The 230,471-nt window shown below is 38.5% G+C and overlaps 6 protein-coding genes across 7 annotated transcripts; all 6 read right to left on the bottom strand.

Annotated features, from left to right (window-relative positions):
* Positions 1 to 4,280: 4,280 nt before the first annotated feature.
* tnr (tenascin R (restrictin, janusin)) lies at positions 4,281 to 147,447 on the bottom strand. Its single transcript, XM_026373752.2, has 31 exons — positions 147,181 to 147,447; positions 103,901 to 103,954; positions 82,908 to 82,960; positions 66,556 to 66,676; positions 64,283 to 64,481; positions 64,046 to 64,146; positions 62,302 to 62,464; positions 61,020 to 61,496; positions 55,567 to 55,686; positions 55,290 to 55,433; positions 54,057 to 54,172; positions 51,399 to 51,549; positions 48,305 to 48,483; positions 47,866 to 47,956; positions 46,874 to 46,956; positions 44,783 to 44,885; positions 43,903 to 43,992; positions 42,129 to 42,262; positions 41,762 to 41,891; positions 38,749 to 39,015; positions 35,791 to 35,913; positions 35,253 to 35,396; positions 30,280 to 30,399; positions 28,324 to 28,467; positions 20,137 to 20,267; positions 16,002 to 16,134; positions 15,120 to 15,271; positions 14,802 to 14,898; positions 9,825 to 9,986; positions 8,930 to 9,093; positions 4,281 to 7,788 (listed from the first exon to the last, which is right to left on the bottom strand). The coding sequence occupies exons 4-31, from the start codon at positions 66,637 to 66,639 to the stop codon at positions 7,669 to 7,671; spliced, it is 4,122 nt and encodes a 1,373-aa protein (XP_026229537.1). The 5' UTR covers positions 66,640 to 66,676; positions 82,908 to 82,960; positions 103,901 to 103,954; positions 147,181 to 147,447; the 3' UTR covers positions 4,281 to 7,668.
* A 27,995-nt stretch (positions 147,448 to 175,442) lies between these two features.
* LOC113172403 (putative zinc finger protein 66) lies at positions 175,443 to 186,670 on the bottom strand. 2 transcript variants are annotated; one of them, XM_026375359.1, is made up of 5 exons: positions 186,274 to 186,670; positions 185,758 to 185,857; positions 185,602 to 185,668; positions 185,262 to 185,520; positions 175,443 to 185,115 (listed from the first exon to the last, which is right to left on the bottom strand). In XM_026375359.1, the coding sequence occupies exons 1-5, from the start codon at positions 186,559 to 186,561 to the stop codon at positions 183,805 to 183,807; spliced, it is 2,025 nt and encodes a 674-aa protein (XP_026231144.1). In that variant the 5' UTR covers positions 186,562 to 186,670; the 3' UTR covers positions 175,443 to 183,804. The 2 variants fall into 2 exon arrangements, with proteins under 2 accessions (XP_026231144.1, XP_026231145.1); XM_026375360.2 differs by having other exon boundaries at positions 186,150 to 186,366.
* Positions 186,671 to 188,481: 1,811 nt separating this feature from the next.
* Positions 188,482 to 191,646, bottom strand: LOC113171682 (RE1-silencing transcription factor-like). Its single transcript, XM_026374247.1, has 5 exons — positions 191,185 to 191,646; positions 190,765 to 190,807; positions 190,516 to 190,633; positions 190,201 to 190,417; positions 188,482 to 190,103 (listed from the first exon to the last, which is right to left on the bottom strand). Exons 1-5 carry the CDS (start codon positions 191,494 to 191,496, stop codon positions 188,709 to 188,711), a joined length of 2,085 nt encoding a protein of 694 aa, XP_026230032.1. The 5' UTR covers positions 191,497 to 191,646; the 3' UTR covers positions 188,482 to 188,708.
* A 4,318-nt stretch (positions 191,647 to 195,964) lies between these two features.
* On the bottom strand, positions 195,965 to 203,129 carry LOC113171681 (angiomotin-like 2a). The gene is made up of 11 exons (XM_026374246.2): positions 202,971 to 203,129; positions 201,689 to 202,469; positions 201,098 to 201,266; positions 199,650 to 199,794; positions 199,435 to 199,524; positions 198,499 to 198,794; positions 198,226 to 198,401; positions 198,029 to 198,130; positions 197,724 to 197,920; positions 197,384 to 197,512; positions 195,965 to 196,938 (listed from the first exon to the last, which is right to left on the bottom strand). Exons 2-11 carry the CDS (start codon positions 202,384 to 202,386, stop codon positions 196,853 to 196,855), a joined length of 2,088 nt encoding a protein of 695 aa, XP_026230031.1. The 5' UTR covers positions 202,387 to 202,469; positions 202,971 to 203,129; the 3' UTR covers positions 195,965 to 196,852.
* A 14,392-nt stretch (positions 203,130 to 217,521) lies between these two features.
* On the bottom strand, positions 217,522 to 221,597 carry aire (autoimmune regulator). Its single transcript, XM_026374248.1, has 12 exons — positions 221,451 to 221,597; positions 221,083 to 221,257; positions 220,608 to 220,754; positions 220,284 to 220,511; positions 220,017 to 220,150; positions 219,808 to 219,929; positions 219,614 to 219,683; positions 219,366 to 219,503; positions 219,092 to 219,213; positions 218,440 to 218,518; positions 218,214 to 218,312; positions 217,522 to 217,696 (listed from the first exon to the last, which is right to left on the bottom strand). The coding sequence occupies exons 1-12, from the start codon at positions 221,595 to 221,597 to the stop codon at positions 217,613 to 217,615; spliced, it is 1,545 nt and encodes a 514-aa protein (XP_026230033.1). The 3' UTR covers positions 217,522 to 217,612.
* Positions 221,598 to 223,980: 2,383 nt separating this feature from the next.
* On the bottom strand, positions 223,981 to 229,863 carry rab6bb (RAB6B, member RAS oncogene family b). The gene is made up of 8 exons (XM_026374249.1): positions 229,707 to 229,863; positions 227,717 to 227,775; positions 227,059 to 227,112; positions 226,461 to 226,566; positions 226,225 to 226,336; positions 225,954 to 226,047; positions 225,163 to 225,229; positions 223,981 to 224,308 (listed from the first exon to the last, which is right to left on the bottom strand). The coding sequence occupies exons 1-8, from the start codon at positions 229,774 to 229,776 to the stop codon at positions 224,244 to 224,246; spliced, it is 627 nt and encodes a 208-aa protein (XP_026230034.1). The 5' UTR covers positions 229,777 to 229,863; the 3' UTR covers positions 223,981 to 224,243.
* Between the last annotated feature and the right edge of the window lie 608 nt (positions 229,864 to 230,471).

Here is a 230,471-nt window from a genome sequence, read left to right on the forward strand (position 1 = left end):
CATACAGCTGTTGATTCAGCATGTGCAGCAGCGCAGTATGCGGTGTCAGTGAAATACACAGGCCTTACATTTAGCACGGATTTTAATGACTTGTTGTTGTTATTCCTGGTAAACTGGTGATTGTTTCACAACAAGCAATCAACTCTTATGGACTGCAGGAATGAGAGGCTTCTCTCTCCACCTGCTTTTTTGCTTCCACTCTCTCTTATCTTTGAGTGAAAAGCAACCAGTAAAAGTGTACATGTAAAGAACTGCTTAAGTTAAGTGCCATTGCAGGTATAACATTTCAACATATCCTGTGTTGCAGCACAAATGCTCTACAGTTGTTGTCAAGGTGCAAAACTATCGCTTTAGGGTGCTATTTTTTATAACCAGTGCAGTCGGTATATGTCAATGTATTATACAGTGAATTAATGTTATGCAGTTTATGAAAGTCAATGTGAAAGAAGTACAGTCTTCTTTCTTCTGTAGAGATTAACAAGAGATCAGATTAACTTGTAATTAGTTTCAAGATGAGATAAGTCCTTATTTAGCCAAGAAGTTTCAAGTCATTTTTGCTGCCTTCTTTGAGCTTCTTTCACTGTGCATAGCATTAGAGCACACACAAATTTACAAATATACATACACATAAAGAGCTGTTTCTGTTTCAATAGAAAAAATCTAGTACCCGAACGTTTAGCAGGCCTGTAAGGTCACATCTTAATAATCGATGAACACAAAGTGCAAAAAGTACGAAGAATACGAAAGTGTCAGATTACCCCACCTGCTGGTTACAGTCAAATCTTTAATCTTTACTCCTACTGTGCATGTTTCGTGTGCATTATCACAAGGAAATACATCAGCTATAAATACAGCGGATCGATACTTGATACAGCCTGTTATGTTGATGTTATCTGAGAAAACATTATCACAGCAGGGTTTGCAGTCTGTTTAATCAGTTATACATCACAACTGTGCTGTGTATTTTGAATTGTCATGAGACCACTTTTGAATTCACACAGTTGCTCACTGTGGAGCTCTGTCATTGGTCCATGTGTGAACACTGTTTTCATGTGAATAGTTTTGTATGGATAAAGACTGAACAAGAGCTTATCTCTCTGACCTTTACTACACAACTAATGCTGTGTTGCTTATTTATTTGTCTGAATTGTCTAATATATTCACTAACATCACGCAGGCTCATTATTTACCAAGTTGTTTCTGCTGACCAAACACTTCAATGGATAATTAATAGATAATTAGAATGCGCTCTAATTAAACAATGAGTCTGGAAACTGCTGAATTCAGTGTTTGTAAGTATCTGCTATTCTGATCAAATCTGTAGCTGCTAATGGTGCTTGTGCGCGCGTCTCTATAGTTTTTATAATTTTTCTGTAAGTGTAAACGTGTTCAAACTGGCTGAATTTGTGTAGAGTTTTGCAGCTAATATTATGTAGAATATTTTGGTTGGTTAGTTCAGTGTTTTCTTGTCAGTTTAAACTGACACAGTGTGAAGAATGTTTAAAATAACTTTATTAGTACATTTGTTTTTCTATTATATTTAAGTTAAGCTAAAATAATTTTAGGAATGAATATTTTTTTTCCTTTTTATTTCAATTCTCAATTGAATGTTGTCGCTATAGCAACCTTTTCTGTCCCCATAGCATCCATGTTTTTCTTTGGTCCAATATGAGGAGGTCATCATGTTATCTTTGTACCTAAAGCGGCATACATTATAAAAGTAATGACTGGAAAGCATTCATTGTTCCATGAAGGACAGCTGTCTGTTAGCTCAGAGTGCAGAACTAGCTGTTAGCTTGAGGACTCTGGTCAGCATGGACTATAAGAAGCTGTTGGTTTGTACTGTGACACGGCAGGAATAAATGTGAATTTATTTATTTTAGGGTTAGGGGTTACAGACAGACACATTAGGATGAAAAATCTGTACTGTGGTTACATTTTGGATATTCCAGAGAAAAATAACTTGAATGAGCATGTAGAGTGGCATTTTTGTGATCCTGTACCCGATCGGTCCATTTCATTGCAGTTTTTTGAGTTTGTGCATTTATATAACACATCCAGGAAAAAGCAGCCTCTCCATACACTCATTATAGTTTTTACAGTGACAAATGTAAAAACGAGACACCAGTTCTCTTTAACTGCAGCAGCAAATATTAGCTGCCAAAGAGCTCAATGCCACAACCCCTTTCAGTGTTCATGTTTCAGTTGTGTACTTCAAGTTTGTTAACCACTCTGAAAGGTTTGGTGAAAATGGCATTATATAAATAGATTGATTTGAGCGACCTTAAACTACCCAAGCCAGAGGCGTTTTAAGAGTTTGTGACAATGTGCTTTCAATGTAAAAAAAACACTTGCTGTCCACCAGCTGCAGTTCTCACATTAGCAACGCAGTGACAGGATGTCACATGCAAATCACTTATTCAAAGTTCAGATATACATGGAAATGTTTTTGCTGTTGTATTTCAGTTTGACTGAGAATACTTTGGGCACTAATTTGTAAAAGTATCTTAAATTGCTTTTTCACTGATGACGGCTAGATTATAGTATCAACAAATTTGCCTCGAATTGAATTGACAGAACTGTCAGTTTTTAGCAATACAAAGTTAGTAATTGTATTTTTAGGTGGCATTATGGTCTCAGTTGCTTGAAGTTATATGAAACTTTTAGGAATTGAGCTGTTGGTAGCATAACACTTGTAATCAATCAACTGTGCTCAGCTTAGCCCTTCAGGTATTTTTGATATGAAAGTACAATAAATAAAAATGCTAAAACTTTTAGCAGAAATAATTGACCTTCTATGATTGGTTAGGAATGAGAACCTCACTCTAAAAGGAAATATCTCTGCACTGTTGTGCAACAACCAACACAATATGTTGTTGTTTACTTATAATTGTAATACTTCCACAGCATTTGATATATGATGAAATTGCTTTTTAAAGATGCATTTTCAGCTCAGTTGTTTCAAGGTGTCTGAACAAGCTGCATAAAGTTTGTTTCTCAGTCTCCTCACTCCTAATATTCAAAAAACTTATGTAACTTCCTATGCACTTCCTTATCTGGCTCTTATGTCTTATGAAACAAACACGTTTTGCTTTAAAGTCCCCCATGTAGATTTAAATGTCTTAGAGATTAAATCTAATATTTGATGTGAACACACTGTTTTGGCTGAAAGTAGAGTTGAGAAAGAAGGTGTAGGGTCACAGAATTGTAATTTCTGGTTTATTAATTTGTTTTAGTGTGTTTTGGACAAATCAGGTGCATTGTGAATCTCCAGTCTATATTCTAAGCTAGCTGACTGCAGGTGAAGACTTCCTATTTAAGCTTTCTCAGTAAGTGAAAACATCAGGCTGTATCTAATATAATATACAGTAATGTACAATAATATAATATAATATAATATTCTAAAAAAAAGTAGACTGTCTTTCTGACTGTTCTCTACAGTAACTATTCAATGTTTTTGAAGAATAAATGTTTGGCCAGTAGTTGTACTGTGAATTCTCACATATGCTTTCATGTCCATGGAGCTCTCCTGTGTTTCGCTTTGAGTATAACTATGAGGTTTTAGGGCCAAACCATATTAGCAGACCTTATGACAGCACCTTTCACTGTTCACTTGTAACTGTTGCTAGCCTCACTTCAGATTTAACGGCCTCCAATTAAAGGTGAATATACTTTATGACGTGCATTCAGCTCTCAGTAATTCATTATTTCATGGGCATAAAAAGAGGGGAGTAATTACTGCACCCATAGCTAAAATTCTAACTCCCAACTTAGAAAAGGGTTTGTTCAGATAAAGATGTTGTACATGGATATGGAGATCCTTACAAACCTTATACATAACAGCATATAATGAACACACTAAAGAAGGATAAACAAAAACACACCAAATTGGACTATTTGAATATTTTATTAATATGTAGAAAATGTGTTAAAAAAGGAACTATATAGTACATGTTTCAGTCAAACTAGAGCTAAATTTGACAGTAATATCCAAGGTTATCCAATCCTTATGAGCATTTCAAAGTGTTCAAACATCACATTTTGTCAACATTTACATTTCCATGGCAATATTTCAAATCATTTCAGTTACAGTTTCTGGCTTATATAACAAAAACCACCAAACATAGTGGTAATATCAATTAATCAACATGTAAAAGTAAACTCATGACATAAGGTATTTCTTTTTATTAGATACCCTTGAGACCCTTTACTTATTTACTGTAATTACAAAATAAATACCAGCAAAATAAATAAATAAGGGGTGATTTTTTTTTCCTGTACTTCAAGAAGCTTAGTAGAAACAACTTATTGATTGTTAGTGTATTTAGGTGACTAATGATGATCTTTGTAAAACTGAAGCCATACAACAAGTTGAGAAGATGAAATTTTACATAATAAAAAACATACAGTACAAACGCAATGCCAATTTTATTTCAGCTCTTTCAATGCAGAGTAATATTACTACAACTGTAATTACACAAACAGATGTAATTGGATGTAATGTTTAGCCCAAAGTAATGGAAAAACATAAGTAGATGATTAACCATTTAATTGTTGTAGTTTTCTCATTGACAGAAAACGTGAAATTGATACAGGACGATTGAAAAAATAAATATATATTGTAAAATAAATGTAACTTAAACTTAATTAGTTTTGTTCTTGAACACTTTAAGAGCACCTTATAATTTGCCACAATAGCAATCTCGCACAAGACAAATACCATTCTGTCCCTTTTCTGCAAAGCAAATGACTTTTGTTACTTAAACAAAAATGTACTGAGGCAAACTTCATCTAAATAGTTAATGAAATAATCACATAGAAATGTCCCTACTCTACTGTAAATCACTATGGGACATGAGTTGCATGAGGTGCTCTAAAACAGTCACTTTGACAAATGATTTAAAACATAAATCAGACCTGGAAAAAGGTAAATTAGGCCATGTTAATTTTGTTTTGCTTTTGAGGACTGTTTCACAGTTTCTAAAACAGATTAGTTTATCTACATCTTCTACTTTATAAACCATTTCAGGAATGACATTTACTTAGTTCATGTAAAAAAAAAAAAAAAGTGTCAGTACAAATCAAATTATAATGCGTATTTGTTATTTACTATTAGGCTCTTGATTGTAATTTAGTCAACATGCAGTAGGATGCATCATCCTTAAACAAAAACTTGGGTAAAAATAAAGTGTTTTACAGAGCTTTCTGAATTAGTTTGCAACTTGTTGGGGAACACATCAAACAGCACAGCATCTTCAACTCTATATCTACATGATTATAATAGAAGTAGTTTATAGAGGAAAGAGTCTCTATTGTTTTCAAGTCTAAATAGGACAAACACAAATGGAAAATATACACAGTTGTATGAGGCAAGCCAGATTTTCTCATTTCCTCCAATGAAAAAACTAAACTGACGATCTGACAAACACAAGAGAATAACATTTTTCAGCTGTTTTAATGAAATAGAAGTCATTACTTAGAATATTGAATATACAGTCAGGTTCACAAACATGGCAACAATGATAACTTTCTTTGACCATTTTGTCTTTGTACACCACTACAACTAATATGAAATGATACAAACAGGCCTCACCTGGCCATGCAACAACCTGTCGGCGTCGTGTTTTATTTATGAGCCATCAAAATGTGTGTGTGTGTGTGTGTGTGTGTGTGTGTGTGTAAAAATGGCCTTTCCTGAATGGTTAATGCTACACTTTTGTAAAATGTCTTCAGTTAAAGTTGAGGTTGTCACTTCAATCACCTATTGAGTGTTTGATTCAAACTCAGTGTGGTATTGTACATAAGACAAATGTCAAAAAAACATATCATTCCATTATTTATAAACCTGACTTTAAATGAAACACAATGTTGCTTGCAGTTATGATGTTGATTTCCCATGATTGTATTTAACAATAAATTGTGTTTTTATTGATAGGATTAGGCCTGAGAAAAGATATAGCCAATTGTCTGTGGTTTGTTTTCAAACTCTACAGAGATGATTTTTCTCTCATAGAGGAGCCAAAACTAAAACAAAGCTGCTTCCAGAAAACTGCCGTGAATAAACTGGCACTGAACAATTTGTGTGACAGTGTGAACACTGAATAAAACAAAATGCTTGGTGGGCATGCTGCAGATTAAACCCGCCCCACTAAAAGAATACATTCTCTGCCGTGTTAGCTGATTTTGTTGTTTCAGCGGGGAGCTTAAATAGCGAAGCAAGTAAAAGAAGGGCACAGAAGAAAGGCTTGGCTCCACTCCACCTACTGTTCTCCTGTTCTTCTCCTTTCTTTAGTAAGTTCATTTAAGCTAGCAGTCGGGGAGAGGCCAGGCAAAAATCTGTACTATGCCCATCCTGACTTTCTTTTGCATAGAATTTAGTGTTCACATTGCATAAAATAACACCTGGGGATATGATTACCATAAAAGTCCCTGAAAAGTGAGAATCTATTAACAGGAAAGGCTGCTTCAGTGACTGGCATCTTTCCAAAAGAGCAGGCAGAGTCTTTATTATGCAGATCTTTGGTTAAATGTTCATTTATCAGCACCATCTCTGCAAGCAATCACGAAATATACAACAGGGGTGAAACCTATATTATACATAGGTGTTTATAATATGCTTGAGTGATCAAATGCCCACAAACTGAAGAGATAAATTTAATTGTATGAACAATAGCTTTGCTGTGTTCCCTCTCGTAGTGCAAATACAGTCCCAGTGTGGCTACCAATAATCGTAATAATAAACATACAATATATTGATGCTTATTGTCATTTTGCGCATTATAATTAAGATTGAATATGTAATCAACACTGAGACAGATGTAAAACCAGTAAGATAGATGGTAATGAAGCTTTTGCTGGTGCACTACTTTATGAATGATGATTCTGAATGGTTTTTGATGTCAATTTTATATCTTTTGTTCATTATTTGTATTTGTGTGTATAATTATATTAACTTAATATAGGCTAAAAAACCAAGGCATCAAATCATATTAAATAGATGGACTTCTGTCACAATATCAGTTATAAAAATATATATATCTTACAGTTAAGTGTTTTAAGGGCATATACAGTATAATTTTTGTTAAAAGTGTTATTTCATAATGGTTAAATAACGCTAGCTCTCAGATTTTTGAGGGCATTTCTGAGCACAATTACTGAAACCCTTAGGAAAGGCAAATTCCAGGTTTAAAGAAAAAAGAAACAAACCGCAAATCTTCTTGGTCTGCCTTTCCTTTTTTTTTTTTTTTTTTACATCAAATAAAACCATTGTCATTTAAAGTATATATTAAATTACATACAGTGTCTTCTATCATTTGGGTAGAAGTACAGCAGGGAAAGACAGCTAAAGCCGAGCGGGAGTAAAGACAAATAGAGTTCAGATGTAGTTTTACCTTTGCTGCTATTGTGATGTTTTTGTGATCATGTCCATGGTTCTGATACTACTATATTAATAATGTGTTGTATTATTATTAATATTCATTTGTAAAATAAGATATTAATAGGCTTTTGTTATAACTGTCTTGTTCTATGCAGCCTCACCAAAGAGCCTTGGTACTTTTAATATTATGCTCATACTGTCAGTGAGGCACACACATAGCAGAAATTCATCACTAAACTTTGCCCGAACTCCATTTATCCATTACTCTGAGCTGGGTGCAGATGGTTTATTTATATAGGAGCAGACCGCCTTCTCTTACTGCTGATGCTACGGAAGTTGAACGGCCTCATCTTCATCTCCACAAAGGGAATAGAGAACTCGTGGCCTTTCCAGTGGTACCAGTTGATACCCTGCAAGAGTCAAAGTACAATTTTAGAAGTTGCTCAAATCAACGGGACGGTATGGACAAGGAAAGGGCATTTTAGAGTGACTGTAACTGACTGTGAATGTAAAATAATAGTTTGACGATGGAAAATCTTATTTTCAGTATGGATATTTTTCTTTAATTTGACGGGAGCAGTGGTAGGGCAAAATCCTAATTTAAGAAGTAGCTCAATTATGAACTTCGTGCAGTTATATTCTCACACCAGCCATGTTAATCCCCCTCATCATCAAAACCTTCCTCTTTGCAGCTTTACCCCAAGAGGTAATTTCTGTCTGCATGCCTTTATGCCTGTCCATCTCTGCTCCCACCTGGACTCATTTCATGTCATGAAAAGACGAAGCGAAAGGTACAGAGCACAGCAGGGGAAGCAGTGATGCTCCAAAACCTTTGTAGTTTCGTCTAATCACAGCTTCACACAACACCTCACTGTCTTTCTTAAGCCATTTCAGCATGAAGCTGAGAAAAAGCTGCATCAAACAGTTGTCAAAAGAACCCCCTCGACAAAGAAAGCCCTCAACACTCATTCCCTCCTTATGTGAACTGAAAAATTATGCCCATATGTACCAATAGGATAACAGTGTTTATTTTTAATCAAACATTAATGTATGTTTCATGAATAAATGGTGTTCCTTTCCTTCAAGATAGTGTTTGGATAAAGTGAAAACCTCCTGAAAGAGTGTAAATCCCAACACATGTCAAAGGCACTTTTGATCAATTATTATCAAGACGAATCATTAGTCTAAATTTAATTAAAACTGGACAAGTAGTGTAGCAGTTAAGGTCCCTCAAATTTTGACCTTTCATTACAGCTATTCCATCAGACCAATCATTATAATAAATGTGAAAATGAATATTTGGAGCAAGTTTCGTGTAATTTAATTTGTAAATTAGCTTTTTAAAAAGGGAATTTTGACCTTTAATCACAGTACCTTAATCATGCCAGATTAGAGGAGTTTTGTAAAAGTCAAATCACACAGCTAAAATGCCACCCTTTTCAAATGACATCTTTTAGTTAAAGGGTTGTTTCACCCAAATCCCAAAACTAAACAAACATTACTTTACATGTTGAATCTTTTATCTGGAAGCACATTTACTGGATGACGGACCTGACTGTGTCTGGACTCGCCGTACTTTCCGTTGAGGTTGGCCCGGTGGCAGTTCTTGTACCACCAGGCTCCTTTGTAAGACAAGGCACAGTTAGTGACAGCGATGTCATTGTCTCTGTCTTTTGTAGAGAAGGGCCGGCCTTGGTGGTAGCTGAGAGAGTCACCTATGATCAGGAAGAGGAAGAGTTTATAACATCAGCTTATACCAGGCAACACTGGTATAAATATAAATGAATAACAGCGTGATGAGAGGACATAAATGACCAGCAAGGAGGGAGATGGAGAAACATGAGAGGGAGCCAGAGGAAAGAAGCCCTGCTGCAGACTCTGAATTTATTTAGGCAGAAAAAAATTATAATTATAAGTATGAGGGGATGACAGGTAATTCTGGCATATGGTCATGTTGACAGATGGAGAGATACGTGGAGAGTGAGGACAAGAGTGGAAATATGGAGGAGTGCTGAGGCAAGTTTTAGACATCAGGGAGAAGAAGACGTGGAGGAAAAAGGAGAGAGGAGGAAGATAGCAGATGGCATAAGAAGGATGAGAGAACATTTTTGCTTAAAGGTTGGGAAAAGCACACACTTTACTACATCAAAGTATGGAGTGTAGCTTTTTTAACAAATGTAGTAAAAAGCTTTTGGGTATTGGATGTCATCACTGGCTATTTTATTTAAAGTAAATGGGTTGATTACACAGCTTTCATTCACAGATCAAAATAAAACACTAAATATTTGAGCATGTTCAAGAAATATAACTAAAAGAAATGTACATGTTTAGTAGAAGTATGCTCCAAAACCTAATGTGGAATAAATTGAGTCTCATGCTACCCCAATATTAAGTTCCATATAAATAACCTGCATTAAAAGTATTTCCAATTTACTCAGTAACTTACCAGCGGTGCCGTTGTACTCCCCTATCCTGAGCTTGTACAGATTTCTTGCATCTCCAATGGAGAATTTGTCATAATTTGCATACACTGACTCCTGTCCGTCTCTCATGTCAATCCTCAGCTCGTAACGGCCCTGAGCAGCAATCCTCTGGATGTTGTCCAGGCCTGTAGAGAAACAACACACATGCCACTATATTGTTATGCTGTGGATACCGCACTGTATGTACGGTAAATAGACTTCATAGAAACAACCCAAATACATCCAGATATTTCCAGCAGTTGTAGCTAATGTGAACACAGAATTCACGCCGAATCATGAACATGCCTTGTTGCTTGTATGCAAGATATAGATATAGTAGAGTTATCTGTAGACAGGCTGGTAAACTGTTGATATTTATTCGACAGGTTAGAGAAGGAATTACAGTTACACAAAATATTTAAAGGTTGTTGATTTGGTGAGTTTGTGACAGTCTAACACTTGTGCTCACACCTGGATTTTTTTTCCTTTGGAAAAGTTTGTTCCCATCTGCAGCTTTCATGATTAAAGGTTTATATTCTGATAAGCACTATGTCAGATGTCTTTGTCAGCTGGTTGTGTGCATGTGGATGATTGACATTTCTGAGAGGTGGACACTGTTGCCACCAGCCCCCCTGCAAATCCCACATGTTGCAACTTTCTAAAAGAGGTGGCTTTGCTCCTTATCTCTAAGGTAGCAGATACAATGCTTGTTTGAACTCCGACATGCGATAAGACCCTACACCGACCTGAGAGTGGAAGTACCTTCACTGTCAGATTACAGAAAGCACCAATTTGGAAAAGAGTCTCCCTCCCTGTTTAACCTTCAGGAGAAACGTCACTTGTGCACTTTTCCTGAACCCGGGAAAAAGTAAAGAAAAAATAAAAATCCTTAAGCTGACACTGATAAGGAGTTGGAACTAGAAATCTAGTAGAGCAGGAGAAGAAGGGAAGTCTCCTGTAATGTCAGTGGAAAGCAGATAAAATCTGTGTTGCAACCTAAAAGCACTTGGGGTGAGAGTAAAAATCAATTGTATTAAAACTGTGTTTAACAGAAATTTCAGATATTTCTAATTTCCACTATATAATATCACTGCGTTATCAACACTGTTGTGTTAACACCCTTGTCATAAAATACTACTAATATTACCATCTTGTCTCAATTTATTTCTGGCCTTTCTTGCAAAATTATACAGAAACAAAGGGGTGGGGGTTAAAGAAAGGGAATGATCACATATTGCACACAGCCACCCTGGTTTCTCTCTGTTATTACATCATCAAAGTGACATTGTGTTGAGCATGTATTTGGTTGAGGTCAGTGAGGAGGGAGAATAGATTGCCCTAGAGCAGCAATAAAAACGGCCGTTTTAAAACTGTAGAAGATAATAATGAAAGCTTAATTTCCATATTCTTTTACTGCTGGCCAGTTAAGTGCCTCTTTTCAGTGTGAGTGGATTTAATATCGATGTTTATGGTTCCATAGTGCCCAGTATCTTGCTGTTCTGTGTGTTGAGGCAGTGATTAGCTAAATGTTCACTGTAATGGTTCTCTGGGGCTACGACAGTGACTTAATCTGTAGAAGGAAGAGTGGAGGTCAAATGATTTGAAACTGTAGTGATCATCTGTATGACAATACTATTTATTTTCTATAAGGATGATACATTTAAAGACCATTTCTCACTATCAGCAGCTAGAATGCACAGGAAATATGAACAGAAATATAATAAATGTCTGATTGAAATCAACTACACCCAATCTACAGCTATCTTAAATACAGAGACATGGCAGGTAGATCTGAACATTTTGTTATATTTGGCTGCAGGAAAAAACAACCAGTTATCACCTTTAGTGCAATTTTATTTAGACTTTTTTTGTATGACCTGCAGGCATTCACTCCATCAAAATAATCACTAGTTTTGGAAGACATCTTCTTACGAATCTTGGTTTTTAATTTAAAAACACTCTAATAGGCCTTTTCACTGCAGTTATTTTGACACATCATATTTAGGGTGCAGCTTTTTGACTATGTTCTGAATTGTAGATGACTCTGTACTGTCTTAACGCACCAAACGTGTTGATAAGAGGCTGCTAATGCTAATGCTACCATGGCTAGTCCTGATTGTAATCAGAAATGCTCTTGTATTATTTACTTAGAAAAGGGTTCCTTAGACAGAGCTGCATTAATGGGTATCAACTTTGTTTAGTTTTATAGGCCTGTATAATCAAGAAACTGATGCAACTTACAAATGTGCTAGAGAGCGGTGTTGTCATACTAGCCAATCAGTATCTGCTCTAGGAAGTCTTCTATTGAATTCCTATCTAAAATACAACAGCAGCCAGGGAGTAGGAGATGCCATAAATTAGGATGAATGTAAATATTATAAGACATCAGTGCATTCCATGCAAATTGAAGTAACTGATTACACTGACATGTTATCATAGAAATGAGCCATCATTAAAAACACCTGTGCTTTTCTTAATATGTGAAAAATGTCTATAGTTCCTTAACCACTAGCTACAGACAGGTCAGTTTCACATAGAGGTGTCGAAATTTGGTAACTTACAGTGTATGCTGCTGGTATGTTATCTGTAATCTGGCATCACTGGGACAGACTTTCACAGGAGTAAAGAGCAGCTCTTGATGCTCCACACCCTGAGGCTACATTAAGCTGCTTTTATGCAGTACAGGAAATAAGAAAGATGGGGAGGGGGGGGATGTGAATCCTAGGAGGCACCATAAAAGTAAAGCAAGACCCTAGAGATGGAGGTGCCCTGGACTGTTACATGCACAGAATGGGTGGGGGTGGGTAGATTATTACTGATTCAGCTGAAGTGGAAACAGGTCAGATGAAATGTTGTACTCAGCGAACCAGATATTCTCTGGTGTTTTAGATTATATTGTACAGATACTAAGCAGATCTGTACCAGGGTGAAACCTCCTAAATATGTCAAACCTGTCACAATGTAAATTGTGAAAAGAAGACAAAGCTTTCTTGTTCATGATTAAAATCTGTCCAGTATTTTTTCTATTCAACAGTCTTGTGCATTAATCATTTTCCCCACTTTGTTGAAAAAAACATAAATTAATAATTTATATCAGGAGAGAGCAATCCAACTTTTCCCACTGTGATAAAAATATCTAATGTACCTTTAAATACTTTGTAGTGGTGTTCAAAATTGACACAAATAGCTGACAAAACCGACAACATTATTCACTTCAGTTCCCCTAAAAATAACCATTTAAAAATCTGACACCGGTTCAACAACTACTTCAGGCTTTTGCACTGCATTATATTGCCAGCTTGAGTTCATGATCTAAAAATCTCTTTATGCTTTTACCTATTACAGTGTGCTTAGTCACTAATGGACTATGGCGTGCCACAGCTATCTTGTATTATAATCCAATATGTGTCAGCTGCAGAGTAACAGCCTTCCCTCTGTTATAATGTGGTGATAATACAATGCCATAAAATTTCCCCCCAGTGTTAGTTAATTTCTTTAATCAAAAAGTTCAAAAAACATTCTTCTCAAGGTCCTGAATCACTTGATGAAATATTCATTGTAATTTTTTTTTTAATCATCTGCACCAAAACAATAACACACAAACTGGCCCATGAAGAAACATGACTCATTTGCACATTTTCTAATGAATATAATTATTGTTTCATAATGAGATTTGGTGAGGAGGAGAAAAAATATTCAGCAGTCCATCAAAACAGTGAGGATGTTCTGTTGTTTAGTCTTTGAATCAGAGCGAAGCTAAAAACAATTACCAAGTCATTTCAGGGAGAGATGGGCTTTCAGAGAATCCAGTAATGAATTGAATAAACTTTGTGAAGTCGAGTGCTGAAAGATGAGATGAGCAAAATAAAGGATCTAGCATCACGTTCTCTATCTTCATACAAAGTGAAAAATTACAAGAAAGGCCATATTGCCTGCACAAAATATTGGATATATCTTTCTTCTCCATAAAATAGATGTATCAATTAAATTTAAGAGAAAGCTATGACCCTTTATTGATCATATGTATTTAATCCACTTTAGTAGGGGATAGGACACATAGATAAAGAAGATAATACATCCTTCAGAAAACTGGAATATAGACTGGTGGCAGGTTATCGCTCAATATCAATCTCTGACCTACAAAATGCTGCTGAAATGTATAGTGTGATGACATGAAAGGTAAAATAAGACAGCAAAACCTGATCTTACCTTTGTTTTATGTAATACAATTATCAGTAGCTATTTCATTAATTTCCTAAATTTATTTTGTTTTTTTTTACTCATTCCTGTAAGTACGGCTCTTTAGGGGAAAAGTTTGAATCATGAAAAATATGCTCTTTTGCTTTCTTGCCAACACTTGGATGAGAAGCTTGGTGCCACTCTCAAGTCTGAATGTTAAATTATAAGTTGGAGCCAGCAGCTCGTTAGGTTAGGATAAACATAGAAAAAAGGAAAGTGTTGACCTGGCTGTATTTACAGGTTACATCTTGCACCTATCAGGATCCCTAAAGATCACTGACATTCTAGTTGTTGGCCAATATGGGTTTTTCAATAGCTGATGCCAATCTTTAGGGACAAGTTAGGCTGTTGGCTGATATGGGTCATGTTTTTTTTTCTCTCTCTCTTCTTGCATCAGATAAAATACAGCAATTTAACAATGACAAATAAGACATAAATAGAGTTGGGAACTGAAACAACTGCAAATTGGAAGCAAATACAAAATGGAAAGTACTGGGTATCCGCGTGCCAATCATTTAGATACAAGCTAGTGTGCATTGCTAACATTTTCCAAAATGTCAAATTATTTCTTAACTTGCTTAACAGATGAGATCAGTGGTCTAATGTTTGTTGTTCAGCCACTGAAGCACTGGATCACACTTTAAAAACTCCACCTGGTGCACTGAGAGACTTGCGCAATGCTTGCATTTTTTCTCCACATAATGTAATTTTAGGAGCCTCACCAAGCCAGAACTCATCTTCCAGGTTTCCAAATCCGACCCGATAGTCACTCCACTTCCTGGAAAAGTCTGTCAGGCCATTCTGACGACGCTGGAACACCTGGAAACCAAAGATGATATGACTCAATCAGAAAAACATAAACCAGCTGTTGAGACTGAAATAGCTGATATACCTCAACATGTAACTTGAAGATAAAAAACAATTCCAAATTTCTCCCCTACTCCTTTTCCTCCCTTTTTAAATCAGCTGACACAGTTACCTACATTTTCACATATGACAAAAGTGCTATTAAAAAAAGTGTTGTCTTCCCAGTGACTTACAATCCAGCCTCCTTCGTCAGTGGTCATGTCACAGTACACCTGCACACCCTGACTGGGGTCTCTGTTTATGTAAATGGTGTAGACACCACTCAGAGTCTCTCCATTCAGCAGGTGTTGGGCACAATTCTGAGGTGTTGCAAACAGACGACTCCCTGGAGAGAAGCAGAGCAACATTGGCGATATGTCAGAATTGACTTTACAGTTTTTTTCCTCTGTAAATTCATTAAATTAATAGAGATTTATGCACAATGTAGAATAGAAGTTGAAATGAAATGGCTGTTTTTAAAAGATGGACTAATTGCCATTTTTAAATCAACAGTGGGACAAATGAGTAAGTGGGTCTTAATGAGAAATCCACAATGAATTATACACAATCCATTAGCTAAATTGATGCCATTTTAATGCCTGCAACTTTAAAATGTTTTAAGAGAGATCATTTGGTACATATTAGGTACATCTTTAAAATAACCCTATAAAAGTTTCCCTGTCACTTTTAAGGTATTTTCCTTTGGTATGCTTGCATACTGTAAATTTCTGGTGATTATTAACTTTACAATCCTTCCTAACCTTCATCTGAGTGACAAATCTGACATCCAATTATACACAAAGTACATTCGAGATTAAAATTCACTGTTCAGCTCCAGGATTGTAGAATACAACCCTGCAGGTGCAGCCTAATGGGAAGTCTCCCTCACTAGGCTACAAGAAAGGGAGATTTAAATCGTTTCTGACTTTGAGGACCTATTATTGTGCACTTTTGTTATGGTGACTGTAATTTAAAGTGCAGTGCAAAAAGGAAGAAACCAAGAAAGAAAGAAGCCTTTTCCAATCTTGAATCAAAAGTTATGCATGTGTGTGTGTGAATGAAGGAGTAAGCTTCACCTGTAGTGAAGGTAGTGGAAACTACAGCACTGGTGTCAAGTCCTCTCGCAGCCTGGAGCTTGACAGTGTACTCTGTGGTTTCAGCTAGTCCCTCCAGTCGAATCCATGTGTCCTCTGCATCCAAGATCAGTTCCTAAAGCACGCACAGGACAAAATTAATTTGCATAACACATACAGTACTGTACACATTGGTTATGTAATAATAGGCTAAGAGAATAATGTGTATTCACTATAAATCTTAGGGTAAAAACAGCAGAATCCCCAACGGGGATGGCAGCATGAGAAACCATAATACTCCTTTTAATCAAGAAAGACATGACGCATTCCTTCTTGTTCCAGTAACAAAATGTTCCCGATCTGACGAGAATGTTTTTGAGATTTATTTAGAAGTAATGGATACATAATTTTGTCACTTTAAATATAGAATAACAGACATCTGCTGACCGCAGAACAGGTCTGCCTGTCTGTATTTTGACGTGGAAAGATTGACTGAGCCATGGATAAAAAACAGAAACTAAGAAGTGAGAAGAGAAGAGGGTTGATGGGTTGGAGTTTTGTAGAGAAGTAACACAGAGAGATGAGATAAAAGACTTTTATCAGACAGACAAACTAAGAAGCTGCTAAGGAATTAGGAAATGAACATCTCTATTTTTGGTGAAAAAGTCGGTGCACTCACTTCCCTTTGTTTTTCACAAATCCTCTTTTATTGAGCCCATCTTGAGGAGCCAAGACGTTAGACAGGTTTTTTTTTTTTTACTTGAAGAAAACTTGAATTTGCACATAAACATGCAAGTGTTTGTTTGTGTGCATGTGTGTTACAGTTTGGCCTGGAATCATATTAAATGTGAACTAGTGAAAATGAAATATTCAGCTAGTTTGGGGGGGGGAATCAAATTTCAGGCAATGTGTCCATGTGAATTATGCAGGGAAGCAGCTGGTAAATGGTGTCTCTGTCTCTGTGGATCTGACATTTTCCCCACTGTTTTCAGGGTCAGAATAAGATTTTATATCCCAAGTCTGTCTTGCAGGCCTGTCTCTCCAAGGATAATACACACCTTCACTATGAACTGTATATGTGTAGTGGAGTGGTTCGACGTCTGGTGGATGCACATAACCGCGTGCGTGCGTGCGTGTGTGTGTGTGTGTGTGAGAGAGATCTTTATAATTCATGCAGGCATATAACCAACAGTGATACAGTACATGGATTAACAATCTATTAAGTAAATGTTAATCAGATAAGAAATAAATCTCACAGCTACTTTGTGTAAATGATAAGTCCATTATCTCGGTAAGAGGGAAAGCTGGCTGAACAGGCTCACCAATATGTGGTAATATTACTGCAGAGGTAATACTGAAGTACATTTACAGCCGAGCCAGACCTCAAGTAGAGAGAACTGGATGAAAATCTCAAAAAGAGCAGTTTAATCTCTAGCTGCAGTGATTGTTTCTGCTCTGAGCATGAGTGGAATGACTCACTTTTTTGTATGATGTGAATTTAAAATGTGGCACTTGTTGCTGAAGCAGCTCACTGTGCTGAATGATGATAAAAGAATAAAGCCAAATGTGGTGAGCGGATTTCAAAATTATTGACTTATCTTGCAGGACTGTGTCAATTTTCTTTTTCTTTTTAAGACAAATACTGTTTATGTTATCAGTATACCAGCAAATAACTACAGTGGCAAGAAAAAGTATATGAACCTATTTTTTATTTATTTCATTTTGTGTATTAATTTCTCATAAAATGTGATCTGACCTTCATCTAAGTCAATAGTATTAACAAATATAATGTACCTAAAATAACACAAAAATTCTGTTCTTTAATGTCTTTATTGAGAACAACCATAAAAACCTTACAGTAGTTGAAACTGCCCGGAACTGCTTTAGCTCTGTCATATTCTTTGAACGTCTCGTGTGTGGCTCTCTTAAAGTTGTTCCATAGCATCTATATTGGGTTAAGTGCTGGACTCTGACTTGGCCACTCCAAAAGGTGGATTTTGTTTTTCAGAAGCCATTCTATTGTGTATTTTGGGTCATTGTCCTGTTGCATCACCCAACTTCTACCCGCACTTCAACTCACTCACAACCTATGCTAACACAAAGTATGTGAACTGAAAGGGTTCACATACTTTTCCACTCGCACTGTAAGGTTTTTGTGGTTGTTCTCAATAAAGACATGAAAGATCAGAATTTCCATGCAGTTACTTTACACACATTATTTTTGTTAATACTCTCAACTTAGATGAAGATCAGATTATATTTTATGACAAATTTATGCAGAAAACCACGTAATTCCAAAAGGAACACCACATACTTTTTCTTGCCACTGTATCCTTTCACAAAAGTAAAATTATACTACACCTACCAATAATGAACCAATTAAAATTAGTCATTAATTAACAGGAAGTAAAAAAAAATAAAAAATCTTAGAAGAAACATCAAAAATGTTCCTTTGTGGATCCTGCACACTGAACCAGGGCATACAATTACATTTAATTTGTAGAAAATGGAAAATGTTGTTTACTAGACAAGGACAGTTGTGTTATTACCAGTAGTACTGAAGAGTAAGGACTGCACCAAACACATTTTTTTAAGATGTTGACATATCTCAGCTGGCTAGCTTATTAGCTAACTACTATATTTATCTTACTCAGAAAGCAAAGGTGCAGGACAAGATGTGTGCTCTTGTTGGTGTGTCTGACAATATGGAGATTTAAGCAGGAAAACTAATGTGGGTTGTTGTTAAAAGATTGTGGCTGGTTGTGTAGTACGCTGGTGTCTAGCTGTTAGTCAGTGTAATGGTCTACAATAGAATGTGGGTGTTGCTTTTTTATGCAAATATAATTAGCATGTAATAATGTGATTGAGTGTATAAAAACAAGCTGTCCATCTGTGTAGACAGTATTGTGATTGGTTAAGACTAAAGTAGAGTAAAAGTAATGTGCCATAATGAAACCAAACAGTATTAAATATTTATTTGTTCCTTTTGGGCACGTATTTGTTTGCTGCCTGTATTGTGCAGACATGTTTAAGAGGAAAAAAAATATTATACAAACATTAATTTTGTTTTGATTTAACATTTAAATCTATGCAGAACCGTAGAAATGTCATATGAAAAGTTAGTTCAGTTTTACTTTTGTAAATGTCATCATTTTTATTATGTTTAACACAATTAGAAAAAATCCTGGAAAATGGAGGAAAAGACAAAACATGGGAGTAACAGCAAGACCAAGTCAGTTTGCATAGGAAACAAGTGAACTCATCTGGCATCATGTGAAGACTTAGTGGTGCAATCTTTGTGCATGAGTGACATCTGATGGTCGTCTACACAGCAGTGCCTCACTCACAAGGTCAGTGTGTTTGAGGGAGTCATCCCTACATCACATGTATGGACCTGTGTGTGTGTGTGTGTGTGTGTGATCAAGCCTCTATGGTGGACAGGAGAGAGTCTGTGTTCTCTGTGTGCACGATACATGATTTCCCATAAAAGGGAATAGTTTGCAGAGCATCATGGGAAGTGGATGCAGTTGATTTGTTAACAGGCGTGTCATGTTTCACACAGCTCCTACTAATGTGTTTTTCCTCATTACTCAGCCACATGAAAAAGTTTAATCAAAATAAACAATGTCTCCACTGAGGCACATTAAAGTAATATCTCTATCGGACAGGCAATTTCATTGTGTAGTTCTCTTGTGTGTGTATCAATCTGTGTGTGTGTCCCGAACACTCGCGTCCTCGACATCAAGAGACTACATGATTGAAAGATAGAATTTTTGAAGTGAAGTAATTTTGCGATTATGCATTAATTTTCTTTTACTGAACACTGTTTAACTCTAGTTTAAATTAGTTGATTAAATTCGGAACATTTTCTACTTTGCAGAAACTCAATAGGGAGCTTCAATATGGAAAAATATCTGCAGAATGCGGTTTCTGTTTCCTGGTGTGTGGATTCACAAAAGTACAGTTTATCTCACTGATCTCATGTCAGTGAGATAAACTGTACTTTAGTTGAGTACTCAACAGGATTTTCAAAACCACTGGATATGGCATTACATTTTGTTACCATACACAAAAATATAGGATTTCAACAGCAACTGTGTAGCCTAGTACATGTGTATGAGCTGTGTGTGCTACATACTTTACGGCTGCCATCAGCAGACTTGTAGGTGAGCATGTAGTTGTCGATTTCTGCAATTGGTGGTTGCCAGGAGATAAGAGCGCTGCGGTGATTCACTTCACTGGCTGTCAGGTTCAGGGGTGCGTCCATGGCTACCAGAAAAAGAGAGAGATAAAACTCTTATATTCTGCTTAACTGGCTGCAAAGCAAGGGATCTATGCGTTACAATTGTGTTTTAAGTACTTCCTCTATATCCACAGTGAGTCAGTACTCAAATAAAGAGTTAATAATGTTATAATGGCTTTGGTGTCTGCCCTTGTACGAACAGGATCATTTTTATTTAAACTCGTGTTTCATGTTCTTGTAGGGCTTTGAACATGTGAGTGTTGAAATAAAGATAACTGCTGAGAGAATCTACACTTTTCCTGCACCACCCCTTTGCTTAGGTGACTTGTTAACTTGACTGGTGCATGCAGGCATTGCTTCTTGAGGTTCCTGTGTTTTTGTGTGGTTTGAATGCCTTTGAACTTTAAACCCTATGAAACACTCATAACACAAAGTATGTTTGCTTCTGTAAAGTGTCAACCAGTGTCAACCAGTTGCAATAATATACACACCTGTATACTGCACACTGTACACTGTATACACACATGCACAGTGTAAAAATTTTTACATTTGTTAATTATGCACAGCACAATTATGAACTTTGTATTTTTGCAATATGTTGACACTTCTTTCTGTTTTTCTTGTTACTACTTGTTGTCACTGTAGTATTTGATTGTGTTTATTATTTTTCAAGTACAAAAAAAAAAAAGACCAAACAGAGCTTAAGGTTTTGTGTCCTGCATGTTGTGCACAATAGTTAATGTAGTCAAGCCATGGAGGCCTCACTGACGGTAAAAAAAAAAACATCTGCAGCAGCAAATTAATCAAAAGGATTGTAGTTTCAGTCTTTTTAAGCTCATAATAACACCTGCATGAAACTAACTGACCTGTTTATAGCAAAGCAACCAACCAACAGTGGAGTTTAGTTCTCACGCTGGACAAATCGGCTCATTAAAAACAATATGCAGACACAACCCAAATAGTGAATACTAAAATGTGGACACAGTCTTAAAAATTCAGTTTTTTGTTATTGGGCGTTTAAGATATAATCTAGTAAGAAAAAATGTGTGATTGACAAAAGGTGCCACCATGGTGGAGGTGCCCAAATTTAAATGAGAATTTAGCAAGTTTCACTGGTTTAATTAAAGAAAATGAGGAGCATAAACACAGGAGGAAATTTGATCCACAGGAGTTAAAGCTGTTAGTGGGTGAGGCTAGTAATCACTTTGAGGAACTACAGCAACAAAATCTGCATTTGCTCTTGATGAAAAGTTTTAGGACATGTTAAAATCTGACATTTTAGGTCGGGACCAGAAATAGGTAAAAGGAAAGGGAAATATTTATAATAAATATTACTTTTGGAAATATTACTTTTAATTAATTGACCATTCTTGCGCATGTACTCTTAAGTATGTTACATGATGTAGGTAAAACCTCTGTTATTAATCCTAAATCCCCACAGAACTGATGGAGAAAAGCAGTGAGACATTTTCCATGTTTAGTCACAATATATCACAGCGTTAAAAGCATTCAAACCCTTGATCACCAAGCCCACCCAAGTTTTACTGCACATTTCATCACACCATCTAAGTACATTTGTGGTCCCTGCACAGCTTTAAAAAAGGTTTGATTGTAGTGCCTTTGTTGGTACTTTAGCAACATCACAAGGAGACTCACCTCAATTTCCCCACCTTACATCACCCTTTTTTTAAGTCAATATCTGATATTCTGACATGGTATGAGAAGCGTTGACATTCGTTAACCTAATTTTAGCTTATGCTAGAAAATACATGACCTTTTATGCAGAAAATCAGTTTCCTGGAGTTACATCATGACTCTGGAGCACGTCGTCAGCCAGCCACTGAATGGAACTAAGTGTAAAGGAGGCAGGGACGCTGAAACAAATGCTGCGCTGCAATGTCTCTGCTGTAAACATGAGATAAAGATATCCGCTATATCTCTCCGTCTCCGATTCCCTTTTCAGACTTTTAACAGCAATTTGATTTTTTTTTTTTGGCTTTTCCAGAGGACTACTGGGGCCAGAGGCTTAAGTTTTAGCTCAACATCTGAACCTAAATTGAACCCAGACCTTAAAACTTCACACAAAGAAAATCCACAACACCAACCACCCACTTTCTCTTCTTGTCTAAATCCTTGTGTATGCCCTCACATGGAATGATCAGTAGTAGCTCAGTAATTAACGGTAACCTCCTAAATGACGCAGGGTGCCTCTCTTTGTGACAGTTATAGGCAAATAAACACTGCGAGACAGAGTGATTGACTGAAAGAGAAGAACATGGAGAAGTAAAAGAAGGAACAAAGTGAGAGGCTGAGTGGTGCACTTTGAGGTTAAAGTCTGTTCCTGTCTCCTTTGACCTACTCTTTTGTCTCATTCTTCCATTTCCTACATCAACCTGGGATCTTCCTCCCCTTATTTCCATTTGTATTTGTGTTTCTTTCTTTCACTTGTCTTCTCCTCCCTTCCATTGTCCACCTCCTCCTTATCTGACAGGCTGCCAGTCTAACTCGATGTGCCAGAGAGTGAACAGAGTTTATCTTTTGTTCTTGCCATCCCCTCGTTTTTGATCAACATGGGTGCTAAATTATGCACACACAAGGGACAGAAAAGAGAGAAGCAAGAGGCGGGAGCAGAATTTGAAATTCATAAAAATGGAAGGCGTTCAAGAACATTCATTTTGCCTGTCTATATTTTTTTTTCTCTTAATTCTCCAATTAAATAGTCTTTTTTCTGTCATACTTTCCCTCCAATCAAACCTTTGCATGGAGTGTGCCCAAGCAGGTGAGTGGGTGTCGTCTGATTTTCTGGCAGTGCTCAGACGTGGAGGTCTGAATAATGGGATTGAGATGAATAGGTTTGGCTACATCTAATATCTCATTAACACTCGGTGTAAACAGTGCAAGAGGAAAAAAATTTTCTCTTGAAATGGGTATCGCATCTCTGCTAATTTGCAAGCAAATAATTCTGCCTGAATGATGTTTAAGTAATTCCTTTGTTTTTATGACGTCCACTGAATTTAATCAAATGCTGCTTGGATGGATCTCACAGATGGAATTTTAATGGTCAACCAAACAATGACCTCGATTAATAGGACAGTATTAAAAAGCAAAATATGCCTGACAGAAATATTCTGTGTACACTTTGTGAGGGCACTTCACCCCACAAAGGTTTTACTTAAAATAAGTAGTTTACTTTTTTAAATGTGACCTACAGCGACAATTATTTTAGCCTCTCTTCAACTCTGGCCATCTGATTAATTTGATCTTTTATCTCTTTTATTCCTGGCTAAACACATCTATTGCTTCTTTGATTGGGGAAAACACAAGCAATGAAGAAGCTACAGCTCCCCATTGAGATGTCAGTGTCTCTTAAGCTTAAAACCTGTGGCTATGCTGGTGTTTAGCATGTAACTGACATATTCTGCTAGTAATGTGATAACATAAATAACCTACTTGTCCACAAGTTCATGCCTTGGGCAGTTAGGCTGATAGGAATACTCTTTATTCCTCTTATGTAGTGGAACAGAAAATGACTAAATGCTTCTGTTTTTGTGAGTGAAAACAAAATGGGTGCGGCTGGTTGTTGCCAAGTGGTCAGAGGTCATTTGCAGTGTCATTCTTCTTAACTTCCTCAAATTTCCATAGTGTGAAAGACTAAGCTTCTTTCACTGTTTCCCCACATGAGAACGCAGGTCACCTGCACTTTCTCCTGCTGTGTGCTGCATGTGTGAATGCACGATCTGCACAATGTCTCAACCTGATTCTCTAGATATTCTTGTTGTAAAACGTGATTCGATTTTGGTGGTCAAAGGTCACTGTGACCTCATGTATGTGCCATTCTTGTCAATGATATATCTCAGAAAGGCCTGGAAGGAATTTATTACTGGAACAAACAGCTGTTTGGACACACGCATAAACTTATTAGAATATGAGTCTGGACAGACAAGAGTGTAAACTACAAAGTCACCGCTTAGCAGAAACATACAACCACAGTGAAGTAATTCTAGTTCAACATGGAAACGACTCCAACAACACAGCTTTTGAACTACAAAGCTTTTGAAGAAGAAGAAACTGGAAACAATGGACTTGCCAATAATGTTCCTTGACTTAAATCTAACAGAACTGTTTTTGGAGTATTTTAAAGCTGAGGGTAAAGCAACAAAAGCCCTCCAGCAAAAAGCAGCAGACACCTCATCACAGATTTGTGCAAACCTAGTATAATTTGTGCCCAGGAGGATTGAATTTAATCAGAAATAAAGGTGGACATACTGTATGTACAATATAATAAGTTGAAAAATCTCAGTAATGAACTATATTTACTTTTTTGCAGTTGGTTTTTAAACAGTTTATAAACAGTTGACTAATAGTTAATTGATCAAATTTTTGTATTTTTTACTTTGATTTAAGAAAAGAAAAAAAGATTGTGTAACATGGACAAGAGTTGTAAATATTTTAGTGATACTGACTAGAAATATTCTCAGTTCAGCTCAGCTCAAAAGCAGTTGTCTAATGCTCAGTCTAAAAACCCCAGGGTTGGTGGTACGATTCCTGGCTCCCCCCAGCTTCCTGGCCACATGTTGGAGTGTCTCTGGAAAGACACTTGGCGCCTAAAATGCGGTTGTCTGTCCGCAATAAATTTTCCCAAGGTAATAATAAAGTATTGATTATTAATATTATTATTAATTTCCATTAAGATAAATCAATTTGTTGTATCAAACATATTAGTCTACGCCTAACTTGATACTAATTTTTAAAATTTGAAAACATGACTTCACTTTGAAATCAGTGTACTGTGTAAACATACTTTACAACAACTTTACTTACATAGATGACAGTACTGAGAGCACTCTCTGAGCAGACTCTGTACATAATGTTTGTATTTTACAATGCTTCCAACCAAATGTCCAAACCTAACTTAACATGATAAATTAGAAGTGAGGCTGATGACTTAAAAGGTGTTATTACAGAAGTACGATTTACCATAAAACAATTAATGGCACAGATTTTATGGGGACTTGAGTTCTTAAAAGTACATTAAACTGTAAAAAAAAAAAAAAAAAAAAATGCCTGAAGAATAAAGATTTTATTTCTGTAATAGCAGCACTCTCAGCACTTGGTGAACAACTATCAGCCAGTGCTCAGTGAAGCTGCCCGCAGCAAGAATCTGTGCTTCTTTAAAAACTTGCCAAGCACCTCTCAGCAAGTGGTCTCAGACACATCTGAGGGAAAAAAGCCCCAGTGCTGCAACGTACAGGCTTATAGAGACACCCATAGCAAAATCCCTTATTTTCTAGGCCTATAGCTTAAATATCAGCCTTTGGGGAGCCAAGCTGTCTTACTCTGTGTTGAACTCTTGAGGCATGGGAGGCCAGACAACAAAACAACTCTCAGCTGTAGTTAAGAGGCTTGGGAATCAACAAAGAACCCCCACCCCCCCACAAAAAATCCTTGAGTGGCTAAGGCAGCCTCGGCCACATTTTGATATGAGCCAGACTCATCCCTTTTTCCTCTCCTCTCTCTGTGCTGTGTGCAAAAGTCATCCTTCCCTGTGAGGAGTGAGAAAAGTAAAAAGACACCTGGCAGCAAGAACTTTCACTGACCCTCTAACCTCTGTGCATCACCCCTTTGAATGTGCAGAGGTGCTATACACACACACATATTCTACTAGCAGCTTTCCAGATGCCATCTTTTAGTTTTCCAGTAACCTACAAAGAGCAAAAAATGTACACATGCATACATGTGAAAGTTGGTCCCTCGTCGTATCCCTTGTAATACAGGCTATCCAGAAGGTTTTTGCATTTCAACAATTTCAAACCTCTCTATCAATCAACTACTGCTGGTTCGATGAAATGACACTAGTGATTTTGTACAGCTGTAAGCCAAATAATGCCACCACCATCGTCATTCATTCATTATAAGCTTAGCCTATTTGACATACTTCATTGTAACATTTTTCAACAAATATATCCCAAAAGGTTTGTAATAAATATTAGTTTTACATCGGTCATAAGTACATCAGTAGAATTATGGTGATACCGAACATTTGGAAAAATTAAAATAACAGAGGTCTACATCACAAACCAAAACGTTAATCTAGCTTGAAGAAACCTGTACGTCTGTATGAAGATTGTTGAAATCACAATTAAGTTCAAAAATGGGCAAAGCCAATCTTTTACAGCTGTATTTAAGTCACTTTAATTATTTCTTTTACACGTCTTTACCTTTTTATTAACGTGAAGTAGTTCAATACCTTTTTAAAGGTGAGCAATTTCAGCTCCACCTAAAAACTAGTCGTTTTTAACAGGACCTGTTTACACACATTTTCAGACTTACTTACGTTCACTATAATCTAAACTGTCTTCAGTATGACAGGGATCCGATTCGAAGCTGCTAAAGGACATAATATGGGCACTTTAAGCTCCAGTTAATTTGCTGCTCTCATTTCCAGTTTAAGATTCATGCGTAAAGTGACCAATATAGAAACAAAACACAGCCAGAAACAGCAGCCGACAAGCCAAGAAGATGACAGGGCCATAGTTGGCGTAGATGGCCAAACCAATCAGTGGTTGCATCCTGTCACAACCCATTTACAATGTGACATTTTCCACTGGAGCGGAGCAGCTTCAGAAAGCATGTTGTGAGAGAGGAACAGAAACTGGCCGTAGAATTTCAATTAGGAAGTTTGATTAACAACACTCGAAGATTACTCTGAAGTTGGGGTTGACTAAGGCGCCACCTGGTGTGTCATGTCATCATTAGTTCTGTAAGAAGACGACACTAATGGTGTCTGTTTATGAGTTTGTCTGTACTAAAACAAGCCTAACAAGTACACAGCTGTGTGCACGCTGCCAAATGTGTAGTTTAGTACTAGGAAGTGACACAACTGTTTAAGTGGTAAAGGAAAATGTGATTTACCCAAAAAAAAAAGCATGCTAAAGCTCCAGGATTATCTCTCACTCCTTTTTTAACTGAATTAGCTTTTATATTAAAATCAGAAAAAAAGAGCAACATCTTTGACTTGAATTATGAAATACGAATTGCATCACGTGTTCACAGTTTACCTATGGTTCTGTAATTGCGAAGTAAAGTATATTTAGTAATATTAAATATTAAATAAAATGTTGTCTATTCCACCAGAGGAAGAGAGTAACAGAGGCAAGCAACCAAATGTTTACTTGATTCAATAAGACATTCAAAACAAAGCAAGATCCATGTCCTCCTTGCTCTCTACATGGTTTTACCTGCATCACAGCAGCTTCCAAAATTCCTTGATTTGGGTTTGAGAAGCTTAGGTACATGACATACTAGGCATCTGTTTCCAAATCACCTTAAACTGCCAAGAACATTTATACATGGTTACTTTATGCATGTACAGCACTGACATGGTTTTGGTACATAAAATTTTTCTGAGCCCAATTTATGCCTGCAGTGTTCCACTCATATTTTGTCTGTTTCTAGCAGTTCATCTTCGCTGCATTGCAGGACAGGTAGCTCTGGTACTCCTTGGGGGATATGAACTCCTCTACTGAAAAGTTTTTCTTCTTTTCCTGCAAGAACTCTAGAAAAAACAGTTTACAGCTCAGCTAAACTGGAACAATTCCTTCACCCCTAACTTTCCTCTCCAGGGAGCTGCTGATAAATGTGAATATAATTAGAAAGGTGGATAAACTACAGGTGAAGCAGGCAATAAGTTGTACATAGAATTCAAATTAACACCATAACAGCTTGTGTTGTTGACCACAAGTGTCTAGCAAGATACAGACCCCTGTGATGTCAGTAGCATGTTACATTGAAATAAAGATTTTAAATTGTACATTTTGCATTTAGTAAACACATAATTACCATAATTCTTTTGTTTGTGTTACAGAAGCATCTCCTGCATTCACCTCTTTAGTCGACTTGGCCTAAGACGGTATCAGCAGAATAAGGATGCACATTTTTGGAAAAGGGAATCCATGCAAAAACAGAGAACATTTAAATTCTTCACTGAAAGCATCCACTTCAGCCTGGAGGAGCCCCCCGCTGTGAAGCAACAGTGATACCCACTGAGTCACTGTACCAAGACTGAAGCAAATAAGCACATACGTGTTTGGAGGTTGGTGATGACGGTGCCGCTGGTGAGGGGTCCTTTGGTGGCGTAGAGGGCCACAGAGTAGGTGGTGCTTGGCTTTAGATTGGACAGCTGGTGCTCCTGCTTGTTGCCTTCCACAAGGAAAGTATCAGCTGTCACTGGAAAACAGAAGTAAAATACACACAAGGTTTATATGTTTACTACATTGACACGTCCCACACATCGTCTGTTTTCAGTTTTGTCATTGCATTACATCTCTTAAATACACATCGGCAAAGAAAAATTGCTTTTCTGAATCTCAAAGCCTACACTTTTGGACCACCTTTGGGGTATTCTTTCAATTTAAAAGTTTTCTACGCTAATCATGCTTTTGCTAAAATGTGAAGAAGACAGTGGCCAGTGGCAGTCATTCCCTCATCACTATGCTGTATGGATGCAGAGCAGACAATTAAAGCAGTTACGAATCATCTGACTTTATTTTACATTACAGATGGACTGTGTTAGAAAAATAACCAGAATCTTTTACACAGGCTTTAATGCACAGTATCAAAGGTTCACAGAAAGTCACAGAATTATTGAACTACATAACATACGCTTCAATTAAGTTGACAACTTCTCTGGTAATATTAGATGTTAAATGTTATGTGGTATATGACGATGCTACTGCCATAAAGCTGTCTTTAATGCTGACTCTGTCAGATGGTGGTGTGATCATCAAACAGCCTGAGATAAGCTAACAGTACCAGCAGGCTATGGTTGACCACAGAAGGGGACAGAATGGAAATCGTATGTACCATCACAGTGCAGCAGTTGGGAATGACGATTTGACATTTAAGCCACAAGTAAATCACTATGCTACTTATTTCTTGTTTTGTGGTAGGACAACAGCAACAAATGTGCCAATATATACAAAAATCTGATTCAGTTTGCTGAATTAAACGATTTTTGGGTGCTAATAAGAATGTCTATTTTGTTAGTGACATTAAAATACAGACACTCAAGGGTATTTGTCGACAACTTTTGTGGCAGTCCTGTAAACCCTGAGACGGAGTTGGTTACTAAATACATAGCCAGTAAATAGAACAGAGACTGTATGTGAGATAATCTGACTGTGATCCAGTCAGTCTCAAGGTCAGTGTTTAGTCAGTACAAATTATTTCATTGATCCCACTGAATAAATGCTTCTAAAAACATATTTTTATTTTGTCAAAATTACTTACTAGGGGGAAGGAGAGCCACTGTGTAATGTTTTTGGGCATCCCTATTCCTACAACATTTCCTCACCATCCAGTTTATAAAAATGAGTGAAAATAATGGCTCAACGTTTATTAAATATTGGTGAAAACTGGTGAGTTAAAAAAATATGAACTATAAAAGCTAATGACTGGATGACATTTGTTTTAAAAATTGGATGCCTTAAACAATTTCCATAAGGTTCAAAGCGCTCTAGCTGCACAACAAATGGCTTTAAACTGTATCCATGGCTGGAAAATTATGAAGTGGCTCTGAAGTCCAAGCAATATAGATATCTTATGTTATCTTGAAGACATGGTTTGAATCAGCAACATGTTGTGTGTGATTGTGCAGGGTGTGTGCCAAAGCTTAGTGGTTCAACTAACATAATGACTTCTGAAAACAGGACTAATAGATCTATATTGCCTTAAAAGACACCTCACGTCAATCTTAATGGGAAAACCTTGACTGTAACCATCACATCTACACATGCTGACTTCACATGACCTAAAATCTTTAAAAACATACAGAGCATCATTTTTAAAAAGCTGGTAGTCAGTGTAATGATTAGAGCTGCATTAGTCACCTGACATCGCCAAAATCTAGATATCAACAAAGATAGGGCATTGATGATTTGATCCAAATGATGGAAATGGTCTAATTCTTGTCCTTTACTTAATCCAGATATTCACTGTATAATAAACATAAATGAATAGATGATAGTTGTGAAAACATACCCTGGTTATGTGTGAGGGTCAGCACATAGTTGTCAACACTGGACAGAGGGGGATTCCACCTCAGCAAGGCTCCTTGTGGAGTGATGTTGAGGGCCGTCAACTCAGCTGGCATGTCCATTGCTAGGATGATAAAACAAAACAATAGCAATAACGGGCTATATAAGAGAGTTTTAGAGAACTTTTCAGTAGCAGCCAATATGACAGCTAGACATCAGACCCTGCAATACTAAGGAGAGGTTGTGTAAGGGTTTCTTGTTGTCCACTGATGTTGATGGAGAGGGTCATAAATATTTGTCAGGATGTCCTATTTACTTGTCATTTTAATTTTTTTAAAATTAAATTTAAAGTTTTTAAATTAAATTAAATTTAATTTAATACATATTAAATCATGTTTAATTGTCATTCATTCATTTTCAGCTTTTAATGATTAATATACAGAGAACAGGCTTAGAGATTATGCAGTTACAGGGTCATAGAAAGGTGAGATGTCTGAGCAATGTGGTCACTTTTCATGTCAACACCAGCTGAAGCAGATGAAAGATTTTCCTCTGCAGTGACAGCAGAGCCAACTAAAGCACTTTGTGCCTAAACGATAAATATGAACAATGCAAACCTTCCTCCAGCGCCACACAGACTTAACTGGATGCTCACTTGTGCTTAATCAGGCACATTGCAGATTCTGACAGATAAGCTCCAAGGCCTCCAGTCAATAGCGCTCACCCCCAATAAGCAACTCACTTGAAGATACAGTATAATGCACACAGTGTGCCTTAGAGAGGCCTTCAGATTTTTCTGTCATTGTTATAAAAAATGTATTTATTGCTTGCTTTATTGCATATTTGGTTAATTTAGCCCTAGCTACTACACTCACTACAGGATATATACTAAGTTAACATAATGGTTAAATATACATATAAACTAAAATGGAAAAGATGTATTCAGAAAATGACAGAAAATACTGAAAACATCTTCACATGTCACAATATAATCAATATGCAATGAAAAATAAAGATAAAAGCAGAAAACTCTTTAACCAGGGAGGAACTGACATGATTAACAATTATCAAAATAGTTATTGATCCATTTTCTCTTAATGTACTAATTAACTATTTGCTCCAGGCGCACTACTTTCTAATTTCTAACGTCGGGTATACTGGGAAGCTATTCTTCCATTAATTTGTACACAAACTGTGGACTATCATATTTGTTTTCAAATGCAAAGTGGATGTCATTATGTACACAGTGGGGTTTAAAATAATTGCAGAGACCTAAAATATCAATTACACCCAAACAAATTTGAATGGAAACCACTTTCAACCCACATCTGAGTTATAATTACAGAAATACAGACACAGAAGAGCTTTGCTTTCATACTGATTAATGACTCTTTTTGCCATTTTGATCACTGTTTCCTCAACTGTAATACATCAAAGAAATTATGCACATAGGCTGTACAAAGACTCACATATTCTCCTGAGTCTACTGTTTCCACACCCTGCTAATTTCATTCTCAGACTGCTGGACATGCCAAAATTGAGTTTAAATTTAATTATACCTTTAACCTGAGTGTTTCAACCCCAATTTCTCGTCTGGTGTGTTACTTTGGCACTGCGGAGAGCACAGCAAAAGAACACACAACACTGCATGTGCTCCAAAGCTCTGCCCAGATGAGGTAATTAATATTGCCCTATCCTGATCACAATAAAAAAAGAGTATTGTGCCAATTAGCACATCATATTGAGTTAAGAGTTGTCACAGTGACAGATAACCAAACCTGATTAAAAGCATTAGTTTAATTGCAAAAGGTTGTAAGTGAATTTAATGGCTGCTTGGTAAGGCATTTAGATCAGTAGTGGAGCTGAAGCAGTTCTGGCAAAAACAGTGAAAAATAAACAGGTCATCCTCCTTCATCAGGGCCTGTGATAATCCAATAATCATCCTCCATCTCCTGATTGCATCGGTGAATCACAGACTTGAGCCAAATATGTCACGCTCACACGTGGCCGTGCATCTGAAGTCAGGCTCCAGCACTTAAAATAATGTTTGGATTCAAGACAAGTCAAAGGGTTTGTAAGAATGCAAAACTCTGCACAATAGATTCTGTATTGCAATATCCATTTAGTAATGCACAAAAACCTACCAATTAAGATCATGTCAGTTAACCGATGATTGATTGTTAATGTCACTATCTATTACAGCAACAGCTTACTTTTTGGGAGAAATCATTAAATCATATGAATCAAGGACACTTCATTGTTTCACTAGAGTTTAATTGTTCTCCTGACTAATATTTTAATCATCATTCTGTTTGCGGTAAATTGTAAGAGTTTGTGTGTAGAATACCAGACCAATTTGCTGTAGCTCACATTTTGTGAGAACAGCTTCATTACAGTTATACTTAAAGTGACCTTTTCATTAATCTGATGGTTACATTCAAAAGCCGAATAGTATTTTTTAGTGATTTTGCTGCTTGTATTCTGCCAATTACAATATTCATTCTGATTGATATTTACTATCTGCTGACAGTCAGTACTCCACTGCTACAGCAACCAGCTGGATAAGTGTTATAAGAAATATAATGACCCCCTTTACTTAAATGACCAGTGGTGCACCTGTACTTACTTGTAATGTGAATCGTCTATTGCAGCTCTTAAACCATGATACATGTAACAGGGTTTGAAGACTGCTAACCTGAAGTCTGCAGGTTGCTGCACACCAAAGACCAAGACGTCTAACAGCCTAACGAGGCTCGCTGTTTTCTCACAAGGAAAAGGTTTACAGAACACTTTCTTTTGCTTTTCTCCCTTTCCTCTTTCTGATTGCTGACTCTGATCACCCCTCTATTAATCTCTGCCTTCGTGTGTCTGTGCTTTAGCAGTATGTTTATGTTAATTTACACTTAATCAGTACTGGTTCCCTGAAACAATGATCCTTTTTGTCATTTAAAGTTAATTATTCAGGGGGCATCTTAACAAAGCATCCATTTGAACAGTAGTGGAGTCTACCTCATCTGTCTTCTTTTGAGATAGGTCGAAGTAAAATGGACAGGCAGAGAGGACTTTAATGATCTTTCTCCAAATTTCAGTTTAGGGAAGAGTGATACTTTACCAGGGGTCCTCACACTTTGCTAATGAGCTCCCTCATTAGCCTTTAAACAGGCTTTCACATAGTCAATTTAGTGTCAACTCGCAAATTCATCTTAGATTAGAAGTACCTGCTGTGTCGGCAAAATGAAATATGGCTCCTTGCTTTTTTCATCCCGCTCTGACAATAATTGATTACGGAAGTGTAGTCAGTACCAATTGCAGTGTTATTCAAGTCATTACATACTTGGCTAGGCAGTGCTGGATTACTCTTACAAATCCCCTGTTTATGTATTGTTGAATGCTGTATTAAAATGTCCCTGTTTGGGCATTGTGCAATGTGGGGAAAATGTTATTTACTGTTTCTAACAAGCTCGACTTTGGAGTTATGTTCTTTTCAGGCTATTATAGCCCTACAGGCTCTGCTCATTATAAGTACGCTGGGATTGTGAGAAAAGGGAGCTGATGATAAAGAATTGGAGGGAAAGAGCAAGACAGAGATGAGAAAGAGAGAGCAAATGCGAGAGAAAGAGACTTGGCTCTTTCTTTCTCACTGGATTTTTGAACCTGGTGGCTCGTAGTGAATCGGGTCTCATTGGCATGCGTACACACCTTCTGCTCTCCTCAGCTTTCTCGCGTTTTCGTCTCTCACCCACTGAAGATTATGCACACAGCACTTGGAGAGCATTTTAATCTTAGGTTAGTGGAATTCTTTCACAGAGTAAAAATGGTACCTAATATTTACATGCATGTGCGTGTCTGCATGAGGTATTATGTTTTCCTAACTTGTGACTGAATGTGAAGAGTCTGACAGCAAACGAGCTAAAGAGTTCTCACTTGTAATGATGAACTGGAAAGAAACAAAGGAAGAGAGACAGAGGGACGATTAAAGAAAGGGGTGATGAAGCACAGAGGACGAGAGAGGACAGAGAAGAAAAGAGAAAGAAAGATAAGAGAGGAAAGTGAGATGGAGTTGGGAGTAGGTTACCAATTACTGGGTCATGGAGTGGACAGTTTCATCTATTGCAGATTGCACCTCCTGCAATGTCAGCTGTTCCTCAGATTTGTATTTTTTTTTGTCTTTGTACGCATGCGATGCTGTTGTTCTTTTTAGCACACACCTCCCAGCATGCAGTTGTTATTGTTTTGGGGAGAACAACTGGTCTGAAAGTCTAGCAGAGCAAAAGAGATCCCTCATTCATTTCACATTGCAAACATTTTGTCTCTGTGCCGCCCACTCGCACCAAGAACGTTTATCAAACAGCTGTAGTGGAACAAAGGACGAATATGGTTTTAAAACAATTCAACTTCCTATTGTGTAAGAGGAACATTACAAAACCTATATATTCTGCATAGAGTGGGTGCCTTTGCTTTTCAGAAGGAATGGTTACAGCAATGACACTTTTCAGAACAAAGCTTCTTCTGTTGAGGCAACAATTAATCGATCGTTGCATTTAGTTGTTTGCAACATTCTCTGGGTTGAACTTCTCTAATGTGATGATTTGCTGGTTTTCTTTGTCATATACAATAATATATCTGAAGATTTGGACTGTTGGTTGGAAAAAACATCCAAATTGAAGTGATTACTAAATTTTCTAACTTTTTGTTTTACTGCTGCCTTTATGTTTTGAACTAAAGACATTCTTTGTGCGAGTCTGGTGTTACGCTGATACAGATGTCTTTATTGGTAACTACATCTATGAAACATGTCGAGAGAAAAATGGCCACAAAGATGGGTAGAAGTGTGGATGTTCTTTGACCTTCAGACTTCCAGACATATGTGAAAATGATAGGGGTGCTTGCTATTAGTTGCTTTGGCCAAAACAAAACGTTCTTCTCCCAGCTGTCATGAACACGGCATCCTAATGATGGGTTACTATGGACTCTTACCTGTGAAAACAGAGGTTTTGACCACTTTGCTCTCTTGACTTCCTCTGACAGCAATGAGACTGATCTCGTATTCTGTGGCAGGAAACAGACTGGACAAGGTGTAGTTGGTCACATCGCTGTCAATCACCACACTGTCCACTCGACCTGCAACGGACACCAGAGGGAGAGGGAGAGAGAGAGACAAAGAGAGAGAGAGAGAGAGACATCAGAAATGCTAACGTTACACTAATCTTTCCTCATGTACTTGGTATGGTTCTAGCAAACTGTGGTGTATTTTGTACCACTGAGTGCATTTTAATGTAAAATTTTAATTAAAATTCAAGTAAATTTTACTGGTAAAATGTTAAAATTAATTAGATATAACAGGGAGCTCTGCTACAAAATGTGTCATGCATCAGGGAGACCTTCCACAGCAAATGCCATGTTCATTTAACTGTAACAAGCAAAAGCAAGGAGATGTGTTTGTTAATAAAACAAATACCTTATCAAAATGCCGTGAAGGCAAACTTTACAGTGTGTAAGTGTGTAAACTTTACACTACCTCTGGCTGACTGATAGGACAGCTTATAATATTCAAATGGAGCCAGTGGTTTGATCCATGAGATGGTCACTGCGTCCTCCGTCACATCTGACACGGTCATCTCTTTTGGTGAGTCCATGCCTAGAGGGGGGATGGTGAGTAAATCACCGTTAACATGTGGTCAAAATTATATACCATGCAAAGATGGGAGCCAAAAAGGAAAATCTCACTTTCATGTTTGACAGAGTTTGTTCCAGTCCCAGAAGTGCAATAAGAGGGCATATGTGGTATATTATGAAGCAAGTTCAGGAATTTCCATAAACATCAAAATGAAACAGTGCCCTTGAAAGCCCAAGTATGTATTTCAGTCCATTTTAATCTCCTTCTCATTACATTTACATAAATAGGGCCGTCCTTGGTCTTAGAAGCACATGAATTGTTAATGTAAATTTGTATTTATTGGAGGGGGGGGAGGGCACCATCAAAAGATACCACGGGAGAAATTCAGCTGCGTCCAGCTAAAATCACAATGCACAATAGCACAATGGGCGACATTAGCATTGAGACTGAGCAGGGTTTACACAGCGGAAACTCCCTCCCTGCTGACAATTTGTTTTATGTGTCTCCTGAGAAGCTTGAGCTGCCACAGAAAAGGTTATGGCAAAAACAATGCGAGTAAACAATTACACTCATAGCATGGTTAGCTATTAAAAAAGGAAGTATGAAGACGAGTGCTAAGACAAAGACAAAAAAGAAGATCATGAAAACATAATTTTCATCTTTTTTTTTTTTTTTTTTGGAGTGACACCGACAGCACTTGCAAACCAACTACTCCACTCCCTCTATCACGCTTTGAGAAGAATAATGGCTATTATTCGCAGGCACGGGGGAAATTTATAATGCTCAGCTTTTAACTAATTTAAATTCCACTTATATGAAACACGGAATCATTTATATAACTTGTGATTATTCATTTATGTATGTCTTGCTAATTGTGTTTTCTTGGGCAAAGGAACTACACAATAATGGCTGATAATTGTATAATGCTTCCTTGAGGTTACAGAATAGGTCTGTCAGAGATATCTACTACTGTAGTCTATAAACAGTTTACAGTCGAGTTTGCACTCTGTAGGCTAATAAATAAATGCGCTCCTCAGGCTAAATCACATTAAAGTTCTCTGTTTACTGACCACAGCTGCTGATCACAACCTTGTGAACAAAACCACCTTCTGTACCTGTGATTTAAACTTGTAGGAAATCAGCAAATTTCACATGTAGTAAATATTACACCAAAAGCAGACCTATGTATAGAGTGCGGTTTCTTATCATCAAACTCTTTCAAACATGCAAGATAAAGTATAACGCCAAAATTAATACAGTCTGAAACTAGAAATAATGTACATCAAAATCCCAGTCCAAGTTAACTCCGCTTATTGTCAAATGTGGGTAAATATAAAGAGAAAGTTTGCTTCAAGCTGCATTGGTTTTAGATGAGATCGACTCAGCAGTCAAATGACAGCATGCAGGCGTTCTCTGGCACTGATGCAAATGTAACATCTCTATTGTTCAATCCTGACTTTCCACTCTTTTTTTTGGTTTCTCCGGCATTTTTCTCTTGTAACGATTTACCTTTTTTCTGTTTGACCATTGTCTGTTTCTGAGGCAGGTTATAATGCAGACCCACTTCTCATTCATCCTCTTCCCAGATGTCACTAGCACCCTCATAATAAAGAGACTATCTGTGAGCTACTCTTCACAATAGGCCAGTTATTTACAACATTACAAAACTATAATAAATTAACAAAGAAACAGAAACGTGTTAAGGCTCAATGTGGCTCAGTTGAAAGTAGAACAACTTAATCAGAAGAAATGGGGAGAAACTGTGATGTGTGGAAGTGAGGAGATAAAAGAATAGATTCAATCCAAATGGAAGGTTAAGGAATTATACCTGAATGGTTTTTGTATCAAATCTTACAGAAAGACATATAAACAGCCTTACATTGACCTACATGTTGTTTTATTACAATTAAAACCTATATTTAAACTGGTCATAAAGTTTAATCTACTGTATGTGGCCAAACTCATGCTCTGTAAGGACAAGCTAGGATTTTTTGGTGCTGTGTGAAAGTCTGGCAAAGAAGAACAACAATAATAAAACCCACTAAGGCATACCTCTAATTACAAAACTCATTCTGCTGTGGCTCTGTGCAAATGAAATGCTCAAACAGCATTTTTGCAAATACGTATTTAATTTAAAATCACTTTGTATTTGCATTTTTACAGATTTTCCTCCACTTCTCTTTACCACTCTACCCCGCACATGCTAATTCACCACTTTCCTCCTCCAAAAATCCTTTCTTTAAAATTTCTAACTTCAGTTTTTCTGCTTAATCCTAAATGGGCTTCAGGGACATTCATTCAGATGCCATCTGTCTTAATTTATCCTTTAAAGAACAGCACAAACCCTGAATATATCTGGAAGGGATTATGTAATTAATTGCTCCGTTTATAGATAAGAAAATAATTGTTTTAATAATTGATTTATTGTTTTCAATGCCCCAGACTAAACATGGCAATATCCTTGGTTGTGACTCCAAAACAATGGTCCTACATTGCACCGTGAGACCAGTTCAAAGATGGCCGTCATCACAGTCTTACAACCAAAGATAAACTGTGTCAAAGATTATGTCAGAACCAAGTTTATTATATCCATGTCATACAGTGTGGCAAACTTAAGATTAATGAAATCTCACAGGAGGCGCAAAACCAGACAGGATGCAGTTATATGTTCTCACCAAAACTAGCAAACTGAATGTTTTTGGGTTTTAGAGTGACTGACGGATAAGCAATTTAAAGGTGTCACCATGAAGATTTAGGAAATTTTGATGGATTTTACACTTCACAGATTCATCACATTAATTGATAGTAATAATCCTCGTTTGGGTCAGCACTTATTCATGAAATTAAGTTGCTCACCTGTTGTGAGTGAAGCTGTAATAGGCTCAGAGGTAACATCCCCCTGTATAGTGATTAGACTGATGGTGTACTGAGTGGACGGCAGCAGACCCTGGACCAGTGACCTTGTCTTGGAGCCATCCAGCGTCACCTTAGACGTGTCTGTCCCATCGGCAGAGCTGTAGCTCAGGATGAAGAGGTCTGCAGGCGGTGCTGGGGCGTTCCATGCCACCGACACTGCGTCTGAAGTCACCTCTGACAAGTAGAGGTGGGTTACAGGTCTGATTCCTGGAGGAATGGGGGGTTCAAAGGTCACCGGAGAGTTTTCAAGGACAGGTAGAAAGCCAGAAACAGCGAAGCAAAAAGTGAACAGCTGCCATCATAATGGAGATGACAGACAAGTAATTCAGTGATGGATGGAAGCAGTCCTGGATGGTGAAACAGATCGTTAATAATACAGTTGAGGAAAATTAGCCCTGGGTGTACTCTTGATGGGGCAGGTGAGAGAGAACAAACCACAATCGTGTGGAAGTAATGATTTAATTGGTCATAAAAAGGAGAAACTAATGAGATTAAGTGCCACAAAGATGAAGATGTGATGAGACTGTTCACAATAAGAAAATGGAGAAATTATGATGAAAGCAGATGCTGTTGTCAAAAGATATGACCTGAACAGAAGACGGTGTAATGAATATGAACCAGTGTAGCAGATGATACTGCACCAAATGCAAGAGGATTTGAATTTAATTAGCCACTTGTGACAGTAGATATGCCCTGTGCGGGCAGCAGAAATTTATATTGTGGAAACCCTATGAGGGTGGTGTATCTCTTTGCACACAGCATGGTACCTTTTATAGTGAGAAGGGGTGAACATGGACTAACGTTTCAGGAGGTCCAAGATAGGTAGAAGCTATGATAAAGGTTGTAGATCAAGATGATAGTGAACCTTTTGCAGAATTGCTAAGATTTGAAAGGCTGCAGAAAAAATGACAAGGAGGTGATGAGTGACTGAAATGGTTAGTGTCATGGCACAGTAGATGTTGAGGATTTCCTAAACAACAACCTTTAGACCAGATAAAGAGCAGACAACTAGTCATGACAAGTGCTACACAACCTGTGAAAGGAGTTGTATAACATCTCTGAAGGTCCTCAAGCCTCTTTGTAAAGTCTAAGAAAAATAAACCCTGTTAATACTAAGCATTATTACTCATTTTGGACTGGTGACTTCAAACTTCTACACAAAGCTGCATTACAAACCTCGACTACATGTGCCCAATGTGTTTTGAAATAAAATACTGCCAAGTGAAACAGAAATGTTTACAGGGGACACTAATAAGTGATGGACATAGCTGAGACACACTTGTTGTTACTAACTCATGAGGTTTTCATAATTTACTTGTATTGTGTCTTATGCTGCAGTTTATCAAGCTCTAAGGGTCTGTGCAAAGAACTGTTAGTCAAAAATATGGCGACCTCTTGGAAAAGTGCAATACTAAATCACTCCATAATGGTAATAAATGGGACCTGACAAAAAAGCCCTGAACTTTTCACAAGTATTTTGCAGATAATGGAAATAAAATGCCAGCAACGTGTGGTTCAGGCATGAGTTTTTTCAGTCTTGCTTGTTGTATAATGTGCTTTATAGAGTTACATATCTTTAAAAGCTTGCAAGCAAATGTAAATCAATACATAACGTAAATGAAGAACCCTCTAATACTGTCTTAGTTAAGTACTGTAAAAACGCAACTGTAATAATAAAGACATTAATATTCATTAATCTGCAAATAACTACATACAGTGAGCTGTGGAGTTCATATTTAGTGACAGAGACACTGGAGGACACACACTGGTCCTCTGAAAGCAGTCTGCTATTTATATCTAAACATAATTTAAGATTACTTTGAATTATTCACCAGATTTTCCTCCTTATGATGAGTTCACCTGAGTGCACATAGACAGATGTTGCCAATATGACCAAGTGAAGGATGGATGAGAAGATGACAGGTAATTCATTATTTTTTCCCTGATTCTCTTGATCTGTCTTTTTATCATTCTTCCATCGCTCTTCTCCAGATGGTTAGAGTGGTGCTACCGAAGGAAACCGCAGATAACAGAAGATGATGAACGTGATAATGATCTCTATGACAATGTTATGATGGGGACAGCTGCCACGATGGTCACGATGATGAAGAAAAGAGGAGATGATGATGATGGTGGTGAAGAAAAGAATGACAGCTGTGACAGCAGGTAAGCACATGCCTATCATCTTTGACACACACTTTTGTGGGACTGAAAATTCACATCAAGCTTCCTGTAAAAAATAACAAAGAACCAACAGAGCTGAGCAGATTGACAGGCCATCTGACACATAGTCGGATGGGTAGACGTAAGTCTGGAGAAAAGAGAACTAAGCTGTGTTTGAAATTCTCCGAAAAAGAGGTAACACTGACTGGTGCAAGCACACAGACGCGAGCGTGACAGCAAAACTGAGAGAATGTGGTGTTGAAAAGGAATAGAAGAGACAGAAACACAAATGCATTTAGATGCAAAACAGAAGTGCAATTAGGGAACACTCGTACCAAGCTCATTAGCCGACTTGACTAATTTACCTCATTTAATGACTTCTTCAAAGTCTTTTAAGGTCCTCAATTTTCTTTTAGCGCGACTTGCCTTACCTGCTGCCACATTCAGTGCATTCACCATTTAAAATGACGATACACCACTGTTGTTCAAACTGCTGTCTTCATTAGCAGGCTAATCTTTCTCGTCCTTATTTGAACAGAGGAAACTTCAGGAGAGAATTAGTTCTATCTGAAAATTGAGTGGAGTACACTGAGGCTGTACCCTAATCCTGATCCTCTGCAGGAAAGTTTGTGTGAACTGTTGCAAAGTAAGGGAGTATAGATTGCACATCAAATGAATTGTATCATCTGTACTCCCATGTGCTATTTTATCTTTAGATGTGCAATATCTCTTATGTCCTGATGTTACAGTTTACCCATTTGAGTATAGAAAATCTGATTGTCTCCTCTACCTGTGAAGGCATCTATGGTAGCTGCAGTGCTCTCCTGTCTTCCTCTTCTGGCTGCTACAGTGATGGTGTACTCAGTCCCGGGCTCAAGGTCTGTCAGAGTGGTGGTGGTTACATCTTTAGGTACTGTCAGCTGGAACAAGAAGCAGCGATAAAACACATATTCAATGGAATTTCTCTCCAGTTGTGAGTACTTCACAATCAAAGGTCACAGACTAGTTTGTACTTAAATGAACATCACTACTGTCTGTGTACAGTTTGCAGCCTATTGGTCTCTTGAAAAAGACATCTTGGTCTCTGTGGGGTTATATGTGCTACTCTTTATTCATTACTCATTATTATTTCAGATTTCATCTGTGTAATTCTTTACCTCATTTGTGATGCCAGAGGAAGATGTGTAGGTGACCTTGTAGTGGTCGATGGGGCCCTGAACCACGCCCCACACCAGAGTGATGGTGTTGTCTGTAGAGGCCGTCACAGTGAGATCCATGGGCAGATCGAGACCTAACACAAGGAAAACACAAGTGCTGAAATCCAAGTATCAACACAGACGCTACATGAATTTATTAACCGTTAACCAGCAGAATACATCTAGTGAGTGGTTGATGATCGTTTAATGTTTCATGACATTTCAGGGTCAAATGTCTGGTGACTGAGTTGCAGGTGCAGTGTGTGGGGTAAACTTCTATTTTTATTTATTTATTTTTTCACTTTAAGTACTTCTTAATCTCAGTTTCTTTATATGAACCTTTGCAAGTAGCTTACATATACATGATATTTTCATAATTATTTTCAAATAATGATAAATAATAATAAATCTTATTATTTATGTAATTCTTATTTGCCTACATATTTTATTATTTGCCTAATACATTAAACCTTATGTGTTTAGGAAACATGGTATTGTGAAATAGAAAAGGTGCAATAAATAGATGAATCAGATTTTCCTACTGTAATATAATGCAGTATTCTCTTCTGCTTTCACTAACTTTCTACATCTCTCAACTCACAACTATTGCTAGTGATTATTAAATTCATAAATCATTCATAGTTTATGTTGTATGTAGTTTGTTGGTGCAGCAATCACATCAAAAGAAAGATCATTACTGACTAAACTTTGTAAATTAGCAAACAGTTTGCTTCCAGGAAGTTCATCCTCCCAAAATTGCCTGTATATAAACTAACAATTACACATTCTGTATTTCATATTTTTTCTATTTGTTGTGTTCCCTTTCTTTTCTGCAGCAATGGCCAAAAATCCCCCACTGGATCATTATTTTTTAAATCTCAGTTAATCTTCTGCTTGATTGCTTCTGTTTGCTTAAACATGTAATGTTTTTGCACCTTGTTGCCAAATGGAGCCTTTTAGGGAAAAGACAGAAAGAACCTCAAGTAAAACCACTGCTGAATGAAAATTATGCTTTTAGCTTTCAGCAACTCACATTTACAGTATACTGACGTGCACAGCTGTGTGCCGGGCGTGCAGGAGCTGTTGTCATATTATTTAAAGCTGTTTCAGAAAGATTTGATCGATGTAGTACATTTTTAAAGTTCAAAGAGAGTGCACCAAATAGGGGTAGAGAAAGAGCTTGTTCCAAAGGCAAATGGAGGCATAATTTTGCAAAGTGCAAAATATCTTCATCTATTAAAATAACAACACAACTGGAGAAAGGGTGTGCTCAACAGTCAATGTGATGGGTAAGATTGGTGAAGCACCTCCATTCACTAACATTTCAAACACAGGGTTAAAGGGGACTTTCTTTTCTTTCAGCCAAACAACTCAAAACACAATAAAATTCAAATATCTGATCAAGTGCTGAAGTAAAATGAGGGCCATTAGTGAAATGGTATGCATTATTACAGCTTTAAAAAGCTGTAATGGGAACTTTGACTCAAGCCGGTAATATAAAACAGCCACACACCTCAGTAGAACAGCACAAGTCTTGCCAAAATCTGATTTGCTTAATTTAAATAAAATGGCTTTTAATGGTTGGAACAGAAGCAGTGACCCATATCACGAACTGTAAATTACGTGTTTAATAACAAACTGGCCAACTACAGTGCTGCGATGCTGACGCCGGTGTGATTTGCTCAGTTTGTCTATGTGCAGAGTGGATCAGTGCCTCTTCACAGTACAAACTCACCAGTCCTGGCGTTCATTGTTGCTGGGGTACTCTGGTTACTGTCTTTAATGGCGGAGATGCCAATGCCGTACTCTGTGCCTGGCATCAGGTCTGAGGCACAGATAAAGAGAGAATCGGTAACTAATTTAACACGTAATATAACAAGAAGAAACATCACACAGACCTGTTTAACACTTCTCCTAACACAAAGTGCATGTCAATTAGATGGACTTCATAAAAGCCCAATTAGCTCTACACCGGTGATGCAGTCCAGGCAAATTTACATTACAATTTACATACAGTATTATCTCTGAAGAAACCTGCTTTTCCTGCCAACTGCACAACTGAGCAGTTTGCAATCAATTCAGTACATCCACAGTGTGTTTTTTGAAGCTACAGAAATAGAGATGAAGACATGAGTAATCAGAAATGAGCAGGCGTGACAGAGATTATTAGTGCAGAGAGTGTGGGAGAGAGAAAATGAGAGTGACAGAGAAAGAATAAGAGCAGAGGGAGCATTGATTGCAGTGGGGAAACAGAATAACAGAAAGACCTTTTGCTTTTATTCTTATGCCGGCCATGCCCTTTCCAGCACTATGGCCTTTGAGAAAAAACATCCCAGCTGACCCCTACTTTCTGACAGCCTTTCAATATGCCTGCAGGACAACAAGCCATTCTACAGATACAATCAGTAGCCTGTCAGCCAAGTGTTAGCTCTGCAAATGATCCTGCCATGTAAAACACACGTGTTCTTCTTGACTACACGTGAGATGTAATGTGATAATGCTAAAGACATCAGGAGATCTCTAAAAGAAACCTGCAGATGATGATAAATAATTCATGGAAAATCAAATAGCCGACAAACTGCATAAAAAAGAACACCTCCCTCCTCTTCAGTTACCTGTGAGAGTGGTCTTTGTGGTGGCGCCTTCATTTCGCGGTACAATGACTTTATCATACTGGTCTCCTGCTAAGGTGCTGTACACCACCTGGTAGCCATCCACCTACATTTAAACATATTTGAACATTTACAATACCAAAATGAAAGTAACATTTATAAGAAATAGTTTCTATACAGCTTTGGATTTTACTCTGCATGGCTGGTGGCTCAGAGAAAAATGTTTTATTTTGCATAGGCTCAGTATGATATTTGGCTCTCTGTCAACACTCTGCAGAATCATGAGGATGAATAAATTTGCAGCACTAACAGGCATCAAGACAGACTGGCTTCATAAGTCTGGTTGTGTAGTTAGTGAGCCCTGGAAATATCACTGTGACTACTGAGTGAAACAACATGATTTATTACATTTTAATTCAGAGTAAATCATTGAGTGATCATTTGTACCCAGTAAAGTAATTGTTCAATTGCTATTATTGGCTTTGCCAGGCTGACAAAAGGAAAAAAGTGCAATGCAAATGCAGTCTGTGGTGAAACAATGCTCAAGAAAATAAGACTAAGATAATTTATGGGCGAAATGACAACCTGCTGTGCAGGAAGAGTCAAGAACAAGTGGAGGTCATTAGACTGATAACAAATTTTCAGTTAATTTCCAAATGGGACTCAACTTATTCTCTGTAATATAAAGGACACCTAGGTTTCTGAAATCCTGTAGAAACTATTTAGTATTTTAGGACAATTTGGTACTTCACATGGAAAGATCAAAGAACTTTATTTTTTGGGACTACTGGACTACCTTCTCTACTCCTCCAAGTAGCTTCTTCAGTCTGAAAATAGTTGGTTTGAGATCAAAATTTATACAAGGTTTAGTTTCACTTTACCCCTGTCCTGAAAAGGCGCGTTAGGTGAAACAATGGAAGGGGAGGATGTAATAGTCACACCTCTTATCCCCTAAAGTGGGCCGTTAAGTGTGTCCAACCTGGTTCAGGTGGGAATTCGGCCTGATCTTTCTGGGGGTGGATGAAAGGGCAGGATGATACAGTAAATAGGAGACAGGTTGTGTCCAAAGCCTCCACCTCTGTTGAGTGGGGGGGGGGGTGTTGATTTGCACATGCAAGGCTTCCCTCACCCCTCCTCTCAAACCACTTGTTTGTCCAATATGTGAACATCATTGTCTTTGAATGAGTGTCCTTGTCCATACACTATATTGCTCATCTTGTGTTTTGGAGTCCAGTCTTTGGGGTGGAGGACGAGTTTCTGCCTGTGCATTTTGGTGGGTTTGAAGTAGACAGGTATGCTGTGTTTTCTAAAAATCCTTTTCAGCTTCTCTAAAAACCCAGCGATTTAAGGAATGACCAGGTTTTTGCGTTGGACTTGGGACTCCAGCTGTTCCGTTGTTCTTTTTCTGGAACAGGATCCTGCCTTGTTGAAGGCCCACTGGGGGTATCCACAGGTCTTGAGATGCCTGTCTTCCTTCTTTTAGGCTTTTGTGGAGGTGGGGATGTTTTGCTCTTTATGATTAAGGGTCCTGATGAGTCCTAGTCGGTGTTGTAGTGGATGATGTGAGTCAAACACAAGGTACTGGTCAGTGGGGATAAATCTCTATTTCCAGTCTGCCGTCTAACATATAACAATGATGATCGCACAGAGGTGGAGGCCTTAGGCACACCTGCACCAGGTTGGACACACCTAACGACCCACTTTAGGGGATAAGAGGGGTTGGCAGAGGTGTGACTATTACATCCTTCACATCCTCCTCTTCAATTGTTTCACCTGGCGCGCCTATTCAGGCCAAGGGGTGAAGTAGAATCAACTTGGAGGATACATTTGTGGTCTCTAACCAACTATCTTCACACTAAAGAAGCTACTTGGATTAGAAGTGAAACGTTTGGATCTAACAAGAAGCAAGTCCAGTTGCCATGATTCAACGTCCAGATAACCTAATGTATATTATCAAAGTGCGCAACAAAAATAAATATAATTATTTACATATTTCCACCACTGAAAGCTTCATATTACCTGCAGACTTTGTATTAAAAATATTCACATAATACACCCATCAACCACACCTCTAGTTGGTCCATGTCTAATTACCTCAGCCTCACTGTTATCCCATTCCAGCTCCAGGGTGGTGGAGGTCTTGGACACGAGCCGCAGGTTCTTAGGGGCATCAATCTCTGAGAAAAACGATAAAGCTGACAATGTTGGGGACACTGAGACCAATTCTCAGGGAGTATGAACAAGCAAACATCAGCAGTTTAAACAGCATCACGCACAGATACAGCAGCTGTCATTACTACAGTTTGTCTGTTGGTGAGATTACAGAATTAAGTGCAAATCAAATGCATTACCCAACATGTCAACATGTTATTTTATCTTCTGCTACAGTGTAGAACTTAGAAATAAATATTTTGAAATGCCTATGTTGCTGTTTCCAGTAGCTGTAAGAAATCAACACATCGCAACTAAAGAAAAAACACATTAAAAGACAAAACAGAAGCAAATTAAAACAACTTCACAACTGTGACTTTAGGCAGAGCATTTAGAAAACAGTCAAGACCGGCAAGTAACAGAAGCAACAGACATGTTTCCTAGGAACACTTTAAAAGTGATGTGACACAGAGACAAGCTCATTGTTGCCACTGCGACTTGTAAAGTTCGCCAGTGTCTCAGATTTTAAAACATACTTTTCAAGATATCTGCAGTGAACTCGGCAGCGTCGCTGTGGCCTATTTGCTTGTTACAGTTTTAAAATGCTGAGCATGTATTTTCAACTTGGGTTAGTAAGGAGATATTTTCTTAATTTGCTTGTGTTTATTCATGTAAACAGGTGCAGGGCTTTGAGCTCTTAGGGCCACCATACTTGTTTGCATTTAAAACAGATCAGAATAATATTTCCACAAATGTAGTTTCTCCTGCACAAACTTCATGTGAGCAACAAATACTCCGAACAGATGTTTACCACCACATCCAATATAGATAAACAGTGTGGCAGGCATTAGACCATATGTGATCACTGCTCTATTCCCCAGAGGCAAGCAGAGAATCACACACCGTCACCACAGCTGCTTGTTTTTAGACCTCACCGGTAGTGAATTCAGTGGAAATGGATCCGCTCTCGTTTCCTTTCCTCACACCACTGACTGACACCTCGTAACGTGAGCCAGGACGCAAAACCTGTGCCACAGAAAAAACGGGGACATTTTAGTCTGGTAAATCCCTTTGCATGGATTTTTTCCATTTGTTTTTGTTTTATCTCCAGACACAGAAGGCTGGTAGAGATTAGATAATTTAACAAGCATGACAAGCACACACACATCGTATTAGTAATACTATATTTGTGAGTACAATGTAATAACCCCAAAGCCAACTCTCAACAAAGATAAACTGTTTAACTGGTGGAAACTGGCTGTTCTGTCCCCAGATGGCAGGTGAGTCCACATAATGTGCCTGTATAATCAGATCTGTGACCTCAGGACACGATGAGGCTCACACAAACACACAAACCCACACACACACACCGACCTGCAGTGAGTACTGGCTAAGTGTAGGCTGGAGGCGGAAAGTTGTCCGCGGCCCCTCTCCTCCAATGAGGCCGTAACGCAGCACGATCTGATCAATCTTTGCTTTTGGTGGTGTCCATTCCACAAACGCCACAGTATCTGACACGTCTCGCACGACCAGCTGAGTGGGGCCATCAATCACTGTGTAAAAAGAAGTATAATTATTGTTTGACATTTCTATTTCTAATTTAACTCTTTATTATTGGCTTTCTTACAAGTTGTAGTTCATTTGTTTTTAATCTGATTATGTTTTCCTCAGTTACTTGACTAACAAGACACTGTAAAACCTAAAGATGCTGAATTTACAATACAGCAGTGTCTACTTATAACCTCTGCACACAGGTGTGAAAAGTCTGATAGTCACTGAGATTACTGAGATTTTCTTGAATGTTTAAAACCTCTTTACAAAGAAACAAGACAAATGAAAGAAATTATTTGCTAGTAGCCTAGTAGAACTGTCCCACTTAGCATCACATCTACCAAAACTGATGCTGTGACCCATTTGAAGGTTCTTGAAGTTTATCTGTGACATAAAGCTTAAAAACAAGCAGCAAATTCTCCACTAGACAAACTAGAAACTAGAGAATCTTTGGCTTAAAAGTGACTTAAAATGTTACCCTATCAAAACAATTGCCAATTTTTATTGATCTAATTAAAATAATAAATCTAATAATGCCTTTTTGACAACATATTTATCTATAAATTCCACTTTGCTAAAAAAAAAGGAAATGTTATCTAACCAAAGGCAGCTGTTCAAGAACTTAACCTACTTGAAAAACATGCAGTCTCATTCAAATTCTAATTAAATTTAACAAAATCAAAGAATAAGTAAACAGTATTCCTAATCTGACCACTTCAGTCAGAAGCTAAAAAAGAAAACTAGACAAGCTTTCGTGGCAGGACTGTAGATGAGGACTTTTATCACAAAACTCTGATGACAGGTAAACATGTAAAACTTATCAGACCTGACGCACGCTGAGACAACACGCTTTATCTGTGCAAGGTGTAAAACATAAGTCACAACTGGCTGGTTGCTGGAAAACAACATTTATAAGGTGTGAAGAGCGGGAAACACATCAGACTTGATGAGAAAAACCCATTTCAGAGTTGACACGAGATTCACTAAAGCTTTTCTCCTTGTGCTATATTTGTGAGAATTAAATGCCAAAATAAATACATATCAGTCAGGATAATGAGGTGCCACAGGACGTGATAATTAATGCTCTATTTCATTAATTGGTTAATTATTTCGTTCCATCTGTTGCTTTACAGGGTCGTCTTTTGATATTTTGTCTGGTTTGCTTTTTTGTCAAATATTTTTTCCTACTTTGTTAAGAATTTTTGATTAGGACGGTTGACTCCAGAATATTAATCCTGCATTTTACTAATTCCTTTTTACAACACAAAAAACTGACTCAATGTTACCTAATGTTAAATGGTCTTAATAATAAATGTTTGTGTCTTAGTCTCATGTGTCTGCATCAGGTCAAGTTGCTAATTCGGCAAGATTTATTTTGGGCAGCAGGGGAAACTTCCTTCCACTAATCAGGAGCAACAGTTACTTTTTGTTTAGCTTCAGTCTTGTGCTTAGTTTGCAGTGAAGAAATTCAGACTGTTGCATTAGTAAATGTCTGGGAAAATGCTGGTGCTTTTGATCCTCACATCTACACTTTTCTTGACACAATCCTGCTGCAGTTAAACGGGGCTCAAAGCTACAACTTAATTGGCATTTATGCTCCTTTTATGACAATTAGTTTTAATAATTCTACAGCTAAGTTTGAAAAAGGTGACAAACCATCATTTCATGTTGAAGAACCAAGCATAATAGCACACAACACAAAGCTTAGTTTAAACTGAAAGCACCACACTGTTTAGTGATAGCATAATTAGTCTGTGTTGCGGTCCCAGGGGGAACACATGTGAATGACAGATTTCACACTGAACAATACAAAGCCAGTGTTCTCCTTTTTAAATCTTTCTTTAAGCTCCTAAAATCTAAATAAGTGCTCGACTCAAGCTTGACATATTGTAGGTCCACCCTGATCCTTGATGTATTAAAAATTGGCCCCTTGGGTGTTGTCCTAGAAAACATCCTGAGGAAGGCAGCGGCAGAAAACCAGTTCCCATCAGCTTTACCCTCCCTGTGGTTTTCCTCCAACTCCTCTTTGCACTGCCTCCGTCTCCAAGGAAGGATAAATCTTAGTTATAAATAATTAAGTAACTTCAAATTTGTCTTTTCCTCTTTCTTTATCCAATAAGGTGTCCTGCAGTGGGCCGTCGTGAAAAATTAATGACAGAGTGCCATAAATGATTAATTCTTACTTAATTACAACCAGCAAAATGAAGATTTGACAGGAAATTGATGGTGTTTTGACTACAGACATCAGTTCAAATTTTTATGGATGAGGTTTGAATTGGATCTATCACAGCTGTCTAAGTAGTGTCAGCTGGGTGAAGGGAGGGGGCAGCAGCTCAGTGAGGTTTACACCAGGGACATAAATGATGGCAGAACAACAAATACGTCAAGGTGACACTCACTGCTTATGCCCAGGGTATTTGGCCGAGTTTGTACTGTGTGTGTGCAGGAATAAGTATGTTACATTTAATTTAATCACTTCATGGTAAATTAATCACTAACAGTTATAATAAAAAATAATGATGCAAGTAATTTATCAAGCAAAAATACTGAACATTTGCCAATTTTTACACAATGATGCCGTTTTTCTCTGTTAAATAAATATTGTAAACTAAACAACACTGGGTTATGAGCTGTTGTTTAGTCGAAATAAGCAGCTTAAAATTGTCACCTTGAGCTTAATGGGCAGATGATTTAATTGCGAAAGTAAATGTTATTTGCAGCCATACTCGCAATAATTAAAGTATAAATAGAAAATGCACTTGTTTGTTACAACGTGTACTGTAAATGTTAAAAAAGTAGAGAGGTTTTCTGAACCCACTCAGTGAGGTGAACAGACAAAAACACTAAAATCGCACAGGAATTCAAAACTTGTATCCATCCTAATGTAAAAAAATCTGCTGTTTTTTTTAATACATACATGTCACGACTGTAGCAGTGACCGGCTGACTCCGGCCCTGATCTCGGAGCGCCACCAGGTTAACGGTATACTCCTCCCCTGGTCTCAGACCTGTCTGCACGAAAGAGGTGATGGTGCTGGGCAGCTGTGCAGTCATCCCTCCATCATTATCCTGAGATGAAACACAGAACTGATGAGATGAACAGAAACTGGGACTCTGCTGCACACTGTTTGCATATTTTAAGTAAATGTCAGCTACTGTGTGGCACAAACTTCTCTCAGTGGAGATAAATCATCTGGCAGTTAAAATACAATCCTCTACTAGTATGACATAAACTGTGACTGATGCAGCTAATTTTTACACCGTACATAATTTTCTGAACTGAAAACTGAGGATGTTTTTCTCTTGACTTAGTTTTAAATATTTCGATGGCTTAGCACATTACATTGTGAAACTATGTTACTTGGCAAAAATGAGTATGTATGCTACGGTGGTATTTCTCCAGCCCTGTTCTGCAGAGGCAGCACTGTACATTTCCAAAGGCCTGTCACTCATCCATATGGAGCCCCTGCTATTCCCAGCTGTTCTCAGAGAACCCGTGTTGCACATGGACTTCCTGCCAACAGACAGATGTTGCACCTACTGCTGCTCCAAGATCCCCAAAAGCCTGCACTATGACGGCTTGTATTAAAGCAGAACATATAACAGCTTGCTACTTTTCTGAATCAAAAGTGTAATTAGAGATGTAATCCTTTTAATCACCTCAGCCAAATTAGCAGAGCGGGCAGTCACAGAACAACAGTAATGTTGCTCGATATCAATAATGGTACGGTTAAATGCAGGCAGTAACACTAAATGTACAAAATATCACAGTAACATTATATCCCGCTGCACTCGTGTGTAGTTCTCATAAAACAGCATGACATTTTAGCAAGATGTTATTGAAACAAAACAGTGTTAGATACTAGGGGAAATGAGAAGATATATTTTTTGAATTTTGGTGAAATGACCCTTTACATAAATCTTCTACTCATGCTTTTTTAATTTCACTTAATTTCACACAATTTCTTCATCATAAAGCAGATTCATAAGCTCCTAAGGTTCTGTACATCTCCGGCTCTTCATCCCAGGAGTCAGGGAATAAGTTACAAAGTGCAATTTGAACAGTGTTATAGCCACAGGCATGTATTAACATCATTCATGTCGACATCATCTGCCAACATAAAGTGAATGATGCCGATTTGAGCAGTCTCATCATGTGTCCAGACCTTTGAGCTTCGACCACTTGTGTGATTATTCACCATGAATCACAATGTTGAGCTGCTTAAGGAAAACAAATCGTTATGTGTGGTTGTGTGTGAGAAAGCTACAACAAGAACGGCAAGAAATACCCCTGGTATCTTTAATGGAAAAATCAATACCAGGATTATTTTTCAGGACTGCATATGACTCTGATACTTGTACAATGCTAGTAGTAGTGCTCTCCGATTGTTTTCCGGCTATATCAATTCATTACAAAAAGCCCAAAATATAACATTCAGTGATGTGGTAGGTTAGAGGCTGCACGGTACAGTGTTTTTATTTGAAGGTCACATATCCACTGTGGCTGTTTCTAATACTGTTATTGGCGGGTCTTGAAGATCAGCCTCCCTCTCCTCCTTTCTGTTTTCTTTTTACAGAGTAGTGAGTTCTGCGTTTGTTCGCAAAGGCCAAAGCTTTCATGCCCACTTTCATTACGAGATTGTCAAAATTCACAATCCCCATTGCTGGATTAAATCCACGGGGGGGAGTTGGGGAGGGAATGCCAACTCATAATATGATTTCCCCTGTGGCTCGAGCGAAGGAGGGGAAGCAAGGGGAGGAACATACTGTATATAGAAATGGATTGAGAGAGGTGAGGGAGGAGTGGAAGGTGTCTTCTAAGGTAGAGACAGAAGTCTTGACCAAGAGGTGGAGGATGGAAAGTAAATGTAAGAGATTGGTCAGGGTGAGTAAAAGATTATAAGAGAGAGACATGGAAGATTAGATAGATAGGGCCAAAAATCAATCAAATGAAACTAGGAGGCCCATTTCTAGTTCATTCAGATTTTTTTTTTACCTTAATAGGGTTTGAAATAAACACAAAAAACATCTGAACAATGAGATTTAAGGCTTGAAGTCTAACTGGACCAAAGGATATCTCCCCCTGAGAACACCTAAAAGGAGAAAACCAATTACTGTGAGAGGGCACGAGATTAGAGTGCAGACAGAAGCTGAGTTTACAGCAGGAATTAGGAGGAGAAAGGTTTTTGCTTTCTGGCTTTGAACCTGGTCCTGCTGTGGTTTTATGAAGGGTTATTCTGGAAAAGGGTTTAATGGCTCATCCATCTATTAGCCAATAAGCTTAGAGCAATCCGCTTGTCTAATTTGGTATGGGCTTCAAGTTGAGCAAACCCCCAAGAAAACCTAAATCCATCCAGTTATTTTTCTTCCTGCTTCCACACAGACATTTAGAAAGTCATTTAAAGATTGGCATTAGTGAGATTTGAAAATAATTACTTTCAATCACGAATATTTAGTTTGAACAACAAGCAAAATGGAAAAAAAATCTACAGTTGTGTCTTGTATTTTCTCTTTCCTATAGCTTTTTGCCTGCACAAGAGCAGTGAAGTTGTCGTTCACACACAGCTTTACTCTACCTTGGGGATGAAGCTGATTTCCCATCCATCGAAGGAATAGTAAAAGGGTTTCCAGTGGACTTCCACTGATGTCTCAGTGATGAATTTGAAGACTAAACCATCTGGATTGGAGAGATCTGCAGAGGTAGTGAGAGACATATTATTGTTCTTCAGTGAACCACACACATTAATCACTATAGCATCATGTGTGATACTGAATCTTATTTCTGTTATATTTATTTTCTATTTCGTTGCTTCTGTTTTTTTTTTATTCTCCAGCTTTTGATCATGAGTCATGCTGCAATATGGTTTTTAATTGTACAATATGTTTAGCATTTTATTTTAACTTGACAGACCAAGCAAAGTAAAATAAATAAATAATATGGTTCTAAACACATTGAACATGTTGGTGTGGCATGTGGTGCATGTAGTACTATATAGTACTGGATTGTGAAGTTAAACAGTTTTTTGTATAATCAAATAGTATGTTTCATAATTCAATATAATTAATGTAAATCACTAAATCATATCACCATGAAAAAATACAGTATTTGTATTAAGCTTAGTTTCCATAAATTGACTCTGTTAATAAATTTGTCAGTAAAATGAAATTCATGTATCTGTGAAATCGATAATTTGACCTGTTAACGCCCCACTAATCATAACACTGTTGGTCTCTGACAGTTTGTAACCAACTCTCTGGTCACTGGAAACAAGCAGCAGAGTGAAGCGAGCCCTGTTTCTCTATCAGGGTCTGATGACCTGGTAATAATATGAGCCAGGAGACACAGTCAAAAGGTGTCCGGATGTGTGTTTGCTTGTTTGTGCATTTGTTTGAATGTGTATTGTAGTGTGACTGACACCAAGCAGGTGTTACAGGTAAGACTCGCAGCCACAGAGGAGCAGGTGGTACTCTCAGTCGATTAACAGTGTCAGACATCTTTGGGAAGATTTAACAGAACAAACAAAAACTGGGCGCATTTCTGAATATATGACCGTATTTTTTTAAGTAAAGTAAATGTAGATATTACATTAATATTTTATTGACAGCATTGGATTATATTTTACATTTAGTCTTTTATCCAAAGCGACTTACAAGTAGGTCTTGCTTAAGGACCCCCACTGGAGGTAGGCCACAGCCGGGACTTCAAGCCCGCTCTACTGCATGAAGGGGCCAAATGCCAAAATGGCTAAATGTATATTTTAGCCCCCAGTGAGAACCCCCTGATAAAACAAGTCCAGGACTGTACTTACAGGTCCAAACAGTAATGCTGTTAGGGACGCTGATACTGTTGTTAATGACAGCGAACACATTGATGTTGTACTCTAAGCCTGCGTCCAAGCCCGAAATCCTGCATGCAGTGGTATTTCCTGGAATTCGTATCTCTAGCTGTACGCCTGTGAGAGAAACATACACAGATACATCGATTCAGTTAGAAGGAAACAGTGTTTGCTACCAAGACAGTTTGAAGTGATTTAAAGTTAAATTACGACCTTTCTTGCTTTAAAGGCCGGCGGGATCTGTACTAACCTCCAGGGCTGCTTGGTGTGTATGTCACCAAGAAATCTGTCAGCACAGCGGAGCCCACCCACTCCAGGTCAATAGTGCTATCTGTTTTGCCTCGTACAACCAAGTTCATGACGGGTGCCACTGTTACAACAAAATAAAACAAAATAAAAACAATTGGGTATAAACACCTAATGTTTCCGTATTTAGCATCACAGTACATCACATTTGAAACGTGCCAGGGTTACAAGATTACTGTTGGCAATAGCTTACCTCAGCTGGAAACCTGCAAAAATAAGATCTTTTGCCTGTTCAATTTTAGATAGTGTCAAGTTGCATTCATATATTTTTTAAAAAGATAAAGAACGTAGAGGACAGCTCACTGAGTCCGTCTCGGACTCGATCAGACTGCATTGCAGCCAGTAAAAGAAGTCAGTGCTTGTGCCAACAAGAGGCTCAGTGTTGACATTAGAGGGAGAAGCACTGCCATTCATTCAGGTTGAAGTGGAGATTGTCAAGCCATAAAACCTGAGAGGTGGTGTTGAATGTAAATGTGGAGACATAAACAAGAGTGTTTACAGCTCCCTCTGCCAAAAAAAAAAAAAGGGGAGGAGAGGCAGGTGAAGGGCATAAAGGAGAGGACGCGACAAAAGATACAAACAGTTTTAATAAATGAAATTAAGACGTTCAAGCACACAGGGTAGAAGAGAGGAAGGAGACAACTTAGGAGAGTGACTCACGGAAAGAGTGTTAAATGAGGTAGAAACAGAAAAGGAGGAAACAGACCAAAGGAATAAAAGAGCAGTGAGCGCGAGTGGTGTCATAAACAACTTCTCACCCCCTCATCTCTACATCCTGTGATACAGGAGCACAGCCCTGAGTCCTCCTCAGGGAGCCTTTGGATACTTCAGTAGCTGGTTCAGCTACTTCCTCACATACTCGACAGATGGCTGCATGCTGTACAGTAGCTCGCTCATTTCCAATCGCTGAACCTGCACTGGGGGGGCGACTCCTGCAGCATTCACTTAGCTAGATTTATTTCATCAACAGGACCGAGATTCATCACATTTGTGGAAAAAAATAACAAAGAGGGAGTGATAATCTGTGGGATGGAAGAGGGGTGATTGAATGCGGTCATGCATGAAGCTGAAGAGACAAGCAGCATCAAAGTTAACTCCAGTAAGAAGTCAAGGTCAGACTCTCAAGTGAGCACTTTGGAAAAGGTTGCTCTGAACGTTTAGTCAATATTTAAGCTAAAATCTGGAACTTTACACTCATTGTCCCGAAAAGATTTGTTGCAACATCTCTCTTTGTTGTCGCTACAACAACCCGTTAGGCTGAAAGCAAATACTTATTCACGCTATTGAAATTTGTACCGAGGACAGATGAAGACACCCTATTAACATTTCTCCAAGTATGAAGAGAGTTCCTCACCTTTGTGACTGGGCTAGTGTATAAATACACTTCTCTTATGCTTTTTATATCTAAGGGTCACAAACAATTTTAAAAGCTATATCTACCAATATCTCTATCCAGGTAGAAAATAGGAATGTGAGTTAAGACCTTCAGCCTGTATTATCTCACAACTAATTACTTGTGTTACTTATCTGCATTCATGTGTAAGATGATATCACTTGAAAACTAATTTAAATGCTCAGGAGTTCAGTCTTGTCAATTTCTGATAAATCGTGAAACCATTTCTCAGGCATGTATCCATCCTAGGGTTTGTTTCAAAAGGGGGATTTGCTGAAGGTTATTCAAGGATCTCGCCCGGAGTGTTTAAGTCTCATTAGATCTAATCAGTATGCTATCATAGGCAGATACAGCAGAAACTACTCAACGAAAACCTTGATGGTAAAACTCCAGCTGACAGTGGAGGTCAGTGTATCTTCACAGGAGTAACTAACCTTCAGGCTACTTTGTGTAATGGCATTTCTCGTGTTAATTAACAGACTACACTAAAAGTTTCAGTATTAAATACAGTATGTTCAGGTTTATGTGTAATATGTGTTCTACTGTTTTTTGTGTGCTCTTTGTAATACTCATTGTACTAAATGGATATTATATACAGGATTAGACATGACAGTCAATCCAGACGGTTCTCAATCAGTTCAGTTTTGCTTGCAAAGCTATTTAGGCATAATTGCATTATTGTTTTATTATTTTAATTTGGTGAGTTGATGTACAGTAGTTCTTTGGTTAGATTATATTTTCACTGAACAAACCTTTAGGTCATTTCACTTGCTCAAATTAAGAGAGCTATTCAGGTAAAGCCTGCACACTTTGAATAAACAAACTCCGAGCATGCTGAAGATGGCAGGGGCCTCAATGCACAGCTATAGTAAAGATGTCCAGTACATCCACACCACCTGCTATAGCTGCCATGACTAATTACTAGTGAAAAGCAAATTAACTGAAGGCCTGCGGGGGGGTTCCCTGTGCTGGAATAAAAATTTGATTTATAATCCTACACTTTGCTGGACCGTCCAAAATGCAAAAGCAGCCCAGATATTTGCTTTTGTTTGGGGGAAAGCCACCTCTAAAATACACACTGAGAAAGATGCATTGTCATACAGAGGAAAAACGGGAACATTTCTCTTACAGCACAATGGTTCTGGATGTTGGAGGACTTTTGTTACGAGCTACAAAACAATTTCTGTCAAAAATGTGAGAACAGTCTCACGCTGTAGAGACAGACCATGAATGACAAAAGAAATATGATGTGTTCTTTGTCTGTGTGGCTGTCAGCTTAACTTAAGTTGTGTATTTGTGTTATTTTTAAAGCAAGCCAAACAGACACTAAAACCAACAATGAATTGTATTTACCCACCATAATGTCTTTGAATCCGCAACCAGATTTTCTTTATTCATCAGTGCCATAGTGGTGCCACAGATGAATAAAAGACACATCAGTGAGCCACTCCTCTGGAGTAAATGACATGTTTCTTCATTACGAACCATGTGTGGTCCGTCTTTTTTCCATCACTTTTTACAGTCTCTGAAGCACAAAGGAGTCCAATGCACTTGTAAGTAATTGCTGCTTTGCTGGATTCTCAAGTTCCTTTTTTTTTTTTTTTTACGTACAACCCATCTCACATTTTTCATTAAGAGCAAAGTCACCCAGTGCAGCATTAGTTTTAATACTAAAGGTTTAGGCTTAGACGCACAAGCTAAAACCAGATCCGGAGATATGACGGTAAATGTATACAATCAGTTGCTGGTTTTAGTCTCTAATGTTGGATCCTTTTAAGTGTGTGATGAGGTGGACTGTCACATGTCCGCAAAAGCACTCTTCATTACTGAAACAGTTAATCTGACAAATAATATAATAACTGAAGCAAACACGGAGGCTTTATGCAGTGGGATACTTAACCAATCTGCTATGTAGAAGAAGCCACACAGTTCAGATAAACTCGATTGATGCTATACAACGGAATAAGGCAAAATAAGATCGACAAGGGATGTTAGCAAACTTATACAATAAACTGCAGGACTTTAAAGCTCTATCACCGTGGTGAGAAATGTAAATATCAGTTGTCACAGCCGTAGCACTCAGAGGATGTCAACAATGTCAGGATGTCAACGCTACTCTCCCCATGTAGAATAAGGACTCATTGAAATGACGGTAGAATACCTCTGCTGTCACGATTACATGCCACTCTACAGCACAAGTTGATCTCTGCTTTGTGGGTGGATATATTTTTATGTAAAGATATACTTTATCTCACCCCATGCCTGAAACATCCAATTTAAATTCAACAGGCTCCATTATTTCTCATAGTGGGAGAATACAGGCCACCATAATTGAAGCAAAAATACATCACGCTTTCTTCAGCTTCTGATAACATGAAATACTTAAGCCTGTCACCCTACAGGTCTCCAGTAATTGAACTGCTGCGTTTTGTATTCAGCAAACTATCCCCCACAACATTGGCTACTTTAACTTCTAATTGTAAAGAAATAAGCAATTCGAGCTCCCTCACTTGTTACAGATATTAAATAGGAGGGCAGCACGCAGGAGTAAGCCTCAGTAATATGATTTTCTGTCTTTCTATTGCTTGCTCTTCTGTCTATCCTCATCCATCACGTTGTTGACAGCTGCCTCAAATGGCAGAGGAGGATCTGATATTGTGGCGTGGAGAGCTGGCTTTGAACAAAGCTGAGCATGCCTCTGAAACAGCCTCAGCTGCAGCTAATGTGACAGTTCTCTCCCTGGATGAATGTGACTTTTGACAAATGAATGCTGTTACACCTTCTGCAGTCCAGCAAGTCACGCGCCCCACCACCTGTATTTGACGCACAGAGGGGTTTGTTTTTCAGGACGGCACGTATTCTAAAACCGATGCACCTGAGAGTGCTGCTTTCATTTCGATTTGATTTACCGACTCAGGAGCGTAGATACATGCACGAATCTATACAGCAGATCAGATCTATCTACCTGTGTAATTGGACTCAGATATAGGCAACCATGTGTCACAGAGCACTGTGGGTGAGGAGTTTTAATTAATTCCTTCCTCTATTCTTGCTATGTGTCGTCATATGCTGATATGTGAAATCATCTGCTGTCTCCGTTATCTGTCCATAAACTCTCACCACTTAACAGCAGCACACGAATAGCAGCACCTACTGTCTAGAGTACAGAGAGCTTTAAGTGTTCAATGTTGACTTTATAACATCAAATTACTATAAATAATTTAGAGATGAACTGTAGGTTTAGCCTTGGGGAACTTTCAACCGATGGAGTTACTGTAAAATCTCTATGAATCCTCGCCAAATGTCTCAATGCTGTAAATCATAACAGTGACAACTAGTAGCTTAAGGAGAGGTGTCTTACTCTTTGTTGGTTGTTGACATATCTGTATAATTATTCCCACAATGTAAGTAAATGTGTTAAAGAGGAAGCCAAAATACTAACAAAACTTTACTCAGAAGCATGCATTCAATCATTTGGGTATGAGACTTTGACATTATTGCAGTACTTGTAATAATAGTTACAGGTACAACAGATGTGCTGCAAAAATGTGTGTGCTTTGGTAAAATATATGTTTCTGGATTAAATATAATTGTAAACAATGTACTACATGATCTAATAAATGTTATGTAAAAACACAAATGTACTGCTGCTACTACTACTACTTACAATACCCTTAAATATTATGCTCTAATATTGAGTCTGTTATTTCAGGAAAACTGTCTTAACAATGGAGTCACTCCAGCTAATGTGGCAGCCCTCACTGTTCCTGATCAAGAATTCAGCCTGAACTGTCTCAGGGTCACAGAGTGTCATTTTCAAATCTGTTTAAGGGTGGATTTCTGCTCTGAGTCACTTGATCCTGGTCACACTGACAGCAAGTGTTCAGGGAGGACAAGAGTTTCTGCTTCAGGGAATTGAACCACGAATGTCAGACAAACTACTTTTTGTACTTCAGTCAGTCAGAGGATCAAACTCACATGAAGGATGAAAAGTAACAGCCTACCAGAGTTGCAGTCATCTCCAGCAAAGCCCTCCTGGCAGACACAGAACCCCTCTTTGCAAACTCCCTTGTTGCTGCAGTTGTTGGCACAGTACACCAGTGAGCAGTCCTCTCCCACATACCCAGGTCGGCACTGGCACGTCCCGTTGATACACAGCCCCTGATCTGAGCAGTCATTGAGACACCTCCCGACCATGCAGTCTTCGCCAGTGAAGGATTCCTCGCACACACACTCCCCGTCGATACACAACCCGCGCCCTGAGCAGTCAGCAGGACACCTCGGCTCTGAGCAATTGTCGCCTCCGAAGTCACGGTCACACACACACTCTCCTTCAACACACACCCCCTGGCCGGAGCAGTTGTCCGGGCAGCGAGGCTCTGAGCAGTTTTTGCCGGTCCAACCTTCCTCGCAGATGCAGCCACACAGGTCAAAGCTGAAGCTGCCATGACCACTGCAGCCTGGGATAAAGTCCAAACGACCTGGATGAAATGAATAATGCATTTATTGTGCATTATGTATCTCAGCAGTGGGTGATTCAAACATGAAGCTTCCTATACAACAGTCCTTCAATGAACAGTCTGACATTTAAGGTAATATTGCTTATGTAGATGAATGGAGAGCTGGTGGGGTTTTGTTTTGAACATTAAAAATGTAAGTCTAAATAAAGACATCAATGAAAACCTGTCACATCTTGTTCATTTCTAATTGTGCCACTGTCCTCCTCAGCCGAGCATTTCATCCTCATCCTAATTCAGATGGTGACTGCTGGAGATAATCATTTTCTTACTGTCGAGATGGAGAGTTTTCAGAAAATATTTGAATGGGGTGATGGTGTCAATGGAGCAGATCCTTTAAACATTATATATCCTATAACTCTGTCCATTTTAATCCCCTAATATTATAATGGCAGCATTGCCTGAATAGGGAACTTTTTTTTTTACCAGTAGCACAAGTTTCTCCACACCGTTTATACCAAGACTGAGCAGCAGAATAAAATGTTGCCCTCCAGCATCAATATTCTGCTGCTGTCTGTCTCCACTTCACTCATTGTATAAACAGTTTTTTCTGCCTGTTTTACCTACGGTACCAGTTCTTCCCTCTTGCCACATATTAGACTGTTTCCAAATTTTTATCTTCTTTGTATCTTTGCTTTCAAAAGTCAAATGATTGATACGGGATATTTTGGTGCAAATACTGTAAATAAAATAGGTTATACAGCAAAAGCAAACAAACAAAAAAATACATATCTGTCTTTATCCAGATGCTTTGTTTAACAGTACTCACCCATGGCTGAGCCCTCTCCACAGCATCCAGATCCACACTGAGTTCTGAGCAGAGAAACTTCTCTCTCAAGCATCTCCACCCTGGTGGCGAGCTGCTGGATTGTGGTTGTTGTTGGACAAGCACATGCAGCTTTTGGGATGTTGATGCGGTGAGTAAATGTTACCTGATAAAGGAGGGAGGTTTAGTATAAGAGGTATAAGAAAAAGTAACAAGACAGTCTACAACTTAACTTAAACCACCTCCTGCAACATTATTCAATTTTACACCACAGCAAGAGGCACAAACAAGCTCCACATAGATGTGAAATTCAGAGGGAAGTGGCGAACTTAAATAAACTCTGGATAAAATGACTGTTTGGGACATAATAAAATGTATGTTGCCTGTTGATGCAAGAAACAAACTGCTAAATTGAAACATAAGCTACAGCTGGTAAAGTCTCTATCAAAATGTTTCTGTTTTGTTCTGTGTGATTCTGCGAATTACAAATTCACCCAGTGACATTTGGACATCACAGTTTACCAGACTCGAAACAGCTTACATCCTAGACGAATTTTAAGATGGATGCCAAGGTGGCAATTGTCCAAACACATTTTTTTTAGCTTTAGATAAGATAGCTAGTTTTAATTTTTAATTAATCACAACTACTACAAATAGTTGATTCAAGAAATGTAGAAATCCAGTTACTGGCATTTATACTGTGAGATCAACGTGCAGCTAGTTTATGAGTCCAACAAGTTTTTAAGACACAGCACAGATCCTCTGTAGGTTGATATAGCCTACAGTATATCTTGATCAATCTTCTCCATCAATTTTTTAAATGTCAGTGTATTTTAGTGTTCACCTAAGTTACAGCACCACATAGACTGTTAATAGTAACTTGTTTTATTAACGTTATCATCTTTGACTGAAATTCAAATTAAACTAACCCCAATGTTAGAATAGCTAGTCAGCTTGCACAGAGAAAAAACAGGTCTTAAACAACCACCAGAAGACGTACACTGGAAAATTCATTCTTTCTCTTGCCACAGTGCAAAGCTTGATGTTTGATCTGGATTTGAGGTACATGTCCAAAGACTGTTCCCTCCTGCTGCAGCAACAGAACTAACATCCCACCTGATTTCGAGGCAGGTACAGATTCAGATTCATATTTCTCATTGTATTGTTTAATTCCATCACATTTGATGCTTACAGGGTTGTGACAAGATATCTTTTGAAACTGTTTCTTATTGATATCTTCTCAATTTCTGCCATGATATTTCTTGAAACCTATATATATACCCATATGCAGGAAGTTAACAACACTGACATCTATCCACAATTTCCTTTTCTCTGCTGACACTAGTCAGAGTTCTGTCCTTCTGATGTGTTTCTAATTTTTGTTCACCCAATTTACATTAGTGAGGAACAGAAACCTCTTTTACTAACATGGCACATGTGATACATTGATCTACTGGTGCATTGTTTATAAAGGGACATTATACGTAGAAGGTATTTTTAAAAAGTAATTTAAATTATAGTATATTAATTTACTTTTGCACTGAAGAAACTTGTTTGGGTACCACACCCAAACAATGTAAAACGTTTGTGTTAAAACTGTTTGAGACATTTGAAACAGAGTCCAATTAATTAGTTGACTCATTTGAACTTCTGTCACAAAAGCAATGCAAGTGCTGGGGTCCCATCCTACATGACATATCGCTCTCAATTCTTTATTACTATTTTTGTTCATTGCTAAAATACCAACCTGGCTGTCAGCATCCAGCGTCTGCTCAGTGTATTCTGTTGGTCCATCTGGATCTTCTGGACCCTCAACGGACGGTCTGGATCCAAGTTCAGCACGTGAACCTTTAAAACAAAAAGAATATGTCTTCTTCTAAATACAGCATGTATGTGTGTCTGTGTGAACAAAAGGTGCCTCCGGGGCGGCAGATGAGATGGCTACAGTGAGCTCAAATAATCAATCAGAAAACCTCACTCTTACCTGGGGCTGGCGGTGCGGAGGCGTCCAGGTCGACAGAGCACAGAGACTCCAAGGGAACATTGATGTTGTAGACGTGGTTAAAGATCACCGGTTGCTCCCGCAGGGTCTGGTTGGCTGAGGAAGCTGAAGGGGCCTGTCTCCTCACTCTGGTGGTACGAACCAGCTTGTTGTCTCCTGATGGAGCAGCGTGAGTGGCACCCTGGAGAAATACAATATGAAACAAAAACTGCACGTGGTTTGGACTCAGGGGTTTGTAGTAGTTTTTGTTCTCTCCATCTTGTGTTTCCAGAATAACAGAATGAAGAAGGAGAAACGAACCCAGGGGGACACAACAAGATGTCACAAACAGACAGTATAGTATGAAGGATTTTCTCATTTGCTGCAACACCAACAAAGTAATTTTCAGATTAAAAATTTAGGTCATTTGCAAAAGATTGTTGTTCAGTGTTTCAAGATTTTCCTTCTTTGTGTCTGACAGAGAGCTCAGAGAATTTCTCCTGTTACACAACTAAGTATTATTCCAACGGGGCAAGAAAGATAAGCAGAAAATATAATCACAGGCAGACGAGTCTAAATACCACTGTACCATCTCAGTAGTTATATGCTGAAAACAAACTGTGCAGCTTAATTAAAAATTTTAGATTAACAGTGCATAGTGATGAAAGTGTGGCCCTTTTATTTAGAATATTTTCTGGAAGGAGTATGATCCAAAACTTGTATCATTGTGGAGAGGTGCTGTCAAGGTGCGTCCAGTATTTACTTTTGAGTGAGGCTCACCTCTCCAACTTAACTAATCAGATCCTTTAAAGGATTTCTGCTTAATTTGCAAGTTTTGCGGCATTGTTGTTTATTTTAATTTGATAATGACTAATGCTTGAGCGTGTGTTGAGTATAGAGACCAGGGAGAAGGAGAGTTGGGCGTAGCAGAGTGAATTGATTTCGAGCGCCATGTTAGCACTACTACAGAGTTAATAGCATATGATTAAAAGCTCTTACCTGAGTGGGATTGATCATTTGCTAATGCATTTCTCAAACAGTGATTTTCCAGTCATAGTTTATAAACCATAATTAGGCACGACAGGTCTGACAAGATTTGGATCTCTCCCACTTAATGAAGACACAGGATGCTTAAGGAAGATTGATACACAACATATAAATAGTTTAGAGGATGCAAGTTGTTTTTTAACCTCCTGAACCTTTAAACATAAAGTGTAAAAGTGTAAAGAATGGATTAACCAGTTTTTCTTTTCAATCATAACCAATTACGTAGTTTAACTTTGGATTACATCCCAGTCCATAGAACATATCATTAAAATCCATGGGGTAAAAAGTACTTTACTACTGTAAATCCACTGTGTAGTATTTTCTCACTGAATCAAAGCACTTACATGCTGAGTTTATACATTTAAATTTGCAGCTTTGCTGTGGTCTTTACTGCACATGTTTTGAACACTCATGGATCACAGGAAATATTAATATAATATCAAGATACTGTTATCTTTGCCAAACACAACCTAAAAGCCTTTCCATTTAAAGGTGGAAAAAAAAAACTAATTAAACAAAAAAAAAACAACTGCAAATACAAAAAGGATTATTATAGAATGAAATAAAATCTGATCCTACATGTTTCCTATTTTTATTTCTAATACTAGAACTGACTAGCTATTCACTTACATAGATCATCATCAACGGGTGAGGATACTTACGTTCTGCATATGACTTGAATTTTTAGCCTCAGTCCTTTAGCACACTATAATGTACAGTTCAGCCATCAAGTGCATCAAGATCATTTCATATGATTCATACTGTATATCTTACATGTTATATGTATATTGAAGTGTTTTAAGATTGATACAGGCAGGTTTAAAATGAAAAGCTGCTTTGTCCACTGTTTCAAAATCTGTGGTTTATCTGCCACTCTTATCAATGTAAATACTGTAAATATACAGTATTACACTGACTGTCATAGTGAACACTCAATAGCAAACAATTGTACTAGTACCATAATAAATAAAAATAGTGACTTTCCACATGAAATGTACAGAAAACACCCATATACACACACAGAAAACAGGCAGCAAGTCTGAATTACCACTTTTTTTGATAGTGAAATCAGCCAAAATAGAACTGGAGTGGATTTGTGCCCAGAGTCAAGTGATTAACATGGCTGCCAAAAATACTAGATTGCAAATAAATAATGAATGGGGAAAAAAGCCCTGGGCACCTGCAAACAAAAAAACTCGACAGGGCCATTTTGTCTGAACAAATTTTACCTGTAGAGCAAGAAACAGAGCCAAAGCCAGGATCCAGACTGTTGTGGGCACATTGGCCCTGCGATGCTGCTGTGTCATTGGCATGCTGAGAAGACACCTCACCACTCCTGTCCACTCACACCTGCGGAGGAGCGAGAAAGGTGCAAGAACAGAAAAGTTGGTTTCAGAGAAAAGAAAAAAGTCAGTGTATGTGTATGTCTGTGTTGCATGAAAGTGTCTGTACTGTAGCTGTTCATGTACCAACATGGAAACGTGTGTGTATGAGTCCCACAGCCATCAGCTCATCCTTTGTAAATGGCAAATTAATGCCTTTGATCTGCTGTAAAATAATTGGCTTTAGAAGAAAAAAAGGACACTCTTACAGAGATTATAGAAGTGGCTAAGTCCCTTTGAATGTATTTTACGGTGCAATACCAAATATTTGATCTTTCCACTAGGGAGCCATACAGAAATATTGCTCAGGGAGAGAGTTGATAGATGGAGTATTTCAGGAGAGACATGGTTTGAGTGATGCTGCTGTAATCCCCTCTCCACTGAGTGGGGAAGTGAGAACAGGGACACGCTGAAATAAAAGACGTACAGAGGAAAAAAACGATGTGGATCCTTCCAGCAGACTGTCACGTATCTGCACAGACACGGCAGTGTTGAGCTGAAATTAGCTTTAAAGGTGGTTGTTTAAAATATTAGCTTTTCACAACTGATTCAAGTGTGGGGACAGCTGGTTATACAAGACTGGAAAGCAATTATATCAGTGGTATCTATGTGTTCAAAGGTACTTTGTAGTAATTCCCTCGAGTTTTAACATGCTCATGCTTATGTATGTGGGCAGAGGATGGTTTAGAAGGAGGTAAAAATAAAAATAAAAACATGTCATAGATGAGCTTGTGTGTGGTCTGTACTCAAGAGCCTCTTTTATCACAACAATACATCTCGTGTTGGTGAAGCAGGCTGTTACTCTCAGCTGGTGCCTTTTGTGAGAGACAGATGGGAGTCTTCTTATCCCACCTAACTGGCTCTGGCTTTTCTTGTGATCATTTAGGGTGGAAATGTGGATATGTCAGCCTATTTGCACATAAATGAAAAACTGAGGAAAACCCAGCATGGGAGAACCATGTATCCTTTTAAACGTGTCTCATTGAGGGAAAATAAAAATTTCCCTCCCGCTCGAACGCAACAATAAAAGAAAATTTCAAGTTTAAAAAAGAATTAAAAGTATATTTGAGTGCACCTTGTGTGTACATCTACATCCACATGTGTATGTGTTTTGAACAGAAACTCATAAAGTACATTGACAGTACAGTATATCATAAAAGACCCAAAGGGGAAAGACAGACGGTCATATGTTACAATCTTCAACACACTTCACTTCACAGACAGTGTCACTAATGCTTTTAAAAATGACTTTGGCCTTGCTGGAATCGACTGCCAACCAATTCTACCCACCAAGCACTGAAAAGATGGAAAATCTTCTACTTTGAAACATTCCCTCAAGCATGCAGCTGCTGTCTGACATGACACGAGCCGTTTAACTGGCGAAGTCACCAAAGAAATGAGAAGCATGCAGATGATGGAGTGAGACGGACAAAGCCAACTGGAACCGTCTTGTTCACATCCATTAACTAAAGCAGCGTCCCTCTGGCTAGCTTCAATAAATGCCTAGGATGCATGCTTAAAAGATGTGATGATGATAAATGGTGGTACATGGAGGTTTGATTCACTTCCTGTAACAAGCACAATGGGAAACTAATCATTGTATTGTGTTTTATACGGCAGAGCAGCCAATACTGACTGATAAAACACAAACATCACTTAATCATTATTAACTATTCATTTCCAAATATTTTTGTACAAGTTCATAGATGTTCATCATTGACCTGGTGAGAACCGACAAACAGTTCTTGGGTGAAACTGGAAGTAGGCAACACACATATAATTCTTTCTTTCTTTTGTCTCAGAAATAATTTCTAAACGTGGTTATTCAGTTAAAGATGCAAGAGGTGTACTGAACAGATAAAGGAACAGCGAACATTGTTTGGTGGACAGACTATGTATTGTTGTCATTGTCTCTAAATATATTAAATATAGATCCAATATAGATGAAGAGTTAAAGAAGTGGTAGATGAACAGGAATGGAAATTTAAACTTCTAAAATTTAATAAGTGTTCTGCTGATGAGGAATTCATCAATAGCTCTACAACAGTAGTGGTGGGATTTTAACATCAACTATATTCTATATACAATATTTTTTAAAACTTCTGTACTGCAACACGCTCTCAGCTGATTCATGTCTTGTGCTCCAATTTTGAATGTTCTGTGGTTCAAAGATTAACCTACTGTAACATCTGGTCAAAGGTCAACATCTATACAGTTTGTTCAGTCATTTCACACTAATACATTTACTGTGATGTTGATTAACGTGCACCGTAAAATGAAAATCAGTAAATAAATACCACCTTGTGAAACTACAGTACATGTACCATGCGATGAAGGTGTCAGGCTTCCGTCTTCCTTTGAGACACATGCTCTACCAAATACAGACCTGTACATGAACACAACTCTATATATAGTTTTATACTGGCAGTGATTAAAGTTCTTTAGAGGTTCAAAGTCACAAGATTATACCTTAGTCACTGGGTCATGGTGCAGGCTGATGCCCACAAACATTTCCAGGCACAACGACAGGAGCTTTTTCATGGAGGCTCAATTAAGGACAGACCCACTCGTTCAGAGTGAAGAGAGTCAACATGCTTCAGGCTCTAAAAACCTGCTTAATTTACTCTCTATTTTCAAGAAGAGAAAACGTGTGCACTTCAACTTCCACAGGCGCCAACACAAATCTAATGGCGCTGATATATACGCCTTGTAATCTACAGTCCTCTCTCATACACACATAGTCTCACCCAAAGGAAAATATACACAGTGTGATGTATCAAGTGGATATTTTTTTCTTTTTAATAACAGTCCATCTGTCTTGATAGTAATTAGATCTGTCAACATGCAGCCTCTCAATTTCAAGATGCATTTTAAAAGTGTGTATACAAAAAAAAAAAAGAACAAAAAAAAAAACTAATTTAGGTGCATGGCTAGAGTGTGCACGTGTATGCGTTCACATCTCCTGTTTATATACAACTAAGTATTCTGGGCGTGTAGAAAAATATAAATTTAATGACTTTCAGAGTGCTCTGAAACAATGCTGTCACTTTATGTATTACCTGGTGATTTTCTTGTGAGAAATTGGATGACTTCACCCCCCTGTGAGGCTGAAATGAAACTGCCTGTTCCAATTATAATAAAAACCATCAGGGTACTTTATGCAATGTCACAAAAGAAAAGGTAAGACACTAAAGCTCATACAAAAGAGGCCACTCTGCAAAATACCCCAACTGTAAAATGAATCACAAAAACCAGCATGGCTAAAGGTAAAAGAAAAAAAAAAAACACACTTTGATCTTGTCTTTCTAACATTTTTTTCATCTTCGTTAGATTGCATTTCTCTGAGGTGAGCTTTTGATTTTTTTTGGTCCTCAGTCTCTCACATATCGTGTCTCTTTCATCCACAATGTGGTTTATGGCCCAGTGAGTCAATTCGAAAAGAGAATTGAATTTAAAAATGCACACCATAATTATACTGAGATATTAATCCAGTGTTTTGTCATGTGGATGATTCAAAGAGTCCTTCATTACATATAAGAGGTAGAGATTTGGAGATGGATTTTGGCAGCCCAACCACTAAACCGTATATACTAGAAAGGAATGAGAAATAACTAAGGTTAAAACATAGAGTACAATGTAATATGAAGTAAAACAATCATGTATGTTCCACATATGATATTTATGATGTCCAGCAAAAAAAAAATAATCATGTCATACATATCATGGATGGACAAAATCCTGGTACAGTATATCTTGAACACTGAAACATAATAACTACTGAGATTGCTTCCTTTTCCCTAATGCCCCCAGAGTCAAAGACATACAGCCTAATATCATAACATTAGTATGGAAACTCTCACAAATATTCTCCAAATGAACAGTGTGCATGTACACACACACACACACACACACACACACACACACACACAGCCCATTGACTATAAATGATACATGCACGCACAAGGCAAGAGGAAAATCAAGTGATTTAGTCAAGTGGAAAATATACATCAGTTTTAAAATTTACACCTTTCCACATTTATCTGGATGGTAGAGCTGTATTCCATAATAAATCTGACATTAGAATAAAAGGAGAGACAAACTGATTAACTAGATGAAGACCCTGTTTACACTTAGTTGTAAGGTTTTAAAGAGCTTGCAGAGGTGGCCTGAGACAGATTCGGCCACTAAAAGCTACTGAGTCCCAGACACAGACGTTACAGGAAAACACGTCATCAGTACAGAACGTGGTTGTTGCTTCAGTGATCCTGCCACCTTCAGTCCAATAGCAGGCTAGGCGCATATGGCGCTTGGGGACGCTATCATATGTAATTAAAAGTAAAGCAGCAATAACAAAAACGGAACACATGCTTGAGACGCATGTATATGAACAGGTGTGATTCAAATGCCGAAGACTTTTGTTTTTGAAGTTTGAGTGTGAACAGGGTCCTCTAAACAAGACCTGCCCAAGTAAGAAATTCATTCAGTTTTTCCTTGTCTGTTGCCTTTTGTTCAATAAAACAATGTTTATTAAGTAATGAAACCATTACAAGTCCAGCACACGGTTCAGTTGTGATTAGTCAATTACGCTCTTTCCACTTAGCACTATTTCAGCAGCTCTGAATGATACAGAAATTGTTTTTAACACAGTGCTTTGGCAATACTGATCATTTATTTACTGATCATGGTCCTGGATCTGTAACATAGCCTGAACTTGCTGTTAGCTTCATTCTCTATTCCCTTGTCCGTATTCACCGACACGATGTCTGCTCAGGCACAAAAAGACAATGTTAATGAACTTGGCTATAGTACAGTGTGCTCTGTAGACTAGGACCCATTAAATGTACTCCAACAACATGAAGAGCTGTTTCTGTGATGCACCAGTTAGGCATCATGTTCCAAACCAGGACTGTTTGGCATTTTGGCTACTCACTATGGATTTTTACAAAGGATGTCATCACAATTAGGCAGTCTGATGCACATTTCACTTTAGGGATTACTGGGATTTTTATTTACACACACCAGATCAAAGCTCACAGACATTTTGCACTGTTTTGTTGCTTTATCAAGCAATTCTTGTGCTTAAATGCAAAGTATTTCTTTTTTATCCTTTTTTGTGGATTTACATAAGCCTATTCAACCTTGATATACCTCAGTAAACACTTCATTAGATATCAATAGCTAGCAGTGGGTAGGACTTCCCCTGACAACAGCCAAATTCTTTAAGGCATGAATATAACAAGCAGCTGGTGATACTTATTAGGATTTAAGTCTATTTAAAATCTATAATCTATCAGGTTTCTGTTTCGCTGTCCACTGTCTTGCCTTACAACATCAGCTCTGTGGAGACAATGGCTGTCATGTTCCCTAAATCATCTAAAGATGATTCACTAAGCTTTTATTTCCCTACTTGTCTCTGCTTCCTGGCTGTTTTCCTGTGGCCTTTACATTAACAGCTTTATTTGTGCAGACAGTAAAGTCTATACATTGCACCTCTCGTCTGGCAACAACAGCAGCTCCGCTTAGAATCACACATCTTGCGGATTTTAATATTTAGTTAAGTGTGTAACTGAACCTCTTGACCCTGTCTGCATACTTAATGTGTTTGGCTGCTGTCACATTATTCACTCCATTTAAAATGCTGGCAGTCCGAGTTATTGTGAAAGTTAACCTAATAAAGTAACAACAGACTGTGTGCCTCTCAAGCAGGATAAATGTAGTTCTTCCAACTTGTTGTGAATGTCACTTGATTCTTTGTGGTCAATGCAGATGCATGGTCCAAAGGTGATAAGACAGCAATTCACTTGTTTAAAACAGATGAACTACAACGTGTTAGTTCATCTCTGAATTTTTAATGATCTCCTTAACTTTTTTAACCAAAATAGAGCAAAGAAGTGTACAACTTTTATTTTTTGTAATTCTTGTGACGAGGCTACATGTTGCTGTGCAGCTTGTTCTTAAGTTTTCATTGGAGGTGTGAAGTTGTCTTTCATGGCCCAACCAAAACATGACAGGCTGTTATTACCACAACAGAACCAACAGCTGCTGTGAGCACTAGGACGAGTGAAAAGAGCCATGACTTGTGGGAGTGTATTGTGCTTGTAGCTCTTCAGTGAAGTAGAGTGGATGGCAAAATTCACAGTGGGTCATAATGTTTCCATTCCCATAGGTTTTCTCTCATTATGTGCTGTGTGTACAGTAATTTACACCTGGCAGAGCAGCTTCAGGTACATGTGTAAACACGCTGTTACCACTCTCTGCACCACTAGTGTAAATAACATAGAAAAGTTTAGCCTGGAATTTGTGAAATTGGCAGGATTAAGTATTAGCTAAATAAAAAACACAAGGGAAAAGCCCAAGGCAGGAAAAGAAAACGTGCACAGACAAAAGAAATTACATAGATAACACACAAAAAGGGGCGTGAGTAAAATTATTACACAGATTGAGAGATACAAAACAGAAAGCTGCAGAAAAAAAGCTAAACAAGTTTCTCTCATCTAGCCAGGTGTGTCATGCATTGAGAAGCAGCCACTGAATGTTTCTCTTCCTACACACTGCTCATGATCACAGCCCCTCTCCGAATTAATGTGAGTGTAGGTGTGTGTAGCTGTGTGTTCTTACAGTTAGGGAACCACAGGAGATTAACATCCCCATTGGATTATGTAAGGTATATGCACTGGAAAGCATCATTAACTCTCACAGTGTGTATGTGTCTCTTTCCATGGCCATGGGGCTTTTTAGACTGTTGCCTACCGACTAAGTGCCTGCTGTCTGCCCTGTAGACATATGTCTCAATCTGCGCATGTGGTCTCTTTCCTCTCTGTGGCCCTTGGGGCTAAGCGGTAACAAATAAGTCAGCCTTGGGAGCAGTTCACTGGCACCATGGCTTTATGAGTCGAGGAGGAGAACAGTGAAAACGTTTATAAAGCAATCACCGTCTGTAATCCAGCTGCAATTGTAATCTCCAGCGCCTCTCCAGCTGCTGAGACACAGTCACTCAGTGACACAGTAATCATGAGCAGTCAGAGTGAAGTGCTGTTTCTGATTTAAAATGCTGCAGACTGGATGTTGATCTCAGGCCTGAACTGGTACCAGGGGACAGAAAACATCCATCTGTTGAAATCTTGTCAGCGTCACACTACTGTGTCATAATGTGGAGTCAGGAGAGGAGAGAGCGGCCAAGTGGACAATTTTCTGCCACACTCAACTTTCTCTTCCTCATGATTTTATTCACCTTTCAGAAAATCACCTTTGCTCTCTTGCTGGTCCATTTTCTCCTATTTGCAGCTCTTATTTTTCATTATCTCTAGATGTCATTTTCATCTCCTTTTATCTCTCTGACAGAGTTTTCATTTTCGCTCTTTCTCTGAGGATTTCCTTTATCCCTAAAAGTCATTTCTGCACTCTGCACAGTAAATCTGTTCTTCTAGAGATGTGCTCTATAATGATGTATCTGAGGCTGATTCACAGACTGAAAACCACATACAGTAGAGATGGAAAGACAGAATTTTCCGTCTGCTACGTTCATTGCTTTCTCTCTGTCCTTCTGTGCCAACAGCCCTGTTATCCCCTCCTGCCTCGCCCTATGGAAGTAAAGCCATAACCTCCATTTGCACAGGTTAATGCGCAGCCACCTCAACATGAACACAAAACCAATAGCAGGCCTCCTTGCGTGGGTGATCGCTCACTCTCTCTCCCGCATCTCTTGTGTTCCTCGATTCCTTCTCCGTCCCTGCTTCTCTTTTTAGCTCTCTGTCTCTCTCTCTCTCAATCTTTCCCTCGCTCTCTCCACCTTGTAAATTGGACTCTGGTAACATTACAATGCTTTTCTCATTATTCCCATCACTCTGGCCAAATTGCCTTGTCTTTCAGGACCATTGGGCTCTGTTCATTGGCTGCTCCCATAACCGCAGGGCTGCACAAGTCTTTTGCTCTGTCTCAGGGCAGCTCCAGAGCAAAGATGGGACCAAGAAATGGAATCCATTCCACAGAAAATAAAACGACCTCGGGCCACTGATGGCGACTCACTCCATGCTGCAAACAGCAACCAATTTATCAAGAAAGATGTAAACGAATACGCACAAGAGGAGCTGAGATAACATGCAGTAAAGATGTGCTAGACAGTGCTCAGTCTTCTAAAAGTATTTCTCTTTTAATGTGTGACTCTAATTCAATCTTTATTACATCTTCACTACTTAATTCTGTCAATTAGTGAGTGCAGCTAAATTGGGTACTGAAATAAAGATTCCCATATTCCCAGATTACATTAAACATGACAGATCTAAGTTGAGTTAAATCACCTAAAGTTCTGTCATCAGTTAAGCAAGTGACCAATAAAGCAGACGCGGGGCATGTGGAATCCTGCCAAGATTTCTATTTTGAAAGGTAAAGGTGTTAGATAAGCATCTTAAATAACTGTCATCTGCAGTCACAGTCTGTAGAAGATGATATGTGCAACCAATTAAAAGAAGCTTGTCACTTAATGTCATTTTCACCTGTATAGTTAGTGTCACAGACTGCAGTATGCAATCTGTGCGTTACTTCATTAAAGTGTACACTACTGTTTCCTTCATACATTATAAGTAAAGTCACTTGACCATATGCTACAAGATTTACATCGTACATGGTGCTCAAAACTCACAAAAGAAATAAAAAGGTCTAAGTTTATGATGATCATAAAAGTTTTTCTTTAAGTATTTGGACGCTGCCTTGATTAAATTTGTATCCGTCTTTGATTTGGCCTCAGACTCTCAGACTCAGTTCAGATCATCTTTCCTGCATCTCCAGTTTAGCATCTGTGGAAGTCTTATTGATCTCATTACACACTTTAATTTCTTATTTGAAACATGTGATGATACAAACTGTAATTACAGATACACACTGTCAAAAATAAAAAAGGGAGCAGATGGAACACAGGACACATTCAGACAAGCAGTACAAGAAGAAAAGCACTGAGTCAAAACTCTGAGTCAAAAGAATGATTGAGATAAAAAGACTACCGGAGGGTAGAGACAGAAAGTGGATGAGAGAGATCTAGAAAAAGAGCAAAGAAGACAGAGCGAGTGAGGCAGACAGAAAGGTGGATGAAAGAGCATGAGGGGACAGTAAAAAATTTAGAGTGGAGGTAAATGCTTTAGTCCTTTTGAGTTCACCCAGCTATGAGTCAGGACCAGTTGAATAGATTTCTCTCTCTCACTGTCTGCTGCAGCTGAATACCCACTGCTTTTCTATTCTCTTCTGACACAATACATGGCTTTTAGCAAACTCATTTTCCATTTCAGAGCTGCCTGCTGGTCATTTTAAAGTGAACAAAAAATAAATAAATAAATAAAAATACAAAAGTCGTAGTAGACTAAACCAAAAGTTGCCGTGAATTTAAATTACATTCAATGCAGACCAAAACAAACAAAAATGTAGATCGTGTCTGTTTTACTTCTCACAGTTATCCACTGTTTTGTCTAATTCTTTAGTATTTATGTTTTTTTTTTGTGTACCAGGTGCACCCACAGCACACAAGATTTTTAGAAAGCAGTACTATTTTTCATTTTGCCTCTTCTCAATATGGTGCCTGCATAAAACACATCAAACAGCCTGTCTGAGTTTGACATGTGTTTGTAGTCCTCCGCCTCCCTCCCCCTTCCTTTCTCTCAATTCTCTTCCCCTATCTTTTTGCTCAGGCGTGACCTAAAACAAAAAACGGGACAAAAAACTTCAAAAACCTGTCACCTCATGAGCTGCTGTTGTCTGTTGGTTCCTTTCCCTCCTTTTCTAGCAAGCCATCTCCCTCCTTTCATCTTACTTGTTCAAAGGCTTCAGTTTCCTGTGGGACAGAAGTGACAACGTATTCTCCTGTACCTTTCATATTCAGTAAATAAGGGGGAAAAGTCATCCTCCTCCCACCTGTGCCATCTATTTTTCTTCTGTCTTCTATGATTTAAAAGTGGGTTGAAATGACACGCAAAATGCAGCAACAATCCAGTACCATAAGCTGTGCCGAGATGATAAAGCGGCTACGAGGGATCAAAAGGATTGACGTGTTCTTCTGTTGCTGCTGCCTGTTCAATGCCACGACAGTGAGGGAAGAAGTTCTCCCGGCGTTCAGAAGGGATTGCATTCAATTAACAAATAAACAGCTCAATGGCAAAGAACCACATTAGGTGGCATTATGTTTTACTGACAAGAATTATTATGGGTATTGGCTCGTGTTAGTGGTGACATTATCTCGTTTTCATAAAACACGTTACTATGTTCTCATTGAAAATGGGAAACACAAACCGACACACATACAATGTAGAGATAATAATGACCACGTTTCACACATGTTGAAACGTGGTGGTTACATATAATGTTTGCCAAACATTTTTAAATCACAGTTTATCCCAGCAGCGTTAGATTGCTTGCACCTATATTACCGACTGAGGTCAGATTGAGTTAGAGTGTAAAACATAATTTATTGATCTAGCTATGATTAAACTTGTAAGACGTTTATTCTTGATTAAACTTGAGACTGTTTGGAAAGAAACAGTGAGACAGAGATTGGTCAGATTTGCACTAGCGAGTGGATATGAAGCCTTTTAATCCATTAAATGTAGACAAATGATTGCTGATTACTCAAGTCAACAATTGTACGAGGGCTACACACACGAGCACTATTGGCCATGCTCAGGTACAAATCTGTAGGTTTGGCTTGTTTAAAAGAGCTGTGATTTACTAAATTTCCTTTAAACATAAAAATATCAAGAATTGGTCCATCTTAAATGGAGGACTTAACCTAAGAAAGCTTGCTCAATGAAGGACTCATCCAGAAATGTTTTTCATTACCTTGAAGACACGTCCTGGACTAGCGCCTTGCATTTGAGCTTTTAAGCCCTTATGAGCCCAGACACAGCTTGAGATCCTGAGGCAGCACTACTTCGGTCATTTCACAGTCTAGACAGACGACTATGGATTATCACGCTTTCTCCATCACAGCCCCTCCAGACTCTTTGAACAACCTGTCTGATGAGATCAAGCCAAATTCTTTAAAAACTTACTTTGAGGATGGCAATTTTGTGAACTGCAGTATGTTGGTCTGTGCCTGGTTCAGTTGTTGCTTTGACAGCTTTGTGCTTTTGTAATTGAGAAATAGTGTGCTTTGGTGCAACTTGCTTTGATGTCCTTTGTTTTGCTTGAAAGGTAAAAATACTTTTTCTCTACTATAAGAACAACCTGCACACAGGGAAATGCTCTGATAAAGTGTGTTCATTCTTGCCATCACGTGAGAAAGTTAACTTAATCAAATTATGATTTCTTTTTGTAGCTATATACAATATACAGTACATCCTTTTGCCATTGTTATTATTATACTGTAGTTTCTATGTTCTAAGTCCAGACAGCAAGAAGACAACTGTATGTGGCATTGTGTTTACAGATTCTGAAAGCTATGATTCTACGACCAGTTCTTACTGCACCTGACCATTGCACAGTAAAGAAAAGCTCTCCAGCATCACAGTCATATTTTAAAGAAAGAAAGAAGTTCAGGTTCTTAAGAGGTTGGGTCAGACTGTTAAGACATACAGTATTGATCTAGCTAACACAGGGTCAAATTGGAGAAGCTTCCAGTACAGAGAGGTAAGGTCAGAAGGAATGGGTTATCTCGGCTACATCTCTGTACCAGGACATCAGATGGAGATGCTATCAGTTCCAGGAATAGCTTGGTGAGGAGAAGATACAAAGGTCCAGTTCATTAGCAGAGAGGCTGTCACAGTGACAGACTGCTCTGTTTTCTGCAGCAAAGTCTTAACCAAGCAAAAGTAGAAATAGAATAAAATCTCACCAGAGAGGGAACAGCTATAAATAAAAAGCATAATTTAAAGGGCAGTTCTTGTTTCCGAGTGTTACTTAGATTTTTCATAGGAATTAAACTAGTTCAGGGAATTTTGTGAAGAAGTGGGCAGCATACTTTGGTTACATTACAGTAAATTCTTAAATAAAAACACTGCAATATTAATACAGTAGATTATAATAGTTAATTTAAAACGGAACAGTAGTATTACAATATATTGTGTGGTTACAAGGGAGAGATTATTTTGGTAACAAACTATTTAATATAAAAAATGTTGTGATGCTGCTAAACAAATTTGCTCATAGTGCTAATAAAAGCTGACAGAAGGTGCCTCAGGGGTTAACTTCACCAAGAGAACATACATCTTTTAGCCTATAATAGCTACTGTCAGCTGGTTCATTAAAAGCTTTTAACTCCAACAATCAGTAGACATCAATATTAACAAATTATGTTTTAGCATACCATATTATAAAGACTTGAAACCGTCAGGGAACCTTAAGATCTCTCAATTTAACTATTGACATTTATTAATTATATCATTTAACCTCTGACTAACTAAAAAGGAGTGAAAACCAAGCTTTGCTTTACAATGTCATGAATAATGGGAGGTTAAAAAACAGCAGGAACAAATAATAATCCATCATATCCCAAACCTGTCACAGGCATCACTGACACAAACGTCAGTGAAACGCTGACATCTGAACTCCCCAGATATATAGGGTATAATCTGACTTCTGTCAGTGGGAGCTGAAGGAATTTCACATTCAAAGATTTTTAAAAAGTTCTCCAGGGTCTTTCTGTCTTTACGTTGCAGCGTACAGTCTTCTGTTACGTTATGTTTCATTCGATTTCCTCAAAATGTTTACTCCCCGCAGTAAAGACACACTCCCACACTGCAGTCACAAATGTAGCAGTTTGACTGTGTGACAGTACAGTCTCTACTCACTATGTTTGGATGTCACAACGATTTACACACTGGTGTTGCATTCTCGACTGTTTTTTAAATGTTAAATCCATTTCCACTGCGAATTCCTGAGTCCTGTCAAACTGCTCAGATGTCTGATCAGATGCATTTAGACAAGACTGTGTAGAATGCCCCTCTTTAGAATAAGGTTATGTGTTTGCTGCTACTCTTCTGGATGCACCCCTCTCTCCTGGTGCTGCTGCCATTATCAGGACTGACACAGGCACACAGACCATAATCCCCATTGATTAGAAACCTGTGATCAAAGGCTTCCACTGCTGTCACTCTCACCTCCTGTCTCCACTCTGCTAATGCTACTTCTTTTTTTGCACTGGCTTTCTCTGTCTTTCTTAGTCCTTACTCACAGTATCCGCATGAATGTTTATGTTTCTGTATGTTTCTCTCACATTAAACGTTTTATTCTGCTAATAACCAGAAACTAAGCTCTATCCGGACATCCAGAAAAATAAAAGAATCATTCTAAAAGTAATTTTCTTCTGCATGTTTGACCACATGATGTTTAGTAGTTAAGCAGATTCCAAGTCATGGCTGGTGCTGCTGGAGTGTCGTCTTCTCATGTTTACTGTCTGCAGAATTGATAAAAGCATTTAATCAGTGGAAAGGTTTGTATTAGATCAACAGGCAGTCATCCTATCACTCTTTCTCTCTCGCTTTGCTTTCTGCCCTCAGCTTTACTCTCTCTACCTGCAATTCCTTTTTCTCTTTCTGTTGCTTGATGCTCTCAGAGTAGTCCATTGATATGATGAAGATGTTGAAACCCAGCAGCTTCCCTTGTTCACTACAATACTAGATCATTATCTGTGGAAAACTAATCCAGGAATATATTTGCAGACATATCACAGCAAAAGAATATGGTGATTGCTGTTACACTCATATACTCTATTTAAGACCAAACCCCTCAAATAACATATGTTTATCTTATTTAAGCAAATTGGAGCAATAAAGACAGAGATACTTATTGTAAAGCACAACCCAGTCTCTTCCATCTGCTAATCAGCTGTTTGAATTGGTTAGTTTTGCAGCAAGCCGCACAGTTTCAAAAGGAATCAAGGTAACTGGCTCCTTTTTATTTCAGAAATAAACCAAACGTCTGGATCCACCACTTCAAAAACATGGATCCACCAGAGACACACAAGGTACAACCCAGCTGGCAAGCAAGGAAAACAGGACTACACCGTTTGTCTGCCACTGGTAAACAAATACTGAATTAAGAAAACAAACAATTGATTCATTGGAAAAGATGAAGTGACAAATAGATTTTTGGCAAGTGAGATCATCATGTAATGCTTTCATCTAGACTAAGTTAGTTTAGTTTGCCAACAATTCATGCTGTTTGCTGATTTTAATAGGTTTATTGTGATTTATATTTTAGTGTTTTTAGTCTGACTGATATTCTCTCATCAAACTATCTCCGTCTGCTCACATATGTATCTTGCATGCTCTTTCTCTCTGGCTACCAACTTGCTGCATACAAACACCACTTTAATATTGAGATTTTCATGCTAAGAGAGTCACTACATTACATTTTTCTTATGGATTAAGTTTGTTAACCACCTATATTATAATTTCATTGCATGCTCACATGTTGACTTGCATGTTAATAAATTGTGGTGTTTATATGACAAAATTTAAGTTGTCATAAGTTAGCTATGAGACTGATTATAAAACTGATTTTGAGACGTATTACCTTATTTTGGTACTCTGTACTGTATTAAACATAGAATAACATGCAAAACAATACGCTGACACTATACTATTTTAAGTTGTGGTTTTATAAAATTTATTTTTTAATTATTTTTGTATTATTAATTGTTGTTAATTGTTATTGTATTACTGTAGCAGCACTGGATTAATATGTACACCACTGCCACAATAACTGTAAGAAATATTGTTCATGGAGCATTAACTCAGAGCTTTTCATGTAATCCTGTTTATACAGCTAAAAGCTTTATTTTCAATAGTGTTGATATTTTTATTGGAAAAATGATCATCACACCTGGTGATCTGGTGTTTAAAACTAAAATCTGTGTGGAATATCTTACCAGCCCAATGTGTAAATAAGCACAGCAGGTCATGTACCAATTTTTTCAGGTCCTATGGCTGAAAAAGTAATTAAGTGATGAAGACATCCAAGCTGTTTAACCTGTGTGTAATTAGGCAGAGAAGTATATTCCAAAATCTCCCAGAGCAGCGCTTGGATGACTTTAGATACTGTTGTAGTAGTAACAGCCACAACCAGCTCAAACAAACACAACTGTTCTTTCTTTCTGATAGCGGGTATCCTGTGCAAGTGGACACGGTTCCTATATTTTGTGCCAACACGCACATGTAAAAAGGTTTATTACTTCTACACGCTACATAACAGACTATACAGAGAACTATACAGAAAGCAACACTTAGTACAAAGTTCTTCTTCACTTCATATAGTCTTATAGTGGGTTGGGTGATACACTCCGACTGTGAAAAGGAAAAATCCTGGTCACAAAATAAAATTAATTTTAAATAGTCTGGGACAAAATTCTGACAAAGAATGACTATACTATGATTTACGTCTACTAACAAACCAATCAGTATCCCACATGAAAAGACACACAGAACAATATGACAGTTAATAGAAACTATAGTGGCATAGATTGATCACACATGCTGACGACATTTATTGTTGTATACTGACATGAGTCGTAGCCTACATTCAGTAGGCATTACCATCATACAATTACACACATTAGACATTGTACCCAAGTCTATTAGATCCATTTCACACAGTGTGGCTTACAATAACCTCATGAGATAGCAGAAACCTAAGTCTGTAGCTGTCTTTGAGAAACTTTAGTCTAATTGGAGCTTGAAGATTTATCCAATGTACTGGTATAACAAAGATGATACCTGTTTGTAATAGTCATAAAGTGGATAAGAGGACTGATCAAAAACAAAAATTTAAGAAAAAACTTCAAGATAGCATCTTACAACATAAAAAGCTGAATACATGCTCTGTCAGATCAGGTACTCATTTGATAGTTCTTAGTTTTAGTTTAATGCTAATCCTCACTCCAGACAGACTCGGTTGTGTGTGCACGTGTGTTTATGTGTCTAGCATGTGATATAGAGGTGACAATTCATTTGTGTTCTTATTAGAAAGCCAGTTATGGTGATGAATATATACATGGAAATTAGCCCAAGATGAGGGCTAATTGTCTGATTAGATGTGCTTCAGGTTGATAGATGCACAATAAGCCCATGCACATAAAACAGTCATTAAGGAACATTAGACCATTAAATTGAACATTACAATATAGCCAGAGGGAAAAATATGGATGTTCATTAATATGTCTCTACACGTAGGCGTGTGTGTGTCTGTGTGTGTGTGTCTGTGTGTGTCTGTGTGCACAGTACCTTTTCTTTGAGCACTTTGTTCTCTTGTTGCCAGTCTCTCTCTGACTCCGCACCTGTCCAGGAGAGGAGAGAGAAGAAATTAGCATTACACCAATTACACATTTGAACTGCTTTCTCCAGCTCAGCATTCCCTAGAAATGATTTGAAATGCAAATTGCTTGGAGGTGAAGATTCACATGCTGTAGCACCTATAACATGGTAGAGGTGTTTTGTACCTCCACACAGTATGTAAAACTAACTGAGGTGTAGAAAACCCACAGGTAGAAACATACATATATACGCAAACAAAAGCAAAAACATACAAGCAAGAGTGCAAACACAAGCTCCCAGAGGCAGAAATGTCCATTTTCCTCTGCTGAGGAAGAACAGGAACACATCGAGCTCTTTCCATCAGCATAGAAAAAGTACTGATTCGCTTTCATCGTGTCATGTGCTGCTGTGGGTTCAGTTTTTTTTTTTTTTTTCTTTTTTTTTGCAGCAAACTCCTGAGGCACATTTACTCGACCAGACACAGACACACACACACAACTGACGCAACCACAAAACCAAGTCCTGTTTACTCTTGAGGGTATCTTGTTCACCCTCTGAGAGATGAAATGACATGCTTTGCTGGCCAGGTTGTTTTCAGCTCCATGGAATTGCAAATTCTCAGAAATTGGTGTCACTTTCACTTGGGTTTTCTCTGGCAAAGAATGTTGATCAAACAAACAAAAAATCTGGGCTCCATTGTCAGTTTTAGTTTTAGTCAGTTAATGTAGTAAGACGGTTTCATCAAAGAGAAATCGACAAGTAAAAAAATGTATATATCACTACAAGTGTGATACTTTATATGCTGTTTGAGGTCCCTAAATGTTTTATTTAATGCAATTTCAATTCAATGTATTGTAATTATTACATCTACTTATCATTCCATAACTGGGAATGCAGCAAGTGGATATGTGGACACTAGTCCACCCCGACATTAAAACTGCCAGGTTAAAATTGTGGCTGATGATTAAATGTTAAACTAAAGTCAGAAAAACTAGACTTATGCGAAAGATGAGAAAGATTCATGGCACAGACAGATCGCATTTACACGTTCAAATTTGATTAATGTATTATTGCATTGTTGGTGTGTTATTGGGTGTTTCAAGTAAAAATAACAAATCAACAATCATGGTTGCTGTAAAGGGAACAATCACTGTTGAAAGGAAACTGGTTCAAGACATACAGTTTGTTAATAAAACTGTTGTCAAAAAAGTTCTTCAGTGCAATGCTGGTAACAACATCTGCCTTTGTTCCTGACAACACCCGTAATTTATATAAAAGATACAGGTGTCTGTGAAGTTAGCATAAACATTAACGTGTATCAAACATGATCTTTAAATATGAATAAACAAAACGTGTAATTTTTCTTGTCGTGTGTTAAATCACATTGTAGTAAAAACTTGCACCATGTGCTTTAGAATGAAATATTGCTTTGAGCTTTTTCACAAGATTAGTGTTATCAGCTTTCCCACACTTAACTGATTTGGAAGATTTCAAAAAATTTTTCAAATGACCCGTTGTATTTCTTCTGCAGGCAAAAGCCTTTGTGAGTATTTGAAATACTTACTTACTTACTATATGGAAATGCATGCATGGAAAGGACTCCCTAAACCATATTCTACAGTAATTCACTCTTACATCTACGGAGAGGAGAAAGTTACAAATAATCCTCTTTCCTTCCTCAGATGCCTTTGTAGTTGTGAGAGCAACACAGAGGAATGTTTTTGAATATAAATCATATTGTATTCCAGCAGTTTATTTGCTGGCCTAGCAACAATCAGAAATGCTATAATGGCAAAAAATCTGAGAATAAAAAATGTAAGGCAACAAAAATTAATGTGCATAATATTTAATTTGCATTCCAGCATCATAGTTTGGGTCTATCTGAACAGGAGCGGAAAGTTGAAGAAGAAAGTGGGCTGGGAATGGTTTCCTAGAAGTGTATTGTTTTTATAACACAGGAATTGGGAGTGGAAATCATCATGTTTGTATAACAATCTCCTCAAGTATTTGGATTCACAGTTCACACAGTATGTTGTGGAGGAGGAGGCTAAATGGATTTATTGTCCCTTGCTTGTTGACTTGTTTCACAGCTCCCATCTGCTTTTGTTTGATGACCATTCTTATGAGCAGTGGGTTTAATTTAATCAAAGATGAAAAGAACTGACAGCTAAAGCACTCAGTGGAGAGCGACATATGGCAAAAGTATTTTGTTTAATTTGCATAGCAGTGAGGTGGAACTGAATGTGACTAATATTGACTTTAACTTTATTTTAAATTTACATTCACATGAAGCATTTTTTGACTTGCAAACAATGTCCTTGGATAAATGTTTTTTTTTCTTTTTAATTGTAGAGTTCCAAAATGACAAGAAGCGTCACACTGATTTTTACTTCTTTACTTCTAAGCAAAACTTTACCAGTGATATTTTGAATGTCTGAGGTTCCACAAAACCAAGTAAGTTTTATTTGTAAAAAATAACTCAAAAACTCAAAATCGAACCACCAATCTTTGGGTTTATGTTGGATGGTAGATACTGAAAAATATTTTGGCAAAGGACTTGTTGTTCCCCCTCTGTCCATCAGCCAGTCCATAATTTTTGTTAACAGAAGCACTGTAGAGTTGTGATATGTACAGTTTTATCTGTCATCTGTCTTTTGCCTGTAGTGACAGAGCCAAAATAGACTTAACAGAGACTGTGACTGAGAGATTTAAGAAGGAATCTGATGGCTGTAGAGCTGAACAAATGTAGTTATTTTACCAAACTATAAGAATATGAACAGTATCTAATATGATACTATGATCCAATAGCATTTGTCCATAATTACAAACAGATTCAAGTAGATTCAGTCAATTGGCTCTGTGGTTCCAAACATTCTAAGAAACAGAGAGATCTGAAAAACAAATATCTTTTTTTAATGTGCACATAAATCTAAAATCACAAAGCACTTAATGTATATTACAGTCCATATTCGTAAACCTTGACATAATTCTATACCAAAGCTGCTAGTGCGACTGCATAAATCATATTGCCTTATTGAATTGGGGAAGTATGAAATATCTCACATGATAGATAGTTCGTATTTAGGCAGGGTGGCACACAGAAACTAGAATTCTATTGTGTGCGAGTCTGTGGAAAAAGGAAAAAAACACAATGAGAGACACAGACAACCAGAAAGGCATCCTCTCTCTCTCACACACGTACATTTCTGTATGTCAGTCAGTGTGAGGACACTCAATCACATAATTCATTCCCTATCCCCCTACTGTCACGTAGGCCATGTTAATCTACACTGTTTCAACTTTTAATTTTGCACGTATGCTGCCCTACCCTAACCCTAACCATTACAACTAACCTGAACTTAAACTTAGCCAAACCTAATTCTAATCCTAACTCTAAAACAAAGTCTTAACACCTAAATAGCTCTTTAAACACCCGTCTCATTGTGAGGACTGTCTAAAATGTCCTCTCTTTGTAAAAATGTCCTCAGTCCAATGGTTAAAAATTATGCTGGTCCTCACAATGATAGCCATACAAACAGCCACACACACACACACACACACTTCTACTCAACAGTGAGTTTGGCTCTCGTGTGAATCAGGCTCGTCTCTCAGTGTGCAATTTTTTTTTTTTTATCAGTGGACGATCCCATTTCCGTTGTGTTGATGCAGCAGATGGATTCCATCCCACTAACCATTCATCACCTGCCACACCAAAACCTGCCTGTGTCCCCTTTACGTCAATGAAAAATGGGTTTAAGACCATCTTTTTCCTCAAGAAAATAAAAGTCGTTTACCATGTCATCAAACAGGTTTCATCACAAGGTCCGACTGGAACTCTTGGGCAAAAAAAGTTTTTATTTCATTTTGTGTTTCATAGCACAAAGGAGAAAGAATGCCAAAGGGCAAAGGGGAATCATAAAATTGCTCTGTGCACAGGGAAGAAGAGTTGAGAGGAAACGTCAGTCAATTTTAATCCAAGTTACATTACCGTAAAGGCTTCTTAGAAAAAGCTAAAAACAGACAATCAATGTGACTAAACACCCCAAAAAACCTCAAATACACTTGATGAGAAATTAAGGGAAATAGTGAAAACATAAAAATTCTAATGGACTAACCGATATATGCCATATTTTCATAAAACAAGCCATTGATTTCTCCACTGAACTAACACTAATAGTTTGAATTATTCCGTAAATAATTATTTACATTATAAAAAGGGATTTAGTTCAGAGTAAGTGTTCATAATTCATGACAACAGAGATGAGGGTACAAGGACAAACACAGCTTTCCTTTTTCTACCACAATAATTAGTCAGTAGTTGAATGTACGTAAATGTGTTTCAAATGCCAGGATTTAATTTAGAAATCGCTCTGCTGTGTCAGTAAAAATAATGAAGCCAACACTGTTCATGACACTGTTAGTGCAATGAGCTCATTTATGGGAGTGAGGGCAGCTGAAAATGAGACATTTGTTATCTTTGCAGAGCAGGAAATGGAATTCAGAGTTAACTGCACTTACAAGAGCTGCTGTTGCTTAATGTCTGAGTGAATTGAAACTTCAGTGATGTGAAGCAAAACTTTGATTCTGTAGTCTAAGTTTTTATTGAAATAACATTAGTTGTTAGTTGTTTCAGTTAAGCACTACGTTGCATTATTGTTACACCAATGTTACCTGGTTAAAGTGAAACACAGACAAATATTGTTTCAGTTTGATTTCTATATTATGATGTTTGTATAAGCGCATGTTTAAGTTGTAAGGTTGTGGAATTGAGATGTAAAGGTTTATGAAAACTTGCTTTTCTGTACCCACATGGTCTCAGTCGTCCCTTACTCTGTTTGTGTCAGGTCTGGCTGTCCTTGGGTCAATTTTTTGAAAATAAAGTCATGCATGTTGGCCTTAGGTTCATTTTTCAATAGCCCATTTTGGGTCAGGTGCAATCTTTTGCACCTGTAAGGACCTTTCACACCACAAAACTCACGAAAAAGGGGTTTGATGTGAATCAAGCTTACAGGACAACAGATTTTCAATTTGATTCCCATTGCTTTAATTTTGGAAGTAAATGTTCTGGTATATGGCTAAACATCTCTTGATATTCATCTAAACATCCTTAATGTTACAGCTCCTGAAGTTTCTCTCTACAACATCTCTACTCACATTTAAACCTTGTGTAACTACAATGCATTATCCACCTTAGATACATGTACAAACCTTGACAAGAATGCTTTTAGCTATTATGCACTTTTTAAATGCAATAAACTAATATTTTCCTCCAAGTTAAATTACTTAACTTTACTTGACAGTTTTATTATCTCATATTTCATATGATTAATGTGAATGCTTTTACTCATTTAAATTTTGGCTTGATATTTGTTTCTTTTGCTGCTGGTTGTGTTTAATGAATTAATTTTATGACTGAATGTTTATTGTTCCGAAGTCTCTCTTGAAAAAGAGAGAGCAAATTCAATTAGATAAATAATGGTAAATATAAGCTACAATTAAAAATAAATGGTATTAAACTCAGTCTGCCTTTTATATATTAAAATATCTCTCTGCTTTCAGCTGGAAGCACTTTTCCAGTTTAGATAGTATCGTCTGCACTTCTGGAGGACCATTTCGACCGAGAATACTATATCCAATATGAACAATCAGACATTACCATCTGAATATAATGTCATCCTCAAGATGACATGTGGTAGAAACAGAGGCATATTTTATTAGAGAGAAGGCAGGAAGAATCTCCGTATCATTCATCAACCATAAGAACCATTTGCAGCAAGTTGATAATTAAAGTAGTGATTCTAGTAGATTCTTAAATGACACAATGAGATGCTGGATCATTCTTTAGTTTTAAAACTGACAATAATATTTAAGTATTGGGACAAACCGTGCGTGTGTGTGTCTGTGTTTGATTTAAATGCTAAAATTGAAAAACAAGTTAATATTTTAATGTGCATCAACATGATTAAAACTGATGCTTGCATCTAATTTCTTCCCACGCAAATTTTACTTGTACTGGCATGTAATCCAATCAAGTGTGTGTGTATGCACATATCCTTGTGTGTGCAAATGCTCTCAAGAATACTGCTAACAGTAATGCATCCTCCTAGTTTGTTTAAGTCAGTATCTTAAATGTTGCTGCAGGGATGAGGATAGTATATGTGTGCACACCCACAGTAGACAAGTAGACAGTAAATGAACTAAATGGCATAACACATGCAAAATCACAGGCATATATACAGCAGACTGTAGGCCTCTGGTACAATAAACTGTTTGATTCACTGAGCCTTCATGTTAAGACTGTTAATTATGACAGTAACCAATCTCACAGAGGCAAAGACAGGCAGAAACACAGAGACAAGGTGACAGGCAGCCTGACAAAAAGTCAACAAGAGAATAAACTTAACTAAATAAATGAGTGGGAGACTTGTTACAAGCTAGTTGATGAATCCCAATGTCAAATAGAAAAACAAAAACAAATTAAAAGCCTATAAATCAGCCTCTTAGCATTGCAGGTTACAAAGTAAAAGCTTTGAAATGGAGGTCAATAAAAGAAAACACACAGGTGCTAAGGTAATGACACTTTGTCTAATAGTTAAATACAAGATTCAATTTATTGTATCCTATCAAATAACACTGTCATTACATGTATACAAGATTACCAATAAATGTCACTCACTGTAAATTATATCAGATATTTCTCATATAAATCCATCAGCATGAGTTTTGTTATCATTGCTTGAAACTACAACAGCCAAATGGTCATGGGTGTTTTAGTTGCTATTAGTGAGGGTTTTTAGCAGTGTTTGTCCATTAGTAAGTTCAAAAGACCAAAACTCACTTGCCCAAAAAAACCAAAAGCATAATAGCTTATAGCAACATTGACTTTTCTTCCCATTCCTCTTTCATCTTTGTTTGTTCCCAGGTTATTAAATGTTTGCTCTCTAATTATTGTAGTTATAGTACTATTTTATCAGAGAGTCAGAGGTCAAGCAAGCATTTAAGATCGCACCAACTCATATAACTTGTGTGTACGTAAACATTTCAGATAAAAACACAAATTTACCTTTCCCAGCCAGATCATCACAAAAAATTGTATTACTTATACTATATATGTAACATTTAATGGTTCTTAGTTTCTCAGATCCACTTGGATTAGAAACACAAATACAAACATTAAAAGCTCTGTTGAAAAAACTGTATCAGTCAAAGGAGTATGTAGGAGAATTAACAGCTTAAATAATGTGCTTCATATCAAAACCTTGTCCCTTGTAACAAAGCAGCAGTGAACAGCCAGTAATCTGTAGCTGAGTGCAGATACAAGTGCATATGTAAACATTTTCATTTGCATATCGTTTATCATATTGTTTTGTTGTTTATTTTACAAAATTACATACAGGAAACACAACCTACTCCTAACTTACCAGCATAAATCATACTGAATACAATATGAAAAACAGTGCTACAACGGATTCTTGTTAATACTGTTTACTGTAGCCAAGCTGCAGGCTAGTGCATGCTGCATGTTGGACGATTATTACTGCACACTATGAAAAAAAGAGTAATATTGCTATTTAACAGTTGACATGTTCTTGGGAAACAATTGTGCTTTGTTGTGACATCCACAGGTCACATTAACAACTTAAATGTCAAAATATGAATTACTATTGTATTGTTTCTTAATATGAATAGGACCAGTTAGCTTAGCATAAATGTCGTAGAAGAGCTCAACAAAGCAAACTTTGTCATCTCTGTCAACCAAATAAATTACTAATGATGGGGTAAAAAGTGTGACAGTGCTGCAATCAGCCTTTTCCCCTAAACCGTTGCCATATACTGTACAGTAAGTGGTTATGCAGTAATGAAACATTATTATTGTGATTATACTGCAGTGACTTCTGTCTGTGGAGTGTTGAGGAGACTGTTACCTTTCTCTAATTGCTACACAGAACAAACAGAAATGCCACATTTCCATTGTGTTTTCCATTCACTTGAGATTGAGACTGATGACTGGCACTCTTCTAATTACGCCATTTCAATATGCATACTCTTTTGCATAGCCCAAAGTAATTTGACCTTTTTCAAATTACTATAAAACATGTACAAAGATCAATTTGTTTTTTTTTTTGTTTTTGTCTATTTGATAAAAACTGAACCCACTATTTGCAGATGCACTAGCACAATAACAAGATGTCTCACATAAAATACATATTACACACAAAATTTGTTTTTCACTCTCCCTCCATCTACTTCCCTGACTGTATTGCGGAGAGGTTAGAGGGCAGGTCTGCAGATATCCTGCAGGATGACTTGGATTGTGAAAAGGAGCGTGGGAGAGAGGTGGAGAGCACCACTCAGTCAATTTCTATTGAATGTCACTCCAGTGGGAACATAAGCAATACAAACCTACAAGATGTAACAAGTCTGCATATTTCTTTACACTTGAAGAAGGACGGTCAGCTGGGCTTATAATACTTGAAATAGTTACAGAGTGCTCTGATGGCTGGAACACTTTACAAAGCAATATGATTCTTTAATTTGATTTATTCTATACTCTAAAATTATACTTTGTTAGATTTCTATTGTACACATGTATTCGTAAAAACTTCTTGTCTAAGCAACATTCCATTTGGTGCTATCTGGCTAATTTTCCCTTACCACAGAACTTATTAAACTATACCTCATACTTATTAAAGCAGACAGAGAGGAGTAACAGTATTAAGTAACAAAACAGTAACAAAAATTAGAGGCACTGTGGTAACACATTGTAGAAAATATACACTGCCCATACAAAAAAGTCACCATCTTGATTGAACTAAGCAAATAGGTAAGAACCTCCCATTGGATAATTACTGCATAGATGATTATTTTTAGCTAGCAACAAGTTATATTATCCTAACTGATGCAGTGAGTAGCTGCTCATTTCCTAAACAACTATGCGGGAAGAAGCATCCTGTGGTCGTGGAAACGATCTTCATCTTTTTTTGAAGGGTGAAATTATTGCAATGCATCAAGCTAAGAAAACATCTAAGGAGATTGATGAAAATACAAAAACAGGGTTAAGAACAGTCCAATGGAAGAAGGTCATGTGGTCTGATGAGTCCAGATCTATGTTGTTATGCTGTTCCAGAGTGATGAGTGCATTAGGGTAAGAAGAGAGGTGGGTGAAGTGATGCACCCATCATGCCTAGTGCCTACTGTACAAGCCTGTGAGGGCAGTGCTATGATCTGGGGTTGCTGCAGGTCGTCAATGTATTTTTTCTTCCCTGATGACACGGGCATATACCAAGATGACAATGCCAGGATACATCAGGCTCAAATTGTGAAAGAGTGGTTCAGGGAGCTTGAAAAACCATTTTCAAATATGGAGTCCAGACCTTAACCCCACTGAGAATCTTTAGGATGTGCTGGAGAAACTTTGCATAGCGGCCCGACTCTCCCATCATCCTTACAAATGTTGTGACATTGAAAAAACTTACTGAAACGAGGCCACATCGAATGTGTGCCGTAATCAAAGCTAAAGGCAGTTCTACAAAATATTAGAGTGTGACTATTTATTTGGACGGTCAGTGTATTCTCAGGGTGTAAAGAAAAAAAGAAAGGAAGATCAGAAAACCAAAGAAACTATGTTCAATCCAGGCTTAATCATGGATATTCCCTGCAAGTTGAGCAGGAACAGATGTAAAATACAATACAACACAGGCATGAAATTAGTTAATTAGATCCCAGGAAGGTTAATCATATTCTAAAGGCAGCTAATTAAAAAATGCAAGTGTAGCTCCAACAGCAAGGTGGTTTTACAATGGTGAGACAATGCAAGTGTTTAAACAGTAATTATTAATTGTGTAATTATCACATGTTAAAGAGCAGTCTTTTAAAAATGGATATTCTGAAACCTGTAATAGCTGCTGCAGCTGTACAGAATACAAAGACTTTGAGGTTGAGGAGAAAGTCTACAGAATACTGGACATCCAGTCCAAATCAGACTTTCAATAAACCTATCATGAGGGTTAGTCTAAATCTGGAGAAAGAGGAAAAAAAACTTAACTGAAATTCTTACCACATTCATAGCCAGCTGAAATTCAATTTGTGGTCAGTCAGGTGTGACTCAATCAGTCTCCATCTCTGATATTATCTGATTTGGAGTAAAACCAAGAGGAAATCATGCTTCTTTCATTTTGGTTTTATACAGAAAAATACTAGATCAGTAAAATACATACATGTATGTACTGTACTAAATGACCATTTCATTACCAGAGCACCTAGATAAGAAAGACTAATGATGCCTGAAAACAAAAATCCAAACTGAACACACATTAGTCTTAATGTTCAATATCAAGTTTGAAAGTTAGCAGAAAAATAATGGTTTCATGCAATAAATGTAGACAGATTCCTTTGGCACTGTCCACTACCACTTTTACTACTGTGAGCTTTCAAAAGCTACATCTAATTTCTCAACCACACAAATTACTGTGAATCCTGAGGATGATTTAGTTACTAGAATAAAGACATTTAAATGAGTTAAACAGTATTCCAGTATGGAAAGGAAAAGGAGTTTAGGTGAAATATCTCCTAAAGCCTTTAAAACCCATTAAATCTCACAGATTCTTCAGTTTATATTTCAGCCTCACAGTCAAAACTGAAGAGCTTCAGAGTAAAACCCTTAAAAAAAGTCCCTCGTGTTAAATTCCTAATTCTTTCCCAGAAACAGTTTTTGTTCTAAATACGTGCCGTTTTTGTTCAGTTTGGCACGGCTCATATCTCAACAATTAATGCTTTCTAAAATATTCAACAATACCAATATAAGTAACAAAAACGCTGTTTATATCCTTTCCTTCTGAATAACAGACTTTTCAACAATCTCAGGAGATGGCTCTGCTTGCAGATGAGCAAAACTGCATTTGAAAAGAAAGACGGGGCTTTGATAAAAGTTTTTCTATTACCTCAGTTATCCAAGCAAAACCAGTGAATCAACTTTGTGAGTTTCCCCAGGAACCTTTTTATATGTTTAACAGAATACAGATGCATATTTTCAACCAGTAAGATAATAAGGCTTTTTATAGGAAATGTTTAAATCGATGGCCTAAGGTAAAGGTGTGTGTTGTCTGTAATTTCACAATTTGCTTTGAATAATGTTGTTTAGAATCTTAATAAAATACAAAAAGCATCATAGTAAATAATACAATATGCATGTATTTATTTAAACTTGCAGTAATGTAGGTCTTGGGGCACAGGGCTATCATATTTGATGTGAGTATTTTGTGTCTACCAACTCCTGGAGAAAACACTTCACTCTTTAGCTGCTAAATGTGGCTCTGTATTCAATAGCTAGTTGCTAACTGTATCTGTCTACTGTTTAGTGCTGGATAGGTAGACTATTGTTGTTTTTTTAGCTTTTTCTGCTGAAAACTGCAGCCTGTTGTTAAAGTAATAAAGCTGTGAATCAGACAGCTAAACAATAAACTGAAACTCACTATCAAGCTCTGTAACATGAGGAGAGTCTCATACAACCAATACATTTTTTCCCTCATGGCACTTTGCTTTCAATGCCTTACTTAGAATTACAGTTATAAATGCTGCCACTACCTCATGTTTATGACAAATGATCTCTATTTTGAGTTGATACACTATAGGATAGCACAACTTTTAACCCGACCAATGCAGGACTCATTAGTTTGTAACTATCTCAAGATGTTTCTCTTCTCAGGAGGTGATGTCGACACAGTACCAGCCAAATGTGGACTGGCTTCTCGTTTTGTCTGTCGTTTTATCCTTTCCTCCTAGTTCACTCGCCCGAGTTGCCCATTTCTGTGTTGTCATCTTGCTTCAATGATATTTGTAATACACAGAACAGGGATCAAGAGTGCTTCTGCACCAATTTTGTTGCTTTGTTATGACACTAAATTCTGCTTCAGCGCTCTGTGCTAAATGAGCAAACCACACAAACACTGACACACTATGACAGATAGCTATGTGCGCACAACTTGATACAAGATAATGTTATTTTCAGACTATTGATTCGTGAGTTACACAATGAAACAAGTCTTTCAAAAGCATCCCCACAGCAATTACTTTAACATGCACCCTCATTCATTGCATTATAATAAGATCAATATAGTTTCTAAAATGCTGACTTCACAGAAACACTGTGCCATTATCCAGAGACGAAAACAAAAATACATAAAAAAAAAACAAAAAAAAAAACAATACAAATATGACAAGACCGGTACTGAGAAGATATTGTTTTATATGTGAGATTCCTGAAACACAGACACAGCCAGTGAAAATACACAGCTCCTCAGAATATCATCCATCATCCACACATCGGGAAAAAAATAAAAAATAAAACAAATAAATATATCTTTTTTTTTTTATTTTTTTACATTTCTTTTTTTTAAATAAATCTTTTAGGGTGGTATTTTTACATGGTGAGGGGTGCTGTTGATACATAAGATAGCAAATTATCCTATCAGCAGGGAACGTCATTTACAGATGGGGTCACAAGTAATGGAAAGTCATTTTCACTAGGAGCAGTTTTTCATTTGGGATCGTGTCCCCCCTGCCAGCTCAACTAGGGCAAATCACTACAGTAACCTAGACTAAGTAGCTAAGTAGCGACAGCTAAGGGCTTTTGGATGCCTAAATGTTTCCCTTGATCATAGCCCCAGTGCTGTCTGAACAAGCTGTAGTGCGAATTACAAAGCATGTTTGCAAGTTGTAAACATCAGGCCTGTTTTTTATGGATCTGCAGCTTGAATGTGTATTTTACAAACAGGAGATTTTACAGCAGGTTTAGAAATTCTGAACACGAATCAAACCTCAACACAGATACTATTAGTTAATATGAAATAAGAAACCCGAAACCAGTTGGAAAACATTTTACACGAATATCATTGATACTAGCATGGGCAGCCCCCATGCTTCCAGAAGCTGGAAGCAGTTGAGTTGCTAATGAGTGACAGCTCTAACATGGGAAAGAGAGAAGGTATTAAAATTTTAACGCTAATGCTGTAAAACTAGGAGGAGTTGTCTTGACTGCTCACTAAATTTGTAAAGCTGTACTGCATCTTGACATTTTACTCAGGACATGAAACAACAGAAACAAATAAGAATGAAGTCATCATCCTGATAAAACACGGCTTGTTCTGTCTGTTCTTGATAACCTTCCTCTGCTCAAACCACAACCAGTTGAAAATCATTATTGATTTTGTATTTTAAAGCATAAAAACACAATACCATTCTACAATAAAATAACTCAAATCAAACAGTAACATAAGCTGATCTCACTAACCTAATGGTGATTGTAACTGGAGTAATGAGCAGTACGCTTCACTTAAACTGTTATGACCTGCAGTTTATACATTCAAATATGTAGTATGCAAGTGACATACCTGAATAAAGAATGATACACTGAGTTGCCAGAGTAGGCATTTTAAAAACAGTATCACAAGATTACACAGCAATACTTCCATTCATCTAATTAATTTAATTAGATCCCCTGTTCCTGTAATACAGTACATAGTACTGTAGTGTTAGTAGTGCTACATCAGATAAAGAAAATAAAAACTGAACTGAAGACTCATAAATATACAAGTTTTCATGTACCACACAATGATGATAGTGATGCATCAACATCACACTAGGCAGTTACATTCAAAACAATAATTGATGGCTTACCTAAATTCTTTAGACCTTAAGAGCAAGTTGTGGGTTTCACTGACAAAAAAATCTTCAGGATAACTTCTCTGTAAATGCCTAAGTTCATATTTTATTCTGAATATAAATGTAATGTTTCAAGCAGTTATTTACAATGTGGTTCCTGTCAAAGACAGTGATAAATGGTGTCAAAACACCACTATATTAGCTGCAAATAGAAAATGGCCCAAAACAGAACAAGAAATGGTTACACTCACCACTTAAGTAACACACTTGTTGCAAATGTCAAAAATACAAGACCTGTCTTTTAGTGTCTGATATTTATAGACAAGAAATAAACTGCACACAGCATGAGATTAAATGAGACAAATTAAAGCTTTTCTTTGAATTAAAATTGTGAATGGTTTTAACTAGATAATGAGAGCCTCTTAACAGTTAAGCAGTAAAGCAAGTAATTGCTTTTTCATGGACTTGGATTCTGACGTTCTATCATGTGGTGAGACTAGCAAAATCCAATCACTTGGATAGCAATTAAACTCTTCAGTGAACTTCTGACATGGTTCAGTTCCAAGGTAATCACATAAGTTACTGTGATCCATACTTAATTTCCAATGAGGATGTTGATGATGTTTTGTGTAGCATTGTTTAAAGAAAAAAAAAAGCCATGTACAACTGCCTTGAACAATACCTGGAACTCAGGTACAGTACATTAAGAATAACACTTGTCTGTAGTACAATATGAATTGAACATTAAAGGTTATATTGTAATCAACAAGATTATATTAGCAGTGAAAATATTTCTGGGTAGCATGTGGTAGTAGGATTTCATTTTTAACTCCTCAGTTTAACACCATACAGCCTGAGTATCATACTGCATGTTTTAACCATTTTGCTCCATAGGCGCTATCTTGAATATGAAATATTGCAGATTTCAAGATGAGGAGTACGATTTCCTTTTATGTCAAGATAAATTTCCACTTGGTAGTGAGTGATGCTAATAATAACACAAAATATGTAATCCGAAATTGCACAACAAATCAAATCTGGGCACAATAGAGCCCTGATAATTTTAGAATTAAAGTCAGGGTTGCTGAAATAACACAGGACAAAAATGATACTCTGGAATCTTACATATCAATGAAATCATCTGAATAGATCTCTAAAACTCTCAAGTGACGTATACAAATATTGTAAGACTGTACTGTTGGTGAATGATATTAATATGTTATATCAAATGTACAAAGAAAAGGCAAGAGTAGGAAATGATGGGTTTGTGTCCAGTGTGTGACACCAGAGCTGGGACAAATTCAGTAGGTATTCATGTAATCCTTTTGATTTCCTGCTGTTTCCATTTTTGTGTCGGTCAGAATCACCCTGTGACCACTTCCATATGGTGGCATGTCCAACAGCAAGAGCAGATTGTATTACTGGGCTGGTCACAGGGAATGGTTTCTGCTAACAAGTTGTAGCTCCTCTCTGACCCCTGTTTGTCTATTGTGTGTGTACATGTTGCTGTTTCCCCTGTGTGTCTATGTGAATGTGTATTTGTGTATCTGTGTGTACCTGTGCTTGTGTGCGTGACCCAGAGTGACTTTTTTCAAATAAGGAAATGAAATCCATTGTGGGACCCCCCCTCCCAGCAAACCATTTTCTTTTATTACTTCACCTGCACTTCCTTGAGCCACTGGGTGTGCTCCCACGCTGAAAACCCCAGACAAGCATCGGCAGCATCTATCTTGTGGACAGAAGTGCTGAGTGGCAATTACTTCTCAGTAGACCACATAAAAACCACAGCAATTAAATGCTATTGGTCCATTCGACTTTGTCTTCTTAGAGGAAAAAAGGGGAGTGAGTGAGCATGAGGAGAAAGGCAGAGAAGAAAGTAAATGTTGAGGAAAAGAAAGACCTCAGCTAATGCTGCTTAACAAAGAGAAAGATTTTTGTGTCAGTAGTTTGAAATGGAGACGAAGGAATTAAAGACTGTGAACGCAGTTGTGAAATTAGAGCTGATGAAATACAGCACCTATTCTTAAAGGGACATAAGAGAGCTCTTTAACTAAGGTACAGTGAAAAGTAAAAGTACACTGCAGCATGGGAGTTACGGTAAGGTCTCCACTTAAAGTGATTTTTCTAGAGCTGCACTGTTGTTCCATTAGACAGCTCAACTGAGAAACACTTTTTGAATTATGCCTTTTCAAATATGTAGGAAATGGCTAAAGTGGGCCCCCGGCGGGATGTACAGTAAACTTCAGGCCATCTTGGTGTACGATGACATATTTACAATACAGGAACTTCTTGCAACCCTGTTGACTTCAATGACACAGAGCAACACAACTCTTGACTCTAAACACAAAATACATCACTCCCTGTTTTCCTCTCTGCTAGCAAGTATAAAAACTCTCATCCTACACTAAATGTAAAAATAACTGAGTTAGCTATAGTCTTAGTGTTGCAAGCCCTGACTAAAATCTGTAGTAGCCAATAAACAAGTGATGCCATAATTCTCTCTCTCAAAGCTCCACTTCCACTTAAAATCCCTATATCAGCCTAGACTACTTATTAAAATAGAGACTAAATAAAAGTAACACCTCACATTGAGACCATTAACTACAGTAACCTTTTGTTTGCATTTTTTTTAGATTATGCAATTTTCACGTATAGTGTGAGTAAATTATAAATATCATGTAGGTTGTTTCTATTTCGTCTGTGTTTCCGTAACCCGTAGAAAAATATAAGAAACTTCATATACCTCAATCATTAAATAAAAGTGTGTTTAAACATAATTCTTACTAATAATTTTATGACAGTAATAATTATTGATAATAAACCTTTCTTATTGTACATAGTGTAGTGATAACATCATTGCTAACACTATAGTCAGTGCTCTAACTGTTGTTGCTGCCACATTGGAAGACCGTTCTCATTCATCACGGTGTGCCTATGTATGCTCCAGACAGCTAAAAATAAACGTCTCCAACCTCTCGGTAATCAGGATGTGAATGCAGGTACACAGCACAGAAAAGGCATGACGAGCAGTGAACTAACACTGAAAATTACAAATGGCTGCTTGTCTCATTACCCAAGCAAATCACATTAGATATCTTTCGGAAGCCTAATATACATGCCACACTGTGTGGCCCTCTCTCTTTCAATCAGTGTTTCAATCCATCTTTTACTTTGTGTCTTTATATGTTTTATACCAACTTTCTTCTTTTGCTGCACAGTTTGTCCCTTTGCCTTTCTCTACTCGTGTCTTTCTCTCTGACTGAATCTCTCTGTCTTTGTCACTTTCTCTCTCTGCTGACCAGACAGATATATCAAATGGAAGTTAAGGACAGAGCATTGCATTATTCAAACTCCTCATAGGAATGAATGTTGGGGATAGTGACAGACATTTTAATTAAAGCAGGCCATTTGCGACAACACATTTTAAAAAGACAGTAAAGAAGGCAAGAAACTACAGCACACAGTAGAGGAGTTAACGCGTTCAAAAGTGACAGCTATTGAAATAGAATCAATTTTTTTTTTTTTTGCTAGAAGGCTTTAAGACAAAAGCATTATGGTGCAATCAGCACAGAACACGTTTATCCACGGGGAACTCACATACAGTATGTTAAGCCCCACTATAACAGATTGGCTGTATCAAATAACCAACAGTGACACCTTTGAGTTTTTAACACCCACCACACAGTTAGTGTTGGCTAACACGTGCTGTGAGATCAGGGGACAAAATCGAAAGCCCAGTTAGCTGGCGAGCTCTGAGCCTGCTGTGAACCTCAGTGGAAATACTGTACCTGCCACATCGCAAACTTAATGTGGAAAATCAAATGACTGGAACCAATGTTGTCAATGCTGCCAAGCTCATTTAGAACAGAGTATGATGGAGCCCTCTGGGTCAAAACCCATCAAACACTGTTTGTGATTCCCAAAATCAGGATCCTGAGAATTTGAAAAGTGCCATTGTCATACTTAGTGGTTCAAATGTAAAGAGTGAGCAGCTGTTTCCTATTAAATTAATTATTTTAACTGTCCACACCATTTTTACACTTAAGGATGAGCAACATACAACATTTTAGATGTCCAACAATGGTATGGACTATTTTTTTAATTGGAAACAAAAATAAATAAAAACATGTATAGTGTAAAATATGTGTAAATGTATGGACTTATATCTTAGTATGTTTTTTATGTAGTATTTTTCTTAGAGGGGTAGGTAGAAGTTACATGAAAATAGAGTTACATGAGCAGGCTGTTTCCTGTCAATACTTCCTTTGCACTCTTTTGCACTTGACACACTGTCATCACACGTCATCTCATCATATGCAATGTGGGAATCATTAATTAAAAGATAATTACGGTCTAGATTGAACAGTGCCATAATGTAACATCTTGTTGCCCCAAAATACTGAAGGACACTATCTGATTAATTGTGGCACTCTTTCTGACCTTCTGACATGGTGATGTGTTAAGACCACAGGGAGGGAAGTCTTCAGATTTTATCCAATGAAAACAAACAGTTTGCCAATAGCCTTTGGCTATCCCAATGTGCAAGTAAGCACACTGTTCCCCCCCCAGCCAGATCGATGTTTCTTGATTAGGCTGCCCAGGCCAAAAGGAATTCAACAACTTTCCTATTCGTCAGCGATCCAGACACTTTCACATTTAATGCAAACACACATAAGTATGCACAAAGACACTTGCATGCACACATACTCAGCACACATACTTAAATGCAAATAGAGATACTGATGTCACAGACATCCATGACACACAAACACACGTCTGTGGTTCTGTGGCATTTAGCACAAACGTCAAATAGCACAGAGCACTGCTAAAAATCAATGGGCATTTGCAAAAATCAATGGTTGGGTTCCTATGAGAAGTAATTAGAAAGGCAAACATGCAAACTCGCCTTCTTCCTCCTCTCTGGCTATCACTGAGAGTTCAAAAGTAAAAGCTTTAATACAGCATGGATATATGTGAGTATAAATCAAACATACCGATATGTTTATTTGTAACATTATTACTGAATCTTTCCATTAGTCCTTTAAGAAATTTCCTTATTTTGGCTCCTGTCATGGTTTTTAATGCACTATTTTAAAAAAAAAAGTCTCTGTGTGCAGCTTGAAATCTTCTACAAATATTCTTATTAACATTTCAAACTGAAAAGATTATTTTTTTATACATCAAGGTTATACTTTTGAATGAGCTCTGGAGACGATCAGCAAACCCACGAAGGTGGTTTTCTTGTATTGTTGGTTTTTAAAATTTATATAGACAGACTCTGAATGAGCCAGTGTTTAAAAGGGAATGGATGGTTGACTTATTTTTTGCATTCTGGTTTTCACCATTTGAATGATTTTCCCTCCTTGTCAAACCTATTAGTCCACAATAACGTAGATCACTGAGCAGTTGATGCCATAGTTATCAGTGTGTAGGAGATTTAAACTAATTGTTTTATAACTGCTCATGCTGACAATAATAAAAGTTTCTACTTCTGAAAATGTCTGGAATAAGACGAAACAAAATGTGTCTTTAATTTTGTTTTAATATAAATATAAATATCAATCTGTCTATCTAATTTATCTCCTCTATCAATTGGTCAGCTTCCTAGATAAAAGAAGTTTTACTGTTTCTATTAGTTGTTTTAAATCTACTGAAATTAAAATGTGATCCCATAAGGATCAATAGTAGTGCCATTTATCTCTGGCAGACTAGATGCTCTTTTTGCTAGACTACCAAAATTGACAATCTCAAGGCTGAAGCTCTTTTTACTTTTTACTGCAGTTCTTCTCCCAGTAAGAGTTGGTTTATCAAGCAATGCATGATTTGGCTCCCCAGTATATTTCTCTGGCTTACTGACTTTAGTTAAACCTGACCCCTAGTTCACTTGGTAGTCATATTTTGACTACCAGGTCACTGGGCTTTTGTCTCAGGTGTACATATATATATATATATATATGTGTGTGTGTGTGTGTGTGTGTGTGTGTGTGTGTGTGTGTGTGTGTGTGTGTTTGTGTGGTTTTCACTTTATATTTATTTTTACCTTTATTTTTGGAACACATTATCATTATTACAAATTATCACGCATCTCCACTGTCCACCCTAGAAGAGTGATCCCTCCTCCGTATAGAAGATTTCTTCCATTTATTCCCCCATTCAAGTTTAACTATTTATTTATTGGGCAGGTGGGGTGCTGTGGCGTGCGTCTGTGTGTCTGGGGCGGGTGGTCAATGTGCTTTTATACTCATGGGAAGCACCTTGAACTGCACTGTGTACAACAAGTGCTATATAAATAAAATTGATTTGAGATGAATTGACTAAATCTTTTGATCTATCGACCGCCTCTTGCTATTTTAATTCACAATTCATATCTACCTTTTTGATGCCTTCATATCTACAAATCAAGCTAACCCTCTGAGTGTATTACTGTACAGTACAGTACACAGAAATTCACAGACACATTCACATCAAATGAACTGAGAAGTACACCGCAAGGCAAATCAAAGAATGTGAAGTTGTCACTTTATACTTGGTTTGCTAATTCTTGACAACTCTCAGAATGCGTGTCTGCCTCGGGCCTTCTCTGCAGCTAAAAAGGAGCCTGCATATTTAATTTCTGTTGAAGAGGCAAATATATGTGCGTCAGATCATCAGATTTAACCAAGACCTACTCTATCTCACCTGAATCGGCCTGTTGAAAACAGGTAGGTAAAGGTGATGAACATACTGTTCAAAATGATCAAAGGTAATTATTGACTAAAAAGAATTTACCTTTGTGCCATGCTGCTTGCTGAATGGGTTGCACAAGTTAAAAGCAGAAGATTTTTACACTGCTGCGTAAGCTGAAAGCTAATACGTCACCTTGCTGGAGTCAGCAACACAGTAAACACACTGCAGGTCTCTAGCGTCTTTAGATCTTTGAGATATTTAGCACACAGTGATTGGAACAACTCCTCAAAAATGTGCTCCAATGCTAATGTGCCTGAAGAAGGTATCCAGGGACACAGACAGACAGCAAATGGACCTTGAATAAATGGACCTTATCTAAAATATGTCTAGGCAAGTTTCACACAGAAAGCTGTGATGAAATAAAAGGGTTTCAAAAGGCATTAAAGATCAACAGAAAGAAAATAAGCAGCAGCCTCTATTAAAGCATCATTAATATGTGGTTTGAAGAGCAAAGATACTTTGCAACGTTTTTTGTGAATGCATTTTTTGTACTTTTTTTACACAATAAGAAGCAGCAAACACCACGCATACACACGTCTAAAGGTGTGCTGCAACATGAATCCGAAGTTGCTACTCACCTTGAGAGCACCAACTGGAGGTGATCCTTTCACTGTTGGTCTTCAGAGTTGCAGCTGTCGACAGAAAAGAGAAAGTTTATAGATGTTTTAAATTAGATTTTTTTTGTTAACTGCTTTGTCTTTTTTTAGTGGCATCCATCTTAAAAATGCTGTATCTGTCAGACTTAAGCTTGCAGTAGCATGAGACTGACTCTTCCTGCTTAACTTATTGTACAAGCATTACTCATTATCTTCTTAAATGTTACCTCTTAAATGTAACAATGGTGACAGTTGGTATTGAACAATGATTGCAGCAGGAACAACTGACTAACGTTAGTCAGCATCTTTAACTAAAATTTGGGATGGTCTCCTGTGATGTGTATATATTGCTGTCTGGTGAACTCCAATGATCCTACTTGCCATTTGTTTTTATGAAAACATTCTGCAACAGTGATTACAAAATATTAAATGATGTCATGATCTGGTTATTTAACAATTATAAACTACATATTTCTTTCTAAGCAACATCACTTCAGTATGATAGTATTGTGTTATTGTGCAAGTGCAATAAGACAAGCTTGTAGACAATCATGCATTGTACTTGAGTGAATTAGCATTTACAATTCTTTTGGAGGATACTTGAAATGACCCTCATCTTATCCTTGACTCTCATAGATTGGAAGCAGGCATGGTGTGGATCCAGAATTACAGGGCATGACCTTTCCTGTTGCATAAAGTGCATGTCTTATAAGCTCTCCTCATCATCCTAATTAGACATATTATTCCAGCACATAGTTCACGTTTATTAAACACAAGTTTAAAGTGCCTGTATGTGCGTACAGCATACAGATATGTGAATTATCACATGCACAGGTGTAGCTGCTTTCAAGCTGCAAAGCTCCACACTGTGTCTCCAGGTTTAAGGAAGAGAGAGACACATTCAGGTGCATAATGCAGTGTGATGATGTACTTGTTCACAGAAGGATGCATTCACATTAGTGTTTTTACCATTGAACATCTGTCCTCTCGTATCCGCTAAAAAATACAACTATAGAAACCAACACACACAAATAAATAAGCTGCAGCTGAAATAAATAATAACAAGGACACAGAAAGACCGACACAGACTCTGTGGTGCTCACATTAGCAAGAATTATTCACATCTAGGTCAGTGAGATGGGGTTGCTTTTAGAGTACGTCTTTGCAAACTTTTAGAGGTTTTAAAGAGCTGGTATTTACCTCAGTTTTGTTCACTGCTGATTGTTCACTACTGTGATTATTTTAAAACTTCATCAAACGTGTTGTTAATGTTTAAACCACTCAACTTGCCCAGTGGTTGCACCTCTGGGAAATTAGCACGGTAGGGTCATGACAGACTTGACTGATCAGGTCCTTGATCAAGAACTAAAAAAAAAAAAAAAAGGGAAAAACTCCTTCTGATGGAGAAAATCTCCTGAGAACTAGGCTCAGGGTGGGCGGCCATCTGCCTCGAACAATTGGGAGCAACAAGAAGCATAACAAAAAGCACCTCTGGCCAAGTGAGTAAGGGCAGTAAATACACATCGACTACTTGCACAAAAGGTAGAGAGGGGCGAGAGCCAGAGAAGAAGAAACACCAGCACATTAAAGAGGAGAGAAATGCAAACTCCAAATACAGAAGTACATTAATATACATATTCAGTGAATGACTGCATGTCAAAAGGGGCATCATTTCAAAACTGCACAGAAGGAGTTCCATACTGAGAGCATAAGACTTCCCAAACACTACAACCACACCAGAAGATGGGTAGGCGAACATGCCCAAGAAGAAAAATAACAGATAGAGAAATGCATATAATTGAACTGTTGTTGTTCTACTGCATTCTCTGTGCCCAGCAAATCTGCTAGTCCATGTCACTGTCCATTTGTGTAGTTTGGTAACAAGACAAAGAAGAACATCTAAATAACTCAGGGTAACATAACTGCAGAAATTTACAGATGGTGATTATACATTATAAATTCCATTACACACACACAGAGAGACAGAGTGAGAGAGACAGAGAATCTGACAGTCCTGACATGAGATGCAGTCACATCTGCTGTCGCAGTAGACAGAGCCTTTGGTGAGAGGGAGTGAGGTAGTGTGTGGTTGGGGGTGGTTATTATTTTCACAGCTTTCAATTCATCACGTCATTCATTCCTGGGGACATCCAACAGCTTGGAGGGGGGGGGGGGGGGGGGTGTGACAGAACAAGAGAGGGATATAAGTGAAGCTTGAGAGTGTGGGAGGTGAGATAAAGATAAAAAAAAAAAAATCAAAGCTAAAAACAAGAAAAGATGGTTGGTTGATGTTCACACATCTACATCCCTGAAAACAGAAAACTACAGTGACACGTGACTCACAGGACAGACCTACTTTGGCTTCTTGCCACCATTAAAATCTGGCACTGGTCGTAGACAGCAGCTGCTGCATGCACCATGGTTTACACATGTCCTCTCTGTGTTTGATAGCTGCCAAAAATCACCCACAGAAACACACAGACAGATAGAATTAGTGATAAATTGAATCATTAGAAAGTGAAAACGCAACTTTAGCTTTCTATAACTTGAGTAAATTTTTTATATAGAAGGAGCACGCATTTTTCAGTTGAACTGAAAAAATGAACAGTAATATTTTATTCAAACCTTCAAACCTTGGACCATGGATATATTGTACACATATGTGTACAACTTACCAATGAAAGTCCAGATTTTGCATATAAACAACATAATAATCCTAGATAATAAGCTGTACATCATTACTTCAGTTGCTTTTGCTGCTTTCATCTTTCATCTAACTTCTTATTCCCTCTTCCAATCTCTTACTATGGTGACATGGTGCAGCCAAAATGTCACAGGAGCTGGAAAGTATTGCACTATGCATATTTCCCTGGCCTTCTGTCAGACGACAAACTTCTCAGCTATTTGTCCTCATTACAGAACAGCCTCCGACTGCCCACCTTAATTCCCCCGCCCGTCCCTCTGGGGGCTCTTTCCCACCACTGCCTGGCATGAATCATTTTTATGACCGTCACTTGGCCCCCGTCGGCCCAAGCTGCCTATGCTTTAAACCCAGCTAGGCAAGTAAATCTACAAGCTTTAATTAAAATAGCTTCTTTTGTAGCGCTTTCTCACCCTCCGTCCTCTTGTCCCTGATGACATAATGGTGCTGGGAACTTCCCTCTGCAGGGCTGGCTCAAAAGGACTGACCCTAGGAAAAATTTAGGTATACTGCACTATTTTATGATGAGTTAGCAAGAAATAAGCCACATCCCATCCTATCTCCTCATCTTTTTCCCTTGACCTGGTTTTTTAAGTGAAAAGATAATCATGAAAGTCAGAGAGGTTCCACTGATATGAAATGACTCTACATTATATACAATTAAAATATGCAAAAGACATCAATGAGCAAAAGCCCTCGATTGTGGTTCACTATGCATGGGGGATATATGAATTAGAATAAGTTTCCCAGTGTGTGAAGTGACAAATAACGACCTTGTTGTTATTCAAGGTCAGCTCTTCTTGGGGAAATAACGATTTGTGAAGCTGAATCAATGAGGCTCATTCAAGCCGTTTTCCTACAATATTGTTCAGGGACTAACTTTGGTGCCATTGATTAGCTGATTTATAGCTTGCATCTGTTCTCAGCTCAGTGAATGTGAGCTAGGAGCCGCTCATTAAAGGAGCAGAGAAGAGCAGAGCGGAGCAGAGAGTGCATGCACTGTCTTAAAACATTTTTAAGACTCTCGCTGCTCTGGTAAGGCCAGACATAGCAGGTTCAGTGACACCTAGTTAACCATATACGTAAGATCTTTGCCTGAAATCTGACAAAAATCAATAATTCATGGATTATTAAAAACATTTTTCTATTAATTCATCTACTATTTATTGCTTCAGATGTACAGTAAATCATTTTCATGTCATTTGTGAGTGCAGGAAACTATCAGGGTGTCAGCCAGAACTTTTTAAAGTAACCTGCACTATACCCTGAAAATTTGAAAGCCCAAAGAAGCTCCAGATATTTTTGGGTTGAATGGTGAGCAACAAACATTGGATTGAAATGTGGCACCAGCACGGTTTCCAGTTCTTTTCATACACCCAAGTCTTAACCCGGCAATGAAGTAGACTTCATGAAAATATTACCATTTTTTTTACATATTTTGGGATCATGTCAAATACCTACTGTCAAGCACTGATTGCGCGAACTCATTTTCCATTTCCCAGCCCCTCTTCATCACTGCCTGTTTTCCTCCTTTTTTATCCTACCTTCCTTTTCAACTCTTTCTTCCACTCATAAAACAGGCACTCACTTCACAAATATACCACTCTTTCTCTTTCTTTTCTGCTTGTCTTTCTCCTCTTCTTTCTTATCTGCACCCCTGAAGGACTTCTGTCTCTTAACCAGCTGAAGCAAGGCTTCCGCTGGTCTGCGCCTGGCTCCTATTATCAGAGCATGACAAGGAGCTACAGTGTTGACTTGTCAGTCTAATAAACATCCTTTATGGCACCCGTCTGTGTGTGTGTTGAGAGGAGTCAGTCAGCCACCAAGCAGTGGACCATTGATTTCATGGATAGCACACAGTGCTTACACTTCCACCCGTCTATTATGCAGTGGACAGGCTGCAATTGTTTTGCCATGCAGAGCCATACTTATGACACTCATACTACTAGAGGCTTTCCGTTTAGTTTCAGACATGGTTATAAAGAGAAAGGCCGAAAGATAAAGAAAGAGGATTAAAGAAGACTACAACACAGGTCAAGCAGGGCAGCACTTGCGCCAGCAGTAAATTTAATCACAGACTAATTTTTTTGGACCTTTACATAACCCCTTTGTAACGCTTAATTTGCAGGTTGGGGTCAATGGGTTATTTATAATTTCTCTTTCTCTACAATCTAATTTCTTCTTCTGTTAAATGAGGCAAAGGTTAGGGGTCATGCAGCAGTTTAAAATGTCATTCTGTCGCTTACATTTGTAATCAGCCATTTCTTTTTTGGCTCAGCTCAGATTGCTGAGCATCAGACAAAATTAACTGCTCCAAACTGAGAGGGACAAAACAATGGGAAGAAAAAGAGCGAAACACGGAGAAAGAGAGGGAGAGAGAATCCATTACTATTGAGAATAACTGGATCACTACTTCAGCACCATGGACAGCAACATCTCCTGACTACTAATCAAGAAGAAGAACTGGAGCCAGCGAGTCACAATCAAAATGTGCCTCTTTAACCTTTGTCCACCGGCATGTTATAAATATTCATAACAGGAGGGCAGGCAAATATGTCATATTAGCAAGCAAGCAGCGTAGGCTCAAGCTGAAAGTTCATTAATATCAAACACCGGTGTGGAAAATGATAAAATATTCATCTAATACTTCACATAGCATGGTTCAGACGTGCCGTTTTGTTTTTCAAGCTATGAATCAGTCAGTGATTTCCAGTGTTTATAAAAGATCCTTTGTAAAGCCTCCTCTAATATTTTCTATTGTAACTATTTTTGATAATAAAAAAGGCTCTAAGCTACAATGTTCTGAGGCCATTGCCTAGTTTTCCCATAAGGTTTATTGATCAGTGAGAAACAGGTCACCTTCATCATCTTAGTTATAGCAAATAGAAAGACAAAAATTATTTTATAATCTTCAATACAGCTTGATAAATCCAACCCTTAAAGAAATTAGGGCACTACTTCATATCAGGAACTATACCAACTATCAGGAACAAGCTCTCCGTCTAATGCAGCTTAAATTGTATTTGCGTCTTCTGAACTGGTTGTCTGTCACAATACAACAAAAACAGCAATGTTGGAAAACAACATTACAGATCTTTGTGAAGCTAAAGCAGTAAGGCAGGCAAACCTGCCAAACCATAAAACTGTCAAAGCGACCTTCACTTACCCTCAGTATTGATGGTCCAATCATATAGAGAATATGAATTAGTACCTTCAGGGATTTCTTAAGATGGGGCATAATTTTTGGATGTGTCTTAAGAAAGAGGAATAAATCATATTGTGACTTTACGGCATTGCCTAGAGAGCTGAAGAAGATGAATTTCAAAAACATGTTTTCCTCACTCCTCCCAACAGTATAAGATGTTGTGGTCAGAATAGTGATTAGAGCATTGACTTGACGACTACAAACACTGAACACATAAAAGGCAAATATGTCTTGTCTGTGGGATTTTTTCTCCCTTGCTGAGAAATACAACAGAACATTTCAGAATATAGATTTTGATGCTGTATTTCAGGTGAACATCTAAAAACTTTATCTTGTGGATTCAGGGCTTTGTTAACCTTCCTCTTATGTTAGCTTTCTGTTACCATGCCTTATTCTAACGGGTCGGTTTTGACCCGCATCTTAAATCAGCAATAAAATACACAAAAAACATTATTTATCATTCAAACATTTTTGGATCTCTTGGTTATATTGTTGGGCTTCCTCATCCATGAAATTATTAGTTTCAATGTTTTTGGTCTGGGCTTTTTTGCCTTTTTTTTTTCAGTATACTCCTCAATTTCAATTTTTGAAAAATGGTAAAATGTACCTAAAAAAAAATCACATTAATAAATAAAAGGTTGTTTTGTTACTTTACTATCACTGGGGGACATTACAACACACCTCTTTAATTATTTGTTAAATTTAATCTAGTTTAATTTATTTATTTATTAAGCCTTGAAGCAATAAACAAATTTTTTTTTGGTACTTTTATGCTTTTAAAACTGAAAATGGGTCGGTACCGACCCTAACACGAGAGGAAGGTTAAACAATAGCATGTTTAAATTGTTTTGTCTCCTTTCAGTTCTGGGACCCTGAAACATCCGGCTTGAACTAATATTCACATAACTGAAGAGGATACACGTTTACATCTATTTGCCTATTTCTTTGCCACTTTCTTTTGCCAATTTAACAAAAAAAGTCTGTACATTTACTGAAAACATAAAATCAATCTTGCATTAGATTATCAGTTCCACACTGTGTAAAAGCTTTATAAAAACACTGCCAGTGGCTCTTCTGTGTCCCTCTTTGTTCAGCTTTTCTATTTAGTGTCTTTAGCAATACCCACTATAAATAGATGTCAGTGTCTATTACTGTTTCTGGACTCTTAACAGACTCTGTTGCATTTTCCAAGCGCTTCTCTATCTCTGCTTTCAGATCCTGGATGTACCCAACAAAAAACTGTTTCATTATTACATTAGAGTTTCCTTTGCCTCATTTGTGACAGTGACTATTACAAATCAGAGAAAAGAACTGCTGCTTTGTTTGGAAAATGGTTGGCGGTAATGTACACAAGCAATTTGTATTTAATGGGGCAAAACATGTAAAGCCACCATCATGTTCCTTTGAGATTTCTGTAAAACACCTGCTATAGTGCTATTTCTCTTATTTGTATCATCACAAAATACCAAAACCACAGTTTTATCTTAATATTCCTTCCAAAGAAAATGGTTTCTGATGTATAAAGATTTAACATAAGGGGTGGTGTCATGTATGAACAATTGAACAGCAAATAGCAGATTGAGAGATTTATTTAGAAACATTCACTGAGCTTTATTTATTACAGATACAATTTAGCCAGACTAAATCTAAATGGTTCCACAGAGACCTGTTTTGATGTTACGTGTGTATCTTTCAGGTAGATTGGCGACAGATTTTTGCTTTGCACGAAGAGGATCTTTTATGACTCATAATGAGCTTTGATTCACTAATATAAAAGCAAAGATCAAGGCATTGCAACAATGGACTCACATTATAGTGTTCGAGAGAAGAGGAAAGGCTGAAATGGAAAATCTAAAATGTTTTTGTAGGCTGCAGGGCATTTTCATTCTGAATAATTCTGAATATGTAGATGCATTATCTATGATTATAAGGCACATGCACCGAATATAAATAGACAAACAAAACATGAAAGTGACAGCAGTGTGAAAATTGCACACACAAGTGATCACCATGTAAATGTTTTGTATACAGTACATTTGCACAGTGCTGTCAGTGTCAGCACTTGAGGTTGGCTGTTTTGTAATCACAGTGACAGATGCGGGATACTGGATTTAACTGAAATGCACAATAAATGTCATACCATCAATTACCTATCCAGTCTGCTAGCAACCCTACCCACAGCTTAAAACACGTCTCACATGGACACACTTAACATGTACATGCAGGTACACTGTCCTGCTGAGCCTGTCATGAGAGCTGAGGTGGTTGTCACCGAAGTGAAACAGGACAGCACAGTGTTCACCTGAATACTGCACAGGTTTACCATCTTTGCCTGATATAGACAGCACAGAGGTAACTGAGGAGTTCATTTCTGTTTATAAGCACAGAAAATGTTTTGTCACGTGATTTCCATTTATTTTATGTCTTCATGTGAAGACCACATGTGCCTTTCCACTTCCACTCTTTATAACCTCTCGTTAGTTGTAAAAGTGCTACGCTGACCTCAATAACCCCCTCCCAGGTCTTCAGTCGAAGTGTTTTTTTCTCGTTGCCCTCTTTGGTAAGATGAATAACTGAATAAAAGGTTTTTTCCTTTTGATAAAACGGTACTCTCCTCTTGTAAAGAGCCACCGAAGTATTGCTTAGCAGTTCATACCATTGTCCATTGGTGGAGCGAGTGGATGACCTCAGTTCTGTTCCAAAATAAGCCAAATTTTATTAGGTTTTTTTTTTTAAAAAAAAAAAAGCTTTTCCTCAGTCTCTCTGACAAGACCAGCAAACTCATGGTTAGGGTTAGGGTTAGTTCACCTCAGTGAGCAGAGATTGTTGGTTAACTATGGACAGTTTTCCAAGAGAAGTGAATCTCAGCCACCATCCACAAAAAGGGGTTAAGCTTTGGTAGCAGTAGCAGTGAGTTGTTGAGCCTAAAGAACTGCTGCTTGGTTGCAAGCTGATCTTAGCTGCAGTTAGCTCTCTAGCTAACATTAATTCATGGTCTTTGATCATTACATATAAACAGGAGATGCTGCAGAAGCAGTGTTTTGCACACACACTATACCTGGGTGAGCTGCCCCAATATGTTAACAACCACCTTAGTGTATTTGGCCACCCATTTTTTTATGACAATGAGGAAAACGCCACCCGTGATCAATAAAGTTTTGTTTTCCCCTGCACTCTGCCATACCTATAGGTTACTTCTTTGCTATTTCAGATAGCAATCATCAGATGAGGTCATCTGTCACTAATGCTAATTCCATGATGAAAGAACAAATGTGCTATCTTTGTGTGCGGTTTCCATGAGTTGATAGAGAAACAGGCAACAGCTCTACATGTGGCCAAGGATTGCAGATTGCAGGTCAAAGTATCACTCCGTAACACCTCTTAACAATCTGAGAGGACAAAAACATAATAAAGGAAAATTACTGCAACACTGCCAGAGCTGTTCCTGACTTTATAAGGAGCCATTTTAAAGCATATGTCAACAAAAAATGTTTTTTGCCACTGGACTAATGCAAATAGTAAATTAAATGGAGCCACTGAAAAGAGACTAAACAGTTTTAGTTTTCATTAAGGTGAAAACTTACACTATCTATTAATCTGAGGGTATAGTGTTGACCCAGTAATAACTGCACTAATCTAAAATAAAGGCTTTCCTGTCATAAAATGCAAAAGGATCCACACAAATTGCACAGTCCGTGCAATTTAATAAACAGAGTGATGACCAAAACTTGCATTATTACTATAATTCAACACAAATATGCTACTTTTACTTAATTTTTACAATCATACATTGCAGTAATTTATCAAAAGTAGGTTTAGATATTAGTTTTCTCTTCTGGAAATTTGATCCCTCACTGACCAGCAATTTGTCATCCAATTACTTTGAGAGTTTTGAGATTTGAGTTTGTCAATGTTAAATTTACAAAAACTTGATCAATGGCTCTTTTGACGTTGTTAAACTAGAGTTTCATTGATCTTAACTGTTGATTTATTGATTGACAGGATGATTAATGAGCATGGGGGATTTAATCAGATTGAATCATTTTAGTCCTTGTTAAAGAGACCTTTAGACGTTTATAAGCAAAGTTCTGCTTATGTGTCAAAACTGTATTATAACTAAGACAACCAAGCCCAGAGTTACTGAAGACACTGTCCTACGTTTGTACAATCAGTTCATTTGTGAGTGAAAGTGCCAAGATGCCACGCAGGAGAAATGCTGTATTTTTCATTTTGTAACACCTCAGGCAGAACATTTTATGACCATTAAGACCTCTTTTAAAAAGAGTGTAAACAAAATGCAGTTTATGTTCAACTCAAAATCAAATTTCACTTTCATTTGTGATCCATTTTATAATATCAGATCTTTTTAGTACAAGGACATCCCTGTCAAATAATGGTGCCCAATTCAACCACTCTGATTACGATGGTCTCATATGACTCACTTTACATCATTTCAAAAGTGCCATCGAATCACCCACATTTATTAGGCTCAAACCTCCCACTAAATAGATAAGAGGAGAGCAACATGCAGAACAACATGGACTCCAGTCACATATGGATCCTCTGGGAGAAACAAAAGATCAATGAAAGCTCTTTTTTGAAAACAACGGGGTTGTCCTCCAGCCAGAGAAAGAAATGATCTATGTAGATCTCATTAGCCCCCTATAATGACAGACGTACGACCAAATGATTAATGGGCAGCTGGAGAAGCAGGAGAATTACTGACGTGACCTTTAGGGGTGCCTCTGTTCAGGAGCAAACGGACCGACATGTCTTCCACTGATCCACACTGACATTTCCATCTTTTTCTATCTAGCCACCCTCCCTCTTTCTTGAAAGCCGTCCAAGAAACCTAACACATTATTGTCTGACTGGGTCAGTTTTTGTATTTTAGAAAACAGCTTAGACTTCTAATTTTATTTTTTATAATATTTTGTTTATATTAGAGTTTTCATCAATATTATTCTTTGCCCACTAGGTGTTATATTCACCTTTAATGAAGCTGTAGTTAAATAGTAATCTGCCATTTAGATTTTTATGGAGATATCCTTTGTAGGAAAAAAGTGAAAGTCGATAATGGCAGACAGTGTCATCTTAGATGATGAGGTTTTAATGATGGGGAGCCATCCAGTCACCTTTCCATAACCCCCAGAGAAAAAGGACCACCAAACGCCAACGGTGAACAAGAACATTGAGGGATTAATTCAACATTTTGTGTGTGTGTGTGTGTGTGTGTGTGCATGCGTACAAGTGTGTCCGTGAGTGTGGTGGAAGCAGTGAAGTGTGGGCAGGAGATGTAGATAGGAAATCAAAAAGCAAAGAAAGGAGAAGATGTATGTGAGAAGAAAGCAAAGAAAATAGGACAATGCATTAAGACTATGTGTTCTGTAAATTCCCATTATGTACATAAAGAAATGGCAAATAAAGGGCATGGGGGGGGATAATGAAAGAGACAAAAAGGTGAAGAGGGTATAGAAAAGTGTTGGGAGCGAGGTGGAGGTGAGGGGACAGAAATAGAAAGATGCAGAGGAAAATAGCATGCATGGAGGGGAGGAAAGAGACAGATGGCAGATAGAAGGGCCAACAGACCAGGAAAAATGAAGATGAGAAAATGGCAAGCATTAATGAAGGAGGAGTAGAAGGTGGGAACCTTCAGCAATCAGCACCATTACAAGCCCTTGCAATTAAGTGGCTTAAACGAACACAAATGTATGCATTTTGCCTTAGGCCTAAGCATACCCACTGTCTATGCCTTCTCCTGCGGTCCAAATCACTCTGAACAACCTGAACTGCCAGGCCAAGACGAGGGAATCAATGGCCATTGATAATTTGACTTTCTCCACAGGAGGTGTATAGAGTGCATATAAGAAGCCAATGTGCTCAGGAAATTAATAAGCAAAAACATTTTTAAATGTGACTTCTTTAATTTGAAGAAAGACAGATCTATGACTCAAAACTTTCTAATTTTAAATGTTTTTTATTCATGTATTGTTGTTGTGTGTAATGTTAAGATGTTAAATAGCTGTTTTCAAAGCTCAGCTACCACAACTTTAATGCTAAGCCTGTGGTGCCACATAACAAGTGAAGAAAAAGGGAAAAGGACTTGGACAAGCAGATTATAGGAGAAGCATATCAAGAATTTGGTTAAAATTTTGCTCCAACTCTCAGCACAAGTAGTTTTAATTAATAATACAGTAAGAAACGGTAGTAATAAATAATGAACAGTTTCCCCGTCCCAGCAGGGACACTGTCCAGAATCTAAAACAACCTTGAAAAATTATTCAAACAAAACAGTGACACTGACTATTTGGCTGGAGAAATATTCTAACCATTAACTGCAAACAGAGTATACTTTTAGGAGACACTGGATTTTAGAGTCATTCCTACTTCCCAGGCTCTCTTAAACTATGTTTTGTAAATCAACTAGCAGAGACAAGTTTGACAAATCTACAAACACCACAGATTTTTATTTTTAAGATTTGGCTAAGGATTTGTTGTCATTGTCTGCTCCTGGAAAAAAGGTTTTTGGAACAATCGAAATTAATAACTGGATTGTTAAACAAAACTAAACCCATGCAAATCAGCAGAAGCATACTGGTGAATTTAGTTTGCCCTTGAATTAAAATGTGATGTTGGGCAGATTCCCATTAAATTAGCTTAATGAGAAATATAACATATAAAAGGTTATATTTATTTAATATTATATTTTAAATATAGAATTGAAGTTCAATTTATACACACACACACACACACACATACATACATACATACATACATATATATATATATATATATATATATATATATATATATATATATATATATATATATATATATATATATATATATATATATATATATATATATATAAACAATGTTTTATAAGAATACTCCACATAAATCCTTTCAGAATAACAAATTCAAAATATAAACATTTATCATATTGTTTTTTTGGCAGGAGTTGCTGTGATTTATTATAAGGCTGTAAACTTTATTTGAAGTGTATTTTTATTAAGCTAGTCTTATGTCCAGTCTCCCAGAGGCCATCGTCTTTATTGACAAACAATACAGGAGTGATATGTCTTAGCCTTCAATGTAATGGGAGGCCTGGGGCTTACTAGTGTGCTCTGCCGGCTCGGACATGCACCATAATATTTCTGGTGTTGTGAAATTGAGTGCAGGTCCCAGCTGTGTCATATAAACATCTCTGTCTTTCCATCCATCTTTTCTCTCTCTTTCATTCACGATTAAATAGAGATGCCACTGAAGCAATAGTATAACAAAAAAATGGGAGGCCTGGTTTGATCTGCTCAGGCCGGAAGAGTGCAGCTAGATGCAGCAAGGGCTTTCATTTTGAAAATGGCTCTAAGAGCAAGTGTTACTGTAGATACGCTTTCAGGCCTTTGAAAAGAGCCAAGATAAATTCAGTCATGCTGGTTAGCTGCGTGCTCCCAGTAGTCTTTAATCAAAGCCTCACTGTATGTCAATACTTCTTTGAGTTTTTTTTTTTTTTTTTAGTTTTTGTTTAAATTTGTTCTGACTCACTAACACAGTGCCTTTGGAGACTAAAGGCTTGAAGAGAGAAGATTCCGATCTTTTGCCAATGACGTGTACCCAATGAGAAATAAAGTCAAATAAAGGTGAGAAGTGCAAGAGAAAGATCCCTCCTCCACAAAATCCAATAAGCAAGGGAAAAAGTGCAAGATAAACAACAAAAACAAGCAACTTTACTCTGTGCCTACAGATGAAGACACATCTACTTTTGAAGAGACTTGCACAACTAAATGGAAGCTGTATATCTAAGTCAAGAGCATTAACAAATATAATGTGCCTAAAATAATAACACAAATTTTTTTTTATCTTTTATGTCTTTATTGAGAACAACCCTCAAGACCTCATTGTGCTACTGGAAAAGGTTAACGTTTACCCAGCACTTTCTGTAGCTGTGGATCAGACCTGCACATCGTTCAGGAAGAATTTTAGCCCTTTCTTCCTGGCACAACTGCTTTACGTCTGTCTTATTCTCTGGACATCTCGTGTGTGGCTCTCCTCAACACTTTCCATAGCATCTCTATTGGTTTGAGGTCTGGGTTCTGATTTAGCCACTCCAAAACACAGATTCTATTTTTCTGAAGCCATTTTGTTTTAGGTCATTGTCCTGTAGCGTCACCCAGGTTTTAGCTTCAGGCACCTCAGGGTTGTTTTTTTACCTTATTGATGAGTGTTTGTTGTGTTCTTGGGGTCATTTTGACTGGCCTTCCAGACAATTCACCTTAGTTTATTGATGGGTAAGTGGGACATGTAATACAGTAGGTCAAATAACTATTTCTTGAAACATGTATACATGCAAAACATGCCACTGACAAAAAGCAACAGAAATGTCTTGTTGATGAGACCAATTTTAAGTGAATACAGGGCTAACAATGTACAACTAACAGCAGTGGCAAATACATTTAGGCTTGTTAATTTTAATGTGGTTGATTATCAGTACCACAATCCAATAAAATTTCATTATGTAAATAAATGAAACTATTAATGTCCATTTATTGCTCACACTTGCTATGACCGAAACCAGATTAAGAGGAGAACAGTGGGTCGATGGAGCTGATAAATGGCTCATCTTGCGCCTGTGAAAAGGTCAGAGCTCTTATTATTTAGAACATTGGATCTCTGTCATGGCTCAGTGACACTGACCTTGTACAGGCCAGGCGTCCCTGTCTATAACTGTGAATGTATGGGTCTTCATTTCATAGGTCTTACTGTACATACTGAAAGTTCACAATACACTTAGAAACATGTTCACCTATGTTTACACACATGCACACACACAAACACAAACTAAAAACACAGAGTAGACCTCAAGCCACTGGGGTGACCTTGGTCTAGATTAACATCGGTCCAGGAGGAGAAGACCTCATTTATAAATCCTCTGAGATCCACAGTGTATTTTTGTTGTTTTTCAAGCAAGATATGTGTATACTGCACTGAAATGTTTAGGATCCTTGCTAAAACAATGGACCTAAAGATGTGACTACATTTCAAATATATAGTATTTGCTCATAACAACTTACACAGTTAGAGGTTGTTGTTCGGTTATTAGACTGGGAACACGTCAAATATTATCTGTAATTATTACGTTTAAAGAGACACTATTCCCACAAGAACAAACATCAGTGTTTCTTAATTTTGAAGTAGAATGTTTTTACATTTTACTGTACAATTTTTAAATTTTTAGGTACAGTATATTTCCTGTGTGCAATTTTACAATAAACATGTAATACACCTTGTATTGGGACAAAGGGTTGACATATGACTTGTATTATGTGGCAACAGTACCAAGATGGAAAGTCAAAAAGAGGAGATAGAACAGTGTGTTTATAGTGAGTACTGCTGAAACTGCTAAACAAGTATATGGCAAACGTTATATTCCTGTTTAACATGTCATACAGTAAAAAAAAAAAAAAAAAAGAGAGAGAGACAACAAGCTCTTTGCAAAGATGAACATTATCCACTAATCCTTGTAGTATAAAAACAACTCCAGAAACCAAACTAACTAAAAACTATTTCAGTGAAAGACCACAGATGCTCACCTTTCAGTCACCTCACACATACACTCTAATTCAAGTCGAATTCAGGACCAATAATGTCAGTAATATGGTGCCTTGGCTACATTACTTCGGCTAGTTTATGAATACAAGGTATCAATCATCCACCCTGTCCCCATTTTATCCACTTCCACTGATGATTCACGATAATGGTCAGTTTGGGATTTGTCTAATGATACTGCTGAGACAAGCAATCTTGGCCAACTGATGCTGCACTCTGTCATTATGTACAAGGCCACCACAGTTCACATCGGCTGAATTTTCAATGTCAAAACCCTAGGTGTTGTTTTGATTTGGGGAAAAAACACGTCCTTGATGAGTTATTCCCTGCAGAGGCACCCTCTAGATTTATGGGTCGCGTCCAGCTGCCTGCAACAGTGAAAAATGGCAAATCAGCATATAAATGACTGTGTTATTGAGAGCGCTAAGAAAAAAATCAACCCACAAGTCCATTATATTAATTGGAATCGCCCTCTTCTTGCAAGGCAATGGCTAGTCGAACTAGGGTCGAGTGGTGATAAATGAAAGGCTGGAGTATGAATATAGCCTTGGCCAATGATATAGCAGAACATTTGAACAACTGCTCCCTTTTGTTTATACTGACCTTGTAATTAATCAGACAGAGACAGGGATGGGGGAACATGTATAGGAGATATGGGGAGGAAAGGGATTTAAGCCCCCTAAGAACAAACTGCACAGGGAAATCCTGAGTAAACGCCAACATACTCCACATTGCTTACAAAGTAAGGGCTTTATGACTTGAAACCAAAGGTGCTCTATGACAAGAGAGTTTGTTCCCACAGATGAGTATCAATAGGTAACAATGTGTCTAGAGCAAAAAAGCTCTAACAAAAGCTTTTCAAAAAATTGTTACTAATAATAAAATTTCGATCTTATTTAAGTTCAAGATCTTAATAAAAAAGCCAAACCATCAACAGGAATGCAAATAACTAACTAGCTGATGTGACAGTCATAAAACATAATCTGATCCTTATCTAAGTCAGTGAGTAAGTGAGTATTAACAAATATGATGTATCAAAAATAATAACACAAAAACATTTAGATCTTTCATGTCTTTATTGAGAACAACCAAGAAAAACCTTATATAATCGTGCTTGTGGAAAAAGTATGTGTATCCAAAGGTTCACATAATTTTTCCACTAACACTACGAGGTTTTTATGATTCTTAATAATAATAATAATAATCAATAATGTTTTTTTTTTTTGTTATTTTCAGCACATCATTTGTTAATACTCTTGACTTAGATGAAGATGAGTTAACATTTGATTACCATACCAGAAAACCATGATTTTTTTTCATGATTGAAATTCCAAAAGGTTCACATACTTTTTCTTGCCACTGCAGTCCATTTAAAAGATTATCAAATCAAAAGTCAGGGTTTGCTGCTGTTCCTCATCTTAAATTACCATAAATTTAATATCTTGGATTTCTGGTCTGCTGCACTGACAAAAGACATTTGGTAAAATTACAGAGCCTTGGAAAATGATGACATGCATTTTTTACTTTTTACTTTATTGACAAATGTTTAATCAATTCACTGAGAAAATAATCTACAGATTACAATCACATGGGAAGTCATGTACAAGTCAAACGTGCTCTGAGTGACCCAAATCTACCAAAGACTAGGGTTTAGGACTGTATAATTTAGTTTCATATTGTTTTCAATGGGGCAGCACGGTGGTGTGGTGGTTAGCACTGTTACAGCCAGGAGGACCTGGTTGCCCAGGTGCCTTTATTTAATTTAATGATGTTGTATGCAACAGAAAACCTGTTGGTTTGTTTATGTTTAATTGCCCATCTAAAAAATTATTAACTATCTAAGGTTAGAACATTCAACATAGCTGTTGGTCATCTGCATATGAAAAAAATAATTAACTTTTGCTATTATAACATCTAATGATATGTAACCTCAGAAATCGTTTTTAGACTAAAGAAGCAACAACAGCATAAAAAATATAAATAATAAATAATAATAATTACAGTACAACGTAAATCAACCAATTGGACCCATTATTCAAGAAAACACTGAACATAGAGAAACAGGTTTGTTTAGAAAAAACAAAAGTATGACACAGCTCTATAGCAGAGCTATAATTCAGCCATAAGAAAATACACTCAAGCATTACAGGAATTTATAATCAGTTATGTAATGTGGCCATTGATAAATAAAAGGCTCTTTGGGTGCTACACTGACAAACAGCAAAGAGACTTGATAAACAGCGCAATGCTCATAAAGTTGAGTTATTGTGCTGGGCAGTTAAACAAAATGCCATTCGCTGATTAACTTCACAAAGTGAATTTGATGAAGAATATGTTCATATCTATGGAGCATAAAGTAACTTTTATCAGGTGTGAAGCTAATGTTTAAGGTTTTTGCAGCAAATTGTTTGATTACCTTTTTGATTCATCATTTGTAATGTAACCATCTCTCCTTGTTTTAGTCTTTTAAGCCAACCTTTGTAACTTAATCTATATTACGCAAAGTTCATAATGTCAGCTAAATATAGGTACTTGAAAAACAAATATAAACAACCTTTAATTCTGCAGTATAGCACCTTTTGAGGTTACGTTACAAAGGGCTTATTAATTTGACAGTGAGAACTAAAAAATACGTATAGAAAATGAAACAAACCACAAAACAACAAAACTCTCTTGTCCCAAGGGCCAAAAGTTTTCCAATATGGAGAACTGTTTACAATAAAAAACTTTATGTATTGGCAAACTGTCAAGACCCTTGCCGCAATCAGGCTCTTTGCAATTCACTGGCTCAGTGAGTTGAAGTCTCAAAGAGAGAAGCAGTACATGCTTTTCAATCAAAATAAGGCTTCACTATGTGGCTGAGTTTGTTAGTTTAATGGCTCAGCCTGAATTATAATGTTGCAAGAGTTGCATACATTTATTTAGCATTTGTAGAGCCCTTGTGGGCCCAAACCACCTGCATTTACTTCTGAAGGTATTCATCCCAACTAAACCACCGCTTTCCTTGAACGAGCAAAGTCAATCCTGAGAGTTTCTCACAAGTTTTTGCATCCACTTGTGCTAATGTGCCTATTTTCTTTCGGGTGTTTTTTTAGGGTGCCTGTGTGCTGTCCACTACAGCCAAGCATTAATGGAGCAGCCTCATCTAGACCTAAAACATGGGTCATACTGTTTAACTCGAGGGAGGAATTTTGTGTTTGTGTGTCTGCATGTGGGTGTGTGTACTAGAGATACAGGCTGTGAGTGGTCAGGCAAAAAGACAGTCAGAAAAACCTCCACCTGTTACTGCTTCCAAGATAGTCCACAGAGAGAGATTGGAGAAAAAAGAAGAGATATGGTGGTGCAAAAGGTGGTGAGAGAGATAAACGGAAAGAAAGGTGGAGGCTGTGACAGCAATATGAAGAGACAGAAAGAAGGAGGAATGTGTTAGGAGGGTTTGTTTGACCGTCTGTGTGCTTGCCTCTGTCTCTCTGTTGTGTGCTTGGTGGATCACAACAACATGATCAAGGCCTAACGTATTATGTGGCAGCTTTTGGCTGCAGTTGAAAAGGCTGATCAATTTGGCTTCTTCTTTAGACGTAGCCCTGCCATGCTGCCCATGACTCTGCAAAACATTCAGCTGCTTGGCAGCACAGAAGGGGCTGGCGGGCAGCGAAAGAAACGAATTGTAGCTTTGCAAAATAAGGACAGTAGCCCATAGAATTAGCTCATTTTCTGCCCTCTCGCACTGTCTCATCTGCATTGGCACAGAGCAGTGCTGTGATGTATACTCCACAACAGAGATATCCAAGTTTTCAGCAAAAATTATTACCAATTTCTCTCTGTAATATTCATAAATTCAAAGAGTGGAGCCTATAAAACTGGAAGAGGACTAAATAATCATGACTGTTCTCAGATTATGATTTAAATGTAAATGTCTTTTCACAGCATAAGTTATCTCTGCATTTGGGGGAGTGTGGAATCATTTGAGGATGCAAGGCTCATAAAACTTGGATGGGTAGAGAATATCCAGCTCATTTCTCATAACACTAGTACAGCAGCTGACAAAAATAGCCAGGTGGCACCACCAGTTAAATAGACTTTACTGCCATTAAAATGGAGCTTCATGTTAAATGTTGCTTCACCATCAGAGTGATTCACACAGCCTTCCAAAGGGCCTTTCTGAAGCCAAACACACAAACTAACCCTGACAAAGCTCAGTTCCACAAAGATCCAGGCTTAACGATTTGTTCTTCTTTTCTTATGGTAAAAGGTAGTAATACTTTACACAATCTAATCTCCACAAACACTCATACGCTCATAGACACACTCAAGGTATACAAACCCTTGTTTTTGCTCCTTTCATCACACCAAACACCCTCTCACAGGGAGAGGCTGATAAAATGGCACTGCTCAGGTGGTGTGATTTACAGGTTTAACAGGAGGATACAATTTTGAAAACCATCATTTTTGACACCATGTCCAAAAAAGTCATGACAGGAAAGCATTAAGATAGCAAGCATAGCTCGCTTCTACGACTGCATCCAGCTACTTTACGATGTTTGTTCTAATGCTGTTTGAATAAAATGTCTGTCATGAATACAAGTGTAATGCTGTCTGAACACTGTCATAAAACAGGTGGGGAAACTAAACAGTTACACCCAAGTTACAACTCATATTTAATTATAGTTTTCTCTAAATGTATGGTGCCTCTTTATTCTAAAGGTGCTCAGCTTTGGGGTAAAGGAGTCTTCTTGTCACATAAATTAATATTTCAGTGGCATTATTTACACCTTTTCAGTGGCAACATTAACCCTGTGTTCATGTTGTGAGGTCAGATAAGCTGTCCCTAATAATAATTCTATGATTTAAATTGGTGACAGACCAAAATGAAACTTGTTAAATTTGTGTGCTCAGTAAGTCTGTGGAGAAACCTCAATCCCCCAAAAAACTAGTCATATTTCAGTTATGTTACAAATCTATACATAAAAAGAAATTATAGTGAGCCTCGAGCACTTTAAGCACATTATGCTCAAAACATTTGTTCATCTGAACTGAGCACGTAGATAGCATCCACAGCAATAAACACCTTTTGTAGCTTTTGTTAAATCCACATCATATCAACAAACTTAGAGCCATAAAAGGCACCAATTTTTATTAACATATTGAGTTAACATCTAAACCTCAAGCGCAGTTTGTATTTTTCCTGTAGCTTGTTTTGACTTTGTGCATCAGCATCAACAGAATTCCTAACTGTGGTCTTGACCACTGAACTGTTTTTAATTCTTCTGTCTCTCACTGAGCTTCAACCTCTCCACTTAACCCTCTTCTTCTGTTCTGGTTTATAACCACTGGGCTGCCTAAATTGTCTCTCCTTCGACCCCGCAGTAACAGCACCAGTAGGTGGTAGCGTTCTTTCCCAGCTCCAAGTGCCAGCCTGACAAAAGACAGGAACAGAGAGGGAGAGAGAGATCTCGGCACACTGCTAGTGTCACAGAGCTGGGCTTTAGCAAAGGGCCAGTTGGACTTGCTGAGATAACTTGGCAGTGTCTGATTTGTTACATGATTTGGCCGCAATGGCTGCAACAGAACCTAATTTAAATTCATGTGTTTTTTTTTTTTATCCTCTTCCCATGGAGTTGAGTTCAGAAAATGTTTTTTTAGTCAGTTCATGGGCACCGGGGAGAAGTCAGAATATAGATACAGTAAGTGACAGCAACAGTATGTCTAGATATGGCTGCATATATCAGTGGGTAAATATTGTGGAATGTTTGCCAATGTATTTTCACACTGGTTTATAAATTTTCTTTGAATGTATATGTATAAATTACCACAAAGACACAGACCCACCTGCTTTGTTTTCAATCTGTCTTCTATTACTATTGCTAAAGATCACAAATACTGTTGATGAGATTAAAGTTATGACAAAGTCTCAGTAGTGAATGCTGATTTAATTTCTTTAAATATGCATATCAATGCCAGCGCACATAATTCTAATAATAATTACTTATAATAAGTACAGAATAGAGAGTGTAGAAAGCGCAAGTTGTAATGGTTATGTTTCATCATGGATATTAATTATTGAATATGAATGATTAATTAACAATAATGACATTTTAAACATTTTATCAACAGTCACAACCAAACTTGACCACCGTAACTTGTGCTTTCTATACTTTTTATTCAATGCAGGGACACAAAAAAGTAAGTGAACCTTTTGGAACTTCATGGTTTTCTGCATGAATTTGTCATTAAATGTGATCTGATCTTCATTTAGGTCAAGAGAATTAACAAATATAATCTGCAACAGACACACACATAAAAAACATTATTATTATTATTTTTTATTTATTTTATTTACTGGGAAAAAACATAAAAGCCTCATATTGCATGTGCAAAAAGTATGTGAACCCTTGATTTAATAAAATTAAAGACCTCAAAAAAGAAAATAGGAAAAGAAATTAGTTTGGAGGTGTAGACTAGAGCTACATTGACTGACAAAAACGACTTAAACCTTTTGAGTTTGCTCCAAACAAAGAGAATCCACTTACGTATATACTGTATATTATAAAGGGAGGTTTCAGAGGATCTATGGTCAAGAATTGTTGATTTACAAAAAGCTGGAAAGAGTTACAAAGTGATTTCAAAGACTTCAGAAATTCACCAGTCTACAGTTAGGCAATCAATCTACAAAAGACACTTTTGAACTGTGGCTACTCTACCAGGAAGTGGGCGGCCAGTCAAAATGACCCCAAGTGCACAACAAACACTTATCAAAGAGGGGAAGAAACAACCTTACGTGACAGCCAAAGATTTGAAGGCATCATTAGAACTGGCTAATATCTGTGTTCATGAGTCTATAGTATGTAAAACACTGAACAAGCAGGGTGGCTAAGGCAGGACACTACAAAAGTAGCCGCTGCTTACTAAAATGAACATTGCTGAGAGTGCATTGACACAGCAGTATTGGCAAAATGTTTTGTGGACTGACAAAACTAAGATTGAACTATTTGGAAAGAACACCACTATATCTGGTGTAAAAAGGAGGAGGATAGATCCAGCTAGTGTGGATGCAACAGGTCAGACCAACAGCAAATACGTGGAGTTGTAGAGGCGGGGCAGGTCAGAGAAGCAGAATTATCAAGAAAAGGGGCTACATTTCTATTCCTCCATGCCTTGTTATTGTTCAGTTATTTAAATAAAGTACTTGGCAATTTAAATATCTGCACTAGGGCACCTTATTCTATTAATATTTTAGTATTGTATAATAAAGAATTTAATAAAGCGTAGGTGTGTGGTTTTCTTTTACTGCAATCAGAGCTGTTTTCCAAGCTACATGATTTGTTTTGGTGGTTATGTTTTAAAATTGAAACATTCCTTCATCTTAAGGAAGGTGAACTGACCAAGTTTTGACAATAATTAGTGTTTGTTAGGGCTGTTGTTTAGGATTTTCAACTTTGCTGCCCAGATTAAAACATAGAAAAAGTATTACAATTTAGTAAGTTACATTGAGCTTGATGAAGTAATTGAAATGGTCCCATTTCTTCTTACATTTAAAAAAAATATATCTAATAGTCGGTGTGTGCGTCTGTTTCAAAAGTAACATTCCTGACCCATCATCTGACTAACACAATATTGACTGTCTGGACTGAATCAAAACAGTCCTTGTGGCAATTTATAACGTGTGCAAATAATAAAATCAGAAAACAATTTTGTGTACCTGATAATATATCAACTTTGTTTTTCTCCTCTAATTACCAGTGACTTGTGATTGTGTTCAGGTGTTCGCGTTGGTGATGACTACGACTTGGCTGGTGGACATACAGTCATTTACACTCTGTCTCTCTCTCAGACACACAAACGCACACAAACAAAATTTTCAACCTCCAGTGCCCTTCATCTGGGCTCTGACACATGTTCCCATGGCAACACTATCAATAGGGGACCAACCAGGGTCAGGAAGTCTCTCTATCTCTGCCTCACTCTCCTCTGTGCACAGGTCCTGGCATTTGGAAATATCTCTTGCTGTGTACCTGTTCATCCCTGAATAGTTTTTCCTGGTTGTACATTTTCTCATTCTGTCAATTCCTTTGGCACTATCGCTTGTCCAATCAGTCAGTCTAAAGAATGCACAAGCAAAAAGCCCCCCCCCCCCCCACACACACACACACAAAAACACACAAAACAGTACATGACCATAAGGTCTTACTGTCACCCTACTGACACCCAGCTATCTACAAAAATATGTTTATCATAAAAAGTTTTAAAATTGATTATTTTAATAGCTGGCAAATTAACCGACAATTCTCCAGCATGAGATGTGCATGTTTTGCACTTTGCATGATAACTCATCTTAGCATTAGAAACTGATTTTTATCAACACAATCACCTTAATTTAGAATGAGCAAGCTTATGCTTCCATCAATGTCATGAGTAAAATTGAATTGAATGTGAGGAATGTATTCAGCTGGAACTAAACTTATTGAAATTAGTTAGTGGATTAGTGGAGATGGGCATAATTATGAAATGAATGGAACTACATAATGAGCTTTGGCATTTTAGACAATGGTACGCAAGAATTTGATGCACTGTTTGCTTTTCTAGATGAATGTGTCATTGAATTGTTTTCAGCTAATATAAGATATTTTTAGTAAATATTCCATTTTCTAAATGGCTGTGCCTAGCATAAACAGATGAGCCATAATGGGCAGTCACAACAGTTTCAGCGTCTGGAAGAAATGATAAAGTGAAGTTTCATTTCATTGAAAAATGCAGATGGATACAATTCGAGTTAGGGCTGTTTGCCACAACAACAGCTGAGTAAATCAATCTACATCCACCAATGACAATGGAAACAGAAGAGCAAGCTCCATCTCACGCAATATGCAAAGTGCATGCCATAAATCTAGGGGTGGTTATGCTTGTGTCAATAGTAGTCTCACTTTCTCTAAACAAGAAACTGGTGTTCTGGCCTCAGCTAACCCAGTTTAATCCCACTCCCAGTGGTATACTGCAGTTGATCTTTGTTGGAGAGAATGCCAGTGGCTGTCAAGCAGCCACCTGCCCATGTGTCTCTGCCTGGGGAAGGGCTGCCAGGTCAAAACCCACTGATTAGGTTATTTCTGAATCTGATTTTCTCTGCACTTCCACACAGTTCTACTTTTTAAAAATGAGTAAGAAAAGAAGATTGTCACAAGGAGAAAATATGGGAAAATATATATACAGTCTCTTTAATTCCTTTGATTTAAGGTTTCTTTAAATATGTTACACAAACTAAAAAGGTCAAAAGGTCTGAACTTAATGCATCCTTTCCTGAATAGCAACTAAAATTTCAAACAATACACATCTAATGTGCTGTGGGGCAACTGGTTGGATTTATTTGCTTATACTTATACTAAAATACAACATAAACTAACTTCTACCTCAAACTTACAGACCATGTAGTGTTTAATAATTTCATTTATTCTAATAAAAGGAAAATGACCTGGCCTTTTGTCAGAATTATGCTCCTTGTACTGTGTAACAGATCTCATATACAAAAATATCAGGATTACATTTAAAACAAACTCCTGTGTATGCTGAAACAATTGGCTCACTAATGACTCCATCCACCTATTATTGTCAATAACTCTAATGACTAATGAATCTTCATATGTTAAGCAAAAAAAAAAAAAAGGTTTTCTAGTTCCAGCTTCTTAGGTGTGATAAGTAGCTTCTTTTGATGTTTTACATTAATACTGTACACTGCGTTTTACTCTGATCTTTGTTAGTGACTGATTCTCTTTGTTGACAGTGAGCTAAAAACTGATAACACTAACATTTGCTTCAGAATAATTTTTACCACAACTGAGATGATTCAGTTACTTGTCCTCAACATTTAGCCTCCAAGATACAAATAAGTAAAAAAAAAAATTTACTCCCCAATGTGGTTTTAAATATGAGTGACCTGCGTAAACAAGAAGAAATTTGACCCAGAGCAATTAAAGGTGTTTGAGTGAGAGGATAATAATCACTTTGAGGAGTTACAGCCACAAAATCTCTAGATTTTAAGAAGAATTATTTTATACAAATATCGCTCCTATAAGTTTTGATAAACAAGCAATCATATAAAAGTTACAATCGGAGGATCATTTTGGAGGCATAACGCATACATGTATAATTCCTCTCTTGCATCTTCTGAATTAAACATATGAAATATGTCCTTCAACTAAGATGCGTGTTGTTCTTGGGTCATTTTCAACAACTAGCTGATCCAAATAGGACTTTATGTGGAGCATTGGGTATCTATGGTTCAAAAGTGTGTTTGTTGAAAGAATGAAGAATTAATCTCGCATTTTGCTGTGCATGCATCAAATGTTACATAATGATGTGCTGTACTTATTATTGTTAGTAAATGTTCAACCTGTGGTTGAGAGGGGCATAGTAACTCATTTGGAGGGTCAGCAAATGCCCCCCGATAACATCATAACCAGACACAATTCCAGCCACTGCAAATCGTTTTCAGACTTTATAAATCACATTGCGTGTGTATTTACATTTTCTCCCTGTATTTTGCACACTTGGGCAAAAATGCCTTGCTTTGCATATTAGTGAAGCCAAAGGTGCAAAATCCGCAACCCGCTCTATTTTCTCATTTCAAAAACGCAGTCTTCTTTTTGCACTTTTAGTACTCAGCTCATGATGTTTTTTGCAGGTGCTATTTTAAGTTTGCACATAATTCAGTTTACGCAACCCTTTCAAATCAGGGCCAGAGGTTTTCAGAAAGCATAGGTGCCTTGTGCCTTGTACCTTCTACCTTCAGGTGCCATCTGGGTTCTTGGAGGTGGCTGGGAGTCAACAAAGATTTTATATTTTAAGCTTTATACTGTTTTTGACCATTTTCTAAAAAAACAATTAATAAAGAAACATGGCAACACCAATTATACTTGTAGTCAAAAGTCTATTAATTTCACCAAATAACGAGCTTTAATGAAAATATATGTGGATCGGATGTGAGAGTTTGTATATCTTAAACGATTTGCAATTTGATTTGCATCTTGATTCATTTAGTACACAAATGAGCCAGATAAATTTGTAAACCCATACTAAAATATGTAGAGAAATCTTTGAGGACTTGGAGAAACAACTTGGCTTGGGTTTGACTAAATGTGTCTGAAAGCTTTTAAAATATCTAATCTAATAAAAATCTAATATAAAGGTCTACATCAGAGCAGAGTAGAGGAGGCACTATGAAGGGCTTAAATACAGCTCTTAATAAAAGGGGTGTGATAATTAATGATGCACTATGCCCTGATGGCTCTCACTGGAGCAGCTAAGACGCCTGTCAAACCACTTCAGAAGGATGCCATGTAATGTCATGCTATCTATCGAGCTCTGCAGTACATTTTGATTATCTATCAATGTGAAGACTCAGTTGTTTCAATGACATGACTGCCTTGCTCCATGATGTCTGCCAAATGAAAACAGAACAGTGCCATCCCAAGAGGAGCTTAATGATCCACAAATACACATAAAGGGACAGACACACACACATGCAAACACAAAGAGGCACACACACTCACACACTAACCTACACAGACACAGCAGCTTATTGATCACTGTCAGATCTGTCTATAGACTGGAAACAAGCCTCTAAGCAACACAAAAATTAGAACACTGATGATTTGTTAGTTAGCACAACCACAGCTGACACCCACCCACACATACACCACACTGTCCCTCATTTTGGCACACTTACACACATTCACAGAGAATCACCAATATCCCCAAACACACACACACACATGCAGACACAGTAATTGACTGATATGGAACAGTGAACAAGGAGTTCTTGTCTGTTTTTGAATTATGTCTGGCACTGGACAATTGTAGATGAGTCTCTGGCAGAAAAGACAGTGTGGGTGTCTGAGAGAGAAAGACAGAGAACAAGGAAAAGAGAGACCCAAGCATGGCAACTAAAAAATATTCAGGCGGAGAGAAGTGAACTGCATGAACCTTACATCCTGCCCCAGGTCTCCATTGTGCCACACAAGAGCTACATTTGTCAGACAAAACCATAAAATATGAACACAACAGCAGTGAATGAAGCAATTGGTCCCAGCCAAAGTGGAACCAAATAACTTCAGTTGTCTGGGGCATCTTGAGTTTTTGGATGGTAGCTGGACGAGGCCGTCTGGCTGTCTGGGCACAGAACTAACTGTGACACTCTGTGTGAAAGAAGACGCCAGAGAAGTGGAGAGACAAACGAGGAGGCAAGGAGTTAAAGATTTGACGAGGAAAAATAGGGTGTGAGAAAAAGAACAGGGACAGATGCTGCCTCTGTGACTAACACTGCTTTGTAAGTAACAGCCAAATGGCACAAAGGAACAAGAGAATTAGTGTCCACAGTTACTAGTAACAGGTTGTTTCAGGTTTGTGTTTGGGCGAGTGCGTGATTAAAATACAGCAATTAGCAAATGAAGTGCTTACAGGTATCTAAACTGATCCAACAGGACCAAACTGAAAATTATTCTATTGTTAATTTTTGCAGTTTACATTTTTAACATTTCTTTCCACCAACACCAATTCATCGAATTCTCTTGTATTCTGATTCTGATATTATTTCATATTTAAATTCTGAAATCATTTTTGATGATGAAATTTCAAACGTGTAGACGCGTAATATCACATTGCTAGATTTTCTCAAGGCAAGAGAAGAAATATGTGTCAGGACTATGAGGAGTGAGGAATGAAACCTATCAAGAGAAAAAGATGACCCTAGAGGTTTGAACCGAAGCTTTGAACTGAGAGGATGATAAGTCGGTACAAACATGTGAGTTTACACAGAACAGAAAAGGGCTGTTGACTTTTACAAGAAGTTGTGACAACACATTCCTATCTTTACACACTTGCACCACTGCTCTTGATTCCCTAGATTTTGTTCAAAGAGAAATGCATGCTAAATTAGGGAATTTGTTTTCTTTTTTATTTAATGACAAAAATCCAAGACAATGTTTCTGACCGCATATTCAAATGCGACATTAGAGTCTAAACTGTAGTCAATGGAGGTTTAAGATGAGGAGCAGCATTTTAATAGAACACCTTTTTCCAGTTCTCCACTTGACTCTTGACTTGCATCAGACTAAAGTGTCCCTAAAGAGCAAGTCAAACTCAATAATCTCTGACAAGTGATTTGCAGCACAGAGGCTGTGTGGTCCTGAAAACACAGCGTGCACATACACACTTACACTTTTTTTCTTTCTTTACGCGTTTTCGTTACGATTTCATTGTTTCCATAAAGCTATGGCTTCTACAATCCAGTAGGTTTCAATCATCCCTGACTGCACCTTTGTGTGGTTATACTGAAAATTGCCAGTTTGGGTAAAATCAGTGACCTCTGAATTAATTTGGAATCAAGTAGGGTGAAGGGCAAAAGATGGGGGGAAGGAAACTACAAATCCTCCTGCATGCATGTTGGATGTTCATACTCACTGCATATGTATGCATGCTTACACAATCCGTGCATATTATGAATATCTAAACCCACTAAAAATAGGTCTTATATGGAAAGAACTGCATGGGAGACAACAGGAAAAAAACGAGAGTTAACAAAAGGTGAATGCAGAATCTCTTATGTTCTGTTAATATGTGATTTCACCCGATTTCAAGCATGGCTGGCTCGGTAAGATTCCTGCATCCCATTTAAACGTTCCTCCAGAAATAACATTTATCCAATTTTCTTTCATGGCTTCCTGCTTCCATGCGCTCGTCTCACACATGCCTGTGGCAGCCAACTCGAGTAGTTTGGATTGGATTGTAAAGCCATGCTCTGAAGAAAGGGAAGGCATTACATGCCTAGATAATGTAGCATATAAGACATTTGTAGCATGTATAGATTTGAAAAATATACAATGTAAATGTATAATTCTATAAATAGTTGGGTGTTATGTAAATCTTACACCAGCATGATGAGGCAAAGAAGGTTTGCTTTAGGTGTCTCCGTAAGATTTCAGGTAATCACCTTCCTCACATTTTTAGTCCCCTTTGGCCTGCTGCTCATCCCTCACTAAGAATTGTACTATTCTGTGCCAAACACCTTTTTATTCTGCATTTTTTTCTGGCTTCATCTCCCTCTGAGTGACCACAGATGATGCTGCTGGATGCAAAACCACCACTGTTTCCAGGCACTGGGCCTATCTCAGCCGCAAGACACAGCAAAACACAGAATTCATCCAGTTAACAACAGCAACCCTCCCTATTTCACTACATTCCCTGCACTGCTCATGCCACTAATTAGAAATGAACTGGGTAATTAACCACCTTGTCTCAATGGTTTGAGATGGAATATTTCTCTCTCCCACCCTGCAATGCTTTTGTTGTCAGCTTACAATGACAGCATTTTTTTGTTTTGTTTTTGTGTGCATTCCTCACCCCAATTCCAATTTAAGCTTCCAACAACTCACAAGAGCTTATATTCAAAACCGTTTTAAACTTGGGATGGATGGAGATGAGGCAAAAAATGGCAACGCTTGTTGTATGTGATGGTTCTCTGCGTTATCACAAAATACAGCTCTCTGTTTTGACACAACTACTTATCTGTGGTTACTGTAGCATTTGGAGACCAGCGTACTGCTGTGCAGGTAACAAAAATCTGGTGTATTGTTTATGCATCTGGCATTTATGAGGTAAGTATGAACATTTGCTTAGCGAGACCGCTTACCTATAGAAAATAATAGTTATATAGTTCACAAAATATGTTGCCCACCTTCTACAATCAACTGTAAAAATCTAGTGTGCACTTTCTACTTTTTCTTTGCCTAAGAAGAGATCAAGGCCAAATGTTTTTCCCCCCAAAAGATGTGCAAAAGATGAACAAATAGTTTTAGCTTATTAAAAGTAAAGATCACAGTACTTTACTTGGTTAGAGATAAAGCCTGCAGTGATGACAAGCATAGCTTGACGAGTGTCTCTGAATTACAGTACTAAAAAAAAATCACTTTTGGATTAGTTCCTTTTTAAGCCCAAGGATAGCGTGGTCTCACTTTACTCTCTGAAAGTCTTTGACTAGACTGGCAATTTGGCAGAAGTGGAAAAATATAACTATAATACCACCAAAAATCATTGTACAGCAAAAGGCAAAGCACTTCAGACTTAACATTTTCTATAAAAATTTTATGAAAAGTCCGTCCAAAGAGCCTGTGACTATTATGGTGTTAATACTGAATGGCTAGTTCAGACACTGACCAGGCAGACACTTTGGCTTTAACACTGTCCTCGTTAGAGAAATGGTTATATTACTGCAGCAGGAAGGTTGTGTGATCCTGAAAACAAAGGTTTGATTTAAACAGTTAGGACACTTAAAATTACCTTAGACCAGCCATGTAAATACTTAGAGAAGTAGTGTGACATTGTTAAAGCTCCACAAAGGTTCATTGCAGGTGGGAGGCTTTTTGCATCCACATTTTGACCTACTTTACCTTTTTCCTAACTTTTTTTAGTACATTTTATTATCGGCTTTTGTTTACAGCATATGAAATATTTTTACAGATCTGAATTTCTTTTAAAGCTGGACTGCAATGGGACTGGATTAGAACTGAACATGTTGTTACATTATGTTAATCATAGTAATAATCTTAATCATTTTCAGTATGAGCATCAATACTGCAATACTTCTAGTTAAATATATAAATACTGTCTTCCTTATCATACAGTAACTGCACCATAACTGTCAACTTAGTGTTTTTTCCACACTGCTTCAAGTCAAAATGTTTTGTGTCTATGTCAGTGTGATTCCCTTTCCGCTCTTTGAGCAGAGAGCAGCTGTAAGACTGAAAACCAATTTCCCTTCAATCTCGAAATGTTTTGTTGTGTATGTTAGATGAATTGTTTTGAGATAACTAGTTGATCTGGAGCAGACACCACAAGGTTTATGATCAAGTTTATAATTAGATAAGAAGAATTAATAATAAACTTTGTTTTCATCCAAATTGTAACAAGTAGTTAAAACATTTTTCTATGAGATGTTCTGATCTATGTCCAACAAGCTTGATTAGAACAATGTTCTTTCCCAGTTTTGGCCAGCAGAATAAAAGGCCTACAAAAACTGACTGCAAAGTGCAACAAAGAAAAAGAGGAGAAAATGGGAGAGAAAATGTGAGGTACCGACAGACCGACAGGGAGTTTCAAAAGAACTGTTCATTGTTTGTGTTCTCTCTGAGTGGACAGTCTTGTATAATGAGAAATATTAACATTGCCAGACTCTTTTGGTCTTGTTAAAAAGAAAAACCATCACGCTTGCACAAAAGAGTGCCCCTAAAATCCATCCAACCAATGAATGGGCTTTATAAAGAAGACACCGCATGAGGAGAATTGGTTCACATACACTTCAACTAATCCTATTCAAAGCAAAACTAATCATTTTACCTCAAACATACTTCAGTACAGCATTACATCATCTCCTACTAGATGGGTGTGTGGTTTCTACAGAAAATGAAAGACTGAAAGTTCACCTGTTGTTTTCCAGTTAGGTTTTTTTGGGGGATTTTTGCAATTTCTAATTTTCTGTGATAATGTCCTCAATTATTGCAAGTAAAAAAAACAAAGTAGAAATCGATCAACAGATTTATTAAAGTATAAAAATTAAACAGTGCCAGACGTGACCAAAAGTTTACAGTTACAGTTACATCAATTGTTTGATAATCTATCCAACTAAATTCTAAAGTGACATTGGCTGTTACAGTGATTTTATAAGTGGGAGAAAAAAGCAATGATAACAGATCTGAATTCACTACAGCCCTTACCCTTAGCCGACTTACCATATATTATACAGCATATACTACTAAATGTATTAATGTATTAATTGCAACTAATACTGTTTGTCAATCATACAGACACGTGCAGCTTTTTAGTTGTATTATTTGCCCATTCTTTGAGATACAAACCGTTTTATGTTCTGGGCTAGTTCTTGCCAAGATTGTGAAAAACCTGACATTTTTTGGAAGGACTTTCTTTTATTTTATTGAAGGCTATCTAGATTGACGTGACATGACAGAAGGAGTATGTCAGTCTTCACCCTCAAGGTTGAAACTCTGGCAGCACACTGAACACTTTGTGCAGCGATGAGCTGAATAATTTCTACAAAAACGAACATGACCTCTTTTGTGGTACCAGCAAGTCAGTGTTATCACTCACCACCAACTTGAATAACAAGAAGAGAAAGAAAAAAAAAAACAAAACAAAAAAACTAAGTCTTACATGAAATGAAGTCCATTTTCAAACAGGACAAACTTCTGTATACATTAATTTTCCAAATATTGATTTTAGCACTTCTTCAGAAGAGAACAGACTGTGCCACTCTGTGTACTGGCTGCATCAGTCTAGCCAAACCAAGGCAGCACAGGTACCGAGAAAACTCAGCTTTAAAAGTATAAAACTGTTTCCTGTTTTTTTTTTTTTTTCCTGCTCAATGTGTGTGTATGTGCCTGTACTCTGTGTGGCATTTACTCCACCTGCCCACACAAATGTGAGAAAAGCAACACTAGTAGAGACAGACAGACACCTACACATGCATACATTTGCATTACCAAACTTGTTTTCTTCAATATATTTATTAACTAATCCCAAACCTTTCTTGTATTATTAATGTTTCACTCACGCTCAATAAGACTGCGAAATAAGCCTTACACAAGTACACAAGTACACAAGCATTTTAAATTCTTCAAGCGGTGCTTGATTGTTTTTAAAATCTCGCACACCACATTACAGGCACACAGTCATAATGTAGGACACGCATAATCGTTCCCTTCGATCGCTCTGTCAATTACACAGGGGAAGTGTGGGAGAAAGAAAATGAAGGGAGTCAACAACGCATGGAACATCGATGTGTCCAACCACCACTGTCTGTTTAAGTGGAATCGACTTCTGCTCATTTCCCAAATTACGCATATCTGACTGGACCACCGCTGCAGGGGCTACAGGAAGCACAGGGACAGAGTGAGAGTCACACACACACACACACTCTCTCTCCATTTCTCTGCAGGGAATCAATGTCTGCTTAATTATTGGGTGAATTTAATCAGCGACACAGCAGTACTTACTGCCTTGTGACCCAGTAGCTGTCAGGAAGTCGTTTAGTTTCCAACAGTTAATGTTCAAATACCACCACAATAATTACGAGTACAACAATTTAATTGTTCCAGAGGTGTAGAGATAACTGAAAAACTACCTTTGTATTGTAGCTGTTCTGTCCACAGCTATTCACCTTCAGGTAAGTGTACAAACATAAATTAGTTAGTTCCTTGTGACATATTAGAAATCCACAAATATTTTTATATGTGAAAACATGTCTACAAATGTGCCTATAACTACAAATAACACACACACACACTCTAACCAAGACTCAGCTTACCTCACAGGGAAGCAGTAAAAAACTTGGCTCCTATTTCATTGATGGTCTAATTCTATATTTTTAGACAGAAAGAAAAAAGGAATTCATTCCAAACTGGAGAAACATATCAACCCCCCAAAAATGCTCTTAGCAAAGAACCAAACTGCAAGAATCGCTTGAAGTAGGATTAAGTACAGAATCTGGCTCCAGCCAGGAGGTGACTTGCTTAACTTAGCTTAGAATAAAGCCTGGAAGCAGAGAAAACAGCAAGCCAAACCTTCCTGAATTAAGAAAAAAAAAAATCACCAATTATAAATGTGTAGATTATATATTGTTTTTATATTCAGTCCATAGCAGAAATGTAACAACGTGTACTTTTATCACTTTTATCTATAATCGCTAATGTTAAGTATTGAAAAAGAACAGTATTTCTCTCTTATCAAACTCTAAACAAGAAAGCAAATCAACATATAGTGCCACAAATCTGATGACAAAACATGGCGCAGACACAACAAACAGCGTGGCGTGCAAAGAACACTGAATCCAAGTCGCGTATCATGCATTAACAGTTCCATAGCCCCTAGGGCACATTATTGGCTTTCACATGTTAGCTTTGACACGTGTGATAAAGACCCATGAAAGTAGGTTGAAAAATGTCTCAACACTCTCAAAAGGGATAAATACTGGTGGGGAGAAATCAATGAAAAGTCTGTAGCGGGGTAATATCATTTAGGTTGGTTGAGCAACAAAACAACAAACAGAATACATAATGTGTTCTTGTGTAGACCTGCATTGATGCTGCACTGATTAATGTCATGAAAAATGTTAGATTCCACATTGTGGAATATAAAATTCTCTTATCTAAAAATACAACACAGTTCACCGTTTCCCCTAGGATTTTCATCTTCTACTTTCTAGCCCAGGAATAAAGAAAACAACCTTAAAATCATTGATGATAGGGTGATTTATGTATTTACATTAATATTCAACAGAATCAACATCTCATTAGCTTCAAGGTGCCCACTTTACATCTACATACTTTTTTGTTTTATTGACCTCAGCTACCTCATGGTCATCCCCTCTACTTGAGTCAGTCTTTCAGATGTTTAATAATAATATTCCCTAATAACATCAGTAATTTAAGCTGTGGTGGTTACATTTCATTGAAAATACTTAACATGTGAATGGTCCTACTGACTGGTTGCACCAGGAAGCTGCTGGCATTCTCCCTGATCGTGTCCTGTCTGTTGCTCGTTATTCTCCACCTTCCCCAACCAGATGACCACCCGCCTTGAGCCTGGTTCTACTGAAGGTTTCTTCTATTAAAGGGGTTTTGTCCTCTCCACATTCACCCAGTGATTTCTCAAGTGGGATTACTGGATTCTCTTGAATTTAATAGAATTTCTATTTAAAAAATCTTCTAGAAACTCAAGACCAAGGTGAGAACTCATCCGCACACGGGAATGTTATTTTATTATCAACAAAGCCCATAACATAACTGCACTAAACATTACAAACATCCTCCACATACCTGTACACAGCATACTGCTTGATGGGACTGTTGTTTCACTAGTTTGGCCTTTGCTGGGTCTGTGTGTATGCACTGAGTTCAGATAGTTTTATTGTTACAATGCAGAGATAATGATTAATATATCTGTATCCATGGCCTGTGGCATTAAGCAAAAATCAGTGTTGCTCAGTCGAGCCAATTATTAGGTATATCTTGTGCAAACCAACCCGTAACTGCTCTGTTATGCATATTAAGTGGAAAATCTAATCTATCAGAATGCATATTCTATGGAACTATGCAAATGGGACAACTGGAGCATTTATAATTGCTCAGTGTGCTAGGAATGAGAATGACTTTTTGTATGAGCTAAGAACATATTAAGTTAATGACAACATTCTAGTAAATGGCAGACAGATGGAAAGTTCACAGACTCAAAGAGCTGTCTTAGTTCTTAATCACATGTGCAATTAACTAGTGTGTGAAGGTGCTGGTTTGCTTGGATTGTGGTAGCCATGTTTCATTGAGTGTTTTTTCACAGTCAAATTAGTCCGTATTCTGAAGAGAGAGGGAAAGCTGCCAAGAGATATCCCCTTTTTATTACCAAAATTAAACTGAAATACAAAACTGCTACATAGCTGTGTTGTCAGGAGGTGTGGAAATGGGCTATAAAAGTCAGACAGCAACACATTATGAAAATCTACTGAATGGATTGATCAGATAAAACTGCCTGTGTACTTAACTTGGAAATATGCATTTCATGACTTTACTTGTGCTCAAGGCAAGTCCTGCCAAAAACCCACAGTGAGATGATGACATAGCACAAACAACTTGGCAAAAACTGTCTTCGAACGTATTTGAAAGTTTATTGAAATTCAATATATTGCAACACAAAAATGTCATCAATGTATCAACTAGGGCTGGACTCACATATTAAGATATCGGGATATTTGTTTGCTGGAAAGGTATTTAGTTTTGAATTATGATATTCAGATATTATTTTTTGTTCAACTAAATGTAAGATATTGGTAATAGTTTAACTGTAATTGTGCTGTAAAGATGTGGAAATACATAGGCTCTATCTCAGTTAGGGATCTATCTCACTCACTGCAGTGAACATGCAAACACTTTAAAACCACGACAAGACAAAGACAAAAGCTAAGTGCTAAATTTGACATTAGAAACTGGCCTAACATGGCAGCACAACTAGCATGAATGGAAATGGTCAAAGGTCCATTCTTGCCAACTTGCATGGTGGAAGCAAAACAACAACCACTACCCTAAACAGTACCTTTGAATACCAGTGTAATTGAGCAAATTCAAGGTCATCAGTGTGCAGTTTTTCTAAGGCTGCTACATAAACGAGAAGACTGCATTTACCAGAGAATGTCGAGAAACTTACTTGCACACAACAGGAAGAATGCAGACAGTAAGCTTACGGCTTAGTGAGCTTGCAATCACATTATTATTTATTTGGTTTATTTTACTAAGGCTACTGTAATACCTGTGCCAACTGTGCCACCGACCTTGTTTCATTTATGAGGACTTGTTTAATTCGCCAAAAGCCAATCACCCATAATGAAATCAGCCACAAGAACACACAAGACTCAAGTCAGATTTGAATGCCATGTTACTTTACTTAGGAGTTTTAAACAACAAAATTAAACTGATTTATAAACCAAAGTTTATTTGGTTTCTATTCCCGCAAAATAAAAGAAAGTCTATCTATTTGGCTCATGCAGTAAAGGGACCTTTTGTTGCCTGTAGGGAAAAAAATATTAATAAATTTTGCAAGAAGGTCTTTACTTAAAATCTTTGTGGAGCTAGGCAAAACAGAAGCAAACAAGAAAACTTTCAGTTCACATTTTGATGCCAAACTTCTCCAAGTTCAAGAATTAACTTTCTTTTTAACTCAGCTATTGTTTTTAAAGGAAAAAAAACTAATGTATTTTAGTGATTCAGAGAGCCACGTCTTGCACCTGATTTACAATTTGCTTGTGAAGGCTTAACTTTATTTGACAAGACTTGAGGCTTGAACATGACTTGAATGACTTTGAGACTTGAGTTGGACTTCCTCCAAAAGATTTAAAAACAGCTTTGGCCTCCAGGCTTTCCACACTATGTTCTCTTTTTTCTTTCTCCACTCTGACATTGGATGATGTTTTTGAAACATCAAAAAGACATCTTTGCTCTCTCCAGCCTTTGCCTTACCCAAACACAGTAGAAATGAAAATGCCAGGTTCTAAACTTTGGAAGATATTTTTATACACTTCTGTCCACTTAACTTATAGTACATATATACTGAGCAGACTTTACTACTTTATCAGTTTAGGGTCTTCAGTAAAACTAGATTTGTTCCAAAAATGTCTCAAATGTCAAGTTTAAACAGCTTTGCAAGTTACTCAGTTCAGACAGCATCCCTTACTAAACAAAAAGACTTGCAGACTTGTGATTCCCTAACCTTTTCCTCCATCAATGAGATATCGCAATTAAAAACTTCCACAAAAATGCAAATTAGACACATTTAAAGAGAACACAGTGAACCTGTACATCCAGATAATTCATGTATTCAGGGCACATTTTAGGGACATTTTTCTCCCTCAGTGTGCAATGTGACTTCCATTCCTAAATAAAGGTTACATAAAGAGAGAACATTTAGATAAGTATCAAAACGATGCAGTGTAGCAGCCTGGACTGCACAAGTTCAGATAATCCCCAGTCAAATAGGTATCAAACAACGTCTGCTTCTCAGTGCAGCACAGTTGTATAAACAGAGCAGAGCATATTTACCCTTCAGCTAAAGGTGTCTCTTGAGCCAACATGTTTGTATATCTGAACATCCTTCACAGGCTGCCTGGAGGGGGCTCACGCCTGAACTTTAAGCTTTTTACTTCACAGCAGGGGTGAAAAAGCAACTAGTATGAGAGGTCATCTGGAACACTTCCTTCTCGCAGGAAATGCAAGCAGCAATGAACACATTCAGAATCACACACACATGCATCCATTCAAACACACAGGAACACATCAGTGCCAAGGGACTTGCACTGTGCAGTAAATATCTTGAAAAAATGTGGAAGACTTTTACAGACTATTTCCCAGTGCAGACACTGGAGGAGAAGGAGGTGAAAGCATAAGAGAAAGAAGGAGATAAAAGAGGGGAAAAGAAGATTAGTGGTTTCAAAAAGAAGGAGGTGCAGACAGAAATTGAGACAGAGACACTGAGAAAGATGGAGAATGGCAGAACACCATCAAATGTTAAGGAGCATTTTAAGTGGAAGAATTCCAGCTTGGATTCAAGCTCCTTGGCTAATGAGGATCATTAACATGGCCTGCCCAGCTTCTCTAAATGCTGCAGAGGATTGGAAGATGGGGTATAAAAATAAAACCTCTCAAGCATATCCCCACAAGATTCATAGGGCGGGAGCTTGTAAAAAAGATGTAGCACATGCTGGCTGCAGAAGGCACTTCTTAATGCAACACCAGATGCCAAGGATCCTGGAAATGGCAATACCTACCCAACAAGAACACTGAAATGAACTCTGAACTCTTTGGATTTGGTCTGAAGCACAGTGGCATAAGAAGCAATTTAGATGTTGGTGATTTCAAGAATTGGAATAAAGACTGAGGTGGATATGTCTTTAGCGCACTCGAAAACATGATATAAATCAGAGGCTTAGATCAGTTAGACGATGTCAGCCCATGTGTGATATTGGTCTTACAAGTACAGGATGGAAAGGAGAAGAAAAAGATCTCCAGTTCACTCAAACAGCAGTAAAGCTCTCCTATCTTGCAAACAATATTTCAAGATGGCAGTCCACATTTTTCCCCGCATTTTATGATGCGCTTTGTCATTTTCCCCCCTCTACACTCGCTGGTTAACACACAGTAAAACAAAGCTCCCACAAGACTTAAAAGCCAATCCAAGCTCCTGTCCTGCAACTGCAAATCATTTGTGATATACAGTCCACATCTTTTTTAAGCACTTCCGACCACTTTTAGAGCACGATCAATAGGGTGTTAAAATCAGACAGAATCAAACTGTTTGAAAATACAAATGTCCTTCGTCAGTGGTCCAGAATATCGCAGAGAGCTGCTTTCTTGGACAGCCTGCCATCGATTCCTGTTTTTCCCACTCTCAGCACTGTCACTCTACACCGGTGGGGGGCTACGTCTGTGAAATTTACAACATCTCACTGGATCGGGCTTTCCCAACCAGCAAATACTGCCGACTTGCTGTTCTATCAGGCCTTCTGTCACACTGCAATTGCTTTTCTTCATCTATTATTTTTCCTTATGAAAGAAGAGATCCACACATACTGCACTGTGTGAGACCCAAGGCAGGCAGACAGGCAAGAGACTTGATAAGATCAGCATAACTGGCACATTCATTCGTCTTCTCTTAATGAAGTGCTTTGTGGCTGAAATATCAACAGTAAAAAGCTGTGTTGTTCGTTGTTGATATTGTCTGCAGTTTGGGTTTTAAGCATTAAATAGAAATACACAATACAAATACCTTTTAACAAGAACTATTACCAAGTCACCTGCAACAATTTTAACACATAAAATAAATGAAACCCAACAAAGACATCTATCAGCATTAAAATGCTGTTAGGAAAAGTGTGCCATAATGCCAATTTTGCTATAAACCATGGTGCCATCAATATGCCAATACTAAGAATCCATTCAATAATGACATATATTAGTAATAATCCCATTTGATAATAGATAATAGAAGAGACAATAGAAAAGTTAAACATTATAAAGTCAGATTTCAGTTAGCTCCTACATAGCCTTTAAGTCCTGTCACCTTTACAGGTTTCCCATAATGACAATGAAAACTGTCAAATTCGTACTGTAACATTGGGTGTATTATTTCCATAGTTAGTATTTCAGGAGAAGTGATGAATATAGTTAGTATACAGGACATTCTATGTTTTTGGCCACAAAAATCTAGTACAGACTACACATTGCACATTTTAATACTGCATGCATGAAATAACCCCATGGTCGGACGGCGGGGAGGGGGGGGGGGGGGGGGGGGAATAAAAGAAACATAAAAATGTACAAAGGCAGCATAAAGCAAGTAAGCTCAAAGTTCAAATATTTGTTCAGACAAATGTTGATATCTGGTTCATCTGCCTTGAAAAGATAATCACAGTAGTCTACTCGGGATTCATCACACAGACAGAGGTGACAGCACAGAAGGCAGCTTCTTGAAAAGATGAACCACCAGCAGAAGTACAGAAAAAATTACTTTTTCTTTAGACTTTTAAATACTAAACTAATAGTGTGTAAGAAGACTACATTTTTCAGTCAAGATGAAACCAACTCACTAAACAGTTATGAGAATTGTCTCTATCAGAACTATGACAGTGCTTGTGTGTGTAATTAGCAAACAAGGAAAGAAACTGTGTTATGTGATGGAAATGTGTTTATTTTACCACTAGAAGAAGAACAAACAGGTAAATATTGCCGCTCTTTTCCTGCACTTTCTTTTCTCCCACTGTGTTTAAATCTGTGCAGTATCTGATGGATGATGTAGTCGCTAATCAGAGCTGGATACATTCGCATTTAACCGCCTCCCTAATGATAACTAATGGCCATAGCTTAGCTAACACAATTAACACTGGCGAAGAGGAAAATAAAATTTCCCCAGAATGAAGTATTATGTAAATTATTAATTACCACACAGACGATTACAATCTTGTTCAGCTGCCCATTGGCAGTCAAATAAATGTAAATGATTTGGAGACAGAGGAATAAAACAGTGAACATAATCCTGACAAGGTGAAAATGTGAGAGAAATATAACAAATACCACCTGTTCCTGAAGCAATTTATAGCAACAATTTGCATTTGTATTTTAACCACTACAATAGGATCTTATCTAGGCGGCATTGCAACAATCCAAACAGGAGTGTGTCAGCAGGGATACTTGTATAATTCTGCATTCATCCTAGTTATTAAGAAGTCACCACTATAAGGTGTACAGTATACAGTTACACTGTGAGAGTGGCCTAGAGGAATCATCCATGTCTTAAAATCTCTTACAGTTCACTTTAGAAATGCTATACATATATTATTGCAACCACAGGAAAGTAATCTGTGCTTTTTTGACTTTCAATCACATTTCTGCATACTCTCATTCTATATTCAATTAGGGATCCTTGTTTCATGAGCAGCAGGTTCCATGTCTCCTACTTCTTTGTGCGTGGTTCTGCATATGTAATAAAGAAAGACAGACTGAGTAATAAAGATAAATAGCCAGCAAGAGGTAAAGCCACAGACAGAGAGATTCCGGTGTATTCATGAAGAGAAAGAAGGACGGAGAGAGAAAGTGATCTCTCAGATTCTGTGTCTCAGCTTAATGACACTGGATCCACATGGGACAGAGCCAAGCGCTGTGCGAGATATGATGAATCCAAAGAAAGATAACCTCAAGCTTCCCCACTCGCAGCCTATGCACACGTGTGCACACACATACACACAGTCATGGAAAAATGCAGAAATGAACTGCTAAGCTCTTCTATTTACAATGATACTGAATTGGTGGTTTTCTCCTTGCTAGTATTTCTCTTTTTTACTGTTACTGCCTTCTGCTTTCATTTTTCTCTTCTCTCAGGTTCAGTATGTTATACTGTACATCATCACCACTTTAAATATATTTAATACCTAACAATGAATTCCTCCCTGCTGTCACCATGGACAATATGTCTGGCTGACTTTGACAAATTAAAACCCATCGATATATGGCAATAACCTTCACAGGATGACATAAATGGAAAAGAGGGAAGCAGGGAGAGGGCAGGTGGTGGGGATGTTATGGGAACGGGGTAGTGGAACTGAGATTGAAAGAGAAACAGAGACACATACTGATGGACGATGGAACATAGCGAGCATGGCACTGTATTTCCAAACCTGACACAGCATGTAAATACATAGAGAGATAGTGCACATATTTTAAATGTCATTATGTTGCCTATTATGCCAGTACAGGTGAAATATACTGATTTATCTAAACAGAAGAGACAGTTAATTAGATATACAATGCAAACATGCTCAAACTGTTTAACAATTAGTAACAAATGACACAATTTCACTATTTCATCAAACATTTATAAATCAATTAGACTGGAACATCTCTTAAGAATACTGTATCACTACTATAGTTGCAGTCTACTCGGAGATACACAGGTTTAAAAGTACCAAAGTATACTTTATAAAGTGTAATAAAAAATGTATTTTTCCTCCCAATCACTCTGTTTCTGTTATATGAGCTGAAACCAGTTTCACAAAATGTTTAGCTACACTCATCAGTAACATTTCATAAGAGAGAATCCTTTAACTAACACAGGACGTTGTTGATCTAAACAATAAACCACTGTCTTTAAGCTATCATCTTTTCCATGACACTTGACAGATTACCATGCAGTGGCATCAAGCACTTCAATTAATTTTTTGAAAGCACACTTCTGTAATGACTTTATTAAATTGCTCAAGTGGCAGTGATTCAGATGCATTTCATCTGCGATAACAAATATCTTCTACAACACACTTTAAGTTGCACTTAAACTACACATGCACACACACATAAGAATGCACAAGCTGGCAAAAAGGGGTCGTTAAGCAGCTATTGTAGTGTTCCTCTCTGCACAGCATGATAACGGTTTGATTGATACTGAGGTTTCCTGGTTAATCACCTGGCTAGATGACTATAAATGCACACTGTCTTGAAAGTGATGCACAAACTAATGAGGAGAAAACCAACAAAAAACACACAGGCAAATAAATATACAACTGTGCACAGGCAAACACACACAGGCACTCTGCCACAAACTGACTGCACCTGCCTAACATCCACCATCACTTCACACACTCCACACAGGCACAAGTCAACTCACCTGCTCTTTGTGACCAGCTGAAAGCTTTAAAATTGGCCCTGGATAATCTTCTTCTTTCTAGCTCTCTTCACTCTCTCTGTCCCTGTGGCAAGTGTCTCTCCCTCTGTGGCAGTGCACAGACGTCCTGCAGGTCGCACACCCTTCCTGTGTGGCTTGGCGTGAGTGCATCGATCTCTTGGTCAAGTGGTACGCGGTCCTGCTGTTTCCACGAGACTTAGATGTGCTCTCTCCTCTCCGCCACTCACTCTGCCTCACACAGCTGCAGAGGGAAATATGAGGACAGGGAACGTAGTTGAGTGTTGTTCCTCTCTCTCCGTCTTTCTCTACTGAGCTGAGATGCTCACTCCCTCTCTCTCTCTCTCTCCCTCTCTCTCTCAGGTTGGCAGCTGGTGCGATGCTCCTATCCCTTCACTCTTTGTTGTTGAACTGAACTGCATGCTACCTCACTATGTCATTTTTGCTGATTCTCCACTGATTTCTCTGGCTTTTCTATCTCTCTATTTCTCTCTCTCTCTCTCTCTCATTATTGATCTACGTATCTGTGTCTTTGCTAGTGCAGCCTCTAGTGGCGGGCTTCTCTTCATGCTGCTCTAAGAGTCAGAACCAAATTTTACTCACAAAGACCATGAAGCTGCGCCTTGAATTAGCCCCATCAACATCAGCTAAGGGGGAAAAAAAAGACACTATTTGTTAAAATATGTGCAGAAATACAAGTGACTAGTGCTGCATCTATTATTTTCATTATCAGCTTCTCTCATCTTAATGAACTCCTTGTTTTTTAAAACAATCGTTTCTTTGTTTAGTTTAGAAACTAACAAAAATGTGTCACATTTTACCAATACTCAAGGTGATTTATTAAAAAAGCTCGTCAAGAAGCCAAAGATATTTCATTTTCAGTCATGTGACACACAAAAGTCTTTGCAGTTTGGAATTTTGGCTTGTTAAATTGTGCATATGCCTTATAAATTACATTAATCTGCATCCACTTTGATAAATGTAAGTGCAGGTTCTGGCTGCAGCTTCTCAATAATGTATGAAATTTTCTTTGTAATATATAACAGGAAGCTGAATGTGTTGCATGACAGTTTTAACAATATTTTACACTTTTTATCAAATGTTTTAATACCAAACAATAAAGAAAACAAAGAGTGATTGTTGGTAAATCAGAGTCGGCTTCAGACAATGATGTGACAAAGCTGTGGCATTTTAATAAAATAAGAATAGAATTATTTTATTTATAAAACAAATCCTGAGTCAGTAATGATGAAGTTGAATCTGCAAAACCTACTCCAACTAATAACAAAACTGTTAAACTAACAATAAGCTATCATGAAGATTGCACACAACACATTTTCAGTGAGAAAATGCAGCATGTGACAACACAGAAGCTGAATGCTAGCTGTTAGCTTATGCGCTAACACCACTAGGTAGGCATCCATTAGTAACAGCCTCGCTGTCAAACACGCACCAATTGGATGCTAACGTTAATTAACTCAGCTACTTAACGAATATATGTTATGGAAACTCACCAGACACAAAGGGAACATCTTGAAACACCAACGTTTTATAAAAAAAAAAAAACACGATAACGAATAATACAATTAACGCCAAAATAGTTTTATTCCAACTATTTCAATAAAAAAAAGCTGATTTAGGGTTAAAGTGCGAAGTGAAGCGTCTTTTCCGGGCTGCTCATGTCATGGATGACATGTCACATGTGCCAAATAATAAAATGAATTATGACTGAATCTCTTTAACTTGGTATTATACCATAATATGCTGCCGTACTGTCACAATCTCGTGTCTTACTGGAATACCTGAATGCACCACAGCAAACATTAATGTTATTAGTGAGAGATTACTACTTTTCCTACTCTGATAAATGAAACTGTATAAAAGGGCGTGTTCATTTCCTCTGCACGCAGTAAAGGAGAAACATTAAAGCAACTGCTAGCAGGACATTTTTCAGACTTTGTGCTATTATGTTGATTTAGCTGAAAATAAAGTTAGATGTGTTATAACAGACAATCACTGGAATTTCACTTCTCTCTCCAAACACCAAGCCAAACGGTAGTAGACTACTGTATTATTTGTTACACTTTATATCATGTGCAACTGATTTATGCAGTTGGTTTACAGTTGATGCAATTTAATAGTATTAGTTCTGTGAGACATCAGATCTCCTAGATCCAAAATCTGTGAAATTACTTATGTCATCATTTTACTTTATTGTGTCCTTTACTCTTCTTTACTCTTTTCCTCCTTTAATCTCTCATTTACACTTCCATTATATTTGGTAATCCTGTTTTGACTTATTGACACAATCATTATCTAGATATAGATACAGAAGTGCATCTCTTCATTGTGAAACACAGAGCTGTCTCCTTGTCACACGGTATAACACAGAAGTTCTGCTTTAAAGCAGCCCACGTGTCATTATACACCCTAAGCATCTTCATAATCAACCAGTATTTCCAGGTAAACACATCCAAAGCATCATTAGGTCACGAAGTTATGAAATAAAAAGTCATAATAAAGTTATTTTGCTGTGGAAAAGTAAAGTAGTTTAATGACTAATTCACTAATGATCTGCCAAAGACAAACTATGTTTGTGGGCGTGTGAAAACCAAAGGCCAAGTTTTAGTTTGCATCAGCGAAGGGAATATTTGCAGGGAATTGTAGTTGTGCAAGAAATAATCTCAAACAAAAGTGGAAGTGCAGAAAAACATGTTTTTCATATTACTGATTTGTGTGTTGATGCGTTTGTCAGGTTATGATAAAGAAAGGACCCAGGAGGAATGCTGATGTTTTATTCTTAGTAAGTCACACTCATGTTTGCATACACACACCACAACTTGTGATTACAATCATCAAAATGACACAGGCGTCAAAGCATATTCACACCACAGGAGAGGAACCAAAAATACCTTAAAGCCTACCAAAAACAGGATAGATAATTGTAAGTTTGTGTGGTATAGAATAATGTGTGTGCAGGACGGCAGTCTAGATAGAGATCCATAGGGTGCCATTAGCCAAGAATAGAAGGAGAACCTGATGCTAGCTGTCACAGCTGATGAACAGACTCTGGAGGAGATCACTCGCTGGCTTACACAGAGCTCATCAGAGTGAGCTAATAAGAAACGCTCGGAAAGAAAACCCCAGGAAAGGATAAACACAGTTATAAAATCATACCTCCAGGCACACCGAAAAGAGCATTTTCACCCAGAACACATGTATATTTCACATTCACAGTTCAGTTGTTTGAATTTAACAGGAGCATCTTTATGCACAACAGAATGTGGATTAAAAATAAACTGTTAGGCAATTAGAGTAACCACTGGGTAAGTATCACAGCAGCCATCGCCCTCCTAGCAATTAAAAGTATGAACGGAGTTGGAATTTTTTTTTTATTAGTTTAGTTTATTGAATTTTGATTGTTTGTGAGGATCAACTTTTCTGTAATTACAAAATATGCTGGTTATCCTGATGATAAACGTACTTTATATGTATATATTGCACAGAAATCTCTCCAGGCACACTTGAAACATTTCTGAAATACATATACTCTCCATAGGTAGACGCCATAAAATAACCATCAATTAGAAAAGAGGAGCAAAGACAATAACATTGATTCAGATTTACATAATATTCAATTTCTTCTCAAGAACTGCAACAATTAATTATTTACATGTTATGTATGTGTCAATTCACATGCAAAATTCAGTTAACTTAGAGGGTTATTCAAGAACATTTTCACCAGCAGCAGTCCACAGCATCTCTGAACCAAATCCCAGAGAGAAAATGGTGAAAAATGCGAATCTGCAGGCTGTTTGTTTACATTGTGAGTGGTCAGCAGAATTTTGGTATGCATACATTTTTCATCTAACATGTGAACATAAGAGTTCAACATTAATGCGCTGAGGTTGTCCCTGCTTATGGTGATATTATGATGGGATGGGAAAGCAGAAAATGCGAACCAGACATTTCAAATAAAAAAACAAAACCCTGCTTTTATATGATGTAACTGCCATGAGAGGAAAAAGGTAAAAACTGAACTCACAGAAATGTACTCACAACCAAAATGCTATCACTACAAGTTAAGTCTTTTTTCAGCTAAAGTAGTCTGATATCACACAATGAGTCTATTGATTAATCAAAGTATTTACTTATGTATACAAAGGCAAACTGTAGTGATCGATGAATAATTGAATGTTTGGGAGGTTACTAAGCATAGCAGCACCCCACATAGCCCCATCCAATTCCTAGTTGTGGATCATGTGTTTTTTCTAATGTAATATTAATGTTTTTGATAAGGAGCCTTTAAAATGTATGAATGAAACACCAAACGTCTCTGCATATAAACAGACAGACACTCGTAAACATAAAGACAAACCACCCGAGATTGTGATCAGAGGATTGCACCTACTGCAAGCTGATATGGTAAGATATAGTTTCCACTTCCTAGGCCTCAAATGACAACCATGATTTCGAAATAACAACAGCAATGCGGATTATTTTAAGCAGCCATTTCCATGCAAAACACAATAAACAAGCTGTTTCGCGCAGAGCTCAGCACTCACTGCGGCTCCAGTGGGTTTCCAATTTATTTACTGCTCGCAAGAAACATTTATGGTGGAATAAATGCAATAACAATGACATTCCCCATGTTGTGTGGTCATTCATTGCCCCATTGTCATTTACGGGCAAAGAGAAAGTGGAAGACTTCAGATTTGATGGTAAAGAATGATTTCAGTCACATTCAGAAAACCTCAGCCTGCTCTACCCTGCCCTCCTCTTCTCCCCAATATGCCTCGTCGTACCATGTCTTAGTAGGTTTTATACTTGATGTATGCCAGTGCATATCTTCCAGAGCAAAGCCCCAGGCAACACTGCCTGTATTTACTTGAGATTGAATGTGATGCCAAACTAAATAAGGCTTTTAATCCCCCCTTTTCTTTTTTATCAACAACTTGATTATACTAAGCAGTGTAAGCCCATGTTTTGCTTTGCTGTGGAAAAGTGGCTATTGAGTAAAAAGTCAGGATGCAGCCTTTATAGTGAATAGATAACTACACAAAGCTACAGTCTGGGAAGCTAATTCCATTTTACAATAAGATTCAAGGCTGAACCATTCTTTGTAGGAAATGCAGCAGAAGTAGTAAGCCTATATTGAAGGAAGACAGAAGCAAGGGCATCGCAAAATAAATGGCATTCCTCTGATCCCATGTTAAGGTGTACGTGTGTTTCTTCCAGGATATGAGAGTTGCTAAGTGGGGAAAAGTGTCCCACACTTGAATATATAAAGCTTTCCAATTGCATAATGCTAGTACTTCAGTTTAAAGTAAATTAACCGGGTGGATGGTTTGGTTTTCTTCTGTTATAACACACACAAACACACAAAAGAAAGAAAAGAAGAAAAATAAAAGGCAGACGTTCAATGCAGCATAGAATATGGAAAATCAAAAAACACAACTATTAACAACACAAATAAACTATTACAACTTATAACCTATAATGTTATGCATACATTTGTGCCACGGCAAGACTTACACTCAGTACACTCCATCAGAAATGCTGGTCAGATGGTCAGATAGCTTCAGAGACCCCTTCACCCCAAACCTTTCCAAATATGGATGCGGAGGGCTGTGTCCACATAACGTTCACACCTATTTTATGCTCCGATTGGCCAGTTGTATGGTGGTAAAAAGATAAGTTTGGGTTGATCTTCTCTCTTACACTTTTTTTCCAATCTATTACTAAATGTTTTCATGTGTACAATTGAATGCAATACAAAGATCCAGAGGCATGGCAAAGCCAATAACTCCCAGAAAAAGATATTCCACAGTCTTGTCATCAGTCTCCGATCTTTAATTGCAGGCTGATGTGTCCATGTTTCACTTAAAACCACATGTGAATGTGAATCTTGTGGCGCTACATAAAATAAGTCAACATTATTCACCCACTGGGTACCGTGAATGTCTGCAAAAAACTCTGGGGCAATCTATCAAGTTAATGTCAAGATGTTTTGGTGGATAAGTGAAAACGTGCTCCGGATCAAAAGATCACCAAAATCACTAGGAATCATCCTGTGGACACGAAGCTTATGGGTCCCATGTATCATGGCAATCCATCCAATAATTGACAAAACAATCTAGTGGGACTGTAGAATGGCACCCTCATGGTGTGCAAACGTCAGTGGATTCATTATCTCATTGTCTGAATCCACCGTGTAGTTGTTGACACATTTCAGCATGGAACAAACTGGTTGACTGATTTACCAGCATCTCTACCGTTAGAGTTGTGCTGCTAGCAGAGCCAAAACATAAAATTCAAAAGTCCCTTTTTGGTATAGTGGTTCTGCTTTGCTGCCAGTCATTATAACAATAATGTCTGCTACGTCTCTGTTACATTATGTGCTTCCCTGACAGTTGTGACATGCAGATATTTATATGGTGGTATAGTTTCGCTCAGTACATTGTGGGCATTCATTTGCCCACTTTTCCTCTTTGCTGTGTTCTAAACCTTCTGACACAGCTTACTTGTCAGTAATTACAGGACAGACTAATGATCAGGACTGTCACATGGATGAGCATCACTTTTGTCAAAAATGCTGCATCAAGCATTAAAGCGCTTTCACAAGAATTTTTTAGAAATGGGAACATGGTCTGAACATCTGTCACAGAAGTTTAATTGCCCAGGGAAAACATCCAGGCTTTTCCAAATGACAAAGGAAACATTCATTTCTTTACTTAATTAAAGATGAAAACGTTCTTTCTTTCTTCTAATTAAAGAACCAGCGAGTTGGACAATTGAAGTAATCTCAGGTGCCAAAGCATCTCTCCTCACTTCATTTCACTTCTTTTTAGGGCCATTCCAGCTCCAGTGGAGGGGGTCTGTCTCTGACTATTTGTCAGAGCTAAACAGCGGGTGGGGAGGTGGGGGACGACGTCACTAAGATACTTTGATGTTGGCGTAGTATATTTTTAGTCCAGAGAAGTAACACAGAAGAAATGGGAAACTGAGTGCAGATGATCAGGCCTGTAAAGATAACAATAGCGCTCACTGAAGCAAGGTCTTTACTACTGCCTGGTGTCGGACTGGGCGACATAGCTCATGGCTGGCAATTAATGAATGACGAGAAAATAACATGTATTTACACACCTGGACAAATCCTTACAGCGTGTTAAAAGGTTTTATAAGAGCCTACACACTAAAATTGAACAAATATTAAAATATAAAAAAAATTTATATAAATAAAAATCAACAATTTTCTTTCATATTGTTAATAAATGACGACATGTTAAGTTTAATTCAGTTTAGTTTTGCCCCATTTATTTAAAAATCAGAACCTTCAACCACATACAATGACCTGTGAATGAAGAAGATTGATCCACCTTTTGCTGACAAATACATCAATAAACATTTGGAAAAATCAGAAATGCTCAGGACAAATACACTATATCATGCAAGTATTGTATACTGTATATTTGTAGTGTTACAAAGGAGCGGTTAAAGTAGAGGGCACAAAAACATCTTAACATCAGGGATTATACAGTAGATGCTTGATGTTTAGCGTAAAGGGAGATCAGGCGGGATAAGATTTTGCATATAGTAACACTAATCATGGGAACGTAATTTAAATTCTGCAGTGGTGTGATGATGAAACTAATTTGCATGTAATATTAAGTGGATGCAACCTCTGGATCAGAGATGCTGCATTAAAAACACATCCTGTTTCTGCAGCGCTCTTTTTCACCCACTCACACACATACACACTCACACAATCTGTACAAGGCCATAAGCATGATAAGTAACCAATTTAAGATAAGAAATCAACACACTAGACCAGGTTGGACGCAGCCTGTTTAATCTGTTCAGCCTAGTGCCAAATAATTCTATTAATACAAATAAAGACAGTATTTGCTGTATTTTCTTGATTAATTAAAAAAAAAAAACCCAAGTGAGGAAGTCACTGAATGTATGACTGTAGCGTCCTTCACATTTATTATATACACACTGTATTTTATTGGAAGGTAATGTAATATGATTCATGTCATTAAAACAACTGAACAGTCATGTTAGTCAGTTATGTGAAACTGATGTCATGTCATGTTGGATAAGTTGATTTGTGCAATTGAAATAAAAACTAGAAAAATAATAATGAAATGCACTTTGTAATAAATGTATTGTTTAGGCATCAGACTCACGGCGGAGATCCCCTAGTGGACAGGTGAAGTATTGTGGCTCCCGTTTGATTTATCAGTATGTGACTGGAGAGCTTTTTTTTGAGGTCATGGGTTTCTCCACCAAAGGTCACTTGCTTTTGAAAGTATTCACAGTGGTGCTGCTTTTAGCTTTTATTCTTGTTCTTTTATTCCAATTTGATAATTTAATTCCCTTTTTTCTTTTAGTATTCATGTTAAAACAGTGAAGAAAATATATAAAAAATAATAACTGTGCTGCTGCACTTTCCTTTGTTTCACTTGTTTTTCCCTCTCATCCACCATCTGCAAGAGACACAATTAGGTGACCAACATAATACAGTTAATGTCTTTTCCACTGCGGACTCCTTTCTCTTTAATTAAACTCATTTCTATTTAAGATAACCTTGAATAATTTGTTAGCACAGCCCAGAGTAGCAAGTGTATCCATCAGGATGTGTCTGAGCGTGCGTTCATGCACTAATTCTTTTCCTTATCTTTTCTGCACTTTTTTGTGATCATACAGAAGCATTTGTATTCTTACAACACAGCAAGTTTTGTTTTTGTAGAAAAATGGAGGAACCTCGGTAATAATTCATTGTCAGTGTCACCTGGTCAGATTTGTAGATGTGTGGAGATTTATCTTTTTTATTCTACCACTGTCCTCTACTACACTAAACTGCAAGTGTCACAGCGTTAGAAATTATTCAGGGGCTGTAAAACTTGACTTTATAGATGAGAGGTAAAGTCTCAGCTACAATAATATTACAGGAAGGCCCACGGAAGCACAGAAGAGCAAATACATTAAGGTGAGTCAGAAAAAGACATTTATTAAGAATATCAGTAGCTCAGGAGAAGCCCCTCCAGGAGAGGGACTATGTGTAGGTGTTTCCATGTGTTTACAGTGCATTTTTCTTTGGTTAATTAGTTTGACCTGTTTAGGCTGACAGAGCGTTACATCAATATCTCAAAGTGAGTGATAGTTCATGCTGCAACATTTTCAGGCAACTGTTCAACATATTAAAAAGTCTCCTATCTGTCAGAGAGCTGAGATCCTTTGACTGTGGTTTGTCTTTATATAGGAATATAGATGTTAACTAATGTTTTGTATTTGTCTCTCCTGTACGCTTTTTGCCAGCATTGATTACAGCCATCATCACCATCACTTACTTACCCGCACCATCTACTTGAGAAGTTTATTGCTGGTAAATCAGTGTCATCACTTGACTGTTTTGTTCAACCTTTTATAGAGTTGCTAAAACATAATCAGCTTTTTTGTGGTCTTTTATATTGCTTTATTTTCTTATTTCTCGCTGGGATTTCACAACTCTTTGCTTTTACTGTTATTTTTATTTATTGTGTTGATTTCCTCCTTGGTAAAGCACTTTGTAACTGTCCTCTGAAAAGTGCTAGTTAAATAAAAATGATAAATATGCTCAATTGCTGAAAAGTCTAGAGGCAGAGGGAATGAAATTGGATCAGACTGTACTCAGTCCTTACTCAAAGTGAAGGACAGTACACCGGTCTTCTGCTGGCAGCGACTGTCACTGACTGTCAGACAGCACAGCCCACTCCTGAATGTTTTATCTGCCTGCTTGTGGCTTAGTGTGTTATATCCGAGGGTATGTCATTTCTTTTTGTCGCCTGCAGATTTAATCCCCCTCTTGCTCAGAGATGGGCTCTCTCTCTTCTCTGTAGTCAAAGTTTACCATCAACTCTTCAATTTGCCGTCCTGTTGTGTTTGAGTTTGCAATTAAAATGGGGTTATACAGTATAAGTTACGCTAAAAAGAACAACAGTTGTAATTTCAACATTCTCAAATTGTACATTCTTTCAATAAGTTAAGAAATGTGTTGGACACATTTTTAATATTATGCAATATGAATTATACATTTGTCTTTAACTGAGTATAAAACCAAATGCTCCAACAAAAGTCAGAAAACATGAGGAGTAACCAGCTCTACGAAAGTGACATCACTCTGTGTGTGTGTGTGTGTGTTTGTGTGTGTGTGTGTACCTGCCAGCATAGGTTTCTATGCAAATTATAAATCTTAGCCTGTGTCCAATTAAAGCGCCTCCTCTGTGCTCCTGCTGTTTCCCTTCAAATCCACAACTCTGACAGCAGGAGAAGAACAAGAAGAGTTTTCTCACACAATGGCTTTCACAGTGCGCTGGAAGATGCTTGTGAAGTTTTCTATTCTGTTGCACTGCTAACTTTTCTGCACAGCGATACGTGTACAAAAGCAAACGGAGACACAGTCATGCACTGATTCGAATAAATACACAAAAAGCAAATAGATGCAAGCTCATGCACATTTTCACAGGTTGTATTGCAGTGGAGAGGACACAAGAATGAAATCAACACAGATAAAGAAATTGAGAAAGAGTGAGAGAAAGACAAACCAGCATGGATGTGAGAAAGCTTTACAGAGGTGCTGTCACGCAGGATTTGGTTTTACTGGATGGCTATACCAGGGGAGGTGAACTGTGCGGAGCATGACTGGAGTGCTGATGGCAAACAGTGAGCAGGCGGCTTGAAGAGAAAAGATGAAACCATTGAACCCTTGACCTCGAAGAACCAAATCGTAGCACCAGTGACATGAGATCCACTGAGTCCATTTACACATCGAAACACGCTTTACAGCCGGCACTACACGCTGTCATGATACAGGAAGAGGCTGTAGTATTGATCACTGAAAACAACAGTTATGTGCAAAAAATAAGATAGTTGTCTGGTCTAGTTCACGTTCTGTTGATACATCCAGTAGTTTGTAAAAACCTTAAATGTCCTGGATCATTTCCACTTACTTTTTAGCTGTCAGCCCAAACAAGATGTATAAGATCTAAATGTAGGACAAAGGGAATGACTCACCAGTCCCAGGTAGCCTAGATAAATAACAAGGAAGGCACATGTGTGACAAATTATTTAGTTTCTAGCTAATCGAAATCCATCTTATACACATTCATACTGCAGTGTTAACCACACAGACAGAAATGTAGAAGTGCAAACTATTCCTTTTGATTTGAGTTACTTAGTTCTGTTATGTCTTCACTCGAATACATTTAATACTTATAATTTAGATTTATTTGGTAAATTGCTGACAGAAAGTGAGGGGAGACATGCAGCAATGGTTCCAATCAATTACACAGTATGAATCAAAGACCACCCAACCACACGGAAACCACCCTGATACATTTACATGACGGCCGCAGCAGCTGGTTCACACTCAAACAGGAATCCAACTGGATCGTTTTAAAATTTGGTTTTGAAATGCTTCTTTACCACTGGGCTACATAAATTTTAATATGACACACCAGCATGCTAGCATACTCCAGGGTGAAAACGAGCTCTTGTTAAGGTATTGTAATTTGGTTAAACAAACAAGAAATATTCACTATATGTAAATGTTGACACAGAGTCCCTTTACAAGACAAGGAGGAACAGGTAATTCTGCAGATTTTGCCATAAGGCCCCTTAATCCTTCAGTTGAGTTCTGCCGTTGCGGTGCATATAAATTTACCTGTAAACAAATAATCGTAATACACAATAACTACTGCGCATTTGGAGTCCAGAGGATGTTTAAGGTTTCAAGGCCACTGTTTTTGCCTAGTTAGGCAGTAATTGATGAGCTTTAAAACAAACAACAAATAAAAATATTAGAAACTTTCTGATCTCATTCTTCTCTCCCAGGTTGGGCACTTTGGCTGCGTCTGTTTTTCAGCAGCATAGATAGACTGGTGGGAAGAATATGGAAATGAAAAATGAATATCATCAGAAGGCCATTAAATGTTTTATTCCCTGCAGATCAATACAAGCCTGTACATTTCAGACACAGGCCAGGTGTGCTGTGCGACCCACTGACGTTCAGCTGTGAGCTCAGGCTGATGTGTAGAGGAGGTAGTAGCTGTAAATGCAGATTTCAGATGTTAGTGCAAAAATATGTCAAATATTTCAACATTTTCCAGTGTTGACAAAATGACTGCGCTGGATAAATGAATGCTGAGCTATAATGTCAGATCAGGCAGAGTATGTTATGCAAACTGTCCTGAGTGGGCAGTGTGGTTCGTTCTGCTGGCTTCTTTCTGCTCTTTGCAGAAGGAGATGAGTCAGTGAGTGGGGATTGGGTTCGGGTTAGCGTGTGACACTGATACGATGAAATACAGAAAGTACCATGATACGATATGATTAACACGCCACTCAAAATGCAATATGATGTGATGTGAAGGAATGATGTTGTGCAGTGTGAGTTTGATTATTTACTAATCTTGTGTTGATGTTGCTGGTTTCCACCACTAATGGAGATGCAGCAGCTCTGTGGTCTATTGAAAGCTAAACTCTCTTAAAACCTCCCCAGTGGAAAACCACTGATTGAACTGCTTTGCAAAGTTAGCAGTGGCTAAGCAGCAGTGCAAAATGTTCTCAGATGGTTTACTTAAGTAAAACCAGTAAAAAAAAGTAAAAATGCTCCATTAGAAGGAAAAGTCTTTCAACATCCTACTGTGGAAGTACAGAAGTACAGTATATTCAAAAAATGCAAGTACTCATGGGCCCTGTGAATGATATATTATTTCATATATATAATTTTAAACTTTTAATACTGATTCTTCAATTAGGCATACAGCATTTTCCTGTTGTAGCTGCTTGAGGGGGCTTTTTTAATCATTTTATATTCCGTTCTCTGGAGTCACAAGATAAATCTGAGGGCTTGTTACATAATTAATAAGAGCTGGCTCGATAAATGAAATAAATAAAACACATTTGTTTTTTCTCAAACCGTCTGAACCAGTGAAGCAGAAGTATAAAGTAGCACAATATAAAAAAAACGATCAAAACTGTAATTGTTACTCAGGTGAAAGGAACATAGTGTTGTCTCATTAAAGACACGTACATGAAGATTTAAGAGTCAGAGTTGACTTATCTCGCTGTTTGAACTGGGGCCTGCAGACATCACATCAAATATCATCTATTATGTTTTCCACATGACAACAGACCTCCATGCTACTTCATTTCCTCAGGTCTAGTCAGGAGGATGAGCGATGATTTGTGATGTGATTTACATAAATGTGCTCTGTTTAGAGTTGTGAATTGGCCTACGTGAAGAGTTTTAAGTACCATCAATGTTATTTTCTTGTCAGCAGCATCTATAAATACATCTCTGTAACATTAGTTCAGTTGATGCCAACCTGTCCATCTCCACTCCCATAAAATGAGCTAAATTAAGCAAGGTTAGAGGATGGGGAGGAGATGAAATTATAAGAGACGCCTGTAAAATAATAGGAATGGAGTGACAAGAGTTACACGAGAAAGATGGAAAACCAAGATGAAGAGAAGATTAGAGTTAAAAGGAGAAGAAAACTGAAACTGATCAAATCCTTCCATGGTCAGGAGTGATTTCATCAGTCGAGTCTGTTGGACACCTCCCGTGTCTGTGGACATGTGTTTAGACTGCATGTGAAAGTGGGAGGGAAAGAGAGAATATCAGAAAACATATTAGAGAGAAAAAGACTCGAGAGCAACATGAATGCCTTTCTGAGCAGCTTAGTGATGTGCCGGAGGAGAGAGCTCACAGAAAATAATTGGATTTCACTTTGGCCTGCAGGAAAAAAAAAAAAAGAAAAAACAGACGAGTGCTGTTGCCTTGAAGCTCCTGCTACAGGTATCGAAAAGGCCGAGAAATAGCTGAGCCCCGCGTAGAATTCATATGATACACAAAGCCCCGCCACTGGAATAGAAAACTCTTTTGATAGCGGAGGAAGTCCCTCACTCCTTCAGATGTGCCCTTTCCCTCTCTTCATCCATAAACAATGGTGTAGCTGGCGATACGGCGATCATAGATACTGGAAGTGAAATAAAAACTGGCAGCTGTACCGACTCTTAATGTTTCTTTGTGGCCAAAACTTCACACTTCGCAATAAGCTGTTATTTGCTCATCAGCACCTGTTGTTTACTTTGAGAGCAGGCTGTGTGGTGGTGTAGTGAATTAGTATGCACCGAGGACTCCTGCATTAGCTGGATTGCCATAATGACGCCTGTAATGATGACAATCAGAACGACAACATCTGCATCAGGAAAAGGTGAATTTCACTTCAGATCATCCTTCTTAAGTGGAGGTTTGACTGTGATAATGGCGAGGACTCTCCACATCACACCAACAAGGTGCTTTATTGCAACTCCTTTTCAAACCTTGTTCAAGTGCGTTACAGGAAACACACGTCCTTGCTGAGTGTCAGATTAGAAGATTAATACCACTCTTATGATTGTGTGGTAAATGTGAAGCTATAATAATATAAAGTATGGTTTCAGACTTCAGTTATACTGTGTCCCATTGTTTCCAGCTGTGATGCTAAGCTAAGATAAACCAGCTACTGGAGGTAGTGTCTTTTTCATTCATCTATTCATTTTTAAAAGGAACTGACAAGATGTGATCCTGCTGATAGAAGCAGCACATCAGCAAACACTCATACAGTCAGTGTAGGTCTTGTTGGAAAACAATGACAAACCGCCTGTTTTATGGGAATTATCGTTCTACCAAGAGACCACTGCAACATGCTCAGCTCGATGTACAAACCACACATGAAATATCACTTGTAACAATGAAATTATTATTAAAATGAATTCACAACCATCTCAGTTTAAAGAAATTTAATTGATAGAACTTGTCCTTTGCTTCTCCCCTAGAGTCCGGTCAAGAGTCACTATTTGAACCTCTTAATAGCATTTTCCTGCTGCAGCTTCACAACTCTTTTCAGATCTCCATCTTCACACAAGTTCACGTCTGCTGTCGATATAAATGCCATATCATAAATATTAATGTGCGTGTCCAATAAACACTAATGGGAGAGAGAATAGATTCTGCTGACGGAAAATCCCAGTCTCTTAAAGAGACTATTTTCCGGTGCACAGCTGAAGAAAAATAGCTAGTTAGAATTATAGGACATAAAGTGGCCATCTAGGGACACACACATTTTTACAGTCTATTAATCTATGAATAATTAAAGGCTCTCAGTAACCCCAGTGGAGATTACAACACTTTGTCTTTCAATACAGTAACTTGTTTAGTGGTGTCCATGTACAGCGCGCCGCAGTTGCAATTGTCAAGAGGCTCCGAGCAGGAAAAATGAACACCTGCACTAAATTTTACAAACAGCAGAACAAAATAGGTCAAAGAAAAGCCTGCAATATTATTTAATGGGAAATGACAAAAATATACAAATTCCCTTCATGTTTTATTTTTATTACAAAGCGCCAAAAGATCACCTTTCAGTTCCTCTTACCGGTGAAAACGACTTTTCATCACTTTTACAAACAAAAGTATTAAAATCATCTGTCATTATTCTGACACGATCACGAGGCGGGATTGATGATGCACAGATTTAGTTTTCCAGCTTTCTAGGCAGAGGAGAGATGACCAAACAGCAGCTGCTATTGCTGCTTTGCTTGCTTTGAGATTTCAAATGCTCACTCTCAGCGCTGGTGACAGTAAACAAGTGCTTCTGCACGCAGATGATAAAAACAAATAGTTTCCAATCTCATCAAAGGCCGGGCGAACAGAGATGGATTCGGAGCCAAGCTGCTGCCTGCGTCAAGTGTCTTACAGTTACTGTAAAAAACATGCTGTATTTTCTCCACATTAGTGGGTACTGTGCTGTCTAGAAATAGAGGACCTGCTCCTCCTCCACTGTGACAGGCTGACTTATACTTGAACCTGCTGCTTCAGATCTGGCTTATGCATGCTGTTATTCTCTATACAGGCAAAGGTGACGAATATGATGAGTATGATAATGTTGAAATAAAGTTAATGATTAAATGAAGCATAATAAATAATGAGATGCTGGCATAAAAAAAAAACCCTGACAACTGAAACAAGAGGAAACCAGGTCCACATCATTTGAGTGTTCAAATCAAGTGAGTTTTAAGAGTTGATTTGGCTCAGCAGGAGGGAGCAAACAACACGGAGAGAATCTGCAATGCCTTCAGTGTTAGCAGCAACATTTAAACACTGTTTTTAAAGCCAAGTGAAAATTGTTAAGGAATTGTGGGAGTTAACAGCGACCTGTAATGAAACAGAAGACCCACAGCAGCATTTTGAATCAACTGGATGATGATGATGGCCATTTATTAGTGCATAAACCCAGAATAAAGGCTGCTATAATAAACATATAATGGAGTGTGTGAGATGGTGTTTGAGTAGTTTATTCTGGCGATGATTCCTGGAAATATTACATTCTGCAGGAGTTAAATATTACACCCCAGGTCTGGGGACTATCTGAGAAATGATAAAGAGAAGGAGGCTGGTATTTGAAGTTTGGATTCACTGCACTGGTTTTCTTCATTCTAGACTGAAATGGTCTTTGAATCAGATTAAATCAAATGGGGCTCTCTAAGATGTGGCTTAAAATAATCCTAGATTTAATTTCACACATGATCCTAATCCCTTAATGCACTGTAATCTCATAAGGAAAGGTTATTTTTTTAGTGTGTATGTGCCTTTATTTATTCCTTTGATACTGCTGATTTTAGATCACTGAAGGCAATGTCACAGATCAATGAATGGGAATGCTTAATGGAAAAATTGGATTACCAGGATCATGAAGAAGCACTTTGATTTATCTGCTACTCTATCTAATTCTCTGGAATAGCTATTTAAAAAACGTCCAAACACAAATCTATTATATCACAATAAATATCAGTGGCACAGTACAAAATTACGAGTACCATTATGCTAGGAAAGAGTAGAAAGTGATGTCTATATCACTTTTACCATCCAACAAATAACAACAAAACCATTTTGGTAAAACTCAACTTGAAGCAATAATAGAGCTTCAGCCTTCATAAAATAGTCAAAAAGTAATCAGGCAATAACATGGTTAAAAAACAGAGCTGGCAAAATTAGCATAATTTGTCAGAGAATCAAGACAAACAAATTACACTGATTATAAATGTGAAGAGACAGAAAAGCAATTATAGGACACAACAGCAAAAAACAATTGACATTTTGAATTGTTCAAGCAGAAAAACAACAGGTGACAACATTAATGTTGGATTCCTTCTATTTAAATGGACCAACATGACAAGTAAACAGATATTACTCATTGTTAATCTCACAATTAAATGTGTTTGAAAACTTAAATGTGGACATTGTTTTTGTTGTTTATCCAATTTTTTAAAAGGTAGTCAGTGCTGACATGAAAACTGATTTTAGTCCTGGAGGCTCCTACTCAACTATGAAACATAGTTTTGTCAGCTTGACATGTCATATTACTTCAATAGATGTAAACCATGGTAAAATTATGTAAAACATTTTTATCTGTGATTTGTGTAAAGAGTCTGTTTGAAAAGTCATTCTGTTTGTATTTTTATTATGTGCAACCAAGATTAAGGGCAAAGAAAGTAATATTTTCATGAGATCCCAAGAAAAAGAAAAGTTCCAGTTAATTTACACATACAGCACTGAGGTCTATGGGCCCTCCACAAACAGATACAGAGAAAGTGAAGAAAATGAAAGTGTTAGAAGTCATTCTGAAAGGTCTTAAATAGCAGAGTAATGAAGAAGAGCGTTACGAATTACAGCAAAAGTAAGGTCTGTGTGGTTTATTAACGAAAACGATTTTTTTAAAATTGAAGGTGGCTCCAAACTGCAACAAGATTTTTAACTGCAACGTTGAAATAGGAGGAAACAACGTCAATGTAAAGCATCACACAGGCACAAAATCTAACATTGGATCGTCCCACAAAGAAGAAAACACACGTACAGAACAAAGACACATCTCTACACCTAAAATACTTTAACACAGAGGCACCTACTTTATCTCAGTCACAAAATCATCATAACCACCTTAGAAATGTATTCATGAAAAATGTGGAAGGAAACAGTGTCACAACAGTTACCACAGCGACTGCTTCATTTTTCTTCAGCATTATCAGCAATTAGCTCCTTCCATTTATCACACACCGAGTTCAGCAGACAATCTCGCATATAAACAGACACACATCTACCCACTCGCTCTGTCTTTCTCGCAGACGCACACGCTTTTTCTAATTACCAGCACGCATGTAGCGGTGTCAGCATGGAGGCGCACACACACACACACACACACACACCTCAGTTCCAACAGGATTTGCATTTCATTTCACAGAATAAGGCAGAGCTTTTGTGCCGGAGCAGAAGAAGCAGCAGCAGCAGGTTTCTGCAGATTAGACACATGAATACATGAGGACTGACAAATTCTGATAGAGCTGATAATTTGGCTGTGATTGGAGCAGATGTTAAAGTCTGTTAGGTGGCGTGTTTGTGGTTACAATTCTGCAAATAATGATCACTTTGGTGACAGATGATTGACAGCAATAGATTGATGGTTTGACGGTTCACAAACTCTGAGGGGAACACACCAACTCTCAGAGCCACACATGGCTACAGACTGAAACTGAAAAGGCTTATGTGGTTTAGTTACGGACGGAGAGAAGTGGTGTTTTGGTAACTGTAGCTCTCATAGACTCACAGGGGAACAAATGTACTCACCTTCAAATTCCCAGCTACACACTGTGTGTCTGCAATGATGCCTGGTTGAGCACAGAAGGATATCCAGGAGCTCCGAGGTTGGACCAGCACCCAAATATGAATTAATAAAAGTGCCAACAGCAACAAAAAAAAAAAAAAAAAAAGGAAGACAGACATACTATTTTATTTATTTTCCAGAGTAAAGTTATATTTTTCTGGTTACCTCTTCTTGTAAGTTTGCTAAATCCAACTCTGCCCGCTGACGTTAATTTCGTGCGCAGGATGTTGTGTGAGCAACAAGTTTGCAGATAAAAAGGTGAACACAGACGCATCAGCAGATAAGTTGATATTAGAGGAGCATGACACTACACAACACATTTAAAAACCGCCTGTGTAATAATTATGTGCTTTTTATGCCTCCAAGACAGACTTTGTGCTTTTGGTTTGTCCACATGATCTCTCAGAAACGCCTTGAACTCAAGGATGAACTTAGTGGAATATGAGTCTAGACAGACATGACTTGACTGTTTGGCGGGGGCATACAACCATGAGGTGCTACTCAAAGTATTCAAATCATTTTCGATTTTGTGATTTTTAAAACATAATAACGCTTCTTCAAGGTTTTCTGCTTCTGTGCTTTGGTCTTTTGGGCAACTTTTAACATTTGGAGAAGTTTTATTTCTTTTTTTAACAACTTCTGTGGTAAATATGATGTTTATCTTAACTTAGCCTAAAGGCTGGAGAGGGAAGGAAACTGACACTGGATTATGCAACGGACACAACAACCAACACACATAGAAAAAAGAAAAGTTGTTTTCACAATGCCCTATGTATGAAAACAAAATGGTTTTTTTTTATGTTTCAGATGAAATTTCTTGCCAAACAAGAAGGCACTGCGCCAAGCTGATTTCACCTAAAGTAAAACCACAAGTTGACACTTGATTTTACATTTAAACAAACAAAATGCAACATTATAATTTGTGAGCTCTGGATGTTTTGGCATGAAGATGTTAATTTGGAGCCAGACAAGCTGTTCCTCCCATGTTTCCAGTTTTTATGTGAACCTAAGCTAATCATCTCCTGGCTCCATACTGCTGCATACTAGCATACAGACATCAGTGTGGTACTGAATCTTTATCTCAGCTAATTCTTGGAGAGGAGGCACATTACACTTTTCAGCTTGACACAAAAGGAAATCGTAAAAGACAAGCAAAGTGACAAAGATCATAAGAGGCAATCCAAAAAAGCACAGTACAAAAACAGGCTGGTAAATTGATAATGTAGCAAGGCAGAAATGTGGGAAAGCTATGTCTGCAATAGACAATCTGACAGGAGGTAAGGGGAAGCAGGCTGGTATAGGTACTGGGGAGTAAGTGAGGTAATGAGGGACTAGTGAGTGGGAGGTGGCGAAGTGTCAGGTGACCGGAGCGGTGGGAGAACGGGGTTTCTGCAGGGCAGGCATGTGTGGCAGGTTATGGAACAACCAGCAGAGATAAATGAGATAAGAATGAATGAAAAACGATATTAACAGCTTTTTGATAAAGGAAAAATATTTTGACATTCGTTCTTGTGCCATTTAAAACTCGAACACTACGTGAGCACACACACACACACATGCGTCAAACATCACAAACACTGCAAAACGACAACCCTCTGGAGACACCGGTGCACTCTTCACAGCAGAAATAAGCCAACTTCACATGATTTGCATCTCTGCTGAAGTGCAGAGTGAAGATTCATCTCCTGAGGATGCAGTAATTTGTCTGTATCTGTAATTAGTGGTGAAACACATAACAATGTGCAAACTTGATAGGTTTCATGGCTTATTACAGGAATCAGATAAGTGAGCAGGAGTCAGAGAGGAAGGTGGATGTATTATACTGTAACAGATGGTGAGAGGTAATATAAAACTCTGGAGATGTAAATTAACGTCTATCCTGGCTTCAGTTTCCTGGGGTATAAACAAAATTACTGGACAACAATATACAATTTATAAGTCATTCTCAGACATTACTTATTCTGAAATGTAATTATCACCTTTATTTTTTGTATGGCTGCCACATTTCAGTACGGTTGAACTTTTATTTAGAGTTGGAGGCCTGAACCGATACCGACATCAAATTCCAGTGGTGTTGTGTTGCCTCTCGGTGTTGAAGTGAGCAGCAGGGATTTCAGCCATCATCATGTAACGCCAGAGGGCTTTTTCCACTCAGCACTGGCTGACCGTGTGGATATGTGAGCTCTGTTTGGCCTCATGTTCCCTTCTCAAAGCCACAAATTTTACAGGACAAACACTCCGGACTGGACAAGCTCAACTGGATTATCTAACACATCCGAAACCCTGACAAGAACTGAGACAGATTGGAGACGGTGGAGAGTTAAGAAGACATAGTTTAACCAAACATCACTGTTGGACATAAACATTTTCTCATGTTAATTCTCTCTGCGTTACAGGTGTGTGAGGTTAAAAGCCCCAAATGCACATAGACAAATGAGCCCTGGAATAAAAGAACCACTTTGCCTAATAAAATAAATTCAGTATAATAACAATAATTGTCTTTGTCTTAATTAAGTGATTACATCCTTTCTTATTTTACTATCTATTGGAAGCGAGACTGTGTAAATTTGCTGCTGCAGCATCTGTAGCAATAAATGGGAATTAGAGGATAACATTACATTGGATTTCCCTTTTTCTGGCTGAATGATATTCTTTTTTATTTTTGTCATAAAACCACTGGCATGTTTATCTGTGACACTGGACTTGGTAAGGATAGAGCTGAATTCAACTGATGATGAGTTATGTTTTCAATTGTAAAAGGAAGAAATTGTTCCTCTTACTTTCATTTGACCTTGTATGTGCAGTTTTTCTGAGACAATAACATCTGTTCCTGTGCACTTAGATGTCACTGCCCATAATGATAATTGTAGTAAGAAGCTCCTGCTTAGACTATAGGTACATCCCATTTCCCTTAATTGCATCCACGTCTGCCGCACTTGCTTCTTTTCCTTGCGTCTCAGTCCCTCCCGCTAAATATACATGGAAGGATGCAAGGAAAAGATACAAGGAGACAGGAAGCAAGGAAACAGGGTTTTGGAGACATGAGAGGTGTCGTTTATTTAGACTTGAATACTCCTTAATCCAAATTATAATTTAAAAAAAATTATTAATTTGTAAAATTGCATTATTAGATCAACCAATTTAAACAAATATAAATAAGTGACATGACGTGTTGCAGGTTCTATTTATTGATTTATCGACATGTTCCAGCTCTCCTGTGTCAATAACAACGTCCTTCACAAGAGTAAATTACAGATGTTAAAGAGAAACCGTTTGATTCTAGCGCACAAAGAAAGTTGTTCACGGTTCTTTGTCACAGACAACTAAAGATCTATGATCTAGATGATGGATGGTTTCATGTATCCTTGCTTATCTCTCCTCGGACATCGTTCCTTGCTCCTTGATATTCACTCCTCAGAATGAAATAAGAGGCTTTGGGGCGTCCTTCAACAACTTCCGGGGGAGCAAGGATCGAGGAACGATCAGTTAAGGGAACTGGGATGTACCCTGTGTGTACTGTCAGTAATTCCTTGGACTCCTGTAAACATACTACTGTAAAACCATGCAAAAAAATGGACACCAAAATAAATTACGGTCTAGATGAAGAAACACCCTACTGTCCATGTATTTCTGTGCACCATGTTATTACATGTGTGAATATGTGTCATACAGATAGCTGGATAACAAATTAAGAGGGAGGAAGATTTCTCACATTTAAAACAGGAACCAAGTGTGTCTGCACTCTCTCTGGGTGGTCATGGGCTAAAACACAGAGAATTCAATCGCCTGTCATATTTAGGACAGCAGAGGAGGAGTACTGATTAAAAATGTTTTGAACACTCTTAATCTGCAAATGAAGTGTTCGCCAGAAGAGAAAAAAGTAGAGAGGAAGAGCTGAGTGCAGGGGAGGAGCAGCAGTCAAGGCCTGCACCAGCCGCTCTGTTCTCACGTGGGATGGCTGTAATTAATTTGGACACTTGGTTGCTGGGTGGCATCGACAGTAATGTGTGTGTGTGTGTGTGTGTGTGTGTGTGTGTGTGTGTGTGTGTGTGTGTGTTGTGTGCGTGTGTGTGTGTGTGTGTGTGTGTGTGCACTAGACTTTTTTTTTTTATCAGTGATGACACGTCCCCGCCCTCCTACTGTATGTTGCCCTTGAGGTGGCTATTTGCATTAGTGTCAGACCAGGGTACATAAGCTAGCTGACACACAGACTCTCTCTGTCTCCCTCCCTCACACACACACACACACACACACACACACACACACACACAGTAGAATTTGCATTAGTCTAGATAGAGTAAGAACGTTTTGCTCATGCAGGAAAATTATATTTTCCTACAAATTTCTGAAGAGAGATAAGCAAGGGTACATGAAACCATCCATCATCTGGATCATAGATCAACAGGATTATAGACATTTTTTGCTAAATGCTTTTTAAGTCTGAGGAAGTGGTCATTGATCGTCTACTCTGCAGACCCAGTGTTTGAATTTAAAAGCATTAATAATGAATGTATGACTTTTCAGGGCCACAGGAGCATTAAAATTCATTCTCCATCATGTATCTGTCCACCTGATGAATCCAGGTCAGGTTTTTCCTCTCCTTTTAGCTCCACTTTGGCCTCGACCAGCTCTCGGTTTATGTCTGGCTCTTTCTCTGCTAACTGCTCCACTAGCTATTTGCCATTTTTACTGGGATGAGGTTGATGAGAGCGCTGAGCTCTGTGTGTTTAGCTCTCATATTTTTTATTTATATAGGGATATTCTACTGAGCACGTTTATTCTTTTCCATTGACAAGTTTCCACTGTTGTCCACTCAGGAGACAGTTTCAGCAACTGGGATACTCTCACCACCAAGTCTGCAGCTGCAAACAAGAATTTCACACTCTTTGACTTTGTTACTTGGGGGTTTGAAGTTACGTTCAAGCATGCCATCAAACAGCAGGGAAGTTGTTATGCAGAATATCTCACCTCAGTTGCCCTGGGGACTGCTGACAGGTAGGATGCTAAATAAAAATAACACAATGGCCACTGGTGAATTCCACACCCAGGCTGCCAGTAGGTGTCCACCATGTCAATCCGGCAGTCAACGCTCTGGCGCTGTGGGCTTTCCTCAATGTTTCTCATGTGAATAGCAAAGAGAAAGAAATCCTTTATTCATCATATGTACATGTTACAATGAAATGGGTCCTCTGCATTTAACCCATCCCCCTTGTGGGAGTATCTTGCTCAAGGACATACCTGGTGTCTATGACAGAGTTTGAACCCCACACCTTCTATATCTAAGGCCAATGATCTACCCATTGAGCCTCCAGGCCACCAAGAGGTCCACAAGATGACCCACAATGTCTTGTTACTGAAGTGCAAGTTTCGTTTGTTGTCAGTTGTCATTTAATTCATTGTTTATCATATATGACATCACAATCAACTTAAATGGGCGTTTTTGAGATTGTTCTTGCCAGTGTAAGAGGCTATTTGTGAGAACCTCAGAGTCAGTGCCGTTCTTCTGCAATTAGAGACACACTGCTCAGATGATTCAATTCATCCTGGGAACTACATGCTGATGCTGTTCATGCTGGAACCACATCAACTTAGGCTGGGCGGGATCTGAAAACCTGAAAACATCGGAGAGACCACATTTCCCTGATGACCTGCAATTATCCAGGTAGTCCAGGAGCCTGAGGAATTAGAGAATAGTCTGCATTTCACAGTTTATCTCCAGCGCTGTGGGCCTTAAATGTTGCAAGGTAGAATGTCAAGATGTGGAGCTCAGGGTGGTGGATGGATGAACAGCACATGTTTAATGCAGAAGTAGCTGAAATCAAATCCCTAATCCCAAATAAGTGTTTTAGTTATTTAACCCTAACCATGCTTTAAAGAGGTACTCCATAAAGTTGTGGGACTAACAATAGAGAAAACACTGAGATACAATATTCTGTAAAACTGGATTTCTGTGAACTAAATATCTGTAGAGCCGAATTTAACAGAGAAGAGAGAGGAAACAGAAGTAGAGATACAGGATGTCGACCTTAGAGGCAGATATTCTTCTGGTAACTCAGTGATAATTATCTTAGTATGACAGGAGGCTTTAAATGCATGTTTACATGTTTCATGATGACCAAAAAGGATTTCTGAAGGCTATTTAAACCATTAGCTATTATGGTCCCTTTATACACTTAAACCAGGTGTAAAATGTGAGTGCATATTCACTCACCTTGGCCTGACTCACACTGGCATAAAATAATGTTCTGTACCAATGGCTGCTATGGGCACAATTCAAACTCAAAATCTGAAAAATAACTGGTCCTGACTGTGGCCAGCAGGCTTCATTATTAGTATTCAGAGTGCCCCCTAATGGTCTAGTTGCAATCGTAACAAGCTGTAATCAAGAGTGAGTGCTGCCATTACCTACTATATAATGAAAAAAAAAAGGCATGTCTGCCACAAATGGGTAAAAAAGGAACAAGTCTTGGAGAGATGAGTGATATAAAATGAAGACAAATGTGTAAATGTGAAGTAGAGAGGAAAAGAGGAAAAGTGAATGTGCCACAGTCCTAATTAGTCAACCTTGGGCCAGCTGATGAAGGACAAACCATCGACAGAGGCAGTGCTGTGCCTGCAGGCAGCCAGAAAAGGGGAACACACACTGATGCAAAAAATACACACACACACCCTCACTCTTGCTCCCTCGCACACACTGCTTTAATTAAATTTACAGATGTCAAAGCTCTGATCACGAAAGCAAATCCCCCTCCTCCCTCCTGTCATTCATCCGTCCATCTATCCCCGCATCCGTCCCCTCTTTTCCCACCCATCCCGACCCGCGAGGACAGCTCTGAGTGGTGTGACTGTTAAAGTCATGTCGTTCAAACTCAAAACACATTTCCTGCCTTCCTCTTCAACACACACACACACACACACACACACACTCGCTCGCTCACCTACACCCACGCTGTGATGCACACATGCTCAGACGCACACAGACAAAGATTCCAGACAGCTATTGATCTGTTATGTGGCTGACGGGACAGTAGCAGTAACTTCCTGTAGAACAAACGACAGCGCGCAGAAAGAGAAATCTGCTCCAAATGTCCCCGCAACCTCAAAGAGTTTTGATTGATGTTTTTCTTTTAGTTTTTTATAGTCCGCTCTAACTTCTCCACTGTTGAGAGCTCATGTGTTGTACAGTAATATCTGTAGCTGTGTTCTTCACCAAATACATGACGGATGGAGAAACTACATAACATGCACTGGTGTTCGGTTTCTTACTTTTTGCTCTTCTCTAATTTATGGTTTGGTTGTGTACACACCAAAGCAAAAGATGAGAGATAATGAGAGATGCAGTAACAAGCTGTTTCACAGTAGTTCTGCAGATACCATGGGGTACACAACACAGTCATAGTGGGTTATTTATTTCTGTCGCCAATTGCCTACTCAAGAGTGTAAATAAAGCTGGTTATGTTAATTCTGCATTTACATAAGAGGTTGTGTTTCCTCAGTTAAAGTCCCAATGGGAAAACATCAAGAAAAATAATGCTACACTATTTTTGATTTTGATTTTTCATGAGAATCACTGGATGATATTAGCTCTTGTAGTGTCTAAGATTTATTGTGACCACACTGTGGTGGAAATATCAAAAACAAAGTTGAGTAAAGGGGGTTAAGAACGATTGAGTTAAACCAACTAGGAGCAAATTCATTTCACCTGACTGACTCTTGATGCGCTGTCTTCTTCTTATTAGACTCGCAGGCAGCGGTAGAAGTCTATAGGCAGCAGCAGACTGAGTACACACACTCGCTCACCCTGGCCATATGAAGATAAAGCTCACTTTGAGTGTCACGTTAGCTTTTTGTACTTGTCAGGCACTTACATGGATGACCTGCAGCGCTGATAGGCTCCATTGCACTCTCTAAAGTGTAATGAAACCTAATGATCAAGAAACAACATGATAAGGACTGACCTTGCTTCTCTCTTAACTGTGCAAAGAACTAGTTCTCATCGTCTCCGCTCGTCTCTGTCTTCTGGTTCTCCTCAGGGTTGTATCACCATTAAGGTAATGGGGCTGCTAGAGCAAAGTCTGCATGTGCATGTCACGGCGATACAGAGAGTATGTATGCCCTAAATGTCCCTGGCACCTCCCTTGAATTTAGAAAGGAACCCATCAGGCTTAATGTGCAGCTGCCCATCCAGTAGCAATGACACCTGCAGTATGCCATCTGTACTTGTGTGTGAATATGTGTGTGCATGTGTGTCCTAGGTGGTATTTTGCTAAAGGGAAGATAATGGGATGTAATAGAGATGAGGCTTACTCTTATTTTCCTCCATCCCTCTTTTATCCTTCCTCTCTTACACTTTATCACCTTCTGCCTCTACAGAAAAGCCGGCGTTTCACTCTGACTGACAGTCAAAATGCTATAGAGTTAATACTGAGCTCTGGGCAGTCACTGAGTGTACGTCTTAAATATTCCTGAAGGATGCACAGCAGCCAAAGACAGGGCTTTAAAAGTGTGAGAGCAAGAATACACTTTATTTTCCAACCTGACTTCATGGGAAAGCTGAGTCCAAGCACAATCTTAAAATGTATTAATTTTGTCTGTCTGCTCTCTCCTCCCTTACGATAATAAGCTCTTAATCCACTTAAGATTTTTTTTTTTTTTTTTTTTTGCCAGTTAAAAAAAACCCTGGCAGCAGTTTTTAACTTGTCAGAGATGATTCACTCCGCCCCCAACAACATGCATAGTCAAAATTTGAATAAAATAAAATAAAAACATGCCACTTATCAAAAGCCTCTAGGAACCGTGTGGAGAAAGGAAACTGTGGCATTAGGCTCAGATAATAGTTCAGAAACACACACAGATGGACATGTTTAAACACCGTGTGTGCACGCAGGCAGCCCCATGAGCATGAATTAAACACACACGCAGGGTTTCATGAAGAACTCTAGAGGCCGGTTTAATAGACAGGGATTTGCCTTCAGGATTTATCATAAGAGCCCTGTAATAAGAGGCAGAGAGAGAGAGAGAGATAGAGTAACAAATAGTAAACTGAGCTGAGCTTCAGGCAAGAAGGAGCAATGTGTGGGGGGACCTAAATTATAATTTCAAACATTGCTTCCATTTCTTCCCCCTCCTCCCTCTAAGTTATTCTCAAACATCATTCCTCCCCTCTCTTCCTCTGCTCTCACCTCTCCAGCCTGAAGTCAGATTCACACTCGTGTGTCAGGGTGTTGCAAGGATGATAGCTGAGGCTGGAGGAACTGATGCAAAACTCATATGCCAAACGGGACAGCCTGCATCTACTTGTGACAGGAGTGTAACTGCGTCTGTTACAGCTTGTAGATTTCAGTTTTGTCTATGTGCTTTGATGTAGGCTACTGGGTTGATGTTTTTTTTATAAATGGCAGACGTGAAAACAGATGTGAAGTGTTTAGCATATTGTCAAAGTGATAGACATGCAGAAATCCACACATGCATGACAAACTGCTCTTTATTAAGATCAGCCCGAGTGCTTCAAAATCCATTTCAAAGGGTTTTGCAAAATGTGTTGCATCACTTAACAATATATTAAAGTTGTTGCTTTATTAAATTTTCAGCATATTAAACTTTGCATTCGTTATACAGTTTGATATTTTAATCTTTAGTAATGAGGCTGTGGAAGCAATATGCAACTTGCTCTCTGTAAACAAGGCTTAAAAGTCGTGCGAGCAGCTTTGTGAGACTCTAATAAGGAACTTTGAGATAACAAAGCTGAAAACTAAAGTCTTACAGTGACAATACCAACATGCTGACATGATGTTAAACTGATGTAATGTTTCCTATGATCGCCATCTTGAATAAAGCTAATGTTTATGTAAAATAAAGTGTGAACGTTTCTTTAGATATTTGGTCATAAACCCAAGTACTGGTTAAACTGAAACAAACTTTGACCTGGTCTTGAAATCTTGACCTGATCTCAGGCACTTTTGGGAAAAGCAAAAACTGCAATTGCAAAAGCTATTACAATACACCCTAAGGGGCACATGAATGCCTGTATAAAATTTCATTACACTCCATTCAGAAGTAGTCGAGACATTTCACTCAAAATAACAAATGTTTGGGTGTCAGGGGATCACTAAACGTCATCTGGAAACACTGAAAGTCTGCACAAAACTTTATGCTATTTCATCTATTAGATGTTGAGTTAAGTGAAAACTTAGGTGCTAAAACGTTACGACATGACACTGTCCTAAGATGCTTTGTGTGCAACACTTGAAAAAGTCACGTGTAGCATCACAGACTGTCACAGTAATGTTACAATCACTAATTAGATTAAACTGCAAAGGAAACAAAGGAACAATATTGTTGCACTGACACCGAACAAATGCTTAGTTTCTCAGCTAATGTATAAATCTGCAGTGTTTACATAATGATATAACTGATTTCACAGTTATTTCTGAGACCTGTTCTTGCTGCAGCTGATGCAGATCCCTGCTAGTAGCTGTGATAAATCAAGCTGAAGCTCAACACTAACCTCTTCACAAGAAAACTGCCAAGTCTGCATCTGTCCTAAAATCCATCTGAGCTCTCTCGTTTTCAAGTCTGGCAACAGAAGTTGCTGGGCAATTGTGCAGGTCGCAGAATCACGAACAGGCTGGAACTTAGATTTCAAAAGACAGTTCACAGGCTGTTGCATGAGAAGCCAATATTTCCACTTAGTATATTTCTTTAATCTTTGATGACCTGTAATGATCATTTTACAATTATAGTTATATTATCTTAAATTAAAGTTCATTAACTACCTACTAACTGACGAAAGATTGTTTTATCAACCAACCTTATGTTGACTTTTACAGGGGTGCAGATGGGACTTTATGTGTATTTTATGCCTCTGAGAGCTCTCTGCTGTTTATGCAGCATAAGCAAAACATTGTCTGCAACAGTAAAGGAGATTGAGAAGTGGAAAATGAAACAGTGCTGCTTGTGATATCAACTCAATTCATACAGTATGTAGAGTACAGTAGACGATGCAGGCTATTTCATACCCTCTGAACTTGTTTTCGCTTGAGCCCCAGTGCATCATAAATCATTTTCACTGAACATTCAGAGTTTTTTCGTACTTTTTAAACTAAAATGCAGCTCTACACTAAGTTCATCTCAGTGCAATACATTGGAAATTGGTGTTGTGCCAACAAGGTCAGGCAGGGCCAATGATAATCATTTTCGAGTGCTTATCAAACACTATTACACACACCATATATTCTTTTATATGATCTGTGAATGGACTCCACTGAGGAAGATGTCCACTTTGTCCTTGGTATAACGACGCTGTAAGCTGATAGAGTCACTGCTACAGACACCATAATGTGCCTGATGTATCGTATTCCTCTCTCTCCTTCTCCACACAGTCAAGCAGCAGTATGTCTGCCGTAAGGTCATCACCATGACTTCACTGGGGGCTCATTGCGGAGAAACGACCCATGGACCTTGAAGAGGTGTCATTTGAGAGTAAATAATATTCAAGCTCTTCATATCACTCATGACTTCTACAAACCTCCAGGACGTGATATACAAGCAGCATTAGGAGGAAATGGAAATGGGCCATTTTAACAACATAGCTGGTGTTAATGGTATTTTCACCACATGTATATGTTCAGCATCACCCATAATATAGTTCTTGGGAGGGACTGTTGTTCTTACCTGTCCCCTAACAAATACATCTGGCAGTTGCACTGAACATTTGTTTAGAGCAATGAACGACATTCATTCATGTTCTGCTTCTGTTGACCTGTATACTAAGAATATAGTAATATCAGTAGCAGCAGTAGAACTTATAATAATAATTGAGGAGGTTAGTATGCAATGGATGTTTCCGAATGTCTGCAAGGAGCCACTTCCTTCACCGTTATCTGTAGTCAGCTGTGGTATTTAGCCTGACAACCTCTTCTGTGAAAGAGAATGATATTTTTTACATATTCATGACTCCCATGGTGTATCCTTCTCATGACTTCTGAATTGCTAACTCATCTACAGCATGGATGGTACACACACACACACAAACACACACACACACACTCACTCACTCACTCACTCACTCACTCACACTGAGCCTTGATGCTTCAGAGGCTTCAAGCCAACAAACGCTTATTTTTTTCAATCAAATCCAATTATTACTTATGTGGCTGGAAAAGCATGAGATGAGGGCTGATATGCAGATAAAAAAGGTGCAAGCATAATGAGAGAGAAAATGTACTGTACGATGAGGGACGAGGGGATCGTACCAAATCAGGTATAAGAACAAAAGAGGTCAGGGTCGATCATGCAATGAGAGAGGAAGGGTGGGAAGGTGTCGATGCACAAAGAGAGTGAGTTATGTGAAGGAGGAAACAGGTCTGGAGTGAAGAATAATAAGTGTACACCATTGTAGTGCTGTAAAAGAGGATCAAAGCATCATTCAAATGCAATTTGTAAGCTAGAATAAAAGAAGAGAATTAATGGAGATATTAGACAGCGAGTTGGCAGAAATATAGATTATTGTCAGAGCTATAAAAAAAAAGATGAAACCACTTCTGTGGCCAGTAGATTGCTGTGTTGTTTTCATCTGAGTTCAAGGAAAGCAAGAACAGCGGCCACTTCAGTGCAGTGCAGCGAGCCGAAAAAGCTCCTGTAACTGAATATCTTACTATAGCTTCTACAGAATAAAGCCTGTGACACATCATTCCGTCAGTGTAGGGCTGTTGGATGGAGTCTGACGCTCTAGTAACCAGTTGACCGTGGCCAGGCCTCTGGTTGTTTCCATTTAATAACAAGCAAGCTTGTTCATGGTTTCAGCAGGGGACACCACTTCCCCTTTTTATCCTTAACATCATTAAAAAGACCACTTTTTAAAGATATTTGTACCACCACCACCTGCTGGCATGGAGAGTCATTTTCTCTCATGCATCCAGAAGTTGTCCAGACATTTCCCTCATTCTTTCACGAACGTCTGCCCCATAAGTCCAGTCGATGTTGAGATGTTTCCGTTTAGACCCAGACACTCTTGCAAATGTCCCTCCACTGAGGATACACAAAAGAAGATGAGTCTACTGACAAACTGACGTTGCCATCCCTAGAGCCACGCTGATAGCAAAACAAAAAACACAATTACACAATACACTCCGTTTCATCTGTGTGACATATGGTGTGCATGATATTTGCAGTGTGATGTGTGTACCGGTATCTGAATTGTCTCCAGTTTATTAATATTTCAAAACAAAGTAACAAAAAGACAAGTGACAGCGTCTGCATATATATACGAATCCTGGAGGGATATATTAATCTGCTGCGCGGCAGCGAACAGAAATGTAACACGCCTGTGTCGATTTACACAAACACAGTAGCCTTGTACAGATAAGTGTTGCTGTCGCAGGCTGGCAGAGTCACAGCCACTTGGGGGTTTCTGTCACCTCCGATTTTCCACAGACTTCTGCTCTACATGTGTGTGTGAGTAACGGCGTGATTAACATTTAAGTGGTTGATTCACGTTTTTGATTCAAATGACTGTAACTCGGTGACGGGAAGGGAACAGGAAGCAGATGTCAGAGCTAAACAACAGGAACTCTCTCTTTTTCAGCCCAAGTGTGAGGGAGGGTCAGGGGAATAATCAAAGACATTTATACGATTTAACTTTCTGTTGTTTCGATCCCCATTTGTCACATTTTAGAGAAAATAATGTAACTTTTATGACACATACTGTATCTCAGCCATTTACGAATCATCATTTACACGAGTATATACACAATTTCTACCTCACGTTACTCAGTGCTGTATTTCTCTATTTCACTTACACTTCTAGTACATTAGCATGCATGCCACTGAGTGTTAAATGTTCTCATATTATGAATTCCATAAAATGACTCTTTCGGTATCTCCAACGCAGCATATTTTCTCTATCAGTGCATTTTTTATCTGCTGGTGTCTGAGGGTTTCATCCCTGCTGAGGAGAGCAACAGGCAGGGGGACGCTGAGTGAATGCAATATGCTGCAGCTTCTGTATGTTGATATTATCTGTCAGGTATCATTAGTTCTACACCGGAAACTTAAAGGGAAAAAACATCGACTATGCAGCCATCCATGTGAACGTCAAATATGCAGCCTGCTGTCTTGTTATGAAGCATAAAACTTTAAACAGAATCAGTTTAATTAAATCTCTCCTAAACTCTTAAGTCTTAAACATTTCAGTGACATGAACAGATTAGATAAGGCATGAAATTAGCACTAGGCAGCAACATATACTGCTGGCTGCTGCTGGCTATCTATACTTCTAGACATGCTGTTAGTGTTCAGTTGGTGTTTTTGGAGAGATAGTAAATGCATATTTCTTTGAGAGGCTGCAATTACAGCAAAATAAAAAATGTTTACAGGTTAATCTGAATGGATGCATTTACATATATGTGTCTGTATGGATGCTGTAAACAATACACAAACATGTTCTAAAAGCTTTTACATGCTGGCATCATGTGGATTTAAATCCGAAACTGACAACATTTCTAGCCCCTCTTCCATCACACTGATGCTCATCTCTGACTAAGATCTAAAGCGTCTCCCTCTCAAGAAGAAGACTCACTGACATGCTTGACATACTACTCAGCCCCTGCTGTTTTGGACTGACGGTGCTGCGCCGTGACAGAGGGAGCAAACTAATACTTGCCAGCCGACCTGGCTGCATAGCAGGAGACGAGTGATTGCGCTGTTGATGGGGGTAATTCTGCACAGACAGGGAGCGGAAGGAGGACGAGTGGGGTTATGATAAATAACAGAATACAAATGCCGTGTGACTGATATTACTGCATAACTGTCTTCCCTGTAAACACAGCGGAAGGGGGCGGCCACTTTAAATCTGTTAACGATAACTACTGCAGTGAATCTTTACAGAGGAGATACACAAAGCAATATCTTTGCTAGAGGAATTTCTAATCTAATAATAGAGGTGGAGCCCCATTTTTCACATTTTGAATAATAATCCTGATCATAATGATAATCTTTCCATTAAAACAATAGTTTGACATTTCAGGTAATGCACTTATTCACTTTTTTACGACTCTTTGTCTGCACAATAAATATGGACACACAGCCAGCAGCCAGTGAACTGCCCGGCTCTTTCCATCAGCAACAAAACTCTGCCTCCAAATATCTCCATTTATGGTGCTGGCTCCAACTACATAAAGAAAAGACAAATATCAGCCTTCTTATCTCAACAAGAAAGTCAAACTATTCATTTTTACGAAGGGTTATCCAATAAAAGGAACCCTGAATATGAAAAACAATGTTGCGCTCACTATCTGCTCACAGGTTTTTGCAAATGTATTCCCCAGTAGTCTTCTCTGTCCAAAGGAAACTAAATCTGTCTACCAGTTAACACATAACCCTGAGCAAAATGGTAGATAGTCATTTTTACACAACACCTATAGGTGGAGTTTGTACAAGAGCCTTGACTCCAGCTGTTATCAAACAATTTCACCAACAAGAAAATGATAGAGCATATTTAAGTGTGATCGTTTTTAGCTTTAAGAAATGTTCAATTTGAACAGAGAAAATATTGGATGTCAGTTTTAACTGAGGTTTGTGAGTTTGTTTATAACTAAAGTAACTGACCCCTGAAGCAAAGTACACACTGAATATTAAACAGAAGACAGAACAGTCCAAAGGCCAAGTGCATTTCAATAACAACCTAGTAATGCTGTCTGGGATATGTTAAGTGAGAAAATGTCATCTGGCCCAGGTGGAGTCCCGTTCTGTTCAGGCTCTGACATTTGCATTTGAGTCCTGTGTGGGAAACCCAGTTTCAAATCTGATTTCTTACGCAAATGCAGAAATCATAAAACTAAAAGAAGTATATAGCCGCTCTGATTGCTTGTCAAATATTCCTTATTTCCTGATCTTAGCTCATGTTATTTTACCACATTTCCCTTTTTCCTAATGTTCAGGTCTATTTGACTTGTGCTGCAGAAGACTGAACAAAAACACAGGGGAGCTACGCTGCTCATGAATCCTGGAGACTGAATTTCTAATGCCAAAAATTATGCTCACATCTTCATCTCAAAGTTTTCTCAAAGCATTCATCCAGTCATGATGGATCAAGTCTAATGATTTAACTACAAAAGCATCATCCCCCTTAGGATGTCTGCAAGACCAGGAGGTCAAGATAGTGCAGCGGAGGAGATAACGCCCTAAAAACCTGTATCCACCCAGGAGAACCCTGTGGTTATAAGAGAAGACAAAGAGAGAGGAGCAGAGGAGAGAAATAAAAGAAAGGCGAGCTCAGGTATAGCAGCAAAAATATCCAGTGTTGGATGACTGGGCTCCCACCTCGTGGTTTAGAAACTGAGGCAGTGTCTGTGGTACAATGGAGCCATCTAGTGTCTGTCTGTGACGAAGAGGGAACTAGTCTCACTTCAATGAAAGTCTGGGCACTAAAGCATTACTTCAAGATTAATGTCAAAATAAAGAAGAGGAGGAAATGCTTACATCTGAGGAGCAGCTTAAAGACTGAAGGTAAAGGGTAAAAAAACAGAAACAAAAAAGCAAAAATCAGGTCTCTTCAATATTCATCACTAAATTCTACAACCATTTTCTACCTGCAGCAGATACTTTAATGTTCCCTTATCCCATCTTACTAATTTAAATGTGTAATTTACTTTAGATTAGGTAGCCATCTGTGCTTCATTTCAGCTCATCATTGTTATAAAATAACTGACAAGTCAATGTGCAAAGTATTCAACTAATTGCTACATAAACTGTGTTTGACTGCTTACATTTTGAAATGTTTTGCTTTCAGGATAAGTTGAAGTCTACATTTGAATCTTGCTTTGTCCTTTTACCACCTAGACCTGATGGTAGATTTACAAATATCCTTACATGAACTCCAAACACAGCCGGCTCTCTCTCTCTCACACACACACATAGCAGTGCATCCTCATTAAAAGTCTAATTTCTTTTATTTCAGTGCTCCAAACATAGTTAGGCCATGTTTAGATCCGCCAACTACCAGCATGTCTAATCCACTTAGCAGCCTCAGGCATTCCCCAGCAACGGGCTGACGGTTTCCCAGAGAGAAAAGCTGGAAAAGTTTTCTGCAACACTCAGAAAAACTTGATGGCCCTTGAAGCAAGCTTAAGCGCTGGCACAGAGAGGGAGAGGATCAACACGTGAGCAGAGGAGATTCATTCAGGGGCTTTGATCAAAGTGGGAACTCTGAAACCAGATACAGCCCCCTTCCATTTAATCCAAGAGCTGCACACAAACGTCAGCTGATTAACCGTTGTTACTCCTTTGGCAGGATACAGAACCACAAACGCGTCTTCTGGGGTTAGCCACGACCATCATACGCTGTAACAAGTTTGGATGGTTTAAAACAATTATCTACAAATTGCACATATTTCACATTTTGATATAATCTTCTATCCAGGAGACAAACTGTGAGCCGTCACTGACATGACTTTCAGTTGCTGCATTAAGAAGCTGATGTTCGTCGACACAATATAAAGTTTCAAATGCCAGAATGTGATCCATGACAGAGTTTCAAAGCAGCTCCTCCGCATACGTGTATTATTTCCAAACAATAACAGAATAATAACTTGGTTCATCTCACTGTGATGTATCTACAACTAGTTTCTCTAGTTGAGTTTTCTAACATACACATGTGAACTAACTTCCTCTAAAAGTTATTTTTAGCCTGAAACTGACATTATGACAGTACTGTACATTAAAAAAGGAGATGTATTTTACAAATATTAAATAACCTTATGTTGATGGTTTCAATACATCAGTTTCAAAAGTCCCTTAATATTAATGCTCATACTGTAGATATCGACTCTATATGTCTCTTGTCTTTCACAGTTTCTCAGTCATTGCTTCACACAGCTCCACTCTTCTTTGGTCTCCCTCTACTTTTGCCTAAACGCCTACCACCGCTGTGCCTGCTGTAACTCTTTCTCTCCGTTTCTTCCGAGCCATTTTTTGGTCTTCTTCTCGGTCTCCCTGCCGTCTTCTTTGCTGACTCCTTCTCTTCATCCTCCGCCTCTTCGGCTGAGTCATATGACACGTTTCTGTCCGATTGTTCATCTTCGCTTTCCTCATCACTGGATGATTTTACAGTCTTAGTGTTTGAACGCCAGTCTGGCAGAACTGATTTGCTTACTGGGTTTCTCTTTGGCCTTCCTCTCGGTCTACCTGTGCATCTCCTTCTTTTTTTTGGTAAATGTTTTCTCTCCTTCTGCACCTCCTCTTCTGTATCTTCTGGTTCTTCTACATGTTCACACTCTGAGTCTGCACCTTTCTTATCCCCCTTGTCATCTGCATCACCAGCGTCACTTGCCCTTTCATTGACCTTCCGCTTGCGCCCAGAGCTCGAGGAGTGGCAACGCTCGACATGACTCTTCAAGCTCACGTTGTGATTAAAACATTTATCACATTGCTGACACTTATACGGCCTCTCCCCCGTGTGCAGACGCATGTGAGATTTAAGATGGCTCCCCTGGTTGAAGCCACGCTGACACACTGAGCACTTGTACGGTTTGAGTCCTGTGTGCACGACAGAGTGTCTCCGAAGATGATGTACATCCTTAAACTCCATCTCACAAACGCCACATTTGAACTCCCTTGGCGTTCTGTGATTTGCTAAGTGCACTCTGCGTTCCTGATTGGTGGCAAATGTCTTTGGGCAGTCAGGACACTTGTAAGGATCTTTCTGATCCTGATGGATCTGCTCGTGTTTAAGTTTGTCCAGCCTGGTTTTAAACGTCACATGACAGTATTTGCAAGGATGTTCATAGGTTTCTTCATGGATTAAACTATGATTTTTCAGTGATATCTCAGTGACGCATCTTTTCCCACATATGTTGCAGCAGTGGGGCTTAATTTTGTGTTCACATATGTGACGTTTCTGGATACTGAAAAAACTCCCACACTCGGTGCAGAGCTCGTTAATTTTGAGGCCGGTCGGGGAATTGAAATCATCTTCTTCGCTTTCTTCCTCCGAATTCTCCGTGAGCTCCTCAGCCAGCAAAACATCTCCAGCTGGATTCCACTCACCATCTGAAGTCAGCTCACCTTCATCACCTTCGTCACCATCCTCCTCGTCATGGGTAGCATCACTTTCTTCGTCACTAAACGTAACGATCTCACAGACAGTGTTGCTGCTGCGGCTGTCATCTGTTCGTGCTGGCTGTGAACAATACAGACAAGACAAGAAAGCCGACCAGGTGAGGGGAAAACTCTTCAAATCTATTCAGCATAACAAAATGACAGTTGCAGGCTGTTGACATACTGTGACTAGACGTGAAATACTTCACTACACTATGGAGGTCCTACCTTTTGGGCCTCTGCAGTTACGTCTGTGCCTGCCGGTAGGTGGTGACCTGCAGTTGCTGGGACACTGGCGCTGACTTGGCTTTTCCACTGGTTTCTGTACTCACACTGAAGGCACTGCTGTTGCAAGACGATCAACACACCGCACGTGAGCTTCTCCATCTGAAGTTTACAGCCACAAGACGGACACTTGCGGGGAAACAACTGGAGCAGGCAGTTTTCATTCACAACAAACTTTCCTTTCGACTGATAAAGTGCAACTCTAAAAAAGAAAATCAAAACACACAAGGTCAACGAGAGGAAGATGGAAAGATAGCAAGAAAGTAGCCACAGGACAACTTACATGTCCTTGTTTAAATCTGTATTCGTGACATGATGCTGCATGTAGTCATATCCAGAGGTAGCAGCACCTGAAATACAACAAATTAAAGTTCAGTATGTAAAAGTAAAGCAGCTGTACAGACACATTTCAATGTATAACATCATAACAATGTCTGACCTGTGAAAGCACGCTTTGATTTTTCACAGTAGGAAGTTGGACTGTTACACGTCTCCTGGTCATCACACTGACAAGCGACATCTGTGGTTTCCACAGCCTCCTACACATTAACAGTAAAGACAGGATTCATTTCCTTGCAGGCAACTAATTCACAAATCAATTAACAATGACAGCTGCAGCAAGGAGCCCATTGTGATGACTGCGGACAGATTGTTAATGTTAGTGTACATAATGTAACGTAGCCGGTTGTTATCCAGATATTAATGCATGGCTCCTAAATGTGTGCATCTCATGGGTTAAATGAAATGATCTAGAAATGCAACACATTAAAACAGTGTTTATGTTTATGCTCTTGTGTTTCTTACTGATCAGCTGGTTGTGTGTTTACTTACTAACATTCCCAGCTGTTGTAAAACTGCAGCTGACATTATAAATGAACACTTTGCTTTAGTCTGTGTAAAGTGTCTTAGATGAGCCTCTGCCGCGCTGCTGGGACCAGGACCCATGCAGACCCACCTCACGTCCCGGACTCTCCGCTGGTTCTTCGGGTTCGGACTTGACGCCCTGTGACGGGACAGCACCGGGTTTCAGCTGCACGGCGCCGGTCGGACTCAGCTTTTCAAAGCAGTCTTCAGTAAAGTGTTCCCGACAGATGCTGATGTCGGTCCAGGACGACTCTTTAAGTCGTTGCCCGTTGACGTCTAAGATGAACTGGACCCACTCCAGCCTCTTCTCCGGATCCTCTGGTAACTTGAACCGCGGCGACCCGCGACGCCACGAACCGCATCCGACGACCGAGCACATCCCGGACTTCAGATCAGACCCTGCAGCTCCTGAAGTGGTCTGAGGGCGGTGAGGTTTTAAAGGATGAGCCGAGTCTCAAAATCAAAACAGTGTCGAGCTAGCAGCTAGCCATGACGGCTAGTGGTTGTGGTGGTAACGGGGTGGGCGGGGTCTGACAGCCGGGTGCGCTGGGTTTGACATCCGACGTAGCCCGACAAGGACCGAGTACTGTGGAGACTTCATATACCCTGAATCAGGAGCATCCAGCGTATTATTAATGTAAACAAAGACTAAGGACAGATTATATATCTTAATGAATTAACTCATGCCTCCATTAATTGTCCTGCATCTCTAATGCTGCTTTAGACAATATAGTGATTGTTGTGTTAATATTTCATTTTAATTTAATTAATTTTATTTTTATTGTATTGATCTGAATTTTTTATCTTGCTCTTACTTGATGTCTTGTTATTAACTTCACCATCTAGAAGGCACTTTACTGCATTACTCTGTATGAAAGATGTCTTATTATATTAGAGATAAGGTGTATTATTATATTAATCAAATGTGATTATGTCATATGTTTGCAATTATCTGGCATTAAATATTGTTTTTTCAGCAACAAACACATATCAATTGTATTTTCTAGTTAGGTAGTGAAGCTAAATCATGTATGTATCTAAATAACCATTTTATTCTAATCAAAATGCTATTCTAGTTACCAGATTGTTAAAAAACTACACACTTCGCTCAAAATTATTTAAATACTATTAAAAACTATTCTTATAATTGCACTAATTGGACGGTCTGAGCATAACCAAATGTGATTAAAGTCTCAGATGCAGTGCTTGACACTGGACCTTCTGGGACAGCTGCAAATTAAAGTTTAAAATTCACAAGTTTAGTAATAGTTAATAGTTACATGGAAAAACATCTGTTATGCTGACTCGTGTTTATGGATTTTATTACACGAATTGATAATTAAATATTAAACTATTAACTATTTGCCTGTGTTTAGCAGAAAGATTGATCTGAGTTCAGTTAACTAGTGAGGCTCAGATTTATTTACCAACACTTCAAAGCAACTGTGTCAACAAAATGTGATGGACGCAGAGTGAGAATAAAGTGGGGATGTGTGAATTGTGTGAAAAAGTTTAAACTCAGAAACAGAAAAGACACTTTTTCTGAAACGGAGCGGGCGGGGTTTGTGGCGGGGTTCGCGCGGTTTGACACCAGGCGTATCCCGTCGGCGCAATTTGCGAGAATTAAAGATGAGAAACAGTAAGTCACTAGGGTTAGGTTAGGTTTTCTGATACCTTTTACTCCGCTGCATTTACTTAACACACGTTTTTGCAGATTTTTCATACAAAATATTCTCAATAAGTTATGAAGTATTATCATAAATTAACTGCAAATGCATAAAGTAGTTAAAACCAGCTCCACTAGCTGTTCTGTTTTTACTTCACATCCAGTTACACAGATGTGTGGCCCTTATTACTTCATCACTTACTAGAAACTGTTATTTGATATGTTTTCTCCCTCGAAAGCTTATTTACTGTAGTGAAAATGTGAGTTCACAATTAATATTTCTTCCTTTTGTATCATGTGCAGCTCCAAACATTTGCTTTTATAGCTACAAACTAAAAAGTGCTTTTCGGATGATGAAGTTTCCTCCTTCTCTCCTTGAATCTGTACATTAAATAAACCTAACAAGGCCTAAATGTGCGAGATTTCTACTGTTATGTATAAGTTTATATGTGGAACAAATCTGTACTAGACTTCCACATTCAGGTTCTCAACAGCACATTAAAAAATCAAAAACAAAATAATAACCTACACATACAATGCTGTAAACACCTCAACCAAATTTTATACATCACTAATATAGTTTTGTACTGTAGAGGTCTGTTTTTATCAGAGAACAAAAAGGAACACAGGCACTTAACATCAGCCTGGTTTAATGTAGCTTTACCTCATCTGATCCCATCATACACACGTCAGAGAGCAAAATTCAATGTATTATACTGAATTAACATCAACAATAACAGGCAATGACTGGCGTTTTATTTCATCTGAAGCTGTTTTCTAGTAATTCAGTCCAGTTTAGTATGAACATCACTGTTATGTGGTTCCTTCACTTCACGAACATATTCTTTAGCTTCAGTTGTTCACACCATAAGATTTTTCCTCGGCCTTCCTCTGCGCTTCCCCCTGATTTTACCACTGTTCTGGTTGCTGTGCTTCTTCTTCTTTGAGTCTTCTGGATCAAAATCAGAGTCACTGTCCACGTTTTTCGGTCCTCCCCTTGTCCTCGCTGTGTTCTTTTTCACCGTCTTGCTCGTCTCCTCTTCCTCCTGTGCTGAATCGAAGGTTGTGTTGCTGTCACTTGGCTCATCCTCGCTTTCTTCATTACTGCCTCGTGTTCTCTTTAACTCCTGCATTTGCAGTTTTTGAGTTTTAGTGTCTGAGCCTGGGCCTTCCACTTGAATTGCCAGGACTAAGTTGCCTGATGCAAAGCTCTTAGGCCTCCCTATTGGTCTACCTGTGCTTCTCCGTTTCTTTTTAGTGCTATACATTCTCTCCTCCTCGTCTGTATCCTGTTCTTCGTCCACGTTGTCCAGCTCTGAGTCTGCACCTCTCTTGTTGCCGTCCTCCTGAGCGTCGCCACTGTCATTTGCCCCTTCGTTCATCTTTTCTTTCTTCTGTTCACATCCAGAAGTTGACGAGTGGTAACGCTGGACATGACTCTTCAAGCTCACGTTGTGATTGAAGCGTTTGTCACAGTGCTGACACTTATACGGCCTCTCCCCTGTGTGGAGACGCATGTGAGACTTCAGGTGGCCGGCCTGTTTGAAGCCACGCTGGCACACCGAACACTTAAACGGCTTCTCGCCCGTGTGCACAGCTAAGTGCCTTTGGAGAGAGAGGGGCCACAGGAATTCAATCCCACAGACGTGACATTTTAACTGCTTGGGGCCTGTGTGATCTTCCAGGTGGATTTTGCGCTCTTTGTTTGTAGCAAATGTCTCAGAACAGTCGGGGCATTTATAGGGCTTCCCTTCAATTGCATGGATCTGCTCGTGAGTCATCTTGTCCACCTTTGTTTTGAATGTAACATGGCAGTATTTGCACCGATGCTCATAGTTTTCATTGTGAATTCTGCTGTGAGTGTTTAGAGCAATCTCACTAACACATCTCTTCCCACAAATGTTGCAAGAATAGGGTTTAATCTTGTGCTCACACGTGTGAGGCCACCGTCTACCGTAAAATACCCCACACTCCGTGCAGAGCTGACTGTACTTGGTGTATCTGGGCGTATGCGAAGGATAATTTTCATATTCTTCTTCTTCTTCTCCTTCGTCCTCTGTTTCCTCCTCAGGTTCCTTTTGATGCAGTCTAGCTGAGAACACATCCTTCACTGGCTTCCACTCCTCGTCTGACTCCACATCGCCCTCATCACTCGTTTCCTCCGTTTCATCCATGGGGTCGCTGTCGTCAACAATAACAGTGACAATCTCAGGAACACCTGTAACGCTGCTCTGGGTCTCATCTGTCGGTGCTGCCTGTGATACAATGAGCAGGTGGAGTTGAAATGAAACACAAACGTCAAAAAACAAGAAATGCAAAGATAGAAATGTACGATCCCACCTCTGAACTTACTGCTGTGGCCACTGTTGGGACCCGGGCATTGGCTTGACTTTTCCACTGGTTTCTGTAGTCACACTGAAGGCACTGCTGGTTCAATACGAGAAGCACTCCGTAGGTGGCCTTCTCCATCTGAAGTCTACATCCACATGATGGACACTGGCTGCCAAACAACTGCAGGAGGCGTTTTTCATTGACAATATATTTCCCCTTCATCTTTAGAAGCGTGGCTCTGAAAATCAATTGAAATTAAATATTAAAACACTAACCTGCTGTAAGAAATACACAAAATAAGCGAAACTATTGAGCAGAAGACTGAAGAAAACATACTTTTCTTTGATCAAATCAATATTCACATTTTTTGGTTTCATCTGGGCATAAGCTGATATAAACCCATCCGTATCAGCCGAACATGAGACTCCTTTTGGGACCAGGCCTCCCTGGATACCTGCGAGTTCAATATAAACAAACATAAAATTAAACGACTAACTTTATTTAACTTTTATTAATGATGTTTTACATCATTTGTTGTAACTATTGAAGTCAGCCTCAACTTTTCAGAGTAGGAAGGTGGATTACCTGTTTTAAGATGATCATGCTGAGAAGTTATTTCCACAGGCTCCTGTATAAAGTTAGAGAAGGACGACGTGCTTAGCTGATTTTACAGTTTTATTTAATATGATGTGCAGTTCATATGTACTGCAGGTTAACACAGTATTGTTAGGGAACTACTGTGTAGTACTATAGGATGAGTCAGTAATAACTCACCTGAACAAACAACATCTGTGGCAACAAGTGAGTACTTACACTGAGTCATAGCAGCAGTGATCAGTGTCTTTATGACAACATCTGGATCTGAACCCTGGTCTCACTGAGTAGTGTGACTGTTGAGGTTCTGCTTAATAACTTGTTGTATTCAAGTGGTTTTTAGTTTTTAGTGTTGTCAGTAAAAGTGTATTTGACTCCTCTCCCTCTCCATGTGTCCGCGGTCAGACTCACCACACATGTCAGTGTGTCCAGATGTGGATCTGGGTCCTTGGGGTCTGCCTGGACGCACAGTGACGGGACGGCACTGGCTTTAAGCTGGACCTCTTCGGTCGAGCCTGCATGAGTCGGGGTCGGCTTCTCAAAACAGTCGTCTTTAAAGTGTTCCCTGCAGATGGTGATGTCGGTCCAGGACGACTCTTTGAAGCGCTGCTTATTGACTGTCGCCAGAAACTGGACCCACTCCAGCCTCTTCTCCGGATCCTCTGGTAACTTGAACCGCTGCGCACTGCGACGCCACGAACCGCATCCGACGACCGAGCACATCCCGGACTTCAGATCAGACCCTGCAGCTCCTGAAGTCCGACTCGTTTCACATGTTTATGAAATCGCAACAGGTTCGGGTTTAGATGTGCTTCAATATAAATCACAGCGTTAAGCTAATGTAGCTAGCTGTTGTTGCTACGGTGGCCGTGGTGGCGGCGTGGGCGGGGTTATGTGGACCGGTTCGAATGGTTTCACAGCAGGCGTGTCCCGACGGGGGGTGGGTACTGTTTATTTGTGAAGAGAGGAGAGGATGTTATGGACACAGGAAACAAACAAACAAATAAAAATGACATTAATGTGCGGTTTTCGCTGTTTGTTATTTCTACAATGTTTCCATATTTATTGATCAAACAAATACATTTGGGAGTTGAACATTTATTCATTCAATAATTAAGTTGGATTTTTTTTTTCCTGTGTAACGTTTGTGGCACAAAACTATTTCAAAATGTTCTTTAATTGTTGACAACAGTCAGGGGTCCATTTAATTATATTTAGACCATAAAGAAGGAAAATATGAGTAACAACAAATGGGAACAGTGATGCTGTACTGATGTAGATGTGTACAGATGTGCAGTTTCCAGCAAGAGGCGCTGTCCAGCTTCAGAGGTTTTGTGTGTTCAGAATCTCATCTGTAAACAAAACATTTAACTTTTTTGTATTTTTAACATTAACATGGAAAAAAGCTTTACCCACTTTAATTTATTTTTAAACACACTGACAACAGGACTTAATTTGCTAGAGACAGTATAATAAAACAAAAAATGCTGGATAATGATTACATATGTTTTTTTCAGGTTTCCCAGTTACCCCCAAAACATGGGTATGCTAGTTGCTGAGAGGTCTCAGCTCTATGTGTGTGTGTGTGTGTGTGTGTGTATGTTGCTTTGAATTTTATTTGAGAGATCCCAGCCCCTCAGTCAAAGAACATATTTTCCAGGAGGTGGAGCACATGCTGTACAGTACAGGCCTCATGTTTTATATCTTGGGGGAAGTGTGAGTGTAATTAATCCTCATGGGTCATACACTTCTGTAATTTAACCATTAAATGCCCATTATTCTATTCAGTTAAAATATATAGTTATTTATTTATTTCAATGCAAAATGAATGAATAATTTATCATTAACCTTAAGATGCACAGGACTATTTTTAAGGAGTGGATGAATCATACAATACAATTATTTTGACACTGAGGGAAATAATATTTTACTCCTTATCAATTCACAGGTAAATGTGCCAAAAGTTGAATAAGCACTGGAGTACTAGCTTCTTGTTTCAGCTGCCAAGTTAAGTAGGTATCCTGACGACATGAAAGCCTGCATCACATCTTCTAATACAGAGTTCCCACCTAAAACCACAGCAGGGACATGTGTGTGAAATATGTGTGGGTTATCTCACATGGCCTCTGAACCAACGGGAATGTGATTCATAACTGCAGCGTTTTCCGCAGGCCTGTGTTGCAGGTGGTAACAGGTTACAGTTCTGTGTCCCTCTGGGTAGGATGTGTCAATCATCAATGTCCAAAAATATTCTAGGGTTTTATGACGAGAGAAAGAAATAATGGGGGTTGTTGTGCCTGTCTTGTGTGTTTGTGTATACTATTATTGCTATTATTATTTATTATCTTATTGACCTCAGAAATTAAGTAAGGCCATGGTAATTACTGTACCTGTTTATAAAGCGAAGACAGCCTGCATTCCTAAAACCTTTTCTTTACTGTTTTACTTTGATATCATCACTCACCATCAGTGTATTTGCTGAATGTGCTGAAACTTCAATGGCTGAAGCGTAATAGGAATATGCTGTGAAACTGTAAACATCAAGGTGGGCCAACAAACACAGTGATATATACACACACAGTGTGAGAAGATCATTTCCACTGTGTACACTGCAACAAACCCATTCCTTTGTTGACTGCCGTCCATTGTGAAGTTCCCATGTGACTGACTCGGAGAAAAGAGGGGAAACTTTTCCAAAAAGTGTAGAAAATGTCATTTGCTTGGATGTTTGAGCACAATGGAATTTGACTCCTATGTACGTTCTTTCCTTCCTTCTTCATATCAATTCTGGGAAAGGAGCGAGAGTTGCAGTCGAAACATGTCAGCCGCCTTTCACATTCACAGAGGAATGTTGGCGAGTCTTCACAATGTTGTCAGTCAGTACACCAGATAAGAGCGTTCACTTCATAAATAAGATTGATGGCATCGCATACCACCAGTTCCTGCTCTGTGTTTTCCCATACAAGCTTCTCTGTCAAAAGCATCCGTACTATCTCACCAGCTCATATCCTCTCCTTTCAAGTCCAGGCGTGCATCCACATCCAAGTATCAAACCACACTACAGCAGGATACGTCCTGAGAAAACCAAACATTAATTTTTGTAGTTAGTTTAAACAGGTTTAGCAGCTGTTGTGTTTGGCTCCACAATAGCAATCGATCACATTAAAACGACGAGCCTTGAGGACACTAAAAATGTGAAAAATAATCTCTTTGTTCATGTCTTGTCAACACAATCAGGTCTTATTGACAGATGTTTGAAGCTACAGTAAACAATATATATCTTTATTAGAAACATGGTCTGAAACTTATCTTAATGTGGAGAGGTGCCGTCAAAGTCTCCAGTGATCCACATAGAACAACAGTGCAGAGATGTTCCCATTTAAAGATTTATTCACATTATTACGCAGCAGGTTGCCGACTGCATTTTTTAAATAAAATTTTGATCCATTCAATCCAATATCATTTTGAAAGTCTAGAAGAACTGTACTTTATTTTATTCCCATTCAAGATCATGCTCCATAGATCAACTTTTGTAGGTGTGAACGGGACTGTGTTTCATCCAATATCGAGTTTTAATAAAAAAATCCATGGAATTAACAGTTTGAGGAATTCAGCAACCCAAGGACACAAATGAGTTTTTCATTATTGAAAAGTAATCAACAGTAAGTTGAAGTTACTGTGGCCGTACTACTTACTCAACAATTAAGGATCAAAAGCCCGTATTCTACAATAATATGAACATGCCATGAATAGAGGCTCACCCTCCTAACCAATCAGAGAAGGTCAATTGTTTCTGCTTGACTGTTTAGTTTTGTGTCATTTGTAATTAGGGTAATTTCATGAAAGGCAGAGCAGAATGTGGTGGAGCAGGGAGAAAGAAACTGGGTGGAGCGAGTGGTGTGATTTCATACTATGCTAGGTTGACTCACAAAAAGTCATATATTGTAGCTTTAAGATTAAAAGTAGTTCTACTCATTTTCACAAATGACTGTGGATTCAAACTTTAATGAAGTGCAGCAGACCGAGACTGTTTTCTGACCCGGCTCATTTAGTTTCAAGGCAGATACTGATCCGATCAGATTTCCATTTATCTATTCAAATGTGTGAAAGCTTCTCTGCACCAGCCATAGTTTAACACACACGCTGTAGGCTGTAGGATGACCGCTGAAACACGTGAGCAGAGACTGCCATAACACTCATTGTCCTCGTCATTGTCATTATCCTACGGCATTGTGAGTTCTCATTGTCAGTGCTGCTCAACCACTTCAAACCAGTACAAGTCGATATTTGTCATTGTGTGTGTGAGAAAAGAGGGATGTTGAAACAGATACTACATTACTGAGCTCTCTATTCTCTCATCCAAAATAATTCACTTACACCTCTGGGTGAGAGTCAAATCAGAGGCAATAAAAGCTATCAGGGAATGCAGCAGGCATTTGCAAAGGTGCACGCAAGAATTTCAAATGGCATTAGCGGCTAATCTGGGAGAAACCCGTCTTTGTCACATATACGGTTACGTATCCCTGTGAGAATGTGATCTATGTCAAGCATGCTCTTCATGGCAAGAGGAGAACAAGAGAGCAGGCCACCCGAGAAAGTTGAACCCAAAAGAATGCAGCTCTGGCTCTCACTAATGAAGAGCACTCTTCTGTGTGGTCAAAAGAGAGAAGAGGAATGAGGGGACAGAGTCACAATGTGAGACAGACGACCGAGTTAAACAGAAAGAGAGAAAAAATACATCAGAGAATCACTTCTCAGATGTACACTTATTATATTATATATTTTATCATATGTTTTTGGCCAGGAGTAAGTCAAAGAGCCAGTTAATGTACATTTGAACATTTTATTGCTTTATGAAATGTTGCATGAATTCAACTGTAAAACCTTCATACTGTTTGAAGTTCACAGAAATGTCTGTTTGAAGTCAACACTTGGTTGGTTGTGTACAGCCTGACATGACTGTGATTGTCAGCACATAACTTACAACAAACATACAAACTGAAACTCTTTGGCATCTCGCTCAAAGCACTGTTATATCTAAAATAATAATAATACAAATATCTGTATAAAATATAATAATAATAATAATAATAATATTAATAACAACAACAACAATAATAATAATAATAACCTGTTTAACCTGTTTGTTAGTTCAAAGCTCACAGTAAACAAAAACAAAACAAACACGATATAGTTTTCAACTTTTATCCACATCGGTGATCAAACCAGCAGAATCACCACATTGGGAAACACACTCGCAGACTCTAGTCACACATGCGAACATACAAAAAAATCACCATAATGCAACACCCTTCCAAACAACATCAGGTCTGTGTCAGTTTGGCAAAAAAATACCAAATTGTCTTTTTAATATATTATGCATCACACTGCACACACACCCCCAAGTCTTTGTAGAACCAGCTACTCAGGCTTAATGGATCTGGACAGCAGGAGCATTTACTGTACATCAGCAGTGTTTCATGTGTTATCAGCTTAAATTACTGAGTAAAAGGAAGTCCACCGAACAGATCAACATCTATGGGATGGCAATAAGGTTAATCAGATTAACATTCTTCAGACACAGATACCCTTTTTCTGAATATTTATCTAGAAGAGCATGAGTAAGTTAATATTTGGGGAATGTGGAAACCAGATAAGATAAATATGTAGCTTCTTAACTCACTGGATTGGGGTAATAGATTAAGGGGGAGGGGTAAATTGGGGAAAGCAGCAATTACATATATATATATATATATTTATATTCATATAAATATTTTGGCATACATTCTCTGAGAACATGTTGCCCTATTACAATCCACAATACTGTCCAAGTACCTTGGGAGAGTCATTGTTTCTCACCCAGCCGTACAGCCTGCCTGCAGCTGTCCAGCTTAGTGAGAGTAAGTTGAGTCGCAGCGCAGTGTGTCTCTAAAATCTGAAAAGAGTCCTTTTTCTCATGCGTTGGCCTCTTTCCACAACATTCTTGCATCCAGTTTTTTCTTCCATTCTCCACTCAAAGACGTGCACTCTTCACAGAATTGCTTTTTATTTTCTAATTTAAAAGCCAATTTTCAGTCCTCTAAATAAAGATTTCCACTGCCTCGGACTCCAACTCATCCAGTCCTCTGAAGGGATTTAACAGCAACGTCTTGGGCACTGCCTTGTCTGGACAAAAACAAAGAAGAAGAAATAATTATATAAACGTTCTAAAGTTAAAACAGTAGAAATCAGTGAGTAAAGGTCAACTGACATTTTCCACAGTCAAACAGACTCCTCTGGTAAATGTGTCTAGTCAACAGATCCACTTTATTTCATAACCATGCACATTCCACAAAACCCACATTAGGAATCCTGACCTGGACTGATGCTATCTGATTGGCTGACTATGCAGCAGCTTCATTAAACAATCTGACCGTCGATGAAGTTGACGTCCAAGAAAAATGTATTTACACAATGAATGTGTGTTTTGTGTAGCGGAGTTTGAACTTGAACAGGCTTGTTTATTTCTTCACTGTACTCTTACATTAGTAAATGATTTCCACACAGTATATTATTGGAGAAATGGACCTTGTAAACAAACACACTCATGCACATTCCATAGATCACTCACCTCTATTGAGCTTCGTTGTGCTGGCAGTCTCTTTGACTTTGGTTCCCTCCACCTGCTGCTCTGCTGCTCCAGGTTCAGACTGAGTGGGGAGCTGATGGTTTGGAGTCTGATCATCTGAAAGACTCGTACCTGAAGGACAGTATCACAGAATATGTCAGTGCCAGTCAACCATACTTATAACAACATACCAATCCTCTCTTCTATGACTTATTACTCTGATTTTATTTAAAGAATATTGTCTGAGTTGTAGAGTTAAAGTAGATCAGTTTGAGGATGTGTCGTAAAAAGTAAATTAGGCTGATTTGCCTTTGTACCACCACTGCGCCATTATTCTGCTTACCTCTACTATTTGTGGTAGCCTTCGTGGTGCTGATGGAGGGAGTGGAGCAAGCAGGTGGGAGAGTTGCTCCTGCTGTATTCAGGAGGTTGGTTCGGGGACTCGGCTCCTCCTTCCTCCCCTGGTCCTGGTGCAGCCGCTGGTTCAATATCTTGATCACAGCATCCTTTTCCAGGATCTGAGCGTAGAGAGCACGAATCCTAGTGCAAAAAAATAATAAAAAGTCAGAAAGCAGATAACCAAATGCTGACAAATACGCTAATTCTGTCAATTCTTTGAAACAAGTGAGATTAATCATAGGTATGCACCTGTTCTCCATCTCTTGATTCCTGTAATCAGCCACTGGCAAGTCTTCGTTGAAACTGTTGTTAGAGGAGTGGCATGGCGAGTGGTTAATGATGGTGGTGTCTCTGCAAAGGGTAAGAAACTTAGCTTAGTTTCAGCTGAAAACCTTTTGGATGTCGCAGTAAATGTCGAGCGAGTGTCAGAGTTCTCCGATCCTTACCTCTGAGCCGCAGCAGTGGCAGCCACCTCCATGGCAAACTGCCTCATGGTGCTCTCCTCCAGGTACTTCTGCTCCCAGCGCACCATGTCAGCCTCAAGTGCCAGGATTCGCTCCTCCCGCTCACGCAAACGTTCTTGAAGGGAGCTCATGGTCACTCCTGGTGGCTGGGATTGCCTCTGAGGTGGAAAGTGAAGGTGAAAAAGACACAGGTTAGAGGGAAAGAACAACCATTAAAGTCAACGTTAGAAACAGTTTTATGCTTTGGAAATGTACCTGTTGTGCTCTCAGACTCCTGAGCTCCTGTTCTAGTCGTGTCCTCAGCTTCATCTCCAGATTCTCCCTCTTCTCACAAGTGGACTGTAACTGAGCCAGCGCACTCTGAAGCCTCTCCACCTTCTCTACGTAAGCCCTCTTCCTCCTCAGCTCCTCCTCAAGCTGACGCCCGCGTCCTCGAGCTGTCTCCAGGGCCTCCTCAAGTCGCTTCGCCTTGAGGCTCTGCTCCTCCGCTGTGGCTCTCAGCCTCTCCAGTTCTCGCTCTACACGCTCCCGCTCAAAGTTCTGCTCCTCATCTGAAGCAAAAGAAAATAAAGACAGCTAAGTTGATGCATGCAGAGATGATTTTAAAATTAATTTGAATGAAAACACAGATGCCAATCCAATATGAAAATATTCCACATCTATCAATCCTGAACAGAAAAGGCAAAAAACAAACTTCCCCTTGAGACTAAACCTAGTAACAAGTACCAGTGTAGCTACATAGCAGCCAATGTTCTTCATTTAGAGAAGCACTCGTGGAATGAGAGGAGGAAGGGGCAGAAAAGCCGCCCTATCCCTTTGACCCACATAGCACACAGCATTCTTCATCAAGGCCGTACAAACACCCTCAGTCTGCTTGAGTCCATAAACAGACAACATAAATCACACTAACAACAGGTGGGTTGAACCTCATTTCTACCACTTCCACACTCCTGCTTTGTGAATTAGAGCCACTCTATTTCCTTTTTGCAAAAAGGTCAACAGATTGAATTTTCCTATTAATGGGCCGCCTTACCGAATAGGCTGAGGTTACGCAAGAAAAATTCATACGTGCTTGAAATCCTTAGCTACAGAACGGGCCCCATGCAATCCTGTCCAATCAAGCATGCTGATTACAAAGGAGGATGTAACACAGAACTGGGGAGAGGAATCTAGTCAGACTAAATGACTTACTTTGTTCAAGGAGTTTTGCCATGAGGTGCTGGTTATGGTCTGCTGCTTCTACTTCTTTCGCAACGTGTGTTCTGGCATTTTGCAAGTTTTCTGTAATGCAACACAGTTTTAAAATTAGACAAGATTGTAAGCCACATACATGTTGGAACTAGTATTATGGCAGACAGCCTCTTTAGTATGTGGGCTCGTGTGTGTCTTGTGGCAGTGGTCCATACCTCTAAGGTCTCTGTTGAAATCCTGCAGCCTCCTGATTTCAGCCACCAGCCTCCTCCTCAGTGCCTGCTCCAGGTTTTCTCTCTTACTGCTGCCCTGCATCAGTGTCTCATAGGCCTCTGAAATCCGCTGGATCTCTTGCTCCAACTGAAAGGGGGAGAGGGAAAGAGAAAAGGAGAGAAGAAGAGGTAGGGAAGGAGAGGAGGAATAGGAGGCCAGAAACAGTGAAGGTGGAGAAGAGAAATTCTTGGTTAACCTACTTCACATGCCAGGGAGGAGCTGGAATGTTGATCTATGTTGTTATAGTACATACATACACATGTGGGTACAAATATGGCGTATACAGTACACTCTGTGTTTGTATTTTTGTGAGTGTTTGTGTGTGTGTGTGTTTGGCATTATTCTGAGAAGGAATTCAAGCCCGCACCACTCCCTGTGAGACTGATTTATATCTACATTCCTGAGGGCTGATAGCTACAGTTCCAGGTGTGTTAGCACACAAGAGCGTGCGCATACACAACACATCACAAGGTTAAAATGCACACAAAGACTCTCTCTCTCACACACACACACACACACACACACACATAAAACACAAAGAAGTCTGGGAAGGCTGCCAGCGGAGGGAAGGTGTGCATGCCTGTGCCAGGGTTGTGGAAATGGCAAGGAGACACCCACCATTACAGCAGTCACACAGGCATGTTTACTCAGGGCTGCGGCCTGACGGAGAAAACTTTCCAACCCCGGCAATTATCATTCTTTAAGGCTGAGACAAGGCAAGGGCCATGTGACATAACTCCAGCAGAGAGAGGGCTAAATTTTACAAAGCCTGGCTGAGGTATCAAATGTCTGAGAAGGAGTTTTCATCATGTCGAACAAGAGGATGTCTTGTTTTAGAGCGAGTTTGGTTAAAGAGTCATTCATGGGAGGCAAAAAATAGCAGCAAAAGAATTAGGGTTAAAGTGCGAGGGAGGAAAAAAAGTGCTATTGGGCGGATAAACAAAGGAGACCTTTCACTTTTTATGCAGTCACCCCACCACCTGCCACGGATCACCACCCCACCCCCATCAGCTGTGCGCGAGTCACAACCCAAACAACTGTTGTCTGACAAGTTGTGGGTTACGCTGAAAATCGAAAGCCTCCCTAAATCTAAAGCACGCTCACTGTCTCTCTCTCTCTCCCCGGCCTTCACTAGGTCAGCAACACAATGAGAGGAGTGAGTAAACACAGTAGCAGCCTGTGGAAGGTAGCAGCTGCTGATCTCATCTGTCCAGTCCAGATGAGGGAGTGTGTCTGGAGTTGGATGTCAGGGAGACAACTGTCGACTGGGGTTGTGTTTCACCGACAGGTGGCTGATGAAGGATGTTGTCTAGCCTTTCAGCAAGTAAACAACTTTGTAGTATTTCCCTCAAAATGTGTTCAAATATAATTTCCTGTTATGTTATCTTACCTTCTGAATGCGGCCTGTCTTCTCTCTGTGTGCCTCCAGTTCTTGCCTCAGCCTCTCATTCTCAATCAGCAGCAGCTCCACCTGGTTGGGTTCCTCCAAGCCAGCAGGTGGCAGGCTAGTGAATGTGCTATAACAGGGGACGTCAGCTGGCTGACCAGACTGGACATACCTAAGAAAGAAACAATAATAAGTCAAAACAAAGTCATCTTGAATTCTGTCCCTCTCTGGCTGAATAAAAAGTAAGAAAAATCTAAAATATCACTTTATTCTTGTCTATCGTTGAGGAGACAAGCTGACTTTAGTGGCTGTATGAGACACATAGCTTCATAAAAAGCATCTAGGGGTGACACAACATGTGAGACTGTTCTGTTGCAGTGTGCTGAGCATTGCAAACCCCTACAGGATTGAACTTGTTCTTCAAGGAGGGAATGTGAATTAGCACACAGGCTATGTTGTGCCTTACACTAAGCATTATGTATTTGTGAAAACATCACACTGAGTCACATTAATTTAAATCACATTATATGATACCATGTGAAAGCACTTCAGTCACAGATATGATCACATTCACGACACTTTCTCTTTATATACCTGTGCTGCTGTGCCTGGACTGGCTCCAGAGCCTGGTGAGGGATAAATCCTTGGCCCTGAGCAGAGGCTGAGTATTCTGGTGGTGGACAGCGCTTATCCAGACTTGGCCCTGTGGTTTGGAGGGCTTGTGGGGTGTAGTAAGGCAGCTCAGGGTAACTGTGAGAGGTGCTCTTTATGGCCTCTGCTTTAGCAGCGGCATTATACCTCTCCAGAGATATCTGCATGCGGTGCTCACTGAGTGACCGCACATGGCTGCACTTCATCTCCACCAGATCTGCCTCTTCGTGGAAGGCCCCCTCGTGCAGCAGCTTCCCCTCATGCAGCTGCCCGATGGGGTCTGTAGGGGCCCAGTGGGAGGCCAGATACTGAGAGTGTGCCTTGGCCTGCTCATATGTTGGCAGCTCCTCTCCATGCAGCTGGTAGAGCTGGTAGCCACTTTCAGAGTGGTGGTAGTCACCCTGGTGCTCCTGGCCCTGAGGCTCCTGCCGTGCAGACAACTGAGGGAATGGAGGATCCTCCTGGGTGAGACTCTCCAAAGAAGATCGTGGGCTGGGTCCACTGTTGCTTCCACTGCCTCCACGCAGGGCCTGCTGCTGGATGGCTAATAAGGTGCGGGTGTCTGTGGGGTTTCCATAGCGGAGCTGCTCCTGGATGAGCCGGTGCAGGACCGTGCCAGACGGCTCTTCAGTGGACGACATACTGGTTTGTGTACGTTGTTAATCTCTCTTAAGATCAGTTGAACTGTTAATTATTTCTATACAATAATAAATCAGCTGTGAACCTAGAGAAAAACAGAATGAGAGAATAAAGTACAATCAGAACACATTAAAACCCATCTGAGAGCACTGATAGATCAGCACATTAGGTCTAGGTAGTATCAGCACAACTGGCAACACAGACTTAAATCATGTTGTTATATTTCCTTTTACATAACTCGTGGAAACATCTGTCTTAATGTTTTGTTTCTATGCTTTATGAACACAGTGAAACTCCAAGTCAACAGCGACAGCTCAGGGATGTGGACACTTTCCTCCACAGCAGGCACAAAGTACATGCGCCAAAGAATTCCAATCTCACGGGGGAGCAAATGCGCATAAAACCGCGTTTTAAATCAACTTAATCGTTGCTTTTACAGCTTATTTACAGCTGTCGCTGTGAAAAGGTTTACATTTCCTCACCACACAGCACTTTCTTAAAGCAGAAGTCACATTACAGCTACTTTCTTAGTGTTTTCTTCTCGGGTTTGTATCGTGGAAGTGGAAGAAAAAGACGCTCGTCTTACCAGCTCACGCTCTCATCATAACAAAACGCTGGTCGTCGACCTCGAAGTTAAATTCACAGTAATTCCACTATTTCCAAGGGTTTTTTTTTTCTGAGTCAGGCGCGTCTCATCCTCCTGCCCCCGGACAGGCTGCCGCGCTCCTCTCTTGCTGTGAAATGATTGTGGAGCGAGCAGGCGGCGATAATAAGTAACCGAGGAGGGACTGAGGTCGGAATGCCAGGAATGTCAAACGCGACGTCCCCCGGGGATCAAGCGTAAAACCAGGCGGGAGGGGGGGGGCTGATCTGCTTTATCATTACCAATGAGGGGTTAAAAAGAAGTGTAGGAAAGGACATTTGTTTCACAAAGCTCCCAGTTAATGTGTTGTGGAAGAAATGCATTTTATGCAAAAGAGACAGATGCGTCTTCTCTTCTTTAAGAGAGTTTCCAACAGCAGGCAGCGTTTGTGTTCGTCTCTCTGATGACTTCCAACAATGAAAGAGCCATTCAGATAATCATCAATTTATTTATATATATACGTAATAAATACATCGGAGTGTAAAGTAGGAAATGTCTGCTTAAAGGTGCAATTACCTCAAAAGTGATTAATGGAAGCATTATCCCTCATATTATATGATAAATTGAATGAGTGTATGTTAATTTCATGTTGACAATATGTATTGACTATTCATTTGACTTAGTTGTTTCAATGCCCTAACCACCCAGAAATTACAGACCCGTAAAATAAAGCTTTACAGTGGGTCTTTATGACTATAAGCTACTGTGCTGTTGTAGTTTATTAAGATAGAGCCTCACATACTGTTGGATAATAATGCATCATGTTTTATAAACATGTCAAATGTTCTGCATGTAAAAGGTAACTACTTTTTAATAATTATAATGGAATAAATAGTACAATATTTTCCACAAACATGTAGTGGAGTACAAGTGTACAAAAGGGAAATACCAAGACTGAATTTGTTTTATACGTTTTATACTGTTTACAGCGATACACACAGTTGTATGTGTAACAGCAGAGGATGAAATCTCTGCAACTGAACTACATGTAATTGAAGTGGTAGTTTAACTCCAGTTCACAGTGATTACTACAATCACTGTGATTCATGGTTAATTTACTCTTTTGCCATTCATGTAACATGTCATTAACTACACACAGAGAAGGGATTGTTTTGTTTAGGATGAGCTTATGACTCAGGGGTACTGTAGAGAAAGCTGAATTTTCCTTCTTGGTGTCATGTTATTTACATGTACATTTTCAGTTTGATCTTTCTTTAATAAAGTTATTTGAGCTCCTTTTTCTAATTAACATAAGTCACCCAAACTAGATTTCTATAGGGAAACTGTTCTGTCTGTAGTTGAATTTCTTCAGCTGTGAAGTAATTGGTAGCTTGCACAGCTATTCTTTCACAGTAGCTTCCCCAACAACTGTGACCTTTGCACTCTTTAAATCTGGTTGCTTGTAATTCTGGTGTCCAATAGGAATCCAGCCTCCTGGCATTCACTGCAGGCCACCATGGATATGTAAAAACTCTGTTTGTGCAAGTGTTAAGGCTGTGGATGCCTTAATTGTGTGTGTCTGTGTGTCTCAATGTGGGTTTGTGTGGCAGCTGTCCCCTGGAATCTGAGGTCTGTGTGCCCTGTTACTGCGAACACAGTGGCTCTTTGTACCCAACATCATACTACATGGTGCAGAACAGCGCCTGGAGAATGCCTCACATAGACACTTCTCCTGCTGATTTACAGGTTCAAATCTCAAACATGCAGGAGCTGTCCCCCTGCTGAGACACTGAATCACCCCTCTAAAGACGGATGGACAGATAGTTCACCCTCTGCCCACTTACAAAATAGGTATTTGAAGTGGTCCCACAGTTCCACTTCTATCTGCACCTTCACCAGAAGTGAAACCCAAACATACCAGAGTTTGACAAGCGTCTATCACAGGAGAATAACGTCCATTTTTGTTTTCTTGAAGACATAAACGTCCCGCCTCAAGGGAGAAAACAAATCTTTATGACAGGCTTCGTTTCTGTCCAAGCCAAAAGACAAGTCAGAGCTATTTATTACCTGCTTGGGTCTTACTGCTGCCATATTGAGGACTTTAGACGGTCTGGGTTTTACTGTGGGCCCTTTAAATAGCAGAGATTTTAGTCATAACAGACTAATGATATCTCGAGGCAGTAGAGAGAGAGAAAGAAAACAAACAGATGCCTTTCTGCCTCTGTATAAGCCACATTTCCCTCTAAAAGCACATGCAAACTCCAACTGAACCTGTAGAGAAATAGATCAGCAATTAAAGCACAGCAGGCTGCAGCAATCGATTGTTGTACAGTATGTGGCCATTGGCCTCGGGCTGATTATCTCATTAGACCTAAAAATCTATAGGCTCAGTGAGTTGGTATTGATGGTATGTGTTTGCAATCATCTCTCTGGCTCTTTCAACCTCCTTAATTAAACACACACACACACATTCCCGTCATGTTTCAGAGGCTGCATATTCTTAAACAGGACATGCAGACACCATGTCTCTGTGGGCGGCACTCACATGGAGGCGACTGGTCAGCAAAGTGTAGCGTGTTTGCATGTCCCCTTCAGATCTACAGTGTGAAGCAGCCCAGTCTCCACCTTTTTAAAAAAGTCTGGTCATGTCATTTAACACCACCTCACTACTTCCTCTACTCCCACACTGTGTGTGTGTGTGTGTTTGTGTCTCTGCTAGTGGGACAACGCCTCTGGCCATTTTGTCCTCCATTGTAGCACGCTTCCTGTGAACTTGCAGAGGAATGCAGGGCTGACCCTTTGAAAATTATGGACACTTTCATCGAGTCATTGCAGGATATGTAAACCAAGATTCAATGCCACAAAAATTCCTCAGTGTCTGTCTGTAGGCGCTGAAACCCCAAAGCAGACAGAACTTTTCAACGTTTCATGTGTTATTCTTTGTTTGTGCAGAGATGATTGGAATTGAGGAATATTTGAAGACACCCTGCAAAATAAAACACTTGTGTTGTTGCTATACACAATAAAATTATACTGGCTTTGAGGTTTTGGTGGGAACATGAGCGCAAATGAGGTAACACTGAGAGTAGTCAAACTACCAGTTACACAATTGGAAACAGTCTGACTCTAAATTTACTCATCTGAGCTGTGTTCAAGTCAGGATAAAAATGTCTTTGTCAGAGGGAGGAAGAGCATATCTGTCTGTGTGTCAACAAATTATTTAAAGTGGCTCCAGAGCAAAGTAAAAAAAAACAACAACACAAACACTACATTATAATAAAAGTATTTGTTCAAATTTATACACATTATGTGTATGGGGAGACTCATTTTGTGTCTCTTTGTGATCATCCTCCTTGTACTTGTGTTAGCAGTTCATGTAAGTACATGAATTTAAATGTCACTTAACAAAAAACAATTGAAAAACAATTCTGTTTTGGTAGTTTTATTATATTTCATTGCATTTTTAGTTTTATTCTAATAATATTCTTTGAGACTCAGCTGCTCTAACACCTGAATTTGCCCCAAAAGGATGAATTAAGTTTTATTTTACCTTTCAAAATAGACCTGTCTCTTCACTGTGAAAATAAATGAATCAGACAAGTTTTGACTTGCCGAGTCCTACATTTCCATTTACTGTAATACAGTATAACAGCTCTATTAAGTAACCATGCTGTCGCCGAACTGACGCACAAGGGTGACAAATCAGAAAAACTTCCAGTTTTACATATTGTAAAAATGCCTTCAGGAATCAATTCAATTCAATTGAATTCAATTTCATTTGTTTGGCATCAAATCATAACAGAAGTCACCTCAAGGCACTTTACAATGTTTAAGGTTTTCCCTTAAATATAACAGAAAAATCAAACTGTAAACTAGGTGACAATGGAGAGGAAAAACTCCCTTTAATGGAAGAAACCTCCAGCAGAACCAAGCTCAGGGTGGGCGGCCATCTGCATCGAACGGTGAGGGTGAATGGAAAGAGGAGAGAGAAAAGAACAGCAGGCAACAAAAAACAACAACAACAAGCAGCAAAAACACTGGACACTCACACAACTCTGGAGATATACAGCTCTGGAGCCGAGGATGCCTGCAAAGGAGAGAGAGGAGACAGAGAGGAGGAAGCCCAACCATGGGAGAGAGGAATTACAAAGTTAATGACATGCAATGGTGGCTACTAGAACTGCAAAAAACATTTCAGCAACAGTTGAATGGCCGCCTGTTGTCTGGATGTACTTTGAGTATTACAGTAGATTTGCAACACCACAGTATGTTTGCATAGTAAACTTATACAAACGCTACTGAAAGGCTGGTTGGTTGGTTGGTTTACCTTCTCTGATAGCAGCCCCCGGGCTCCTTGATACTGATATAACAAATGACACTGTCACGTTTCATGTTGCTGGACAAGCACTGGTGGTGCTCAGCATGTAAATGTGATTCTAACTGCACATAAAACTCAGCAAACATCTCTTTTGTCTCTGCGGATAGTGTGCATAGGGACACGTGAACTTCAATCAATGGTAAAATAAACCTGCTAAGCTAACCCCACAATGACCCAGTTAAAGGGCAGAAACAGGAGCAAATATTGAAAAGATAAATGATCAATCTTGAGGCACAACATATATTTACTGTACTCAATTCTGTTAATGTTTTCGGTATTGTGAGGTACTAGGTACACACTGTTCACTAAAAAGGTACAACTGGTGATTTAAAGGGTTACAAACCTATAAAGGTCAAAAACCACTGATTAGATTTAGGCTTATCTGTCCCAATACAAGGAAAAAAGAAAAAGAAGTGAATTTAACTTGAAGATGGTTACTGTCACTCTTTATTTAGTCAACCTGTTAAAATAATTAACATATAACTATTTGTGTAAATGCTTCTGGCAAATTTAGTACTAATATAATTACATGATAAACTTAAAGTCTTGACTTGAATTGATTATTTTGGACTCAGGGATCACCGGAGTCTGCATTGACTCTATCTGTGTTGAGACAGAGTTAAAGGGACTGGATAGGACAGGATGTGTGTCACAGTGTTGGATGTGTGGGAAAGAATGAGACAGAATAGCAGACAAGGTCACCTGATACGGCAGGACTGTTGTTGATTGTAACTGATAGTGCTGGAAGAGTGGGATGAATTCCTCTCCTTGGCTCTCACTTCCATGGACAGCTTCCTCATTCACACAGTACACAATAGCAGAGGACAAGGTGCACTGCTCACAAGTAGGATCTTGTTCTCAGGAAACCGATTACGACAAGCTTCCCATGTATTCATATTTCGCAACCGAATGGCTTGTGATGCCAGGAATGGTGCAGAGGCAAGCACGCTCGAACCTAATTCCTCTTTGAGATCAAGTAAAAAGAAAAAGAAAGAAAGGCAAAATGCGCAAAGAGTTGAGAAATCTGCGCATGTTGCAGCAAGTCGCGTTTGCATTCAAGGGAATTTCCAGACGTTCACAGCAAACAGACTTCAAAACATGAGTCACAACAAATGAATTTGTTAAGTAGGCAAAGATGACAGAGAGATGTGTAGTTGTGTTGTTGTCGATGAGTGATGGAAGAGAGTAATCAATTCTGTTCTTTGAACGAGATGAAACCTAAAACGCTCAAATAACCATTTGGGAAAATCAAATTAACACACATTCATACCTGTACGTTTTGCTTAGTATAAAGAAGTCTGAAACCAGACTTTCTTTATGCTAAGCTAACTACCAGTAGCTTCATACTTCCTATGATTTTCTCATCTAACTCTCATGTGAAAATTTTTTTTACTTGACTCACTAATATTGTAATGAACCAGTTTTCAACAGATGTTAATAACGTGATTAAAATTTTAATGTTTTAAGCCCTACAGTGAAGCCGGACTGTTAAATCTCAGGTGTCTTTTACAACAGACCACATGCACCCAACCCTACTCGTCTGTTGAACTGGAAAATCCACATTTTTGTCGTCAGTGGTGATATCTGAGAAATCTTCTTGTGCACTGGTTTCATGTTACCAGTTTTGAAAAGTGAAAGACTTTACAGTATAATCATTTAAGAAACATTAATTATCTTCAGCTGACCTGTGAAGGGCTGGAACTAACATAATATAATGCAATCTGCATTTTTATCAGTAATTACAAGTCAATCCCAAGTAAAAAATGTTCTTTGTCAATGATGACCTACTCCCTTAATCTATGACTGAGTGACTGTAAATGTTATCTTTTCATAGGCAATGATCCAAAACAAAGAAAACAGCAACTTTGTGAAATAATAGTTGAGTTATTGGGCAGCTTCCCCAGATTTAATGGGAATCTTTTGCTGTTGGGTAATAAAATGCTTACATGTTTTACTCTTAACACATGAGATTTATATGTTGATATCGCCACGGCAACTGTTTCATTGGCTCAAACACTCAAAATATTTGGCCTCTGCTCTCAGACATATTACTCATACAGCACTGAGGGCAAATAGCTGAATGTCACTGTAATGATGTTCCCTTTTCCATTCTCTTCCCATCCTCTTTTTCTCATGCCTCTGAAACTACACATAGCTGTATTTCTACGTTTCTGATATTCGAAATAGTGGAGAACGAGTCATAAGGTACAACAAAAGCTATTTGCCACTGGCCACTAGCCAGATGTTCAGTTGGATTGTTTCAGTTGCCCTGCATTATATTTCTAGTAGAAAAACTGGTCTTGAATTATAGACAGTTGCACTTAGTCATCACCATCGTTGGGGTGAAGCCGAACCAATCTGAACATTATTACTCTGAGGCACAGCCCCGAGGCCCTTTATAAATACCAGCCCAAGCTGCCCTTTGGAGGTGTGAAAACATCTCGCAGTCGTCTGCCCTGGAGACAACATGCCTAACGCAGACGAATGACACAGCAACAAGCCGTGACACCCTGTCCTAAAACAGCCTTCCACCCCAGTGGTCCGCTGCCATCCTGGGAGGTCACCAGAATGCCAGTCATTCATTCGGGCCTCGGCATGTGTGCCCCCAGCAAATAGCTGTGCACTTCTGCTGCTGAGGCTGCACATAGCATGATCTAATGGCTGGCTTTGGCCGGCGGCACCATGGAAAGAGAGAGTGAGGTGGGGCGGGGGCATTCTGTGTCTGTATACGAGCTTAGTAGCTCTGAAAATGTACCAGGGGCTTTCCATGGTCCAGAAGCAATGAGGGGAATGTGGGCTGGGATGGTCAGTCGGGGGTGTGGTGGGGGTGTGTGAGAGGGTTCAATGAGGGGTGGGGAGAGAATAGGTAGATGATGGATGCAGAAGGATGGAGGACGTCAGGATGAGATGAAATGATGGAAATTTGTTGAGGGTTGATTTGCAGAAAATGTGATTATGATTAGTACAGTATCACACTCAGTCTGCCCTGCATGACAACAGCAGGTTGTAGTGTGAATGTACAGTGTTTAATTTAATTTAATTTAAACAGTTCAGTTGAGTTTTCCAAGCAACTTATTATAATATATGAATTTAATCATGAACTAAAATACTGAGTTGGATTGCTGAGACTTTTAACATGTTGGGAAGTATTTCAGTGTCTTTTCATTGTACTGGACTTAAATCCTAAATAACTTAAATTTTGAAGTAACCTTAAAATCATTTTAGGTTATTTTGCAGGAAAGCAGTGTATTAGGCCAACATGTGAAAAGCTTAATTACTTATAATGAACGTGTATAAACGCTGATCAAATCTACCTAATGTCTCTTTTACAACTCGATCCTACTTAGAATTCACATCCTTAAAACTGTTCTACATATAACAACACACTAGCTGACCACTGAGTTACCTGTTTAATCTGATGCAGTAAGAAGTGTTATTCATTTTTTTCCCCTTCATTTATGTAAAAAGGGTGGTCAAAGAAAGAGAAATTAAAATTGTACAATTCAGGTATTGGATAATATTGTACAATTGTACCTAATAACGTGGCCAGTGAGTGTATATTATATCCAATTTAGTTTGATATGTTTCTACACCTTTTATGCTGAAAATTAGAAAATACTTTTAACAATGACATGTACAACAATGATTTTTAATTTTTCTCTGTCTGTGGCAACTTGGTTTGCTTAAAGTCTATTGTGCAAATCAAAGATGTTTTTAAAGTGTCAACTGGAAAGATTATTTTACAGATGACTTCCAGCTTTGACGTTACTACCAGTAAGTGGTGATTCAGCTGTAAGATATGTTAACAGTTGCAACGCAAGGCTTAGATAAGTCACTATATTGTGTTCACTAAAAGAAGGTCATTGTCTTATTTTACACAGACTGTCTATTTATAAGATTTGGAGCTGGGGAGCCAGCGGAAAAAATCTATTCATAGCTATTAACTCAAACAGCGAATAACGCAAAATAGAACAAATCATTTGAATAAAGCTAATGAAAAGTCACATTGTGCATTGACCCAAATCGACGAAGCCAGCAGTCGGTCAGTTGCATCTATAAAGTAGAATCAGTTACATGTTTTTGATGCTGACTGAATGTCTCTCTATTATCTCCTTGTTTATAATGTCTGTCACTGATCTGCAGGGATTTGATGTAATTATTTGTTCTAAAAACAAACTTAATCTTCATAAGTTACATCAGCTCAAGTGTTCTGATGATGAAAATGTCAAGATAGTGTAGAGATAAAAAATAAAAGCACATTCCTCAGTGTTTTAATTGGAACTACTTAACTTAGCTGTGAAATGACAACTGATAACTGATAACAACCGTAACGAATATGATAAGAAATTTTGAATGACACTTTTTCATGTACTTTTTAAGTAGACCAGGAAGCAGGGTAATGAGAAACGTGTTTCAACACAGGGGCCTCGTCACAGTCAAATCAATTTTACTAATTACCTTGATTTGAAAAAGAAAAATTTAAATTAATCCCAGAAGGTAATGGCTTAGCCTTGTTACTGCTTCTGTTAGTTAAAAAGAAACAGAAAAACCTAAAAAGTAAAAACAACAACAAATATCAAATACAAATAGAGAAAAAGGGCGTAATAGTCTGGGGGTAGGATGCAGTTCAGTGAAAGGTAGTGACAGAATGACACAAATAATCATTATAATGGTGATGAAACGTTTGATGATGAGTTGATGACGTTGTAACAGTCATAAGTTCCTGATCCAGTTTTCATACAGTCCACCTCCCTCCTGAGAGGATCTACTGTCACACTCTGCGGAGCAGTTTGATCAGTTTCTGATTAATGTCTGAAGTTGAAGTAAACAAACACACCCTGAGGATTTTGTTGCTATGTACGTTTATTGGTCTAACATGACAGTAGTACTGTAGCTATATAATTAGGTAGGCTGAATAAAAAATGCTTTGAAACACACATTATTGGGCCACTTTGTTGACTTAATGACTCTTTTATTCTTGAACATATTTCTATACAAATAGATTCCACATCAGCGTGTGTGAGATGTGTCTGTCGCACTGCCACATTGGATCAGGACCACCAGTTCAAGTTATCTAAGAACAGTTTACTGTCAAAAAATATGCTGAATTTGAAATACCAAATAGAGGAATAATCCTACGCTTAAGTTGACATTGAGTTAATACTAAGTTGTGCTTATTATCAGGTAAAAATTATATTAATCATCAGTTATGTCACTCTGTCTGTGTTAGACATCGTGGCATAGCTATTATTGTACTAAATAGTTTCACTCTTAGTATTATGGTTCAGTTGTTAGTTGTGGCTGTTGTCCACTGAAAGGTACATGTAGACTTGAGTTAATTGCTTTGTTTGAACAATGGCTTAACATTTCTGCATTGTAATTTTTACAGCTGTGATAACTTTAAATAATTGTATCGGGATATTTAGTCATGTTTTTTTTTTTTTTTGGCCTTGATAACAAATTCTGAATCACAAGTTGACTAATTAGTTTTTTGCCTGCAGAGGTTAAAGCTTGACAAATGACACATCTGTACATATAGCCTTAATGCTCCATAAGCTGTATAACATTATATGATCACATGAAATTTCAATGAGGGTAAAAGGGGCACCAGCTCAAAATGTCATTTATAGCCCACATTCAGAAATTACTGGCTGTACCTGTTACCCCACTCTCCAGTTCACGATGTGTAGAGAAGCGCTCAACATCTGCTGCTCATTTCCTCTAATGTAACTCTCACTCGGGACAGGTCAGTGTTCACATGAGGCACCATTAGCCCTGCTGTCCCAAACCAAGAATGCAAACACCAGAGAGGCTCTTCCAAGAAAACCCAGTTGAGGACTTTTCTGGAATGTCCTAACGAGCCTTCTCCGCTGCGTTTACAGTTCCAGACCGATGGCAACCCTGCAATCTTCCCTGCCAGGCGGCGTATCATTATCTGGCCTCCTCAGGGGACACACAGAGAAACAGAGAGAGTTAGAGGACTTTTCTTCTCCTAAAACAGAGGTTCAGATGCTTGTCTTCCAAGCTGACCATACTACTCTAAACAGCGATAGAGAGACAGACACAAAAGGCAACCTCAGACAGTGACTTCATGAGTTTTAATAAATAGCTGCAAACCACTTCAAATTAGAGAGGTCTAGACAAATAGTTAAATGCTGGTGAGCTGCTGTCTTGTCAGATTAATCTTGTTGTGCTGCAGTTACTCTAGTCTGATAAGTCTTGGCTTCAAGGTTACTAAGAAGAAAAGGCACTGACTAGTTGCAAAACTAAGCAAAGTGTTCATTGTTTATAATTGAAGCCCAGTGTCAGGTTACAGATAGAATTAGGAAGTAAAACTGATCTGGCATTTTACTCAAAGTGGAAACTTCACGTCAGTAGAGAGAAGAGAGGAAATGTTTTTTGGCAGAATGAAGAAAAGCATGTGACACGACTGTGCTGCTGCTGGGGGTGCATGCATGTTCCTCCCAAGCTTGCAGTAGGCCTATGTTCTGATCCACTTCACTAAGATAAGAAACACAAATAAGATGTCAGATCTTACTGACTTCAGACCGCTCTTATGTAACGCAGGAATGTTGGAACTGGACCATCTCACTAAATCACAAGTAACAAACAGAGGCACAGTCTAATAAAAGAAAAGGTACTGGTTCACTGAAAAGCAAAGTGATTGTTGTTTCCATAATGACCATGTTATTGTGGGAGAACTTTGGCAGTGGGAAAAGTATCCATGACACACCATTAATATTATCGATGATATTTATTGTGTTAATGTTGTAGCTGACAGAGACAGAGTCCAGATCATTTTACTATATGTTTAATACTGAGCTCATAATGGACTGAACATTAGAAAGACCTCTCTAACAGAGCTATAATATATAAATAAAACAACAGTCAGGAGGCTCCACCAGTATCCTCCAAAATCAATACAAATTAGGGTCAGTGAGCACTTCCACTTGTGAACAAAATCATTTTAATGATGTCAATGTCTCACAGTTGTGAACATACTGCATGTCGAAAAACCTAAGTGCTGTGTATCATTGGGTTCAGTGCACAAATAATACAGAAATCATTTTCAAACTTTCTACATGGTTGCTAATCGGTGGTTAAAAAACACAGGCTGAAACTCTCTGCTCTGGGACAATGCAGGGCCCCTCACAATTTCCTGCCCATAACAATAGTGTAAAGGGACGAGCGAGGGGTCTTGGCTGGAAGTTGAGAAGGCTTCTCCTCTTTATCCTCAGACCAGCAGCCATCCCAGTAGGAATATGAACTGGAAGGTTGCCCACTGTTATGAAGTGCCAAAAAATGTGAGGAGAGGATGCCCAAAGCGTGGGAATTTCACTTATCCTATGTTTCCAAAGAATTTCAGGCTTTTCACCAACAGCATGGTAACAGGATGTGTGTGTGTGTGTGTGTGTGTGTGTGTGTTTGAGGAATTTTACCTCGTGATTTCCCACTGACTGATAAAACTGGGTGTTACTCTTGTTATTCTTTTGGTTAAATCTTGCTCGCTCACTTCACGGACATGGAACATGTCATTTAAGAAACATGCAGTCTCCCAACATAAATTCTGAGAATTTAACTCATCCCTCTGTTGAAGCAGTGAGAAAGTTAGAGGTAGACAAACAATGTTGATTATCTTATTGGTTCATTTTCTTTTCCAGTAACAACATTTTCCTCGGGTTTCTGTACAAGAGGGATGCAACATATTATTTAGTGGGTACGAGTGTTTTGATTTCCAGTGGTTGTGCTGAGCTGACCAGCCGTAAGTTCATGTTGTGAAAGCGGAAAAAAAAATGTGCAACAATACAAAACAATTGAGTTCATTTCCCAAGTTATTTGTATTTCTATAAAACAAACAAACAAAAACAGTATATCATAATGGCTGAGGTCCTAAACAACAAACTACTAATATTCTTGATAATCTTTTGCATCCCTGCCTCATTAGACATCACGTAGGAATGTGGTGTGTCAGGAAATGAGGCCAAGATATGATGCAACACCGATCGTGAGTAAGAATCAGGCTAGCATAGTACTACTCGATACCATTAAGTACTGTGTTGTAGGCACATAACACACTTTGATGCACACATGCCAAAAACACGCAGTTTTACACACTATTTGAAAGACTTCAGTAGAACTGGTCTGTGTAAAGATCTCTCACATAAACATGTTTTCTTCTCGCTTATCATTTAATTTATTTGTGTTGGAACGTGTTGTGACAAATGCCTTTTGTTCAGATGGAATCTGAACTGAATTCCCCGCTTCTGCAAACACAAACATTGTTTTCTTGAAGGAAATACCTTTAACTCCTCTTATCGCATATTGCAATGCTTTTTTAAGAATCATGGTTCAGTGAAACACTGTGAAACTCGGAGTGAGTAATTCTCAGATGGATGCCACCTAGTGGTAAGAACTTGTTTTCTTTTTTTTGTTTGTTTCCATTTTGTTTTAACAGTGGGAGCTGTTGGTGCTTTTTACCAGTTTTTCCATGTGGGCTCTCAAGTGGTGTGAAACTAGAAACAGTAAAATAGGACACAGTAAAGGAAACAGTGTAAGCAGATTTTCATGCAAATTCCCTCCTCTCAGCCAGAATGTGCCACAGAAAGCATCAAGGCTTCAATTTGGACACAAATTAAAACCAGAAACTGGATTATAGCAGTCAGTTAATGCTATTTACATGAGCTTTGAGACGATCTGATGCCTAATTTAAAAGTACTCTTACATTTTTCTGCCCTGCAGAAAAGGTACAAAGAAAACAGTGGTCTCTCTGTCAGTGATGTTGATTTCCCTGCAAGGACACAGAGCTCTCAAGTATGCAGGATGTTTCATGAACCATTTAGAAAGTGGACTGATAAATAAACAGAGACACACATGCACAGATACACGCACTGGAACGCATGTTTCTCATCCTTTGTTTTGGGTCTGTAGGAGCAGGGAGTCATGGCAACCAAATACCAAGGGGAGAAAAATCTGTGCACTGTCTGGCTGAACTCCATCTCTCTGGCAGTCATGCTAAAACTCTTGAATCCCATGACAAAAACAACATTCCTCATCTAAGTGATAGTCTTCAAGGAATTCCTCTTAAACAGAGGCATTTCTTAGCATGCATACCACTTTGTATTGAAACCATCTGGTGTAATGTGTGAATGTGAATTCTTTTCCACATTCACAGGATGAACCAGGAACTTAATTTGTGCACACATGTGGGTGTTTGCATTGTTTACTGTACCACTGTACATACTTAACATGCATGAGTGCAGTTATTGTTACAGGACACAGGTCTCGTCTTTACATTAGTGCGCCTCTTTTGCAGCAAACTGATACTATATGTGATATAAGAGATTGGTCTCTGATCCTAAAGCCTATACTGACTTCCCTGAAGGTATAAACACATTCTCACTGACATAAAAGCACAGATTAATAATGACAGCAGTAGTTAAAGTGCATGTATTTTAGTTTATTAGACTAAATCTAGGCTGAGTATAGATGTCCATGACCCAGTGCCAGCTCTCCCACAGTGGTGCTGGCCCCATGTCTTACACAGTTAGTCTTACTCCATCATGGTGAAATGCTACACAGAGAGGGAGGGAAAATAGAAGAATGCTGTGAAGACGAATGACAAGGATGACAAGCCTATTGTTTCTCCAATTTTGCAATGTCCTGTGTTCAGTGAGGCCATGCAGCTGAGCATTACAGCAAACCTGGATTAGAAACCAGCCATTAAGTATTACTCCAGCATAGCAGCACTGGTTTCACTGGGCTTAATGGTACCTTTAAGGCAACTGGCTTTGCAATTGGTTAATCTGGGTCTAAAATAATACATTTTGTCAAAACCAGCATTTTGAATTTAGATATAATTATATAAAGTATGTGAAACTAACTTACACTGATTGCTCAGACCGGAAGTAGAACAGATAATTTTAATATTACTCATGCATGAGTTTGTATAGCAATGCTAAGGAATGTAAAATATGTGCTTCAGTAGTATATTTCATTGCAAATAGCCCTGTGATTTTTGAATTCATTTCTTTCTTGACTTAATTCCTTAGAAATGTTTTACTTAATAATGTGAAAATTACGACAACAAATAATGATGCCCTCAGAAATCAACCATTAGGCATTTGCTGTAGGTAGAGCAGGAAGCAAATAAGTAACTCTGATTTACTGTAAGTCTGATTTTAATTAACCATGTTGATTTTCCTGACATGTCATTATTACTGAAAGCTGTCAGAGCCCGTTCTTGTGTGCAGGTCTAATTATCCCTCTGTCACTGGTAACATCCCTGAGAGTCTGGAAGAGGCCGAGAGATGTTGTGGAAAGCCCACTGCAAGATGCCGTCAATGGAGTTCTGCTGAGATACAAAGAGCAGAGACCAAGTTCTGGTGACATGCCTTTTTAAATGTGATATTTGATATTGCAGGTTCAGTCCACTCCTGGATCTGATTATCACAGATTAATGTCTGGTGTTAAAATATTTCAGCAACATTTTCAGAAATGAAGGAAGATAAAATAATACAAAACATAAATGTGCTGTTAAAAATCCTTCACAATGTCCACAACATTGGTGGGTTATATGTCTTAGAAAATAAAAAATGCTTAAAGTTTTTACACAGGTGCTAAAAACACATTATTACACACAAAATAAAATTTTCTTCCAGTACAGCAGCGATGAAAACACATTTCTCTGGCAGAAAATGTAAACTACACTGCAACACAAACAACACCATGTCACATCTCTCCCAGTCACTCAGCATTTGGTTCTCCAGACAGCGTTTAATGATAACTCTGTGCAGCCATCTTAAGTCTGGCATGCACGCTACATTGGTGTCACATGTTGTGGTATTGACATGTGACTGAGCTCCACTCACGTCTCCCAGGATGGAGTCCAGTTCATCTTTATGCAGGATGGGTTCAGGGACAGAGGGGCTGGGATCATGGCTGAGTGGGTTTTGAACCACTGGGGCTAGCTGAAGACACATACACACACACAGGAGAGATCACACAGATGACACCCTTCCATATTCAGATAATGGTTTACATATGCAAACCCAGATTATTTAAACCTGTCACCTGGGTACGCATGTGCAGCCCCACCTGTAAGCCTTTGGAGTCAGACTCTTTGTCTGCAGAGCTGCCCCAGGGCCTGGAGCAGGACAAGCAGATGGATCTCCCTCTAGCACACACAGAAACACACTGAGTGAGTCAGACTGCCCTCTGCAGTGTATAATGGTTCTGTCAATCAATATGCAATTTTCACCACTCAAGAGGATTACAGAGGAAGAGCTTCAGACCCTTTCAAATGGCAACTTAAACTCATTACACAGGCTCTTTGTGCTAAAAAAAAAAAAACGTATTGAACAATTACCTCTGCAACATTTTCTAAGTTGTGTGATTTAAAACACTAAAACAAATTGTCATCAAGTTTTCACATAGATAAACCAAATCAAATATTTAATGTATGCATAACTCGATATATTCTGCTGCTGCATCGGCTCCATTTATGATCCATTAGTAATTATTGGTTAGAAAGTCATTAATGCAGGCATCCGCTCTAAATGAAAATGAATACTAACATAACCAGGGATCAATGGGAAGTTTGCTGGAAGACATGTATGTAGATATTGCGACAATGATGCAGTAGTAGGATTTGTGTGCAGAATTATAAACCATTCCTGTCATCTTTATGCTTTATTACAAGTCTAAAAGCTATATTACTGTTAGAAAACATGATGAGTGGATCTCTTACTTGGAGAAGTGGCAGTGCATGTGGAAACTCTCCAAACACTGGAGGCAGTGAGTCAGGTCTCCACCTCCAAGGCGACAAACACCACACAACTCCCTGACACTGACCAGCTCTCCGCCTGAGCACTTGGATACATGCAAAATAAGAATGTAAACGCTTTACAAGTAGCACTAAGACAAATGTGAAGAGTAAAGAGCAAGGGGAAATGGAGTTTAAAAGACAAGTACAAAGAGATTAAATAAAGACTACACAAGGCAGAACAGCATCAGGTCTTTACCTGGTTTCTGCCACTGGGTCCATTCACAGAAGCTGTGACACTAGTGAGGGAGGAGGATGACAGTGAGGAGTAGAAGGAGATGTCTGTGATGGAGTTAGTGGAGCTGGTGCTTGTTTGCTGAGGCTGAGACACCAGTGACTGTAACATAAATGCACTGTATATTGAACACTGCACATAATGCACTTCAGGCTTCCAGGTAGGACTGGTTCTACCTTATGCCTTATATCTAATAATTTTCCTTCACTTACCTGAACAGGTAGCAGGGCTTCTTCTCTTTTCACTCTGTTGCCACAGCACCACTCACACTGCCAAGTGCCACTACAAACATTTAATGCAGCATTAAAACCTCCTTTTCAGAGCAAGGTAAAAAAAAATGGGGCAGCTGTGAGCACACACACGGTAATATGCTCGTTAATGTATATAGACATAATATATTTTTTACCTTGGTATACATGTGAGCGGAGGATTGAGGCACATCAGATGAAAAGCTCGAGGACAACCATCACAACAAATGAGCTCACCCCCGTCCTTACACACTGAACACTCATCGTCATTGAAGTGAATCTACAGACACACACGTACAGCACATTTAACACATACAAGAGACAGTTAAAGGAAAGGAGGATGATAGAGTGGAGCTGGGGACTGTACTATGCCTGCAGCTGTCTCCTCCTTGTGGTAAAATGTGGTCTTAGCAGCTTTGGACTTTGATACTCCAGTCATTTCCTCCGATGGAGCATAATTGTAAAACTCTCCACCAACTTTGATGCACTTTCTGTGAGTCCCTGTTCAACGACAAAGACTTTTAGATGTACTTTTGTCTCATGTTTAGTTTAATACTGCTTATTTAGAAATACACAATCAGTGTTTTTATAATGCAAGACAAAAAATAACTTAGATATCCGTGCGTTGGCTTACCATCTGGACTAAACACCTGCTTTATGTGGATCTTTTCTCTGGTTTCATGGTCCACTGGCAGCTCAGTGGAGGCCGAGCAGGAGGAGGAGGAGGAGAGGGTGACTTCTCTCTGGACTGAGGAAGACACTGCCTGCACACTTGTGGCTGTATTTTGGTTGAATGTATCTTTAGTAAGCAGCTGCGGAGCTGGAGCTTCACTCTTCACTCTATACAACTTCACTTTGCCTCCTGGAGCGAAAAATAGAAGACAACACAACCACAAGCTTGTAAAAGTAAATGCTGCAACCACAATAACAAAAATGTTTGTATTATGGGAAAAGAAACCTGGTCCGTCGCTTCTCTTGGCATGATACTGTGAATGCTGACTGTTGGAGTTGGTCTCTCTGTAGTCATGGCTCCTCTTCTTGGTGTGAGGACTTTTGTGACTTCCAGAGGATTTTTTCTCAGCCCTAGAACCTGCAGCGCCCTTTTCTGTCAAGACATGTCAGCAACCATACAATATAACAAAGGCTGAACTCGAATATATTGGACTTGAATATTTATTTGAGTGATGTGGATTAAGAGGTCCGTCCAGAAGGTTCGTGTTTCAGCTCTGCTTTTGTGCATCAGATATAAGTGAGGTGAAGACTGGCTGAGTTACCTGAACTGAGCTTAAAAACGACTGAAATGTACAGTTTAAAGACTAATTTCTACTACTTCAAAACTCTTAACTACTGAAAAATAATTACAAATACATGTTAAAAATAATTATAAATACATATTAATCAGAAAGAAAACTAAGTATTTTACAGTCACATACTAGACTGCAGGTGTGTGAGCAGTGTCTGAAGCTTGGGGTAGCTGTCCTGGTTGTAGTCTTTGGTCATGTTGCTCCAGAAGGCCTGGACGGTGGCTCTGCTCTGCTGTAGGATCCAGGACAGAAGAGAGTACATGGCCTTGTGGATCCCTTCTCTACCCTCCTTCTCCAGCGTGTCCTACATATCCATACAAAGACAGTATTTATACAGTATACTGTAAGGGTTTTGCAGTGACATACTATGTATTTCATTTACCAATCTTATATTAATAAATGAAAAACATTTATTAGTATTACAATCAACCAACACTTACTGAAAAGAAAATATCACACATTAAGTTCAGGTTTCCATCAGAATTTCCTCGTGTTACCTTCAGTTGCTGCTCAGTGATGATGTTTTTGTCTGCCAAACCATAGACCAGAGGGAAAGCGTCATCTACAGCCATGGCTATGTCGGTGCGCAGCTCCCTCAGCAGGGAGCGAAGGTTCGTGTCCCTAAAAGCCTCCACTCTGGACATGTTGCTCTTGTGTGTAAATGAGGTTCAAAGTGACCAGGACCTGAGAGGAGCTGAGATCATACTAGTGGTAGTTTGGACGTAAGAGGTGTGTCCTTGTCAGGGAAGGAATTATTGTACAGGTGCATCCTTTCATGCTGATTGTTTCGGTTGATTTCTTTGCGTTCAAGAATGTCTTTCTTTTTCATATTAACCAGCATTTCTACATTTCATCCACACTAGCACATTTTTATTCACACAAATCGCACTATAACAGTGATTGACTGACAGAAACTCCACAATGAGGGTTGTGAAAACTGTAGGCAAGGCCGCCCTCAACCTCATGTGTCTATGGGTTTCTTCTGTCCACTAACAACACTAACTGCTTCTGTCTGCCTGTTGAACCCCCAGGGGAGCAAATGATGTGCTGTCAGTCCAGGGGAATACCTGTCCTCTTACATCAGGAGAGCTGCGTCTAAGTGACCTGACACGTCACAGTGACAGTTGTCTTCCTAAAAGGTTCTTTCCACCTGAACTTTCCCTTAACTCTCCGGTTTCTTAGACACTGACTCACTGCAGGTAGTGATTGGTGCCATATAACTTCGCTAAATTAACACTGTAAACATTTAACTGACAGATTGATAGCACATTTCTTTAGCTGCTTGTCACCGCGTGCGTATGTGTGTGTTAATAATTCTTTCAGAAGCAAGTTTAAGAAACAGATGATCTCCTCCACAATTAAAGCAAAATATAAGAAAAGTCAAAACTAGCAGATCCCTTCAGACATTTCTCATTTATAACTTGGATTTATTTTAGCTGTTAGCAGAAGAATTTCAACATAACGCTTGGCTACCTTATAAATAGAGGATAGAAGAAAAGATCAATGCTACTCTCATGTGTTCATTCAATATTAAGCTAGAGTAAGGAGATATCTAACCTGGCTCTAAGGTGAATCCAGCTTCCAGCCCCACTAAACTCACCAAATAACACGTTACAGTACTACACTACATCTACTTTATTTGGTCAATTACAAAAACAGAGTGTAAAGGTTTTACTGGGTGTTGTTCTGGCTTTGGACGCAGTAGCCAGCAGCATGTGACATGTCTGTTATGAAGATTACTGTCAGACATATTAGAGTATAATAGATTACCTATAATATAGAATACATGAATATGTCTAATGTTTAAAGATAATAAATATTCTCTTTCAACATAGTTATAGAGAATTTACTTTAGAGATCTGAGAAGTTAGTTTATACTAATGTTGTATAAGGTATACATTGCATTACTTCACAGTTAACTAGAAAGTTAACTAGTTGGCTAATTGTTAGTCTGGCAAGTAAGAGACATCTGCAATAAATGAAACATTAATCAAAAGTATTAATTAGTTGTATTCAGCAACACTGCACTTACAAAAAACCTCCTACTCTCTCTCTCTTAGGTCAAGACAGGAACGCTCTCTTACTTTAGCATACATTTACAAATATCATCTACCAGACCCCATAACATTTAAAATGTAACTGGTGACGTTTTAATAGACATACAAACCTGCTCAAGTAAAATCTGAACAAGACGTCCTCTTCTGTTTCACTTAATGTCAATGCTGGATGTAAAACTGTGTAAAAACCAAAAATTGACTTTCAGTAGAGTAGTCCATCTGCTACCAGGTAAATGTTGATGTTAAGAGAGTAAAGCCCTTTAATTTGTAATTTATTAATCATTAAACATTATAACATTATTCATACTGGTGAACAAAGACCACTTCTACAGAGGGACGTTCACAACATACATATTACATTATTATATACAGTGCAGTGCATTACAGTGGATCGTTATATGTGTATTAACGGGATGGAGGGAGGGAGGGACTAGAGGGAAAGAGGCATAAAGGGAGGAAAAAGAGAGGAGTGGTTCTAGGGAGGGGGTAGTTGTGATAGTAAGTTGTATTTTATTACTTCTTTTTTTATTTTTTCAACCACAGTACAGTTTGTTTTATAAAAGTTAAACCCATAGAGAGATAGAGTGCCACATTTTCACAGCTACTGTTAGGTGAACCTACTGGAAGTTGACTCTTGTGGGAATATCAAATGAGATACGTTTTGTCATGAGATGCTATAGAGAGAAGCTATAAAACATTCTAAGATACATGACCTCCTGCCAGAGTGTGGACACCTGGAGGGCAGGCCAAAGGTCAAAGATCAGATCAGCGTGCATGCGTGCTGCAGACATTCAGACGTGTTCAGCCGTTTAGAAAAACGACTGATCCCCTACCCCCCCCGCCGCCCACGACTATTTCTCCTTCTATGTGTAGGCATCATTTTAGGTGCTTTCCCTTTTTATATATAAAAAATACAAAACATAACAGCGAAAAGAATTCCGTTGGTTCTTCAGTTTTTCTTCCTTTTTCGTTTTCCCAAAACTGTTTTTGTTCATTTTCATTTCAGTGTGTTTTTTTTTTTTTTCTTCCCTTTTCTCCTCCAGTCACTTACATATTGACAAAGTATACAATATATTACAACTGAACAAGACTGAGATTTAACATTTGATTTATCCAATCAGATACAAGGCCCGGATCCTATATCCAATTAGAGAAGTCAACTGGAAGCTAACCATTAGTAAGCAACACAACAAGCCTATGGTGTGAAGGGAGCTGTCTGAGAGCAGCTCTGCATTAACATGAGCAGCCGCCCTCGGGCACAGTTGGTTCTGCTGGCTTGTCCAGCTTGATGTCGATCACTGAGACGTGTCAGGTTAAGGAAAAGTCAAGTGGCTGAAGAAAAAAGTCACAGTCAAATAGACAATGTTGCATTTACACAGTATTTAGATAGAAAAGGAACAACATCCATTATTACCACATTATTTTGAAGCCAAATTAGCTGATCTGCTGTGCTCTGAATAGTTTATAAAGCAAAACCAGATGCAATTAACAGGGTCTAGCTTCCATCGCTTAACTGACTGTAATGTTGTTATGTGTCAATATCAGATTTTATTTTAATGTTTTTTTCAGCTGCAGTGTTAAAGCAGAATTTCACAAAATCTCTGACTTGCAATTACTATCAGACATCAGCAGTTTTCTATTGTGATGAATCAGTGCAGGAACCTGGTGCCTACATTACCCACAATGCAACTCAACCAGCAGTTTGGATGCAACCTGTGCAGGTAGCCTTAGCCACCTCTGTGATTGTTTTCAAACTTACAGTCTTCAGTGCAAACTGCTGAATATGTATCTGAGTTTATGGGGATTTCTCTTTATCTTTCTCCTCCTCCCTTTCCTCCTTTTATATGTTTTAATCAATTAATTAATATTAATTGTAGTATTTATTGCAGTATTTAGAAGTATGCAATATCTCATCACGCATCCCCAGCATATGTTATATCCTAGACAGCCACTATGTGGTGCTGTATCTGTGCATCCATAGTGTCTTCATGGCTGTGTGCATTTCTTCTCTCTTGAGCCAGAAAAGGTAGACAGTAGACTGGGCGGCCTGTTTGTACTGATGCCAACAACCACTAAGAGATTAAAAATAAGCTGCCTATTTCTCGTCTGTTTGGCTCTCGGCACAGTGAGTCACAGCGGCTGTAAAGGATACTGCCTTCAGGATTTGCATCGTCCAAACTTTCCATTCCAGGTAGAGCTGCTGCGACCCGGCGGAACAACTAGGAGGATGGAAGAAGACAAGACGATGTATAGTACAGTGAAATGTGGAGAAAACAAGAGAGATCAGAAAATAAGAAGTATGAAAACTGTGCAATAGTGTATATAGTGTATGACAATATGCTACACATTATGTTTATTTTTGTCTTGTGTATATGTTCAAATGGATGGAGTAAAATGTCATGTGGTGAATATGTCACTTAAACAAAATCGTGTAAATAAACAACTACTTGAGAAATGTTGTCAAAGTACAAAAAGATTTTAAAATTAAACTAAGATACCCTGTTACTTTAACACTGTTCATATGTTTTATATTTAGATCATTATTTCTAATGCATTCATGTGTAAATAGCATTTACTAATATGGCTGAGGTTACACTGAATTTTACAATTTCATATAAAGAGTCATTCTATCAACAACACTGTACAATTACCACAGATTTTCATTTGTGTTATGAAAGTGGTAAAAATTCAAAACCTAAAAATATGTGTAGGTGCCTAAAATCAGTACTTGAGTACTGCAGTATATGTACTTTGTGAAGCTTGCAACGTAATTTCTGAATGTGCACATGATCCTCTCACGCTTGTTACCACTGTTATACATATTCATACAGATAACTATTGTTCGTCTACATTGGTGACTCAATCACCTTGGAGGGACTCAGAGAATCTGAGGGCGACTGGCGCCAAAAATGCAGTGAAATATGGTGAAACTGCAGGGATCACCTGTTTGACATTGCAGCCCGTCTTGGCACTGGTCTCGATGAACATAACGTTCAGCTCTTTGGCTCTCTGCTCTCCTTCCTCGATTGTGATTTGCCTGCGGGAAAATCAGGCAGACTCAGCATCTTGAAGTTGAAGGCTAATTCGTTCACTACTGACATGTTTGCTTTCAATAACACGATTTCTGCTCAGTTAACAGAATAGCTGTGTGTCAAATGCTATATTAACTGTAGCTAAACGTCTTTCATGATCTACAGTTGTTTAACATTCTCACCTCTTCTCTTCCAGATCTGTTTTGTTGCCAACTAACATGATGATGACATCACTTCCCCTCTCCGTCCTGACGTCATCAATCCATTTGCAGGTTTGCTGGAATGAGTTCACATCTGCGGAGAAAAGACTTCGGTTCAATATCTAATCTTTTTTGTATGTTTTACTTCCTTTCAGTATTATTATGTATTTTAGACTATTTATACATTGAAATAGGTAAATCAGCACGTTGCTGCTCACTTGTAATGTCATAGACGACAACAGCTACTGTAGAGTCTCGTATGTAGCTTGGGATGAGACTCCTGAAACGCTCCTGTCCAGCTGTATCCCACAGTTGGAGCCTTACCTGCGTGCACACACACACACACACACACACACACACACACACAAATAAAAAACCTTCAGCAGCCGTTTCAAGATTACACTGCACACATACAACTATATAAATGTAGAGGCACTGTAAGTACACTTCCAAAGGGATAAGCCAGTATCAGCTTGTGTGCAGGCTGATGAATCATAATATCCCGACACAGGAAAAGTATTAATACTGGCTAAAGCAGATGATCCATGGGGAAGGCTTTAACTTCTTAAGGCCAAAAAAGCTAAACCACCAAAAGCTGTTACTACCAGAAATAACCTTAGGATAATCATGTTAGTGTGAGGATAGAGTCTTAATTAAGCAAATCAAATCAAGGATTAGTCAAAACAGACTGGAAACTGGGACATTTCTTACTTATGACGTTGACTCACTGAAACCACACACGTGCAAACACACTGAATCTACTTTATGTGTATTTCATATACATGCAAACTTTTAATGACAATCGAAGTTTCCTACTGTTCGGTCTTCCAGGTACATTGTCTTTGATAGGAAGTCAATGCCAATAGTCGCCTGTGGTGGAAGAAGAACAAAAGCGAAGAATGATCAGTGAAAGTTAATAGTCTGTCTGTACTTGCTGTTGTCCCTAGCAGTGTAAATGTTGTTCAATAAGAAAAAAATACAAAAAGCCAAGCCAAGACAGCCAATAAGCACCAAATTGAATTTCAAAATTGCACTGAAAAACCTAATTTGACTTGTACAGTTGTCAGATACGTTCAGACCTGACTCCTTAGTAAGAAAAGAACAATCTGTTTTCTGTTCTTGACAGTTTAATGTTACTAAAATACTATTTTCCTTCTGATGGTAACATTCACACTAGGCCCTGATTGTGATTAGTTTGTCAAACTGGTGTTTTTCTCATTGTAACGTTATTCAGTAGTTAATCAGTCACTATTATAACATAAAAGGCCTAAGGTATTATTGGCCAACTGTGTGATTGGTGCCATTATTTCTTTTATTCAAATCTAATTAAATCACAGTGGGTGGAAAAAAATAAAACCAGAGTTCTACATAATATATCGTTTTGATCAAAACAAAAAGTAATTAGCAATGTAATATGTCATCACGTCTTGTACTGAATTCTTCTAAATCAGGTTCAATGTCTTGTTGATCTCACCTGATATGTGTTGTCGAAGCTGTCATACATGAATCTAGTGATGAGAGATGTTTTCCCCACTAGAACAGAGCACACAGATGTGGATTTTTAGTAAAGTGTGTAATTAATAAACCATTTCACAAGCAAATATAACATACTAATGTGTAAACTGGTGTCCAGTCATAGTAACCGAGTACAGCCAGTGGAGTAGAAACTGTTAAAGGTCAAATATTCATAATTCAACTAAAACTGAAATGTTCCTAAAATAAAAAAGATATTTTAAAAATATGTGTAGGTTTGATTTTTCATACGGCGAGAGTGGCAATAATCGGATCAAATAATCATCTGAAGCAGTAAAATACATTCTAATACAAATAAATAATCATAATTACTGTACTAAACACATGTTCTGTTATCTGAGATTGATAAATATAAGTCATACAGTATATAATCTGTTAGTCAGCAACAACTTACATAAATATATAAATACACGATGGTTCATCATTTCTTTTTTTAACCACCTCTTTTTTGTTTTTATAGATAAGAGTAAACTGAATATTGCTGGATATATTTGGAGTTTCTGACAAGAGCAAACAACTAAATGATTAAATAACATGAGACACAGTTACAGTGATGACAGTGGCAATAATGGAAAATGACTAAGCACAGTGTGACATTTTATTTTCCCAAGCTTGGAAGCGTAAGTAGAAAGATTGGATGAGGAAAATGAACACTTTCATCCGTCCGAAGTTACCAAACATGATTTATAATCACCAGTACACAAGAGCCACGCAAAGCACATGAAGATATCACATGTTTAGCTGCTTTTACATGTGGGATGGCGACGCTTTCACGATGGAGGTGAGCCTAAGTTAGCCCATGTTATTTACATCTCACTAAGCATCATCTTTTGATCCATTTAACATCAGATCTACACCAGTCAGGACTTTTCCAGCCGGTCCTGGCAAACATGTAGAGTCCTTTATGCAGAGAGCAATAGTCCTGTACCCAGTGATGGGCAGTGGCCACAGCAGGCCTCGATTCAGCACCATGGACAGCAACATTGCAGCACAGGCCACACTAACACAGGAGGCTTTTAGTCGACACACACACACACACACACACACACACACACACACACACACACTGAAGCATCACAACTATGTGTATTCTGCTTTTTGCTGCTGCCTTTTATGGGATATGAGCTCCTCTGCTGCCTCTCTGGATGTCTGAACACGTATTCAGGCTTTTATCGATCAGCATCTCCTGAATTTGTGCCATCACATCAAACCGCATACACAGCCATCCCCACAATGAACAAACGCATTATTGAATAAATAGCATCGTTTTGTGGCGCTGTCAAGCTCGATTTTATGTGATTATTCACGGGACTGAGCCGGAGACTGCGAGGTTTAGAGATGCTACAGACATCGCCAGCCTAGGGTGTGTCCCGAGCTGACACATGGGGACTGTTTATTATCTCCTCTAAAAACACGGGTGGTAAAAGGAAAAACAGTATTAGACGGCGTCATATCATAGAATAAAGGTTTGTTTGTGTTATAAATAAGCGATGCGAGTGAAATAAAGTCGTTATCTGGAAACAGGCTGAGCCTATTTGTCGGCCACTGCAGCGCATCAAAACATCCCAATCTATTTCGCCTGCTACGACGCGAAATATGTCAGTTTGCGACTAAATAATCCTCAAGCAAATACAGTAAAACCAGCATTTATTTGATGCATTTTGTATGAGCGATCACTCTGGTGATGTTTAATTCAAGGGTGCAATTTATGTGCATGCGTCCTTTTTTTTTTTTTTTCTCCTTGTTTATTCAAAATTTCTTCAGTCACAATTGTGCCAAGAGTGATGCGAGCGTCAGACCCACCAGAGTCAAACAGCACGTCCTCTGCATTCAGCCCAAACTTTCCAAATCAACAGCGATTACATACATGGCCTTCAAAATACACGCATGTTTGCCATTAGGGGAGGAAAACCTCAAGCTCACTGACTCACCGCTCTGCTCTCCCAAAAATACGAGTTTAAATTTCCTCAGGGGATTCCCCAAATCTCCTCCAGCTGACATGGCGGCTGATAAAGCGCTCAACTAGGATTATTTTATATGTTCTTATCGCTCGGCGTGTCCTCCGTCGTGGATGCGCAGCGGAGCCTCCTCTCCTCACAGAATGATGGGAATGCAGCTCAGCATCCTCCTGTCAATTTAGGGAGCTTCTGCGCCTGCGCGACCTCACCTATTTCAATCCCCCACCTTTCTACGGGACCTGAAGCTAAACTGGCTTTAATGTTTGATCTAAGCTTACAAACGTACGAATAACTAGTGGAGTCATGAATACAGTCCCACAGGAAGGCTATTTACCACTTTGTAATTAATAATCATTTGAAATTTCATTTCATTTGTGTACTTCTACTTCACTACTTTCCAATGAAATACTGTAATACCTTTATGGTACTTCATCAGATGTTTGGTTAAAACACATCAGAATCCAAATCAGAAATATGTTTATTGTCCTGGAGATATTGTGCAAAACTACAAAGAAAAGGATAAAAACAAAAATGTCAAAAAATCATTATCTTATAAAATATAACATGACTAATATTGTAGTTAATGAATAACAATCACAGCAACAGTTTTGATAAAGAATAGTTTATTTATTTCACAAGCATCTCTGCATCCTACACTTCCCATAGTGCATCTTGACGATGCCTTTCATCAGCCTTCATATGCCACAACACATTTACATTACAACACACACATTACTC

The sequence above is a fragment of the Anabas testudineus genome, chromosome 17 (assembly GCF_900324465.2).
Source record: "Anabas testudineus chromosome 17, fAnaTes1.2, whole genome shotgun sequence".
Lineage (NCBI taxonomy): Eukaryota > Metazoa > Chordata > Actinopteri > Anabantiformes > Anabantidae > Anabas > Anabas testudineus.

Coding starts and splice junctions, on each gene's coding strand:
- tnr (XM_026373752.2), bottom strand. CDS start 66,639: ATGCCAATGACACAGCAGCATCGCAGGGCCAATGTGCCCACAACAGTC. Junction 46,957..47,865: donor TTCCACTGAATTCACTACCG/GTGAGGTCTAAA, acceptor CGTTTTTCTCAG/AGATTGATGCCCCTAAGAAC. Junction 30,400..35,252: donor CAAAACCTCTGTTTTCACAG/GTAAGAGTCCAT, acceptor TTATCATCCTAG/CAATGGACATGCCAGCTGAG.
- LOC113172403 (XM_026375359.1), bottom strand. CDS start 186,561: ATGTGCTCGGTCGTCGGATGCGGTTCGTGGCGTCGCGGGTCGCCGCGG. Junction 185,858..186,273: donor CGGAGAGTCCGGGACGTGAG/GTGGGTCTGCAT, acceptor GTTAATGTGTAG/GAGGCTGTGGAAACCACAGA. Junction 185,669..185,757: donor ATCAAAGCGTGCTTTCACAG/GTCAGACATTGT, acceptor GTTGTATTTCAG/GTGCTGCTACCTCTGGATAT.
- LOC113171682 (XM_026374247.1), bottom strand. CDS start 191,496: ATGTGCTCGGTCGTCGGATGCGGTTCGTGGCGTCGCAGTGCGCAGCGG. Junction 190,634..190,764: donor GCATGATCATCTTAAAACAG/GTAATCCACCTT, acceptor TTGAACTCGCAG/GTATCCAGGGAGGCCTGGTC. Junction 190,418..190,515: donor ATTGATTTGATCAAAGAAAA/GTATGTTTTCTT, acceptor ATTGATTTTCAG/AGCCACGCTTCTAAAGATGA.
- LOC113171681 (XM_026374246.2), bottom strand. CDS start 202,386: ATGTCGTCCACTGAAGAGCCGTCTGGCACGGTCCTGCACCGGCTCATC. Junction 199,795..201,097: donor AGACAGGCCGCATTCAGAAG/GTAAGATAACAT, acceptor TCCCCCTTTCAG/TTGGAGCAAGAGATCCAGCG. Junction 197,921..198,028: donor AATCAAGAGATGGAGAACAG/GTGCATACCTAT, acceptor TTTTTGCACTAG/GATTCGTGCTCTCTACGCTC.
- aire (XM_026374248.1), bottom strand. CDS start 221,597: ATGTCCAGAGTGGAGGCTTTTAGGGACACGAACCTTCGCTCCCTGCTG. Junction 219,684..219,807: donor CCGCTCACATGTATACCAAG/GTAAAAAATATA, acceptor AAATGTTTGTAG/TGGCACTTGGCAGTGTGAGT. Junction 218,313..218,439: donor CTGACTCCAAAGGCTTACAG/GTGGGGCTGCAC, acceptor ATGTGTCTTCAG/CTAGCCCCAGTGGTTCAAAA.
- rab6bb (XM_026374249.1), bottom strand. CDS start 229,776: ATGTCAGCTGGAGGAGATTTGGGGAATCCCCTGAGGAAATTTAAACTC. Junction 227,776..229,706: donor ATTTTTGGGAGAGCAGAGCG/GTGAGTCAGTGA, acceptor GCTCTGTTCTAG/TGGGGAAAACATCTCTCATC. Junction 226,337..226,460: donor TGTCGTCTATGACATTACAA/GTGAGCAGCAAC, acceptor TTTTCTCCGCAG/ATGTGAACTCATTCCAGCAA.